Genomic DNA, 286,005 nt, shown 5'->3' on the forward strand with positions numbered 1-286,005 from the left:
ACTGATTCAAGCAGCTCAGAAGGTCAACGCAAGAGTGTGAGGGACTGTGTTGTATGCTGTGAAAGTGAGGTAATTGCTGCCCTCGTGCCATGTGGACACAATCTTTTTTGCATGGAATGTGCCATAAGAATCTGTGAACGGGAATTACCAGAATGCCCAGCCTGCCATGCTCCTGCAACACAAGCAATACGTATCTTCTCCTAGCTTCAGAAACAGTTAATAACACTAAAACTAAACCAACAAATATAGCGTTGCTGAAACTTATTGTCTGGATTATGTGTGTTAACAATATATAGTTTTTAAGCAAACTATTTTAATTATTATTTAACATATCAGGAAAAAGAGTGGCATGCATCAACCCTGAGAAGATGTGTTGGAGGTGGGGGTTAACTCACTATCATAATACTTCAGATGTTTACAAAACAAGTAGACCCCTTTCGAACTCTTTGTTTTTCTTATAAGCACCAAAAACAACACAGATCACGAGTAGTCTAAACAGTATTCCTTTTAAAAAAAGTAAATAAACAAAAGAGAAGTATACATTTGCACTTTTTAATGCCTTGTCAGGTGAGAAATAGGGACATGTTGAAACAACATACTATATTTTTAACCCTAAGTGCTGTAAATTTAAAGTGCTGTACAATTTAAAACTGTATAGATATGTAGCCTCTGTGCACTGCAGGGGTGATTTAAAAAAAATAAAAAAAAATCAATATTACTTATAAATAAAACACCTTACCCTCTTAGGCATAAGGTTTCACATTCTATATTTAATGGTTTCTGTACAGGTTTGGGGTCTGTTATCCGTAAACCTGTTTTTTTTTTTTTTTTAGAAAGTTCATAATTATGGAAAGGCCATCTCCCATAGACTCCATCATAAGCAAATAATTCTTATTTTTTTTTAAATGATTTCCTTTTTCTCTGTAATAATAAAACAGTACCTTGTATATGATTCTAACTAAGAAATAACTAATCTTTATTGGAGGCAAACAATCCTTTGGGGTTAATATAATGTTTAAATGATTTTTCATTAGACTTAAAGTATGAAGATCCAAACTGCAGGAAGACCCCCATATCTGGAAAACCCCAGGTCCCGAGCATTCTGGATAACGGGTCCCATACCTGTATATTAATTTGTAATATACTGCATGCCTAAATTTACACAATTTATTATGTGTACAAACCTAAGGATATTTGCATGTTTACAAAATACAGAAACCTCCCAAAAATGATTGAAGTAGGGTTAAAATTGACACTTAAATGATCTCAGCATGAAGAAAACTTTGAGGCCACTGCAAGACCAAGTTACACCTTTAAGCAAATAAAATTTCTGTAATACACTTACCTTGCACTAAGTAGGCCTGTCATGTTCTCTGTTATGTACATAGCACGGTCACATAACCATTACATATTTCTTTTGTTTGTATCAAGCAGTGGGAGGAAACAAATTATACAATTTGTCTTTTATCTCTTTCTCTGCTGATCATGTAGAATTTATGTTGTGGCTAGGAGGTTACAGTGCGAGTGAAATGTTTTGTTCTGAGTTATATTCAGTTGTGGAAGAAAACGGTTCCAGAGTAGAGTCAAAATTTAAATAGTAAATGTATGACGTTTACATTTTTTCCGGCCTTTCATTTTCCTATATTTTCAAATAATTATGTCCTTATTTTGCTGTCTACCCAATATCCAGCTTGGTGGGCTGGCACCAAAACAATGGGAATTCCCCTCAGCTGACTTAAGTGGTGATTTTGTTTTTTTTTGTTTTTTTTAGTAAATATTAGACATTTCTGCCTATCAGCCGGATGGTTCATTCGGAGCCACATTGTGCTGATCTTTTTAGAAGTTCAGTAAATGAGGTTAGGTCACTGGAAATCACTCATGCCAATAGTTTATCAGGCGATTGTCACTTGGAAACATCGCTGTATAGGAATAACTACCATGTGATTTTATGCCACTTCCAAAAATGCTCTGCGTGTCTTGTATAATAGAACCTGCCTATGTGCTTCCAGGGGGCTATAGCCATCAACTAAAGAAGTATTATGGATGCGGATGTGATTGCTTGCTTTCAGATTTAGATATCAAAATCAGCACACGTGCCCAGTGTTTGTCTTTTAATGTGTGATGAGACAAAAAGCCTGGAAGACTGCAACCAGCTGCACAAATTACACAAAATATATATGCTTGCTTGCTCTTTGGAGTGAATGTAGTGTGAACTAAGGTGAGAACACAGCAATACTGACCTTAATCATTAGAAGATGAATAAGGTTTGCTTGAACTATAATCATGTCTCCAGTGTCAGGAAAAGAAATAGACTTAAAAAAGATCAGCCTTTAATATAAGTGATCTTCTTTTTAAGCACCTTAATCATCTAGGTGTTTTTTCAAGTACATGCTTTCTCAAATAGAATGTATCAGTTTGGGACTGGTATTATACATGTCGGTTTTTCACTCCTGTATCACTGTAGTTTTTGAAGGCTGAGATACTTAGGGGTATAATTATAAAAGTGTGTAAAAAAAAAAATGGTTACAATATGCTATATGTCATCAGGTTTAGGATGGTGGTTTTTTGCGATTTGTCTCCCACTGGATTGACGATTCTTCTGTGGGTGACAAGTCATTGCCTGTGCCCACCCTAAATCATATGGAAGAATAAAAACACAGCTTTATAATGAGAGCTTTTGGTTTTACACAGCTTTATAAATATAGCCTTTGGTATACAGTTTCATAATTAGATAATGTTCCATACTTCATCGGTCACTTGTTCATTTGTAGATACTTTATCTCAGGCTAGGTTTTAAGAATCTTCCTACCCCTACCCCTAAGCGTGACCTTCAAAAAGCCATACCAATGTGGTACTCCCATGATCAAGAACAAAAATGATTAAACCTGATCTGACAGGGCCCTTAAACACATACCAGGGGATGTAAATGATTGATTCATTAAGACAGTTTAGTTTGATTTCCTCCTTATATAACACTCTCTTTGTGGAACTGATACAGTGAAAATAAAGGAGAAAAGCCTCACAATACCCTGACGTGCTACCTCAGTCGGTAGCAACTGGTAATTCAACCAATCCACTGCCAGAGGGGCTTACAGCATATTCCCCCTCCAGTGGTAAAAACAGACCTTGTTTTTCCACCTGTGTTTTAATTGTGATATTTTTATTTTCTTTATTGTTTTTGTATTTAGATCTATTTTTTTATTCCTTCTCCTCTGTTAGATTAATAGGATTTTTTTCAGAGAAGTTTTAAATAAAAAGGTAAAAAATATATATATATATTAATAAAGTATATATTTTATTTTAAAGAGAAACAAGCATTGTTAACCTTAAGGGGAATCTGTTTACATCTACAGACCCCTGTTAGGTGTAAAGTGTATGAAGAGTTTTATTTTTTTGTAATCTTTCTTTAATAAAATACATTTTGCTATAAATTGTTGTGCTTCATAATCTGTGCAGTGGTCTAACTAGAATTTAGGATCCCCAAACCTTGGGGAAGATGATCTTTTTCACATACTTATATTGACCCTTTCCATCAGACATGGCTTCTGTAGGGCATGGTACCCATTCTAATTGTACTTATCAACACAGTTGAGTATATCAGACAGAGAAATTCCTATAATGCATGAATTAAAAACACTTGAAGTGCAAATAAGTTCTGAATTTAATGAGAGGTTTAGGGCCATGACACACACATAAATGTTCACTACCGTGAGCAACAAATTTCCTGAAAATGCTTTTCTGCTGGTGATTTACACTGTCGAAACACATGTTGCTTTGTTTTTCCAAAGTTTCCTGGTAAGGGCACTTCTGGCAACTTAGTGATGCCTATGTTTTATGAATATTTATCACAGACTAATCTCCCCATGTGCCAGTACCCTTAAAGTTATGCACATAAAAATACAAAGCCAAAGCTGTCCCTTAAATGGCTCAGAGAAAATGGCTATTCTAATTGTAGTTTATGAGAGAAACCATTTCCTGGGTCATTTTTGGACTGTTTCCATTAGCCTCTTCCTGCAAATGCACACATCTCCCTGGTCAACAACTTTAGGGAGAATAGTACAAGTGGGGTTGTGGAAGCAGGGAAATAAAGTATAATGGAACTTCCATTGGGCAAATTTGCTGCAGACACAGCTAACTAATACACATATGATATCCCCCTGTTTTACGTATTTATTCTCAGCAACTGCACACTTTTATCAAAAAAATAAAAATGGGTAGGAGATTGGTTACAAATTTATGAAAAAAAAAATTATCTTCAAGGCAAGCATTCTATATCTCTCGCTTTGCATTAAAACCCCTTTGAAGAAAAACCACCTAATGAAAGTTCTTCAGCCAACTGAATCATGCACGTCACATAAGGTCAGATCTTCACAGTATGCTGTTCATACAGGGAAGCCTCTAATTACAGATCTCTTTGAACTGCATCAACCAGTTAGGACAATAATGAAGTGAGGGACAGGATACAAAGGGAATACATGGCATTCAGCAGGCCAGTTCATTAGTGCCCACTTTTAAATTACTCTCCTGTGACTCACTGTTTCACATCTCAAAGACTTAAGGCACACATACAGTTATAATTGTCACAATCTTCTCAGGGATAGCTGTAATCAAAATGCCTTTCTCTGTAGACAGATACTTCCAGTGAACCTAAAGGGGAGATGCACGTGACACAGTAGTGCTGTATATAAAGCTTTATCCAACACAGATGCCAGCATTGTTAGAGAAGTGTTTTGGAGTTTGGTTTTTGGATCACTTCAGCAGATTACCAAGGTACCACACAAATAAAAGCTAGTTAAAACTAATCAGCTTTAGTCACCCAAAAGACAGAGAAAAAGCTGCCTTTTGGTCAGGTTGAGGATTCTTTTGAGTAGCTGCACTTTAGTAAGTTTAGAGTCTCCCTATTAAGTTTAGTTTCTAAGAAGGAGCCTGACTTATTTAGGTTAACACATCACCTCTCCTTTCTATCATTAGGCTTAAGGAGGCCGTACATGTACCAATTTCGACCAGTGGTCGCAGGAAAGATCGTTCCCTCCATTGATGTTGAGGGCTGAATCATCAGATATAGAGGTAGAAACAATAGGGATTCCACCTCAACCTGACGATTCAGCCCTAAACGCAGATTTTGCTCGGGCACCTTCAACGGCGCCCAATCAAAATATTTTGTCCCACCCGATCGACAAGATGACCAATATCCAACAGTTTTGGTCGTCCCGTCAATCCGCCACACATGCGCTGTATAGGTGTGAGGTTTCGTACAATAATGCCAGTGTGTGTATGGCCACCTTAAGTGAACAATGACATTGGTCAGGAACTAGTAACTCTGTCTTACAATTAAGGGCAGATTTAGGGGCCCTGATGTTTATGAGCAATATAGGAACAGCATTTGGGTTATTGCCAAACCACCCTGAATGCTACAAATGACTTGTTTTTCACTTTAATAACTTATTTTACTGTCTCCCAGTGTTATGTTCACCACTCATGCTGTCAAGCCTTTGCAATCAGCAAACTGACACCTGCTTCAGTTAGTAGACCATTATTTAGAAGGCTTTTTATTCATTGGTCCCATACATGAAGTAAAGATACCTGCCATATTTTGTTCAGATAGCAAGACAGTACAGCCAATTACAAATATCAAATTTCTTTGGATTGAAATTTATGCTATCAAGATAATGTTTTGGCTACCACTAGAGAAGTTTAAAAAACTTAAAAGTATAATAAAGGTGAAGATTACGAGAGTTATCTCTATTGGACAAGTGTTTACTAGAAGAGTGCCAACAGAATGCCAGCTTAAGTTAAAGGAATACTCTCATGGGAAAACATGTTTTTTTTTCAAAATGCATCAGTTAATAGAGCTTCTCTAGCTGAATCCTTCATTGAAATCCATTTTTAAAAAGCACAAACAGATTTTTTATTTTTTCATTTTGAAATTTTACATGGGGCTAGCCATGTTCTTCATTTCTCAGGGTGCCGCAGCCATATGACTTCATTCCCTCCCTTTCCCCTCCAGCAGCTGATCAGTTACATTAAGCAGGAGAAACAATAGGGTATTTGAAAGCAGTTCTAATGTGTAGTGCTGGCTCCTTCTGACTCAAGAAGAATGCACAATGCTCCTACACTTCAATATTATAACTCACAAAAATACATTTGTTGGTTTGAGAATAACATTTTAAAAGGTAGAGTGAATTATTTGCTATGTAAACAGTGTAATTTAGAAATAAAAATACAGCATAAAAATCATGACAGAATGTCAGCAAGTTTATGTTACTCAGTAAAGTTGTCAGGATCAGCGGGATTCGAACCCCACTTAGGGTGTTCCTGACGGCATGCATTTGCCTCTATAGCCACTGAAGGCATTTTTGGTTGTCTGTTTCTTCTCTTGTCTCCTACTTTCTGCCTGCTCCCTTTCCTCCGCCCACCTCATTAACCTCATGTGTTTCCCATCTTCTAATCTTCTCCCTTTATAAGCTTTTCCCTGACCATTGCCCCTTGCTTGGTCATTAATTGTCTTTCGTGACCCTGCCGTCCTGTTCCTGTTCCTGTTCCTGTTCCTGTTCCTGTTCCTGTTCCTGTTCCTGTTCCTGTGTCTGTGTTCTTGCTGGTTCCAAGCTCCAGTTCCGTGTCCTGATCCTGCCTTCTGCCTTGTTCCTGAGCCCTTCCTAGTTCTACCTTGATTTCCCGGTTTTGACCTTGGCCTGCCCTGACTACGTTTGACTGCCGCTTGCCCTGACCTTTTGCCTGCTTTTGGATTCTGCCTCTGCCTGCCGTTCTACATTCAGTCTGTATATTCTTTGTGTGTTCGGTTACATCACTAAGTTTATTAAAGTTCTGCATTTTCAACATGGCCTCTGGCACCAGTTCTGTGACTTATGGTTACACTCCAGGTTACCCAGTCTTCAGGCTCCCACCTTCCTGGTACTCCACAGCATCTCCTCAGGGAGATCGTGACAGAATGACCAAGCCATACAAAATGGAGCCTGCCGGTAACTCCTCCATGTCCTGTGATGTTGAACTACAACTCTCTACTGCTCCTTGGCTCTCTACCCTCAAGAAATACAAAGTTCAGTCTGTAAGCCCCTGTCAGCTTTGGCTGTTCGGCAGTCTGACATCAAACCTGTGACCATTTTCAAGTCTCTCAGACCTGAACCCCAGTTCGTGAGTCTGTCTATTAAAAACCAGTCTCTTACTCAAGTTCCTGCAGCCAAGCTTCCAGTGTCTGCTCCAGTGCCAGCTATCTCCCTGTCTGCTCCAGTGCCAGCTATCCCCCTGTCTGTTCCGGTGCCGGCTGCCCAGCTTCCAGTGTCTGTTCCAATGCTGGCTATCTCCATGCTACCTGCTCCAGGGCCGGCTGCCCAGCCTTCAGCACCTGCGTATTTGTCAATTTTTCTGGTACCTGCTCTCAGGCGGCTTGGTCCCTTGCCAGCTTTCCCACGGATTGGGTCCCTACCAGTCCTCGGCCGGCAGTCCAGCTCTGAACATTCACCGTCTCCAGCTCCTGTGCCAGTGCTTCAGTCTCCCGCTCCAGCCTCTGTGCCAGTGCCCCAGCAACAGCGGCCTTGTCCTGCTTCAGCTTCTGTGCCTGAACTGCAATCCTCAGCTTCTGTGCCTGAACTGCAACCCTCAGCTCCTGTGCCGGCTCCCCGAAAGCTGTCTGCTCCTGTGCCGGCTCCCCGAAAGCTGACTGCTCCAGTGTCAGCTGACTCCCTGCCCGCTCCTGTGCCAGTCTCCGCTCCTGTGCCAGTCTCCGCTCCTGTGCCAGTCTCCGCTCCTGTGCCGGCTCCCCGAAAGCTGTCTGCTCCTGTGCCGGCTCCCCGAAAGCTGCTGCTGTCTGCTCTAGCACCTGCTGTTAACCTGCCGGTTCCTGCATCCGCAGTCCAGTCTCCGGTTCCTGCATCCGCAGTCCAGTCTCCGGTTCCTGCATCCGCAGTCCAGTCTCCGGTTCCTGCATCCGCAGTCCAGTCTCCGGTTCCTGCATCCGCAGTCCAGTCCCCGGTTCCTGCATCCGCAGTCCAGTCCCCGGTTCCTGCATCCGCAGTCCAGTCCCCGGTTCCTGCATCCGCAGTCCAGTCCCCGGTTCCTGCATCCGCAGTCCAGTCCCCGGTTCCTGCATCCGCAGTCCAGTCCCCGGTTCCTGCATCCGCAGTCCAGTCCCCGGTTCCTGCATCCGCAGTCCAGTCCCCGGTTCCTGCATCCGCAGTCCAGTCCCCGGTTCCTGCATCCGCAGTCCAGTCCCTGCTCCGGTTCCTGCCTTCCAGCCAGTGCCTGCTCCGGTTCCTGCCTTCCAGCCAGTGCCTGCTCCGGTGTCTGCCATCCAGCCAGTGCCTGCTCCGGTGTCTGCCATCCAGCCCGTGCCTCCTCCTGTGCCTGCACCCCGACGGCTGCCTTCTCCCATACCAGCAGTCATGTCTGTGTCAGTTCTCCAGTCATCAGTTCCAGCTCCTGTGCCAGCAGTCCTGCCCGTGACGGCTCCTGTGCCAGCTCCCGTGCCAGCAGTTGTGGCTGTTCCTGCCTCTGTGTCAGCGGTCGTGCCTGTTCTCTGTTCAGTGCCAATGCTTCTGCCACCTGCCTCTGAGGACAAAATTGCTTCTGGGTCTACCTTCCCTGCTAGTGGATCTGGTGGTTCTGTTGTCGCAGACTCTGCCAGTCCTGTTGCAGTGAGTGGTGGTCTTGTTGCCTCCCTGGGCATCTCTCTTCCACCTGTAGTGGGTGTGCTTGATGGTGCTTCACCTGTAATGGGTGTCTATGATGGTCCTCCACCTGTAATGGGTGTTTTGTGTGGCGTCTCGTCCGCTGTGGCTCCTGACCCTGGCGTCTCATCCGCTGTGGCTCCTGACCCTGGCGTCTCATCTGCTGTGGCTCCTGACCCTGGCGTCTCATCCGCTGTGGCTCTCGATTCTGGCAACTTCTCTGTTCTAAATCCTGACCTTGGTGGCCTACCTTGTGTTAATGATCCTTTGGCTTCGGCTTCTATTCCTGGCGACCCTTTGGCTTCGGCTTCTGTTCCTGGCGACCCTTTGGCTTCGGCTTCTGTTCCTGGCGACCCTTTGGCTTCGGCTTCTGATCCTGATGACCCTCTGATTCCGGCTTCTGATCCTGACGATCCGCTGATCCCGGCTTCTGTTCCTGGCGACCCTCTGGCTTCGGCTTCTGTTCCTGGCAACCCTTTGGCTTCGGCTTCTGTTCCTGGCGACCCTTTGGCTTCGGCTTCTGTTCCTGACGACACTCTGATTCCGGCTTCTGTTCCTGACAACCCTCTGGCTTTGGCTTCTGTCCCTGGTGACTTCTTTGTTCTGGCTCCACTGATGTCCCAGATGTGGTTCCTAGGCTTGATTTATCTACTTTTCTGGCTTCTGTTTTTGATGAATCACCTGAACTGGCATCCACTTTGTTTGGGATTTTTTCTAGCAATTTTTTCCTTTGATCCAATTTATGTTTTTCTTTCTGTTTTTATGTTACTTAAAAGTGTGGTTTTGGGCCAGTATTTCCCATTTTTTGCAAGCATTCTGTTTATGGTCTTGAAACTTTTGGACTCTTTTTGGACTGCAAGCCTTAAGGACATTTTTGGTAGGAAAATGTTTAAAATATGTCCACCCGATCCTGGGATCGCCCAGTGGTCGATCCTCAAGGGGGGGGTCAGGATCAGCGGGATTCGAACCCCACTTGGGGTGTTCCTGACGGCATGCATTTGCCTCTATAGCCACTGGAGGCATTTTTGGTTGTCTGTTTCTTCTCTTGTCTCCTACTTTCTGCCTGCTCCCTTTCCTCCGCCCACCTCATTAACCTCATGTGTTTCCCATCTTCTAATCTTCTCCCTTTATAAGCTTTTCCCTGACCATTGCCCCTTGCTTGGTCATTAATTGTCTTTCGTGACCCTGCCGTCCTGTTCCTGTTCCTGTGTCTGTGTTCTTGTTCTCGCTGGTTCCAAGCTCCAGTTCCGTGTCCTGATCCTGCCTTCTGCCTTGTTCCTGAGCCCTTCCTAGTTCTACCTTGATTTCCCGGTTTTGACCTTGGCCTGCCCTGACTACGTTTGACTGCCGCTTGCCCTGACCTTTTGCCTGCTTTTGGATTTTGCCTCTGCCTGCCGTTCTACATTCAGTCTGTATATTCTTTGTGTGTTCGGTTACATCACTAAGTTTATTAAAGTTCTGCATTTTCAACATGGCCTCTGGCACCAGTTCTGTGACTTATGGTTACACTCCAGGTTACCCAGTCTTCAGGCTCCCACCTTCCTGGTACTCCACAGCATCTCCTCAGGGAGATCGTGACAAATGTTTTGGGGGTACGCCCCTTTATGAATCATTATGAAAAGGCGTGCCCTGAAATGTTACATGCAACATAATAAACTTGCAGGGGTTTCCCCTCTTCACTTTCCTTGCTGTGCTGGTTCTATTTTCATGTTTCAACATGAGACATATGATACGTATCTGTCCTAAAACCTAGCGTATTTGTAGTAAAGAGATAATGTTTGTCTCATTCCAGCCAAAGAACATATGTTCTATATTTTTGTTCTTCTCAAGTAGGGAAGCAGGTAGACCCATTTATTGAGATTTTTGGTGGTTGGCTTTTCCTTCTTTGGAAACCTGAGGAAGCCAAGTGAGTTTAACTATACTATACAAAGTTTGATTGCTGAGTCTTACTAAATATTTTACACTCTGATGACTGCAATTTGGAATGCATGGCAACACAAGAAAAGCCAGGTGGGGCCAGTAATGGTTCAGAGACAAAGGTGGCAAATTGTTAGCTCAAGCTTTGTGTCAACAAGCTAATCCTTATTTGACTTTCATTCATTACTCATGATAATGATTGTCATGCAACAAAAAGGGGTCATTTACGAACAGAAACTCAGTGTGCAAAGGGCAAAAACTAGCACAATCAACCATTTGTTTCCACTTTTCACACAGCCATTCTAAGCCTGCAGTCATCCCCATAAAAACAGCACTGCCTGTATTCATTAGAAGCAGGGGGAGGTAGGTGTGTCTAAAGGGTTCTCTTATACTTCTGTCCAGGGTCTTTGTAAATGACCCTTAAGAAATTTACCTACACCCAATTCACAAAAAAGGCAGCTATATCACACCTATCAAGAGAAGACGCTAAGGACATAGAAACCCCAATTAATAAGTCAGAGGGAAAATGGACCATCAGATATTTTACTATCTGGTAAGGTCACTGTCCTGAACAGCTACACATTCTGGTTTTACAGGTCCTTTAAAACACCAAAAAACTACCCCATTTAGATAATTCCTAGAAGCACACATTTTATCATTTGAAACAAGCAATGATTGTCAGTGAAACACCTGAACCTGAAAATCTATGCTAAAGTCTTGGCTTGACAAACTAATATATGGAGGGATCCTTTACTATCATAGTTAATATGCTAAGTGCTGCTGCTTTTATTTTGTAATTTGTAGTAGACTATTCAAAGGTAATTGATGATTTTTTGCCTATATACAAAAATTAGCCCCAAGGTTGGGTTGGCAGCAGAGGGGTTAGAGACACCCTCAAGATTTTCCATCATATAGTATGCTAAGAGCACCAAAACCCCTTCTAATATTCCTCTCAATAGATGCTAAAAATGCAATTAAAAGGGGTAGGTTGGGCATTTCTAGAAGAAAATTTAAATCAACTAGGGATGCACAATAATTTTTTTTAGTAAAATAATGTTTCTGTATACAACACATAGGCAATGTCACCCCTTTTTACATCAATGAAGAAAAACATGACTCCAATTTTGCTAATGACCTGTTCCCATATACACTATATTTCCCATATATAACCAATATAACAGAAAGCATAAACTATACTTATAGCTCAGTATTTTGTGAACAACATCCTGCACCCTTTATTTATACTTCTAAATATAATTCATCTGCTGTAAGCACAACACAAGAAACAGTGTAGTCAGTTTAATTGATATAATGTGCAATTCCCCATATCCCTCCAGTGCGATATAGTAAAACAATGGGGTAATCTCCCTTTTTGGTTAGATACTTACAAACCACTGTATTTAGCTTAAGCAGTTTAAAGCCAGAAAGGCAGGTTCACAAATTAACATATGAAAAAAAATATGCATTGTGCAATAAAGGTTATTAAATATAAGAATATGCTGCCAAATGGCTCACTGCTGTATACTGCATATATAGGGGCTGATTTACTAAGACACGAATTCGAATCCGAATTGGAAAAATTCCGATTGGAAAACGAACATTTTGCAACTTTTTCGTATTTTTGGCGATTTTTTTGGCGCCTTTACGACTTTTCGCTCGTATCTTGTCGCGACTTTTTCGTATTGAGTGCTCGTAAGCGGCGGCCGAAACTTTCAGACTTAGCATGATTTTGGAAGCCTCCCATAGGACTCAATGGCACCCTGCAGCTCCAACCTGGCCCAAGAAAAGTCACCATACTGAAGCTTGAATGAATCCGAACGCTACGAAAAAATCGCAACATTTTGCGCAACTTTCGGAATGGCTACGAAAAAGGCGCGACTTTTTGCGCAAGTTTTAACGCTACGAAAAAATCGCCAGATTTTGCGCAACATTCGGATGGCAACGAAAAAGTCGCGATAATTTTCCGAAAAAATCGCCAAATACCGATCATTACGAAAAAAACACAATCGGACGCATTCGGCCGGTTCGTGAGTAAGTAAATGGGCCCCATAGTCTTATATATATTTCTAGTCATTTATTCCATATCTTATCTTTTTGTGTACTCCTTTATCCGGATGAGTTGACGTGTATTTTTGTATTACTGTCTTATATTTCACTAATTTATTCATGCTGAGTTCAGCTTTGTCAGCATATTGGGCAACTCAAAACCATAATCCAAGCAGTAGGTATGCTGTATAACTAAAAATAAGACTTGTCTTCTTCCTCTTATGTGATCAAAATAGCACCAAAAGCAGTATAACCAATAACACGAAAATGAAAAAGAGAATTCCAGCAGTTCCACTGTACGTGGTTGTTATTAGGGGTAGTGGCTACAAAATATTTTGAGAGAGAGCTCTTTATCAAGTGTACAAAAACAATAGTGTATGCCTCGCGAGGCAACTTCGGCGATTTGCCGAAAACGCCTGCGCAGCGTGTGTCATCCCACCGGCGACTTACATTTTCGCCGGTGGGATGGTAGTTCGGGGAGTATCCCCGTGTGCCAGAGCCCTTAAGGCCAAACTGATCTTTAATCTCAGAAAATCTCACATTACATTTCAAAGTCCTTATTTCAAAATACAAATCCATAAATTTTTTTTTAAATGGCATGTTGTGCAAAGGTCTAGTGTAGCAATACCTAGCCTGTAAACAGGCATAGAACATGTTAAGAAATATATATGGTAAAAACACATATAATAGCCAACAATATTGAGGATAAGCTCTTATAATAGGTTAGATCACCATTCAACTAACTATAGCTGGAGATCCATGTATTGAAAAGCTAGCTGGCATCTATAGTTGCCCAAAAAGTTAAAAAAAAAACCACCTACGGCTCCTTTACTTTCCTAGATACAATCCAGCCATTTTTCTATCTGTATTCCCTCTCTAATAAAATCTTTTCCAAATCACTTTTTTTTTTGGCCTGGATACAACTTCAAAACCCTTCCATCTAAGCTGACAAACATTATGTTTGGTGTAAAAAAACACCCAGACAGAGAAGTGTCGGTGTATGAGCCCTGTTTAAAGTTATGAATGTTATTTTTGTGTATTTGTAATTCTTTTATGTTCTTATGTTAGCCAAGCGCATTGTTTTAACCAGACAGAGCATATAACAGGGAATTTAAGTGGACATTTTTTTATTTATATGCCTTCAATGGAACCTCCACACCTTTTGAATTTTGGGTGCTTTTATAAATGAGCTGCCACAGTTGCTTTGGCTTGCCTTTAGATACACTCTGTCTAGTACCTGAAGACTAAGTTAAGCATAAAAAATCCCAAAACAAGTACCTTTTCAATATGCAAACATTCATAACTCTCATCAAATTGCAAAATGGGCAAATATTTTTTTATCGCTTTCTCAGTTGTTTGGACGTCTTCTGACATATTTAACTACAAAAGAAGGGATTAGCACAAGGTTTGGATTTTAGAAGTTAACAGGAAAAATTCCAATATCTTCTACGAAAAAATTAAGTTTGCATTTTGGCCAACCCCTTTGCAATAACTATTTTGCTGGCAGCTTCTCAGTAGAGGCTTGACTGCATGAATAAGCTGGTCCATAGGCATTGTTAAGATTGCAACTTTTCATTTTGAAGATTTTTTTTCACTTTTAGGACTTCCAAAGGTGAATTTTACATTGAGTTGTCTAGGTAATCATTTGTTCAAATATTTGTAGCAGGCCTTCCCAGATAGTAAAGGTATTATACACATACCTGTAATACTGTTCTATATGTTATAAATATGGTTTCCTAAGGGACTATTTTTCTTGTAGTTTACAGACATTTGCAAGTGATGAAGCAACTTCATACCCATCAAGATCCCTAAGCACTACCAATAAAAGTTCACATTGTATTTGAAATAATATTTCTTTAGTTCCTTTCAAAAGTATATATTGCAATAGATGAATTAATGTCAAGGAATGCGTTTAGCCTTTCCTCTTGGTATGGATGTTAATAAACTTTTGGGTTACTTTTGAGTTATGTACAGAAGTTAAAGAATAATCTCTATAAATGATAATTGACGTATTTAGAAAATGACTCTAGCATTGAGCCTACTTCAGATACAATGAAGGGGAGAGTCTAGTAAAGTTTTAAGTATTTTAGGTAGACTATACAGTAAAGGCAGGGATTCCCAACCTTTTATACCCGTGAGCAACATTTTAATAAAAAAAAATCCGGGGAGCAACACAAGCACAAAAACTTTCTTAGTAGGTTACCAATTGGTAAGGTCACAGATTGGTTAATTAGTAGCCCAATGGGGACTGCCAGACTACTACAGGCTCTGTTTAGCAGTACATATGGCATTTTTGCCTCCAAAACATGCCTCTAAGTAAAAAATTCAAAATAAGCACCTGCTTTGAGGCCACTGGGAGCAACATGTTGCTCACAAGCCACTGGTTGGGGATCACTGCAGTAAAGGTGTTTGTGGGTTTTCTGTGGTAATGTCTAATTTTTCTGTTAATGGTACTGTCAAAATATGCATCTATAACCATGGTATTACTGTAATGTCCTGGTATAACTGATGCCTTATTTTGCCATTATATTTATCTTTTTCCATTATGACCACAGCATATAAGGTAAAATAATACACCAGAGTACAGAGTTACTGAACCCGATCCGACAAAAGTTGTATAAGAACAAAAGTTTTATATGTCTTTTCTCAAGCCTTTTTTTCATGCCAGAATTGTACACACAGATGGAGGTTGGTTGGAGCAGTTTATAATAACTCACTACAATATCAAACTCATACAGAAGACTTATTATTACTAACCTTGAGGAACTTTGTAAGAGTCATTTATTTTTGATATTCAATGTGTAACAATTCTATGTTTTTGATGTATTTCAATGCATCTTTTGTAAACACATTTATAAATATCATATTTGATGAGAAAAGCTTTTTTTCTTACAAGAGAAGGAAAGGTACATTCACTGGGGGTGCCAAAATGTTAGCACTGGCCAGTGCTTCTGTTAGGAGAAAACCTGGATGGCTTGACCCACATCTGGCCAGATTTAATATGATGAAAAAGACATCCCTTCTCTCAGGGAAGGACAAAGGTAGGTGGAGATCCCTTGAAACGTTAAATTGGTTAAAGTTCAATAATTGGGTTAAGCACCCATGAAAGAGAATTGCTGTGTGCAGCTCCTATTTTCCCCAGCCTGGCAGTATTCAGGCTTTAATTGGCTGGGTTGAGTAGCGAAGCAGTTCATGGAAGGGGAGCTTAAGTAAACCTAAAGTAACAACTCAATTGACATATTTGTGTGTAAAAACGGCAGTGAAATATACCATACATCTCCATTTCAAAGCCATGGCACACCATGTAAAATCCTACATAGTTACAAAGTTAAAAGATGCAGTTTATTTTGCTCTGTATATAGCCAAGTGTAAAATTCTTAGCTTGTAGCCACCTTTCACCCAGCTTTTTACAGCACTTTACATACCAGAAATTCTTCTCTGTCTGAACTTGTCCCATTGACATCAATAGGCTGCATCAGGTCTGAGGTGGCGTAATATAATAGTGTAATTTTTTTGTGCAATTGTTAGCAGGCATAAATAAACTACACACTTTCATAAATAGCACAAATAGTTGTTTGTATTGGGTGAATTCCTTAACTGGTGGTACACATTAGGTTAATTAATGTTTAAGGAATACAACAGAGCTTTAAAAATATACCATTTATTTTACACCACTTAAACCTTTTTTATGCTTAAGATATTTTATGAATCCTTATAAGTATGCCCAAAATGGTTTCTCCAGCAGGAAAACTGGAGAAATAAAGCGGATGGCAAAAAATGTAAGCTGATTGCTGACTGTTAAGGTGGCCATACACGTAAAGATCTGCTCGCCTGGCGAGGTGAGCAGATCTTCTCCCAATATCCCTACCTACGGGTGGGTGATATCGGGGGGGAATTTAGGCTAATTCGGTCGAATTATAATGACTAGACTAGTTGCAGCCAGTTCGGGGAACGCATCTACGAGCCGATATGGTCCCCGATCCGACTGAATTTTTTAACCTGCCCGATCAATTTCAGGCCAGATATCGGTCGGGCAGGCCAGTCGTTTTTTCCCCTACATGGGACGATAAGCTGCCGAATTGGTCCAAGGGACCGATATCTGAAGCTACATTCAGCCCGTGTATGGCCACCTTTAGCTGAGGGATGCATCAGAGCTAATTTTCAATCAGCCAAAGCCAGACCAAATGGGGCATTTTACACCCCTTATGTATGGTCCAGCCACACCACAAGCATTCTGTTGGGAAGAGATATTGGTGACACAGACCAAAATGGTTCCCCTACCCTGACTATCCCTAGTTTCACATTATCCCTAGTTTCAGCAAGGAAAATTGGTGAGATTTGGCTTCTATATAAATGAGGTGGAAACCCTGTTTGATAAAACCTGCAATTCCAAATAATATACAGGTATCGGACCTGATATCCAGGATGCTCAGGACCTGGGGGGTTTTCAGATGAGGGATCTGTAATTTGGACCTCTATATCTTAAGTTTAAGAAATCATTTAAACATTAAATAAACCCAACAGGACTGTTTTGCCTCCAATAAGGATTAATTATATCTTAGTTGTACTTAGTACAAGTAAAAAATTTTAATTATTTGCTTAAAATTGAGTCTATGGGAGATGGCCTTCCTGCAATTCAGAACTTTCTGAATAACGGGTTTTTGGATATCGGATTCCATACGTGTAATTACGTTCTTCAGATTCTGGTATTGTGTGTAGTGCCAGACGACTGGTATTATTTCAATAGTCACAACATTGTCTAGAGGGACAGATAGAACATTGCTCTTGTGACACTACTATTTTACATTTAATCTGTTTCCTTCACAGTAAAACTGATTAGATTTTTTTAGTGGTTTATTTTAAATACTATCACATCTATTGTCAAAAAATTGTATTTACCGTAGCTATTCTTTAACATAATTAAAAAATATCTGCTAGGAATTACTGGGATCTGAATCAGGGATCCTTCGGGTTTACAATACCTTTTCTCAGTCTGGGAGGGTTTGGGATAAATCCCAAGTATATGGTCAGCTATCCCAGCAGTGCCTAATAAACCAAACCTAATGAACCAAATCAGATGCAATACATTCAGGCTCTGATGATTTAAACACTTTCTACTCTGAGTATTGAGGAGTTGGCCGAAGCACTAGCTTCTGTTTCTGTTCCAGTACATGATTCCTTGTATGTTATGCCCACTTGTACCCACTGGTACCCGATCCTCCTTGGTTTCTCTAGGTTTTTGTTATTATTTTGCTGATTTTGTTACTGTCCTGTGTTTGTTTCTAAATCCCTTTTGGTTTCAATCTTTGTTCTTGTCTGGCTGCCTATCCATTAAATATCCTTATCCTAGCATGGGCCTTGGACCTTTAACTGCTCCATCCCATCTCAGCATCCTCCTCTGATTAACCTGCTCCTTCTCTTCTCAACATCCTTCTCTGACCTTTGCCCACTCTTCCCTGCCTAGCATCCTTCTCTGGGTTCTACTGGCACTGTTCCTCTTAGCATCTCACCCTGTTCTGTCCATTCCTTGCAGCCTCTACTGACCTTTATAGGCACCTTCTAAGCATACTTATCCTGTGTCTTGATATTTCTATGGTCTTTCTTACTTATTGCTTATTAGTTTAGCACTAAGGACTTTAAAGTAACACCAAAATATGAAAGTGTATAAATGTAATTACAATATAATATACTGTTGCCCTGCACTGGTACACTGGTGTGTTTGCCTTAGAAGGACTACTATAGTTTATATAAACAAAGCTGCTGCCATTCAAATGAGAAAAGGCACAGGTAACGTAGCAGATAACAGATAAATCCCCATTATATTCTACAGAGCTTATCTGTTATCTGCTATGTAACCTGTGCCTTTTCTGCTCTTTTCCGGCTTGAATGGCTGCCCCCATGGCTACACAGCAGGGTATTTATATAAACTATAGTAGAGTTTCTGTAGCCAACACACTAATTTTACCAGTGCAAGGCAACAATACATTATATTCTAATTACTTTAAAACACTTCCATTTTTTGGTGTTACTGTTCCTTTAATTACTATGTTATCTAATGTTTTAGCTGAAACAGTGCAAGCATATACTAAGATTTATTCTGTACCAATTTCTCTTTATACTGTAGGTATTTCTGCCTCTCTATTTACAACTTTTTAAAAATGCTTTCTTACTTGTGTTCTCTCCATTCTGGAGTGCCAAACACTTATATAAATAGACACGAAGAACAGATTTGTCTGATTTGCATAAAGAGCATTAGATCTCCCAGGCTCTAGTGAGTGATTACATGGGGGCGTAAATTGTGTTGTGACTGTCAATGTGATTTCTATAAGAAATTGCTGTGCAGATAAAATCACCCTGATAATTATATATTTTTGAATATAAATTAATCATGTAACTACATTTTTTGTAGAAGATGCTGAAATAATATTTATAATACCTCTCACAGCAAAACAATCCCTCCAGAAAAACAGATTCAAATCAAAAGTGCAGCAATAGAAGAAGTATGTAGTCAAGTAAAATCAAATCCATTGATTTAGATGAGAAAAACCCGGCCTAGAGGCCAGCTAAGGTAAAATGTTACCTATTTCATCTCCTATGTACTTCTGAAAGTTTTGCCAGAAGGTTATTTATGGTTAGATTTAGGGTGAACACATAATGGCTACCCTAGATATATCCTTGGGATTATGGCTGAATGGCTAATACAGCAATCATTTCTCATGTCATTTGCTTTAGTCAGAATCAGTGGCATAACTAGATGTTACTGGGCACAACAGCAAATTCAATTTATGGCCCAAAACATTAGTTAGTTGATTTATTATACCACAATTAAAATTGCCATTGAATTTGGGGTCTTACTGAGCCCCTTACACTACTGTAAGGGGGCTCTGTAGCTATGCCCCTGGGTGCTATCTTACAGTATAGTATCATAATGACTGAACTGACTGAATCTTGTTATGTAAATGATGCTGTTTTAATCTGCATTATTAGTTTGCTTTTTAATGGTGAGCCATTTACATGCATTTGTGGCTTTTCACTTCATCTATTCTCCATGTTACATGGCTAACTAACACATTTTACTACATGCTAAAAACATTTTGGTTTTCTTTTCTGTCCTGCATTGAAATGTATCTCTTTCCCAACCTGCCAACTTTCTTTTAATAATAACTATAATATTAATTTGCTATTCTTTATTTATACAGGGCTGGCACATTTATGCAGTGGTATACAGAATGTGGTTGGAAACCAGAGTACTTAGAGGAAACCCTTAAAAATGTCTTGCTTAAAGGGCAACTGTTGCTATCATAAAAAATCTAGTAAACTGTAGTAGCTGTTTATCTGTCATATAATATAAACTTAATAGGCTAATTGTCGTGGCATTTTGGTTTTACCTTATTTCTCATCAACAGAGACATACGTCCTTGTTTTAGCTAGGTTGCTGTCAAAGTTATCGAGAAAAAGGAAATTCTGGGGAATGTAGTCTGTGCTGAATCTAGATAGACCATGGGTTGGGGAAGTGGTGTGAGAGCTATAGTTTCAATAGTAAAAGAAATGGTTTCTGTTTTATTTTTTACCATGTATTTGGTTGTACTATAAATCAATAAAACTATACGATAACTTTGTTGTGCTTACAACATTTTTACAATTAGGTGACCTACACTTTGGGGCACGTTTATCAAAGTACGGTTGAGTCTAAATACAAAAAAATTCGCATTTTTTCTAATTTATAAAACTGTGTGTATTTTCTGTGATTTTTTTGTTAATTTGGGCGAATTTTTCGTACTTTGCGTCAAAATTTACACAACAAAATCATGTTTGTCGCAACGAGAACGGAAGTTTCAGATTCATTAAAGCTTTGTTATCGTGACTTTCCTTGGGCCAGGTTGGAGCTGCAGAGTGCCATTGAGTCCTATGGAAAGCTTCCAAAAAAATGCACAGAAGGATCAAAGTCAGAAAGGTTTTCCTGCCGTTTACGATCGTTTGGATACGAAAATTTTGTGACTTTCGGAACGCCATTGCGATATTATCGTGACTATTACGATTTTTTCACAAGCATTTTCGTGATCATCAGAAAATATCGTATCTAATCCGAATACTGTGTACTTACCAATATTATGCTAATTTGTACAAAGCACATGAAAGCTGACATTTCCCATCACAGAAGTGTCCTTTTGTCAGCCCTCAGTGACACAAATGTATTATATGGTACTTGGGGGCGAAAGACCATTCCTGCTTCGCACTTTATTTGGTTTGACCTCTTGCAAGGAAAACATTAAGCTTTTGAGCATCTGCTTATATGCATGCACAAGCCCCCAATATTATTATTGCTATTGCTATGTGTGTGCATAGGGGGCAGCACTGTAGAACTTCACCTGTTGCCAAGCTAAGCTGCAGGCATTAAGGGTGCCACCTGGTCGGTAGAATGAGGCTTAGAAATATAAATAATATAGGAAAACACTTTGTTGGCTCAGATATAGACACAGAGTGGAATTCAGCACCAAAATGCAAACTCCTGCACTTCAGCACCAAAATCTGCTCTGTGTGCCTGCATCTGGGCCAACACAGTGGCTCTAGGTGCAAGCACAGGGGTATTGCAGCCTTCATTAATCTGCAGGCCAAGAATCAGCCTGGTGTGGCTGCAGTCTTAGGACACAATCTCCAAAGGACACATGTTCTTCGGTATCACACTTCCTCTCTCAGAAAAATCCTTCATTCTGGGGGCTGGACTGTGCAGCTCTCTCCTCTCTCCCTTCTCCTGCTCCCACCTCCCAAAAGAATTTATAAGAATTCACTCCCCCTCCCATCAGAATGTGGGATCTATGCTACCAACAGCTAGAGCTGCAGCAGGAAGCTATGGAGACCAAGCTAAAATGGCAGCTGCAATCTTAAACAAACAGAGGGAGTTCTAAGGCTGTTTACTCAGGTATGGCAAAGCTTTCTGCAAAATAAATATAGCATTCTAATTTGCACTAATGTGGCTAATCTTTTGGCAGTAAGATGCCAAAATTACTTTCCTTCTCCTTTAAGGTGGGGCTCTATTAAGCCTAGGTGTGGCTCTCTATATAACAAGTATTTTACAATTTTCATGTGTACCTTTATCTGGAACACCTTGTTGACACAGGACAACTGCATGGTATGCCAAGCATTGGTATGACCCATGCCCATTTGAAAGGAACCCTAACAGACAAACAGTTGAATGCAAAAGTTTGAGGCCCTTTGCAAATCATATATTTAGCCAATTATAAGTGAAAAGTAGAAAACAATGACTGCACAGTTCACTGTGTAAAAACCACATATTTGCAAATAGTATTGCTATATAAATATATATTTCAACATTAAATAAACTCAATAGGATTGTTTTGTCACCTATATGGATTCATGCAGCAGAGCTACCTTCAAGTACCAGGTACTGCTTTATTATTACAGAGAAAAAGGAATTTAATTTTAATTTTTTGGAGCAATCTGGATAACGGCTTTCCAAATAAGGGGTCCCACACGTACAAACAGGAGGTAGAGCGTGTCAGAAAAAGTAAAGGGGAAATGATAAAAATACCATCATACAACAGGCACAGTTAAAACAACCAGGAAAGCAGGGAAGAGACAATGTAAAAAGGCACATGGTGAGTGTAAAGTGTTTAGGTGGCATAACAAAGAAAGATTTGAATTTTTAGTGTCAGAAAAAAAGATATTATGGAAAGCACTTTAATTTGCTTGAAATTATAGTCAGTTCCTGGTAAAAACCTCTCTTCCTGTTCCCATAACTATATCTCCATTCATGGTGTCTCATCTCTTACTGTAAGTCACACTGTGCTGCTGTCTTGTGCAAAATAATTTATGAGCTCCACTCTTTATTCTCCTTTGATCCTTAAATATCCTTTGTTTTTTATTATCAGCTGTCAATATTTGTGTTTCTGTGATTTATGTCAGGTAATGATTTGTTTTATTTGCCTTTTGTTAAAATAAAACATATTCCAGTTGTGTGGGTATCATCATTATGTCCATACAGCACTAGGTAGATTATCTAAGAATAATCAATATATAAGACATTCACTTATACATTAAGATTAAAGTGTTGTTAGTAAAAATAAGGTTTATAATTAAAACCATCTGTACCTTTATCTGGAGGATGGCAGTCCAACACAAGACAACTGGATAATTCCTGACATAATTCAGGCTCATTTAGTAAATGTGTGCTAGGTTTTCAATCTCCTTTTAAATGCAGAATAAATGGAATATGGAATGATGCCACTAATATCTGTAAATGTAATTTTGTTAAAAGTGTTTAGGATGTGAAAGTGTGCCAGGACCTTATTACATAATATGATTTAGAGGAAGCCATAAAACAGTCATAAGATGAGCTGATTTGTACTGCAGTTATATTAGGCCACATCAGTCAAATAAACCCTTCAGTCACTGATGAGTTTCCATTACTTTTATCCAAAAGAAAGGCCTCAATAAAGTCATTCTAATAAATGAGAGAAAATGGTTCTTTACTTGAGATATGCCAGTATGATTTTACCAAGCACCAAATGCTTCTCTTATAAAAGGGATCTGTTGGATGCAGAGCTGAACCATTGCAAACCAGTAGTGACATGACATGGATACCAAGATATCATTTCAAAAATAGATGCAGCTAAATGGCAGCAAAGACTCAATATTTGATAAATGTGTTTAAGCATTTGGGATTTACAAATATTCAAATCACTTATATCCTCAAATCTTTGACGGAGAAAGAACCTGGGGCTACTTTTGGACAATACACTTATCTGTAGCAAGCAATGTCAGTTTGCTGCATCAAGGGCCAAGGGTATTTCTTCCCATTTACGAAGCTCTGGTAAGGGTGAAGACACATGGTGCTACCCTGCCATAGACAATACTGAGAATTGCCTCTGCTAAAACACAGCAGAGACAATTATCAGTAAATGATCAGCATTATCCATTTTTTTTTAGCCGTGACTAGTAGCTCTCTGTCTTTACCCTAAGAGTAAGAACCCACAGAGCAGTTGAGTCACCCTTGCCTCTCAACGAAGCTTCGGGCAAAGTAAAAAGACTTGGAGAGCAACACAAGCATCATAAAAGTTAATGGAGGTGCCAAGTAAGGGCTAAGATTGGCTATTAAGTAGCCTCTGTGCACACTATCAGCTTACAGGAGGCTTTATTTGGTAGTAAATCTTGTTTTTATTCAACCAAAACTTGCCACCAAGTCAGTAATTCAAAAATAACTACCTGGTTTGGGGGCACTGGGAGCAACATCCAAGGTGTTGGGGAGCAACATGTTGCCCATGAGCCACTGGTTGGGGATCACTGATCTAGAATAAGCAGTGCGGTTTTGGTCTCTAGTGCTTTAAAAGGGATATTATTAATAGAGAAAACCTCCAAACAATTTATGCTGATAAAGGGTATGTCTCAAGTTACCATGAAAGATTCACCAGTAGATCCTTCTATCAAACAAAAGAGCACACATTTAGACTATAAAAAGGAAGTTTCACCTTAAAGGAACAGTAACACCAAAAAATGAAAGTGAATAAAAGTAATTACAATATAATGTACTGTTGCCCTGCATTGCTACAACTGGTGTGTTTGCCTCAGAAAGACTACTATAGTTTATATAAAGAATGCTGCTGTGTAGCCATGGGGGCAGCCATTCAAAGGAGAAAAGGCACAGGTTACTAAGCAGATAACAGATAAACCCCCATTATATGGGGCTTATCTACTAGTTATCTGCTATGTAACCTGTGCCTTTTCTCCTTTTTTCCAGCTTGAATGGCTGCCCCCATGGATACACAGCAGCTTATTTATATAGTAGCTTTTCTGTAGCAAAAACACCAGTTTTTTGCAGAGCAACAGCACATTATATTTTATTTACTTTAAAACACTTTAATTTTTTGATGTTACTGTTCCTTTAATATGCAAAAAGGGATTTTTTACAGCTGTGAAGTTGTAGAATTCTCTCCCTGAAGTGAGTATAATTGCAGATACTTAGACAGTTTTAAAGTAAGGGGTTGATTGCATTTTTAGAGAACAGTAAAATACAAAGTTACTGAATTTAACAGAAAAAAATAATATAGTTGATTATAGTTGCATGAGTTGATTCAGTGAATGTTCATGTTGCCTTCAATCACCTTTGAGGCAAATTGTAGAGGTTTTTTCTGCTTTCCTCTTGACCATCTAGCAGCAACAGTTAGGGGCGTGACACACAGGGAGACTAGTCGTGCCGCGACAAAATCTCTGTTGTCACGGACGACAAATCTCCCCGTAATGCCATCCCACCGGCTAGAATGTAAATTACTGTTGGATGGCATACGTGGCGCCGCGATTTGCCGAAGTTGCCTTGAGAGGTGCCCTCCCACTGGCGATTTACATTCTAGCCGATGGGATGGCATTGCGGGGAGATTAGGCGCCAGCAACAATGGAGATTTGTTGCACCGCGACTAATCTCCCTGTGTGTCACGCCCTTAGGCAGATTCAAAAGGTTGAGCTTTATGGACATGCACCCTTTTGTCACCTTACCCGCTATGTTACTATTAATTAGATAGCTTTGCTGAAGGGAAGCTGTGACTCTGGCATTTAAAAGTTAAAGGAAAAGTAACACTAAAATTTTTTAAGTAAAAAATCTATTCAACCTGCTCCAATAATTGCCCTATCCTGCAAACCATCTATTATTTTGGATGCTTTATTAGAAAATACCTGCTAAAACTTGGCTTCCGGTCATTTGAAATAGGGCGATACGGCGATGCAGAAGAAGCAGAATCCACTATGCAACGATTGATTGATCGATCCTAGCCCGATTCCTTCCTATACATAAGGAAGGCTAGGAGGCGAAGTGGATTGTCGCATAGTGGATTCTGCTTCTTCTGCATCGCCGTATCGCCCTATTTCAAATGCCTGGAAGCCAAGTTTTAGCAGGTATTTTCTAATAAAGCATTCAAAATAATAAATGATGTGCAGGAAAGGGCATTTATTGGGGCAGGGTAAAATAAATTTTTTACTTAAAAAATGTTAGTGTTACTTTTCCTTTAATATGCAATGCTAATCCCAGCAAAATTCTATATTGGAGGGCAATATATGATTCTTTACCTGACTTGATGCATCAATGCAATGGACGCACTCAAAATATTGAAGTGTTTGTGTCAAAAGTGTTGGCAAAACTGACTGATGTTTGTAAACAAACATTCTACCCTAAGAAGTACCACTGGTACTTTGACCTGAATGGGCACAAGGCCACAGGCTACAAAGACTGCTGGGTGAGACCTAGTAGGCTACTGCTCTACATTATGGCTTTTACATTGTATCATAGGGCAGCGCGTCATGTCTAATGTAATTAGCAAACAGTTATGTGATATAGGAGAGGGCTATTGGGCTGCCATCAGGGGGAGAGAGAGGGTACTCTTGTGCCGGGCCCCATGAAATCATCTTCCATAAGGTGGCCAGATTGTGTTGCGAAAGTTATGCAAATTGTAAAAATTACATCAAAATTTACGCAATTCACTTAACTTCTGCAAAAACTGTCTAGAAATCTAATGTAACTTGCAAATCAAACAAAACACAATGCAGGGAAGCTTGACAGGAGCAGGCACGGGCAAACTCCACTGCCCCCAATGAATTGACTAACTTATTCGCACATTATTCATTTTAACTATTTATATGAGCCCCTTGTTATAGAGTAACGTCAGCTATTTATATTGGGATTTATTTACTGGATTATATGAGTCTCCTACATGAACTTTTCAGCAGGGGAATGACTGGTTATTGGTCCCCACAGCAACATCATTGGGCCCCTTGGTAACTTATGTTACTTTTAAACAAACATACATAACTTTCAAATAAATTCCACGGACCCCCAATTAAAATACTTTAATACTTTTTACTATTTTTATGAACTACTTCTGCCTAGTTATTGGGCCCCTAACCTTAAGCAGTTTACATAACTATCAAGCAATGACAGCACAGAGCAGGGCAGAAGAAATGTAGGGCTTAATGTTAGAGCAAACTTCACTGATACCTGATGAATTGACTGTTAATTAGCACATTAATTAATTTAACTCTTTATATGAACTGCTCATTATAAAGTAACATAAACTATTTATAGTGCACACAAGGGACTGGACAACATTTTGGTACTGCAAGCTTATGTTCTTTGGGGGCCCTATATAAATAACTTGTAAGGTGCCCCAGAGTTTCTAATGGTGGCCCTGGTGGGAACTGCTTTATTCACTGTTAGTTTCATCCTGGCATACAGGATATCATTTCTCTTGAATAAATATAATGATCTATACTCCACAACAACATGAATCCATCAAGGCTCACCTTAGATTAGACTGGGCCTTAAAGGAGAAAGAAAGGTAAGCTTAAGTAAGCTTTATCAGAAAGGTCTATGTAAATACAGCCATAAGCACTCACAGAAATGCTGCACCTCTGTCAAAAGATTTTTTTGTGTCTGTAATTCCTGTGCCAGAGACACGCAGCTTTCTGCTCTCTGCTGTTTCCTGCTCCCCCCTCCTGCAAGAATGCTAAGAACGCACTCCCCCCCTTAGGGATGTGGATCTGAACCAATCAGCAGGAAGCTGACTCATAGTCTAACTAACTGAGCATGTTCACTTGGTCTGGGTGTCTGTGCAGGAGCGAGGCATTATGGGAACTTTCTTTACACAGCTCAGCTCCTGTTTGGCTTCTGATCATCTGAACGGGAGAAATATGGGGAGACTTAAGGGCACTATTAAGACAACTGAAGGTATGCCTGCAGCTTGAGATTAACTCTTTACTAGCCTTTCCTTCTCCTTTAACAAAAGAACCTTTCTTCCCACTGAACAACTTTATTTTAAGATGGCAATATGCTACCCTCATTGGCAGCTTGAGTGACTGACAGATTAAATTTAAGCTCCTAGGCAACTTTACATAAAGCTAATTAATTTTGGGTAAATGCCTCTACTACAGGGATCCCCAACCTTTTAAACCCATGAGCCACATTTAAATGGAAAAAGTGTTGGGGAGCAATACAAGCATGAAAAAGATTCCTGGGGGGGGCAATAAGGTATATATTATATATTAAGGTACTTAATAGCCCCTATATGCACTGGCAGCCTACAGAAGGCTCTGATTGGCATTATACTTGGTTTTTATGCAACCAAAACTTGCCTCCTTACCAGAAATTCAAAATAATCACCAGCTTTGAGGACACTGGGAGCAACATCCAAGGGGTTGGGGAGCAACATGATGGGGGTCACTGCTCTACTACATACAGTGATGAAGTCTGGGTCTTTCTTAGGACTATGGATCAACTGCTGCAAATTACTTATATTGTCAGTTTACAAAAACCCTTTACATCACAAACCTAATGATATAGACTTAGAATAGTCAAAGCTTCTGCAATATTTCTCATTTCCAGACATTAATCTTAGCATAACTTCACTTGGCATGTACTGCCTATTACTAGCTAACATATTTAAAATAACATAGCAGTACCTGCCTAGGAGAAACAAAATGTTAGTGCACAAGAGAGATTGCACAATATTCCTTTATGTCCATCGGAACATGAACCCAAGCAGTTTCCCCAATACCAATATTTTGTAATACAGGCATAGGACCCGTTATCCAGAATGCTGGGGACCAATGGTATTCTGGATAAGGGATCTTTCCGTAATTTGGATCTCCATACCATAAGTGTACTAAAAAATCAATAAAGCATTAATTAAACCTAATATAATTATTTTGCATCCAATTAGGATTATTTATATCTTAGTTGGGATCAATTACAAGGTACTGTTTTATTACTACAGAGAAAAAGGTAATCAGTTTTAAAATTCTGAATTATTTGAAGAAAATGGAGTCTATGGGAGACGGGCTTTCTGTAATTCGGAGCTTTCTGGATAATGGGTTTCCAGATAAGGGATCCCATACCTGTACTAGTAATACATTTTTTATATATATAAGGACACACGTTTATCCTGTACATTGCTTTTGTAGGTCAAATCATTAATGGTAAAAAGACATTTGGGAGTAGCACCATGTAATTCTTGAGAATACTGTAAACATTTAATAACATATAATAAACATATTAACCCCATATGTTATACAAGGTAGTAGGTTTGCCCAGGTGCAGTAACACATGGCAAGCAAAAACATTTTTTGCTTTTAAAGTGACCAATAAATGCTTCATTTTCATTGGTTGCAAAAGGTGATTAGACGAACGGTTAACATCACATCTTTTGCTAAGTTCCAAATATCAATTTTAAACCTATGCTAAATGATAGGCTAATTGTATTAATGCCAGGGCCGCCGCTCCCTATAAGCAGAGTACTAAGTCCGCATAGGGCACCAACTCCCAGGGGGGCACCATCCCAGCTGCTGCTGCAAAAAAAAAAGAGTTTTATATATTATAACATACCCCCCAACACTGTCCCGCTGGTTTTTATAGTGCATCCCGCTGTCCTGGATAGTCCAATCAATCTATGGGGGCAATTGAGGGCACTTACTATGGGGGCATTGTCTATGGGGGATATTGCGGGCACTAATTATTTTATTTTTACTTCCGTGATATTTGGGGGAGGGGGCACAAAAGTAAATTTCTGCTTAGGGCACCCATTTGGCCAGCAGCGGCCATGATTAATGCAATAAATAGTCTCTGATGAGTTTGCCAGTCTGCAGCACAGGTCTTCAATATTTCCATTAGGCCTTTCTATATATACCGTATGCTGCTAACCAGGTTATTATTTTATTTTTTATTTATACTTTTTCGATAGCAGGTTATTATTTAATATAACCCCAATGACTACTCCATTCGGCCCTTTATAATTTGTACACAAAACGCGTATCCTCGACCCTTACTAGAAAGCTCTGTATAGCAGTAGTGATGTAAAACCTGCACTATCTCAATTGTAAAACATATATATATATACGCCGGACGTAAAAACAGCAGCGGGAGGGCAGGGCGACAGCGACCCTCCTGGGAGGGGAGAGCCTGCCGCTTGGGCATGCCTACTATACAGAATCCGTTTTGTCCTAGGTCGATAAACCTCGTCTCATTAACGAGGGGCCGTATTGCAAGAATAGCCTCATCGCCTCTTTTCTCAATGACGTGTAGCGTCGAGCAGACGCCCCGTCTCACCCACGCCCCCCCCTCTTTCGCAAATCAGGTGTGTTCTCTCCCTCTCCCCCACCCCTTCTCCTCGGCTCCCAGCGTGACGTCAGAAGGAGCTCTCCATAGCCTTGGTGCTGAAGCAAAAAGATGGAAGACTCGGTGCAGTGGGAGTGATAGTCATTATGTCCAGCTGTAGCCAGAGGAGGGCACTGACCAGCTAACCCTGCTGAAGGAGGAGTGGGCATTTTGCCTTCTCAGGACCGGGTACCATGTCTTTGCTTTGCGTGGGAGGTAAGTCTTGCAATGGGGACCCCATATCTGGGTGGGTGTTGGCTGGAGATTTTCTTTTACTATCTGCCATCCTATAGCACTGATCCTATACTGATCAGCAACAGGATGTGACATTGGTTTGATGTGTTTTATGCATTAAAAAATTATTTTTAACACACATACATATAAAGCACCTATGAGGCATGGAAATGACAAGCTATACAATGTTAAATGTGTGGTGTTATTGGTAAAATAGGCAGCTTATAGATAGGTAGCTAGATGAGGGATCTCTAGACTGCAGCCCTCCAGCTGTTATTGGACTACAATCTCCAGCATCCATCAGACACCCGTAAACTGGATATCATCAATGTAGGAAGCCAGCCTTGCACTGTGTATGGAAAGATACATTCTGTAAATATAAAACTCCACTTCTGTACTGAGGGAGTATGGTGCTTGTAAGGCCATTTGTTTCAGTAAATGGGTGAACCAGGGTTGCTTGGGTTTTTCACAAAAGGAATTTTCCAATACTTTTATTTTTTCATCATCATTTTTGGTTGCATATGTTTGCACAAACACCCAAAGGTAGCATGAATATACCTATACTAAATCGGTTAGCATATATGTGTATAATTAATAGCATGTTGTAAGTAGTTTATGTGTGTGTGTATCATTAATGTGTGCAAGCAAATGATAAATACCCCTGTCCTGAGATACTATGCAGCTGTGCCATTTCCAAGATCAACATTTTTATCATATTTTAATTCAAATATGCATATTTTTTTCTGCTTACTCGTCTACTGCACACTTGCCACTTTCTCCCTGACACTGTCACACTGTACATATTATTTCTGCTCCTATGTAACATGCCAGCTGCTCACAAATCTTAGTCACTCTTGATGGTTCTGCAACATTGCAGCTATGTATTTCTTCAAACATGACTCTTGACCTGTTCTCTATGGTTGCTCTCTCAATCATTAATCATACATAAATGATAACTTAGCACATCCAGCAGTGTTAGAGTCCAGAATTAGAAGAGGAAAGTCCCCTGCCTGAATACACAAAAAAATGCTAATCCACACACCTGGAATATTTTAGTACCCTTTATGCAGAACCTTTGTTGTGAAGTAAAACATGGGGCACTTGCACCCAAATCATGGCCACCCCTGTGCAATACATCTGTCCATGTCATGTACCATATTCAGCAGTAATTCTTTTTGTGTGTAGAGATTGCACCACTCTTTACTGTTGTACTCTTATAACACAACCACTCTCACTATTGCTTTAGTATTGGTAATGTGCACATCATTAATAATCCGCCACTCTCCCTCCACTCAATATACTGTCATTCTGATTGTACTCTAGCACTACCCCTTAGCACTCAGTCTGTCCATGTGCACAAAATATTTTAATAGTGCTGTGTGAGCTGATTTTTCTAATATACAGCATTTTTCTGGTCTGGATTACGTGGAAATTATGGTGTTCTCCAAATGAGCGAGTGGGCAGACTTAAGGTCATAAAAAAAATTGATGGCTACATCTGTCCCCTGGTTGGACAGCCTTGGTCCTAGATAACATTCGAATTAACTATAAATAGGCTGTGTAGCATGCTATAATGTCAAACTAACTACCTGCAGTATATCTCCACCCTTTCTTCACATTGACAATGTACACCCACATTCTCTAGCTATCTGTTTGCACAGTTACTACATGCCATCTACACATGTTACATACATATTTTCTCCCTTGATGCAGCCTCCTCATACAGTATGCTGACTTTACACACCCTTCATTTACTGCTGATTTTGCTGCTTTTACTGTGTCTCTGAGCAGTTTTTTTTAATAGAAAATGGCGAGGATGTGTGTGCAGACATAGTGATTAGTTAAGCAACACACACACACATATATATATATATATATATATATATATATATGTGTGTGTGTGTGTATTTGTTGCTTTTTTATAACATCTGTAAATGACTCCATTGGTTAATGCATGTGTTTTGGGTTTTGAGTTTGCCATAGTAGTGGCTTTATGACATAAGATACCTTTTGCTTTTTAATATAAAAGATATGTGGAATGTGTACAGAAAACCAGCGAAAGCTTGTTAAAGACTAAAAAAACATTGGCACCTGTCTATATCTAATACAGATATATATTTCATTATAATAATTAGTGAAAAGATGTTTCTAAAATAATGTTGTATTCCAATTTTCTGCCATTGTTATTTGTAGAAATTATGTAACTACTGTATATATATATATATCATTATATCATATATATGTTCATTTACTCGGGAGTCAGAGCATCTTGTCTGCAAAGAAAGGCTGATTTTCTTCAGTCAGTCTTTTATTTATCCCTTGTTTTATATGAATCTCCATTCATTCTTTCCCTCACTGTCTCGCTTTCCGCTGAATGCATTGATTTCCTGTAGAGATCTGGGGATGGTTTAAATAATAGGAGGCAAGCTGGCGTCCCTCCCCCATTCTCCTTCTTATCTCTTCCTCCCTGGGGTTCTGAAGCATCAGCTGAGCCGTGAAATAAAACAACTGCTCACACAATTTTCTAAAAGAGATGAAATGCCAGTACACCACATAGACAGAAAAAAATGGTGTACATATAATGTAATGGTAATTTCTTGACTTCAAATTGTATGTAGACCACAGGTAATCTCTCAAATATTGTTTGATGTAAAAGATTTCAGAATTGTTGGATATAGTTCTGTGTGATGTGTTGGCATCCAGACATATTCAATAAATCATTTTTTCAGGAAGTCTTTGAAATTTGTATAGACCATGGTCACTTTTAAAGGTCATGCCCAGTTTGTAGCCAAGCTCACACATCTTTTGTACCTTGTATTTGCTCTCCTCTGCATGTTCTACATGAGCTAGAATAAGGATCTTGCACCATACAGTTTAGTCAGTACTGAGATAACAACCTGTGCAGAGCAGAGACTCAAAAAGAATGCACCATGCATTGCACCATCTTTCAGAAAAACATAACTTTTGCTAATAACATAAAATCAAATAAAAATGTGTTCATAAAGCTAAAAATAGCACCAAGGTGTATAGTAAAGTTAAAACAGTGTAGGTGACAGAAAAATGTAGCTTTAGCCATTATCTTCAAAAGTACAATCTATTCACATGTGACAGACACCATCACAAACTGCTAGTGTACAAGCAGTGGTAACAGTACAATTTAACCACAGGCCAGGGGTTGGGAAATGTATCCTAACTTATAAAATGTGCCAGTGCATACAAACATAAGTGGGTGCTTCTGTATCCAGTTGCCTAAAAACTCTGCATCAGATTGGTAAAGCAGAGTGGTTAGAGCCACTATGTAAATAGAAAAGGTATATTGCAATCAAAGGGTTTTTCACCAGCAACTTGTCTGATGAAAATGTCTGGCAACATATGTATACTTGGTAATTACAAATTCAGTCTTACCGCAGACAGAGGAAGCAGGAAGGGGTGTCCTAGCTGACTTACCTATGGACCTACTGTCCATCTTTGAATATTTGGGTACCATGCACTTTGAGCCACTGACAATTTCTTCAAATGAAACCTTTTGTAATACTACATAGCTAGTTCTTTGAATGAGTTGTCCCCTGAAATATTTAAAACATTTTATGGACCTACACTATCAACTCCCATACAGTTAATGTACTTACACATCTTTTTGTCAATATAATATCTGATTATCTCACTTAGCCTTCTTGATTGCCTCTTTACAACACCTGTAGCATGAACCAGGACATTGAATAACCCTGGCCGTGATGTTCTGGGACACCAGGACAATGTCTTGAAATCAGGAAATCATGCATGGATGGGAGTCCTAGTGTTTGATCTAACTGTTTGGACTGATAATACTATTAAAGGACCAGAAAAGCTTTATTCATTAGGTACTAAAATATTAGGCACTTGCAGTGAAATCAAATTTTTTCCTTTATAGAATAAGCTGCACTGGCCCAGGGATCTGAAAAAGAAAGAAATGTGCCTCCATCTTACCTGTTTCTCTCCGGATGCACAATACTGGTGCATAGTAACACTTTTCTGCTTAATACACTACTGTGAATGCACAGCCCTAATTCTTTGCAAGGGTCAACTGAGAGAGAGAAACTGAGAGAGAGAGAGAGAGAGAGAGAGAAAGAAGGGTAAGATGGCCATGCAGCATTCTTTAGAAATTTCCAAAAGCTGTTGCAGTTTTTCTCAGAAATGGAGCACCAGCCTGGGATAAACACAAAGCAATCGAATTCAATGTGGGGTGCATTACATTGAGCCCTCTCCTCCAGTGAATTAGTTTATCCTCTTCTTTTAATTATCTAAATGCACACTTTTTTAGACGGGTCTAGTTGCTACTTAATGTGGCACATGTATCTGGACATAACAAAATCTGCCCATGCATGGGAGGGCACTTGTCCATATATGAATCCAAAACAGCAACCCCAATCTGATTGGGGTGTTTTGATGGGAAAATAATGGTGATGAAAATCCCATCGGAGAGGACTGCATTGAACTGGGGATATAGTTCTCTCCTGACAGGTCTGCACGAGTCTCCATGTAATCCAATCATTGACTCACAGGACAAACATTCACAATAAGCCAAATTTAGCAAGGTTTTCTTGAATCTTAGCTATAAGGAAAGATTTACATGTAAAACATGTAATAGAATTCTTGGTCACCTGTCTATCCACAGTAGGTTGTCTATGCATTTTCTTACAGTGAAAACCATTGTTACATTTATGAGGGCAGTATACAGGTTTTCAAACTGTAACCCATTAGTCTGTTTGTCATGTCTATATGTGATACATTTAAAATGTCATGTTTATTTGTAATAACACAACATGTTTTTCAAATGATCTTTACAGCCTGTTTATATGGGGTTTGGGACTAGTCCACGGATCAGCAATATTCAGTGTATATAATAACAATAACCTTGTATTTCTCATTGTCTAAAATACATGGAGTCATTTTTTAAACTGTGCATTGTAAGTGAGTATTGCTGAACAGTCAATTGAATGATGAAGATAGTGGGTTGTATACTAAAAATGTAATTATCTACCTTACAAGAACCTAACATGAAGTAGCTACAGTATCTCTCTTTGCCCTGTTTTGTTCAAGAAATAACAAAATCAAAGATTTTTTGTCAATAAAACATTAGGCAAAAAGTATGTTTGGCACAAGCCGTGTTCACTGATCTCATGTTACCCCTTTAATGCCACTAAAGACTCAAGCAGCAGCCATATTCATGTGGCCAGATTTTGGATAGTAATACCTTCATACAATCATAAAGCACATGGAAAGTACATATATATTTAGATCTAAAATGTCCATTAAGCAAATTTATATGGAAGACAAAAAATAATGTATACTGGTTCTTAAGTTCAAAACTACCACAGGTATCAAGGGATCGTTTGGCAAAGTTTAATTTACCAGACCAGCTGATGAGCATGGACATAAAAATGTAAATTTGTCATCAGGAAGAGACAATGAGATACGCAAGCTCCCAATTAATTTAGAAGACAAAAATATCCCACCTACACTGATAGAAGTTGGCACATTTTAAGTTAATGACAAAAACGTGCTTTCTTCACAAATACAGCAGGAAGCATTTGAGAATTCTAATTTAAGGAAATCATCTGAAATGTTGCACTGTTTATTTTTGGTTTGAAAACATTAACAAGAGTGCTTCAGAAGGCTATGTTGTGGTGCTTATGGGTATGTAAGGGTGTTTGGCATTGATATTGAATTGTGTGCACTTTTTCCACTGATGAAGAGGGTGTGAAGCCCTTGAAATGTTTGGTCTGTATGTGCACTCCACAATAAATAGTTTTGGAGGTATTTTTTACACCAGCAAAAAATTGTTTTGTGTGGATTTCCGCTTTCTTTTCTTTTGCCTATGTTGACTATAAGAACATTTAGAGACCATTTAGGATAGGCATTTTTTGCAAGTAGAAGAAAGAAAAAACACTGTAGAAGCACATATCAGGGGTAGTTTAGTACATTGAAATCCATGGCTCTTTATCGGTGCATTAAAATCATGGCTCTTTTATTAAGAACAAACCTTTATTGAAGTATACCCAGTGAATGCTATTCATGTGTTAATCATTCAAGTTCTAATTCACTCCCTCTTATGTTATGTATTAGCTTCTACAGTTCTCGGTTCAGGGCAACTTCTGGGCTTGTATTCACTTGGGGTGACAATTTGCCACACAGTTCACCCCCCAACTTGTGTTCATCACAACATCACAGCTCTGCCCTACTTTGTATCTCTTGTCTTCAAGCATTTACTCATCATTGTGTTATTATGCTATTGTAACAATTCAATCCTTACCTTTTCTCATAAACATACTCAAGACTGGTAGTGCTATAGTTATTTTCTGAAATTCCATTCCATGTACCATCAGACTTTCTCTCAATCTTTTATCCTTTAAAGGACAAGAAAAGTTAAAATCTAGCATTCTTACTCTAACATTTAGCACCCCCAGTGATTATAATAGCTTACCTGTTATCCCAGTATGGTGCTTCTGTTAGCAGAAAACTTCAGTGACTTAGGGTTCTTTTGTAGGAGCACCATATAGCAATCTTCTTCTATTGCTTCTTCATTCTTCTGTTGCCCTGGGCCAGGGCATGTGCAGTAGAGTAAAAAAGGTGGCTTTTTGCTTAAAATTTTGCATTTCATTCTACTGCGCATGCTCACCCACCTAACATTTGGCGCCCCCCAGTGATTTATCTTTAAACAATATCTTAAAGCACATTTCTTCAGTTTTTCATGATACACTATAAGCACCTGCTAAGCTGGTGAAGTAATTTTTCAAAAGAAATGCATTAATTTATTCAGCAGATTTGACACATACATCAAGGCATATTAATGTTGCCACCTTGTTTTTACATGAGCTAACACAGGTAAAATAGGGTTTTTAGCATTAGCATTAGCTCTTTGGTAGCTTTTCAGTCATAATGGATTTAGACAGATTTCAGTCCAATATGGGAAAGAGGAACAAAGAAATAGCAGCTGGCAGATATATAACTATTCTATTGGGTAAAAACATTTGAACCAGATCTTAGTAGACAAAACTAATTCAGAAGCAGTTTTGGTGCTTTGTTGATAGATCCGATGGCAACAGCTCAGAATGCCATTATGTTTCTTCTTAAGAACTTGGGGACACATTTTCTAAAACGCTATAATTTCTTGTTTTTTTTACATTTTCAAACTTTGCTAAACTTCATTTTCTCTGCGAAAACTCGACTTTCTTGAATTATCGCTGAGAAAATTCTACTCTTTTGAGGTATTGCACAAAAAACAGCATCAAAAATACAAAAAAAAGGATGACAAAAGTGACAAAAGAAGGATCTTCAAAGAAAAGGGAAGGGACCTCTGCCATTGACTTCTACATGAACTCTTCACATTTAACCTGGTGAATTCTGATTTTTAGCCATTTAGATGCATAGTAAATCTCGAAAAATAGTTTTTTCCCTGCAACTTTTAGCTCTAAATATCTGAAAAATATCAAGAAAAAAAATCCAATGGATAATAAATGGGCCCCTTAGTATTAATAATCAAATTGTAGGATAAGCCAATGTTTTGTTAGCATTTTTAAATGAGACAGAAGTGGCTGTAAAAGACATACAGATCTTAGGGTTATTATAAGGGTTATTATTGTTTGGTATTAGTATTTAAAGCCTTGATTAAACATACTTTTAAAACAATTCATATAAAAAAGTCCATACAAGATCGTTTTAAAATTACATTTTTAGTTTTCAATGAGAGTTGTGCTTTTCGAAGATATCTTGTAATGTTGTATTTTAGGTTTATTGATGCTTTTAATCAAGCTATGGTTTGAATAACAAACTGGATAATGATTATAGCAGGACCCTGAACAGAAATAAAAATCATGATATAGAATACAAATTTTAAACTGAACCTAATGTTTCTTCCTAGAAAATACTTTTTTCATTATTCAAAAAGCATTAATTAAAATTGGCAGAATGTTTAAATCTAAATGAAAAATATTTAGATGTTTAGGCTTTATTATTAGGCTGCTTAGTGATCACCAGTACAACTGTACATATCACCTGTACATATAACTAATATTTATGGTCTCTCTTAAACATTCACTTGGGAAACATAAGCGACAAAATGCAGGAAAAAAATCCCTTCCATGTATAATATATATAATTCCATATATAATAATGGTAATTGTGCTGACCCTCCTGATGCAAGTGTAGGGCAAGTGATTCTTTTTTTCAAATGCTTACTGCAGCAGTAAGTAAAACAGAAAATAATGCCAGATACCAGACACCATATACCACCATTGCTAGGGCTAGCTTCCCCACAATCTTGTCTGCAAACAGTGTTCTGTAAAATGTGGGTGGTCATAGTTGTTGTAGATGAAACGTTATAAATTATGGCAGCAAGCAGACACCCACCATTTTTTGGGGCAAATTACAGCTTTTCATTTTCTAGGTTGATTTTATGTCTGATTCTGTTTGCAAAAAAAATAATATGCTTTAGGGTAAGTGCCTCTGCCCAATCTTTTCCACCACTTCTCTACCCTTGTATCCCTCATCTCCTGCATGCTGGATTATAAGTTGACTAATTGAAATACATATTTTTTTTTCTCTAAGGTAAAACATATAATTATTTGTCATAACCCGGAACATAAGGATGGCACATCCTTTGCATTTCCTGATGCTGCGACCTGTAAAAAGCCATTTTGCATAGATCGTTCCCCATGTTATCAGGTGTACTAGGCTTTGAATGGAAAAAGCAGTATCTTCTCTCACAGTACTGATTGCTTTGAGCACCAACAGTATCCCAGTAATAAGAACTGAGAAGCTGACCTTTTCCCTGATACAAGTTCCGGATGTTATTCTCATTTACTCTGGACCCTGCATTTTATGTGTACAGAACTGTATAAGCAATAACATTTAAAATGACTGTATGTGTTGTTCATAAATATGCAATGTATTAGGAAACCACAAGAAATGCAGATAGCAAGTAAAGTGCTTAACTCTGCAGGAAATTAAATATATTATAGCTTGCCTCCTTTGTTTAGTAGCCTTTAACTCGATGATAGCTGTTGCTGCTCCTACTTGTTTTGACATAAAAAGTGTCTTTAAGACCTTAGTTTGATCTATAGCCATTTCAGATGCTATATGGTGAACCCACTAAAATGCATTATACACCACAATTGCTAAGAACTTAAACCATCCATTCATTCATTTAATTGACGACATGAAGCAAAAGAAGAGCCATTTTTATTTACTGTAAAACAAAATCACTGTTGCAGGCCATAAATGTACAAAGAACCCTTATACCTAAGGTTTTGAAACTGTGAGGGGACTCGGCAACTGATAAAGCTATCCATTTGTATGCATGTCATAGCTCAGTAATTTCACACATAAATGAATAAAGCCGACCATACATGTGCAGGAGAGGCTTGGCTTGCTATTCTTTCCAGCTTTCAAGTGGTGTCACGGAGCTCACAGCAAAATAACTATTATACTGTGACTCTAAAATGTTATTGTTATCCTTACTTTTTATAGTATCTTCTATTCCCTCTTCTATGCCTTTCCTATTCATCTTCCAGTATAGCATTCAAAGCACTGCATGTTAAATTGGAACCTACCAACCAGATGGCTAAATAATTTAAATAATTTGAAAAATTATTTACCCCTAAACCCCCCCTCCGACATCCTCCCCTGAATGGGCGTATGTGAAATGAGTAAGGACATCGGCGGCCTGAGAAGCCGCAATGGGGTTGGGTCTGGGCCGCTGGGGCATTTTTCCCGTTGTCCCGCCGGCCCAGTCTGACCCTGCCTTTAAATGCTTAAAAAAATTAAGAAGGAGAATAAAAAGAAACAAACTAGTTTTAACAGTGACCTGCTACACTTTAAAGCAGAATAAATGAATCATGGTAGTACATTAGAAGAGTGTGCTTAAAATAGAACTTTGCATTCAATATCACATTTCCAGAAATTATATATATACTTCAACCCATGCATAATTAAAGGGTTACTGTTGCAAGGATAAGAATTTACTTTTGCCAGAAAACAATATCTTAAATGGTATTTTCATAAAAGGTTATAACTCTGTGATGGCAGTATTGCAATAAAACTTGTTTTTTTAACATACAGGGCAGATTTATTATGCAGTGTAAAAACTAGTGACAAAATTTTCACCAGGCTTTGCCGTGTGAATAACGGCATAAAAACGGTGTACATTTTTTACATGGTTTTTTTCTACTAGAACCTAGGTAAAATCAGGGCATAAAATTTGGAGTTCAGACGGCAAACTTCTCAATTTACTTTACACCATTTTTTTGGCAAATTTTGTTTTACACAGCATGATAGAGTATAGATAGAGCCTATGATAGAGTATATGATAGAGCCCCATAGAGTATTCTTTTTGAAAAGATTTGTTAGTCTGAGAAGCTATATAAGCTATATAAAGAAAGAAACACATAAAGGTTATTGGTATGGGATCTCTTATCTGGAATTTTCAATAGGATAAGGGTTTGCACACAGAAAACACAAGCACAGTGGTAGTATTAAAAAATAATCCTTTATATAATATGCAAAAATAATTTTAACAGCAATCAATTTTAGTTACAAGATTACAGAAAATAATACATGAGATTGTAAGATAACACATACCACAAAATGTGCATAGGCAAAAAGAAAACACACAAGTTAGCAGATACACTTGCCAAAGATGAGAATTACCCCAGCGTTTCGGCAAAGGGGAAGATCCCTTATCTGGAAACCTGTTATCCAGAAAGCTCCAAATCATTGAAAGCCCATGTCCCATATAGTCCATTTTAAGCAGATCATTATAATTGGTGGCAAAACAATCCAATTTGGTTTATTTAACAATTAAATAATTCTTAGTAAACTAGGTATGGTGATCCAGATTTAGGGTCCCAAACATTCTAGATAATAGGTCCCAAACCTGATCCCTACGTACATTGAAAATCAACTCTCATTTCATTTAATAATTATACACACATGTAGACTGGGTGACTGGAAGTTATGATATCCAATTAACTGGCTGTCAGTCCACAGGAAAGGCATATTCTCCATTCCCGTTTTGCCATAGATTTCAGAATTTAAGATCTGTATAAAGATCTGAATAAAAAGTTCAGCCTCCGTGGAACATAAAATTTGAGATAAGCAGCATTTCAGGCATGTGAAAAAATTAGCTGTCTTTGGATGTCAGCCCAGCATTGGTTTTTCAATGAGCAGATCGGGAGCGACAAATGTCATGGGGCAACAGACCAAGGGCAATATGTGGAACAGTGTGTTTTCTGTTGTCCTCATATACTGGCCCCTTGGCCTTATGTATTTTTGGCCAAATGGTGACCCAACTTCAAATCCTGCCATCCCCAGCAACTGCTGCCTGCCTGTACCCGATAAGTCTCTTACACAAACACCCACTTACTGTTACACAAACACTTTTTGGGGGCTTTTGTTTACAGCATTTATATACACACACAAGAACAACACATAGTTTGCTGTACACAAAAACACATTTTGATGAAAAACGTGACCCAGTGTGGCAAGTATGATTTCAGCGATTTTATTGCATTTATCATGGTTTTTTTTTTTTATTTTATCAATGCATTTTTTTTAGTTCTTTAGTTTTTATACTGGATTTTTGCATGCTAATCTCAATGTTCAATAACTTATGTTATGGCTGTTTTAATTCCATTTTGTGATTTATTGTATTCTGCTTTTTCTGGATTACTTATTTTTTCTGTGTATTATTTTCATCTTAGGGTCTCTACATGCAACATAGTTTGCATATTGGGTATCAAATGAAACATCTAGCCTTCATATTTATGATGCTTTATCTTTGCACCATAGGGCATCTTTTATTTTTATTTCTACTATCGGTATTTCATATATTTTGTTACAGAAGTGGAACTACACAAAAATCCAGGCATATTTAGAAAGCCTTCAAAAAGTTAAAAATGTGCTAAAGTCATCTAGTACTTACAGCAGATAAAGTCCAAAATTTAGCCGGCAGTGAAAGGTTAAAGAAGCAGTACTAAAAGAGCATTTCCATAATGCAAGATTAAATTATTACCCTTACGGTAAAAAGACCTTCTTATGCTATGAAACATCTTATTTGGAAACTCCTGAAAACTCCAACTTAAGGGAAGGCCATCTCCAATAGACTCCATTTGAATCAAATAATTAAAACTTTCACTAATCATTACCTTTTTCTCTGTAATAATAAAACAGTACTTTTACTTGACCCCAACTAAGATATAATTAATTCTCATTGGAGGCAAACCCTATTGGGTTTATTTAATGTTTAAATGATTTTTAAATGACTTAGGCCATGGAGATCCAAATTATGGAAAAATCCCCTATCTGGAAAATCCCAGGTCCATTCCAGGAGCATTCTGGGCAACAGATCCCGTGCAGTTATTGGCCTGTTATCCTGAATGCTCAGGACCTGGGGTTTTCCCGATAAGGGATCTTTCTGTAATTTGGATCTCTGTACTTCAATTCTACTATAAGATAATTTAAAGTTTAATAAACCCAATAGGTTTGTAGTGTTTTTAAAAGGGATTAATTATATCATAGTTAAGATCAAGTACAAGATGTTTTATTATTACAGAGAAAAAGAAAATATGTTTTAAAACTGCAAAATGTTTAATCTAAATGGAGTCTATGGCAGATAGCCTTCCCGAAATTCAGAGCTTTCTGGAGAAAGGGTTTTCAGATAACGGATCTCATACCTGTACCTGTATATGATGATATATGATGTATACAGTATGCTATATATATCTGGAAACCATTTTATGCAGAAAGCTCTGCATTATGCATTACCATTTCCCATAGAGTCCAATTTAATTTAATTTTGTATGGATTTAAATTACACAGGGAGGTATTATGATAGTTAATCAGCACAGTTCTGCTGTTGGTAAAAGGTCTGTAATTTATACATAATAAAATAAATATTTACAAGTACTAAGGAGTTTGCCAGCTTTAGTAAATATTTGTAGCAGGCAATGCATTTTTGATAAAAAGAATGAAAGGATGCTGCCCAAGCCATGTATATCTCTCAGACCCTCAGCTATGTTTTCTCCTCTAATGTTAAGGCCTCAGGGGGAAAATGATAGAAACAATTGCTAGCATTTCCTTCTCTAAGATGAGAATGGAATTCGCTTTGTACTCCAGCATGGATGATAAATTAGGCCCTGGAGTCAGCTGTGAAACACTGCACACAGCCGCAGCATTTTATCTGTTCTCTTGCATGTTTCAAGTCTCTGGCTGGATGGACACGTTTTGAGGACATGTCTGCAGGGGCGCTGCTGCTATGAGGCGAGTTGAGAAACTCATCTCAGACAGCAAAGCCCTGAAAGTTACCAGGGGCGGCAAAAATCCACTCCTGGCAACTTAAAGAGCCAAAATTCCCTTTTTTAAGTCGGAATTCCGGCTCTTCTAGTGCAGAGAGCGCTATTTATTTGATGCGAAAAAGCTAAGTGTGGGGGGAGAGAGGGGGCGGCACCAAGTTGGCATCAACTCGCTGCATGTCTGGTTCAGACACTGTTCCATTTTACATTAAGTATTATAATATGCTTAAGAAATTAATTTTTCGTTAAAACCCTTCTCATGGTTATCCAGACAACATATTTTGGATTGGTCTTGTCTGTGTTTGTTATGTGGTAACGTGCTCTATTCAATCTACATATATAGCCAACAACTTGCATTTATTAGAAGTAACCTTACCTTATTTAGCATGTTCTTGCCAAGTCTGCAACAATGTCTTAGTCTGTTTCCTGTCAGTAGGAAGTAAGTAAATCGAAGAAATGTATACAGTCTGGAGTCATCTTTCAAATAAGAATGCAATTACACTCTAGATCTAGAAAATAAGTTTTCTGAGCTTTTTCTTATTTGATTCCTGAAACGATCATAATGTTTGCTTGATCCCAAAAAAAACTTAACACAGACACCAACCAAGGTCTCTGTTTTTGATATCTCCTTTATAGCATACCTTAAGGCATGTTCTAAATCCTCCTCAAGCTTTGTAACTATTCTCAGCATTCATTTCTTTCCAACAAGAGAGGTAAAACTTTCATCTATGATTACAAGAGCACTGTGCCTTGTTAATAGTTAATAAATAGTTACGTAACTATATTATTAAAATAAAATTATATTATATTATATATAAGGCTCTCCTGCTTCTCATGGCCTCTGTCCCCCCAACCTACTCTCTGGGGGAGTGGTATAAGTGGGCATGCAAACACATTCCTCTCTCTAAATGCAGTGCAGCTAAAGGTAGCACTGTTTTGGCACTCTATTTTTATAGGGGTTGTAAACCCAATCATAAAGCTGTCCCACTGCGCCCTCAAGTTTTGCTATAGCAGCTGTCATAAAAACGTAATAATAGATGCAAGAAAATATACCAATGACCAAAAACCTCATTATAAATACAAGAGACACTCGAATCAGACATGGGGATAAAGAACAGACTTTTTCAGTTCAGTTCTTCTTATATTCATCTGCTATTTAGGCTTCCGCATTGCTGCCTCTTTGCTCTGGTAAAAAAGACCTATTAATCTGAGAACAGTGTAAGTTCCAAGCTTGGGAGATGCAGAACAAAAATTTAAATAATTTGAAAAGCACAAAAAGTAAAAAAAAGAAGATTATTTGCCTTGGGCAACTACCTTTTACTGTATAATTAAAATTAATTTTAAGATAAAGCTCTATAACACTGTCAATCTACTGTTCCTGATGCAAATACTTAGTAGCACTAAACCATCCTGTATCCCTACCCTTGTTACATATACTGTGCTAAAGTAATGCTGTAAGCTCAGTTTATTGATATTGAGCAGCATATTAATGCAGCAGTGCTATCATGTAGATATTCTATAAATAGTACTTAGCTTTTTCTAAAACTCTGTATTTTTAGGGCTAGGGTAGCCCTAAAATATATATCTGACTGTGTATGGCATACTGGAAGTTAGGTCCCAGCCTGGTTTTCCCTATGTTTGGACTTAGAAGCCTGTCTACTCTCTATGCAGTAAAATCTGTTCACTAGTTACAGCACAGATCATCATTTGTAGCTTTATGCCTTTTACTTTATTTAAGTCCAGGACTATTGGTCGATTGTCAGTGCTTGAAAGGAGGGACATACATTGTTCTGTTCATGATTGCAGACATCCTACCTGTGCACATTTTTATAGAAGGTGTTTAATTGGTCACACAAGCAGCACATTTAAAACTGAGGAGAACCTCATTGTAGGTGAAACAGCAGGAATCCTAGGAAGAAATCCAGGTCTGCAGGTTACATTTCCATAAACTACCCTAGCTCAATGGGTGAAGGAGTGCTACAAATATATGAAAATGGAGAACTGTACAACAAAAAATTATTTTAAAAAACACAAAAATCAGTGTTTTTTTTAGAATTAGAATTTATTGTAAGCGGAACAACACAATTAATGGACTATATTTTTTCACTTATATATTTCTCTCGTTTTTTTTCCTCTCTTCTTTTTTCTCAGTAAAAAAGGCCACGTTTGATGGAGCACAAGGTAAGATGTACACAATGTATTTTGATCCATGACACCAAATCAGCTCAATCAGTGCTTTTTTTTTTTTTAAATAATCAAATACAGGTATGGGATCTGTTATCTAGAAACACATTATCCAGTAAGTTCCAAATTACAAGAAAACCATCTCCCATAGAATCTACTTAAATGAAATATTACACATTTTTAAAATTGATTTCCTTTTCTCTGTAATAATAAAACAGCACCTTGTATGTGATCCCAGCTAAAATATAATTAATCCTTATTGGATACAGAACAATCCTAATGGGTTTAATTCAAGTTTAAATGTTTTTTTGAGAGACTTAAGATATGGAGATAAAAAGGTATGGAAAGACTCCTTATCTGGGTCCCAGAGCATTCTGGATAGCAGGTCCTATACCTGTATTATTTTGTACATTAAATAAGTCTAAAAGTGGAACACAGGTTTTTATTTACATAAAAGGCAGTGCACCACAAGCTTAAAAAGAAGATCTTAAATGTATTCAGAGTTGCATCAATATCTCACATAAAAGCAATATTTGTAAATCAATACTTGGACAGGAAACTGGATAAGAGCTCTTATGTCAGAAAGCAATTTACAGAAATATTGTCCATGATTTAAAAGAAATGTTCTTCCTTTCATGTGGTTTAGACTGAATGTTTTATAAGGGGTTTAGTATTTACCTTACTTAGGAAAATGCCCTTAAATCCCCTTAAAAACACAGCTATAGGATTAGGTTTGTAGAAAGTTGGGAGAGGGTGGATTCTCCCATCTATTGGTTAGACATTCCCTGGGAGAAGCTTGATGTTTCTTAGTGACCAGAGATATCAGGTGGTTCCTTAATCCATAAAAAGGATAGGATCCCAAGTCTTGGCCTCTTTGAAAATTACTTCCTAGAGGAAGTGGTTAGTGCTCAAGAGCCAGAGGTAGGAAGCCTCAGTAAAAGGAGAAAATATGCAAAGTGGGAGTACGGTAGTTTATAAAGCAGCCAAGTAGAGCAGAAAGGCTTAATCCCCTAGACATCACCCAGCAGCTGAGAATAAGCTCAGGGACAGAGAGATCACAAACATGGGGCACCACTGTGTGGGCCTTGTACTGTACACCTGGACTGGATACTTGCTGAGTAAGTGCTTCTTTTAGCTGAAATATAACTAATACTCTGCCTGAGCCCATGTCATTAGGGAAGTACTATATTAAATGATGAGAATGTTCTTTAATGTTAAAAAATGTTAAACCGTTTATGCTTAAAAACCACCTTAAAAAGTTTTATCTAGTGCTTTCCTAAGGACCTCACACCCCCCCTTCCCAATCCACAAATGTGCAGGATGTCAAATGTGTCAGTCTTAGCAGAGAGGGGCACCTCCAGTACTTTCCCTGTCTTTTGACAGTCCCAAAAGGCACTATATTTGTCTTTTTCTGAAATTCTGATTTCTTTTTTCTTTAACAGAGAAGTTTAATGCCTACGTAACCTTGAAGGTGCAAAATGTGAAGAGCACAACGATAGCGGTGCGGGGAAACCAGCCCTGCTGGGAACAGGATTTCATGTTGTGAGTATGGAATGCATTGATCAAGGGCAGATCAATACACACAATAATAAATTCTGCCATACAGGTACATTTTCACCTGTTATTTCTCCTGTACCTTTTTCCTTACAAAAATGGTTTCCTTAATTTCATTGTGAAGTATATATCAACACATTGGAAAGAGTTGCTACTGTTGCTAGTTGTACCTTATAAGCGAATTTGCGTGTAAGCGAAATTTGTTGAGCACATGATTCATGAAACATGTTTCCTCACGGCTATATAAGCCCATCCAACATTAATTTCAAAATAGCACTGACAAAGTTGACTAACAAATAATTACATTAGAAATGCTACACATTGGGTGGTCATTAATGACTCATTAGGTAGAGTGCAAAGCGCAAAAATGGGCAAACAGTCATGTTTCTCACACTTTGCATCCTGCACATTGGTAATTACACATATGTGGTCCACTTAGAACCTGCGCTTTCTGCATGAATACAGCACTGCCTGCTTTTAGCAGCAATATATTCATGAAGGGCAGGCAGGGGAGGCATGTATACATTCTTACTCCTGCCCCTAGTTGTGTGTCATTTAGACACATATGTTAGTGAACGCAGGCTGCAAAGGCTTTGTAGCAGGCGACAACAGTGTAACTACAGGGTGCCAGGTAGAAGGCCCAGTTCACACCCCTACTAGGCCACTCCTCTCTTTCCCGCCTACCTGCTCACGGTCCCCTCCACTAGCTCTCAGACAGGAGAGGGATGTTGAACCTCTTTGATGGTACAGAGTACACAGTACACACCACCCATGATAAAACAGCTTATGTCTCACATTTGACTGGTAAGGTTTTATTTTATACCATCATCAGGGATGCAGGGTTGCAGAGATTTTAAATTCATCAGGGTTTCTGTTAATATTTACTCTTTATGCTTAAGCATGTCGCAAGTGTAGCATTGTTTCATAACTTATTCTTGAAAATTGCTCTTAGCTGGTGCAAACAGAGGAAGTTATGGTTGTTGTGGTTTGAGTTAATGTGCCTTTTTTTACAGTGAGATTAATCGTTTAGACCTTGGTCTAACAGTGGAGGTCTGGAACAAAGGATTGATCTGGGACACCATGGTGGGAACAGTATGGATTCCTTTAAGGACAATCCGACAATCCAATGAGGTAACCTGCTTTGCCATTCCTTTAATTTGGGGTATAGACATATAGTTTTAAAGCGGTAGTTCAGCCTTGTTAAATGTTTATGTCATTTTTAATTATTACAACTTATTTTCCTGTTCAAACCAATGGTTGGTCGCCAGCATGAATTGGACTCTAGCAACTACATAGCTGCTGACATTTAAAGATGTTGAACAAAAATCTAACTAATAACAAAATATAAGACTAATTGCTAATTTTTGAAGAATATCACGTCTAAATCATGCTAAAAGTTTATGTATAGATGAACTACCATTTTAGGGGACTTAAAGGACATGAAAACCCTACATTTTCCTATCATGTATATAAGTTGGGAACATCTCCCCCACCCACACTGCATCATTTGTACTGCATATATCCCCTCTGTTCACCAGCACCATCACATTTTCCTAAAATAAATAGCAGCTTTCACCCAGCGGCTATTTACAGTGGCTGTAAAGTTCATGCAATAAAGAAAGCAGGCTTACACAGGCAGAACTTACTTTGCTAAAAATTTCTGCTTGGATTGAGGATAGTTAAGCTGAGCTCGGCAGAGGAGGTTAGAAAAAACACATTTCTCCAGCAGAGTGCACAGCTGGAGCAGAGTTTCTCTGGAGACCAGCAGTGCCATATCTTCAATGGCTGCTAGACTGGAGGGTGTGATTAGTAATTTGGGTTAAGAAGAACTTAGCATGCTCTATTAGCAAAGAGCCAAAGAAAATTCCTAAGGGAAGGAGCATAGTGATTTAGAGGAGGAGAAGGCATCTTAACTGATGCTACAGCCTTAAGGTGGCATTGAATACATATACATTGAAATCTTCTCCCAGTATGCCAAGGAACGCATCAGTGAGCTGATGCATTCCCTGATCCAACTGGAAAATCCCCCCATACTACCCTTTTCAAAATTTGGTCAGTAAATTGGATTGTGCTGAACATACTTTTTGCCTATTGGTTTAATCATGAAGAATCTTTGTTTTAGTCATTTCTTGCACTAAACAGAAAATCTGAAACTGAACATAAAGTTCCATTCCAATTCCTGTTCTAGCACAATCAAAACAAATCAGCATTCCACTAGGGAGCCCCTATATAATAAGCTGCTCTTGAACTCAAAATCTAACAGGCTGAAGCTGGGCAATGGGAACAGTTTCATTTAAAACAATCTTTTGTATATTCTTGTAATACAAGTATTGTATTTATTCTGTTTTGCATACATTTTGTCATTGAAGGACCAATATAGCTCAAATTGTCTTGCAGTTGTTGTGCTTAATGAAAATTTAGGGCGTTGCGGATGTAAGGAAGACTAGGGGGCTGATTTACTAACCCACGAACGGGTCGAATGGAGTCCGATTGCGTTTTTTTCGTAATGATCGGTACTTTGCGATTTTTTCGTATGTTTTGCGATTTTTTCGGATTCTTTACGAATTTTTCGGATCCAATACGATTTTTGCGTAAAAACGCGAGTTTTCCTATCCATTACGAAAGTTGCGTAAAAAGTTGCGCATTTTGCGTAGCGTTAAAACTTACGCGAAAAGTTGCGCATTTTTCGCGTAAGTTTTAACGCTACGCAAAATGCGCAACTTTTTACGCAACTTTCGTAATGGATACGAAAAACTCGCGTTTTTACGCAAAAATCGTATTGGATCCGAAAAATTCGTACAGAATCCGAAAAAATCGCAAAACATACGAAAAAGTCGCAAAATATTCGTTTTCAAGTCGGAACTTTTCCAATTCGGGTCGGATTCGTGGGTTAGTAAATCAGCCCCAAGGTGTCCCCCTACCCATAAAGCATGCTGATATAATTATATTTTAGTAAATTGGATAGGGATGGTGCCCATTGCTGCATAAAATTTGTGTGCCCCTGGCATTGTGTGTGTTTTGGTTCCATTTATGGCCGTGTTTAGCTGCCCCCCCCCCCCCCCCCCCGTGACACAGTCCACCTACCTTTTCTTTTTTCTGACTGGACAATTAAAACACAATAGTAAAGCTTTGGATGAGGATTGTAGTCACCCAGCCTGAAAGATTGTAAACAAGTCTAAAAATCAGAGCCACTGATAGCTAGAGAACTAAGGGGAGAGTGGTTTAAAGGAAAATCTTTATACATTCATCTGTAGACCTATACAATGGTCAGTGAAGTAAGTAGTTACTAGGCACCTCAGCAAAAGCTTTTAGGCACCCTAAAAGCATTAAGCAAAAATAGTTAATTTGTCTTGGCCTTACTGGGCTCTTTGTACTTGTGTGCCAGTCTGCTTTTCCTACTGGCCCTTTAAGCAGGCACCATCATACTAACTCATATATGTCAAACACAAGGCCCGGGGGCCAAATCCGGCCCATCTGGCTGTTTTATGTGGCCCTTGGTGAGTGTGTCTGACCATCCAGCCTGATCAATTTTCATTTTCCTCACATAGTAACTAAGACTAAAGGGTATATTTATCATGCTGTGTAAAAAGTGGAGTGAAACATTACCAGTAATATTGCCCAAGGCAGCCAATCAGTAATCAGATTTCAACAGAAGCAAAACATCTATTGGCTGCTATGAGCAACATCACCGGTAATGTCTTACTCCACTTTTTACACATTATGATAAATATACCCCTTAGTATCTTACTAAGTATATTAATAAAAATTTGGCCCGCGACTTAACCTGTGTTTTAGATTTCGGACCCCTTATATGATTGAGTTTGACATCCCTGTACTAACCTGTGTAGATAAAAATATAGAATAATAAAGTTTGGTTAAACAGCAAATAAACCCAGTATAACATGGTGAGGTAATTTTCATTATTCTTCATCTAGTATCTTCAACTGATCTATAAACATTTTTAAGGATCCAGAAATTCTCTTAATGCTGTAATTGTTTTCTTCATTATTACCGCAAAAGCTGTTTGATTTATTTTGTCTTATTTGAAAAGTCTTTGTGTGGGTGGCAGAGGCGACTCCAGGCAGATGGTAGATTGAGACCAGAGACCTAAAGTTGTAAGCATAGACAGGAATCTTGCAGTAGAAAAAGCATTTTTTAATAGAAGTTAAGTGAAAAGTATTAAAAAAGTGTAAATCAATTTTTACAATTCTATGATAAATTTATACATATTTTTAGAATGTTGGTTTTCAGATGATTCACTTCTGCGCTATCGGTCTCATTTATGAGGGGCAGCAAAGTATAGCAGCTAAGAGCCCTTTTTGAACTTTGCACTATCTTCTGCTTCTTGTGCAAATAGCTCTTTGTACTCTTATAGGGTTATGTAATAAAAGACACTAAGTTTGCCCAGGAGCAATAACCCATAGCAACCAATCAACAGGTAGCATTTTCTGGTCACCTGCTGGGCAAACTTAGTGCTTTTTATTACATATGGGGGTTAGTTTATAGTCAAAGGACTGTGACTTATGTTGACTTTCTACCCTTTCCCCTGGAAGCCCCTTCACACGTGTGTCATTTAGACACTCAAGCCTGTCCACTGTCATTTAGACTGTCAAGCCTGCCTTACCACCTGCATATTACTGTGCTCTGCAACATGTGCTGGATTTTAATAACAGAGAAACAATACTAATCCTCCGCTCCTTTACATTCTAATCTTTTTTACACCACTTTACCTTCATAAAACGTTGCTTATACTTTTGTGACCTTTGACTATCTTACACATAGGAGGGTCCTGGGGAATGGCTGACACTTGATTCACAGGTCATAATGACAGATAATGAGATTTGTGGTACCAAAGATCCAACCTTCCACCGCATCTTACTGGATACCCGATTTGAACTTCCTCTAGGTAAGAAATCTCTAGGTAATAAGTCAAACTAGTCAACCTATTATTATAATTTCCTTCTTCCTTAAATTAGTGCCACATTTGATATGATGTTATGCCAAATGTAAACTATATTACAGTAAAAAGCAGTAGATCAATAGCTAGCCAACAGGACACCATTGCTGACATTAGAAGTGTGCCAATATGTGAAGAAAATAACGTTTTTTTGTTCAGTGTGTTATCCCTTTTGCTGCCTAGCACCTTTTTCAATAACTTACTCAGTCCATCGTGTGTATTTTGCACACAACATGGGGGTGCAGGGTTACATACAGAAAAATGCAAACAAAAATGATAGTTTGCTGGCTTTACCTTATTATTTTTTTTTAACTTAGATATACCAGAAGAAGAAGCTCGATACTGGGCAAAGAAACTTGAGCAACTTAATGCAATGAGGGACCAGGATGATGTGAGTGGTTTCAATTCATTATCCTTATTGCAAAATTTCCACAACCTCATGCAGTATTTGGTTTTGATGTAGTGCATCTGAGACTTGGCTACAGATTATCGACAGTCAGCACAAACATGGTTATTGGTAGATTTGTATCCAAGTATCTAATGGAAAGGGGGATTTGACTACAGCATATGTGAGAATAGTTTTACTGTGCTGTGCTATTTAATATTATCCAACATTATCACTGTTTGTTTCTGTATAGGCTTAAACAGTGCAATAGTTATTGTGCTTTGTAATCTTCATTCATTCTCCCCTTATATCTTCAGTATGTTTTTCAAGAAGAAATTCCGGAGAATCCTCTTCCCGTCCATGGATCTCAATGTTGTAAGTAATGTAAAGTATGCTCCCTATACCTTACAAAAACAGATTTGGAATAACAGTTGTTTAGTGCATTTGTGTAGTGTGCACTATTTTGGGAGTGTGGGTAAAAGGGTTGGCGTGAAAGATGACAGAGAGAAAGATAGTCAGAATAAGATACAACATGGAAAGTCTCATGAGAAAAATTTAATAACAGGTGAATTGTGTATTTTTGTTTGTTTTACCTAATAAATGCTATATTTAGTTGTAATTATTAAACAACTATCACCATTCACCAATATTCAGTTGCCATTTTAGGGATGGAAAGAAATTCTACTTCCCACCATAAGCCCGAGCCAGCAGTCTAGTGTAGAACACAACAGAGAACAGCAGGGCTAACTACACATAAACCATTTATTGGCAGTTTTTACTGTCCCTAAGCATGCAGTCTTTACCATGTATAAATCTAAAATGCATCAGGCTTAATTTATATTGGTCCATTTTCCCATTTTTAGGTAACTGGAATTATTTCGGCTGGGGGGAGCAGCACAGTAAGTACATATCTGAGTAAATCGATTCCTTATTTTATGTGTAAATTGTTTATCAGTCTGCTTTTGGTATTAAGAACGCACCGTTTTGTTTTACATGTGAGAATAATCTGTAATTATATGTTTCCGTACATTTCATGATAAACAGTGAATGAATTTTGCAGTTTTTAATTAAGTATTTTAATAAATACCTATTGCCTAGATGTAATAGAAATCTCAATAGTTACATAACTGTGCAAATGTAAGTGTATTTCTTTTTATATTTCAACAGTGCCATAAAGCAGTTCCAGCTTGTGTGATAAGGTGGTCTTTAGGGCAGTGGCCTTAAGCACAGTGTGCAATCGCATGTGGCCCCTTCTTTAGTTATAGAAGGATTTAGAACTGCTATTTAATGAAAACATAATTTTGAATGCCACAGGGAGCTCAGTGCACTACTGCTTAACTTTAGACACAAGTTGCTAAGGTATAATAGATATATCAGTAGCTGTAACTGTCTGTGCAACAAAAGAGCGGTAAATCTTGTTCATTTACTGGCGTCGACAAGGAGCAGCAACTGAATATTAAATGCACTCTTATATGTCTGCTCATGTGACTTTTGTACATATATGCCTTTTGCTATCCAGATACAGGTATAAAACAGATCCACTTGTAAACAATATAAGAGCAACAATTTATACAGCGAGACTGCAGTAAAGAAAATTAAATTCATAGATAAATGAATAATAAAGAAAATTAGGTTCATAGATAAATGAATACAAAATGTGAAATATCTTTGCCGCAAATAAGGAAATAATGCAGTAAAAGAAATTAAAAATGAACAAAATGAAAGCTATTTAAAACAAATAGGATTAATTGTTCAATGGACAGAGCTGGACTGCATCCCCTGACGCTCCTCTGCACCGAGTGCAGAAAATTGGGTTAAAATTGGGCTATTTTGACTGACTTTAACCTGCCTTCCTTTATAAACAGGGCAATTTGTTCAGAGCTCAAACCCATCCCTTCTTTAAGCAAAAGCCTTTGAGCAACTCATTATCAGGGGTTTCTCAGTGGACTGGCAATTAGTAGTCAGCTCGTTTGAAGTTTTTTGGGAATTGACAGGCAGTACTAATTACTCCTAAGTAAAACAATAGGCAAAAAGTATGTTCAGCCAAGCCCTGTTCATTCAGCTAATGTTGAAAAGGGTGTATACTGTACCTTTAATAGGCAATTACTTTTTTAGGAGAAAGAAGAAGGAGAAAGAAAAGAAAGGGAAGTAAAAACTCACATAAGGAGGAGCTTAACAGCATTAGCATAAGATAAAAAAAACAAATAGATTGTGGGCTGATAGATAATATTACATCTGAAGGAAACTAGGGTAGCAGTGGGAGTGCACTGTGGCACTGGGGAAGGGGAAGGAAAAATTTGCAGAAAGAGAAATACTTTTTGAAGGTCTGTTCTGTAGCTTTCTTACCTTTTTACTGGAGTCTCAACATCCCACTGACAGCCAAAGGTCCATCACTGACGTAGGCAACTATTTTCAGAGGGCTCATTAACTCTGGCCGTCTGGCTCCATATGTTGCATGGAATGCATAACCACAGGGAACATAAGCCTGTTCAATATTTCAACAAAATTGAAATTATTTATTCCAAAGCATATAATACCCTATACATAAAAATAAATTTAAAAGATAGTGAAAACAGCATCATAACAGAGAACATAAAAATAGAAAACATGTAGGCTAATACAGAAACAAAATGGCTGCCTGAGCTTTGCAACTACACAGTTATACAGTATACTGCAGAGAAGAGATTTGCTGGACTGCCAGTTTTCCTTCTTTACATGCACATACACAGCATTTATATATGATGACAGAAATGTATTAAACAATGTGTGTATGTATATATCAATGTATGCTACATAATATCTTATTATTTTAAAGACCGCCAAAGAAGAAAACATTTAGCAAGCATATTTGTTAGTTGTATTATGATCCTTCATTTTTATATTTGACCTAATCTTTTTTTTTTATACCATAACCTTTGTTGTAAAGGTGTTTTTGGTAGACATGGTAAACATACGTAACCAGATCCACTTATTTGGTGAGGTCCAAGTGGATCTGGGCACGATTCTGGGTCAAATCAGGCTTATCTGATTGATGACCCTAACAGGATTTTTAACCTGCCCAACTGATATCTGAATGGTTTTCATCCATATATCAGTCATGCAGGCTTGTTGGCAGGCCCTATACACAAGCAGATATAGAATCTCCAGCTTTTATCTGACTGTGTATAGCCACCATTATTTCTCATTTGAGAGCTATACGTTTAAGATTGGTTTTATCTCAGAATTATCTTCTAATTCAAGTAGTTTCAAATTGGCAGAAAAAAAGTAAAGCGGCCTATGCAGTCCTATTGGAAGAGGGTTGTATCAGTGGCTAAGATGGCTGTTATTTTTGTCATGTACACAGGCCAAAAGGCTTCCAGTTTGGTATGGAATGGATGGGAAAGCAGTTTATGTTGGCCTGTGTATGACTAACTTAAGGTTTATTAAATATATTGAGATAGCTAGTTGTGAGAGTAAAGTGTGGCCCATGTAAAATAAATAACTATCTGATGAAGTATTGGATTGTCATACTTTCTCTTATTGCTCAGCAAAGAGCTAGGGTTTAAGATCACAGATAGCTGCCATGAAACATGATTATACTAGCACTAGAACATATTCTAAATCCCTGCAATGCCTACTTTGACACAAACCAAACCATATCACAAAAAAACAACAAACAATGCACACAAATATGCTTGGCAAGTCTAATCGCAAGAAAATGGAAAGGCATACAGCCTGCTATACAAAAGGGTAAGTACAGGCTGTGGTGGATTATAGAGAAACTTATAGCCATAATATGCAATTAAATGGACATGTGGCTAAACACAGAGTTCCTTACACACCATCTAGAACAAGAATATCTTGAATTCCAGTGCAACCCCTCCTTCCCTTGCGTTTTTTGTAATTTGTACTACAGGTAGTAGGCTAAGTGTGATTCCTGTTAAAATATCCTTTCGATTAAAACAATGGTACAAATGAGGCAAAAAGAAAAAAATAGGTAGGCTGTTTGTTTAGAATTTGGTTTTATGGTCTATTGCAGTGATCCCCAACCAGTGGCTCGTGAGCAACATGTTGCTCCCCAACCCTTTGGATGTTGCTCTCAGTGGCCTCAAAGCAGGTGCATAGTTTTTAATTCTTGACATGTTAGCACGTTTTGGTTGCATAAAAACCAGATTTACTGCCAAACATAATATCCTGTAGCCTGCCAGTCCATATAGGGGCTACCAAATAGCCAATAACAGTCCTTATTTGTCACCCCAGGAACATGTTTTATGCCTGTGTTGCTTCCCAAGTCGTTTTAAATTTGAATGTGGCTTACGGGTAGAAAAGGTTGGGGATCCCTGGTCTATTGTGTGTATTTTTAGATGCTTATATGTAAAGGTGTTTAAAAAATGTAGTTAGAATATATCATATAAAGTATGGAAGTATATATACAATATAAAGTTACACAGCTTTTTACTCAAGAATTTATTTTCTGACTCAACTTGTCCTAATAAAATTATTCTGGAGTCAAAAAAATGGTGTAAACAAATGATACACTTTACACTTCTTTTTTCTCTGCCGTGTTAAAGCTTACAGCTTGAGTAAAATAGTGTTGTACATTTCTGAAGTAAATCAATATTTCTGAAGTAAACCAAAATATGCACCTCTAAAATATCACCACATGTGGTGGAATGAATTCTGCCTGCCGATTTTAGAAATGCTGATGGACGATATTAAATTAGTAAGAAGAGTAACACAGCTTGATAAACACCTTTTAAATTGATACTTTTTGTTGGAAAATGTTTCCCACAGCGTTATAAATATGGCTAGTTTTTATTAATTTTTTCACTGCTCTCGTTTCACACCTTCCAGATGAGGATCCCGATAGTGCAGTGGATGATCGGGATAGTGATTACCGCAGTGAAACCAGCAACAGTATCCCGCCCCCCTACTACTCCACCTCACAGCCTAATGCCTCTGTGCACCAGTACCCTGTACGACAGCAACACAGTTCTCATGGATCTTACACTGATTCAGTGCACAGCTATGAGATGGACTTCTCTGACCATCGTCCAATCAGGTACGGACATACATCCAGTGAATCTACACCAATGTTTACAATTTACAAATTAAAATTGACCGTAATAGTCTCTATATTCAGTGGCATAACTAGATGCCCAGAATGTCTAGAGGTTGGCCTGTTTTACCAGTATATATTTAAGGTTTTATGGGGCCCCCTATACATAATGGGCCTCCCTGCAGCCACAGGGTCTGCTTCCTCTGTTGTTACGCTCCTGTCTATATTGATACATAGAAACAATACTAAACAAACTATGTTCTTTAATGTTATTATAATCTTTTTAATAAACATGCTATGTATTAATGCATAATATCACTATTACAAGCCAGTGGAGGGCAGGATGGAGGGGTGTGTGTGACCCCCTCTGACCTGTTTCCTCTCTCCCTGGATAGCAGGCGTTACGATAGCGCAGACTCTGCCACTAACGGGCGCAGTGATGTGGAGTCTGTCTCCGGTTCGAGCCGCCTCACCAGCCGGCAGCACTCTCTGGAGAGCCGGCAGTCCTTAGACCTGTCCGATAGGTGGGTCAGTCCTGGGGTGTCGCAGTGTGGGTGCTGCAGAGTGGCGTGCTCGTGCTATGCACACATCAGGATAGGCTGGTGCTAATGGGGGACACTCATTGCAGAAAATTAACAACACAATGGGAGAAATGTGGCAGTTATTGCATGGATAAAGGAATACGAGAAACTTTTCACTATTCTACTGTGGCATTGGAATTGTTGGAAATATGCAATATACACAGTGAATAGGTTTGAAGCAGTGTTGAAATATTCACAGTCTAAATGACTAAATGACCACTGGATTTATTGGGTGTAGAACCTGTTTAGTATTGGCCTGTCCTGGGGTGTGCCTCTGTAATTCTGTCTGCATGCGCGCTTAAGGGTGGGTGATCTTGTGTAACGTGGGGATCTTGTTTATGCAGGGCATTTTGTCAGTAGCTTCCTGCTTTGTGTTATGGGTATAGAGATTATTTTGTGGGTTGGAATATGCAGTTTATATGCAGGATGGGGGTGATAAATAAGAGCTGGAGTTCTTAACCATCTTTGCACCAGAAAACTAAAACATTGGAGGCAGGGTTTTTGTTATTAAAAGTGCTTTTGTTAAATTTAGTGGGGGAAAAAAACCTCTAACTCAATATGGCAGTGCAAGGTGGTATATGAGCTTTCACATTTTAAATGTGTAGTGCATCTAAGATTACAGTTATTAACTCATTGCACTGCTTCTGACCATTAATATCATTTGTAAAATGTATATATCTATCTATCTCTATATATTTATCTATATATATATATATATTATGATTATCATTATTTATTTAAGCATCAGCTTTTTTTCTGTAGTCATGTACATTAGAAGGGTCTAGACATCAAACATACAGATTGCATACAAATGTGGAATAATATAGGAGGTAAAGCGAGCCCTGCTCAATACAACTCGATGGCTAATCTTTATTATTCTCTGTGTAGGCCTGTAAGGTTTTGCTTAAAGCCTCATATCCAAGAAATGTCTGTTTTCTTCTATGGTGAAATTTATTTTATTGCATCTGTATTATTTGGAGGTTTGTTGATACCACACTCTGTCTTTCAGTATTGGGCAGATTTATCCTTTCAGGTCATTCAAGGTGCTTTTCATTTAAAATTATCAGGAGTTGTAACAAGGCATTCTATCTATACTAACCACTGTTAGAAAAAATGCCACAGCTCAATAGGCTAATACTGTTACAGGTGTTTATTCAAATTATCTAATGTGTATTTTTGGGGACATTAGAGAATGAATTAACTCAAGTGGGGTTTGCTTTAGTCACCATCCTCCTCCATGAGTGGCAGTGGTATTTTGGGACGATTTCCATTTGTTTTTTATGTTTTGCATTTTTCATTCTTTTTCATTTTGACCTGCAACTTTGGAATTAAAACAGCAATGTAGACCAATACTTGCCATATCGACCAATCAGTGAATATAAAAAATGAAATATGAATAGAAATGGACCGAACAATATGTATATATAGTTTTGTGACATATTTTCTAAAAATTTCATTCAGCACCTTCCAGCAGTGGAAGATGTACTAGTCCCTTCTCATATAACCTTTCTGTATATGGAAAGAACCATTATTAGTTGGGAGTATCCAGTATGGATCTTGTCTTTTAAGACAAGATAGAATTATTGTATCCTAATTGTATCCCCATAAATAATGTTATAATAATGTCTTCCGTAGTAGGCCTTGTCAGTTCTCTTTTCTATTCACAAAGTATCTGAAATCCTTTCTCAAAACAATATTTATTTTATTTATTTCCAATTTCTACTGGAGCCACCTATATATTATGATAGTTTTTTTTTCTGACAAGCAGCAGAGGTATACTCAGTTTGCAGCCTAGGAGGATGAGGCATTTTTTGAAAAGTCACCACTTTTGCATCAAATTAAAAGAAAATGTTTCCTATGCCTGCATAATCCTTTTTAAAGGCATGAAATAAAGTAATATATTAATAGCTTCAACAGCATTCACCCTAAACATCAAGATCAGCTTCTCTGTTTGGAGAATCTCTTAGCCAAGGCATTCAAATGACTGTTCCCATTCTGTAGAAAAGATCTTTTTACTTTAATCTTGGTTTAAGTTACCATTAAAACAGTCAGCAAAATAATAATAATAGTTTATTTTGCTCCATGAGGGTTAGAGCAAATACTTTTCTTCAGTTATGAAAACACAACTATGCAATCTGCATTTTATTAAGAGAATTTTCTTAAATCATGTATGAAATATATAACAGGTACAGTTGGGCTAGCAATGTGATATGTATGCAGTATCCAGTATAAACAAACAGAGGCTACAAATATGAGTGTGGGGGTGGCTCTCAAACAATTCAGGGAACTCATTTATTGCCCATGATAACAGACAGTATTCAGATGACATTACCTTGTCGCAGTATGCAAGAGTCTTCTTAAAACACAGGAGAACGCATTGTAGAACCCATGGTCTGCACGCTTACAGAGATAAGTGTTGAGCATTATAATTTGTGTACTGGGAATTAGTAACATCACATTAGGCTAAAAATGTTTTTAACCTTACTGATGTCATGCTTTTATTCATGCACCCTGGTTCTGTAGCCCCACTGGAAGTAGTCGATATGCTTCATCAGGGGAGATTAGTCGTGGCTCCTCACAGCTCAGTGATGACTTTGACCCAGATGATGACAGCTTGCAAGGTTCAGAAATAGAGGAAGAAAGGGATAGAGACTCTTATCACTCCTGTCATAGTTCTGTCAGCTGCCGCAAGGACTCGCCAAATTGGGAAGGAGAGGAGGAGCCTGAAGTTTATAGTGAAGATGAGGAAGAATATCCTGACAGTAGGGGGCAGCTCTCTGACCAGGAGCTGTATGATGATGACCAGCTTGAGGAAGAAGAGAAAAAAGGAAGATTAGCATATGGGCAGGAGGATTCCATCTATCAGTCATTGGAGGCTGAGGAGAAGGAACCCCTGGATATTCCATTGGAGAAGGACAGGACACCAGAAGCTGTGCCAGAGGAGGTAGTAGAGCCAACAGTACCAGCAGTCCAGTCTCCCCAAGCTGCAGACAGGTGGGTATCAAATATAATATTAATGTCAAGAAGCAACATAAATTGCTAAAAAAAAATAATCCTGTATTCTACAGTTTCATTGTAAAAATAAAAATACAGGCATTAAAAATGATCCATATTAATAAGCTTACTACTTTACCTCCCAACCGTCCCGCTTTCAGCGGGACAGTCCTGATATTTATGGCACTGCCCGCTGTCCCGGATTCATTGTTAGATGTCCCGCTTCTCAGCATTGCCATTTAATTGATTGCTGTGCCCGCTCTGCTCTGGGAAAAAAAGCCCACCCCCTTAACTCTTGAATCTCCCCTGCTACCTCAAGCTCACAGGTTTACTTTGATGTTTAATTGTCCTGGGAGGGGCATTTGTGACAGGCAAGGGTCAACTATCGGCATTGGCGGCATCCCTCTCCCTGCTCCTGCTCACTGGGTCAGGGGCTGAGGTGCGCTCTGTCTTTTATCAGGCAGAAGAGGCTGCTGTCTTTATTTGTGTGCTGGGCAGTTTCACCTTTCCACCCCTAACATATATCTCTCACTCCTGGGAATCTCTGGCAGAGCACAATAGAAGACAGAGGTATCACTGATCTGTTCAAAATATAGCAGACATTTAAAAGGGGCCCTTATAAGTTTGGGAACCTTAGGCTGGCCTTGTTAATATGGCTAGAAATTCTAATGGTACATTAATATTGTTTTGCTTTCAACTGATTAAGAATGGAAGGAAATAACATAGATTTATGTACCATTGGAATTGGCCCTATTTTTAACTTTGGAAAATGCACAGAACTTTTGGCATGTCTGAAGTTGATTGGTAATTTTACTGGCATGTCTGGGGTTAATATGCCCTTTATCAATTTAATGTTTGAAGTTAATATGTCCTTTATTCTTTTTATTTAGCGATTATACTGGCACATCTGGGGCATGTAAAGTGGGTGTGGTATGTGGGGCGTGGTCAAAAAGCAGGCGTGGCCAAAAAAATTTGCTGCATTACCCGTGTCACATATTTTTGTCCCTCTTTCTCTTAATGAAATGTTGGGAGGTATGCTTTATGTAATAATACCCTTAGGTATATTTATTCTAAAAAGTTATGACCCCCCTGGCCATATATTGAAACTCTGTAGTATATATATTACGAGTTCCACTTTTCACTGTGTCTTTCATAAAAATAATGCTTCAAATTAACTTTTTTAAAACAAAAATATTTTTAAAAATCACATTGTTTTCCTTAAAAATGTAATACAAGGTACTTTGGCTAAGGCTGATGCCAGACGTGGCATTTTTACACTGCGTATTTTCTAATTCTCTCGGCGGCTGAAAAACGCACAATATCATCATCCGTAGAAATAACTTAAACAGTCTCGATGGAAAACACACTATGGGGCACATTTACTAACCCACGAACGGGCCGAATGCGTCCGATTGCATTTTTTTCGTAATGATCGGTAATTTTGCGTTTTTTTCGGCGTCTTAACGATTTTTGCGTAAAAACGCAAGTTTTTCGGCGTCTTTACGATTTTTGCGTAAAAACGCGAGTTTTTCGTAGCCATTACGAAAGTTGCGCAAAGTCGCAATTTTTTCGTAGCGTTAAAACTTGCGCGAAACGTCGCGCCTTTTAAGTTTTAACGCTACGAAAAAGGCGCGACTTTGCGCGCAAGTGTTAACGCTACGAAAAAATTGCGACTTTGCGCAACTTTCGTAATGGCTACGAAAAACTCGCGTTTTTACCCAAAAATCGTAAAAAGACGCCGAAAAACTCGCGTTTTTACGCAAAAATTGTAAAGACGCCGAAAAATCGCAAAAAATACGAAAAAGTCGCAAAATGTTCGTTTCCAATCGGAATTTTTCCAATTCGGATTCGAAATTGTGTCTTAGTAAATCAGCCCCTATGTGTAAATACGCTAGAAAACGCATTACCACGGACTTTTCATGCGTTTGCCGAAATACACCGTTATTTGCACAGCAACCTATTCCTATGTATACACAAAGGCAGCTGCCAGACCTAGCGGAAATACGCAGCGTTTTTACTATTTCGCACTATTAGCACCATGGGAAACGGGATTTGCTACGTCATCAGTACTAGGCTGAAAAACGCCATAGTCAGGGGCTGTGTGGGTTGTGCAGCGTTTTTGGCGAAGAAAATACGCAGCGTAAAAACGCCACGTCTGCCATCAGCCTAACATAAAATTTATAAACACAATCTGCCTATTTTACTAAGGAAGGATAGATTCACTTTCCCATTTGTACTTTGATGCTTATTACATTTTTTTCATGTATTATAAGCCTTTTAAGTGTTATTAATTCTTACAGTAGCTTTTATAATACTGATAGATACAGCTATGTCATGCGATTAAAAAGTAGGGTAGTTTAAGCAATTACTTTTATTTATATTTTCTAAAAGAAAGTGTGTAAATGAACTTTTTGCTACAGTTACAGAGAAGAAGAACCTGGAATGTCCAGGGCCAAATCTAATTGGTTAAGAGCATTCAACAAGGTGCGCCTGCAGCTGCAAGAGGTATGTCAGTAAGGTAGTTTGTGTAATAATTGTACCAAAGCTGCTAACCTTGCCATAGATGCCACACCTATTTCTATACAATCAAATATATATTTTCTATATGGTTTACTTGCTATTTCAACTTGTTTGCAACCAAACATATTTTTTCTCCTTATGTCTCAATATAATTCAGAATTTTGGGGCAGATTTGGTGTCTGCCAATTATAAAACCTGATGAAATTATGAATTTGTAATACAGCTACACAGTGTGAGTGTTACACTGCATTTATGCATTTAATTTACATTTAATTTACATTTAATATGTTCTCATTATTTGCCCAAATATTAAAGAAGTTAGTTGTAAAGGTTTATCTAATTTGTGTGTCCAGAATATTCCTTTAAGCATATGTTGCTCCCTAAGAATCTCACCATCCATGCCCTCTTGGGATTACTGTTCATGGATTAAAGGACAGCAAAGTAACATCATTATACATTTTAAGATATTTTTAGGCTTTATTTTTCCATGTTGACATTTTGTGTTTGTTTTTTCTTTTTTTTGCATTTCTGTTTTGCACCATGGTTGTCATTTTATGTTTTTATTTTTGTTCTTTATGTTGTTTTTTTTTTTTTACATTTTTTTGGTTACTTTTATGCTTTTGTGTCATTTTTATGTTTTTGATTTAGAGAGGCTCCCCCACACAGCCCCCTCCTTGCACACACTTTCTTCCCAAACATTCCTCAGTCCTGTGGGCAGGCACCCAAGATTTCGAGAGCAGGTAGGTGAGGAATGTGTTTTCTTTCGCACTCTTTCTACCTGATCACTGTTCCAGTGGAAATATTATAATGCTTTTTGAGTGTAGGTGGCAATAAATCATATTATATGCAAAAAACTATTTCTGTATTACTTTGTGAGATATCTGTAGCAGCCATTCAGGGAAATGCTAGGGCACAGAGCAATATTCTTTGTTTAAAGATGCATATTCTGTATTTGAAATACAGCAGAGCATGGAAATGTATGTATATGTATGTATGTATGTATGTATGTATGTATGTAATGAACATTTACACATTTCTATAGTATTTCCTGTTTAGAGTAGCCATACTCAACTGCTTGATTACATAAGTGATTTTCTTTTGGCTAGATTATGCTAGATGGCTAAATAATCGGATTAGTTATACTACATCCACACGTTAGAGAAAGTTTATAAGAGTTTATAAAAATAAGAATTTTTCAAATTATTGTCTCCATCTAATTTAGTAAAAAAAGTGTTCTCCCAGGTGTTGCATTTATCTAATATTAGAATATTAGAGACATTTATTTGAGCTAAACTGTGCATACCAGTTTTCCAGCAACCCCTTGCCAAACCAATCTGATCTCAGTACCTTCAAAGGGCTGATTATTTCTTCAGAATATTTATAGAATTTTTATATTCAAGTCACTGGCATGAAAAAAGAGCAACTGAGGAAGCAAATGTCTGAAAATGAATTGAATGGATTAATTCACAAGAGAGAAATTGATGAACATATAGCTGAATGCCTTTGGCACATCCGTATAATGGCTGGCTAATTAGCAACTCATTTAGATCTATTCTACAGCATTTGGTATAGTCTGCAGCATTACTACATTAGGCATGCAGCTTGTTGGCTTTTTACATGTTTGATTTTAAAATTGAACCTGGTTATACTGCCAGATGGAACTGAATAGCTTTTAGCTTGTGAATTTAGGAAAGGGCTTAAAAAAACATAGTCCATCCAAAAATAATAATAAATGTTAAAACATCAGAGGGCCCATTCACTAAAGTGCGTTAAAATGTGTGCTATTTATAGCATGCGGTCAAATTTTTAGTGTGTCTAATTTTTCACGACTTAACGCACGATTCACTAAAAGCATACTTGCGTTAATTTACATGCGATACTGCATGCGTTATTTTAGTCGCAAAGACTATTTTCGTGTGGTATTTGACGGTACATGCACTAATTAATGACCCGCGTATTAAAAGTCGCTGCGTATAAATAGTCGCCGCATATAAATAGTCATGCAAATAAACGCATTTCCCTGCAAACTGGAGGCTACATCACTCTAGGGCCAACACATACTTGAATAAATAACACTGCAAAGTCCATATTGTGTTGCCAAAAGCTCATTAACTGTACTTTTCTATAATTACTGCCTGGCCCAAGTAGGTGTTAATTTTCGCATAGACTAATGCGATATTTAGCGCGTCTAAGTGTTCGTGAATCATGCCTTAGTGTTATTTTGGTGCGCAAATTAACGCATGCGTTTGCACGCAAATTAACGCATGCGATGTGCGGTAATACTGTAGTGAATCGCGCGTTAATTTTCGCGTCTATTTTAATGCAAAAAAGCGTGCAATAAAAATGAACGCACTTTAGTGAATCAGCCCTCAGGTGTCATTTATGGTGCCATGGATTTGGTTTAAGGTGGTGGGCGTTGGAACATGTAGGAACAACAACTCCCTGGGCAGAATGGGTTACCACAGAGGATTACATCTATGCATTTGTGACTCTGTTTCTGAAAAAAGTTGATATTGTTTTGGAGGGTTTTTTTTGTTTTTAAACCTATCACACTCTGAGGCATTCTATAAGATGTGATTGTAAGGTTCAGTAACACCAAAAATTAGACTGATGGCACATATGCCCAAAGCTGGCCATGCAAACTGTCATTTGTTTTAATGGGAACATGGAAAGGCCCATTTATCAACATTCTGCTTTTCGTGGTTTTAGGGTTTTTTGAAACCATGGCTAAACTCATTTCTACCAAAACCACAAATGTCTAGTCATTTATTAAAAGTGCAAATTGGAAAAGCACAAACAAATAGAGAACGAGAACAAAAAGAACACATTTCCACAAATCTTTGTGAACTGACAATTTAAAACTCCCCCAAAAACCTCTAAAACCCCCAATTAAATAAAGATTGTTACAATTTGCCTAGTATAACTCCCACAGATTTCTACATGACCTTAACAGCTTTTACATGGAACCGTTTTGCATTAGTGGTGTTTGTGGGTTTTACACTGAATAAATCCTGAAATTTTTTTTTTTACACAAAAAATTTAAGTTTTAGCACAAAAAACACAAATTGTAAAATGATGATGATGTTTGTTTATTGACCAAAAGGAAAGTCTGTATGATCAAGTGCAATAAATCTTGATATTGTTAACTTGGCCTAAGATAATGTTTGTTTATATCATTTAGATATAAAAATATTTTCTTTGAAATAAAAGTACAGGTTTATTTTCCTATGTGCAGCCATGTTTTATCTGTTGTCTAAACCAAGCTTCATCTAGTTTGTTACACTGTGAAGCTTAAAAAGCCCTTCAAAAGCTTGCCAGAGACGCTACAGTTGTTCTCAAAGTTCTCTCTAGTTTATCCAGTTTTTAAAGCTGAAGACTAAGGTGCAGATTTATCAAAATTCAGATTCGTGTAGTTTTAGAGGATTTTCTACCATGACTAAGCTCACAAATTGAAAAAGCATGAATGTTTCCTTATTTATTAAAAATACAACATAAAAAACTCAGATGCCAAAGTGTGCAAAAAAAAATAGACCACCAATCCTGAACTTTACATAACTGTAATAGCACAAATTACTCCCCTTTTAGATGGTGTATTTAAAGTATTGAATGTCAGATGACAGTAGCTTATAGTGTATTATGAAGAAGTAGAATGAGAAATTTGAGGGTTAGTTTTCTGAAGAAATGTTTTATAAGATATTATATACATGAGGGATTTTATAAGCAGTTTTATAAGCAGTTGGTGAGGTGTATGGCCCTGTCAGCGGCATTCATTTTGGACTGGAGTGGGGACAGTATATGCAAAGGAAGGCCAGACAACAAAGAGCTACAGTATAATATAAGACAGAATTAGATAGTAATAATTATAATGATTATAATTTTGGTATCTTCTGTGATGAACAGTCATATATTAGAAATATTTTGTAGTTGTAACATGGTTTACACACTGATTAGATATAAGGAATAAAGCAATGGCCAGAATCAAATGTAACTGCAAAAAAACAGTATGTATATGGCACAATGTAAAATCACAGTGTATTATAATAACAAGCATTTCCCACTGAAATGGTTTAGGATTTTGTCTTTATTTATGTTAAACTTACTTCACAGGCACGAGGTGAAGGGACTGGGGAGATGTCCAAATCCCTCTGGTTTAAGGATGGGTAAGTAAAATTTTTAGAGACTTCGCAGTTTAACAGTGCAGTACACTATATCGTACTGTATATATGTGTGTGTTAATTGCAATCTATCATATATCTATCTATCTATCTATCTATCATTTGTTTACATTTATTATGCCTATGTCTTCTTTTTACCATAGGCCAGCTGGTGGTCTTATAATTATAGACAGTATGCCAGACATACGAAAGAGGAAACCAATCCCGTTGGTCAGTGACCTGGTAAGTCTGCTCTTGGTCCTAAGCCCTACTTAAATAAACAGGTTTAAAATCAGTTGGAAGAAATGAGAATTATCAACAGCAACATAGTGAAGACTTGTCATATTAGTCATATCCAGTGAAGATTAACCAGTTTTGCTTATCTGCAACTGAAAGCATGATATAGTGTGCGAACATAGTCATCCAGCAGATGCAGATGCATACATTGCAGATGCTGGGCATATCTATCTTGGGCAATTGCTACAATTAGGATTAAAAATAGGTTTGGTATTCTTTTTGAGGTGGTGCCAAAGGTGATTCTAATGGGCCTACACAGAGCAAATAATATGGGGCAGATGTATCAAAACTCACCAACTTTCTATTCATCAGTATGGGATTTTTACAAGCATATATATATCAACATATTACCATTTGATAAATACACTTATAAAAATCCCATAGGAATAAATAGAAAGGGGATTTGTTTCTCTGTGACGAACAGAAAAATATTTATTTGTACCACAAAATAGTGTTTTCAGTAGTTTTATAATAGGTGTCCATAGGCATTCTGTAAAGCAGGAAGTTATAAATATAACAATTTAAAAATGTAATGTAAAATGGAGTGAAAATATAATAACAAGCAATGTTTTATTCCTAACTGAGGAACCAGGTGGCATTAAATATGAATCAACACACCCAGTTTTGACTGTTCCTTCTTCTTTAATTGGTGAAGGTGCTTCATGCTTCCTATAGTGTTCCGATTTAATGAATGAAATATAGCTCTCTAACTGTATTATAAAAAGGGGTGCCCTAAACCACTTTAACCATTATTGTTACTTTGCCATCCCATTCATTGTTGATTACTGAATAGACATGACTGTTTTCATATACAACTAATCCTAATTGCATAGATTTCTTTGATGGAAATGTTCTAATCATTTTGTTCCATTTAATGCTTCCTTTAATGTTCCAAGGCAATGGTAAGTAGAGGATGGCTTTGTGGCCCCTTTCCCCGCAATAAACTATGTTTATATAAAAACTGCATAGAAATGATTCTTTTTAATTCACAAAAGAAAAGAATGTAAACTATATGGTTGCTATATAAGTTGCTATATTGTAAAATTGAGTTTCCATAGCAACCAATCAGCAGGTAGCATTTACTGGTCCCCTTATCAAAAACAAACATCTTATTAAAGGGGACCTGTCACCCTAAGAAATAATTACAAATTGTTATTTATTGTGTTTGTCAAGCAAAATAACCTTCACTTACACCATATAAACAATATAAATCTGGTTTCCTTCAGTCGTCAGGAATTCACAATCACAGCAAGCAGGCAGCTGCCATTTTGTGGGCATTGTTATAAAGACAAGCTTTGTATAACCCCAAAATCTTGTTTCTGGGCCAGAATGGGGGACCTAATACCTATGTCCATGCACTGGCTACACAATTAGATGATGAGGAGAGAGGGGAAAAATGAGTGCTGAATGAAAAGTTTAAGTAATGCTCTGCCCTGCCTCTATGCCTAAGGCATAGAGGCAGGGCAGGCAATATATGATTGACAGCTGGGATATTTAAATGCCTTTATAATGGGTATAGATGTGTTAATAACAAAAGGAATTTGGGTTTCATGTTTAATTTTAAAAGGACTTTTATTATACAGCTTTTTATGCTTGGGTGACAGGTCCACTTTAATGGGTTTTTGGGCAAATGTAGCAAGTGTTCTGGCAAACTGACATTTCTTAAAAAAAAATAATTTTTTGCATAATGAAAGAAAACATAATTCTAAGCAACTTTCCAATATGAAATAATTAAAAATTTGTAGCGCTTTAAACATTATTTGTAAATGTAATTGCTATTGAAAGCAGCATTTGCTGAACTTCTGGTTGTAACATTTTAAACAATGTTGCAAAGGTCTTGCTTCTCCAGCAAGTCAAGTCTGTAAGTCTGCTGCCTTGTGTTACATTGTTGCAACAGTCAGAGCCACCAGGGCAGAGAATAGAAAAGGACAGGCAAACACTGCTTCTAATAGCAATTTATATATACAAATAACTCAACAACCATTACAAACTTGTAATAAATGTATATTACAAAGCTGCTTAGAATTTTGGTTTCTTTTATTAGGCAAAAAATTATATTTTGCATTGCCTTGTCCTTTAAAAAAGAGCCTGGACATAAAGCACCACATATGATGCTATCTTACAAATAGTGATTAATCATCATCATTGGGTACGTGCCATCCCTCTTGCACCTTTTTTTTCTTGTTTAAGCCATACCTTGTATAAGCAGGGAGGACAGAAAGTAATCTGAGGTACTAGAAGCTCTGACATTTACATATACAGACATATATTATAGTTGTGCAAAATAATAAACATACCAGAGGATATTGAGAGATTGCTGCATTAGATAGGGGCGGTAGGAGTTTTTTTTTTTGCAGTTGTTTTAAAATGTAGCTAAATGCAGCTGGGCATGCAATAGAGCAGGGCCTAATAACAGTGGGATATGATCTGCAATAAAGGTCCTCTGCACTCACCCATTATCAACATTCTAAGGACACAAGACATTCCATGCATCAAGCCACCAAAAAAATACCCTCCTCTTTAAACAAAACATGGATTGTTTGTCAATATATTGCAATATAGGCCAGCTACGTCAAAGTCATCCCCAGTCTGGCCAGTACTACAATCACTTTCGTCTGATTCATTAAGAATTCCACTGCTTCATTATACATATTACACAGAGACTATGTTTTACCTGCAGCTTGCTTTCAAGTTTAAAATTCCTAAATAGTTGGCCTTTTATTGGCTCTACTGGGATCACCTGACTGTAGCTGGGAAGGGTGGGAGCTGCAACAAGGAGCTGGCCACTGCTACTGTATTTATTATAGCAAAAGAGGGAAAGTTGTGCTCACCACTACATTTTAAACCTTTAGGAGGGGGTGAATTTTGTGGTCACACTCTCATCGGACCCCCCTTTAAAGGTTTAACATTTAGCAGTGAACACAACTTTTCCTTTTTTGCATTTCACATGCAATTCATGTCTTCAAGTGAAAAATGACCAACATTTTGCACAACAAAAAGGTGGAAAGTCTTATTCCTAACAGATCACTTTATTAGGAAGAAATTACAAAAAAACAACATAGTTTGATATCATTATGCTCTTGAATAGTATTTTTCTTTTAAAAACTAGAAATTGCCGTATAGGTATATTCATGTTGCCCATGACCTAGTAAAAAAAACTCCCCTGTTGGCAAATATTTCAGTTGATACGTTACTTATTGTATTTATATGTCTAGTATCCATGCCTTATTGGTTCCAATCTCTCATTCATCTCACCTTAGTCACTGGTTCAGTCACGGAAGGCTGGGATTACTTCTGCTCTTGCAACAAGCACCTTAAACAATGAAGAGCTAGTAAGTACATTAATAATATGCCACACTATGAAACTAATGCTTACGTAAAGCTAATGCTAAATAATAGTAAAGGTAAGGTATTGTACAATAACATGACTTTACTTTGTCAACCTTTCAGAAAAACCATGTTTACAAAAAGACCCTGCAAGCTTTAATATACCCAATATCCAGCACCACTCCCCACAACTTTGAAGTTTGGACTGCCACAACTCCTACCTATTGTTATGAATGCGAAGGGCTTCTGTGGGGAATCGCTCGGCAGGGCATGCGTTGCACAGAGTGTGGTGTCAAGTGCCATGAGAAGTGCCAGGATCTGCTGAATGCAGATTGTCTTCAAAGTAACTAGACAGCTGTGCATGCTGGTTTTCACTAATTTGTATGCTTCTCTGCATGATTAGTTTCCTATTCATTTTATGAAATAACTTACAAATGTAGGGATCCATAGGGTTAACTAGTCCCTATGGCTTTAAAGCCTGCAGCTTCCTTGTTTTGTGCTGTTACTGGGCGAAGACCCATGTATCAGTTTTGAGTTTGCATATGTGTGTTATTGGTTAACAGGGAGACCACTCCCTTGGCACTCTGATATAGTGTTTAGCAGGGGGGTCTGCCTCTTTGGCTGCCTTTGGTCACAGGGGAAGGACCACTGAGCCTGGAGCAGAACTAGGCCCCAGTAAGCCATGTGCCCCAGAGTGTTGTCATCCACTCTGGTGAAGTTGGGGACAGGGACCCCGTGAATGAGGACCAGTTAGATAGCAAGTTTTGTGAAGCACTTTCTAGGAAAGTGAGATAGTGAGGGAAGAAAGCACGAGCAGTTTGGCTCAGAGGAAAGTAGCTTTGGGAGTACCCTTCCAGACAGGCACTGTTGCCTTAGCGTAGGGCACGGTTTAGACATAGGAGGCAGGTAGTGTGTGAACCCTGATCCAGAGTTGCCGTGGGGCCTGGGGGCTAGAGGTGTTCAATCTGAGGAGTGTGGTACCCAAGCTGACTGTTCCAGAGAGTGGGCAACTGAACCGGTGGCAGTGATCCTGCCCAGGCTCAAGAGGAGTTGGGAGGAGCGGGTGTGCACCCTCTCTGTGCTGTTCTCAGGGAAATGCTATGCTGAACTGATGTATATGAGTATAGTGCAATAACCCTGCATATTGATTGTCTCTGACAATAAACCAGTTCTACTCTTCAACTGCAAGAACCTTCTGACGCCCATTTGTTATTCTGCACTGCACACAGCTACAGTGGGTTGTAGTTGTACTACACCATAGCTCCGTTTGGTCACTTCCACATAGCGAAGGCCCATCCTGAAGGATTGAGTCGCGTGTACCTCATGCTCTAGACCTATCTAGCCATGCTGTTGGCTTGGCTACAGCCAAGAAAGGGTTACACAAATATAAAAGACATGTCACTTTTCTGTTTTATTCTCTACCTTGCCTAGAAAAGGGATTGTGTTGGACTCTAATACACAGGATAGGCCATCGCTAAGTGGAAGGGTGAAGTGAGAGGGTGTAGCGCAACTACACTTCACCACTGCCAAAAGTAATCCTGTGTGTTACAAAATGCTCATCCACGAGGGGCCCTGTTCCCCATCTTCCCTAGAGGCAAGGTCCCTCTAGGGCAGAACACTTACTGGGCCTTGTTGATCCCAGGCTCAACCAGCTGGGTCAGCTGATGGTCAAAAAGGAGGGAACACCCCTGCCAAACATTATATTAAAGGAAATGGCCAAAACGGCCAATAATAGACATATGCTCAAGCAATGTAGATACATAGGCTTCGGCCTAGTAACAAAGGAGATAGGAGTGTAGAGATTTAAAGCCATACATGTTTATATAGAAATCTATAAACATGTATGTTTTTCAGGCACCTGTCATTCCATATTCATCCAGTTATATGTAAACCTTAGCCATTAGTAGCCAAACATTTATACTGTTAATGTTGTTTAGTTGTTATATGTTATACTATACAGGTTTAAATAGAGCTCTGTTATTTTCAACAGCAGTAAAAACATTATTATTTCAAAATGAAATATGATATACTCTATAGCAGGGCCGGAACTAGGGGTAGGCAGAAGAGGCAGCTGCCTAGAGCGCAATTATTAGGGGGCGCCAGGCAGAAGCCTCTGCTGCCTACCACTAGTTCCCTTACTTTGCCATTGTCCCCGCCGCTAATGACAAGCGGCGGGGGCAATGACCCACGGCATCGCCCCCCCACGAACTGCGCATGTGCGCCAAAGGAGGGGGCGGGGCGGGCCAGGTGGCCGACCGATATCCAAATATCAGAGAACTTGGAGAATCTATTTAAAATTGTTAATTGATTGTTCAGCACAGTAAATGTGTTTTTAATATAGACAAATTATATAAGAAATCAATTACTAAAAGAATCTTGATATATGCTCACCTCAGGAGCTGCAGAGAAGAGCTCAAAACATGGTGCAGAAGACCGGACTCAGAATATTATTATGGTCTTGAAGGATCGTATGAAGATCCGGGAGAGGAACAAGCCAGAAATATTTGAGCTGATCCAGGAAGTATTTGGGGTATTAAAGGCTACACACGCTCAGCAGATAAAGGCTGTGAAACAGAGTGTGCTGGATGGTACTTCCAAATGGTCAGCAAAGATCAGCATAACTGGTAAGTGGTAAAAGTGGGTAGTATGATGGTTGAAACAGATGATGTAGAAGGAAATATGGAAGTTATCACTAAAACTGAGACAAGAAGGATCAAAAAGGGCTTATAAAGAATTATCTTCTTTACTTCCTTAAGACACCATATATACCTATGTTCCAACAATTAATATTGGTTTTTGTTTTACATTATGCTCTTGTTCTGTTTTTCAGTTGTATGTGCACAGGGTCTACAGGCCAAAGATAAGACAGGCTCCAGTGACCCATATGTTACTGTTCAAGTTGGGAAAACCAAGAAAAGAACCAAAACAATCTATGGAAATCTTAATCCTGTCTGGGAAGAGAATTTTCACTTGTGCGTGTTGTGGGGATTGGTGAGAATTGGGGAGGGATATTATTGTATTGGTTCCCACTGAATTTGACTAATGGATTCATAATTTTATCTTAAAGTGTGCCATATTCTGCTAATGGGGTGATATGATTTTATCATTATCTTTTTCAGTGAATGCCACAACTCCTCAGATCGTATTAAAGTACGCGTGTGGGATGAAGATGATGATATCAAATCTCGTGTGAAGCAGAGATTTAAAAGAGAATCAGATGACTTCCTTGGACAAACAATTATTGAAGTCAGAACACTTAGCGGAGAGATGGATGTGTGGTATAACTTGGGTAGGTTAAAGAAAAATCTTAATAAATCAGATTATGTTGCTCAGACTGTAGGGAGAATATTTATCAAAATGTGAAAGAACTCACTACAGTGTTTCTATTCTCATATATGCTTTTTTTTGTCTGTCTTCATATCTTTCTTTCTAGATAAGAGAACAGATAAATCCGCTGTCTCTGGGGCAATCCGTCTTCATATAAGTGTGGAAATAAAAGGAGAGGAAAAGGTGGCTCCCTATCACGTGCAATACACATGTCTACATGAGGTGAGTGATTAGAACGGCTTTAGGTACAGATTTATGGACTTGCCCATTATTGCATATTACATTTATATTGGCTATTAAAGAAGAATCTGAATTCAGCAAAAGAAAGATCTATTTTTGTATACACTCAAAGCAGTGGAATCCCAGACAATGGACAAAATATTGAACTTCACATTGTATTTTACTTAGAACTTATTCCATTACCTGACGGATGTGCAGAATAATGGTGTGGTCAAGATTCCAGATGCAAAAGGAGACGACGCCTGGAAAGTTTATTTTGATGAGACAGCCCAGGAAATTGTGGATGAATTTGCAATGAGATATGGAGTGGAGTCCATATATCAGGCCATGACGTGAGGAACAGTGAAAACTCTTAAATAATACTTTAAGGGAGCAAACAGTATAGTAATTAAAGGATAAATATACACCTGTGTTCAGTGTCACCAAAATAAATATGGCTTATGTTAAAAATGTTTTCTAATTATTCAATTAATTTTAAAAATTGAAGTATCTTCCTTTTCTATTTTAAAGGGCTAACTGATAAATTTTGCAGTGATCCCCAATCAGTGGCTTTTAAGTAACATGTTTCTCCCCATCCCCTTCAATGTTGCTCCCAGTGGGCTCAAAGTACAGTAGGTGCCCATTTTTAAACGTTTTGGAGGCATAAAGACAATGTGTACTGCCAAAAAGAGCCGCCTGGAGGTTAGCAGTCCACATTGGGCTACCAAACAGACAATCATAGTCTTTATTTGGCTCACCCAAAGAACTTTTTTCATGCTTGTGTGGCTCATCACCTTTCTACATCTGAGTTTGGTTCATGAGTAAAAAAAGGTTAGGGATCCCCGGACTACAGCATGAAATAGCAGCATACATTATTCAACTAATTAATGCTGAACAGAGATGTATATTTATCCCTTACATTCAAGGCATAACACATAAAGATTTAAAGGAGAATGCAAGTCAAAATTTAAAAAACATACTGCCCAATAGTCCTCCTATTGTTTAGCAAAAACGCCACACTTTTGGCTCACCTAATCAAATATTTACTTACTTCACATTTTCTAGAACAGGCAGCCATCTCTAAAAAGTTATTTCTCCCTTTCCTCCTCCTCCTTGCTTTATATTGCACATGTGTTTCATTCCCTCCCCCCCCTCCCCTCTGCCAGATCCGCTTCTGATTGGCTGGTGGGCATGTGTAGCTCAGAACAGGAGACAGGATCAAGTTACACACATGCTCAGAAAACAGGAAGGGGAGAGAGATTTCAGTGATGTCACTGTAGTCTTCACACTGCTGTAGGCTGCCAGCACCATGCCTTTAGACTTACTTTTAATTTATATTAACCTTTCATTGTCCTTTAAAGACTCTGGAATTAAGCCATAGGGGATGCATGTGGAAAGATTTGTTCCTAGCTATATAGTTAGTGTAACTTTGAAAAATAGTACAAAATATGTTACTTCTCTCACATTTACAAATGTTATTTGCTAATTTTTTGTTGTAATTGTTTCCCTTTATTTTTCTCTGTAGGCATTTTGCCTGCCTTTCATCTAAATATATGTGTCCAGGAGTACCAGCTGTAATGAGTACTCTTCTTGCCAACATTAATGCTTACTATGCGCACACAACTGCATCCACTAATGTGTCTGCCTCCGACCGATTCTCTGCCTCAAACTTTGGGGTAAGCTCCATTCTATACTTCTGAAGTAAATAAGCCGCAATGTTCTCTATTTGATAGCACTGGTAATTTATCTTTACTCTTGTATGAATTCATTATGTTTTATAATGATGCAGAGTGGGTGTGGACACTAATAAAACATATATTTTTTTTAAATTTAACAGAAGGAGAGATTTGTAAAGCTGCTTGACCAGTTGCACAATTCCTTACGCATTGACCTGTCCATGTATCGGGTAAGGAAAGAACAAGATCACAAGGAGTATAAACAGGATTTTACAATGCAATAATATTTTGTCCCACTATAAGGCTGTAGTAAACAAATATGTACTGTTGTACATGCCTTCTGCACTTCATAAATGATGGAGAGGAAGTTCCTCAATCAGGGGCATAATATATTCTAGTATTTCTGTGCTTTTTCATTTGTCAGGGGAAAGCTCTTGTGGATTTTTTCTATTCAGTTTATTCATTATGTTGGTGTCTCCTTTTGTGTTTTGCAGAACAACTTCCCTGCTAGCAGCCCTGAAAGACTCCAAGATCTCAAGTCCACTGTAGATTTACTAACTAGCATAACATTTTTCCGGATGAAGGTGAGAGACACAGAGACCATGAAAATGGTCAACAGACAAAGCAAATGTATCTGTATATTCTATCAAATCAGCTTAGGGTAACAATGAGCTATAACTTCCACCACTCAATTATATGTGTCCTTACAGGGCATGAAAAATGTCTTAGAAAGAATTTGCAAATATTTATATTGCCTTATGCTTTATTTTCCATCCTTTTCATAGTGTCTTATTTTTTATTAATCCCTTGTATCACATACCATACAGGTACAAGAGCTTCAGAGCCCACCACGGGCAAGCCAAGTTGTTAAGGACTGTGTGAAGGCATGCCTTAACTCAACCTACGAATATATCTTTAACAACTGCCATGAACTTTATAGCCGAGAATATCAAAGTGACCCTGTAAGTACTACATTTTCTAATGTCTATTTCTAATGTCTATTATTCTAATCATTTCTTCAGAAAATGTATACTTGAACATGATTATTTTTCAAATCCAGCAACTGTGTAAGTTTTGTGTTTAAATCTGTTTTGTATTGAAGGGAATATGTATTAACCCTTTAAGTGCCAAGAGAATTTTGTATGTCGTTTGCACTCCAGATCTTTTTTTGAAGGTTTTGTGCTGTCTCTCTTGTGCTGTGTTTTAAGTTAGTTGTGTAAGTGTTGTGTAATTCCAAAACTATAACAAGATATAAGCTTCTTAATCCTGATAAAAAATATTTTCATAATATATAGTTATATCTCAGAAGTGATGTGAAAAGCCCCATATCACCCAAATGCACCAATACCAGCCATAAATAAATTTATACAAATTTTTTAAAGCACCCCTCTAGAAATCTACATACTTCTGATTTCAAGACTCCATAAAAGTTAGCAGTTTCTATAAAAATGTATGCAAGTTATGAGAAATCACCAATATAAAACACCACAACATGAATGGCCAGCCTAGTATGCTTAGAATCACCAAATTATATGGCAAGCAGAGCCACCCAAAAGCAGAACAGTACATACAAATAATTATGGAGGTCATTTCAGCTACTGCAAAATCAACACAGTTACTGAATTTTATGTGGGGTAAAGTCATACATTTTTGGAAAGTTCGACCAAAGCCAGAATGGATGAAGCATCTTTCCATGCTAAACTACTAAGCCACAATGCTTTGCCAAACTTAGAGGTTTGGATAAAATTTCTGAAATTCACATCAAAACTTGCATTTTGCAGCACTGTATCTTTCACATGTCATTAGGTATCAAGATATGCCAGGGGTCCACTGAACAAAATGTATAGGATTACCAAAGCATCTGGCAGAAACCAAAATATACCTTGAGCTTACATATTCCATGGCATATATTTATACTACTTCAGTAGTAAATGGACCCTATAAAACTTTTTTTAGGGGGGAAAAGTACACATCCTGCCCAATTTTAAAATGGGTAGAAATCTTTGTGTCTTAAACATGTGCTAAACTAACCAATTTTTATGAAAGACTATCCCAAAGCTTGCTTGGCAGAAATGAGGGCCACAGCACAATGCATGACTGGGGGGGCACTGTGGTAAGTGCTAGGATAGAGACAGCAGCAGACACATTTCACGTGTCTACTGCTGCCTATGGGCCCCTGGGTGATTGCTCCAGAAGCACAGTCATTCTGCTCCAGCTCATTGCCCATTGTCAGAGTAGAGAAAAATCTGCTCCTCTGCTTCCCTGCCTGGAAGTGCTACAGAACATAGAATCCATGTCCTGTGGCACTTGAAGGGTTAATAAATCATTTTGTTGGGGTTGTATGCATGATTGATCTTGGCGTTTTAAGATAGGATGCTGACAGAGTAAATATTCAGATGCCAGTGTGTGTGTCTTGGTCTTACTGTCTCACTTACTTTCCCTGACAGGCTAAAAAAGGGGAGGTACCCCCAGAAGAACAGGGGCCAAGTATAAAGAACTTAGATTTTTGGTCCAAACTAATCACATTGATTGTGTCTATCATAGAGGAAGATAAGAACTCATATACACCTTGTCTAAACCAGTGAGTATTTTTGTTGACTAGCTGGCAGGCAGATGATAAGAAATACAAAAGGAATAACCTAGATTTGAGGATTCTTAATTTAAATGCATTATTTCATTTGGATTTATTTTCATACATCTTTGTCCCTTTGCATCACTCTATCATTAGGTTTCCTCAGGAGCTAAATGTTGGTAAGATTAGTGCTGAGGTCATGTGGAGTCTCTTTGCTCAAGACATGAGATATGCTATGGAAGGTAGGTAACCTCCGAGAACTGTGATAGATATTTTTTTATTTTATTTTACCCTTGTTTTTAAATTTCCCTCGTTTTATATTTGGAACTTTTACAGCAACATGCATATAAATAATGGGTTTCAATCCTCTGTCTATCTTTTGTATAGAACACGACAAACACCGCCTGTGTAAGAGTGCAGACTACATGAACTTGCATTTTAAGGTCAAGTGGTTGTACAATGAATATGTAACTGAGCTACCATCTTTTAAGAGCAAGGTTCCAGAATATCCCGCGTAAGTGACCTCTCTCTGTTGCAAACTCACTTGGGACAACTTGTTCTATCTAGTAATTGTGGATTTGGTAATCATAGTTTAAATTAAAATGTTGGTGTTGGTTCTTAGAGTCTCATTAGATAATTTCCTTTTTTAAAATCTCACAGCTGGTTTGAGCCTTTTGTAATTCAGTGGCTGGATGAAAATGAAGAGGTCTCCCGGGATTTTCTGCATGGAGCACTTGAAAGAGATAAGAAGGATGGGGTAAGATCTCAAGTTTTAATCAACAGTATGTTATTTTCTCTCATTTCAGTTATATTTTTGCTGTTCTTCAGGCTATCCGTTGAGTCTCACTTTAATTTAAAAAGAAAAGAGGGCATTTCCTTTTTCTCAGAAGGGTATCAAGGGGTATCGTTAATTTAACAACAGTTTTTGCCTTAAAAGTTTAGAAAACAGAAGGAATTTTTAAGCTTTCTAATAGTTCTGCCACACTTGACCTATCAAATATCCACCTTTACCACCTTTAAAATATTCAAGGTCTTGGAAAGATTTACTTTGATCAAATTTAGGGATGCACCGAATCCACTATTTTGGGATTCAACTGAACCCCAAATCCTTCGTACAAGATTTGTCTGAATCCCGAACCAAATCCTAACTTGCATATTCAAATTACTCTACGGAAGGATCAAAAAGAACAAATTTTCATCTTCCATGTTTATATGAAGAAAAGTCACACAATTTAAAGGATTCTGATTCTGTTCAGCTAGACATGTGGATTCGGACAAATCTGAATCCTACTGATAAAGGCAGAATCTTGGCCAAATCCTGGATTTGGTGCATCCCTATTAAAAAAAACAATGCTATTTGCATCATGCGCTTAAACTAATTGCAAATAATGCAATGTGTTCATTAGTTGTTCAGTTTTAAAGGGGTGTTAGGATAATGCTGCCAATCCAAATAAAGTCGCAAGGGAAAACCATGGGTTAACACTGCACGTGGTGCTTCCATATCCACAAGCTGTTGTATATCACAAAGAAAACTTTGTTTTCTTTATGCATTGGTAGCAATTGCACCAACACAATGTAGGAAAAAGGGGAAAAGGGCAGCACATTAGTATCAGTACCATTTTTTGGTTCTAGCAGTAGTGTGAGAAGTCATGTCCTTGGACTCTGACCTACTCATTAGTGTCCTGCTTACTGAACTCTTGGATAATGTAGATAAGGGTAGAATACTTAAGAGCACATGTGACTATAATTCATTAAGGAGCAAGCACTGAGGTGCCTTGTGTAGGATAGGGCCATATGCACCTTCCTTTAAAGTGGCTCAAACTAACGTTTTACATTTTTTGAAATCATAAATATATAAAAACAAAGTCTGCGTGCAGTTGGTCTGATCAGCAGTCGGGTGAAAACTACAGGCTTTTCCTAATTTTAATGCAATGTGTATTATGTGTAGTATATGAATTCCTGATTTATTGCTCAGTGGATTTTTAAAATAGCCATAAAATAGCCATTCTTGTTGCATTTTTACTAGGAAAATATTTTTTAATTACAAGGTATGTGGGTAACACAATCCTGAGGTCATGTGATCATATTTGCAGTTAAAAAAAAAAATAAGTAGCAATTTAAAGCAGTGAAGTTGCAATCCAATTTTGATTGAACCTTCTTGTAGTTTCTTCTATTCTGCCTTTTCATGGCAAATGATAAAATCTAGAAAAATTTCAAATTGTATATTCCAAATAAGAAGTTTAGCGCTTGGTACTATACTATTTCAAAGTTTATTTAGATTCATTTCTGGGTTTTACATACTATCACTTTTGCAACCTAGGAGATTTACGTTTGCATAAATATAAAGCGAGAGGGTCACCTTGCATGGGTGGTTATTACTCCGGTTCATAAAATTATTATCAGCTGATATAGGCATTTGGAGCACTGCCATCAATTCCAGCAATCCAATCACTACATGTGCAAAATGTATTTCAGACAGAGTTAAATAAAATAAACAACTAAGATCTGAGCAATGTACAATTAAGTGGGGCAAACTGTTTTCCCTTTGTATCTTACTTTAATTGATATAATCATAAACCCAGAAAACTTGTGTGAACGGGACTAATTGCACTGTTGTTTTCTTTAGTTTAATTTCCACTAGATTTTCTACATTTTTACATGCTATAAATCTTCCCTCATATTATAGATTTTATGTGCTAGCCTTAAAAGGCATTAATAAAATATGAAGTGGTTCCTTTACTTTCTTACAGTTCCAGCAGACCTCTGAACATGCCCTGTTCTCCTGCTCTGTGGTGGATGTTTTCTCACAACTTAACCAGAGCTTTGAGATCATTAAGAAGTTGGAGTGTCCAGACCCACAAATTGTGGGGCATTACATGCGTAGATTTGCCAAGGTACTGTGTCCTTCTTCAGTCACTTTATCTTATGCATTCCAAGCATTATGGTACTATTCCGACTGATGTATCTATCTATCTGTTTTGTCCATGTAAAATGTCCCTGTCTTTTACTTACTAATTTTCTGATTTCTTTATTTAGTTGATACTTTTCTCCCTCGTGCAGCGCCAGATTTCTTATCTGACCCATTCCCTGCCCCCCCTCCCCCCGTGCATGCGCATTTGCTAACACCCCCATTTAAACTCACATACCGAGCAGTGAGGAGAGCAAAATTTCAATGCAGTGGAAAGCATGCTTCCCCTTAATTTGTGCCGCCCTAGACCTGGGCCTTTGTGGCATCCCCAAATCTGGGCCTGCCCTTGCGTTCAATTTTTTTGTATAATTAGCATATATTTTGTCATATTAATTCAACCTTTGTAATTAGTAATGTTACTAGAGACCCAGCCTCACTGTTCCAAAACTTTGTATAGACCATAATGACATTCTTAGAATAAGAGAAATAGTTTTTCTACATGATTGGATTTAAAGTCCAGTTAAATAAAATGGTCTTATGGTCTTGTATGTATATGTTACAAAGAATACTTTAATTATACTTCCAGTTTTTTTTTATTGCAGGAGCCAGAGTTTTGGATATTAAATGCAGATTCTCAGGGACCATGTTATGGAGATTCCAGCAACTATTCATAGATACCGGTTTATACAGAGTATTTTTCAATTCTATCCATTTCTCTTTGCAGACGATCAGTAATGTTCTGCTGCAGTATGCTGAAATTATTTCCAAAGATTTTGCATCTCATTGCTCCAAAGAGAAGAAAGAAGAAAAAGTGGTAATATTATAATATATATTCTTGAATTACTTTATAATTTCATGCTTTTTGTCCTAATGTTCCCCTATTGAAAAGTCTTTGCTATAAAACAGTGTCCAGTCCACGCTGTGTTCCCTATTTAGTAAGGGTACCATTCATCTTTCCAGTATTTGGAGGATTCTGCGATACAAAAATCAACACTTGCAAGTGCTTGCAGCTCTTGCAATTATATGTTGCTAGATCAGGAACCTGATCTGCATGCCCTGTTACATGTTCCTTTCTGTTTTATTGCCTTTTATGGATTATAAAGGAAAGCTGTGGCCAGATTAATAACAGCTGCAGCAAACCAAGCCTACCTAAAATAACCCAACAATTGATTGCTACAGAGATCATAAGCTGCAAGGTTCAATGGTTTTAGAGGCTTTCGTGTTCTTTTTATTTTCGTTTCGCATTTAAATTCGTTTGTGACTTTTATAGTCAGGTCTTTTAATAAATGACTAGACATCGGAAAAAAAATATACAATGCTTAGTAAATGGCCGCTTTGTGTTAATTCCTGGAATGAAAGTTGCCTGTGTGGCTTTGCAATTTTCCTAGACAAATTTGTGCTTCATGCAAAGAAGATTTCAGCAAAAAAACACTACTATTAGGCCTAAATGTAAATCCACAAGCCATCTTCTGTTCCTTTTACTGTTGTGGGTAAATGCACTATGAATACAAGCATCCCCAATAAAACATAAATAAACATAGCTTTAATCATACCTGTCTCCTTTCTCTCTTGTTTCTTCCTCTACCTCCAGCCCTGTATTCTTATGAACAACATCCAGCAACTTCGAGTGCAACTAGAAAAAATGTTTGAAGCAATGGGAGGAAAGGAGGTTAGTTTTCTCTGTATTGCTTCACTCTCCTACTTTCTATTACAAGACTGTGACAAAACCTAATTTGATTGAATTTCTGAGCAAGGTCTTTGGTAAGTATAGCATTTCTCTGCGAGCCCAATACCACTATGAGCCACTCATCATTTCAAAAAGCAAACTTCATGTCACTGCTCATGACATGCAGTTTTTAGCCCAAAAATACTCATTTAGGGTATTGACTCCGGCTGGCTGAAATTCACTGGCAGAGAAACGGTATATGTGCCATTGGCCTAATGAATATGTGGATAACAGATGAAAGTGCCATGTGTATACAGATTATATGAACATATGATCGTATTAAGGCATTAAGTACCTCATCTTATTCCACTTATGGCTCATATGCACCAATTTTTAAAGACATACCTTTTGATACCATTTTCATTTTTTTCTAATGTATTTGCTGACTCATGCCCAGCTGGATGCAGAAACAAGTGACATTCTTAAAGAGCTGCAGGTGAAACTCAACAATGTCCTAGATGAGCTAAGCAGAGTGTTTACCACCAGGTGAGTGTGGCTTTATCAAAGTAAAGCTATCTAGCAATGTTTTATTTTATTAAAATTAGAAGGAAACATAAGAGAAAATATTTGCTTCCAGTGAACATGAAGAGTGGTTTATTAGAGAACTGCACAACATAACTTCTTATTTAGTATGTATATATGTATATCTTTATTTATAAAGTGCTACTTATGTACGCAGCGCTGTACTATTGGTCTGCATGTACAGCCACTTTTTTGTGTATATATTTGGATATTCTGTATATATGCATATATTCTCTTTTTCGTATGGCTCATGGGATTTTCCATTTTTTTATTAGTTTTCAGGCACAAATTGAGGAGTGTGTGAAGCAGATGGGTGACATCCTGAGCCAGGTAAAAGGGACCGGAAATGTACCAGCCAGTAACTGCAGCAGTGTGGCTCAGGATGCAGATAATGTATTGCAGCCTATCCTGGATCCTCTGGACAGCAAGTGAGAAAACATACACAGAATATGTATAAAGGATATATATCACAGGAAGCTTATCAATAGATATTTCATCTGAACCCCTCCCCCCCACCGTTACCACAAAGTGGTCTTTCCATCCCATCACCCTCAAAGTTTTAACAAATAAGCGAAGGCAATGCACAGTTAATGTTTGAGTTAAAGGTAGCATCATTAAAGCACAAATATAGTGAAACAATAAATAATAGAAAAAAATAGATATTTCATATATTTATGCATAGAAAGGGTTTATTTTATTTGTAACAAAGATGAATATAAAGTCATGTTATAAAGTGGTTGCTGTTATGAGCATAGGAGATGATCTGGAGAAATTATTCATGCAAACACATTTATTTAGCACATTATTTATCAAGAGAGCATCTTTGGAAATCAGATGAATGTATATACTTATTAAAACTATCCATCAAGTTCATTCTTGTCTTGTGATCCCACAAACACTCACGCACACACATAGGGGCACATTTACTAACCCACGAACGGGCCGATGCGTCCGATTGCATTTTTTTTCGTAATGATCGGTATTTTGCGATTTTTTGCGATTTTTTCGGCGTCTTTACGATTTTTGTGAAAAAACGCGAGTTTTTCGTAGCCATTCCGAAAGTTGCGCAAAGTCGCGATTTTTTCGTAGCGTTAAAACTTGCGCGAAAAGTCGCGCCTTTTAAGTTTTAACGCTACGAAAAAGGCGCGACTTTTCGCGCAAGTTTTAACGCTATGAAAAAATCGCGACCTTGCGCAACGTTCGTTTTCCAATCGGAATTTTTCCAATTCGGATTCGAATTCGTGTCTTAGTAAATCAGCCCCATAGGCATAGTTACATGTATATAAAAAGAATAGCACTGAGAAAACATTTTCTTACTAAATCCATTTATTATTATATCCATTTGTTTTTAAACTTTAGCCTGACACTATTTGCCAAGATCTGTGAAAAGACAGTCCTGAAGCGGGTACTAAAAGAACTCTGGAAGCTTGTGATGAATACAATGGAGAAAACGATTGTCCTTCCACCACTAACAGACCAAACAGTAAGTATAATGTGCACATTTCTGGGCATTGCAGCTACATCTTACTTAAGAGGTAAAACTAAACTTCAGAGCCACTAAACACCCAGTGTCCCTTCCAGAGCATATTTACAAGGACATCTATGGCTGTTAAATACATATAAGGTGCCAGGCACATGATGATAATATTTTACAGATCTCTTGAAAATAATTGTCCCTCTAATAACTTAACTGATGTTAAATGTCGCCAGGTTGAAATTTGTATAATGACAAAATTCCCATCAGTGCAAAAACTCTTTGGACAGTAATGCAAACTTTTATAATTTTGGCAAGAAAGTTGAAGAAAAGCTTTAATAAAAGTGAAAACATTGAAATTCAGTGTCCCAAAGTGTGATATGTTCATAATGAGTACAAATAAATAGGGTTTGTGCTGGACATACTTTTGGCCTATTGTTTTAATTATGAAATATCCATGTTTTTTGTTATCTTTAGTTAAACAGGAAAAACAGGGAAACTGAAGCTGCTCCATGTATGGTCCTTCCGTAAATAATTAGATTACTAGTAAACAACCATTCCTTTCACCTCTTTGTTGTGACTGTTTTGACTTACCAATAAGCAGGAGTCCATTATGCAGGGGGATTATCTCTGCCCTAATAAACTAACCATTCGCCAATGGTTAGTGAAATGCGGAATGCAGAATTTCGCTGTGAATCCATGCCTGGCGATAAAATTTACCCATCACTAGACAAGAAGAATGAGCTCCCAGCCTCTAAGAGCATACAATCTTTGGATCGGGTTACTCTTTCTTAAAGACAATTCCCCATGTGTAATAAAAGGCACACCGACCCGGGTTGCTTTTAAACAGATGATCAGTAAATGCTCCCTGCTGCTATGGTCACTTCTCCTGGGCAAACAGGTTAGTGTCTTTATTACACAACCCCCAATAGGTTTGTTTCTCTTGAGATAAAACTTACAAGGAGTATCAATATAAGAAATTGGATAATGCTTCACTATACTGTGCATTGTTGTAGCATCAGGTGCAGGCTGCCGATCCCACTGCTGAGGGTCAACTATAACTCACTGATAAACACGCTGCAGGACTCCGATTCTATGTAAAAAGTGTTTATTGTGCCAATAAACCAATCTGCTTTATTGGTACAATAAAAACTTTTTACATCGAAACGGAGTGCTGCAGCATGATTATCAGTGACTTACAAGAAGTATGTTACAAATTATATATGCACTGAATTTTACTCAATTTTAACTTGGCTGTTAGTACAGTACAGAAAGCTGACTGTATTAAAATATTTAACTTTTAAATAATAAGTATTCAAATTTAAATTTTTGTCAGATATGTGCTTACGTTATTACATTTATTTTTCAGCCATTTAATGGCTGTGTAATGGTTATAAATCTGTACTTCTGCTTATAGTCTGTGTACTATAATTGTATGAATGATTAGCAAGGTGAATGTCTTAATATCTCGGTGCATAAATGACTTGTACAGGTATGGGATCCATTATCCGAAAAACTCGTTATTCAGAAAGCTCCAAATTACGGAAAGCCTGTCTCCCTTAGACTCAATTTTAATCAAATGATTTAGATTTAAAATGTATTTCCTTTTTCTCTGTAGTAATAAAAGAGTAGCTTGTAATTGATCCAAACTAAGATATAATTAATCCTTATTGGGGGCAAAACAATCCTATTGGGTTTAATTGATATTTTAGTGATTTTTTCTTAGACTTAAGGTATGGAGATATAAATTATGGAAAAACCCCTTATCCGCAATACCCTTGATCCCAAGCATTCGGGATAAAGGGTCCCATACCTGTACTCTAAAAGACTTTGTAAACACACAGAATATGTAGCAGTCCTAAAATCTACTAGAACATAAGGGCGAATTAAACTGTAAAAAGGTACAAGCATGTCAGAGGCAAGCCAGATTAGAATGTATAGAAACTGCAACTTTAAAGGTGATTTTCACCTTTAAAATGTTATAATATTATAGACTGGGCTTCCTGGTCTTCATTTTATATTGATTTTTAATGCCTTTCTACTCCACTTTTCAAACGACTGCTTGTTTGCCAGGGTAAATGAAATCCCAAACTTTAGAGCTGTAAAAAATGAAGGCAAAAAAAAAAATGAAGACCAACCGCAAATAGCCTTAAAATACAATTGTCTACAGCATAATAATAGTTACATTTAAGTTGAAAAAAGTCACACTTTTGTCTGGAGTTTTGTGTAGTTGCATCTGTGCTCCCAGTGAGATCTAATAGGCTTCATACTTCTTTTTGTTCTCTTATTTACTTATTCCTATTTTTCAACATATAACAGTTTGCTTAATTTAGTTACACCAAGCAAACATACAATTGCCATAGTCCCTTTAAGTGTAAGTCCAGTCACGATAAACCTCTCAGCATTCTTGTACTCAATCTCTGTGCAGATTTCCACAATTTCAGCAAACTTAATTCCAAAATCTGGTCTAGATTGTGATTTTCTCTCCAATTACTTATTAATGGTATATAAAAAGAGTCAATGTCTAACAAACCTTATTTCTGTGAGATTATTTCATCGGTGAAGTAAAACATGGTGTTTGTTGTACTTCTGGTGCCTCCACTCTGAAGTTCTAGTATACCAGCAGGTTGGTGCTGGACTTGTTGATATGGTTTAATACATTTGTTCCTATATGTGCACGTCATGCTTGGAGCCTATTGAGGCAGCTGATATGATTTGTTAAATTGTTGTTTAAATGTGGATGTAATTGACATTTTGATATTTCCTAGGTGGTACTGAGACCTTTAGGCAAATGTTCCCTTACTTCTTCTTTTGCATCTTTGATCTTAAAATCGTAACCTTATTATAAATGGAAAGCATTTACGAAAAAAAATATTTATTATTAGGTTAAAGAATGTACCCTGATCATTTTCTTTGTACATTTAAAATATTATTTAACATGAATTCCACAATTCATTTCCTGCTATTTCTGCTGACATAAAATTTCAATTGTTTCAGTTGTTTCTCTTCATCATTTTTATCTTTTAAATAAGTGCGTTGCTCCTACCCTATAGGGCTTAAGGCCTGACACAACATTAAAACGATTGTCTTGTATCCCATGTTGTGTATAACAGAGGTGCTATCATTTGGAGCACTGATCCACAAACAAATATACAACTAAAATGTTTTAAAGATATAATATCTGGTACATATTTTTTAACCTGCATTTGAGCGCCCTCATACCAGCATCCTTTCTGCTTGTGTTTTATAATATGTCACTAGTATTTACCCTAGATTTACAACTCTCCTCTTTTAATAAAATGCTTAAGCTTAGTCTTCTGATCTGTCTGCAAGTGTTAAGCGTTTATACATGTTGCCTTTACAATCTGTCCAATGAACTTTATTATTTTACTTATTTATTACTTATTTACATTTATTTCTTTGACCTTTGATATCTAAAATACTGGATTGATGAGAATAAATTATTAAAGCAGACCCACATATATAGTTGGAGGCAATCCCAATGGAGGACATAGGTTGTTAATTACTAGAAGTGATTGCTTGTGTATAAAAAAATGTGACAATACAGCTCTACCAGAGCAAATCCTTAGTTGATAAGCATAATGAAGACATTCCGGTGAAGCATGTGTGGTTAATAGAGCTAGTTAATAAACATATAGAAAGGTATATTTTGTTGAAGCATTCAAGCATCATTGCACCTTTCCCCACTGTCAGCCATAATACCAAGTTCTTTTTATATGTTATTACAATGTATTACCAGTCTGTGGTTTGTCTTTGTAGAATATAAAGGTTGTATTTTAGTGTATCGTTCAGCAGCATCCGAGAGGTCACAATATACACCCTGTCTTAAAATAAAATATGCAAATTGATGGATTTACTTATTAAAAGAACAAGATAGATGTGTGGAGCCAAATTGGTTTTATTATTCTTAGCTGTACGGAAATGCCTGTAATGAATGTCTGACTACTTTCCTTTCCCTTCTGCTTGCCAATCTTGCAGATGATAGTAAGTAGATAAAATGTTTTCCTGTTTGGCCTCAATTTAGCTGGTCTCTTGTCAACTGTGAAGCTTCTACTGTCCCTTCTTTTGTGCCCTGCTGGCATTCCCTTTGCTCTGGTCTAACCCCTATGTCTGTTTCAGCTGGTTTTTTCATGTTTTAACCTTTTCAGTGCTTATATGTGTTGCTATACCTTGTAGCTCTAACACTTGTGGATTTCCCTTTGCATACCCTCACACCTTCCCCTGCATTCTAATGTGCTAGACCCTTTTGTGTTGCTCAGGCTTAAAACAAACCCATATATTAGGGATATATTATTATTATGTGGCGCAGCTCTAATTTGTGTTTTTGGTTTTCTACTTGTATAAGGTTTGTGCCCTACCAACTGCTAGGAACTGTCTAAGAGTGCTGGAAGCTGCAATGCACAGCAGATTAAGGATCTTGAGTGTGATTATTATTTTTTATATAGTTACATAGTTACATAGGGTTGAAAAAAGACCAGTGTCCATCAAGTTCAACCCATCCAAGTAAACCCAGCACACTTAACCCACACCTACCAATCTATACACTCACATACATACACTATATATACAACCACTAGTACTAACTGTAGATATTAGTATCACAATAGCCTTGGATATTCTGATTGATCAAGAACTCATCCAGGCCCCTCTTAAAGGCATTAACAGAATCTGCCATTACCACATCACTAGGAAGGGCATTCCACAACCTCACTGCCCTCACCGTGAAAAACCACCTACGCTGCTTCAAATGGAATATAGTGCCAGCTTCCATGTAGAAAATGGGAGTAATTTTCTCAGTATTGTTGCCAGAGAGGAGCTTCACTTTTTCAATAATTCATAGTACAAAGCTTAAAGGAGAAGAAAAGGTAAAAACTAAGTAAGCTTTATCAGAAAGGTCTATGTAAATACAGCCATAAGCACTCACAGAAAAGCTGCACTGAGTCCTCTATCAAAATAAACACAGGATTTCTGCTCTCCTTTTTTGTAAACCTGTTCTTTGGGTGTCTGACTTCCTCTCTCAGAAAAATCCTTAATTCCTGTGGTCAGAGTCTGTGCAGTTCTCTCTTCTCTCCCCTCTCCTGCTCCCCCCTCCCACAAGAATGCTAAGAACTCCCTTCCCCCCTCCCTTAGGAATGTGTGATCTGAGCTATAAGGGCTAGACTGCAAACTGGAAGCTACTTAAAATGGCATCTGCAATCTTAAGCAAACAGAAAAAGCTTCTAGGGCTCTTTACTCAGCAATGGCAATGCTTTCTGAAGTAAAATGCCAAAATGACTTTCCTTCTCCTTTAATAAAGTAAGGGTACTGATGGGATGACACATTGACAGAGGTCAGAAAGTCAGCGGGAAAAGACTTAATAAACATATAGAAAGGTGTGAGAGTGAGTAGTGAGACATATAAACAGACAGACAGTGAGTAGTGAGACATATAAACAGACAGACAGCCGTAAGGTTAATAAACAGTGACCTTATGGTAGGTTAGGAGAAGTTGACCTAGATGTTAAGTGATTTGCCACTGCATCCTCATCGGATGAGCCTGGTTCAGATCTCTGTGGAAACTCCTTGTGACCGAGCCACTTACAGTGATGTCTGCCTTAATTGCTGTAGTTCTTGTAAAACACTTTGAGTGTCCAGGGAGAAAACTGCTATTAAAAAACCTATTGCCTTCATGTAGTTGATAACATACATACAGTGTCAACAGAAAGGTTCATATGAAGATTCCCTAATTTTTCTAGAGATGTTCTTCACCATTTTAAAAAAAGTAATCCAGCCTGACTGTGGTCCCTGTGCTCCTCATGTCTCCTTGTGCTCCTCAAACACACAATGTCTGTGTCACATGCTTACTGCCTTGTCTTGTGTGAACTCTCGCTATTAGTGTTCACACCTGGTGTTGGTGTATACGCTATTTTATACACAATTGAAAGTATACTAATAAATATAATAAAATCCTCTATTACCAACAGTTCCTGTTTACTCACACATACAAACTAATATTTAACAAATGTCCGTATTCTCATATCACATATAACCTTGCAATACACTTACTGACACTCAGTATGTATGTGTTGTCCCAAATTAGTGACCAACTCTGACATGTTTCTGCAGGGGACGCTGCTGAGAAAACATGGCAAGGGAATAGAGAAGGTAAATGTGTACACAGGCATTGAAAGACTGCAGAGGAACACCGAGGGTCAGGTCAATAGAAAACTGCAAGTGTCAGAAAAAACAACAGAGCACTTTTTACTTTTTTCAGAACACTCTTTACAACCATGGAGACACTGCAGAATTAGATTGTGCTGATAGTATTTTAAACCATTTGCAGCCGGTTGTATAGGCCCAACTTCCCTGGTGCATTAGTCAAGGCTTATTTATGTCTCAAATACATTGATTGTGCCATGTTAGCTGATGTGCAGCTTTTACCCTGTTGCTGCACACTACAGCTGGTGCTGTTTGTACCCTAAAAGTATAATGTTAGACTATTATAGGCACCTGGCAAAGAATTTTTTATGTATACATTTATTTATCATTCAGGATTAATGCAACTCTATCCATGACAAGACAAAGCCTGAGGCCAGAGAGACTTCCCGTTCTTTATATTTTACAAGAGGGGGCAACTTTTTTGAGTAGAGATTCAAGTGACATCAGTATGCACTATGATTACTGATAATAGCACTAAGCACTGTTCATAAGGATATATTTTACAGGCTACTCTTGGCTGTTGTGTATTATATATGTGTGTGGTATTATAGCAGTGTAGATTGGGTGCTTGTGAGTAAATTTAAAGTGTAGGGATTAATATTTTATGAATGGAAAGTGTTTATTGGTTGAATAGTTGTGTGGTCATGGTATGTGCTCTGGTTTAAGTTAGTGTGCATGCAGATGTTTAGTTTGTATTTTCTGTTTGTGCTGTGTGTGAAAAGTGAATTCTTATTTCACACCCACACTCATATGTTAATCTCACACTTCTCTCTCCAGAGCAGGGTGAAGCTGCCGTACCACGCAGATGTAAGGACACTGTGTGTGTCTGTTTGTCTGTCTGCGCTTGCTCTTCTTTCTTCTGCCTTTCTCCCTCTGTTCTATGTACGGTTTTGACTCTCAGTTCTGCCTTTCTGTGATGTCCCCTAAATATCTTTTTTGTACACCAGCATATAATGTTGCATTAATTTAGTGTAGTACTAGAATGGAATCAGTAGCCCTCGCACAACATAGAGCTGGAAAACCTGGTATACAACAAGTTCATTCCTGGAAATAGTGGGATGCTGCTCTGCACAAACTTTACTATATGTAGAGAAAGTAAAAGTACTATGCCAGTTATAACTTGAAATGCTTTACAAAAGGCATTTACCATATTTTAGAGCTTTTATACTTCGATCATCATCATATATGTATTTATATAGTGTTAGTTTTATAACAAGGATTATAGAATATAAAGTGCCAAGTATATAAAGACATACACCAGAGACATCAAACCCTGCCTCAACTGAGACCTACATTATTGAGAGAAACCTAAACACAATAAAAAGTGCAGAAGAAAAACTGATGCAGTGAATATGAAAGTATGTAGATACCTTAGAGCAGGGCTGTCCAACTGGATGAGCCAGAGTGGCCTACCAAGGGCTTAAACATCATAATTTCAACATAACGTAGCCCTCAATCATGAATTATGACAAATAATTACTCAGTAACTGACTAAGCAAGGTTCAGGGGAGTTCTGCAAAGCAAGTTGTCTGACATTGCTTCATAACGATATGTGGAGAAGAAAAGTCTACAATATAGAAAAGGATACATGCTTAGGAAATAATGTAAAATAGATTTTAGATATTTTACTGTTTATTCCATTCTGCAATCTTTCTTCTCTTACAGGAGGATTTTTCCTTGTAAAAGTGTAGGAGCAGTATGGTCATTTGAATATTCAGCAGAGTTATACAGCAAGCAGCAATAGAAGGAGCTCAATGAGTTTTACTTTAGGTCAGGGCTGTCCATTTGGAGGCTCATACGTCAGATGTGAACCTCCAGTCTGCTCAAAGGCTCCATACACTGCACAGACTGTATTAGAACATTTTAATATGGCCCTTGAATATACTATATGAGAAATATTTATCCCACTGCATATAATAAGTTAGACAGCACTGCATAAGGTTTAGGAAATGGTATGTTGAGCTATTACATAATTTGGGAGGAAGTTGCATGAGCTTACAGAACTCTTTAGTTGCAGAACTTACTAACATGTTTTTCTTATAGGGATGTAAATACTTCCCACAGACACATTACTGTATCAATTATGTAATGTCTTTTTATTTAAAATAGGGAACCCACCTTATCATTAATGCAGCCAAGGAACTGGGCCAGTTATCCAAACTAAAGGTATGATGAGTGTTTTCCTACATACCAATGCAAGTAGCAAATCTTGTTATAATGACTTGGACAATAATAACTTGGAGAATTATGTTTTAGGATCACATGGTGCGAGAGGAAGCCAAGAGCCTCACCCCTAAGCAGTGTGCAGTGGTGGAGCTTGCACTTGATACAATTAAGGTAAAATATGTTTCACCTTTCCCCAAAATATTCATTTACAGAAATAGCTAAAATTTTTGCTATTGTTATTACCATTTATTTACAGAGCACTGACACATTTCCTAAGAACTGTGAAAAAGATTGCATTGTTATGTCAGTCCCAGCTGATTTACATCAATCCTTATTACATTCACACCAACCAGGGACAGCTTCTTGAGAAATAAGTTAACCCAGCTGTATAAGATATCTGAAATAACTTACAATGATATTTGTATATTCACCCTGTTATTATTAGTACTCTCCAGTACTGCTTTAATTTGTTACACTTTCTAAATTTGTGTATGTTTTACATTAATTCTCTTTATGGCGTTATCCATCACCTATCACATAAATACGACCCTGCAAATAAAGGCTGGACAGGATATCATCGTTTAATTTCCCTCTTTAAAATAATTACCATTTAACTATTCACGCAAGCTTTAAGTGTTCTGGTATTATTGAGTGTGTATGTGTATTGTGTATGTAATTTATGTAGCATTTGCATGTGCAATGCATTATACTATTATGCTTGTGTATATTTTGTACATGTTCTGTTTTATCTAACCTTGAGGTTGTAATATTGACAGCAATATTTCCATGCTGGAGGTGTTGGTCTCAAGAAGACATTCCTGGAGAAGAGTCCAGACCTACAATCTCTACGCTATGCACTTTCTCTTTACACACAAGCAACCGATACGCTAATCAAAACCTTCGTCCAGACACAGTCTGCTCAGGGTGAGGTCTTGTTTTCTGTCTAATGTGACTTATGTAGGCTGGAACTAGAACAGCAGTAGATCATTAGTAATATAATTTATTTTGTATAGCACTGTGTACATATGTGTATTATATGTAAGAAGGCAGGCAAGTAGTAGAATTGTAGAACAAAGAACAAAAGGGCATGCATTTTATAGCAGGTGGTTTTATATTAAAGTTTCCATCAGTATACATTAAAGGCTCCTCCATCTAAAAAAATGTTTTGCATAGTGAAAGAAAATAGAATTCTAAGCAGCTTTACAATATATAACATTTCTATCAGTTTTAACATTATTTGTAATTTGGCTCTGTTACAATGTAACAGGAAACAAGATTCTTCTAAATATGCCTGAATATGCTTTTATGAAGTAGAAAGCTGTCAATTGATTCATGGATAGTAGCACTGGCAAATTATTCTGTAAACAAAAGGATTTTACAACACGTGTGTCTGCACTGGTAAATCATGTTAGGGCACTTTTTTTAATTCCAGGATTCCCTAGTGGCCACACACACATACCCTGTAGATTGGCACTAGGCATAATATGCAAAGAACGTATAGAGGCACAAGTATTTTGACATTGCATTTGACTTCCTTCGTGTTTCCATGCAATTGTGCACCTTGCAGTTGCATTCTTGGGCCCTAAGGTCTTTTACACACGTATATATTGTTGTTAATGTGGACTTTCTTGTTTGTGCTACGTTGGGCAGGGATCTGTGAAAATCAATGCAAGTTTGTGGTTCTAGCCTCTAGTTATTAGAGCACAACTTTGTATTTGAAAGTGTGATGTTATAAAGTTGTTTGTTCAGTTACTAAAGGGAAGTCCAGACAGGCTGCAGATTAGGATACAGAAGTCTTGGTGTTGTACAGGTATATATCATTGTGTAGTGCCAAGTTACTGTTTAAACAAAATTGGTTGCAAACAGAAATACAAAGACAGGACAAAATTTAGCTACATTGGTCCAAGGGACAGTACACGATGTGTACAGAATGTTTAAATTAAGATGCAATATGAAGGATGAATATATGTGATGTATTTATGATGTTAATATTTACTGTATTCACTTTTTGTATTATTTTCTACAACTGTAAAAAGTTATTTCCAGAACATCGGTACTGCTATGTTGTTACATCAGGATGGGTACAATAGCAGGAACTATGATCAGATGATCAGTTCTGGACTGAGAGTCAAAACAGGCCCTGACATTTCAAGTACATACAGACCCAAACAATGTCTGGGCCTGATTATGATGATATATGTTGAAAATGTAAACTTTATGTACATAAATGTGTATATTCTCATTCCTAACTGACATCCCTTGCCCCTTCTTCACACTTGTTCCCTCTTTTCTCTCTTTGTCTCTTCCTCCTTCCACCCCAGTTCATGGTGGTAAAGGTATTAGGTTTACACTTAATGAAGAGACTTATCCAGAAAAGGGTATGTCGCAGGAGCAAAGGATTCTGGGAGCATGCCCTTCCTTGTCATATCACAGTTCCTTTTACTCCACTCAAGCTTGGAACACCTTATGACTGCTGAGGTTTTAATGGGGTAGCATGTTGAAACTCCAGTCACACTTGACAGCCAACATGGAACTGTCATAAGAATCTACTAAACTGTAGTGTGTGCTTAATCAGTCTTATTTTTGTTATGGTTTTTAATATAAAAATGGGTTTTAAGTGTGCTTCCTTATCAGTTTCTCCTGCTGCAAACAGCTCACCCATGCTGTGTGTCAGTAATAGATTGTTGTTGTTACAGGGGAAATCTGTCAACAACTCACAGAATCATCTCTGCAAAAAGATATTAGGCTGACCAAAAATACAAAGTAACTTACACTATTTGTGATACAGATTTATTAAACATTCACTACAGTTTAATTGATTTTAATAATAATGATCATCCTGCAGCACTCTTCCAGTACCAGAGTCTAAATAATAACAATAATAAGTGCATTTTTAATAATGACATCAATTCCTTCTCTTTGCTGAAACATTCTCTTGCTAGATCACATGTCCTCCCCAAACCCAATTTTTATCCTCATGCCCCAGAGTGCCATACTGATTAAAGAGCAGACGTAACATAGACATTGCGGTGTTCTATAAGAGTGTGTTTCAGGTAAAGGAGTATGACTATTATTTTAAAATGGCTAAATAGTTTGCCTATGATGTACCTGCAAATCTGGTGCTGACAAGACAACTTATATAATAGCTGCCAGAGTGAGATTGGAGCATTAAAGCATTCTTCTGCCAGATATGCCTAATGATCATGCTACATGGGCCCCTTTTGTAGCCATGGAATGGGAACTATATTAATAGACCCCAAATCTAAGCCTCTGCCTGTAGAAAGCATGAAATACAGCAGAATGCACCCAGTCTAAATATGGCTGTTGAAATTGTAGTCTTTCTGTTTCACTCAGCAAGGTTGGTTATGGCAGAGATACTCAGTCTTGTTATGAATGGTAACAACTAAAAAAGGCCTTAGCCTCTTCTAGGCACTGTAGGTAATGAGACTTGAGACAGACTCTACATAGCCATGCTTCTTACTTCAAAAGATGTGTTAGCAAGCACATCTGTGGGTATGGGTTCTCTCTTTTTTTCTTGCTCTCTGTTGGGAATAAAATATGGAAGGATAAGTTATGCACTGCATGTTGAACCCAAAGTGCATGCAGAAATGATAGGGTCCCCAAAGCATCCACTAAATTTGGCTTGCATAAAATACATGTTATGCAAAATCCAGGTTTCCTAAGACTCTCTCACAATGCTTGTTACTGCTGGCAGGAGTAAAATAAAATGGGTCATCAATGTTCTCAGAGTAGAAGCAATTCATTTTTGTTGTGTCATTCTATTCCTCAACCCATTCTGGAGTCCAAACCCTGCCATCAGTTGCATTCAGGTGAGTGGGTGACCCATGTTTTAAAGTTGTCATAGTAACTTTTTATATTTGCTCCCACCAGGATCTGGGGTGGATGATTCTGTTGGGGAAGTTTCTATCCATGTGGAGTTATTTACTCACCCAGGAACAGGCGAGCACAAGATCAGCGTAAAGGGTAAGAGACGCTGACTTCAATTAGAAAGGGCCAAATGAATAAACAATAATAATGAAAGAATTGATGGATAGACTGAGAGAGAAGTGGATGAAACAAACCATGTAAAAAGCAAGACTGCAATATTGTCTTTTTTATGCATTATTTTGTTCTTATGTCAATATCTCTTTCCCCTTCCAGTTGTAGCGGCCAATGACCTTAAATGGCAGACGTCAGGGATTTTCCGTCCCTTTATTGAGGTAAACATGATTGGTCCGAATCTGAGTGACAAAAAAAGGAAATTTACCACCAAGTCCAAGAACAACAGCTGGGCCCCAAAATATAACGAGAGCTTCCAATTGTAAGTGAACTCCAAGTCCTTGTAATTTTCAGCCCACATGCAACAGCAAAGTTATATAATTATATATTTATCATATACTATAGTTTGTACAATCTATTTAATATCATGCCCTACAAATGACAAGACATTTCCATATACATGCATACTTTTAATGAAATATTGCCACAGAAAATGCAGTTCTTCATATAGTTAAGTCATACTTTACAGGAAATAAGATACAATACAGGAAGAATAAATATAAGTGCACCAACAAGAAACCATGAAGCCCTCTCCAAAGATCTTGCAATCTCAGTGGTTCGCTGCTCTAAGAAACAGAATTAGCAGTGCAAGAAGTCTCAAAGAAAGGATACTGCATACAAAATGAATTTGGGTCTTGGTAAGGTCTTGGTTAAAAAGACAGTCCTCAGCAGAGCAAGAGGCACAAAGCTTCACAATGGAAAACTAGCTGTTCATTGTAATGTAATATAGAATTTCACAAAGCCATATGCCGTGAGACAGGATTAGATGTCATTTGGATAAAAATTTAATTTTATTTCACTTACCAGGGAACTGTGTGTAGAGGTAAAAATTAGTGAGGTACACCAACAGAAACTGGAGGAAAAGGGGTTTAGGAAAAGATCCAGAAAAACAAACATAGGAGGCTGATACTGGCACAACACTAAAAGAAAAACTATACAGCCAAACAATGTAGGTCTCTAAACAAATATATTACATTAAAAAGCTCATATGTAAAACCCTGTTTCATCTAAATAAACAATTTTCATAAAAAATATACTGTTTTAGAAGTATGTGCCATTGGGTCCTAAATAGAAAATTGACATTTTAAAAATTAAGAGTCATCTCCTGGGTTCATACAAATCACCAAGGCACACATACATGCTAGGCCACATCAGCCAGTTAATGGACAGAGTTCTGTCTTTTGCTTCCGCATGTCTTCCTATTACAGTTAGAGCTGCATTATTTCTGGTCATGTGACCTCTGAGGGAGCACCCAGCCCATCACTAAATGCAAAAAGGGCAATATTTACTGATATATGTATTCCAGTTTGGTGAGATTCTTTAATAGGTCACTTAACATAATATAAATCTGTTGGTTAAATATTCATTCTGGGGCTATAGTTTTTCTTTAACTGGTTACACTTCACATTAAACCAAAATATTTGGTTTATTGATTCTGTTTTCTCTTTGTGTTTTACAGTACCCTGGGTAATGAGACTGGTCCAGAGAGTTATGAGCTGCAAGTATGTGTGAAAGATTACTGTTTTGCTCGGGAAGACCGCACAGTGGGAATGGCTGTCATGCAACTGCGAGATCTGGCACAAAGGGGTAGCTGTGCCTGTTGGCTCCCTCTTGGCCGCCGCATTCATATGGATGAGACAGGACTGACCATCTTGCGCATACTATCACAAAGAAACAATGATGAGGTGGCCAAAGAGTTTGTCAAACTCAAATCTGACACCCGCTCTCCAGAAGAGGGGAGCTAGGGAGTGGAGCATAAGTAATACCTCACTCCACCTTCTAAGAATAACCCATTCACTGCCTTGCACCCCAGGCCCAGACTGTACATAGATGAGCTATAATTGAAAACACGTGTTTATCCCTGTCACTTCACAGGCACGTGTACGGCTCTGCTTATTACACCTTTGTAGCAGTGCCGAGGTCATGTTCTGTACAAATACACATGCACACAAAAACACACATTAAGGGCTGCGTTCAAATGTGCCATTGTGTTAATGTTCTCCCTGCTGGATCACACAAGCACAGTATTCGAAGGAGCCTTAACTACTTATTTGCGTCACATTGTAGGGAGGTTAAGTGCCCCCTGGCAGTGATAATGTTAACAGTTTGAGAGACAATGTTCCCCTTAGAAAAGGATAAATCTGATACCCCCTCCTTCATGGCGAATCCTTTAAAATTGCCTGCATCCCAACCTGCTGTGTATATAGGAAATCCCTTGTACCAGTGTCTTATTCTGTGCAATGGTGCTGCATGGGTATTTGTTTTCTATGACAACCACCTAAAACCAACCTCCAGCTCTTGGTAGAACCCATTCACCTTTTGCCTGCTACGGACAAAAAGGCCAACTGCCAACATGGTGCAGTAAAGAGACACTGCCGGCTGCCCAGATGGTAACATATGCCTTTCCCTGAAACTGCCCAAATCATCCAGCACTGAATAGTTTACAGTCTCCAGTCCTCCATCCCAGGGTAGGAAGGGCAACAACTTCAGTCCCTTACACACTGCACAATGGATTGGAGCCCATGTGATTTTTTTAAATTGTGGCATGTTGTGGTCATGGAGAGATGCCACAAATATTCCCTTAATATTCCTCATTTTCTGTACATAAAGCACCTTTATTTCATCCTTGCTCCCTGAGTGCATGTGGAACAGTTTTGCACTAATTTGGACATTTTTTGTCTCTGTAAAAATATTTTATTATAACAGCCATTAAATAAAAAGAAATAAAACCACTATGTTTCATTTACCTGTGCAAGTGCAATTTGAAGCATATTTTAATGAGCCGGTAACAGCCATTTAAAATACATCTTTAGTGTATGCACAGGTATGGGATCTGTAATTGGTCAAATGGTTTCCTTTTTCTCAGTTCTAATAATACAGTACCTTGCACTTGATTTTAACTAAGCTGCATAAATCCATATTGGTGGGAAAACATTCCTATTGGATTTATGTAATATTTCAGTGTTTTATGGTAGACTTTAGGTATGGTGATCCAAATTACAGAAAAAAACCCTTATCCAGAAAACCACAGCTCACAAACATTCCAAATAATAGATCCTATACCTGTACTTAAGGGCATTAAGTATACCAGTAGACACTTGTTGCTTCATAGTGCCTTCTTTTGAAAGCAAATACAGGTATAGGATCCTATATCCGGAAACCCATTATCCAAAAAGCTCAGAATTATGAGAAGGCCATCTGCCATTTTAATCAAATAATTCACATTTTAATTTTTTCTCTGTAATAATAGAACAGTACCTTGATTAGCAAGGGACAAGAAAAATAGCTACAAACTCCTGGGTGTCAGTTTCACTTGCATTTTTCTTACTCGAATCAATCAGTTTTTGCACAGAGTTCTTTTATTTTGCACTCGATTTTGTAACGAGAAAGCTGAAGGGAAAAAGGATTTAAAGTATAAAATCTTTTCTTAGTAGCAGGTCAACTCTAAGGGGTATATTTATCAAAAAAAAAAAAATTGGGAGTGAAGCATTACTGATGATGTTGCCCAGGGCAACCAATCAGCAATTAGATTTCAACAAAAGCAAAGTATCTGATTGGCTTCTATGAGCAACATCACCAGTAATGTTTCACTCCATTCTTACACAACTGATAAATATACCCTTGAGGCACCTGCTCACATTAACCCTCTCCTCGCCAAAGCCTCTCACCTTGATTTAATCAAATTAAGCTTCTTTTTTTGTGGTTTCTTTTGTAAAATAATGGGAGGGAGTAAAAAGGAAAATGAAAAAAAAAAGGCCTGCAGGTGAAATAAGGTGCCCTGAAAGACCTGGCTGTAGCTCTGCAACAAAAGGGCAGTCAGAGCCTATCTCAAACAGCTCCACTGCTTCTACTTCTGCAGCCCATGTGATCACTGTAAATTGTTTGCGGTAGTAGCAACCCAAGCCAAGTCAGCACTGAGGCAGAGCAGCTTACATGGAAATATAAATACTGGCACAGGGTGTCTCCCACCCATAAGTACTGAACAGCAAACAAAGGATATCAATTTTGTGCTTTGTCTGATTAGTTAAAGCATAATATTCAAATCTCCAAAAAATTATTTGATTTATGTTTATAATCACTTTGTGTCAACTAGTGACTTAAAAACAATTGTTTGTATGCACACACATGTCCTGAGTACAATGTTCACATGATTAGTAAATCTATGGTCAGTTTTAGAACATGATTAAAATAGGGGGCCGAAATCCAGAAGTCAGTTTCATCTATTTACATTCTTAATTAAAGAGGGAGGATTTTGATAGGCATAAATGAAAAATAGAGCTATAAATTCATTTAATTGACCCCAAAGTGGGTATCTATATGTATATACACGTGCTTAAAGGGAGGAGGGGAGGGACACCAAACAAGGGTAGCCTCAGGCATATGTAGGGTAAAGTTCATGCAATAAATAAATAAGTAAAAAAAAATTAAAAAGGGGGGATATCACATCAGACCACGCTTTCAGGTCTGAAACAAATAATGCTGCATTGAGCGTGACCAAACTCCTAACAACATCCACCAACCCAATGCTAAACGCGGCTATCAAGAGCCGATCATTCAGAAAACATACCCGCTCCCCATTCAATTAGCACTACCCCAAAGCGTACCACATATGAGGATGCACCTCGCTCCCCCCGAGTAACCCTCCTCACTTCTACCTGCGGCTTTTAAGAGCCTCCTACGCTCGGCACAAACGTACCGGATAAATTAACTGACTGTCTAGTAACGTGAACAGTCATCTTCTTCATCCAACCTCCCCCTTATTCACTGCAGTTATCTAAGGCTGTAGCCTGCATTACAACTGCAGCAAAGGAGAAGAGGAGGAATAATTTCAATGCATCCACCCTGGGTCACAGCTGTTCCTATCACAAGCCAACATGCCCCTGTAATAAGCACCCCTGTGGGTGTGGTGCCTAAGAGAAGAGGATGACATACATGCAGCAAATCCTTCTGCTCCTCTCATCCTTGCTGAGCAAGACAAAAAAAAAAGTTTCTCAAGAGTAGACTTGGTATAAAATTGCAGAATAAAGTGCATATGGACCTGGTTCATAATTTGCCTTTAGTAATCCATTCTGTGACACAATACATCAGTATCATAAAAGTTGTCAAGATCATTAAGTTCCATAAAAACTTTATGTCTCACCAGACCTCGGTGAGGGTTATAGCCCATTCTAACACACAGCACAGTCTTTAAATATAGGCATTTAATTCAAACAGCTGTCATGGGCCTTCCCACATGTTTCAGGTACTCTCCTGTGAATTTCCTTCAAGTGACCCATACCATCCATGACTAGCATCTGGAGTCGAAGGACGGGGTCTTTTTTAGCCTCCTCATATGGACATGTGTAGAGTGGTGACCTGGTTCTCTGAATTCTTCCAGAAAAGAGGTGCTAAGTGCTAAAGCTATAATGCCAGGATGTCTGTTACATCTCTGGGTCCAGGAGTTGAATAGCACATGCAAGCTGACAAACTTGCATGCACCAACTACTGGAGTAGAGAGGGCGTGGTTCTTTGAAAGTTTGGAAACCTACATGGAGACAGTCAACTTAGATTTAGCTGGGGTGTGATTTCAGTTGCTCCTTGATGCTTGAGACCACAATGTACTGCTTAGAAGGGTCTCATCAGTCAGCCCTGCAGGAACTCATGTGGAGGACAAAGAGAGTGCTATCTTTATCTATTAGCTTTTGCTCTCCCATTTACTCTGTGCAAATTCTTCCAAAGAAAGTCACCTTGGCAGCCCTTTCTGGATTCTTCTGCTTTTCTGTGGCAATAAACTTGATTTTTCTCTTTTCCCTGACCCCATCACAGAGTTTTATTTTAACCGATCATAATAAAAAACACAATAATGAAAAGGTAGAAAAGAGTTAATGCTTTGCTTTGCAGAATGGTCTCAGGAACCACTCACCAGGACCCACTGGGACAACTCCCTCTACCATGGCAGGCCAGTCCCACACTGTATATGGCAGGGTTTTAGGAGAGTTTTATGAACATGTATTAGCTAAGACTGACCACAGCAGCACAGATAATAAATACCAGGGCCGGAACTAGGGGTAGGCGGAAGAGGCACCTGTCTAGGGCAGGTACTTCTGTTGCCAACCCTTAGTCCGGGATCTCTTACCCCCACAGTGGATTTCCTGGTAGAGGGGGAAGTGGTGGGGCAAGGTGGCTGGCCAGGTCGCCTATGGGCCACCTCTGATAAATACACTCCAGCTAAAACCAAGACCTGCTAGTAAATAATAATTATGTGAATTATTATGTTTATACAACAGCAATAATCTGTTTGACAAATCAAATGCATATATATGTACATTTATTTATACAGTGCTACAGTATATACAGAGCATATACATTTGTAAAGGATGGGAAGTGTACAATGAGAAATAAACATTTTAATAAATAAAACATACACAGTGACAAACATGAGTCAGTAAACCCTCTTCTTTAAATGAACAGGGCTTGTGCTGAACATACTTTGTATCTTTATTTTTAATTATGTAAAGTCTATGTGGTTTTTTATATATCTTGGGGTAAACAGAGAAACAGAAGCTACTCCATGTTTGGTTCATGCCAGGTAGATAATTTCATTACCAGTATTCAACCCCCTCCCTCGCCCATTGTGTTTTATTCGCAGGAGTCCATCATGCAGGGGAATAATCTGTACATGGGCAATCAAATTATCTCCTTCATGGAACAGAATCAGTTTCCCTGTTTTTGCTGTGTCTTCTCAAGAATGAACAAAAAAACAGATTTTTCATATCATACCAACATGCAAAAAGTACGTTCAGCGCAAGCTTTACTACAAAGGCTTCCTTCCATAAAAGCCAAATGTAGTAGAACGTCCGTGCAATCTGATTCGCGTGAATCAATATGGCCAAGAATAAATAGTAACGCAAGGAATTGTTTCAATCTGTCAGCCGTAAAACAATTAATGGCCTTTCTATAAGACGTCTCACACATTTTTTGTGTGGAGACATGTTTAGACCGTTCACAAATATCGACTATGGAAGGACCCGCTTTTTGACTAAATCCGCCATCTTAGTAAGGGAATGTTAAGTCTCTATGACAGGGCTAACCGGAAGTTACATTGCGTTTCCTCTCTGAGCGGACCGCTATCGAGGTGGATAACGGGGATGGTATTGTGAGAGGACTGAGGATAACGAAGCTTTGGGCTAGTGGGCAGCAGCTTGGCTTGCCTTTGCAGGACTATCTTCGGCCGTAAGGATGTCGGCTAGCGCAGTATATGTGCTAGACCTGAAAGGGAAGGTGAGCGTTCGGATAATGAATGCGGGCAGGGCTGGTCACCAAGAGCGGGGCTGGCAGGGCCATGTTGTAGTGTTAGGGTGCCGAATAGAACGTTTCTGATCTGTATGAGCAAGGCGGATGAAATGAAGCAATATTAGGACAATACAGCATTATTTCTTTGAATATGACAGATTGTGTATGTGTTTCATCATTGAAGGTCGCTGAATTCGATTGTAGCTAGCCAGGCCCTTCTCAGAGTGGCATGATTTCTCTTCCGATTAGATGCATGTCTGACCAAACCTTATAAATGTGGTATTCGTATTGTACATCGCCACCACCCAATACGTTCCACTCCCTGTATGAGATGCTCTGCCTGCTGCTCGTTTGGCCGGCAGCTGCCACTTCTATGTTACTGAGCCGGAGTTAATAACACTGTGTGAGCGCAGCAGCAGGTGCCCCTGTGTGCGATTTACTTGTGTGCCAAACCTTACCTACATGTGAAAGGACTGTGTGAAGGTCAGAAGCTAAGGATTGCCTGAAATGTTACTCATTAGTGAAATAGCCATGGGATCTGTCTGAGCAGTTTTTATTATAAATCAGTAGTACAGAAAACCCTGGCACAGATCTGTTCATTAAATATCTATGTGTACATCACTATCACTTCCTCAGATCATTGGTTTTCAGACATTTTAAGCTTAACAAGAGCCTCGTGGGGATCCAGATCCAGATATAGGAAAAAATTATCAGTCGCACAGCCATAGTGTAGGAGAGCAACTCTTACCCCAAGTGGCCTTAAAGATTGGCTTTCTGCTGTACCTATGACAGAAAGTAGCATTCTCCCTAGATCTTACCTGATTTATGTTTATCTAACTACTTTGTGTCTGTGAAACACATCCCTGCAATACTCCAGGTTCAGCATTTTGGGTTAAGCATTTTTATCACTCAACATATTTTTCTCTTGGTTATTATTAACCAAATCCAAGCTGTTAGGGTAAACTCCAGGAGTGCTTATGATCAGTTTTTGTGGGTCAGATTCTGTCTGACTTAACAGCACAAGAGTTTGTTGGATCTTACAAAATCTGATCTCCATCAGTTCTAATTTAATTTTGGATCAGATATAGTGAAGTTTAGCCCGTAGAGCACAAAAAAGTAAAAAAAATGATGGGGGGAGGTGCCTAGACATTCCCAGAAATTACAACCTATAACCTTGGATCCAAAGACTACTTTATATCCACATTTGCTGTGTTTCATCTAAATGGTACTGGGACCTGTTTGAACAGATTTATTTTTTAGAAAATGGATTAAAGCTTGTTGTGGTTTTTTGAACAGGACTGACAGGAATGTGTTCTATAAATCCACAGTTTACATATTTATTGCCTACCTTTTTCAAATGTTTTATTTTTGTTTATTATAAACCACTTAAAAATACTTGTATATGCTATCTTTCTGTTATGGATGGTACACTGATATTTGTATTATACAAATAACTGCAACTGGGTTTGTCTTAAAGGAGAAGGAAAGGCTAATAAAGAGTTAATCTCAAGCTGCAGGCATACCTTCAGTTCTCTCAATAGTGCCCCTAAGTCTCCCCATATTTCACCTGTTCAGATGATCAGAAGCTAAACAGGAAGAAAAAACACTGAGCTGTGTAAAGTTCCCATAATGCCTCACTCCTGCACAGACACCCAGACCAAGTGAACATGCTCAGTTAGTAAGACTATGAGTCAGCTTCCTGTTGATTGGCTCAGATCCACATTCCTAAGGGGGGGGTGAGTTCTTAGCATTCTTGAGGGAGGAGGGGAGCAGGGGAGCAGCAGAGAGGAGAGAGCTGAAAGCTGTGTGTCTCTGGCAGAGGAAAACAGACACAGCTAATCTTTTTACAGATAAGTCAGTATAGTGTTTCTGTGAGTGTTTATTGCTGTATTTACATAGACATTTCTGATAAAGCTTCTGGTAAACCTTTTTTTCTGTCTTAAAATGACTCTAAACAACCCCCAGAATAACTTACCTTAGTCCCTGCATTCAGTCTGATCTGGTTTCTGATTTATAAGTTGAAATCTCCAGCTCTTTTCCTCTTCTTCCTGGTACAGCATGAAGCCCTGCCTCTCTTCCTGTTCAGCTCTCTATAGTGGAAGAGGGCAGCTTTCTGGGAATGCACAGTAAGTCAGGCAAGTTATGTATGGGAACTGAAAAAAAACTGCTGCTGCACACTGGCTTCTGCTTCTCTGTACATTCCCAGAAAGCTTCTTCTATGTCAGGCTTACTACTTCTTTAAATGAGTAGGTCACGTTTAAATGACCCTTTCATATGATGCAGTGATGTTCTAAGATAATTTGCTGAGTGCCTTTATTTTTATTTTTTGGTCAAGCAGCTTTCCAGATAGGAATTACAGCAGCTGTCTGTTTGTTAGGTTCTAGTTTACCCTAACAACCAGGCAATGATTTCAGTAAGAGACCTGAAGATGAATAGTTAAGGGCCCGAAGAGAAAGATAAGTAATAAAAAGTAACTAAAATTGTAGACTCACAGGGGATGTTGCAGTAAATGACCCTATTTTAAGCTGGAAAGAGGCAGGAAATATAGGCAAATAATAAAAAAAACTATAAAAAAAAAAATAAAAGGTGAGCTACCCTTTAACATTCAGTGAGCTAGGCTAGTGCATAGAGCACTATGTAGACCCAAACTCAATGGCTGTTTTGTTGCCATGGTAATTATTATTTTCTTTTAAGCAGTTCCCATGCATGGCTGTTTTGTGCTTTCCTTTATAATTATTGATGCGCTTCAGTCATGTAAAAGTATAACCTCTCCGTGACAATTCCAGTTAAGCAACTTTCACAATGTTTTCTGCATTTTTCTAACTTTCAAGCATTTCAGTGTAATGCCAAAAATGTTGCACTATTTCAGTTGTTTACAATGCAAGGCATTGGGCAGGTTTGAGGTTGCTTTGCAGCAGTTCTGAGCCCATTTCATTAAAGCACAAAAAAATCTGTTCCCAGTCATGGCTTTCTTATTGGTAGCACCAAGCTGTGTGGCTTTGTGCTTTCACAGGCAAGCAGAAAATGATGCTCTGTACTGCTTACTAAGGCTGAAACCTTCCATGGGAGCTGTGTGTTCAAAGGCAGCTGGCAGTGAGATTTCTGTTATACTGTGATAGTTGATATTTTACGTTTAAACAAACACACTCAGCTGAAATATTTTTTCTGTTCATACACTGAAGGTTGGGTTTTGGCTAGTTTTTCCAGCTAATTTATTTCAAATACAGTTCGCTGTTACTGGATCAAAATAGAAAGTAAGATTAAAAAAAATGTGTTCCATATATATCAGCAGTTTTTGTAAACTGGTGAGGTTTTGGCCACCAATGTATTGTATACAAGTTGCAGTAAATGTTCCCTGTGTGCCATGCACTCATGCCAGTAAACAGAGTTTGAAACCAGTGCACTCAGAGAATTTATAGGAACAACCAATCTTCTGTTTATTTAGACTATATCAGGATGCATGAAATGTGAAACTTGCAGTGTGTAGAGAAAATAAGGTTCTGTATTATGATATAAAGAAGGAAGCAATGTTGTTTAGAACATATAGTAATCCAAAGCACATGCTGTTAAGAAGGGCAGATTCACAGGTGTAGTATGTAACTCCCTCTGTAATATGATGACAATTTTATTATTTTATATAAACTTATTTTGCAGTGCTGTACAATAGATGGATTTATGCATAAATAGAAATACTGATCAATACAGAAGGTAAAGAGAGCCCTGCTCATTATTGCCGTTTGTTTTAAAGGTCCTTATTTGCCGGAATTACCGCGGTGATGTGGACATGTCAGAAGTGGAGCACTTCATGCCAATTTTGATGGAGAAAGAAGAAGAAGGAGCACTTTCACCAATTCTGGCGCATGGAGGTGTCCGGTTCATGTGGATTAAACACAACAATCTATACCGTATCCTATCTGTTTTGTAGTTTTTATGTCTGTTTGAGTTTTTCTTTCTTAATCTAAATCTTTTTGACAGTGGTCCAATTCAGTAGTTAAATTACTTCAGTCACAATCAGAATGTTTATTCCTACAAAATGTTTTGACGAATGAGTGGTCTAAAACATATCATGGTAATAAACCAGAACTGTTTTGCACACACTATAGATGACTGTATAATGGCTCTGGTGACTTGCTGTTACTACTTTTTTTTTTTTAAGTTCTATTGTCAATCCAGGATTCATGGTCCGAGCAGTAGGGCTTTATAGCAGTATAGCCATTTTGTTTCAATTAGCACTACTTGCACCAGTGTGACAGGTGGAAATTTAAACTGCTCTATTTCCCAATAGTAAGCAAGCCTGTAAATCTGTGTATCCTAAGGATACACTAAATGCAGGTATTCAAATACATTAACTGTATTTGAATTGCAATTCATTTTAAGATGTTCTAGAGTATATATATATAATCTGAATATGAGTAACATACTGAATGTCATCATCTTCTAAAGGGCTCCCAGTATCCCCTGGGCAGGTGCCTGCACAGTACAGACTTTATTCGTAGATTTCTGTACTGCACATGCAGGATGCACTGAAGAAAACAGCACTAGCATAAAGTGCGTGAAAGTACCTTGAGCCAGTGAGTTTTTAAACAAGAGGAACGCTGGCCTCTGGGGTTGGAGATTACTATAGTCACTAGAGGGGTGCCTAACAAATTGGAACCCCCAAGAATTTTATCTTTCATTCTCCTTTAAAGGCTCAGAATTATAATTTTATATTTTGCAGACTTTGATAACGGAGTAAATAATTTAGTATAATCTAACATGATTTCTCCTGCATAAAACCTAGCAGCCTCTAAAATGAATTGTTTGACCTCTAACATTTAAGGAGCATATCTATTAGCGGATTTTGCTTTTCTAGTGGTTTGTGAGTTTGTGAGTATCTTACAGAGCTAGCAAATTATTTTTCCGTACAGATGTACAGACTTAAGTTGCTGAACTGCACTTTGTGGCAGAAAGGTGATTTCAGATCAGGTACGACCCTCTAGATAACAAAATAGGGACATCAAAAAGGGCACTTATCGCTAAATATTTGTTTCCCCAAGAGCAGCTATGGCTGACCGAGTCCAAATTTCAGATTGATAAAAAAAGTACTACTTTAAAGATGTGCAGTCAGCCATTATGGGGCATAATTATGAACCGTGTTCCACAAGCCAGGACACTTGCTCAGTTTGCACAGTGCCTAAACTTTGGGTAACACACATGTTCATATTAAGCAAGTGTCATGGATATAGGTTCCTTTTAACCATTTATAGCAGTAGTTTTGAGGCTGGTGAGCCACTTGAGTAAATGACTTTGTATTAGGAAATGCTTCACTCATGCTTGGGATCTCCTTCATAAATAGTAATAATAAAAAAATAACAAATTACCCCCTTTCACACATACACAACATTTCCCAATATTACTGATTACTATATTAAAATGTTCATTAACACTGTTTGGTTATATATATCACTCCATTATGCATTATGTTTGCAACCTGAAACATTTGTATATCTGTATTTTTGTGTTATATTCACCTTGACAGTATTTAGTTGTTGCAACGTCTAAAAAGAATGCCTGTGTATCGTTGGTATTCTCCTTTCTGTACAAAGTAGTCCAGGTGAGTATTTTGAGTAAATAAATATGTATCAGTCTCTTTCACACATTCTGCAAAAGGAAAAAAGGTTCAGGCAGTCACTCTAGTTAAATGGTGCTAGTAATACAAACAAATCCAAAAACACTATACTATCATTAATAAGAACATTTGACTTCTGATACTCGTGGACAATACATAAAATGAACTACATCATTAGAACTTTGTCTGCTGAGAGTTAAGAGGCCACTAAATTAATTAGTCATTCCCATTAGTACCATGATATGTTACTGTTTCTAAAGATCTGACTGGAATTTGTGTGGTCACACAGCAGATTCTTTGTAAGACTCAAACCATTGGAGTAGTGACCTGTTTTTCAGACAGTTTAAATTCCATACCAGTGTGTTCCCTACTGTGTCTACTAGGAGCTGCTTGGTCTGTTCTCCATATTGTAGATATGCTTATATATGAATGAAGAATAAAGCTGGTTTACAGATTTCAGTCTAATTTCCTGTTAAGCAATTTGTTCCAAATTTGAAGATAATCATATCAACATGGCAGATTAGCAGCTACATCTTAGGACCAATAATGGAAGGAGAAATGAGAAAAAAAAATCTGAAATTTTAGATCTAATAAAAAGGTCTGATTCTCAATAGCTAATTGCTTTTTGTTCTTTATTTTATGCATAGTCATATCCTAACTTAGTGTTTTGCATAATGTGCTGTATTCAGTTAGTTACAATAACTTGTCCATATATTTTGCATTTGACATACATTTGGTCTGAAACCTATTGAACTTTTTGTGTTTAAAGCAGAAGGAAGAGGCATACTGAATTGCATTGTTTGTTTGTATTTTCTAGGTATTTTCTGAGTACTTTAAAGAGCTAGAAGAAGAAAGTATCCGTGATAATTTTGTAATTATATATGAGTTATTAGATGAGCTAATGGATTTTGGCTATCCTCAAACCACAGACAGCAAAATCTTACAAGAGTAAGTGTCTGGTGAAGTCATGCTTACTTCATTTTTCTGTCCCTTCTTTCTTTAAAGGGTTTTTCATCTAAACAACATTTAAGGTGGTCAGTTTCATACATAATTTTGTGTGACTTTCAGTACATGTATGGCGGTCTTACAGTCCCCACTAATATCAGATTACTTTGTATATTGGTCACTTTGTTGATTGGCCCCTTTGAGAAATGAATCTGCCAATTGTATAGTGTATTGGCACATTGGGAAGTGAAAAAACAACACAGATCCTGTTTATTTCCTGCTTTTCCAATCACTTTGGCTGTTTGCCACACAAAGTCATTATGATTATTTCTGAAAATATTCTGATTCTAAGATCCTAGCTATAAAGTAGATGTGCAATGGTTTTGTTATTTATTTATTTTTGCCAACAAAGAAACAGGGACTTGTGAAATTATTAACTGCAGAAAAGGCAGCTCTTACTTTTGTATTATAAGTCTTATTTTTGGATTACACTTATTTTGCATGCTTGACTGTGTAAGTGACGCATGTAATGACATGTCGATTGCCCCCAATGTTTTACTATATACACAAGAGATCATTTATTAACTGCAGGTAAGAGCAAAAAAAGTGTTTTTGCACGTTGCGCCCTGAATCTTGAGAAACTCCTGCAAAACAATGTGAATGGGATGTTCATGGGAACAGGGCTGTATTCATGAGGGGCAATTAGGCACCCCCTTCCTGTCACCTATCTGACCCATAAGTTGACAATAATGTCTGGCAGGAAGGACAGGACTCCTATGTGCCCTAGTGTTAGATTTGCAATCCAGTGCTAGATGCAGAGGGTAACTAGATCCCAGAGGTAAGTGCTTTTTGATTGAGTAGTAAGGGCATGCATTTGTGCTCCTAAGTGCTCTTGCATTTGCATCGGGGGTCAAATTAAATGACTTCTTGAGAATAACTTATATTTCAATGTGCTGCAAATCTTTCAAATAGTTTAAAAAAAAAAAATGTATCCCTCTGACATATATACATATGTTTCTAGGTATATTACTCAAGAAGGTCATAAATTAGAAACTGGAGCACCCCGTCCTCCTGCCACAGTAACAAATGCTGTATCTTGGAGATCGGAAGGAATTAAATATAGGAAGAATGAAGTTTTCCTGGATGTCATAGAATCTGTCAACCTTTTGGTAAATGCAGTTATACGTTTTACAACTTTTTTGTACCTCACAGTGCCTAACTAAAGCATAGAATAATGATAGGAAAAAAACTTTCCTGGTAATTGTTAGAATCCAATTATATATACAAACCAGATTCCAAAAAAGTTAAACAAATTGTGAATAAAAACTGAATGCAATGATGTGGAGGTGCCAACTTCTAATATTTTATTCAGAATAGAATATAAATCACGGAACAAAAGTTTAAACTGAGAAAATGTACCATTTTAAGGGAAAAATATGTTGATTCAGAATTTCATGGTGTCAACAAATCCCAAAAAAGTTGGGACAAGGCCATTTTCACCACTGTGTGGCATCTCCCCTTCTTCTTACAACACTCCCCTCCTCTTTAATAAAATAATATGTTTGTATAAGTCCTGTGAGTGCTGACCCTCTCTCAAGCACCTTCAACATTATTTGGACCTGCACCCAGGCAACAGCAACTTATCTATACGTGAGTGCCGGCATTTACTTGGAAGTTTATATATATATATATATATATATATATATATATATATATATATATATATATATATATATATCTCTGATAAATAAGCCCAGTAGTAATTAAGATTGGAAAATAGATTTTGGAAGAACTTGTAAGAAAATAGCTCTTGTTTTCTCTCCTAGGTGAGTGCAAATGGAAACGTGTTACGCAGTGAGATAGTAGGGTCAATCAAAATGCGAGTGTTTCTTTCAGGAATGCCTGAGCTTCGTCTTGGATTAAATGATAAGGTTCTCTTTGAAAATACTGGACGTAAGTTTTGTTTTTCTATCTTCTTGTTCATACCTGGTAGATTTAGATTATTCATGGTTGTACTGCCATTGCATTTCATTGTACAGATATTATTGGAATACTCTTTTCAGCATGTATAACACAACTATACAACTTGCTTTGCTTAGAAAGCTACATATTCTATAGCAAGAATCAATCGTCAATGCTAGCTGGGTTGTTTAGTTTTAAAGTTTTAAGAAATATATTATTACACTATAGCAGGAAATATATTTTTACATTTAGCAGTACGTGAATTACACTATTTGTAGTGGTTCTTACTGAGTAAAGGTTTACCTTAATGCTTGGGCTACGTTTGGTACATATTTACCAGCACTAAATGAATATAACATGTACATTTTTTGCATGCTCTTTTGTTGCTGGCATGTGTGTATATGTATATAATCTACAGTTTGGCCATTTCCCTATGGGTCAAACTGTAAATGATATCCTTATAAACAGCAGGTACTGACATCAGAACACGCCGTTTATAACAACTAGCACGTTCGACTGCTGCTCTCTCCAAGCAGTTAATTTACCACCCAGTCCCCCTCCCGCCTTCCCGCACTTCCTCCCTATACAAGGCGCTGTCACTGGCATCTCCTGCCTGACTTCCTTTCAAGCGTTCATCCGTCTTTCCGCCCTTGTGCTGCTCCCCCACCCCTCCCTCTCCGGTCCTGTTTCTTGTGCCACTCCCTCTCCAGTATCCCGCCCCTCCCTCTCCAGTCCTGTTTCTTGCACTGCTCCCTTCCCGGTATTCCACCCCCGCCCTTTCTCTCTGGCGCCTTCTGCCCCTCCCTCTCCGGTCATGATGCTTGTGCAGTTCCCTCCATGCCCCTCCCTTTCTGGTCCTGTTCCTTATGCTGCTCCCTCTCACTTATTTATTTAAAACAAAGTTTAAAAAATGCTGGTTTTTGTATAAAAATAAATGCGTCATATTAATACTAATAGTTTTTTTTTTTCCATTAGCTTAACATGATTGAGTACTGCAGCAGAGTATCAACTGACATGCTGCACAAAACTGTAGATTAGTAGATTAGTCACCTCTGGGTTATGTGACCTGTATTAAAGCACTTGGCCTGCGGCCTCTTGCTTTTATATGGCCACATAACTCCTCGGTAACATAATATCTTTATAAATTACAGTAGGGGGTACCTTATCCACTATATAATACATGAGCTATGAAGATACTGCAAATTATATCCTGTTATGTCATCAGTTATAATTGATGCTTAGTTATGTAATTTCTGTCACCTGACTCACTAAAACTTGCATGTTATAATAAATAATGTACATACACATATAAGCATGTAGAACACAAAACACTCATGGGACTTTTGTTATTCTGTCAGGTGGAAAGAGCAAGTCTGTAGAACTGGAGGATGTCAAGTTCCACCAGTGTGTACGCCTGTCAAGATTTGAAAATGACAGGACAATTTCCTTCATTCCTCCAGATGGGGAGTTTGAGCTCATGTCTTACCGTTTGAACACACATGTGAGTGTCTCAAAATAAAGCTATATTTTCTTATTCAAAGAGATACCTGTATCAGCAGTGCCTTTTACTTTAAGCCTGCTATATATAAATATATATCTTTAAATAAACACGTTACGAATGGTTGCTATTGTTTGGTGGGCTATATTTGAATGTACCGCTGTATCTTCTATCTATCTGCCCAGGCCCCCATTTTTGGTAATGTCACTGCTGGATTGTCTACCCTCTTGCTTAAGCAATTACAGTTCATGCTTCAAGCTTACTACAAGAACTGTTACTGTCATTCCTTAGTTGAACTGCAGTATGTTTCATAGCTCCAGTATCCTCTTGTTGATCCTGTATGCAAGAAAATTTGATCAATGAGCTCAGAAATTATCTAGTAGCATGCCAGTAATTTCCCACCATTACAGTTCCTTCTCAGCCCATTTACAATAGAAAATGAGTAAGTTATGAGTAAAGTACATGAGTACAGGATTGATCAAGTGCTGTAATTTGTGCTTGTGTGACCTTAATATTGTTTTGTCTGGTCTTTCTTTTCTTACCTGCACATGTCAGAGGCTAAGCTAGGGCATATATTTTAGTTGTGATTATTTTTTTTCCATTATAAGCCGTGTAACAGTGTAGCTGCAGAGAGCTATTATTAAAAAAAAAATACCTGTATTTTAGAGTAATTGGCCTAGAGTAATAGGCTTTTGATTGGGGATCTCATGCTAGTCGCAGTTCATGCTTCAAGCTCACTTGTCGCTGTTCTATGCGGTAGCACCTTCTGACCATGGATAAATCACTTAGTCTCCCGGTGTCCCGGCATGCTCAATGGTTTCATTGATTGTTGTAAAATTGGAGAATGTAATTTCCTTTTATCTTATTAAATGATTCAGTGTTAGATTTATTGTAAATATGTGTTTTGTTGTTTTGCTACTTTTTGCATTGTGTATTTAATTAATTGAAATGTGTTCTTGCTTCTAGGTTAAGCCTCTAATCTGGATTGAATCTGTAATAGAAAAACATTCCCACAGTCGTATTGAATACATGATAAAGGTTTGTAACATCTGACCTCTAATGCAGAACAACTAGTGTCTACATCCCCCTACAGCTAGAGAGCTACAAGGATGAGCAGTTTAGGCTTTTTTGAAATCTACACAGCAGCATTGGCTTGGTAATGCAAGCACTCGTGTACACATACACGCACACATGACATGCAATAATGTAACTATTTTCTGTAGGCCAAAAGTCAGTTCAAGCGCAGATCTACTGCAAACAATGTTGAGATTCACATTCCTGTGCCAAATGATGCCGATTCTCCCAAGTTCAAGACCACAGTAGGAAGTGTCAAATGGGTTCCAGAAAATAGCGAAATTGTGTGGTCTATAAAGTCCTTCCCGGTAAGACTCAAAAGCTCCTAAATAGACATAAAGTTAACCAGATGTTGAAAAAAAAGCTAATGTCCTGTGTTTGTTGGCATGTTTGCATGCTTACAGGGCGGCAAGGAGTATCTCATGAGAGCTCACTTCGGTCTCCCAAGCGTGGAGGCAGAAGACAAAGAAGGAAAACCTCCAATCAGTGTGAAGTTTGAGATACCCTATTTTACAACTTCTGGAATTCAGGTGGGAATGTGTATAAAATCATCATGCATCTATTTCTTTGCATGTTATTATGTATTATTTAAATTTTGAAATAACCCTTTTTTAAATGTTTTATAAAAATCTAGGTTAGGTACTTGAAAATCATTGAAAAAAGTGGGTACCAGGCCTTACCATGGGTGCGGTATATCACCCAGAATGGAGGTAAAGTCCATTTTGATTCACTTTTTATCTGTGAAAGAGCCATTATATTAGTTTAACACAGTGACAATGCATAGTTAATGAGGGCAAAATACCCTAAAATCATAGCTTTATTGCTGCAGTGAATTTGTGCAGATGCAGAAACCGTGTTGCTGCAAATTGATATGTTGCTGTATCAGGCAATGTAGCTAAAGGGTTTTGGTAATGGTAAGTAAAACCTTTAAGGTGTTGTGCCAAAAGCCTGCTATAAATTAGTTTCACAGTTATTGTTTGCCATCATGTAGGGCAATGATATTTCTCTGTTGTCAGAGGATACATAAAGCCATAAAGGATAAGCCAGAAATGTATTGTTTATTTTTTAGCATCACTTATGTCTGTACAGAGGTACAAAAGCAACCAAAGGCATCCCCTAAAGCTCCCATCTTATTTTTCTACTAATACACAGCACACATTTAGCTTTAGCTGCTGAAAAACAACTACTCTAAGGGAGTGGCACACCATATACCGGCAAGTAAGGCAATATACTATACTGCTAATTGCCTTGGTGCCATACAATGCATATTTGTTCATGCAACGTATGGATTTGACCTCATAGTCATCCATGGAGTATCTTGATTTTGTCTTTTAAATCAATAGAACTGACTTTGCTTAATTCTGGGAAACTGTACTTTTATTTAAATGTTTCATGTACAGTTAGTAATTAATCTGTGCATCTCATGGTATCACAGAAGCCAGTGCAGTCTGTGGCATATGTCTGGACTGATTGATTAAGGTGTGCTACACAATGGACAAACCGGCTAGTTGTAGCCCCAGGTGCAAGCTGAACCCTCAGCCAGGGTAAAACAATATCCAGGATAAAATGAAAAAACAGCAGCACTCCGGAAATGTTGTAGAAAAAAGTGACTTTACTCAAGTGCACACAGCTGTGTGCACTTGAGTAAAGTCACTTTTTTCTACAACATTTCCGGAGTGCTGCTGTTTTTTCATTTTATCCTGGATATGTCTGGACTGAAATCCTTCAAATAACCAGGTAATTGTAATTAACAGGAGTTCAGTCTTATAGGGACAAGCAATGAGACCATACTTTGTTTGCAACTTATGGTTCCAAATGTGGGTGACACCTGCTTAAAAATTTGCACCAAGTGCACAAAAGAAGCAGCTGTTTCCTGGCTCTATCAGTGTTTAGAATTTGTTTTATTTTCATATTAAATCTAATTCCTAATCACTTCTTATTCTTTTTCTAGATTATCAACTTCGAACTCAGTAAAAAGATTTGGTCAATGCATAGCCATATATATAAATATATAGTTTAAACTGTGATTATATCGGGATCTGATTTAGTTCTGTGGAATACTAAACCGCCAAATGCAAAGGATCTGGATCCTGCCCATGTCCGCAGAGCATATACATTACAGAAAAAAATGAAGCATCTGGTAGCAGCATCTGTTGGACTCGCGCTGCTTTCTGTAAATGTGTTTGTTGTCTCTTGCGCCATTCCCAGGCCCAGCCGGAATTTATTGCAGTGATCCTACCAGAAAGACCTGTAAGACACATCAAGTTCATTAAATGTTCTTTATATACTTTGTTTGCGTTTTATTCAAAGTAATAAACTTCCGACTAAAAAAAGAGGGAATCAAATCAAGTATGTGTTGTACAGAAGGAAAAGGGTTCTGGAAGATTATTGTTTGACTGTGGTAAAAGGCTTCCCTTCTGCTATTACAGGATCTTTTATTTGGAAGGCTTGGGATCTGGGGATATCCAGATAAGGGATCTTTCTATAATTTGCCTCACTAAACCTGTCTGCTAAAAATCATTTAAACATTGAATAAACCCAATAGGATTGTTTAGCCTCCAATATGGCTTTGTGTAGCTAAGTTACCTTCAAACACAATGAACTGTTTTATAAAGCTCTCCCTCTGATACATTTAAATCTGCAAACAGCATACACACAGACTCTTATTTAGCATCAAGAAAACAGACTCACACAGGCAGAACTGTCTGATAAAAGTTCTGCTTTGGTTGAGCTGAGCTCAGGAAAGGAAGTTGGGAGAAAAAATTGAAGCAGACAGCTAGAGCTGAGTTAGACTGGAGGGCTTGTTTCGAAATCTGAACTTAGAACAACTGAGCATGTCTGGCAAGCCAGGAATCAAAGCAAATTCCAGGGGGGGGGGCGAGTGGGTTACAGGAGGAGAAGGAAATCTAAGTGATTATGGGAATGTTGCAGACTTACTATTAACCTCTGGACAACCAGAGTGGCAGGTATTAAAAGATTTCAAAGAGGCTGTTCACTGATTACATTTATGTGTGTGGGGTTTACATGTCCTTTAAGATACCAGCCCAGGAACATTTGCTCCAATAGTGGGTCCCTTTTGTAGATGTATTAAAATAGCTCTGATATGAGGTTTCTAAATTTGGAAAGCCATGATTGAATCCTGTTGAAAAAAAATTACGTTGGGTAGTTTACTTTTATAGAGATTTAGTCTGTTTTCCTTCATATCCTCTTCTGAAAATATCCATGACTACAAATGTCATTCTTTTTGGACTTAAGACTGCCCTCCTAACTTTTTTGGACCTTCCTGTGAACTTCTGCTAATATTATACTAATAATACTGTAAGGAACCTAGGTACAGCTAGTTAGGTTTGTTCAGGCTTATTACAAGGGTGACAGCTTTTAAAGTGACAATCTACTGCACCCTAATAAAGCAGAGGAGCAAAAAAGTACAATTATTCCTTTCTTCAATAATATTTCTCAAATGCCAGTTCAAAGCCACAAGCACACATTTATAGTTTTATTAAAAGTACTGGAACTGAAAAGATAATAGGCTCCATGTGCAAAGAGAACTAAATATCCCAGCTACCATAATACAATACGGTACTATTAAGTACTTGCTATATTGCATGACACACAATGCTTTTCTGTTAGAATTATATTTAAAGGGTTACTGTCTTGGTTTTTATTTCTAAATTACACTGTTTACATAGCAAATAATTTACTCTAGTGTAGGCAGCCATTCAGATAACCTATTGTTTCCCCCTACTCCCATGTTGGACTTGGATTTTTTTTTTTTACTATTGAGTGCTATTCTGACATCTACTGGGAGCTGCTATCTTGCTACCTTTCCATTGTTCTGCTGATCGGCTGATGGGAGGGGGGTGATATCACTCCAACTTGCAGCACTGTAGTAAAGTGTGACTGAAGTTAATCAGAGCACAAGTCACATGGATATAGCACTCTGGGAGATGAAGAATATGGCTAGCCCCATGTGAAATTTCAAAATTAATACAAAAAAAACCCCCATTTTTGGAAAATGTATTTCACTGCAGGATTCTGTTGGAGAAGCTTTATTAACTGATGGGTTTTCTTAATATTTGCTGATCTGCAATTATGACCTTTTAAAAAAATGTTGCAAAAGCCAGTTTCTCCAGCAAGTCAGGTCAGTCAATCTGCTACCTTGTGTTATATTGTTTCAACAGTCACAGCCACCAGGACAAACAACCATAAATGATGACAAACCATTAATGAATGTATATTGGAAATAAAAAAAATTGGAGGTCCAATTGGTAATTGGTAACGTCCTTTAAGAACACTAGCCTTAAGTTACTTTCACTGCAATTAGGATGGAATGCATTCCTAAACGTCCACCTCATGCACCCTCTTAGCCAGTGATTCCCAAACTATGGGACAGGTCCTTAGGGCCCAGAGACCACTAAACACGAGATTTGTAAAGCATTCTTTACAAATCTCTTGTCTTTCTGGGGTATTCTAGATATACCAGGAAGTCCAGACGGGAGGTCAGTTAGGGTGAGCTAAGCACATATATTTCTATTTCTGTCCTATATATTTATAGAACTATGGCTGATAAACTACCTTGCTGTTGTTTAGGTAGTATGAACTTAACCTAAGCAAGACTACCTAATAGAGAACTATAGACAAGCTCAGCGTAGCACCCACAGACAGACGAAGTACAGAACTACACTGTATCAGGTAGTTTGGGGCTTTATGTGAGCCTGGACTGACCACAGGCTGTCCTTACCTATTCCTTTTCCTATCAAGAGATGATGATGATGATGATGTTTTCCTTAAGCAAGCTCTGGTAGCAGTCACACTAGGGCTGCTGCTTTTTGAGACTTGTTTATTACATGGGGCCTTCATCTTAGCCACAATGCTGCTATAGAAACCAAACACCCATCTAACAGCACTGGCCGGTGCTGGGAACAAGTATAGGTGCCATTTTGTGTATTTTAAGTTTCATTACATAATTTTTATCAAGCTATGAAGGTATGTACTAATCAACCAATGTATGAACACATACTGTAACTGCATACTTATATTACTGCAGCCTTATGAGAATTTGATTTACTGCACTGTCCCCTTAGTATTTTATAAACTTATAAAATTTTATATAATAAAATTACATTTAAAGGTAGAGAAAATCCATGAGCCAAAGTGAGTGCAAGGGCTGTTTATTAATCATTTTATTCATGACGAAGGTTTAAAACAAGTTCAGACAAATCAAAATGATGGGGAGAGAAAAAAAAAAAAAAAAAAAGACTGAGGGGGAAAAGACTGAAATCACATATGCTCATGGGGTATTAAAACATACAATCAACTGCTTTAAGTAAACAAACAAAAAGAAATTGCAGAAGCATTCCAGACAGAGAAATAGATTGGAGAATGTTATATTACTCATAATCAGCATTTGCACAAAGGATACAGAAGCTAAATATGCATCTACTTAATCTAACTGGTGGGGGAATAAAGGGAAAAAAATGCTTTAAAAGAGCCCTTCGGCAACGATAATAAATAAAAAAAAATCCATCTCTCAGGAAGGAAGGTGGCCAGAGTTACATGTATACCTGGCACAGAGTGTAGCCAATACAGGGCAAAGCTGGAAAAGTTTTGTCTAGTTATGTCTGCATAAAGAGTTTTGGTATTTCAACAAACCCTGCCTTTCTTTGATGCCCAACAGCATATGAAATAAGTCTTAGAAAAAGGGACACACTCCAGCATATTTACTATAACAAGATAACAAGTATAATGTTCTGCATGAATAGAAACATTGGGCATAACGCTAATTTTAGGAACAAAAGTGTGTGGTTGGTGACCCAATGTAACAAAATGAACTCATATGGAACTTAGACTTATAGGGCAAGATGAGGTTTGCATTTCTTCTGTTCTAGATAGAAATTATGAAATGGGTCAATTTCCCTTAGTCCCTTTGGAGCAGAACTCTACATGGACGCTGGATTTAAATGGAGCAGCGACTGCATTTTTTGCCCAATCATGCAAGGCCACATTGACTTCGGACCTCATGAAAAGCATAAAATATGCCTCCAACCATACACTAACTATGAGCCACCTTCCACTTTGCCTGCATTCTGATTTTTTCAACCAGTTGCAAAAGCTATTAAGAAAAACTTGACTTTCAAACCTATATAATCCCCAGTTTCCACTACTACATCCATTGCTGGTAGGGGAGCTCATTGCAGGCCAACTTTCATTGCTTTCCTGATAAGTGGGGGCCGAAGGGCAGAAGAATCCCATCCCTTTTTCAAGCATATAATTTGTCTAAACAAAGATTTGTTTGTTTCGTGGCATAGAGTCCAGACAGTAGCCAATCAAAGCGTACAGAAAAACACTGAAAAAACCCCTCTCCTTATGGGAGTTTGTATACTCCATTGCTCTGCTACACTGCTTTAGGAAAGAGAGGCTAGTCATTAGGTCATTTACTGCTGCTTAACACTGAAAGTCCCTGCAGGTGGCAGTATTCCTAACTGACAAACCATGATGCTATGAAGTACTTTCAGGTCCACCGCAATCTGATTCAAACTAAGAAAACAAAAAAAATCCAGCACTTCCATATATCTAGAAAACTTCTTTAAACCATCGGGTAGTTACAGGACCTTTCGGTAGAAGGGTGTGTAGTTGACCATCCTGTTCACAATCAAAGCCAGTTTGAAAATCAAACCTGCATCTCAAAGTTGGCCTCTCCATGTGTCAGTAATTCTACGCTTCATGTTTAACAATCTAGAAGGGATGCTGATCGCATTAAAACAAAAAAGACGACTCATCTACTGGAGTCCGTACGATAAAACAACTCTGAGATAAGGAATTGTTTTCCTCCAGCTTCGATAAAATGGCGCCAAAGGACTCATTTGAATGAGAAAAAGAGCAAATATGCTTCTCTCTTGCACCTGCCCAAGAGGGAACAAATGCTTAGTCAGCCGCTCATTAAATAGGGCAACTTGATGTTGTGCTTCTCCCCAGTTTACTACCCATCCCTTTGAGGTGCACTTGGCTCCTCCGATGTACAGCCTCTTCTCCTGCCGTTCTCCTCGTCTCAGTGTGCTTGCAGTGGTCTCGCTTTCTTTCTCGTTCTCGTTATTTTTTGTTTTTTGTCCCTCTCTCGTTCCTCTCTCTCCTGTTGCTCTCACAGTGGTGCTTCAGTTTTAGCAGTGGAAAACAGGTATCCGTTTATTTTTTTTTATTACTCAGAATAAAATGTGGATGAACTAAGTTCCACGCAGGCTTAGCTCGTCTTCAACCTTTAAATCGGAAAGAAATAAAAATAAATTAAAAAACCCAAACACTTATATACTATAGGCCCTGGCAATTCAAGTACATAGAGGCCAAAACAGCCCCCCCAGCAACCCACTAAATAGTGACTGGCATCTTACAGCATTTGCAATTATCCACAGGTTGCCAGTCTGGGACTGGGACCCACAGCCAATTCTCTCATTTTACCAAAGCACAGAAACAGAAAAGTAGTTTTTAATGAGGAGAAGCTACTGAAGGGGATAACTGTTTAAATCCACTGAGAACTGGAGGCATCACGTGCTCACCAATTTGAAATGAAAATGGGAACTTTACTAGATAATCACTTTACTTACATGCTAGTACTGGGATAGCCCAGTCACACCACCATGTTGATACGCACGTTCTCCCTGGTATGTAGAGTCTTGCGATAATGCAACATCGATCTGAGACTTAAATTCATCACCAAGATAGCTATCCTGAAATGGAAAGTTAAAAAATCAAGGAACAAAAAGTTGGTTAAATATGCTAAAGTGCCAAAAAATTAAATAAAATTGTATAATTAATATATCTATACTGAAAAAGCCAAGCATAGCACATTAAACTAGACAATGTTCTTTTCATTGATAAATGAATAATTCAAATGCAGTTCATTTTCAGCACAGGAAAGGCGGCCAGCCTTTTGGCCTTTCACTGTCCATTGGAAGATTGGTGGTCTGGCCAGTAGATTGTCTGATATTGAGGATTTTGTCATAAAGAATAAGGACAATATCTGCACTGCATAAGCACCAGGGTCTCAAAATACAGCAGTATATATCTATCTATATTTTTTATTCTATTTCTAAAGCAAGGCCTCCTAATATACCTGTGATAACTCAGGCTGGGAAAGTCCTGGTTGGCTCATCTGGGATGGCTGGCTCATGGAAATATAACCCTGGGTTAGAGGGCCTTGAGAGAATGGTTGGGATACAACATCTTGACTGGCCTGACTGTTTGGCATATTTCCTTGGCTCATGCCTGGAAGCCCAATGCCTCGCTGTTTCTGACGCCCACCGCGTGTTGCCTTTCCTTTAGGCATACCACGTCCTAGACAGAACAAAAATGTTAAAAAGCAAACATTAATGCATGCTAACAAAACAAATTAGTTCACTATTTAGCTTCCATTGTCCAGATTACAGAAGGAACTTTTAAAGGGCACCATGCTGTTTTCAAGGTTTGCAAATAGCTTTTTTTTTTTTTTTTATACAAACTTTCTTTAATATAGGATTAATATGGTTGGTTGCAGTCCAGCACAACAACCTAAATGTTGAGGCTACACAATTATCTATATATAGCATGACGCAATGAAGAAACAAAAAGGCAAGCCAACTGGCTATGGGAGATTTGACAAGTTTAGGAAGTGCTGTTCCTGTTTTTAAGAGAGCAGAGTAATATTGCAATGAAACAGCCTTCACACAAGGAGGAAGATTGGACAGAGAGGAAACAAACATCTTGCTGATCTTATGAGCAGAGCGAAGCGTAGAGATGTGCGCTTTGTTCTGTATAAAGGGAGAATTGTTATCATTTGACCCAATGTACATACAGAGAGGCACTTTATATTGCAATAACAAAGAAGTTTACCTGGAGCTGGTCCATTTGCCTGTCCAAAATAGCCAGGTGGTGGCATTGGAGGCATAACTAGATTGAATGGTATTGGAATGTTCATAGCAGTAACATGACTAGGTCCAGAGCCAATCATGCCAATCTGATCATGGGTTTGAAAGTACATGTTTGAGGGACGTCCTGGAGATGAAAAAAAATTTATAAATGTACAAAAGTATTTTTTTTTTGCCCTATAAATGTTACATGGCTAGTCAAATATTCCATATAACAGATACAGGTAGAGTCCATTACAGTGATGTTTTATCTCCCACTTCGAATAGTCCTGCTCCCAGCAACACACTCTTGGCTCCTATTTCCATTTACTATCATATTTTACAGTTACATTATATTATAAGTATATGTTTGCTACAAGAACACTACTATAGTTTATATAAATAAGCTGCTGTGTAGCCATGGGGGCAGCCATTCAAGATGGGAAAAAAGAGAAAAGGGCACAGGTTACATAGCAGAGAATAGATTAACTCTGCAGAATACGCTATGTAACCTGAGCCTTTTTTCCTTTTGAATGGCTGCCCCCATGGCTACACAGCAGGGTATTTATATAAACTATAGTAGGGTTTTAAAATACCAAAATACCAGTTTTAAATACCAAAAGTATTTATGGCAGCAACATTTTAGAACATTATGTCCCTGATGATATGACAGTATAATATTAAGTGCAAAGTGCAATATCACCATAAAAACACACCTGAAGCAGTGTGACAAGTAGAAATACACACTTTAGTAAATATGCCCTAAGTACATAGAAAATCATTTTCTCTTTACCATTAAATCACTCAATTGCATAAAATATTTTACATCATTGAAAAGACAACACAATGCAAATTTTTAGACCAAAGATCAATGCAAATTCCATTTTGTGCATTACCTTGACTGCTTCGGTCATACACAGACCCAGGGATGATGGCTTCACGAGCATCATACATTGCAGTTGTCATGAAACGGGCACCCTGAAAGCAAAATTAGTGACAGTTCAATAAAATGTTTCATAAAAGCAAATACTCATGCTTGTTAACCACTTGCATGAAAAGCATGCAGGTCCTTAGTAACTTGCACTTTCGGGTGTACTGCATTGGTGCAATTGCATCTTGGACCCAAGTATCCCAGGAGTGAACAGAAACAAGACACCAAAGAAAACTACACCCCCAGAATTAATACTTAACCAACAGATAATTTATATTATGTTAAGTGACATATTAAAGAATCTCGACAAACTGGAATAAAATATATATATATATATCAGTAAATATTGCACTTTTACATCGTTTCCCTTGGTCCACCATTTAGTGATCGGCTGTGGATCACATGACCAGAAATAATGCAGCTCTAACAGAAAAGTGTGGAAGCAAAAGACAGAATTCTGTCCATTAATTGGCTGATGTAGCCTAGCATGTATGTGTGCCTTGGCTTAATTGCGTGCACTGTGAATCCTATGATCCCAGGAGGCGGCCCCTAATTCTTAAAATGGCAATTTCTATTTAGGTGTAGCCAATAGCCCATACTACTAAAAAAGTATATCGTACTTATCGTAACCGTAAAATGGTTTATTTAGATGAAGCAGGGTTTTACATATGAGCTTGTTTGTGCAATATAAAAATTGTTTGGGCATACAGTTTTCCTTTTTATCTATTAAAAGTTCTAATGTCTTACTTAGCAAGGACACAGCAGCATACAACAGCAACTGTGCTCAGCTCAACAAATGAGGAAAGTATGCTTGGTGCACCAAATATGTACAGCCATACTAAAATATGAAGTGGAGATAGTAACACTTACAGGATTAATTGTGTTGACAAGTTTGCGAGGCTTGCTGAACTGCATTAGACTCTCCCTTAAATTATTTAAAGGACCCTCTACAAGAACTTTCTGTTCCTTGTAATAATTCAGGAGATGATTCCACAAAGGTTGCTTGGAAAGAGCTTTGGGATTTCCAACTATTATTACCCCATACCTAGAAAACAAACAAGCATAATATGATTATGTTATTTTTATAGATTGTTACACAGGAACCAAATATGACATTTTTAAAAAATGTATAAATAAAAAATTAAAGACCAGATGATGTTAGAAAGTGGCATGCGAATATTCTGTAAGTACAATGACCTTCATTACAGTAAGCCCTGCTAAATGGACTGTCATTACCTTGCTCTAGTTAAAGCCACATTAAGACGACGAGGATCATTCAAGAATCCAATTCCTTGATGCTCATTGGCTCGTACACAAGATAGAATAATAAAGTCTTTTTCACGCCCTTGAAAAGCATCCACGCTTGCAATTTCGACCTCCTGAAATAAAAAAAAATTACTACCTTCCTTTACACAGAATAGATTGCTGATAATCACATTTACTAACTAGACTGTCAACCAAAATACTTTTAAAATACATTCCTGTACATATTATAGAACATATTGCAACACCAATTGACAGTCATCTGTTTTTCTCCTTTTACGAATCCTGGGGAACACGAGGAAAGTCTGGGGTGTCCCATTACTGGCAACAGAACAGCCTACTATGTTTACACTGCCAATGAATGTTATGATGCAGTGGTAACAATGGATGTCTTCACTGTGCACTTCAAACAAATGAACTGTTATGCACTATATAGACAAAGGACAAGTGTGCCTAATTATTACTATAATCTTAAGAGTACCGTACCTGGTAAAGTTTTGTATGCAAGGACCCACTGAACTGCATATATTGCACCAGGTAAGACCGCTGGCCTTCATATGGTGTGATTATTCCAATTTGATCTGGTTTAGCTCCTGCCTTAAGAAGCTTTGTTGTGATCTTCTCCACATTAGCAGCTTCAGTTCTAGCAGAGAAAGGTCAAGTTAAAGTTATTAAAAAAAAAATTTATATATATATTTTATATATGAATAAGTTCATTTTAAATAAAATCTAGAGTGTATATATCTGGAACTAATCCACAGAGAACAGGACACAATACAAAAATATCTGCTCATCTAGCAACAGCCCAATTTGGCCACTCTTGTGTTGGACCAAATTGGCTTATCTGATTGTGGGGCCAACTATTGGATCATTCAGTTAGAGGCTGCAGAGATCCACTGGACAAGGACCACATCAATGTGCCTTCGTGGCCCTTGTCCTACTAGATTTTTAAACCTAGCTAATGAATATCTGGTTGATTTTCAGTCAGATATCGGTTGGAAAGGCCTGTTGGTGGGCCACATACATGGGCCAATAAGCTGCCAACTTGATCTGCAGGATCAAAGTCAGCAATTACTTTGGCTAGTAAGCATTCAACCTCCATGTCTATGGTCCTGTAAAATAAACACCTCATTTTCTATTAAATCATTAGCTTTACGCTTGCAATATAAGTAAAATGGATAAGATACAGCTTTAGGGGATGCTTCTGGATGCATCTAGTAAAACAGACCCAACCTACAATTGATGCTGCGGAATTTCATCCATTACCTGTTTAAGTAAGAAGTACCAGAACTGGCAATTTCTTCCTGTCCTTGGGTCACATAAAAGAACATTGGTTTATCTGGCTGAGGCCACTGGAAGTCAAATCCTTTCTTAACACGGTCCGCTAAAAACAATGTTAGGGGAAAAAGAAGTTTAGCATGAACTACACAATACTGAAATTTCACTGTGATCAAATATATATTTCACTGTATGCTGCAGTACAATATCATTCCTCTGGCTTAAATTTGTATAGAAGAGGAGTTATTGTCATGACAATAAATATGCATTAAACTGTTCCAGGAATATATTAAGAGCAAGAAATTCTAATTTTGTTAGAAATGCCTGGCAAATATAACAAAAATGGTGTAGTTGTGCTGCGCTATTTTCTCCCTTGAGTTGTGCACTTTTTCCTAAAAGGAGCACTGGCCCAGGTAAAAAAAATCCACATAAAACAAATTAAGTTATTTAATTCACTGGGGGGGGATTACATAATGGAACTTCCCAGTGAAAAGTAGTTTACTACTTGTGCTTTAAAAATGTTTTTCTTTTAGCATCTCTTTAACATTAAGTTGGCAGATAAAGTATTCTCTTTGCATGCCTTACCTGCAGTAACACCATTCTGAAGAGATCCTTCATAAAATATATTTGATGGAAAAGCACTTAAAGCGGGATGCATCCGGTACTGAACCTGCAAACGAATTGGTCGGATACCCAGTACTACAAGTCTCTCAAAAAGAGACTGAGACAGTCCTGCTTTCGCTGCCTTCTTGCACATTACAACTGGGCCAAGCTGGCAGTGGTCACCCACAAGAATAAGCTGAGGGGGAAAAAACACATTAAAAAGAAAGGATTTAATAAAAAGCAAGTACAGTTAGGATTTCGAAACAGTATGCTGATCAAAGAACAAAGTTTTTTCCTACAAAATCATTATTCTTCATTAGTGGTGGATAGCTAAGGCCTGACAATCAGTACAAAGTAACTGTAAAAATATATTCTTATTTATTTCCACTTGGGGGATGTATCAAATCTGTCCCAATACGTTTTAAGGAAATACTAATTGTTAGATTGAACTAAATGTTAGTATTGAAAAAAAAAAATGCAAAGGTTTGCCAGGCAGTATCATACTAATGCAACACTGAATGAAGTACAGGTACTTTTGTAAATCATTAAATAGTTCACAACATTTTTGGTTGTAGAGGTACAAGTCAACACACCTGTTTGGCTCCCAAAACAACTGGCACCATGCACTCTGGTTCTGTGGCTTGAGTGCTTTCATCAATTAAAATAGAGCGAAACTGCATCTTTGCAAGTCTAGGGTCACCTGCACCCACACAAGTACAGCAAATCACATCAGCGTTCTAGGAGAGAAAAAGCAGTATTCAAGTAAAATATCTTGTCTAACTAGTTAACCATGCCCACAATAAAATTGAGAGGTAAAGGCAAAAGACTTGTTTGCTTTAGCACAATGCCCACAAGTATCACTGAATTAACATAGGCACATATACTTAGTTAAAAAAAACAAAACCCTTTAAGGGATTCTGTCATGATTTCTACAGTGAAATTTTTTTCCCACAAATTAAACGGTTTACATAGCAAATAATTCACTCAATATGCAATGCAGCTACAGTTTACAAAATTATTAATAAAGGTCTAGATAAAGTTAAAAAACGGGGGACAACCGCTCTGAATAAAAAGAAAAGAAAAAGGGGGAGTGAAGATGCATAACAAGATAAAAGATTAAAGTGTGATCTGCATCTGTCTAAAGTTTTACACCTTTTATAGAATGAACAGTATAGATTTACATTTCACAAGAATTGTAGTGCAAAGAAAAGAAAAAAATCTTTAAAAAAAAAAAAAAAAAAAAAAGGGGGTATAAACCACATAGACAAGGTGGCAACACACACACAGATTTAAACTGCTGATCTGGGCCTTTACACCAATTTGGCAGCTTATCTGCCTATGTATGGGGACCCACATGGGCCTAGCTGACCAATATCTGGCCAGGCATTGAATGAGCAGGCTTTATTTTTCCTTTCAGAACAAGGGCCGTATTAATGAGTCAATTCTTCCATCGGATGGGGGACTGCACCAGCTCATTGATAAGGTCCTTGCTCCAATGGTTCCTATTCCCGTTGTTATAATCCGATCATTTGGTCATCGGTAAAAATATCCCCTTACTGTGTATGGCCAGCTTAAGAAGGAACACTCATTTGAGTAAAGAGGGGACACATTACAGGATACAGACCTTCTCTAACAAACATTCTAAATTCCACAAGTAGGGAAGCTATATAGTTTATAGCTTTGAATTGGCTATCCTGCTGCACCTAGGGGCTGTAATGACGTAGACAACACTTTCACACAGATCCCAACAGCCAACAATAATCATTATGTATATGCACATCTCCACATAAAAGGCAGATTATATGAACATGTTAATGCCATCTATTAACATTCGCCAATATCAGTGCTAATAGTTTAAGAATACAGTTGGATAAATGCAGTAAAGATAGGCCTAACTAAAATTTACATAAAAAAATGCAGATTTCTTAGTACCATAAGTAACTCTCTTTCAGCAGTTCTTTTCAAGGCACGATAGCGTTTTTCATCAGCTGAGGACAATTCTCCAGTCTCATCTTTCAACTGTTGTAACTTCTGGAGCTCAGGCATACTGTGTAATAAAGAGCCAAATAGTGTGTTTAAACTAATTGCAAATGGTTATGGACAACAATAAACACTTTGTTAAATGCATAAACACATTTCAAACACATTTTATCAACATAATATGTAGGAGTCCTACCTTTCCATATTGCGAATTTGGTTGTGCAAAGCCAAAAACGAAACAGGTGAGTCAATAGCTTCACGGCTCTTAGCACAGAGACGAACCACTTTGAGGCCTGTTTGGTGGATTTTTTCAGTAAGCTGGTCTACAGCAATGTTGCTTGGTGCACATACCAGGACAGGTCTAGTCAAAAAAAAAAAAAATCTATTAAGATTTCCAGCATGTTAAACACAGTAAATACTCCTACTTGTAAGAAGCAGATAAATATTATGTCTGCATCAATTATCAGTGTAGGCTTTTCAAGACTTCAGTATGCTTGCACCTGACCACTAACCTACAATAAATAACTGCATACATACAAGCCTTTTATCTGCAGTCTAAACCACAGTACATACATACACAAATATACAGGTGGATACACATGTTCATAACACATACATACGAACAGGTAAAAGCAGAGGTTGTCAGACAGCGGCATGTAAAAAATCAGTTGTGCTGCTTCTTGTGCAAAAAAAAAAAAAAAAAGGGGGGGGGTTTGCATACTCACCCATTTCCTTGCCTTGCCAGATGATAAACAATGGTGGCTGATGTTACAGTTTTACCAGTTCCAGGTGGGCCCTGAATGAGACTGAGTGGGCGCTGCAATACAGTCTTAACTGCATAAACCTAGAAATAATGTTATATTTTATAACATTATAAGTAGAAAACTTGGAACATGAAACTATATTCTGGATAGAAAAATGTGTTTACCTGCGAGTGGTTAAGATCTGGAAGACCTTGTGCTGTAAATCGCTTTGGAAGTTGGCATTTTATAATCACATCTTCAACTTCGTGTCCCAAAAGTTTATGGTAAATATAACCTGAAACGGAGGTTTCATCCACTGCAAAGGTCTTCAAAGCGCTCTGCATTCTTGTAATAAAAATGGATACATATTGTCATATAGCCCTTGCAACATTGCAAGATGTGTCACAGGCATAGTGATACATTTTAGATTTCAATAGAAACATGTCACAATGTCTCTGTAAAAGGATTCCAAGCACTTAAAGTACAAGGAAAGTCAGAATCTATTAAGCACACAATTAAATAGTACTACTATTGCTGTGTAAAAACGCTATATTCCTGGCTTGCCTAATGAAAGATTTACAGAGATACACCAACTACAAACTACATGCTTGTTTCAGTGAACGGCGCCACCATCTTTACAAGGGATGCCCAGCCCATTCCCTTTCCCTCGCCGTCTCTACAGCGCATACTCACAACTCCGGCTCACACACCAACTCCAACCCCCCCATCCCTGTTCTGCTCTCCGGCTCCTCTAAACCCACCCCCCCCTCGCACATGGCCGCTGCATTTTGGTTTTATCACCTCATAACTTCACCCCCCGCCCTGCGCTCACCGCACAACTGCTCCCACAAGTAACAGCCCCCACCCCTGCTCACCTCTCCTGCTGGCTGCTGGTTTAGCTCACAACTCTGGCTTTAACCCCGGATGCCCGCTCCGCTCACCACACAACTGTGCCCACAAGTGACAGCCCCCCCACCTGCTCACGGCTCCTGACAGCTGTGTATACTGCGTCACCATGCAAAGGGACGCTAGAGGGAGCGCTCCTCATGTGTGCGCATGTGCTGCTTAAGATCTGGTCACAGTGTCTGTGCAAGAGTGAGGCATTATGGAAACTTTCTTTACACAGCTCAGCGTTTTTTCTTCCTGTTTGGCTTCTGATCTTCTGAACAGGTGAAATATGGGGAGATTAAGGGCACTATTGAGACAACTGAAGGTATGCCTGCAGCTTGAGATTAACTCTTTTCTAGCCTTTCCTTCTCCTTTAACCTTAACTTGAGAAATTCCCCCTGCTATCCCCCCCTTCTGCTACTCACCTGTTTTGAGCCCTCAAACTGCTTTAAGAACAGGAAGTTGTAAATGATGTTGGGCTTTGGGGGGGAGGTAAATACTTATAGGTTGATTCACTGCTCACATTTGTCCTCCAGCCTATCTGCACTTTTCCCTGCTCAGCAACTCTGATTTCAATTGCAACTTGCCCATTTTTGAGACAGATGAGTAGCAGAGAGGTGGGGGCAGGAGTGCCTTTTAATAGTCACACCCCTATTATAACTGGATTTGTGTTAAGATTCCTTTATCTGACATAAATAACTTGAATGGATACACAGCAGCTTATTTATATAAGCTATAGTAGTGTTTCTGAAGCAAACCCACCAGGTTTACTTTAAGACAGCTCATTTTTTATGTTAGGTTCCTTTAAAGCAACAAACATTTCAAAATTGATTGTATTCGACAGCAATTTAGCTCACTGGAATGTAAGTGTAAAAATTAAAACACTCCTTTACTTAGAGAATTTATTTGATGCAAAGCAAGAAAAAAATAGTAGCGGAAAAGGTGTTCATACCTGTCAAATGAAGTTGATTTCCAGACAAAGTCAACTTGGAAATTATGAGTGACTTCAACTGGTGCACCAACACTACTTCTCAACTCAATGGCAATTTCATCACCATAATCTATATTTCTGTTAAGTCTTGAAACCAAGCACAACTTAAAAAGCACTGGAAAACATGCAAAAAAAGGGGCTCAAGGACACAAATCTTTTCTTTAATTCTTATTTGGGTCACACTGACCAACAGGTCTGGCTGACCAAAATGCCCCGAATTAGTCTTTGGAAAATGAAGATGCGTCAGTGACCCTATCTGTCTCTACATTTTCTATCTACTTACTGTATTTCAATTAGTGTTTGGGTGACTGCTGAAAATAGAAAACGAGCGTAAGTTACAAAAATGCTCAGAGATCCACTCTGAGTAAATTTACACCAATTTAATTTTTTGGGTTTAGATACACCATTTAATAGTCTTCATGCCAATGCATACAGTGGTTTAGCACCATGGGACAGCTCAGCACAAGAAAGGATCACAGACTGCTTTTAAAAGCAGTTACATTTACAAAAAAAAAAAAAACCTAAAACCAGATAATCCTAAATGAATGTATACTGGAAAGCGGTTTAGAATTAAGTGCGTCATTATGCAATACAACTTTTTGGGTAGAGGCCCCCTTTAAGAACAGGTGTGTTGTAACGTGCAATTTTAATGTTGCTGTACATCTAGCAGATATTTTAATTCTTTTATCTCAAAACAAGTAACTTTTTTTTCAAAAGTACATGCATACAGATGTAACAAAAAGTTGGTTAAAGGATACTATCAGGAACTTTAATAACGTGACCGATGCCCTTCCAAAGAGGTGCCAAATCTCCTTTGTATCTCAAACAAATCTCATCACCTTGCATTAGACGCATATCTAAAAATGAATAAATATGTTAGATTTCCACATTAGGATGCATTTAAAACAATACAGAAATGCAACCTAAGAAAACAGAAAATGTCTAAAATGCATGCACAGATAGCTATGAATTAAGTTCTAATCAAATGAAATACTTGTGTCATATTAACATATAAAAAGTTTAATGTCAAGTGCAACCAACAAGAGAGGGGCGGCATATTGAACAGTAATAAATGAATTACCTGAATCAGTCTTAGGCAGTGTGAAGTATGCAATTCTTTTCTTGTTGAGACCTAGGTCCCACCTCACTGTTATGTTATCTTGGGTCTAAAATTTTAACACAAATGTTAAAATCAATCCTGTTGTAAATGCACATTTTTCTTTACTGCATGTAACAGTGGTTTTCACATAGCTCTCTGCAACATTTATAAAGCTAAAGTGAAAAAAATTACAACTCAAAAGTGCTAAATTTACTACGAATGTGCCTGCATTCCAGCACTCTCTGCAACATTTCTATTAAGTCGTGCCACCACTACGTTGCTTACAGTAGCAATGTCTCTTGATCTTATTCAGATCAAATTTAAATACTCCAAAGTTTATTATAGGTATTTGGCGAACATTTTAGAGCACTGTGCAAAAGGCATATTCAATGTAATACTACATAAATTATCTCTATTGTGGGCATTTGGGTTTAGCGCTATAATAGTAAATTGCGACACATATAAGCAATGTTATCTCTAATTATCCTTTGTGCACAACTGGAGTGCAAAACTCTGCGAGAGTACAGGTGTTTTGACCAGAACAAATGTTAAATGTGTTTCTACACATGCACATCACAGTTTTGTGGGTGACTGCACAAGAACATGGCTTAAAGGAAATATTCTCTATAAGCCCTTAATAGAGGGTGAAAACTTCAAGAAAAAGTTATGTTAGCAAAGGAAAGCAGTTAGGTCTGCACAGAAAACCAGTTACTTATTTGAATTATCATCCTATAGCCAACATACTGTTGCGCTTTACATTACCATACTTAAATAATATGTTGTTACCCAACTTACTATGTTACTATGTTACCTAGTTCACTGAGCTTTGCATGCAGGAGTTAATGCATCATCCATGAACAATTTAATTTAACCTTCTTAGTTAAGCATATTCATATAATATATATTCATAGAATATGTGTGAGAGAAGATATTGCAAAGGACCAATTCTGAGTTGAATTTGCAGAAACCTTGTTAAATCACAAATTCTAGCAAAGAGTTTGCAAATTCTTTACCTGGGATTCTTTAAGCTTCTTGTCATAATCAGCTTCAAGTTTGACAAGTGGACCAAAGATATTTTGGTACTGATAGGCATCTTCATATCTGAGCAAGACATGCTGTGGTTCCTCATCAACACCAGGCTTTTCTAGGTCTTCTAGGGTTGCTGAAGGGTTTTCCTGTTGACAGTAAAATTTGAGACTGAACATTTTGTTCCCCTTCATGCCAGTTTAGAGTTTAGTTTAGAGAATTTAAAAATACATAATCTAGCCCAAGGGGCAAACTTTTTCTGTCTGCCATCTACTGAGAGATCATATACAAATCTTATATTTCAGGTGAGACATAGGAAAAAAATGGCTATAATGGCTAGTAAAAAATGGCTACAAATTACTTAAAAGCCAAATCTATATTAGGATGTAAGGGCTATAAAGGCAAAAGGAACTACATTTTCTAAATTGGCATTGAGTTAAAAAGTACAAGAAACACACCTTCCACAGTTCCTCCAGTTTGTTGATTTGCTGAGCTGTAATTTGACGGGCTCTTAGTTGCTCCTGCTCAGAAGGTATCTTTACCAGCCAAGAAAGGAAGCAGCGATCTTGAATGAGGGGTTGCCACTGGGAGCTATCCCAGTTGATATCCTTAAGGCTGCTCTGACTGGCACAAGGTTGTCTGCAAAATAAACCAGTTTTTTAAAATGATGGGACTATTATATATGGCAAATGCTCAGTTATAGCAAGTAAAAAATATGAATTCTGGTCATCTGTTACATAGAGACTAACTGTGTGCAGCAGTTAACATTAGGCTAAAGGTAAAAGTTTTCCTTAAAAGTGGAACATCATATTCAAGACTTAATACAGCATCTCATTTAGCAAAATAGAAAAATAAAAACACACTACAGATAGATCCAAAAAAAGCAGACAAGCCCCAGCATGCCATCTCCCAATTCAGTCTTGCATACTCAGTATTACACTTTGTTGCTGTGTTCAGTTTTATACACAATGGGAATACAGGGCTTCATTACTCTTGCTTTTTTAATTCTTAAGTTAATGGATACAGTGAAAAAAAACCACTAATCAAAGTGAAATAAGACTTATTTAATGCCAGACACTAGTATCAAAACACCAAGACAGAGAAGCTCTGAGTTTCATATATAAACACTGATTGAATAGGTAACAGTCAATGATGATTTCAGTTTTCATGAAATAAAGCAAAACATTACTTTCTCCCAGAGCTAGATTTTGCTCTTAAATGTAACTATTCAATGCAAAACTATGTATATTAATGTTAGTAAATATGAAAATGCTGTTGCAGAGTCTCACATTTAACTCACCTGCAAAGTAGTACAACCACAGAGTCAGCTTTAGCAGGAATAAAACCAAGAAGGAAAACATTACGACACCCACAGTTGTAACATTCCAGCACGGTTTCCCCCAAAGGTCCATCTTTGTGGAGTGTTACCTCCTTACATTTAGCTCGGACCAAATGGTTTACGATGTGGCTACAATGAAAATAAAGAATACATGAGCTGTTGCTGTAGAGACAACTTCTTGTTTAATGGAGATATTTCTTTCTGAATAATGTAATTGGGCACACCCTGTCTTTGAACCAAAAAACACTAGAAATATTTCAGTGATACTAACACAAAAAAAAAATACTTTTCAAAATATGAATCTACATAGAAAGTTACCTATAGGTCATGTTGGTCGTTTTTTGCTAAAGGGGTGTGTTTATAAGTATAGGTATGAGATCCCTTATCCGGAAACCAGTTATCCAGAAAGTTCCAAACTACGGAAAGGCCATCTGCCATAGACTCCATTATAAGCATATAATTCTAATTTTTCAAAATTTCCTTTCTCTCTTTAATTAGAAAGATTTAAATGATTTTTAGCAGACTTAAGTTACGGAGATCCAAATTACAGAAAGACCACTTATCTGGAAGACTCCAGGTCCCGAGCATTCTGGATAAGAGGTCCCATACCTGTAATTGTTACTTGAAGTTCCCAAACCTGACTGTCCCATCTCAGCCTGTCAGTTATACAGTTATGTCCTTAAATATTTGGACAGAGACAACTTTTTCCTAATTTTGGTTCTGTACATTACCACAATGATTTTTAAATAACGCAGATGCAGTTGAAGTGCAGACTTTTAGCTTTAATTCAGTGGGGTGAACAAAACGATTGCATATAAATTTAAGGCCACTAAAGCATTTTTTTTAACACAATCTTTTAATTTCAAGGGCTCAAAAGTAATTGGACAATTGACCCAAAGGCTATTTCATGGGCAGGCTGATACCCATGTCCAAGCACTGGTTACAAAATTATATAGTGAGGAGGATGAGGGAATGTGAGAAGTGTACCAACAGCTAAGAAGGTGAAAGTAACTGCCTCTACGCCTAATGCATAGAGACAGCTGGGATTTTTAAATGCTTTTATAATAGGTATGGATGTGTTAATAAAAAAAAAAAATTAGTTTGGATTTTCTTCTTAATTTGAAAAGGCCTTCAAGTGAACCTATCACCCAGGCATAAAAACCTGAATAATAATACAGGTTTTTATGCCTGGGTGATAGGTTCACTTGAATTTTAAAAGGTCACGTGAGGCTAGCCATATTCTTCATTTCCCAGGGTGCTAGAACCATATGACCTGTGCTTTGATAAATTTCAGTCACACTTTACTGCTGCGCTTCAAAGTTGGAGTGATATCACTTCGATAGTAAGCTCTACAGGGTAGGGACCCCCTTCCTACTGTGTCTCATAATGGCACTTAATCTCTGTGTATTTATTCTTATTTATTGTATTTATTATAACACTTGTCCTCTGTGTGTGTAATTGTCTATTTTGTAAGGTTGTACAGAGCTGCGTATCCTTGTAGAGTTTTATAAAGTTATACATATATACACCCCCCTCCCTTCATTTGGTATGTAAACAGTGTAAGAAATAAGTACACCATAAAAATCATGACAGTATCCCTTTAATCATATTTTTTACAGACAAGTTTATTTTACAGCAATATACTAGTATAACATGTCTACATAAATGATTACTTATAACCATAATCCACTCTGTACACAAGATTTAAAACAACAAATAAAAGGTGACAAAACTACAAGAAATTTGTTTTTACTTAACTTATATTTCTGAAGATGAAACCCAAATGTCAACTTAAATTGTAAGTTGATGTGCAACTCTCCTAGGCCTGTGTGTGTTGGCACTTTATAGGAGTACAGACATTATGGGGCACATCCATTAAAGTACAAATCCGAATCACAAAATCCGATAATTTCTGATGATTGCAAAAGTCACAAAAATTCTGTTGGTTTGAATACGAAGATTTCGTACTTTTGATCTGAAAGTTCCGAAGTATTCGTATTGAAACAATTGGTGATCCGAAAGTCACAAAATTATCGTATACCAATGATTGTAAACAGAGCGAAACTCTTCCTGACTTTGAACCTTCAGTGCAGGTTTTTGAAAAGCCTCCCTTAGGACTGGCATGATACCGAAGCTTGAATGAATTCCGAAACTTTCATACTCATTGCGACAAATGCGATTTTGTCTCGCAAATTGTTGCAAAGTACGAAAAAGTTGCACAAATTAACAAAAATATCGAAGAAAATACACAAAAGTTGTAAACTTTACAAAAAATACGATTTTTTTTGTAATCGGACCTGTCATACTTTAATGAATGTGCCCCCATATGTGGGGGGTTGTATAGCAAAGCTGTTACACTGGTAATAAATGTTCACTTAAATCAGTGTACCAAGGCATTATTGCATAGTGGTATCACCGTGAGCTATCCATTTCTACCAGATTTCAGACAACATATTTAATAACATACCTGCCTGAAGTGTTTCCTCGGCCGTTACAAAACCACTTTTTACTGGTGTTGCAGTACACAACACAGGCTGGATCATGGATGCCACAATAACTGACAGAAGAGAAAAAATTCATTACAAACTCGAGGAATGCTAGAAAGCATGTGGAAACATAAGTATTTATTAAGTAAAATATTACAAAATCAGTGTCAGAGTCAGTTCTACTAAACCTCATGACTAAAGACCATCATATAACTGCACAAACTTCGGATAAAACCTGCAGAAATCAATTTGTGCATACCAGTATTCTTGCTCACATCAGACTGTAACGGGAAAACGTGTTGTTTACAAAATGCATCAGTTAAACGTTCAGCTCTAACAGAATCCTGCATTGCAATTCTTTATATTTAATTTTGAATATTTGAGTAATATGTGGCTAGACATATTCTTAGTTTCACAAGTGACCTCAGTCGTGACTTTCGGTCTCACAAAATTCAGTCTCTCTTTACTGCTGCGAAGCACGATGGTGTGATATCCCCCCCTCCCTCTCCCCAGCAGACCCCTGCATTGCTAAAAATGCTCCCATGCCTCACCTAGTGGTAGATATTATTTAAAAGTATGTTTTTTCCATCAAGGAAATATGCTCTGTATGGCTAGCTCTACAGAGCAACTGCTTTCGGATGGAGAAATGTTGGTTCTTTCTGAAAGCACAGGATCAGGCACAAAGACCTGAGATAGCTGCCTACACACCAATATTACAACTAAACAAAATTACATTTATTGGTTTAAGAATAAAATTTTAAATAGTAGAATGAATTTGTTGCAATGTACACAGTGTAATTTAGTAATTTAATATAAAAAAAAAAACAAAAAAAAAAAACAAAAACTATCTTTAGTAGCCATGCAGTAACTCGGCATTGGGTATCTGACCCTGGCTGCACAAGTGGCCACAAGACTGCATCCTTAAAGGAGAACTAAACCCTATAGATGAATATGGCTAGAAATGCCATAGTTTATATGCTAAACTGACTGCACCAGCCTGAAGTTTCAGCATCTCTATAGTAGTAATGATATAGGTCTTTACAGTTGTTACAGTAGCTTCGTGTCTTGGATTGTTAGAATTGTCCGGGTCAGTGCACATGCTCAGTGTGCTCTGAGCAGCTGTTAAGAAGCTGAGCTTAGGGGTTGTTGCAAATTATCAAGCTGAAAATGAGGCTGTCACATAAACTGATGCTACAGGTCCGATTATTGAATCTGATGCTAGTTGCACTGGTTTCTGATTTTTAATGTAGTAATTGTCAGTATAAATTTCTAACTGGCTTTATATTGTGATTTATATTCTGTATATACAGTACATTGTGAGTCAGTCCCCTAAGCTCAGTAAGTGACAGCAGCACAGAGCATGTGCCGGGAATCAGCAGAAAAGAAGATGGGGGGCTACTGGTTCATCTTTGGAGGCACAAATCTTTCCTGCTAAAGGCTTTGGTTGCCTTGGACTGGTACAGAAGCTCAAAACATAATGTAAAACATTTCTAGCCTACTTCTTTAGTTACGCTTTAGCTATACTTTAAAAAAAAAAAAATTTTTTTCAATGCAAAGAAAATTATATATTAGGATACACCTTTTAATTTGATCCTGTACACTAAACTTGTATTGCTTTTTTTCCCAAAGATACCAATTTAAAATACTTTTCTACATCCTAAACTACTGCTGCTACTACATGGAATTCTGTATGTATCCTTCCTTAATCTCTGGATAGAGAATAAATAAAGCAAAAGGTTTACTAAAGTAAGTGTATAATTGCAGTTGACAATTGGACCCAAATATTTTTATTCAGCCATCAACAAGCTAAGTAAATATCTGGTTACACTTTTTTATAGCAACTTTGGGCTGGAAAATGCTTGCGTTACACAAAAGAAACATTGGAGACCTTGAACAATAAAAAGCTTACCTGCAAGCATGAACTGGAAGATCCTTAGTATAATATGTGTCTTCTTCATCTTCCTCAAAGTTCAATTCACCCAACAACTGGCTAGTTTTGCCAACACCATCATCCACTGTGCCATTTTGAAGCATGCCATCAGGTCCATTTACCTAGGACAGGGCAAAATAGTTCTACCATAAACTTTAGTACAGGTATGGGATACGTTATCCGGAAACCCGATATAAAGCTCCGAATTACCGAAAGCCTGTCTCCCATAGACTCCATTTTAATCAAATAATTCAGATTTTTAAAACGGATTTAATTTTTCTCTGTAAAAATAAAACAGTGCTTTGTATTTGATCCCAACTAAGATATAACTAATCCTTACTGGATGCAAAATAACCCTATTGGGTTTAATATTTAATTGATTTTTTATCCGGAATTCCCTTGGTCCCGAGCAATGGATAAAAGGTCCTATACCTGTACTTTAAAGTACAGAGCTGATAGGCTTTAAACGGGGAAATGGCAGTGTGATAAAAATGCATCTGAAGTGCAGGGAATATTTAAAACCTAACATTTTGTTTCTTTCAGGGCATATATTATTTTTAGCAGCGCAAACTTCAGCCTCAGCCAAGCAGGAATTCATAAGGCCAGGGAAGTAACGAATGTCTGCACCTTTAACAAATATTTGCTTCTGCTTTCAATCGAAAACTCACAGCAACAGTGCATTGTTAGCAGAAGGATTGTTGTTAGATCAAGAAGGCTCAATGAAAAAAAAAAAACTATATATATTAAATATCTATAAAACAATGCAAGACATTTACTAAACACACAAACTCAATTTTGATGTGACTGCAAGCCATTGTGTGATATTACATATTATTTTAACTGTGATCAGATTTATTTTAATAAAAAGGAAGCCACATTTGATTGCGTATGAAGTGGAACTGACTTACTGCACAGAAATCTGTGTAATTACAAAGCAACTTTTTAGGGATGAATAGAGGTTTGATCTACTTGTGTGACTGGTTGGACGACATAAAAGTTTGTGAATTCAGTAGTCACTTCTAGTACTCTCATTATTAAAAGATTTATTGGGTGCTGATTGTGTATAAATATACTTAAACAGCATCAATGTTTATGTTGGAGTATTTAAATTATGCATGATGATTACAAGCACCTCCATACTTTTAAACATCATAACTGTAATAGTAAAAATAATTTGGAGTTTTGGTTGTGATGCTTCAGATGGGTGGCATGAGAAGTTTGGAAATCCCAAAAAACTTTCCTTATCTCACGGTTATATTATTTTTTATTCATTATTTCCTCTTATTTATTTAACAATAACACATTTTCACAGCACTGTACAGAGATTACATTCATATCAAAATCTGCCCTGTGTGAGCTTACAATCTAAGGTCCCTATTACATTTACACATTTGCCAATTTTGCCAAAGCCAATTAACCTGCCAGGTTTGGAGGAAACTGGAGTACCCTGAGGGAAACCCACACACACACACAGGAAGAACATACATATATCCTTGCAGATAGTGCCCTGGCTGTGATTGAACTCATGCTCATTAGATGAGAGGGCATTGTGCCACCCAGCTTTGGGGTTCTTGGTGTGATTTTGAAGCATTATTTGCAAGGCATTTGTCGGGTTTCTCTAAGTCTATATGGGCATCCTCTGGGAACTCTGGTTTCTTCCCTCACTGCAAAAACAAGCGCATAAAGGGGCTCCTAATTAAATTGACTTGAGCATTGTATGAGTATGTGCATGGTAGCAATCCAAAAAAGTGCTGTGTAACAATTTATATAACACACAAGAGCAAAATATAGCTTGTAAATTTTATCCTTCTAAACAGTGCTTAGTGATATTACCAGTTATAATCAGTGCTTAATGATGTCATTTCTGTCACATGACCACTGACACTTGTGCTTTAATATGGTCATGGAACTCCTCGGGGAAGTATAATATCCTCCTATTTTCCAAAAAAAGGGGTACTTTATTCTCTATATAATACACCAGAAAAAAAACCCTTAAATGTGCTGTAAATGATATCCTTATAAAAAGGTGCTTAGTAATGTCATCATAAATGTTATAATTGTTGATCAGTAATGTAATCTTTCACATGATTTACTGAAACTTGTGCATTATAATAACGCACTGTCTATTATAACATATGAGGGCATTATAAGTCACCTCGGACTTTCTCACTCGTTGGAACCTTATAATATTCTTATATTTTACATTAGGGAGTACATTATTCACTATATAAATCCAGGATAGCAAATAAATTGATTTATACAACTGCTATAACAGGTATAGGATTCTATTACACAGAATGCCTGGGACCTGGGATTTTCAGGATAAGGAATATTTCTGTAATATGGACTTCCATACCAAAACATTTTAAACGTTAATAAAACCCAATAGGATTGATTTTCCATCAGTATGGACATATTGCATTTGGGAGCAAGTACAAGTGACAGTTTTATTATTAAAGAAGATTCTAGAAGATCTAAAAGGGGTTGTTAACATTTACATAAACGTTTAGCATAATGTAGAGAGTGCAATCTTGGTGCCCAAAAGAGAGAAAAAATGGGCTGTTAGAAATGTTATTGTACAGTGTAGCATCTCCCTTGTCACGGGCGACTAATCTCCCCGAACTACCATCCCACCGGTAAAAATGTAAGTCGCCGGTGGGATGACACACACTGAGCAGGCGATTTTGGCAAATCGCCGAAGTTGCCTCGCGAGGCATTTTCGGCGGTTTGCCGAAATCGCCTGCGCAGCGTGTGCCATCCCACCGGCAACTAACATTTTCGCCGGTGGGATGGTAGTTCGGGACAACCACATTCTAAGGGCAATGCATCCTTCGGGTAGGTCTAATTTTCTTGTTGGATCAGATACTGTATCCAGTCACCTAGGGCCAAACTATCAGATTATCGGGGGACAGATCCGTTAATTTGGCCAGGTCACCAAACAAGTGGATCTTATTGTGTATGGCCACCTTAAGGTAATCAATCCCATATATGGAAACCCTTTATCCAGAAAGCCCAGAATTACTGGAAGGCTATCTCCAAGAGGCCATCTAAAAAAGTCTATCTTAAACAGGTAGTTCACCTTCAGGTTAACTTTTACTATATTATAGAATTGCATATTCTTAGCAACTGTTTAATAGGTTTTAATTTTTTATAATTTTATAATTTTTTTTTTTTAATTATTTGCTCCCGCCTTTTGAGTGCATAATTGGTATATGGAAAAGACAGTGAAAAAAACACTTGACTGCCCTGCACAGCTACCTAATCTTAACACAATTGGACATCAGTCACGTAAGTCACACAAGTACCGTAAGTATGCATACAGGTCTGCAAACTTACGCAATTTATGTAGCCTCGAAAACTACATAACTTGCCTAGAAACCACAAAATTTACTTATCGAGCAAAAGACAAGAGAAGCTTTGCAGGGACAAACTCCACTGATTCCCAATGAATGGAAAAAAACTTAAGGTAAATTCCACTGCCCCCAATCAACTGACTGACTTATTAAAACAATTAATTTGAACTATTTATATGAGCTGCTTATTATAGAGCAACATAAGCTGTTTATATTGGGATCTATTTACTGAATCATATCAGTATCTTCTACATGAACTTTCCACCAGGGGATTGACTGGTTACTGTGGTCCGCAGCAACTTTATTGGGCAAAAATGTTTGTACTGCATGCCTGTGTTCATGGGGGCCCAATATACATAACTTGTGCAGGGCCCCAAAGCTTCTGATGGCGGCCCTGTGTGGCTGAAAGAAGCAAATATCACCAACAATGATTTACTATCGAATAGAAAGCCTTTTTCTTAAAAAAAAAAAAAAAAGGCCCTAACAACAAGAAAGGACCATCTTCACATTCATAACCTTGGTTTTGGTATGACATATTGGTCCATCAAAGAATCTGCATTAAAAGGTACTAACAAGATAGTACATCACCCAAGAGAAAAAAAAAACACAGGAGTAGGGAACTTTATACATTTGGTGGAACTGTACTATAGCATCCAGCTTTGAAAATCAGTTTTCCATCTGCAGCAAAAAAACCTATAACAATATGGTTAGTCATGGTCCCTTTATTGTGACTGTTTGGACTGATCACTAGAACTAAATAGTTATTTGTATTCAGTGTAAATTTCTTTTCTTATGCTACTATTGCTAATGTGGTGCCGTTATTTAAAAAGGTATCCCCGTTCTCAGCCTGAAAACTATAGGCCTGACATCAGTAGTAGGAAAGCTTTTGGAAGGGGTAATAAGGGATAGGGTACTTGAATACATTGCAATTCACAATACTATATATTTATGCCAGCATGGTTTTATGCGTACCAGATCTTGCCAGACTAATTTAGTCGCCTTTTATGTGGAGGTGAGCAGGAACCTTGATGCTCGAATGGAAGTTGATGTCATCTACTTGGACTTTGCTAAAGCGTTTGATACAGTATCTCACAGGCTAATGATCAAATTGAGGAATATTGGCCAAGAACATAACATTTGTAATTGGATAGAGAACTGGCTGAAGAATAGATTACAAAGAGTGGTGGTAAATGGAACATTTTCTAATTGGACCAGTGCTGTTAGTTGAGTACCGCAGGGGTCTATCCTTGGTCCTTTGCTTTTTAACTTGTTTATTAATGACCTGGAGGTGGGCATAGACAGTACTGTTTCTATTTTTGCTGACAACACTAAATTGTGCAAAACTATAAGTTCCATGCAGGATGCTGCCACATTGCAGAGCGATTTGACAAAATTGGAAAACTGGGCAGCAAACTGGAAAATGAGGTTCAATGTGGACAAGTGCAAAGTTATGCACTTTGGTAGAAATAATATAAACGCAAACTATTTACTAAATGGTAGTTTGTTGGGGGGTATCCTTAATGGAGAAGGATCTAGGGGTTTTTGTAGATAACAAGTTGTCTAATTCCAGGCAGTGTCATTCTGCGCCTACTAAAGCAAATAAAGTGCTGTCTTGTATAAAAAAACGGCATTGACTCAAGGGATGAAAACATAATTTTTCCTCTTATAGGTCCCTGGTAAGGCCTCACCTTGAGTATGCAGTGCAGTTTTGGGCTCCAGTCCTTAAGGATATTAATGACCTGGGAGAGTGCAGAGACATGCAACTAAAAAACCTATAACAATATGGTTAGTCATGGTCCCTTTATTGTGACTGTTTGGACTGATCACTAGAACTAAATAGTTATTTGTATTCAGTGTAAATTTCTTTTCTTATGATACCAGAGCTGGAGAGAGTGCAGAGACGTGCAACTAAACTGGTAAAGGGGATGGAAGATTTAAGCTCTGAGGTTAGACTGTCGAGTTTTTGAACAAGCATAGTATCCAAGGCTATTGTGATACTAATATCTACAGTTAGTATTAGTGGTTGTATATATAGTTTATGTATGTGATAGTATAGATTGGTAAGTATAGGTCTGTGTTTACTTGGAAGGGTTGAACTTGATGGACTCTGGACTTTTTAAAACCCTATGTAACTGTATAAAATATACGTTATACTAATTTTCCCTTGCCTTCAAATGTCAATCCACTTTACGGTATTTGTTACAGATGGATGATCAGAGATACTGTGCTATTATTGTGACCACTTTTAATAAAGATTTAAAAAAAAAAAAACACCCTCATTTGTATAGTAAATTTGTTGTATGTTGTGAACATGGCATAGTGTTTTAAGCATCATTTCCAAAAAGCATAGTAGAAGCTACTAGCAATAGTAATATTTCTTGGCAAACTCATTAAAGAAGCACAAATTGTAACATGTAAAGATGCTTCCCTTTATTTTTTAGGAGGTAGAAATATTTGTCCTTGGTACTACGCGCCCATTTAACATCCTTTTAGAATCTGCCGCTAATTTCTCTTCCTACCAATTATGAGCCCGCACCCACCTTACACACCCCTTTTCAACCCAGGCTTTACCTGGTGAGAGATTGAGAAGGGACAGAACCTACCACCATAACAGACATCAGAGATGACTGACTAGAGTTGGAAGAGGACCACGATTATTTTTCACAAAATACCTTAAAGGAACAGTAACACCAAAAAATGAAAGAGCTTTAAAGTAATAAAAATGTAATGCACTGTTGCCCTGCCCTGGTAAAACTGGTGTGTTTGCTACAGTAACACTACTATAATTTATATAAATAAGCTGCTGTGTAGCCCCGGGGGCAGCCATTCAAGCTGGAAAAAAGGAGAAAAGGCACAGGTTACATAGCAGATAACAGATAAGTTCTGTAGAATACAATAGTGCTTTATCTGTTATCTGCTATGTGCCTTTTCTCCTTTGAATGGCTGCCTCCATGGCTACATAGCAGCTTATTTATATAAACTATAGTAGACTTTCTGAAGTAAACACACAACTTTTACCAGTGCAGGGCAGCAGCACATTATATTTGAGTTACTTTTATACACTTTCATTTTTTGGTGTTACTGTTCCTTTAACAGCATACTTAGGGCATTACAGGAAAGTTTTGGGCCATGCTTGGTCCTCTTATGAGCTTGATAAAGGGCTAAACATTGCCTGAAACAATGCTGTCACTTCCCAAGTGCAATAAAAACATTTAATCTGAAGAATAATTAATTTGCTGCTTCAACTCAAGTCACTTGTGTACCAGTGGCCATTGGAGAACGTGCACTGATTTGAAGTACTAACCATTTGTTATTTGCTATCCATTTGAGATGCCATCAGAAGGGGCAAGTTCCAGAAACATTATTTCACCAGCAATAAGGTAAGTGTACAGTGTACAAATGAAAAGTTGTGTGAGTTGCTGATGTTCAAAGATACTCACACAATTTGTGACAGTCCATTTTCCAGCCCACAAGCAGCACTTTGATGTATCGGCTTTTATTTTGCGTCAATGCATTTCATTTCCATTAGTCCCTGACCCAGTGGAGCTCACAATCTGTTTCTATGTGAAAGACCTCCTAGGATAGAGAACCTGAAAGCCACTATTCCAACATGGAATAAGGGACTGAATAATGTGTCAAGTCAGCGAGGGATACAATGAGTTCGATTATCCATTTTGCTTCTATCGCATATGAACAGTACATAATGTACAACTTTTGCCCATTAGGTAGGGGTTGAACTACAATGTAAGAGTCGCGACCTAATGTAGAAAGTTGCGATTCAAACAAAGTTGAGAGTTAGCAATTTAACCACGAGTATAAATAACTATTTTTTAGCTTTCCAGCCCTGTAATACAACTACGTACACGGTAAATATAACGTAACATAGACAAAATCGGAAATCATCTGAAGTTTATAAAGAAAGCACATTTTGAGGGCACTCCATCCCGCTACCTTAATGCCGCCTGGCAATGGAAGCGGCAGCGACACACGCGAGGCCTGACAAGCACATTCCCGCCCCCGGAAGCTGCCATGTCTCTCACCTGCCCGTCCAGCTGGTTCTGGCTTTGCCCTTGTGTCTGTGTCTGGCTAGGCAGCGTGAAGTCTGTGAACTCAAACTCTGAGCCCTGAGTGTCGGCCCCGAGCAGCTCGGCCTCCTCCGTATCCAAGAAAGTGAGGGTCTGCGAGCTGGGCCCGTACGCCTCCACGCTCATTGTGACGGCCGAGGAAACAGGAAAGCGATTAATTTTTTAATCCCTACACAGCTTTAATGGAGTCCCCAAAGGCTTCGATGCCACCACGAAGCGCTTATCTAATAGACACGAAACACGGGTAAAAAGAAAAAAATATGAACTGCCTCCGACCGAGCTCCCTCCGTCCTGGATGACGTCAGTCGTAGCCGCACAGGAAGGAACGCGCTTGCGCGCCAACGTGACGTAATCACGTTGGGACGACAGCAGTAGCTATTAGTTGCTATTGACAACAGGGCTGGTGTCAGTTATTTGTTGTTCAATAGTAAGATTCTCGGGCAGTAAGACGCGCTATCAATATGTAATTGGGTTATATCGGAAGAGGGAACGGTAGTATAGACGGCAGAGGCAGAACTTGTTTTTAATCTGGGCGGAGACGAGTGACGTAACAGACACGTCGGCACCTACTAAGCTAGGCTGATATCAAAATGAGTTTAGCAATTAAACGAGCAAAGAGATGCAAATGTTAGCGCCAGCGGAAGAGATTGTCCTATATGCGTGCGATAGTACTTATTAGTTTTGTGTAGCGATACTAATTTTCTGCATTTATTTATCGGGGCCGGGCCCTGTTGGTTCCTGTCATGCAGCATAGGCATGATAATTATGGCGTCTTCAGTTCGGGAGAAAGAAACTTGAACACCTCCGACAGGGTTACCTGGTTTTGAACGAAATAAATTAGGTGTTTACTTGGAAAATCAGAAAACACCATATCTTCGTATGAGAGTTGTCTGACATTTGCAGGAATTGGTACAACTTAAAAAAAATCTAAAATGTGCAGTCCTTTCACTGATCTGAGCAAAAACTGCTGCAGTATTGAGTGAGCTTCCTTATGTAGAAATATGTTGGTACTAGTTATTCTTATTGCACTGGGGGATTCCCTGTGCCAAGAGGCGAATGCACATGTTGCAGATAGGTTTGTAGTGGCGCAATAGTTTCCTGCGAGAAGGCAGCCTTGTGAAATATTGGACTGTAGTCTTCACAATACAGTGGCTAATAAGTGATAATATATCATTGCAGGGGTGCTAAGCAGTGGGCATAATCAACTACAGAGGCCTGGCCACTAGGAATAATGGATTGTGCCATCTGTCCAGATGACCATAATGGAGGATGGAAAGTTGGTATCTTTACACAGTGACGAGAAAGGACTGTAGAGGGGTTGCCCAGTAGCAGCTGCTAAGCATTTGACTGTAGGAGACTGCCTTTGGGTAATGCGATCAGCAAGCCCCTAGTAAAATATATTTTTTATTTTACACATACAGTGGACTTTTTGTGCTTTATATCAGTTCATGCAGGAATAACTATAAATTGTTGTTTATTTCTGAGACTGAGCGGTCGATTTTTATCATTCCTTGATCATTTTACCCAGTAGTAAAAATAATTACTGCTCAATAAAAAAAAAACTCCAAGGGTTTTAGATTAAACACTTTTCTGTTCTGGAACCATTTATTCGTAAATTAAAAATAATTGTTTTCTTCCACCTGCCTTCCATGTGCAATTTCTAGGACTGCTTAAAATCAGTACATAGAAACACCATTAGTTGTGTGAAGTAACTTCCCAAAAGTAGTTTGGAGGTCCATGTTCTCAAGGTCCTGAAACACGGGAGGTTGGTATTTGAAAGGATCCCATGAAGAATGAAGTGCAGATTAAAGGGATTCTGTTATGATTTTTCTGGTGTACTTTTTATTTCTAAATTACTCTGGTGCTTATTTATAAACTTCACACGAATTAGTTAGACTTGTTTAGAATTATTTTCACAGTGAACATATTTATCCTGCTTGTTTATTTAGAACCAGACAAGATTGTTGGATTTTTTGTGTAAACATAATTATGAATTTTTATTTGCAGTGTGAATGCCCATAAGAGCTTTTTAAATATGGCATAATCGCAAATTGCAAATTTTTATGCTCACACTCTGCAAACAAATTAAATCTTTGGTGGCAGGGAAAATATTCACTAAACTGATTTTGCAAATGAAAATCGGCACTATATTCAAACACAATAAACACAGGGCATTCTCATGCAAACATCAATCTCACTTACAAATTTTTGTGTGCACTGCACAGTTCACTGTGATTTGCAAATAAAGGAAAGACCGGCACAGCAGTGCCAAATTAGGGGAAAACAACCATTTGTGTAAAAAATTGCTATGCATGAACTTTATAAATGACCCCCACTGTTTTCATTGTAAATAATTTACTCTATCATGTAAAATGTTATTATTGAACTTATACATTTGTTTAACTGTAATATTGGTGTGAGGGCAGCAATGTGCATTGTGCCTGATTCCAAGCTTTCAGAAGAAGCCAGCACAGCAATGCAATTTAAGCTGGCCATACACTGGCAGATCCGCTCCCTTGGTGATGTCGTCAAGCGAGCAGATCTTCACCCCAGATATCCCCACCTACGGTTGGCGATATCGGGGAGGCATGCAGGTGAATTCGATCATTTGGCCCTGGGGCGAAACGATCGAATTCTGCACGCAGCAATGGGGCAGTCGGTTCGGGGACCGCCTCAACGAGCCGATGCGGTCCCCGATCCGACTGGATTTTCTAACCTGGCCGATCGATATCTGGCCAATTTCAGGCCAGATATCAGTCGGCCAGGCCCCTCATTTATGCCCCTACACGGCCCGATAAGCTGCCGAGTCGGTCCAAGGGACCGATATCGACAGCTTTTATCAGCCCGTGTATGGGGGCCTTTAGTTAGCACTCGCCAACTTCACAAGGTATTTTGAAACAAGGTGCACGTGACCTGATGTCTACTCACCAGCTGGATTATCACACAATAGTAGAAGGCACAGCACCATTAACGAAGGAGATTAAAAAATCCTTTACAACACATTGCTTTAATCTCTGACAAATTACAGTGTTACAGGCTTGCACCTGGTTATTTTTCAAAGCAGCACTACACAGTAGAACTGCTTTTAGGCAGCTATTTTTTTCTTTTACTCAGTGTACTGAATGTGATCCAAGTCGCATAATAGCAAGAACATGTAAAAATAAAAAAATCTACTGGAGAGCCAAATGCGTTCTGTGTAGTTTATTGGTTTGGAGATGCACGTGCTATGCATCTCTAAACCAATAAACTACACAGAATGCATTTGGCTCTCCAGTGGATTTTATTTATTTTTACATGGTATTTTTTGAAGTGGACCTGGCGAAACCTAAACCACTGTCTGATTGAGCCCCTTCACTGAGATTTACATTTTGTGGCACACAGGTCGTATTTTCTTTTGTAATAGCAAGAAAACCATAAAAATCATACAGAATCCCTTTAAATATATTTTCTACTTACCCACCAATCTCTAGGGGATAATGATGAATACAATATATCATGTTATTTCTAATTTAAAACTTAATTTTTTTTATTATATATGCCTTAAAGTAACAATTCTATTGTAATATTTACATTTTATATAAAATGCCTGATATGATTTTTACCATTGAGTGTAGAAAGTATTCCAGTTTTCTATCCTTTGCATACCATAAAGGCTGATTCCTCCAGCTTCCACATTTACGCATACCCTCTTGAACATTTCCCCCAAAACCCCACTAGTCCTGTCTGTCTGCTACACTTACTGCTGTATCCTCCCCCAGACTGTGCAGGAGGGCTGGCAGCACACTGAACTGTAGGATAGGAACCAATCAGCAGCTTGGCTGACCTGATATGGAACTGAAGACTGCCTTTGGTTGTGTGACTGCAGGGCTGTTATTGGCAACTCCCCTCATACTGTGCTTCTGGCAGGGGCAGTTATTCATAACTGTCTCCTTTTAGTGCCTCTAGGCATGAAGCACATAAAGCTCCCCTAGAGGGCTGTTATTTTTATTATTATAACTATATATATGTAAAAGATACTGATGCACACCAGGAAAATTTTATCAAATAAATATACTCATTTTATTTGGATCAACGTTTTGGTCCTCACCCGGGACCTTTATTAAGTTACAAAATTAGCAAACAAACAGTGTTTATAAAGACTCTCCCACCAATTAACCAACACCAAACCACAGCTGTGCCTGTATGTTACCCAACCACTTAGATTGTAAGCTCTACGGGGCAGGGACCTCCTTCCTACTGTGTCTCATACCACATGGCACTTATATATATATAATATATATTTATTTATTATATCACTTGTCCTCCCTGTGTGTAATTTTGTATTCTGTAAGATTGTACAGCGCTGCGTACCCTTGTGGCGCTTTATAAATAAAGTTATACATACATACACCCCTCTCTGGAGTGACTGTGTTAACCCTAAAAAAGATCTCAGTTCCAGCAGATATCACAAATCACAATTCCAGGTAATCTGTAAAATAAAGTGCATAATGCATAATATTCTATAAAGTGCTACATAAGATACAGTGCAGTAACTCCCTTTTTACCTTTACCTATACACAGGACCTACTAAACATTTTAGCAAGTTCGGTACTCCAGATGAGCCCATAATTTTGGCTAGCATAGATGTGTGCAGCTTGTATACAATAATACCCCACTGTGAAGGTATTGAGGCAGTAAGTTGGGCATTACAAAATTCTGAGGTGTATAGGGGCCAATTATTGGAACTCACATTGAAGTGCAATTATTTTTGGTTTAAAAAACAATATTATTTACAGAAGGAAGGCACTTTAATGGGGGGCATCAATGGCTCCTTCGTATGCCAATTGTTACATGGACCATTACGAACAAAAATACATTATCCCTAAATACAAAGGGGGGAATTCACAAAAGTGGTGATATTGAGACAAAATAAAAGTGGAGATAGATTTGTCGGATTTTCCACCTAATTCACAAACCTCTATCTCCACTTTTGTGAATTTGTCTTTTAAACAGGCAGTTTTCAGATTTTGTCATTTTTTTATGAATTTGCCTTTAGCTGTTAGTAAATCTGTCGGTGCCATCAAACCCATACCCACATCTACATGAACCTTGGAATAAGGATTTTACCAGCAGGATTTTGCATTCCATATGCCATTTGTCATTTCACTTTGGGGGCATTTCCTGAGGGGTAATTTTAGTTTGCACAGGGAAAATATACATCATTTTTTTCAGGAAAATTGGGCTTTCTAATGTTTTCTATATTTCTGTGTAATTCCACTTCTGTAACAAGATGCAAGGGTCTAAATACCTTCTTCTCTGGCCCCTACTCATTACTGGTCAGTAGCAATCCGGCCCACACACCAACATGCCCAGTGAATAGAGGTCCAACAGGACTAGGACCCACTGGGTTTTTATCCAGTGCCCTGTTGGGCCAGTCCAACCTTGTACCCCAATATCCCAGTTTGGGTGCCAGTGTGCATGTTTGCTGATCCCCAAGATGGTGGATGGGAACAGGTGGGGGCCAATACTATCAAGCAGCTCTGTAGTTCTGGACATGCTATGGGGGCACAGATAAGTTGGGGCAAATGTCAGTGAAGTGATTAAAGAGGGGGCACTGCTGCTAAAACTAAACATTTGCCTGGGAGGCTTTACTTTTCCTTTTATTAAAAATGTTTACAATATATTCACTCAAAATGTTATTATTGCCTCATTCATTAAGCTAAAACTAGCATAGCAATGCACATGTGAGGTAAAAACTTTTTATATATAAGATATAAATTAAACTTTTTTTAATCAGTGTTTTACTTGTTTATAAAATGTTAATGAGGCTTTTTGCACCTATTGTTCTAGGGTTAGACAGAAACTTGTCCCCTAACAATAAGATCCCCCAATGGGGCCCCTACTTTAGGTGTGAAATGGAGACTGGGTGAAACCAAACAAAACAGAAGAGCTTATAATTGGTCTGACAGTTACACTGAGCTTTACTCCATTTTGAAAATGTCGGGAAAAAATGTTGTTAAAAAATGTCGTTAAAATGTCATATAAATGTCATTTAAATGACAAATTCACAAAAGTGTCTGTAAACTGTCTTTCTTTCACCAAAAATGGAAAAGTGGCGGTTTAGTCGGAATTTAGGCGGATTTCTGTTTGTGAATCTGGAGAAAGTGTTTTCCACCAGTTTTTCCACCACTTTTACTTCAAAAAAGGGCTACCTCCACTTTTGTGAATTCCCCCCCTAGGTATTTTTAAATAATATTTTTGCGATGCTTTTATCAGTATGTGTTAACATTGTGTATTGTGCATACACAATACAAATTGTGCATTTGGTATTTAAGTTTTTTTTATCTGTATGCACCATGATGGACTGCACTTTAACTTACGTTGCACTATCCATTTGGCATTCAAGTTTTACATATCTACATGCATTATGATGTATTGCACTTTATCTTATGTTGCACTTTATAAAATATTATGCATTATGCACTTTATTTTACAGATTACCTGGAATTGTGATTGGTTTGATATCTGCTGGAACAGATCTTTTTTAGGGTTAACACAGTCGCTCCAGAGAGGGGTGTGGTTTGGTGCTGGTTAATTGGTGGGTGAGTCTTTATAAACACTGTTTGTTTGCTAATTTTGTATCTTGATAAAGGTCCCGGGTGAATTCCGAAACGTTGATCCAAATAAAATGAGTATTTTTTTTTATAAAACTTTCCTGGTGTGCATACAAAATTCTTAAGAGAATTTATCCTGGCCCACAGGGAACTTATTCTATTCCCTTTGTGCTTCCTGACTGATATAAACAAATCCATCTTACTGTTGCAAACATATCTATACATGGAAAAGAAATGCTACAGTGAAAAACAAGAAATATAGTAAGACAGATACCAATATTATACAGTGGTGTGAAAAACTATTTGCCCCCTTCCTGATTTCTTATTCTTTTGCATGTTTGTCACACTTAAATGTTTCTGCTCATCAAAAACCGTTAACTATTAGTCAAAGATAACATAATTGAACACAAAATGCAGTTTTTAAATGAAGGTTTACGTTATTAAGGGAGAAAAAAAACTCCAAATCTACATGGCCCTGTGTGAAAAAGTGATTGCCCCCCTTGTTAAAAAATAACTTAACTGTGGTTTATCAATTTCAATTTTCAATTTCAATATCAATTTCTGTAGTCACCCCCAGGCCTGATTACTGCCACACCTGTTTCAATCAAGAAATCACTTAAATAGGAGCTACCTGACACAGAGAAGTAGACCAAAAGCACCTCAAAAGCTAGACATCATGCCAAGATCCAAAGAAATTCAGGAACAAATGAGAACAAAAGTAATTGAGATCTATCAGTCTGGTAAAGGTTATAAAGCCATTTCTAAAGCTTTGGGACTCCAGCGAACCACAGTGAGAGCCATTATCCACAAATGGCAAAAACATGGAACAGTGGTGAACCTTCCCAGGAGTGGCCGGCCGACCAAAATTACCCCAAGAGCGCAGAGACAACTCATCCGAGGGGCCACAAAAGACCCCAGGACAACATCTAAAGAACTGCAGGCCTCACTTGCCTCAATTAAGGTCAGTGTTCACGACTCCACCATAAGAAAGAGACTGGGCAAAAACCGCCTGCATGGCAGATTTCCAAGGCGCAAACCACTTTTAAGCAAAAAGAACATTATGGCTCGTCTTAATTTTGCTAAAAAACATCTCAATGATTGCCAAGACTTTTGAGAAAATACCTTGTGGACCGACGAGACAAAAGTTGAACTTTTTGGAAGGTGCGTGTCCCGTTACATCTGGCGTAAAAGTAACACAGCATTTCAGAAAAAGAACATCATACCAACAGTAAAATATGGTTGTGGTAGTGTGTCGGCTGTTATAATGCTGCATTGCCAGGATAAAAGTTTTGTGGTACTTGTTTTGTGGGAGTTGTTGTGCAGCACTTCAGGTTCCTCAGAAAGAATGCTGTTTTATTCTGAAAGCTCAGCCATCATTTAGTGAGAAACTTGGGGAGCTTCTGAAGATTTTTTCAGAGGAGGAATCCTTGATCCCAGAGTATTCATTAGAGTTGCCTTTTGATTCAGATGAAGATTCAGATACCTTCTGCAAGTCTTTTGATGTGTCCGCAATTCCACGGTGTAGTATTTGACTGGTCTGGTCCCTTGGTTCCTTAAAGCCGCTTCAGCTGTGGCAGTGCGATGCTGGTCGTCATATAAAACTGCCAGTGCCTGGAAAAAGGAATCCACCGATTGTAGGGTAGGACTGCTCTGTTCCATGAGGTGAAAAGCCCAGGACTGAGGCTCTCCCTGAAGCAAAGAAACTACAACTCCCACCTTGATTTGCTCACTGGAATACATTCTCAGTTTGAGAGTAAACAGGAGTTTGCAAGCATTGGTAAAGGTTCTAAATGTCTTACGGTGGACAGAAAACTTTTCAGGCATAGCCACCTTGGGCTCAGGAGCAGACGAGACAGGTGCAGCAGCAGCAGGAGGCAGAGGTGTGGGAGCCGGACCAGGTACAGGTGGTTGCAGAGTGCGTAGCTGCTCCTGGACTTGACTATGTGCTCCCTGGAACTCCCTCACTGCCTGTGTAAGGGAAGCGATCTGTTGGGCAAGGGTAGAGAGAGGAGAATGTTCTTCCTCCCTGTCCATGGCTTGGTTATACTGTCAGGCCGTAAGGATAGGTTGCTGAAAGCAAGCCCACAAATGTCTCACACTAACCGGAGGCTTGCCTGAGATTGAGAACAGGAAGCACGGAAGTGGAGAGAGGCAGGAGAGCCAAACGAGGTATCCCCAGAATCAAGCGGGAGAATAGTCAGACGGGTCTGGGTCGAGGCAGGCATAACAGGTTCAGAAGCGGAGATCAGGCAAAGGTTCACAACAGAGAAGCAGGATTGGAATAACACCAGGCACCAGAGTAAACTTGATAACCAAGCAAAGATGCTGTGTACTGGGCGACTATTTAAAGTGAAAAGATGGTGCCAAAGCGCGAGTTCGCGCTTGCATCAAAACGCATGCTGGAACTCTGCATTTGCGCGCTGACGCATGCCAGCGTATTTTCACCGTGCCGCGTACGTTTTTAGACGTGCTGGAACGCAAGCGCCTGTTCACGTGATCTGACTTATTTAGCGCATGCACAGTATGATCCACCGGACGGCGGACACCCTTACAGCACCCTTTAAATATTTGAATTTTCACGCTGCTACTTCATTGCGCGTGTGCATCAAACATTAAGGGACGTGCACATCGGATGCGCACCCCTGAGTTTGACGCGCCGCCAGGGTACTGTTACAGCTCCAGTGTAGGGAAATTATCAATCCCTTAGCCAGGGGTGAGGGAAACATCAGAGAGGGGATTGACAATCCCAGTAAATACTTCCTCCCTTCTCATCCCTGCTAAGAAATGCCAAGTTTCTCGAGAGTACTCTTGGTGTTAAATTTATGAAGAAGATGCATGTAGCCCTGGAAAAGTGGAATGATTTGCCGTTAGTAAAATGTTCTGTGAGACAATGGGCCTGATTCTCTAAAGTTTATCGCACGCTTTTTTGCGGTAAAAAAGACGCGATAATTAGCGCGCAATTCACCATAGTATTATCGCGTGTGATAAGTCGCCATTTTCGCATGTGGTATTTTTCGCGCTAACTTTACCGCATGCGTTAATTTCCGCGCTGAAAAGAATACAATCGCATGATTCACTATAACTTTGGCGTGCTAAATATCGCATTCGGCTATGCGAAAATTAACACCTACTACAGGCAGGTGAAAAATTATAGAAAAGTACAGTAAATGAGTTTTTGGCAATAAAATATGGACTTACAGTGTTATTTATTCAAGTATGTGTCTTTTTACTCAATTTTACTAAAGTCTTGGCATGTATGGAATTTCGCTACTAATATACAGTACTATAGCGGTGAATATGTTGTCGCCAAAATATACAGTGCTATAGCGGTGAATATTTTGTAGCGCAAAATACATTACTATGTATATTTTGGCGATTTTTTTTATCGCGATTTTGTAATCTCGCGACTTGCGGACATTTTGTGGCAATTTTGTAATCTGGTGACATGTGCGACTTGGGGCCATTTTGTGTCATTCAGCCTGCAGCCACCAAACTGAGAGGACATGCCTGGGGTTTCAGACTTGCTACCAGGGGAGAGGCGCTACATAATCAGCGTGCTCCTGCGTGCAGGATATGACCACCCACCGCTGGGGGACTTAGGGGTCCACGAGAGGAAGAGGGCAATCCTGGGCGAGCTAAGAGAAGGTTTGCTCGCCGGGTTTGCCCTTGATGTGGGCCCCCGCCAGCTCCAGCAGCTGTGGTCCAACCTGAAGCGCAGGAGCCCAGAACTGGTCGCTGAAATTGCGGAAGGTAATTATTGTACTTTATTATGCTTTTACAGTATACGTTCAGTAAAAGATTTACAGTATACGTTCAGTAAAAGGGATGATGAAAGTAACATAGTAACATAGTAAGTTGGGTTGAAAAAAGACATACGTCCATCACGTTCAACCATAATGCCAGTGAGGAACTGAAACGTTGGTCACAATAAACCTCTGAATATTATTTCACATCTTTGTGACTCCTTGTGAAAATCCTGTGTGGGCCGTCACCCCATGCCTGTCTAGATTTTGTTTTGCCACAGGCACCCGGGTATTATTGTTCCTTATGGTGTGCAGCTTCCCAGCACTTCCTATTGTATATATATATATATATATACACATCTATTTTCAAATACATATGCATAAATAAGTTTAAAGCAGGGGGGAAGCAGCAGGGAGCGGCCCATAGTGTGAGTCATTTGGGGAAGGGCCACAAATGTTTTAGGGGGCCCTGGCTAACAATGTCTGTGTGTCCTTTCTATTGATGTGAGGGTTCACAGGGGGAGGGGCCATTGGGGGCGTGGGAGGAGGGGGGCCCAAAAAATGTTGTTGTGAGGGGCCCCGTTATTTATGATGGTGTATGAATGTATATATATATAATATATTACACAAAATAACATCAATTTTGCAATACTATTTCACAGAACTTCAGCTGGCGCCTCCTCCCCAGGCCCAACCCCAGGCCCTCCAGGCTCTACCGGCCCAGCAGGCTATACCAGCCCCCGAGGCCCGACCTCCTCCGGCCCCAGCGGCCCGACCTGCGGCCCCCGAGGCCCATCCACCGGCCCCCGAGGCCCATCCACCGCCCGCCGAGGCCCATCCACCGGCCCCCGAGGCCCAACAATTGGCCCTAGAGGCCGGACAATTGGCCCCAGGACCCTGCCAGGCTCCCAAGGCCCGAGAGGAGTCCGATGAGGGCGAGGAGGCCATGGAGGCCCCGGACTCCTCCCCCAGTTTGTCCCCAGTTTCCCTGGCCCTTGAGTTCCCCTCCCAGCCCCCCGGATGCCAGCCACCAGGTTCTCCTGCTGACGAGGGAAGATCACGTCGGTCCATGCAGGAGGACCTGGACAATGTGAGGGCTGAGCTGGCCCAACTCCGGGGGGAAGTTGCTGAACTGAGGAGGGATGTCACCGAACTCAAGGGCAGCAAGCCCTAAGTTTCCCCCCCCCTTTTTTTATTTTATACTATTAAGTAAAAGTTTTTAGTTTTATACTTTTGAACTGAGTAATGTGTCATTATTTATCCTTCATTGATATGGTATTCTATACTTTCATGTAGTTTCCCCTACACTCTTACATTTATCAGTAACAGCATCAATATGCTATATGGGTTAAATGTTTGCAAATATTCTGGCAACAATTTTGTCTGTAGCCCATTTTGCTGAATAGTAAAACTTGCGTTAATTAGTACGTAGCGTATTTTCTGGCGAGTGTGATAACTGCCAATCCAATGTTTTGTTGCCAGAATAATTGCAATATTATATTTGTCCCTGTTATACCGTGCCCATAACATATTTGCCATTTATTCTGTGTCTAAAATCTCCCACTTTAGCAAACGGACCCCTAAGTATTTGGCTAAATATTCTTAAATGCCCCCCCCCCCCCATTTTATTATCTCTAGCACTTCTTTTTTTTCTTACTTACATTTTTATTGTTTTTTGGGGGTTTTTTTTGCAAATAAACATTTATACAGCACCTCTCTAGCACTCTGTGCTCTCCCAGGGCAAAATGTCGGCATTTTTATGCTGCCGATTGTCGCGTGTGTAATGCGATAAATAGCGTGCATGCGGAAAATACCGCGCACGCTATTTATCGTGACAAGGATATCGCATGAAATACCGCGCGTAAAATAGCGCAAGTGTACTATTAGTGAATCGTGCGAAAAGTCGCCAAAATTAAGAAGCGGTGAAATTTTTAGCACACGCTAAAAATAGCGCACGTTATTTCGCACTTTAATGAATCTGGCCCTCTATGTCATGAAAGAGGCCAAGAACTACGAAACAGCAGAATATTTCTGTATCATTAAATTCCAAAAATAGTGCCTCACCAGACCTCTGTGAGGACTATAAAGCCCTTCCTAACACACAGTAATGGCCTTGAATGTTTCAGGTGCTCTCCTCGCCAAGAAGGGTATTCTGTGTATTAGGTGCTGTCAGGAGCTTTTGGGTTTCAAACTTTAGCCAGCTATTGTATATAGTATTATTGCGTTAATTTTAACGTATTGCGTTATTTAGTGAATGAAAAGAATACTAACTCATGATTCACAAAAGCACCTAAAGCGTTAAATGTGTTAATTAGCGCGCAAATGTGTGCGTATTTTAGCGCCCTTTAGGGGTGGAGGCGTCGTGCAGAGCACATTTTTCATTTTTTTTTTTAAAAGGTTTTTATTTTGCATTTTCAAACAAACAAAAACAAAGGAAAAACAGATACAATAAAGTGAATTGGCACTTACATCATCGTTAAGTTGTGACTATGATGCCAAGGTAGCGGAATCTGGATACTAGTGTAAGCGCGGGAGAGTTATCTCCTGTAGCTTGACTCCCCAGTGGAAAAATTATGGATTTAGTTTTGTTTATCCATAGAACGCTTAGCCTACCAAATTTCTCCAGTATTTCTAGTATGGTTTGCAATGAGAGATTAATATCTGGTAGGAAGAGTAGTACATCATCTGCATACAGTGCCACTTTCTCTTCTAGGTTACCATTCTTAATTCCTTTGACCATGGGAGTTTGCCTTATTTTTGCTGCCAGAGGTTCAATGGCCAGTGCAAATATAAGGGGTGATAAGGGGCATCCCTGCCTGGTACCTCTTTTTAATTCAAATACTTCAGATAGTGTGTTATTGACCCTGACTTGCGCTACAGGCTTCTTATATAGCAGTTTGACCCATGAGATAAACCTAGGGCCGCATCCTAGTTTCTCCAACACCTGCCACAGGTATTGCCAACTGACAGAATCAAACGCCTTGGTTATGTCTAGGGAGGCTACTGCCCCAGCAGTTTGACGTTGGTGTGCGAGTTGAATGTGTGTGTATAGTCGCCTGAGGTTGATAGAAGTGGTCTTATGCAGCATAAAGCCTGTCTGGTCAGGGTGGATGAGAGATGTAATTACTTTTATGAGTCTGTTTGCTAGTACTTTTGCGAGTATTTTTGTGTCAGTGTTGATTAAGGAGATAGGTCTGTAGGACTCACATGAGTATGGTCTTTCCCATCCTTAAGTATTAGTGTGATGATTGCATTGTAACATGAGGAGGGGATTTCCTCTGTCTGTGATGCGTATGTGTATGTTTCAAGGAGCTTGGGGGTAACTTGATCAGCCAGTAATCTATACCAGGCAGCTGGAAGTCCGCCTGGTCCAGGGGTTTTGTTTGCTGGGAGGTCTGCAATAACTGCGTCAATTTCGGCTTTTGTGAGTGGGTTGTCTAGGAGTTTTACCTCTGCAGGTGACAATTGGGGAAGTTCAGCGGATCCCAGGAATTGTTCTAAGTTAGTCCCGGAGGTACAGGTTTGCGGGGAATAAATCTCCTTAAAGTATTCTGCAAACATGCTGGCCATAGTTATGGGATCTGTGACTATTTCTTGGGTTGGGGTTCTAATGCCTGGAATTACCGTCAGTCAACTTTGCCATGTATGCCAGAGTCTTACGATTCTTATCGCCCAGGTCAAACCCCCGTCGTTAAGAGTATAGTAGTTTTTTCCTAGTGCTATCTGCTAACAGAAGGTCTAGATCTCTTTGGGCCTTAGATAATGAGTCCTGGGTGTTTTTGGATTTAGCATGGATTTGTGCCTGTTCTGCCTTAAATAGTTCCTTTTCTGCAGCTTTGATCTCTATCTTTTTTGATTCCCTTGTTGCGTGTATTGTGGTAATAAGGGTACCTCTAGCCACCGCCTTTGCTGTGTCCCACACAACTAGAGGAGATGCTGTTTTATTATTGACCTCCCAGTAGTCCCCAAATTCTTTCGTACAGGTATCAGCCACCGTTTGGTTTGTGAGCCATAACGGGGATAGTCGCCACAGTCGCTGGCCTTGGGGTGGTCCTAGTTGGATTTCTAGCCATAGTGGGGAGTGATCTGAGAGTGCGCTGGGCAGGTAGGCAACCTTGTGGACTAATTGGGCAAAGTCTACTGAGCCAAGTGCCAGGTCTATTCTTGACAGTGTGGCATGACCTGCAGAGTAGCAGGAGAATTGTCTATTGACCTATCCAAAGGTCACATAGACCCATGGCTTCCATCCATCTCGTTAGCTGTGGGGTTGCTGGATCTACTCCAGATGTTCTATCCAACGTAGGGTGGACAGTGGCATTGAAGTCTCCTAGTAGGCATATTGGGTCGGGTGGGAGAGCTGTAATTTTCTGGGAGATTAGTTGCAGAACCTCTATGGCAAACGGAGGTGGGATATAAACATTGACCAGAATCACAGTTTGATTGTTAATTTTACAGTGTATTATTATGTAGCGGCCGTAGAAGTCAGTGTGTAGCTGTAGTAGCTCAAATATCAGTGTTTTCTTAATTAAAATAGAAACACCCCTAGAATATGTTGAAAATGGGGCGTGGTACATATGTCCAACCCAGAACCTTTTCAATGCACAGTTTCTGTCCTGTAAGGTGGGTCTCTTGAAGTAACACTATGTCAGGTTTGGATTTGTACACTTGGTTAAGGGCTAGTGCTTTTAAATTTTGAGTTGAGACCTCTGACATTCTAGGACAAAAGTTTAACCGATCCCATTGGGGTGTTGCAAATATAGTAATTGAGCTGTCACCATATAGAGGTGCCTATGATATAACAGATCTGTAGGCGTGGTGATCTGTTGGTTAACAAGATATTTTGCTGACGTAAGCGCAAGTAATGTGCCAAAACAAACCCATACCTACCCTCCCTGCCCACCCCCCAAACATAGGTGAGCCTATACCCTAAACCAAATTTTACCAAGGGGAGTGACATTGTGGCGACCAGTCGGCACTCTTTCCCAGTGTTAACACATAATAAACAGTGGATATATAATAAACAACTGCAACGATAAACCATTAATGGGCTGCACTATGCATCTGTTTCCCATGCACCAGTATTAGTGTCCAGTATAATTTTAGGATAGGGACAGTATCATCACCTAGCTATAGGTCTGTAGTCTCTTGGGCAGGTATACTCCAAAGTTGTGGACCTGGGCGTGAGTAAATTTTAATGTTATCAAAGTTATTTGTCATGGAGTTCATGCTCGCGTTCAATAGTTATTGATACTTACTCACCGCCATAGCAGTTTCATAGGTTAGGTGATACCACTTTTACCTGGTATTTTAGGTGCTCCTGCCTCTTAGTTGTGGGAAGGCGACCTTCCTAAATTTTTCCGGGTGAGCCAGTCGTCTGCTTCAGTTGCTGAGTTGAAAAGTTGAACACGGTCTCCATCTTGGATGCGCAGTCTAGCTGGGTAGATCATGCTGTAGAGGATGTGGGATTCTCTGAGCCTATTTTTTACTGCAGTGAATGTGGCTCTTTGCTTTTGAATGATGGGTGAGAAATCTGGGTAGAGAGATACTGTGGCTCCATTGTAGGAGATGGGGCCCTTGAGTCTGGCTGCTTTCAGATCCGCATCCCGATCTCTGTAGTTTAACATACAGATGAGAAATGGACGAGGAGGAGCTCCTGGTGGTAATGTTCTGCTTGGGACTCTGTGGGCTCTCTCAACCACAAACATAGAGGAGAAGGTATCAGCGCCGATTGTTTCTTTAAGCCAGTTTTCAATAAAGATCTCTCGGTGCTGGCCTTCTGATTTCTCTGGTAAGCCAATGATGTGCACATTGTTTCGGCGTAATCGGTTCTCTAAGTCATCAGACTTGTCTAGCGCCGTTTTGAGTTGCTGCCTGATCGCTCCTATGTCATTCGGTAAAGGGTTCACTGTATCCTCCAGGGTGGAGACTCTGGTTTCTATTTCTGTGGTGCGCTCTCGGATCTTTTGTAGGTCGTGGTGCAAGAGTGAGTGGTCCACCTTTATTTCCTATAGCTATGTAGTTGTTGCTGTGCGACTCTCCATTATTGCTGTAAGTAGTTCAGAGGATGATGGTTGCCTCATTTCTGGGTCTGGTGGGGGGGGGCAGCTGGTGAGAGTGGGGGTGAGTTGCTGTCTGAGTCTGGCGGAGGCCCTTGTGATGCAGTTCATGCAAATCTTTCCAGTTTTGCTGCTGCATCTGGTTTCTGCTTCTGTGAGTGCTTCCCCATAATTGCAGACTTGTTAGGATCTATACTCTTGGGGTCACGACTTTAAGGCAATATTTAGTAGGCAGGATTTCGTTCAGGATGATTGTTGGTGCATGAGTTGGCTGCAGGCTGCAAAGTTAGCTTATCATGCCTGGTAGGCCATCATTGTTGCAGTCATCTGGGGAATATCTCATTTCAGATGCAGGCATGGATTTCAAATGGTGAGTGTGGAGTAGTCTGGTATGAGCGTTTAGCTGGTGTTAGCTGGTAAGGACACTGGATATGTTTTTTCTTTAAACAATTTTGTTAGGTGCCCCTAGTCAGTATCTCTTGTTATAATATTTGTACAGCTAGAGTCTGGGTTCAGTAGCAGGTATAGGTTAGTTTACAGTATCCTGTTGAGCCAGATAGTGCTGTAGTTTGGCTGGATATAGTCAGTTGCAGCATGCGTTGCTGCTAGTGGAGGGGGACCTTGGGGTAATAGAGCCACTCACCCCTTGTTGGGCACTTCAGGGGTGCCTTAGGCGATTTTGTGGGCTTCGGTCCGTGCCGTATATTAGTACCGCGCTACGGTGCGCCCGCGGCCGGGGAGCGCGATCACGCGAGTCCCCGGCTTTGCTGCTCCGCTAGGCCGCACTCCTCGCTTGGGCCAGACTGTGACCGGGAGGTCCGATTTTGCTCGGGATTGCTGCGGTTCCTCTCCTGCAGCCCCCCAGATGGTTATATACTTGTTTGGGGGCCTGTAATAGCAGGATGGTAAGGGATTACCCTGATGCCCCCGGGAATACTGTGGTGGTCACATTTTTCATTTTTTATTGGAAAAAGGCAAGATGGAGTTTGCTATGGGCTTTTTGTTTGATTTGGAGGAGGAACATCAAGTCCCTGAACCTTCAAGAGTCATGCGTGGCAGTTTCCAGAGGGTTGGGGGGGTTTCCAAGGGGGTGTCACAGCCTACCTTTTCACAGTGCCTTGGCCAGGTCCTGGACGCCATCTGCTCGATGTCTGGGAATTTCATTTAATTCCCCCAAAATTGTAACGAGTGGAACGCTGTGAAAAGGCAGTTTTATGGGGTAAGTGGCATCCCCAATGTGTTGGGTGCAATTGATTGCACCCATGTAGCGTTAAACCCCCCCAAGAAAGGGAGCAAATTTTTAGGAATAGGAAGGGTTACCACTCCCAAAATGTGCAAGTGGTGTGTGACGCACATATGAACATCCTGAGCATCGTGTCTGGGTTCCCCCGGCTCCTCTCAAGATGCTTACATCCTAAGGCAGTCCGCACTTTACCATTCTTTCAGGACAAGACAAATGCCTCTCGGGTGGCTGTTAGGTAAGTAACATAGTAACATAGTAAGTTGGGTTGAAAAAAGACATACGTCCATCACGTTCAACCATAATGCCTATATATAACCTGCCTAACTTCTAGTTGATCCAGAGGAAGGCAAAAACCCCCATCTGAAGCCTCTCTAATTTGCAGCAGAGGGGAAAAATTCCTTCCTGACTCCAGGATGGCAATCGGACCAGTCCCTGGATCAACTTGTACTAAGAGCTATCTCCCATAACCCTGTATTCCCTCACTTGCTAAGAATCCAAGTATTTGCGTCACGTCTAGCACAACTTGCCCACATTTGCTTTCTGTCTCCCACTGTCAAACCAGGCTCTGCCTGCCATAAGCTTGTTTTGCAATTTGAAAAGTGCCCTCTTTTCCCACTGGGAAAGTCAAAGCAGCTACTTGTAGTGTCACCTATCAGTCTTACACTGTCACATCTGTTGCAAAAGGGCCATGTTTTGACAGAGGGAGACTGGAAGCAGCTTATTTACTTGCAGCATCTTATTACATGTTTTTTTATTTCAGGAGATGCTGGCTACCCGTGCAGTACAGTGGCTCATCACACCCATTCACAGGCCGCGTACACGGGCAGAGTGTGCTTTTAATGAAGCACATGTGAGAGCACGGTCTGTGATTGAGCGGACATTTGGGGTCCTTAAAAGCCAGTTCCGCTGCCTGGATAAATCAGGAGGCAGCCTTATGTACAGCCCCTCTAAAGTTTCCAACAATCTTGCGAACCGGCAAGGCTTACCAGGCGATGTGGCTGATGACCTGGAGGACCCCATACATCCCCAAGATCCTGTCTGAGGGAATGAAGTCCAGGGACAAATCGTTACCAATTACTTTTCCTGTAAGTACCTACAATCTTTAATCCCATACACAAGAAATACCAAACAACTTCTCCAAAAAAAAAGGTTTATTTACAGGGAACCCACTTCCAAAAGAAATGGTTTGAGCAGGTGATTCCCCCACCCGCAACACAAATAGAAAAAACAGAAAGAAAGATTTACAAACAACATAGGCCTAAGAAAAGATAGGTTCCACAGATCCCTAATGTGGCAGATTTATTTCCTTTTCCGAAGCTGCCTAGTAGAAGCTGCAGGAGCGGTAGCTGTGCTCTCGCCACTAGCTCTACTGGTAGAGCATGTTGGCTCAATTGCCTTTTGTGCCTTTTCTTGTAAGGCAATTTGTTGCTCTAGGAGCGAATTTTGGAGAGCCAACAATGCAAGTTTTTGCCTTTTTAGTTCCAACCACTCCTCTTGCAGGCTTTACATTGCAGCCTCATGTGCAGCTTGGCGTGCCTCACTGGCCTGTTGGAGGCTTAACATGGCCGACTCGTGTGCAGCTTGCCGTGCCTGACTGGCATTGTAGGTGTTAGTGGCCACATACAAGTCGACACACTGCATGTCGACTTGTGTGTGGCCACTAACGCCTACAATGCCAGTCCAATTTTTTCATTAAGGCTTTATGATGCCTTATTAGGCATTTGTGAAACGAGGAGTCCACCTTTTGGAAAAAAGAAAAAGACTTTAATTTTTTGTTATTATGTTCATGATGCCAGGCAAACTTCATGGACAATAATGATTGTCATTTGTTTTAAAACATGACCAAGTTTGGACCCGATCAGTCCTACACAATCTCCAGCCAGATAATATTGATTGGTTTTTTTTGCTGGTCTGCGATTTGCTGCATTTTTATGGAGGGTTGGTCTTTCTCTTCCTAGATCATCTGAAAACACTGCACACCTCTGAAGAGTGTTTTGTAAAAATGTATTGGTCTCTGACCTTTAAATAAGAAGTTTGGTAAGGATGCTGTCACGTTCTCCCTGAGGAGACACTGTGGAGTACCAGGAAGTTGAGAGCCTGAAGACTGGGTAACCAGGAGTGGAATAATATACCACGGAATTTGATCATTTGAATCATTTGATCTGAGCAGATGAGGCAGCAGCATAAATCTCTTGGCACTCTCATTCCCACTCAAGATGACATACTGTAGGTCTTGGCCACGGAATTGATGTCAGAGGCCATGATTATCAATGAAAGGAAAGTGAAGTGAAAACAAGTAACAGTGCACACTATGGATATACAGACTTGAATAGTCGAAAATGGCAGGCAGAGACACATTTGAAAATCAGGCCGAAGGTCAGGGCTAGCAGCAATCAAGCGAAGTTGAGGACAGGCCAAGGCCAGAACGGGGGAATCAGAGAACAGGACAAGGAAGAGCACTGGAGAACTGGAACAGGGCAGACAGCAGGAACTGGACACAGAATCTGGAGCTTGGAACCATAGGGGTCACGAGATTAATAGCACAGGAACAAGGGAATCAGTGGCGGGGTCACAGAAACAGCTTAATGACCAAGCAAGGTTCATTGGTCAGGGACAGGCTTATAAAGGGTCATGATCACAAGATGGGAAATACATGAGGATAATGAGGTGGGCGGAGCAAAGGGAGCAGACAGAATACCAGAAGTGTGACAAGATAATTGGTCAGAACCAGCCTAAAACACCTCCAGTAGCTCAGGAGGTAAATACATGTTGCCAGAAACACATCAACCAGTGTTTAAATCCTGAGTGATCCTGACAGATGCCCCTTGTCAGGAAAAAAGTATGCACTATCCATTGAACCCTTCCTGTGGAAGGAGGGGGTGGTGCTCAGAGAACCCAACATGAGGGTGGTTCTTTCCATATATGCTGGAGGTGTAATCCACGTGGCCAAGACCTACAGTATGTCATCTTAAGTGGGAATGAGAGTGCCAAGAGATTTATGCTGCTGCCTCATCTGCTCAGATCAAATGATTCACAACCTCAGGCCTACAAGCAGACCCCTGCTTTTTGGGAGATCACATGGGAGACCAAATACTCTAACCTGTCTGCTGAGGTGCGCCCTGTCTTCAAGAATTTCAGTGATCTTGAGGTACGCACCCTCACTTACCTTGGAAGGGTCTTTCTAAAGTGCTTTCTCTTCCAAGGGTTCAATGAACAGTATGATGTCCAATGTACATAGGTTTATTAAGGTACATGGCATGTACAGACCCCAAAATATACCTTGTGCATACTAATTTAATGGCTGTCATTTACACTAATAAACACACCACCGGCTTTATGTGTGGCCCCTGAAAAACATTTTTTTTTGACAAATCCAAAATGGTTAAATGATTCTTTTCAAACTAAAAACTTAAAAGCTTTCCTAAAGGTAGTTGTTTTGATAGCATTTCTGAAAATCCTGTAATTTGCCTGATCTTTTCTCTCACATACAAAGGCAACTCACCCTAAATATTAACGCCAGAGGTCTACAGTTTGATGCCGAATATGGATATATTTACTAAAGTATGTAGTCTCTAGGGACCCAAAAATTAAAATAGATGCATAGATATATCAAAGTATGTGACTTGTACAGCATGTACCCAAATGATAATAGTGCATATGAATTTTCTCACCTGCCAACAAAATTTTCAGCTTCTGTAAACAAAGCCCCCTGACTGCATATTATGGGTCGTAAGACCCCTTAACTGTAGAAAGATCCCCAAAACAATGTATTTTTTAAAAGTACTTTGGTACAAAGTACAAAGATGCTCTTCTACACTAAAGTACCACAGAAAAAAAGGAAAAGCAGTGTTCACCACCAAAATTTAAGGGCGAAGACACATGGAGTGATTAGTTGCCACGACTTTTAATTAATTCAGTCGTGGCAACTAATCACCGCCTATAGAGCTTAATCATATTGCCACAACAAATCTCGCTTGCAATTTTGTCCCGCGGATTAGTCGCTGCGACATTTCAGAAAGTCGTGCCGACTAATCGCCCCTTGTGTCTTCGCCCTTAAATTTTGATGGTGAACACTTCTTTTTCTTTTTTTCTGTGGTACTTTAGTGGCCAGACGGGGGTTGACTTTGATGTAGTTTGCCAGTTTGAAGTATTTTGCAGTACAGGTATAGGACCCATTATCCAGAATGCTCGGGACCAAGGGTATTCTGGATAAGGGGTCTTTCCATAATTTGGATCTCCATACTTTAAGTCTACTAAAAAATCAATAAAACATTAATTAAACCCAGTAGGATTGTTTTGCAACTAATACGGATTAATTATATCTTAGTTGGGATCAATTACAAGGTACTGTTTTATTATTAGAGAGAAAAAGGAAATCAGTTTTAAAATTATGAATAATTTGATTATAATGGAGTCTATGGGAGACGGACTTTCCATAATTCGGAGCTTTCTGGATAACGGGTTTCCGGATAAGGGATCCCATACCTGTATATAGAAAACAGCCTCTGTTTTGTCTAAAGGGGAGGGCATTTCTTGGTAGCTTAATGCACAGAATGTCTTAATGTCCTATATATATTGATAGTGGGTGAGTGCAAAGGACCTCTATAAGTGTATATAAGTATGCAAAAATAAGCAAAAGAAAAAATAACAATCTTTACTAGAAAGTGTGTTGTGTGTAAATATGTAAATAAAGCCGTCTTACCGTTGGAGTAGGAGGGATGCAGACATCACTGGAGCGGGTCCTCTGCAAAGTGCTGCGCTGCAGGAAGCGAGAGGGAGGCGCTGGTGGGGAGGAAGAGAAGCTGCTTGGAGGTCAGACCTGCAATGATTGTGTTGCAGTACCATTATGATAGCCCCTTGACTCTTTGCCCAAGGGCTGTCATCATTCCTGACCCTTTATCTGTGCAAGAACCTACGTCCTCTATCTCCGCAAGAACCTACGCAGCTCCTACATTCTTGGCAGATAGAGCCTTTTCCTGCCAGCATGTCAGATTCGTGCTTGGCAGGTGAAGGGTTGAACCTGAATGAACAAATGTATTATCACATGTACTTATAAAACACAAATGTACAGTATTTGATTCTGGTCTTCTTTATTGTTTGCATGAGACACGTGAAAGTGATTTTTTTGCACAATTTTTCACATCTTTATTTCTGAGACTGTATATCAAGGGATTAAGAAAAGGAATAATAATTGTGTAAAAGACAGAAATTGCTTTATCCTGATCTGGGATGTAGGCAGACGAAGGTCTCAGGTACATAAAAATTACAATCCCATAAAATAGGGATACAACTGTGAGATGACATGTAAAGGTTGAAAATGCTTTCTTGCGCCCAGTAGAAGAACTAATTCTCAGCACAGCAATGATGATGAAAATATAAGACACCAGAATAACAACAAGAGAAGAAAGCTCAATGAATCCAGCTAAGTAAAAAATCAAAATTTCATTAATTTTTGTATCCCCACAGGAAATCTTAACTAGCGCCATTATATCACAGTAGAAATGATTGATGTGTTGTTCGGGTTCACAGAAGTCAAGATGAAAAAATGACATTACTGTATGAATAAAGCTGTTAAGGAAGCCACTTAGATAAGAAACTAGAAGTAGGATACGAATAGTTTCCTTGTTCATAATTTTTAAGTATGCTAGTGGGTGGCAAATGGCCACATATCTGTCATATGCCATAGCAGCCAGAAGGTAACATTCGGTTCCTCCCAGTCCTGCATATGTAAATAGCTGCAGGGCACAGCCAGATACAGAGATAGACCTTTTCCTGCAAATTAAGTTGACTAGTGTGTTAATTGAGATGGAGGAGGAATAACAGATGTCAATTAATGATAACTGACTCACAAAAATATACATAGGAGTGTGCAATTTCTCATTTGAAGCGATCACTGAGATAAGGGCTGAATTTTCCAACCATGTCAAAGAATATATAATCAAGAACAAAACAAATAGAAAGGGTTTCACTTTAGGATTTTCCGATAGACCAGCAAATATGAACTCTTTTACGACAGTTTTATTCTTATGATCCATATTAATTATTATGTAAGAAACAGTATGTTTAATTTAAATTTGCTTTAAATAGTTAAGAAACACACTTAGTGGAATAATTTTCTCCCTATATAGTAACAGAATATTACTTATAGAATAAGCGAAGTTGTTGTATATACATATATGTCTTTGTATTCCGACAGATAAACTCATTTATTCCTTATATAGGCACGTCATGGTGCTCATCTACATGGTTTAAGGTCCATAAATATCCCAAAGCCTGTAAAAATGAATAATAGTTTACTAATTAATGGTTCCTCCATCTTAGTTAACCACTGCATTAAATTGGTAAACCTTGCATACTTAACATATAGCAGTGTTATCACATAGATTGTGCTAGGTAATTAAACTGATAATTTACAAACAAAATCAAAAGTGAAAAAAATGGACTTTTGCACAGTTTTCTTTTTTTAGTGATGAGTGAATTTGTCCCTTTTCTTGCCAGAAAAATCAGAGAAACTGCTGGAAAATTTGTGAAACAATGAAAAATTCCAAAACACATTTAATAGTCAACAAATTTTTGTATGCGTAATAGTTTTGACTTACGTGCGACAATTTTTTCTTATGCATTAAAGTCAGTGGGTGTTTTTACACTGAATTTTTTGTTGCAGAGAATTTTTGCTGCAGTTTCACAAAAAAAACTAAAATACTGATGCTAAAATGTGGAATTTCGCTGCAAATCCATGCCTGGCGTTAAAAATCCCCTCATTACTAGTCTTTTTAGCAAAACACTGGGTTATGGAAATGAACTGTTAGTGCAAGGGCACACTAAGTGGATTGAGCTCCATTGGTAGGCTCGTGTCAGCCTATGTGGAGCTACATAGAGTGGATAATTGCGTGAAAATGCATACATTTGTGTTTTCATGCCATTATGCACTCTGTGTAGTTCCACACAGGCCAGTGCTGGGCCTGTCAATGGAGTTATGTGGGTGTGATCATAAAAGGGGATCCACATTCTTCTGCGTGTATAAAAAACGCCTGTGCCCAATATTGTATGCAGTATTGATACAGGGACTGGCCCTGTTGCCATCCTGGATAAAGAAAGACATTTTCCCATGCCAGGCCAATTGAAGATGGCTTCAGACAAGGTGTTTTTTTCTTTTGCTCTTCCTTGGAATAACTAACTACTAAAACACTAATCTATGACCTTATCCTTGGAACCACCTCTCCCCCTGCAACCAATCTTGAACTTTTCTGCTAGGATCCTCCTGCTCTCTCCTACAAGGCAACCCCAAGTAAAGTATTTAGCATAGCTGTCTGTTAAGCAAAGGATAGTATACAAAATCCTCCTAAATTTCAAAGCCCTCCTGTAGTGCTCCTCACTACATTTCCACACTTGCCTCACTGTATGTTCCTGTCCCTCTCTTCTGCTCCTCTCAGAGCAACAGTATTTTTACACCATCCACGCCCACTGCTCTCTCTCGTCTATCTTGCTGCTCCCTAACTCTGGAATTCTATTCCTGAATTCCTCTGTAAGGAACAATCTCTCAATCTCCTTAATAAAAAAACTCAAATTCTACCTTTCGGAGCACTAGAGAATTATTTCATAATTTTACCTAGTTCTGCACTTAAGTGCCAATCCCTAACTAGTACCCTGCAATTTGTGCCTGTATGTTATCCACCAACTTAGAATGTAAGCTCTACAGGACAGGGACCCCCTCCTAAGGTGTCTTATACCACAAGGCACTTAATGTATTTATATAGGTTATGAGGGAGACAAAATATCTAAAACTTTACTTTTAATAAACTTAAGTATAAAACTATAAAAAAAAATATACTGTAGGATTAAAAGAAAAAAGTTGTACTAAAGGTCCCCATACACGGGCCGATTCTAGCTAGCCTGACCGATATCTGGCCTGAAATCGGGTAGATCGGGCAGGTTAAAAAATCTAGTTGGATCGGGAACCGCATCGGCACGTTGATGCGGTCCCCGGACCGACTTTGCCTATACCCACCGTATTAATTCGATTGTTTGGCCCCAGGGCCAAATGGTTAAATTAGCCTGGATTCTCCCGGTATCGCCCACCCGGAGGCGTGGGATATTGGGAGAAGATCTGCTCGCTTGACGACACCACCAAGCGAGCGGATCTTAAGGTGTAAGGGCACCTTAAGGCATTAACAATGATAGTTTTGAGGAACTCACTAAAATATATGAGTGTAAATACAAGACAGGTTCAGACATTTGTTGTATGTGCTTGGCTGAGAATGAGGCCAGTTTTTAGCTGGTAAATTGTCGGATTCGGATTTTTAGCCATTTTGAGACTTAATCTTGGAAAAGTTTTTTGTGACTTTTAGTGCTAAAACTCCAAATGGGAGAAAAATAAATCCAGTGGTTAATAAATGGCCCCCATCAAGTTTCATGTTTATAAAGTGTAAAGAAATGTGCACAACATTTTCAATATCAGATTGGCTTAGTTGTTCTGTGTTTTTTTGCATCAGTTCAATCCTAGTTTTTAAATCTGATTAAAATATTTGCAAAGAATCATCTCTTCCCTACATACCTGCAAAGTAGTATTTTGTGCTATAATGGTTCCTTCACTGGCAATATGCAACGCAAACAGTATTATAGTACCCTCATATCATTATGGAGTTATATATATCCTGATCTCCTACGGAGATAGCTGCACTGAGAGATTTAAATTAGTTGGTGCTGGATAAAGTCTCAGATGAATTAGCTTTGAGATTATATTTTAATGGTTATCTGAAAAATAATTTTGTATACTTTGCAAAAAATTTCCAACGCAAACTAACCTTGGTTTAACCCTTTTTCAAAATAATAGAAATACTTTTTCAGTGTTTAAAATTAAAGTTCTGATATTTTAAAACAGAATCATAATAGATGTTTTTAGATTTCTGCAACTAATGGAACTTCCCATTTCAAAGCTCTTGGAGTGATAAAAGGTTTAAAGCTCTTTGGGTGATAAAAGGTTTACATTTTTCTCACATCTAGTAACCCATAGCAACCATTCAGATTTTAGTGTAGATACAGCTACTAGTTGTTTAAGACCATTTATTAAATTAACCCCCAAGGGCACTAATACAATCCTTGACAACCATGATGCTAGACAAATGCCAACACTCCAGAATGAGGTGCTGGTTTGTTGACACCATGCTGCCTTCAGATACAAATCTAATTTCCTTTGCACCCAAGCTGACTTCTGTTACTGCAGAACATATCTAAGCCTTTGTTTTGCATTAAGACTGACTACTTGATTCTGACTTATGACTGAACTTTGGATTTTGTCATCTGCTGTCTGCTTAAAATTAAGCCGTGACCTTGAATCTAAAACTTGCCAAATGCCCCAACCTTGGTCTGCCTTGTGGATTTTAAGATTACTGATTTTCCTGACCCTGTGTACATGTTCATTGCCATGCTGTTAAGATTGTCAGGTGTCCATACTGAGGTTGGATCTCTGTAAATGCCATTGCAGAAAGCCTGTGGCACAAATAGTAAAACACCGACAACTGCAAAGCTCTTGTGGCAACACTGTAACAATTAAAATGATTGTTCTTTATTACTCATTCATTGAAAGCATAGAGCTCCAATGTGTGGGTCTCCAGTTGGGTAAAAAGGGGTTGTAAGCAGGAATTAATCCAATTAAATTGACCCTGGTTAAGGGAAGCTATGCTAGATACTATTCATAAAGAGATTTATGAATCTATGGGAGATGGTTTTCTCCCCATAAAAAGGGTAAGATTATGACACCATAGATTGTCCAAGATCTCTATGATTAATATGATGTATCCTATTCAATTTCATTCCACTAACGTTTTACCTTGGAATTCCTACTCTATTAATTTAGCATTGTTTTTGTCTATTGCATTACATTTTAAAATGTTTTTATGTATTTGTATGTATTTAAACCATACGTCAACCTATACACATCAGCCTATGATTAAGGGTAGGACCACCTGAAATTTTATCTTCTTCTCTCAAAGAACACCAGGAGCTTCTGAAGAAGCTATTTCAGCTATTCTTTCCCAAAGATTAGGCCTCAAAGAAGCAGTCCACCCAGCAACCTTTTATTCTAAGAAACTGAACCCTATGAGAAGAATTTAGGAGATTGTGAACTCTTGGCTATTAAAAAATGAAGACCAGTGACATCTGTTACTGTTATCAAGTATTAAGGGTACCCTTCTTCCCATCTTATCTGTACTGATCACAAGAACCTTGAGTATTTACAATCTGCCATATGTCTTAATCCTTGTCACCCTTCTTCTCCTGGTTTCAATTCTATATCACCTACAAGCCTGACTAAAATAATACCAAGGCTAAAGCATTATCCCGACAACAAAACTCCTGATAATATTCTACATTCAGGGATATTCCTACACTCTAAACTGAGTTGGACTGAGGAACTTGGACTAAGAAACTCAATATACCTCCATATTTAGTTCTTTTGTCTAAATTTCTCAGTAGCCAAATCTTCGGCTTATCATCCTCAAAACAATTGCCAGACAGAAAGAAATAATAAAACTTTAGAACAGTATATGTGTATATCTACAAAATAATTAGGTCTTCTTCCTTCTGGCTGAGTTCTATTATAGTAACACTATCCTTTCCTTTACCTCCCAAACACCTTTTTCGCTACTATGTTACCTGGTGTTTATCCAGGCACTAGTCTTCCATCTATACAAGATCAGATTTTATTTATGAAACAAAACCCAAAGATTCTTCAGAGATCTACACTTCAAGCTCAAAAGATTTTCTCTCATAGAAGATGCAGACAAGATTAAGAATTTCAAGTTGGTTATAAAGTTTGGTTGTCTGCAATTAATCTTCAGCTTTTAAATCCTTCCAAGAAATTCTCCTCCAAATTGTTGGATCCCTTTTCTGTTAAAAGGGTCATTAACCCAGTGACTTTTGATTAAGTTTGTCTTTCCTGCTACTTTACTCACGGAATACTTCTAAAATACATTTCAAGGTTGCTCTTCTACTCCACCGACTTCTGTTTCCTGTCTTGGGTAATATAGTCCTTCATGTCTTGTTTCTCCACCCTGGTACATATAAAGTATAATTTTACACCTGAAGGATAGAGTTTCAGGAATAAGGTCAATAGTGCAATCATATGGCCTCTGTGGGGAGAGAGTCTCAACATTCTTCTTCTCAAAGACATCAGAAAACTCATAACAGTATTTAGGTAGTCATGGTGTCTATTCCAATTACTAAATACACCAGCTGCTGGAACTGTAAAGGGAGATCTCGGACAGCCAACTTATATTTGAGAGCTTAATTTAAAGCTTGCCAAAATGCTGCTACAAGGGCAAAATTATTCTACAATATTTCTGCAGCCAAGGTATTAAAGTCAATAGCCTATTGCCACTGAGAACCTTGTGATATTTTCATAAGGACTGAGATATTAATCTTGCAACCAGGAGCACTGACGGTCTCTTGAAAGGTGGAGAGGAAAGCAGCAGAATTGTGAAACCCAAGCAAGATCAAACTGAAACTTACATTGATTCAGATAACGATCAGGTGTCTGGATCTCCCCTGTAACAAACAGGAATATAAGCTTCAGGAACTTAAGCTATCACTGAAGGAAAAGGCAACTAGAGCAGGAAGCAGAAAGTACAGAGTAGATACACCCTGAACACCTTGAAGAGCATCCAGAAAGGACAAGAAATTCACCTAAGGGTGATCCTAAATCTAGGTCACTAAGGTAACCTCAAAAAATTAATATCCAATCTCCATGAATCCAGTGGGTATACATGCAGATGCAGGGCAATGTGCGGGCCATATGTACACATACTGTAGACCCCAGACCAGCGTGCTGAGACTTATAGTAGGAAGGCAGGCCAATCTCGTGCCCATGTCAAAGCAGACAACAAACAGATGTGGGCAGATAATAGTATGTTTCTTACCACATTAATCTTCCTAATCACCTGATGCTTCGCAAAAATAGTAGCATGTTTAATATCTCTAAGATAAATGTTGTGACCTGGTGTCACATTTCCTGTGTTTTAACTTATGGACCTGACCCTGGCCTATTTCTCTCTTTGGGTTGTGTTTACCCATGGTAAGGAGCAAGAGATGCTTCTCCTAAAAAGTATATAAATTTGCTTACAAATAATTTTTGAACATGTTGTATTGTAGTATTGTAACTAACTTGTGACCGAAAGTCTGTATGGAAAATTATGATATTGAAAATATTTCAGTACTTTTTTGCCACTATTAAATATTAATTAGTTTGATGTACATCTACTGCTTTTAAACCGGAATGGGCAGGATCCATTGGAAACTGTGCCATTGTTCCAATAACAACATTTTAAACATGAAGATGTGTATTGTACTGTACATATACTGTTTTGTCTTGGTATGTTTATTGTGCAGCCATTTGGTGTACTGATTGTTCAACTGAAAGTGCTTGTAATTAGTGCCTGTAAGTGCTGGACTGGATCTCAAGAGTTTAGTTTGGAGTCCTAAAAGTCAAATTTAGAGTGAGTATTAATCCTTAAAGTGTGCCAATGGAAAGCTCGAAGAAACTGCCACAAAAAAAGTATGATGGGACAAATGTTTCAGAACCTTCTGCTTCTCCTAAAGTAGGTGGTGCTTAGGATGGATCAAAGTGCTTCTTTGTGGACATATGTCCCCAGAATGCCCAAAGCATGGTAAGGATGATGCCACTGCAAAACTTACCTCATTGTAGTGTCATGTCAAGGAACAATTACTGTGTTACATCTGTTGTTGGCAAAGTCATACTTTCAGTATCTATAAATAAGAATGAACTGGAGATTTCAGTGATAGATGTGTAACTGCAATGATAGTTACTCAACACTCTGGCACCATCATAAAAGTGAAAGAGGCCTGGGAATACAAGGGCCTTCAAGCTAGGATGTGTCATGTGCTTTTTACACAGTTTTTTCAGTGAATTTCATTTTACACAGCATAATAAATAGGCCCCTTAGGTGCATTTTTGGTCCCTGAGCCACCCCCCTTTGCCCCCCAGCACTTACCTTTACAGAGCTGGAGGGGGTCTAGGGGGGGGCCGCAACGCAGTTGAGCTCTCTACACTAGCAGAGCAGAATTTCCATTTTAACAACTGGAAATTTTGCTCTTAAAGTTACAAGGAATGTCTTTTTGCTGCCCCTGGTAACTTTGGAGGTGCTGCCGCCTGAGGCGAGTTTCTCAACTCTCCTCATGGTAGCAGCACCCCTGCCCTAAGTGACTGTAAGTGCTGACCTACCTAAAGATTTAGTCTGGAGGAACACATGTCAACTTTGGAATGAGAATTCATTTTTAAGGGAGAATTAAAGCTGAACTAAAGCAGTAAGCTAGAAATGTTGTACATTATGTTATACTGTTCTTCTGTACCAGCCCAAGGCAACCACAGCCTTTTAACAATGAAGATCTGTTCCTCCAATTATGCCCCCACCAGATCCCCATCTTCTTTTCTGCTGATTCACTGCACATGCTCTGGGCTGCTGTCAGCTACTTTAGGGACAAACTCAAAATATACTGTATATATAGTATAGAAATGACATGATATAAGGCTTCAGATTCACATAACACAGCTCTGAAACCAGTGCAATTAGCATAAGAATTTTATAAACAGTCCTTTATCATCAGCTTATATGACAAGCAAACCACTTTTTCTGCATAATAATTTGTGATGACCTCTAAGCTTAGCTTCTCAGCAACTGTCCAGAGCACATTGAGTGTGCATTTCACTGACAATTAAAAAATCCAAGATGGTGAGCTCTGTGACAGCTGTAAAGGCCTGGATCATTACTGCTATATAGATGTTGAAAATTTAGGCTGGTGCATTAAGTTCTGTATCTAAATTATACTTCTAGCCATATTCATTTTTACGGTTTAGTTCTACTTTAAAATAATAGTCCTCTAAAGGCAGGGTTGGACTGGGCCGCCAGGGCAGGAAGAAACCCTGTGGGCCCCAGCCCTGGTGAGCCCCACAGGCCCAGACGTGATCCCTGTTGTGCACTCCCCCGGGTTGGACGGTTGGTGGGGGCCCTGCAGGGGGTGTGAAGGGCCGCGGCAGGGGCCCCTTGGGGAGGTGCAGGGGCCCATGAGGCAGCAGTAGCGCTGGGCCCTGCACCTTCAGTCTGATCCTGTCTAAAGGATCATTTCTTTCTAATTTTTGGACTGAGTTGGACATTACTTTTTAGACTGGGGTAAACAACTCTATTTCTTTAATTAGTAAGACAGCTCTTGCTGGCAAAGGTAATCATTAAGGTCATTTTTACCGCTTTCCTTGGAATTTTTCCTGTATTATTTTCAACTTATTAAACTTGGCATGGACTGTGCCCATGTTATCATTGTTTATAGTGGTTTTCCAGATACCCAGTCTCAACACATACCACTACAAAGCAACTTAGGTTTGTCCTGTACCAACAGGGTAAGTGCCACAGTAAGAGAATAACAGAAGTACCAGAAAGGGTGTTAATGGGGTTACACAATAAAATAAATTATATTCCCAGTGGCCAGAAGTTGAAAATGTACAGATATGGCCATCCCATATTGTGACTGGTATGTTGAATTAAAAGTTATGGGGTATGTGCAGGTAGTGTTGTTGCAGTGATATTCAGAGAGAATATATTCCTTAATGTACCATAAATTACCACCCTGCAGCTGGTAAATTCCCCTGTGCTTGCCTATTTATATAAATCCACATTCTGGTATATCTGAAGTATGTTATTCCCTGAAGGATCACTAACACACAGTATTTATTGAGAACATAAGTGCACAGATCTCAGCATGAAGATTCTGCAAATAAAAGCAAACTGACAACCATTTTAGTTACTATATTATGGGACAATAGTTACAAATACACTAGCGGCAAACAAGTAATACCCAATGTAAAACACAGCACCAAATCAGGTGAGGAAAAAGTATTTAAAGGGATTCTGTCATGATTTTTATGGTGTATTTTTTATTTCTAAATTACACTGTAGCAAATAATTCAGTCTACCAAGCACATTCAGAAATACAAACGATTCTTAACCTGCTCTTTGATAGGACAAGGGGGTCTAGGGTGTTAGAAATCATTGCCTTTCATTGTATTTAATGTATTTGGGGCTGAAGTTCCCACTGCTTCTCACTGTATTTAATGTATTTGGGGCTGAAGTTCCCACTGCTTCTCACTGTATTCTATGTATTTTACATGCCGCTACTTCTGCCCTTTACTGTATAATATATTTAGGATCTGGAGTTATTTTTCATAGAAGTCAAATAATTGTTTTGAAAAACACATGTATTTCCCAGTAGTCACAGTATTCCATTAATCATCAAATACTTAGGGGCGATTCACAAAAGGTCAATAAAAGGAGCGCTATTTATAGCACGCATTAAAATTTTTATTGCTTCTTTTTTTTTTGCAACTTAATGCTCGATTCACTGCAAGGACAGGCGTCATAATTAAGATATGATGTTCTTTGCGTTATTTAACTCGCGATGAGCATTTTTCTTGCGTTATTTCCCGCTGCGTACGTTATTTCCCACTGTGTGCGATATATTTCGCCGCGTGCTATATTAGCGCACGATTTTACTGAGTTTATTTAATGGTTAACTGTTTTTGGTAGAATTTAGATGATGCCTATTACAGAAAAACTACAAATTTGTAGTTAAAAAAAAATTACATTTTCAATATTAGTTGAAATGAGCTGTACATACATTTTCAACAGAGCAAATTCAAAAGGTTTCACATGCAAGAATAAATGTACCCTGCAGACACAAACTACGTTTTATATGCATTAAATGCATCTGAGACAAGGGTCTATATGACTGTATATTCTATAATTACTTTTTTGTCTACAGTATATATAGAGAAATCTGGCAATAGTAATTACAGTTGTCATCACTAAGAAGGTGCCTAAAAAAGCAGTTTGCCCTGTCTTGCTTGAGTGACTACATATGTGGCACATTGAGTTAATTCATCAGTAAAGCACGGGTTAAAAAATTATTTGAAAACCATTGGCGGAACTTATTGCCTTTGAAATGCCGCTAAGGGCCCTGTTTGGTTCAGCAGTCTCCTGATTCCCTGACCTTTTACCTGCCCAGGATGTTTACTCATACAAACTGAAAAATAACAGTGTAAAACTAAGCATTACACATTGTAATAAATAAAATAAGAGAAAAAATCTGTGAAATCCATTTAGCTGTTATTCATATTCATCTAAAAAATATTAAGTACACAGTTGAACCAGGTTAGTTCCATTATTTAGATGTCCCTCTTTAATATTTTTCTTGTTAATTGATCTTTTGCAAAAATAATTTTACAGCCTACACTGTGGTATCTCTACCCCTACCTATTATTTCTATGATTGCAGAAATAAAATGGCTTCTTTGCAAATGTGCATTTATTGCCATTTCACGCATACTTTTTTGGGATGTACTCTGTAACAATGTTGTAAATAAACTATTTAAAGGATTGTTTTGACACCAATATGGATTTTTGCAGTATATATTGTGAGAGATGCAATGGGAAAGGTCCTTATTTGGTGTATTTCCACCAGTGTTTAAGGTGGGATACAAATGGCCCAAGGTAAAATGCCTGGTTTTACAGCAGGTAATGCTGTGTTGGAGTAAATCTCCTTTAAGGTTTGATTTGGCCAGCTGTAGGGAGCTGCCTCATTAGGCTGCAGGTGAGCAGCCAATAAAAGGGCTGTGTGATTTACACAGGGGTTGGAGTTGGAATTGAATGCTGACTGAGTGAAGGTCACTCTCAGAGCAGGGCACAGAGCAGGAGGGCTGCCTGTGTGTGGAACTCCCAGAGGAGCTGGGGGTGCCACCTGCCACTGCCAGGAAGCAGAGGGAGTGCTGACCGAATGGATGACTGCTGAGAGGGCTCGGCAAGGCTTAGTGTGAAGCCTGAGTGTTCCAGAGCGTGGAAATAACCCTGGAAGGTGAGAACCCTGAAGAAGGGACATCTCAAAACCCTGAACTGTTTACTGAACTGTCTTTATGTCTCTGTTGGGAAGAATGGGCCCTTAATAAACCTGAGTTTTGCCTGAAGACTTGGTGTCCCTGTCTCTATGCTCCAGATCCTCTGCATGCCTGCCTGCCTACCAATGCTAATTCCCCCAAAATTGCGTGTACAGGCATTCAGCATGTCACAATATATATTATCGCAAGGTCATCTTTAGGCTCAATTTAATTTAATAATAAAACAGAACAGTATATTTATATATATATATATATATATATATATATACATTCCAATTGACAATGCGCACTCCTCATCCTTTATAATTCATTTATTGTTGCATTAAAAACATCAACGTTTCGGTCCAGGTCTAGGACCTTTATCAAGATGTTAAACCATGGTTTAACATCTTGATAAAGGTCCTAGACCTGGACCGAAACGTTGATGTTTTTAATGCAACAATAAATGAATTATAAAGGATGAGGAGTGCGCATTGTCAATTGGAATGAATATGAGCTACAACCATGTGCAGCACCCTTGAATTGGATATGGAGTAAAGTGAGTAATGGGAGTGCGGACCTAGTGATACAATATATATATATATATATATATATATATATATATATATATATATAAATATACTGTTCTGAGGTGTCTGTATACCGGGTTTCTTGATAAGGGATCCCATTGCTGTATTTGTAGATAATAGATGTCACCAGCAGCACCATGACAGAAAAGAGCGGAGCTGCTGATATGACTGTGTTGGACTACTTTCTGTCTCTGGTGCAGTGATATTTGGAGCAAGCATTTGTTTCCAAAAATCCCTGCACTAGAGAAAGTGATTTGTGCTGTGAAGCAACATTAGGCAGCAGAAAAAATTATTCATTATATTTCATGGTACATACAATAATCTTTCTTAATACATATTCCCTAATACACCTTTATGTAGTATACAAAAGCCATGCCATAAATTAGAAAAGATTTGTTTTTACAGTGGGAATAGTGAATCTGTAAAATCCATTAAGCTGTTAGGCTTATTCTTCTAAAAAATATTAAGTACACGGTTGAACCAGGGTAGTTCCATTATTTATCTGTCCCTCTTTAATATCTTTCTTGTTATTTTTTTTGCAAAAATAATTTCAGTGCCCTATAAAAATATAATTCTTTTGCTGGTTTTATTTGTTTTAGGCTGGTTATATATAGCCCATTGTTTCTAACTTGATCACTCTTTTGCTTGGTCATTGCGAAGGTTTAATACCTGCACAAACAAAAAAATTCACAATTGGAAGCCTACTGTAGCCAGAAATGGTTCACAAACAATATTTTTTTGTTGTGCAAATGCAAAATTTGCCGCAAAGCAAAATTTTAGTCCCATTACATTAGCGACAAATATTACATTCCCCCATTTGTGCCTTTCTTCTTTTAAAGGTGTATCATTTTCAAAGGGGCACATGAAGCATGAACATATTAGCTTACTTGTCTCTTTTCCCTTTGTCCCACAGACGCCAGCATACGGCCTTGTCTTGTTTTTGGAGCCAATATGTCTTCCCATTTAAAACATCTTCTGGCTTTATGGAAAATAATGACTAGGCATGGACTACAGCTTACAGAACTCTGAAATGATGATCTTTCCAAGAAATTACAGAAGTCTTTGCTTACTGGAATTATGCTTACAACCTATAGTCATGGTTGTGTTAATGTAATATTGGTCTACCTCTTAACAGGGTATCTGTGCTATAACATGGTATCAGATTATTATATTTTCACACACACATAAGAAGCATGGAAAATAAAAACATAACCAAGGTAGAGGAGTTCATCTTTTCTGGTCTCTCAGATAACCCTCAGCTAAAACCTTATCTGTTTATACTATTCTTTATTGTTTATACTTTGACATTGGTTGAAAACTCAGCTCTCATATTAGTTATCAGTAATAATGCTCAGCTTTACACTCCTATGTATGAGTTTCTGCGACAGTTATCAATTATTGACATCTGCTACTCCTCCTCTGTTACAATCAAGATGTTAAGTGATTTTGTTTCAGAGAAAAGGTCCATCTCAGTGGCTGGATGTGGTTTACAAATGCTCACCTATGCTGGATTTGGGGGAAGTGAATGCTTTCTCTTGGCTGCCATGTCATTTGATAGATATGTTGCCATTTGCCACCCACTGACCTATTTGAAAACAATGAATAAACAAACACTTGTGATTCTTATTTTATTCTGTTATCTTGGTGGTCTATTAAATGGTATTGTTCAGACATGGTTTTCATTTTTCCACCTTAATTTCTGTGGATTAAAGCAATACATTAATCATTTTTACTGTGATGTTATGGCATTAATTGAGATTTCATGTGGTAACACTAGAGCTAATGAGGTAGTTCTTTTGACCATGGTTGGTTTCATTGAACTGTCATCCCTTTTTGTCATCTTAAGCACTTATTTATGCATAATTTATACTGTTCTAGGAATTAGATCTTCTGAAGGACGTAAGAAAGCTTTCTCCACTTGTGCTTCTCATATGACAGTTGTGTCTTTATTTTATGGAACTATTATTTTCATGTATCTCAGACCTTTGTCTGCTTATAGGCCAGAAGAAGACAAAATTATTGCTGTCTTTTACACAGTGATTATTCCTTTACTTAACCCTATTGTATATAGCCTGAGGAATCGGGATGTCAAAAAGTCAGCAAAAAAGACAGTTTGTCAAGTGAAACTGAAAAATGTAAGTACATGTTGTCATTGACTTGGGCAGTACTGGAGCCCAGACACTTGACATTATTGTGTAGAATTGTATTAGGGAAATTAGGCAAAATCTATGGGACAGAATCCTGAAGAATTCTCATATGTCAAATTTTATCCTATTTATTGAACACTTTTCTCCAAACTGTTAATCTCGGCTGCAAATTGCAAGTAGGGATGAAGGATTTGGAGAACTCTTTTCTGAACTAGAACAAATTATTACAGTGAAGGGAGGAAAGAATTTATAATAGTAAACTGACCCCTATGTTTCCCTTTCACAAAGTTCCATATGAATGAATGGATCGTGTCATCTTTTAAGTGGTGCCTTGTGGGTTTCTACTCAAGAGACTTTATGACAAAATTCAAAAGCCAAGTGAAAGCTGGTCTCTAGGGCAGAATACCCCTTTAATCAATAGGCAAGGAGTATTCATGCTTTAACTAGGTCTCTCAAGAGCAACAAAAGACTGTCAAACTTATTCGTGAGCAGGTAGGTGGTAAGGCGGCACTACACACAGTTGATTTATTTTATACAGTATGTAGCTGCATTTGTTACACAAATACAAAAAGGGACCTTAAATCAGGGAAATCATCCCTTTGCCACCACTAGAGTATTTAAAGTGAGTTCACACATTCCATGTATGATTTTTTTTGTTCTAAGTGTTTATCTGTACATGACAAAAAAATACAAATGTATGTAAACGTTGACACATTTAGGCATTTACCAGACTGCTCAAAAGTTATTCACTGTTTATTGGTGTTCAACCATCTGTAATGATGGTTTGCACCACAAAAGCAGAGGCACCTTCATTATATGCAAGAGCCTAGTCTAAATATAAATAGTTAGCTGAGTTGTAGCTATGCTTATGACATGAAGAACATACAAAAAATTGTTTGTTAAAATATTGTAGGAAAACATTATATATATATATATATATATATATTGTCAGACGTTAGGTAGCTGGGACCTTTTTCTGGGGGTAAAGCTGCCTATGGCACAATCACAACTCATGAGAAAGTACTATCTTTCAGGCAGTTTATTTTCACTTGAAACAAATATAACAAAATAAACAGTTCAAAATAAAATCCTTGCCACTTAATGGGCTCTAACTAACACAGGTCAGTTGTCCTTACTATCTGGTAGGCTTCCGCCTGTCTCCCAGATAGAGAAAGGAAAACAAAGTTCCATCCTTATGGTGATTCCAAGTAATGATGAGTACATTTTTTTTGCCAGGCGTTGATTCGCAGCGAATTTCTGCATTTCTCCATTGGCAAACTATTTTGCGTAACTTCCGTGAAAATTGGGCGCGGAAAATTTGTCATGTGTCAAGAAAAGTCACGGTTGCGTAAAATTGGACACTGTCACGTAAAAAATGGGCACAGTTGCAACAAAATTGGGTGCGATTGTGCAAAAATAAGACACGGGCAACAAAAAAGTCACGCATCTAATGCATTTTGTTAATTTTTTTGTTGTTTCACGAATTTTATGGCGAACCGAAATCGAACAGATTCGCTCATCACTAATTCCAAGCCTCTCAGTGAGCTCACACAGGCAGCTTCCCTGTGTCTGTCCCCAGATTGGAGCTTTCTGTTTTGGCCTAAGCTGCCTTTTAATTATCCAGCTGAGATGCCTCCGGTAGACAAAAACACCCGGGCTGAACAAGCAGTCCTGGAACCTCTGTTAGGAACCTGGGAGATATTTAAGCTCTGTCCTGGACTTTCCTACGTATCCCGATAGTGACCTTACCACAGTATATATTCTAAAGTTTGGTAATTTACCTATGGAACCAATCTGTAAATGAAAACCCTAGAACCAGCACATTCCTACGTCAGATTGCTCCTTTTATAACTTAACTGCACTACTTTCTTCTCACCACTCAGCAGCTAGTCGTCCTCATCTACAACCGCTGACTGCCGAAGCTTAATAACATTTGACAGCATAACATTTGTCCTATTCCTGCTCTAGACTGCCCACCACTACTCCCTGTAACCTTCCTGCCTACCACTGCCTTGCAACCCACACCCATGACTCTCTCAGCACCCACAGAAGCAGGCCCCTCTCTATGTATATATAAATAAAGCAAGACATAGCTGCACTTAGCAGACATAACAAAAAGGCACATTCAGGAGTTCAAAATTTGTATAAAATATTGAAACATAGTAAAATAGTTTTTTTTTATGAACCAGTTTTTTTCTCCATTAAGACCTTTACTGAGCAAAAACAGCCAACTGTACAAACGTATACCCCATCTCCAAGGAAAAGGAACCAAAATTTGAGGTTAATACAAAAGCATTGTAAGGTCACAACTAAAGAGCCCAAGGTGCGATTCACTTAAGGCCGAAAAATAGCATGCGTTAAAAATATTATCACTTCTTGTAATTTGAGAATTAACGCTCGATTCACTAAAAGGACACTTGTCTGAATTAAGAAGCGATGTTATTGTCGTTATTTATCTGATGATTACATTTTTAAGTGTTATTTTAAAGCATGCAATATATTTATGCGTTATTTTGTAGCATGCGATATTAGCGCACGCTATTACACATGTAAGCGTTACTTTCTGAAAATTACCATTTCCCTGAAAACTGGAGGATGCATCACTCTAGGACGAGCACATACTTTTAAAAATCCCACTGCAAACTCCATCTTCTCATCACAGACAATCACCAGCTGCAGTTTTGTTTAGTAACGCCTACTCCTGGGAGGCGTTAAGTTTCAGAGTAATTATCACCACATTTTATGCTTTTAACGCCTAAAATATGTCTGTGGATTATGCATTAGTATTATTTCTATTCGATAATTACCTCAATGTGATGGAAATAACGCTTTCCGATAATTAGGAATTTTGCACATGCGATATGAGTAGTAACACATACAAAATGACTTTGATTATTCGGTACTTAACTATCGAACAGTATCTAGTAGAATTAAGTGGACTTTCCTGAGTTTTTTTTTTGAAAACTTTCACCACTCATCCAAGTGGCTTCTTCACTTCAAATGACTGGTAGGAAATTACCCGGTATTTAAACTCTTGATGGTAGTACAGTCACAGACATCCAATCACAATGGTTCCATTGAACTTGTTCAGTTAAGTGTTAGCTGAAACTGACAGGTGTAAGAAGGTATGATCCAATCACAATGGTACCATGATTCTCATTGATGAAGGTGTTAATCCTCCAAAGTATATGACTGGAAGTGTGAACTGTTGTGAAACCGCCGGGGTAAGGATGTCAAAGCGCCATTGTATGTTGATGACAAGCGGTGTCGCAGGCCTTCTCCTCTGTTCAGGGATGGTTTTTCCAGGCTGGCATAAATGGCCTCTTTCACACCTCTCTCAAACCATCTGTCCTCTCGGTCCAAAATATGCACGTTACTGTCCTCAAAGGAGTGTCCTTTTTCTTTGAGGTGTAGATAGACTGCTGAGTCTTGTCCTGAGGAGTTTGCCCGCCTATGTTGGGCCATTCTCTTACAGAGAGGTTGTTTTGTCTCCCCAATGTATAAGTCAGAGCACTCTTCACTACACTGGACAGCATAGCACATGAAAAGTAATGGACTGAGATGACAGATGGTTTGAGAAAGGTGTGAAAGAGGCCATTTATGCCAGCCTGGAAAAACCATCCCTGAACAGAGGAGGGGGCCTGCGACACCGCTTGTCATCAACATACAATGCCGCTTTGACATCCTTACCCCGGCTTTTTCACAACAGTTCACACTTCCAGTCATGTACTTTGAAGGATTAACACCTTCATCAATGAGAATCATGGTACCATTGTGATTGGATCACACCTTCTTACACCTGTCAGTTTCAGCTGACACCTAACGTGAAACGTTTTCAAGAAAAAACTCAGAAATGTCCAGTTGCTTTAGACTTAATTCTACTAGATACTGTATATCATTACCTGGATGAATGAGAATCTTCATAGACATAATTAGCAAACACTTTTTAAAGCATAAAACTATGCGTTAAGAGTTAACGACCTTTAGTGAATCGGCCCCCATGTGTTATATTGAAGATGAGATATAAAGCATGCAGGTAATGAAAATGGTAAGTATGAAGTAAGCAACATGTTGTAGCATTGTAGCATGTATTGTAGCATATAGAGAAAGCAAACGTCATACTTGAAACCAGATGCAAGCGATCTTAAGGCCTAAAAACCAAGCTGAGGGGGATAGAGAGCAGCAGATGTTTTCAACAACAGCATGGCAGCTGAAGGCAGAGTCCACGGTACCGTTCTGAAGGGCTTTGCTAAGTTACTGTTGTGGCCATGTATTAGCATTTGATGACAGTGGTACCCAGACTGCACTCGCAAAGTCAGTTGCAGTAGCCAGATTAGTAGTATATTAGTCAATGCCCATATGGAACTCACAGGTAGTTTTAAACAGAAAGAGACCAGTTTAAGTATAGGACAGAATTAATTGATATGAATGCCAAGACTAGGTGCTAATGGACAACTAGCAGAGTTGAGAAGTTGACTTTTAAAAGCACTTATACAAAAGAGTTGGAAATGAAAAAAGGGAAGGCAGGCAGAGGTTAAAAATGGGGAAAATAAAAGAAGTAAACAAAAAAATCTATAGGCAGAGCACATAACCAAAGTGGAAAGGCAAGTTGTTTTCTCTAAGCCTTGACAAAAGTTTCAGTAGAGACTGAAATGTTGGTTCATAAATAAAACTTTTAGTTCTGTGAGTGCCTTATTGTATGTCATACATAAGGGCTTGTACTCCTGAGTGTTTGTTTCTGCCCTTTCTTCTGGTGCGTTCAACTGCAGCGGCGAACGCAGATGTGACGCAGCATGCTATGTTCCACCTGAGTTTGGCACCTGTGATAGTATGGTCGCATTAGGTAGAATAAGGGCGCATATGTTTCTGCACTTCCATGCGGTAGAACACAGAGAAATGCTCTAAAGGAAACCAGAAAAAAACGCTCCTGAATACGAGCTCTTACAGACAGTAATTTAGCATGAAAATGCCCACTTTATTATGTGATTCCAGAATGTGAAAAATCAGGTGCATTAACAAAATAAAACAACAAAACAAAACTATTTTCATAATTGGGCTCTAACTAATACACAGGGTATTTTCTGTCTCTACTACCAGTCACCTACTGGGATTTATAGCAATTTATAAGCAAAAATATACCTCCCAGAGTTGCTGTACCTTTTCTTTTAATTATTCCCCTGGTGAGACTTCCTAGGGGAATTAACCCACTCATAACACTCTGTACACATATATATTGGAAAAATCATGAAAGGAACATATATCCCTGAAATAATTCTCTATAAAGCAGCAGAGAAAGCTGCAAAAAGATGAGCCTCACAAGCAATCAGGAGGAATCACAAAACCAAAAAAATTTGAGTGCAAGTGACACCGATATTTGTGCTGAATTGTGTTTGCTGTAATATTGGTTGCTGGCCTTCTGAAGGGTTAAAACCCGCCATTGTTGATAGAGTCTACATTTAGTTCAGATGAAAGACTCAGACTGCCTGACTGGTAAATGGACAAAAAGTTTCAAAGCTGAATCTCCTACAGGTGTAACAAATCAAATTGTGCTCTTTATAGAATGCACCTTGAAAAGAGTGAGATGCATTTGTATTCCAGGCATCTTATAGAGACAAAAGCTAAGGCTAATGCAAGCTGAAAAATAATTGCAGAGAATACTCCCTATGCTGCAAATGGCTTCTACTTTGTCCTGCACTGGGAAGCACTGAATACACTCGGGTGCAGGCGGGTATAGCTGATAGCCACCGCAAATACAAAGTCTCCCTTTTTTTGGTGGATATCGGCTACATGTGCCTGCACCCAAGCGTATTTAATGCTTCCCAGTGCAGGCACAAGTAGAAGTTTTTTGCAGCATATGGGTGTATTCTTGGCAAGCCAAAAACGCTACGTTTGACCTAAACTTGCCCACAAAGTGTTGGTAAGAACACAGGTATTAATTCTAAAGGTATAGAATGAAATATAAAGACCAGTGTTTCCCTAATGAATACAGATCTGCCATAGATGCACCAACTCTGACCCACCCATCCCCCAACGTGTATAGTTTTTACATAATACAGGGTAGGGAAAATGAGTGGCTGTATGGCTACAGGGCTACTTTGAACCAGGGCCTGGAACTAGGGGTAGGCAGAAGAGGCACCTGTCTAGGGCGCAATGGTGGTGGGGGGGGGGGGCGCCAGGCAGTACCTCTTCTTTCACCTACTATTAGTTCTAGGCCCATTCTCCCCCATTACAGAACCTCCCACCAGCGGCCCCAGCAACCCGCCGCCTTGTGTGTGCATATCTTGCCCATGCACTCGGGGGGGGGGGGGGGGGCATGGGGACGGGCCAAGCCGACCAGGTTGCCTAGGGCAAGTTTTTTAATCTAGTGCCTGGTGGAGAGCTCAACTAGACTCCAGATGCAAATATTAATGAATAAGCACTAACGGGTAAGATTTTCAGCACCTTAGTGTCCATGCTCTTAAATAAATTATTCCAACAAAAGGATAACACATAATAGATATGAACATCAGGGGTCCTTTGTACAGGTGGATACCCAAAATGCACAGGATTGTAAAAGTAGTAATAAGTATAAACTATATTAATATAAAAAATATTATATAGTGTAATTACTATTATCTGAAAGCTGGTTATAGAGAAATACAGCAATGACATATACCGGTATGGGATCCCTTATCCGGAAACCCGTTATCCAGAAAGCTCCGAATTACCGAAAGCCCATCTCCCATAGACTCCATTTTAATCAAATCAATTAGAATTTTAAAACTGATTCCCTTTTTCTCTGTAATAATAAAACAGTACCTTGTAACTGATCCCAACTAAGATATAAATAATCCTTATTGGGGGCAGAACAGTCCTATTGGGTTTATTTAATGTTTTATTGATTTTTTAGTAGACTTAAGGTATGGAGATCCAAATTACGGAAAGACCCCTTATCCGGAATACCCTTGGTGCCGAGCATTCTGGATAACGGGTCCTATACCTGTACCATCATTTCATATATTTAACTTTTTAATTGGCAAGCACATAGGACCTAATTGGCCGTTATAACATTATTTACACTACACTAGAGTACATGTGGCTCTTTGTGCGGAACTGTACTTTTGGGTCTTACTTAATAAAAGCTGTCATAGGTAACAGCTTTAAGCTCTTAACAGCTGGAAAATGATGACTTTGTTTGAGTCCAGCAGCCTTACTATTAATGGGGCTGTTGTATTCTGAATGTGGCTATTGCTATTTCTGGGTTAGGGCTGCAGCTAGATGGGGCCTTAGGAAGAGAAAAGTTTAAATGATAAGTAGATGGGAATCACATAGGCCTTATATTGAATATACAATAAATTTGAAACAGTTGTACTGTACAGTTGTCTGAGTGCAGTTGTTCAAAAATTAATTTAGTGATGTTGCTCTGCTTAGAACTGATCAGAGAAACTGCTCACTAATAGTGATGAGCAAATCTGTCCCATTTCGCTTTGCTGAAAAATTCGCGAATCTTTCAAAAGATTCACAAAACGGCAAAAATGCTGCGCGTCAAAAAAAATTATTTTTGATGAGACAATTCTTTTGATGAGAGACAATTATTTTGACGCGCGACAATTCTTTGCCAGACATGGTAGCTGCAAACCATGCTGTGCTTCTGTTACTTAGGACATGTATGGGACAGGGGGTATTTGATAAGTACCTTGTATTTGATGGTAGCTAAGCTGGACAATTCCATACTGACAGAGAGACATTTGTATTGGTGTTTTTTTTTAATTTTTATGTTTTTGCTTATAGAATGAGTAAACATTTTTTTCTGTCTCTAATATTACTCTAAACAACATTGCTGTCAGCCTGCATGGCTCATTGCTTGTTTATTCCAGATCTTACTTATGGAATAGCACTTATCTAGAAAATCATAGTTTCTGTTGTATCAGTGTATATTCAGAATGGTGTATTATAAAGCAGGGGGTTCTGTTTTGACAAGTTATAAAATGACTGTCCTGTGTTGCACATATAAGTAAGCAAATAGTTTTAGCCCACATGTCTACGCATGTTCAGTTATGGGCTTGGCAATCTACTTCTCTATACACTAAAGGAAAATATATTCTGTAGCAGACACAGCGTGGGAATGAATTCCTAGGCCAGCACAATGTTCTCATTTCAGCATTTCAATTTTTATATGGTTGCTGCTTTTTTGCTCGTTAAAGGTGAAATTTCAGGTGAGGCTTTTTGAACTTTATAAATTCAAAGTTTTTGTAGGAGTAATTTACTAGTATTATAGTCTGTATTAAGTTCTAAAACAACTTCATAATCACCATGAGCCAGGTGTTATTTATATATCACCATGAGCCAGGGATTGATTTATTTATCATCTCCTTTCGAGAAATCATTTGCTGGAAGAAACTTTTAGTAGTATAGCAGTTTATAAAATGAGGAGACATATTACAAGTGAAATAGTAATCTAATGCAGTTGTATTTTATTATAATACATACAAAGGCTAATTTACAGAGCACAAGTTTAGTTGTACAAAGTTGCCTGAATTGATGCTATTTATTAAAGGTACTTGTACCCAAAGCCACTCTTTGCATATGTGCCCGAAAACTTTGTTTAGATAAATGGTATGCAGCATCAACTGATGCAGGAAGACCGTTGAGCTACAACTACCTCAAATAGCACAAACAAAAATCCCCTTAAAGAAATGGTTGGTAAAATGGATTTATAGGTACTTGTAGATATCAGAGTGCTCATTTACAAATGGCAGAAGGATGTGCAAAAGAAGGCTCATCTGTTTTATACCTTTTCTCTGTCCCTGCCCTGTGCACCAACAGGCACAGGTCCTTGCGCTCCATTTTGTGCTTTTCAGATGAATACAGTGCTGCCTACATTCAGCAGTTCTGTATTCATGAGTGGGAGGCAGGGGGTAGGCACCCCCAACCCGCCAATAATACTAACTCTACCTAGATACTAATGGCCAAAAGGAAATTACTTACAGTATCATGTATTTATAGTAAAGGTAGAATGGATTTGATCCTACCTAAGCTTGCTTTCAGTATTTGTCCATGACAAAGGATTCAATGTTGCTTAACTGAAAATTAAATAAATAAATGTTATCCCTTTGTCACTTAGCAGGAAGTAGCTGTGTCACGAAAAAGTCATTTCTGAAATACTATGAAAACCTCTCATTTGACAACCATGACCTAGATCAGAAGCACAAGAGATCAAAAAGAGCTTCAGAAGAGGAGAAAGAACCTATTTATTTGGACTTCTTTGCATACAAAAGGTATACATTTGTGCTCTGTTTATATTTGACTTTTATAACCACTTCTTTTTTAGATTATTTCCCTGCTGGCAAAGAAGCACCCCAAACCACTGACTTTATTTAGCACCTCCTAACTATTTTAATACATGAAATTAGCTTTAAACTGCTATAATGCGGTGTCAGGCAGTTTCCACTGAAGTTCATGGAAGGCAAAAGAGGCATTCTGTGCCATCATCCTAGTGCCATTATTTTTTATCTAAACCCCACTCCCCTGGGTTGGCACATGATTTTTGTTGTTTCAGCTCATATCTATAGTTACTGGCAAATTAGTGTACACTCTGTTGCTAGAGAGAGTGGGGGCTTGTTTAAAATCAGCAAGGCAATGTGTTTATTTTTACGCCCAAGTGACTTGATATCTTGATTTTTTTTATGTAAAGGAAGCTTTAAAATGCCTTAATGTGTGCCCAAGCTGCTGTCTGTTTGCCACAGTTTGTTCTAAGTACTGTTTCTGAAACTACTCCTTGGCACAAACATGATCATAATATTACAACTTGGCTTAGTGCCAGAATCATCTGCCTGTTTGTATAAGATGAATTTGGGGATTGTCATTATATGTCAATATAATGCAGGTTAATAGCTTTGAAATACGTTCCACTTATCAGTATATTTTTTGTAATTATAACAAAGTGCTTTTTATTGCTTATTGCTGTGTTCTGTTTAACTGTGTATAATTTCTGGACTTGCATCATGCATATTGATTTTTAACTGCTCTGACCCTCTGACCTAAGTACTGGAGAGTTCAGTCTGAAGCAACTATAGTTGATGGGGGCAGGAATGGGGAGGTGAAATGCTCTTTCTCCATTTATGTCCTAATTTTCTACAGATTATCACATATATAACTTTTCTGTCTCAATCAATTTATCTTTCTTCTCCTTGTCCACTCTTTCAGAAAATTTGCATTAATATTAAGAAGAGATTTAAATGTGTTTGCTGATGATTTTCAAGTGGTGTCCAATAATAGAACTTTATCTGTTGATATATCATTTGTATATTCTGGAGCACTAAAAGGTAAATATACAGATGCAAACAGAAAATACAAAATTATATAAGATGTGATCATATGGAATGGCAAATTCTTACGATATTTGCTATTAGAAATATTGTGGATTATTTTCTTACCTTTAACGATTATTTAACTGCTTTTGCTGTACAAACCTTTAACACTACTAAATCTCTTTATACACTTATGGGACCTGTTATCCAGAATGCTCCGGAACTGGGGTTTTCCAGATCTGTAATCTTCTTTAAAGGAGAAGGAAAGCCTAGATCACTTGGGGGTGCCAAAATGTTAGGCACCCCCAAGTGACTTAAATCGCTTACCTTGTACCCCGTGGTACCTGCAGAAAGTGTCTCCTCTTCCTCTGAGCGCATGCGCAGTAGAGTGAAAACCCGAACTTTAACAACAAAGTCGTCTTTTCACTCTAATGCACATGGGAGGTCTTCCAGTGGGGGAGTGCCACAGGGATCAGGTCTGGCCCAGTCCAGTCCGACCCTGCCAAATGGTACCCTTCAAGGTTGTTGGATAAATCCTCCATTCTCTAAAGCAATTTAGTTTCCTTCTTTTAATGATGTGATTTTTTTATACCTTAGTGCCCAAACAAATCTCTTTTTTTTTTACTACATAGTTACATAGGGTTGAAAAAAGAGTCCATCAAGTTCAACCCTTCCAAGTAAACCCAGCACACACAAACCTATACTGACCTATCTATACACTCATACATAAACTATATACACAAACATTAATACTAACTGTAGATATTACTTTCACAATAGCCCTGGATACAATGCTTGTTCAAGAACTCATCCAGGCCCCTCTTAAAGGCATTAACAGAATCTGCCATTACCACATCACTAGGAAGGGCATTCCACAACCTCACTGCCCTCACCGTGAAAAACCACCTACGCTGCTTCAAATGGAAGCTCCATTCCTCTAATCAAAAGGGGTGACCTCTGGTGCGCTGATCGTTTTTATGGGAAAAATTATGGGAAGATTAATTTACATTTGCCACATTGTAGTGTAAATGACAAAAAGCTCCTTCACTGGAATGGTTGACGCTGATAGTACTTTGGCTGTAGCTTTAGTTATAACACTGGCAAGGTAGTCATACACTTAGCTTTACAGAGACCCTTAAGCTCTACATCGTTTCAATTTTGACAATCAAGTGGTCATTATTCTGCCGTCCCCATAACACTATAATCTGGTCAGTAGCTCTGTCACATACTTGCATACTAAGATTTACAGCGATGTAATAATATTCACAACATCACCGCACACTCATTTTGTGTGTATGATAACAAGAAATAAAGAATGGTTCTTCACTTTGGTAATGAAGTGCATTGGATATTTATAGCAATTTCAGTTTCACAGTTGACTTTTGAAAAACACCCTATAAATTCTGCCTGCCTCCAAGAAATCATACAATACCCTATGCCTTACTCACTTGGTTTCACTACAGTCTCTTCTGTGGTGCACACAATTAGTAGCTAGCCCTGTTTAGCTCCACTAAGGTTCCTTCCATCTACATTAGGATCAAGGCTTCTTCTCAATTTGAGTTTAGATTTACAAACAACATTGCATCGCCAGATAACTTTTCCAAACACATATACCCTAAATATGCACTTTTCAACCAAACCCATCTTCTCCCTAACACTCACATAGCCAATAGCAAAAATATCCCTGCAATTTTATACTAATAGACCCTCTGGTCTGTAGAAAATCTTTTCCCATTTTTCACAGTCACATTCTCATACCTTCCAAAGCCTAGGCAACAACAATTTTTTTTTTCATCATCAACAAACAACTTTCAAGTTACTATAAATCAGATCGAAAAACTGTACTTGTTTATTACATAAATCTGTGATTTCAAGAGAAAAATAGTTGTTGACAGATCAAAGTATAAATTGTGATAATGTAACAGCAGTAGTACAATTAAAGCAGTATATATTTTATTAAACAGATGAATTTGGCTCATTTTGCCATGGATCTATTATTGATGGACATTTTGAAGGTTTTATACAAACAAAAAATGGTACATTTTATGTAGAGTATGAAAAAAATTCAAATGGCACAGAAGAGTCATACATCTATCATGAGGAGGACATTGGTGAGTATTTATGTTTTCTGCTTTATAAATTATCTAACGTTGCAGTACAAAATAAATCACAATGGAAAGTGACAGTGTCATATTTCAGAACATTCTGCATTATAGGTCTGAATAATTGCTTCATATTACTGTTATAGATTCTTATAGATTAGGGGGACCCTACTCCTGTAGACAATACATTTTAAAATGTTTGTGAGATCATAGTGATATTCTGCAGATGCCTATAGACGCTAATATGGAGGTAGCATTTACTGGTCACCTGTTTAAAAGAAAACATATTTTTGCTTGCAATGGGTTACTGGCCTTGTGCCTTTTATTACATATGGGGGAGGGTAACTTTGCTCCACAGGCTTTTTCAGCACATAGGGAGACAGTTAAAATTTGTAGTTTTAGTTAAATTTAGTTTTCATATGCCAGTCAGAACTTTATAAATGTTTTAATGTACTTTCCTAAATCAAACATTATTTGTGTGTTGAGTGTGGTAAAATTCCCATGCCTAAAGTAATTTGTCACAAACACACAAAAACACAACAGAATTGTCACACACACATAGATAAACACACCCATACACACACATATATATACCCGTATATATATATATATATTTATCTATATATATATACCAGTATTGTTTTGCACCTCTCTTCTTGTCTCCTGACGAAGGTACATTGAGGCTCTGATTTTATTTATATAATAAAATTAAATTTAGCAGTTTAGCTAAAATCCTGTGTGTGCTGACACTCGAGTGCTACTTTATTATACATTTGCAACCAGGACAAGACACTGTAAGTGGTATGCACCATTTTGCTCTTTGCTGTATATATGTATCTATATATATATATATATATATATATATATATATATATATATATATATATACACAAACCAAGAGGGTTCAGCACTCCTTAGCAAGTGGCTAATTTACCCAGGTGCTACCGATTCAAGCAATTTCAATAGAGTCCACAGGTATAGCGGTGCACACTGGGAATCCTTTAAAAGTTAGCTTTTATTGAACTGTATAAAACTTAATACATATATATATAAACAAAAGTGGAAGTCACTGGCACTCACGTTTATAGTGTAGGAATTTGCCTGGGTGCAGCATCCAAATGCAGACAATCAAATAACACGAAACGAAGCCGCGCTCTCAGGTCTTATGAAAAAATAAAGATTCTTTATTGTAGTGGTGGACTGACGTTTCGGCTGAACACCTCAGCCTTTCTCAAAGTGAAGACACAGTGCAAAAACAAACCATAAATACCCCAATTGGCGGGAAATTACAAACAAAGCCATGCAGGCATGACGTCACACTTAGCGATATACATAGCCCATTGTGTATAGGTGAATAACATTAACACGTGTGAAACATAAACAAAAGAAACATACACAAAAGAATAAGGCGTAATATCCATTGGTAACTACTTCCAATATACAATTTACAGAGATGCAGCGATATAGTTACCAAAATACCAATTAAAATGTAACAACAAGGGCCTTTTTCAGTTAGCCTTAGAGGTCACTGCAGACCCGATTCTTTACTGAAACTGTACATATTTCTGAGGCGATACTATGTGTCATTACCGTGCAGTAAGACATATTCAGTAAACAGAGAAATATATATATATATATAAATAGCCATTTGGAAAATTAAGATTCTTTAAATAGCAGCAATGGGACACTTAAATACTGATTTTATCTGCTCTGAAGCAAAGTTGTTGTTTACTTTTCATATTGGTTGGACAAAATTGCTTTCTATGTGATGCAATTTTGAAAGAGATATATCATATTTTAGTGCTGATTTCCCAGGTCTTAGGCTGATGCCACACCAGGCGTAGGGCTGATATTTTCATCAAGCGGAAAAACGATTGGCGAAAATTCAGCCCTACGCCTGCTACTTGTGCCTGCACCCGAATGAATGAGATACGCTCGGGTGCAGGCACATGTAGCCTATATACACATGAAAATGCATGAGAATTTAAAGTCTTGTGTTTTCATGCATATATCGGCTACATGTGCCTGCACCCGAGCGTATTCCATTTATTCGGGTGCAGGCACAAGTAGCAGGCGTAGGGCTGAATTTTCGCCAAGCGTTTTTCCACTTGCCGAAAATATCAGCCCTACGCATCGTGTTGCATCAGCCTTAGTATCTGTCAAGTCAATGGTTTGAATAATCCAGATAAAATAGTTTAGGCCTAATTTAGTCTTCCTACATTGCCAGATGCCCCTTCTTCTAGAACTCAGGCCCAGGCCAGGGGAATAGCACAGGTCTGTATAGCCTGTTCCATTACTCATAATGCATTAATTTCCATTTAACTTTAATTTTAGACTATTCGATTTTGAAAGACATTAAATCATTTGAATTGACATTAAAGAAATATCAGTTTCTGGAAAAAATGAAATGGAAAGCAAAGGTATTGACTATATTACAATGTTTTCTATCTTTTTTCTTTGCTATAGTCTATAAATACTGTATACTGACCCTATTTCTTATAAAGTAATATAACAATGGTGACAGCTCTTAATTTTAATAGTATAAGTAGAATCACCTAAAAGCAATGATGGGAATCACCTTAGTAGTAACCCTATGAAAAACATCTATCTGTCATGACTATTCTGTATTTTTCCTACAATAAACTACAAGCTCTAAAAGCTTGTAGTATAGGAGCTTGTAGCTACGTTTGCAACTTTTTGTCTCAATTATTAGTTAGATGCAAAAGTAGCTGCTCTGTCTTTATAATACCAGTTCACCAGCCAGAACCTGGAGAAATTTCTCTTGGCAAAAAATTTGTTCTTTTGCTGCTAAGGCAGATTTATGAACATTTAGATTTTAGTGAATTTAGAATTTTTGGTTTTTTTTTAAACATGAATAAACTTATTTCCATGAAAACCACAAATGTCTAGTCATTTATTAAAAGATCCAAATCTAAAAAGCACGAACTAATTAAAATAGGAAAGGAGAAGAACATGAAAACCGCTCTCATTGTCTTATACATGACCTCAACAGCTTTTAGATGGCGTATTTTTACAATTGCATTTTTTGTAGTTTTGATGCATAATAAATGTAAACAAATTAGTTTTTTTTCGAGTTTTAGGGCCAAAAAAAAATGAATCGTGAAAAAAAAATGACCATTAGTAAATGGGCTACTTAGTTAACCTGCCAAAAAGATGAAAACTGATTTGTGTCTAGTTACAACAACTAAACAATACCACATGTACCACATATAATATAACAAACAATGAAAGTGTCTAATCCCTTCATATTACTCAGTGATATAGACTTGTTGTGAATACATATTTTACTTATCATTTTATATCAGTATTTCTAATTATAGGAGGAAGATCTTACCAGGAAAAAGAGAAGCTTGGATTTATCTCGCACAACTTGTCTGCTCTATTTGAAGGCTGACTATTTATTTTATAAAAGATTTAACAGCATAGAGCAAGTTATTTCCCAGGTATTTTTCCACTTTGAGGCTGTGTTAATTACTTACCTGCTGGTAGTTTTGTTTGCCTTTTTTGGTTCAAATTTTAGGGTGTTTTTTAACCCAACAACCTAATATTATAAGTGCTTAGCGTATGCTGGATATTTAATGTATTCTCTATAGGCAGTGATAGACCCTTCTCTATATGGGGCACAAATTATACCTATGTATAGCCAGTACTAATTAGTACTAATTGCAGATTTTCTTAGAATATTACTCTCTACATTCTAAAAGTCAACCCTTTTAAATTTATTATTTGTGAAAAAATATGAACAATTCATACACAGTATATGGCTAAAACAGTTAAAATATTGTATTAGCCCATCAAAAAAAATTATAAATCAGGGCTGATTTCATCTTAAGAATTAGCAGCAGCAAAAACATAAAAGCAGCAAAAGAGGAGTGCTCCAAGAGTAATAATAAAAAATGTTTATTTCTAAACTAAAATTGCACTCACATCAAAGCAAATGAATAAAAGACTCATCAACATCTGAAAAAGGTCAGTAATTGGCACTATTCTAGTCTTTTAGTTTTTAGTTGTCTTTTAGATTTTTTCTTCCTTTTCACAGATATCATCATACATGACATCAGTAAACGCAATATATGAACAAGCAAATTTTAATGGGATCAAAGATATCAACTTCAAAATAAAAACACTAAATGTAAGTATTATCCTCATTTATAAACAGCAAGCATGTGTAAACCTAACCTGAATGCACAAAAAAATGTGCTTGCATGTTAAAGGAGAAAGAAAGGTAAAAACTAAGTAAGCTTTATCAGAAAGGTCTATGTAAATACAGCCATAAGCGCTCACAGAAATGCTGCACTGAGTTCTCTGTAAAAAGATTAGTAGTGTCTGTTTTCCTCTGTCAGAGACACACAGCTTTCAGCTCTCTCCTCTCTGCTGCTCCCCCCCCCTCAAGAATGCTAAGAACTCACTCCCCCCCCCTTAGGAATGTGGATCTGAGCGAATTGACAGGAAGCTGATTCATAGTCTAACTAACTGAGCATGTTCACTTGGTCTGGGTCTCGGTGCAGGAGTGAGGCATTATGGGAACTTTCTTTACACAGCTCAGTGTTTTCTTCCTGTTTGGCTTCTGATCATCTGAACGGGAGAAATATAGGGAGACTTAAGGGCACTATTGAGACAACTGATGGTATGCCTGCAGCTTGAGATTAACTCTTTATTAGCCTTTCCCTCTCCTTTAAATCCATTCAGACAATAATTGTATATATATATAATGTGTTTGTATTAATGTCACAGGTGGTCCAGGAGGATAAGCCCTCGAGTGCTATGCATTCTACTTTTATTGGTCCAGAAAAACTTCTTATGTTACACTCAGAATCTGTCTGGAACAACTATTGCCTGTCATACTTGATAACAGACAGAGATTACAATGGAGTACTGGGGCTTGCCTGGAATGGCAGACCAGGTAAGAATTTGTCTATTTAAAAAGTCACTTATATTTGCATATAGTTAGATCTCAAAAACTGCTGGAAAATTATTAGCCACTGGGCACTCTGTCAGATGTTATGATATACAGTATTTGCACTTTATTAGGGTCAGTTACTCTATAAGAAGCCTAGCATGTAGTCAGAGAAAAACATAAAATGTAACCTGCAGGCATATTAATGAAGTAAAGTCCAGTGAAGCATACCCCCCAACTGTCCTGCTTTCCGCTCCTTGTGTGGCAGCGACAGGCCCTTTTATAAGGTTGTGCCCCGTGCGTACGTGTGACGTCAATATGCATGGGGCGCAACCTTATAAAAGGGCCTGTCGCTGCCGCACAAGGAGCCGCATAAGGAGCAGAGCCGCAAATGAAGAAGGAGCAGCTATGGGGGTTATTGTCTATGGGGCTACTGTGTATGGGGGTACTGTCTATGGGGGCTACTGTCTATGGGGGCACTGTCTATGGGGGCACTGTGTATGGGGGTACTGTCTATGGGGGCAATTAGGGGCACTTACTATGGGGGCATTCTGTATGGGGGTACTGTCTATGGAGGCTATTGGGGGCACTTTCTATGGGGGGCACTGTCTTTGGGGGCACTCTGTATGGGGGGGTACTGTTTATTGGGGCACTGTGTATGGATGGTACTGTCTATTGGGCCATTGGGGGCACTGTGTATGGGGGGGGGCAAAACTGGTACATAGTTATAACTCACTTATAACTGACTGCCTTCTCTCTATATTTGTATTTTATATGTAGGAGTTGCTATTTTGTTTTCCTTAGGTAGTACAGTATGAGGGTATAGCACATTTTGTGTCTGATCCAGCCATTTCAACTATATAAAAGGAGTATTTTTTGAAAAAAAAAAGGGGTGTGGTAATTGGGGCGTGGCCACTGTGCGCGCCAAATCTTTTTGTCCCTCTTTTCATTTTTCAAATGTTGGGAGGTATGCAGTGAAGCAGGGCCAGAACTATGGGTAGGCACAATAGCCACCTGCCTAGATGCAACCATAGTGGGGGTTTTTAAAACACTGCATTCACTTGGCCTATAAAAATAAAGTATATTATTATATTTAAGGAGAGTTTTTATCAAGGCAGAGCAGGCCTGGCATCGCATCTGACCTGAGACAGATTTTAAACATATATAGACACAGTGACACTGTGACAACTGTGTTTTACAATTGATAATATAATAGAAATCCACTAGGTGGCAAAAAGCACATATACAGTATTTCAGTGCGCAAACCAAAAATGTGTAAAGATGTAATGAATAAAGCAATCTGAGTCAGAAAGCTTATAAATTCTGAATTTTGTCAACTGTACGTTGTTTTTCCTGCTAAAAAATATTTGTCTTACTATATATTCCATTTTTTACTTATCCCAAAATCATTTTATACTGAAACCTATTGGCCTTAAAGGCGTGGTTCACTTTTAAGTTAGTCTTTAATATGTTATAGAATGGGCAATTTTAAGCAACTTTCCTATTGGTCTTCATTTTTTATCTTTCATAGTTTTTGAATTATTTGTCTTAATCTTCTGCCTCTTAGCAGCTTAACAGCGCTCAAAAAACTACAATTTTCTTGTTATTGCTACTTTTTATTACTTATATTTCTATTCAGCCACTCTACTATTCATATATCAGTCTCTCTCTCAAGCCACTGCTTAGTTACTAAGGTAACTAGCCACCAACTGCTGAAATGCTGCAGAAGAAAAAGTAAAATAATGAAAAAAAAAAAAACTCTCTACATCATACTAAAAATTAACCCAGAGGTGAACAACCCCTTTATGGAAATCAAAGCAGGAAACTTTTTATGTATTCCCAAGTACTACCTTTTAGCCTAGGGCATGTGCATATTTTTGTTGTTATATATGTTATATGCCCCCCCCCAGAGCTTGTCATATTCCAAATATTCTAAACACCAAGACAGGAAAAATCCACCTGTATGTTAATATTTATTTCATTATGGGATGCTTACATTGCTTTAAGTCAGTCTTATTAACAAAGCTTTTCAGTTTACATCCATGTTTAATTTTCCAGGGAACTCTGGGGGTATATGTTCAAAATATTCCCAGTATGGAGAAAATCCCAACACATTTGTTACACTGAATACCGGCATAGTAACAATACAGAAATATGGACAGTATCTACCGCCAAGGCTCATTCATATAACACTGGCTCATGAATTAGGCCACAGCCTAGGAGCTCCGGTGAGTAATACATATGAATCAAACAAAGGGGCAGATTTAGCAAAATGAGAAATCCGGAAGGTTTTTAGGGAAGGGTTTATGAATGAATATTAAAATCTGTGTGTTTTTTTTCCTTTTAGCATGATGAAAGTGAAGAATGTGCACGTTTTGACACAACGAGTCCTAATGGAAATTATTTGATGTTTCCATATGCCATGGATGGAAATCAATACAATAACGATAAATTTTCTTCCTGTTCAATTTATTACATTGGGAATCTTCTACGAGTAAAAAAAGATCAATGTTTTGTCGGTAAGCTAATTAGGAATATTCTCTTCTGCTTTGTTACAAGGAAACTGAATGCAGGAGATCTTTTAAATTTTATTTTAAAAACTGCACTTGTGCTGAACAAAATGAAAAAAATAACAGTGTAATTGATGACAAAATAAAGAACAAGAGAGACTTGTTTATGTATTGGTCTTTACAGAGGTTGTAACACTAACAACAAACAATTATCCATTATTACTTTACAATGCACGACAATTTTTTTTGGTTTGTGTGGTACAAAGGTGATTATAACCAGGTCTTTGTTGTTCTGCATAAAATACCAAAATATTCTTTAGTCTGGCCTCATTGCCCAGTTGCCTGATGCTGGCTCATCCTGTGAGTCCAGTAATCAGTGTGGGGTTCCTAAGGGTAATACCTGGTATATATATATATATATATATATATATATAGTATAAAAAAGCCAGAAACTCCGGGATTTCTTGTGAAAAATCAAAACATATATTCAAAGAAGCATAAACAGCCGACGTAACGTTTCGGTCCCCATCGGGACCTTTCTCAGGGCATCCATGCCTTGTAACACACATCTTTAAATCACCAAAAACCAGTAAATCAATAGGAAGTGACATCATAGTGTACTGCCATAAAGTGGCTGAAGCCATAAAGCAAGTGAACGTGCTGAAAAGTGCTGTAAAGTGTTCAGTGCTAGGCAACATCAGCCTAATAAAGTGTTAAGCAGCATTAATATAATAAAGTGACTTAGTGAAGACTGTTAGTCCAAAAATTACTGGTATACATAATATCATATAAAAATTCATATAAGAAAGCTCCAGCTAGGAGCTGAAACGTCGGACTGAATAAAGCCTTACATCTTTAAAACTATAAGACTCCTTTGTGAAAAACCCGCGTGTGCTGTCATTTCCAACCCTGTATATATATATATATATATAAAGTAAAGACAGTCTTTAAGCTGTACACCAAAAAACTGAGATGCTACCCGGGTGCCAGTGCAGTGTTGCAGATGTAGACAGAGAAAGTGACTGCACTCACAGGAATTTTCACACTGGAGACATCAGATGAATTATAGAAGTGAGGTTTTATTCAGTCCGATGTTTCAGTTCCAACTGGAACTTTCATCAGGGACAGGGATATATATATATATATAATAGAAAAAAATATTGTACAATATAAGAGCAATACCATATTCAGCAGTTTAATGTTTTTAATTATGTTTTTCCAGAGAGTGATCGTCCAACTTGTGGCAATCAAATAGTAGAAGAAGGGGAACAGTGTGATGTAGGTTATAATGACAATGACCCGTGTTGCTATGGTGCAGAAAGTGCGTTGCAGTGCACATTAAAGCCAGGAAAACAGTGCAGGTAACTCTATGTTTTTGCTGAAACAGCTGAAATAGTACCTGGTATATATTTACTTGGTAAGAACTTAAAGCTGGTAGATCTTAGGAGAAAAAAATGTTTGTAGAAGAGGTTCATTTTCCTCCACATCAGTGGGAATGATCTAACTTATGTTTAAGGTCATATAAGCAGTTACCACTCCTCCACTGCATCAGGCATTGACACTCCTTCACTTGCATCAGGCTTTTAAAGTGTTTTTATTTTTGTATAGTGCTCTAATAAGTGCAGTTTTGTGGCCAATAGTACACATTATGTTTGCTTCCCAGTTCACTAAACTAAACTTTGTTTTTTATGGAGAGTTGCCTCTGGCCGTGCACTAATATACTAGAAAGCATGCATTATTTTGGAAATATATGCCTAGTACAAGTGCATGAAAGAAACTCAGACCTACTCCAGTATTCATCTGCAAAGACTCCAGTATGGAAATGGGCACCATCCTGTTATGTTGTTCCATTTATGCCTGGCTCGCTTGACTTAAACTGTCCTGCATGTGAAGACTTACTTACTTTACAAAGTAAATGTAAAAAGAACAAAGAAATCATTAGTGGTTGGTAAGATTTAAACTAAAAAAATGTAAATATTTTATATTGTCTTTATTTCACAGCCCTAGCCAAGGATTATGCTGCAGTCATTTATGTTCTTACATGCCAAAAAGCCAAAGGTGCCAAGATGAAGGAGAATGCACACTGGAAAATAACTGTACTGGAGATTCTGCTAAATGTCCAAAGCCTCTTCCTAAAAGCAACTATACCCTCTGTAACTTAGGAACACGGATCTGCATAAATGGGGTAAGTTACTTTCCTTGTGCATCAACTTATGGCCACAGGTTTGGAGACTCCACTTCTCTAAAGACTAATAGAAGCAGAATTTCTTTTAAGAATATTCATTTTTTTTCATCTTCTAGCAACACACATTAGGGTTGATTCACTAAAGGTCGATAAGTTTTATCGCACTTTTTTTGCGTTAAAACCGCGCGATTCGCTAAAGTATAATCGCGTGCGTTAAGTCTCATATTGCATGCTTTAAATTTTGTGCTACCACATACGTTAATTTTACCGCTTTGCCTTAATTTGCGCGCAGAAATAATACTAACGCATGATTCACAAACATTTAGACGCACTAATTATCGCATTTGTCGGTGAAAAATAACACCTACTTGAGGCAGGCGGTAATTATAGAAAAGTACAATTCATGTATGTATGTATGTATGTATAACTTTATTTATAAAGCGCCACAAGGGTACGCAGCGCTGTACAGTCTTACAGAATACAAAATTACACACAGGGAGGACAAGTGATATAATAAATAAATACAATAAATACATATATGTATATATATATATAAGTGCCATGTGGTATGAGACACAGTAGGAAGGAGGTCCCTGCCCCGTAGAGCTTACAATCTAAGTGGTTGGGTAACATACAGGCACAAACTGGAAGGTAAGAGTGCACTAGGTATGGGCATTTGCCCTTAAGCGCAGGACTGGGCAAAATAATGTTTTAGTGCTCCAGAAGGTAACAGCTGAGTTTTTTCTTAAAGAGAGTGGGTGAGTTTTCCCTACGGAGGGATTCAGGGATAGAGTTCCAGAGGTAAGGGGCAGCGAGATAGAAAGGTTTAAGACGAGAGAGCGCAGTGGGTGTGGATGGTGTAAAGAGACGGAGGCTCTGAGAGGAGCGGAGGAGACGACCAGGAACATGTAGGGAGACCAGTGAAGAAATTTAGTGAGGAGCAGAGGAGTGAAGGGCTTTGAATGTCAGCAGAAGGATTTTGTAAGCTATCCTTTGCTTGACAGGCAGCCATGCTAGTGAGCTTAATTGAGGCTGAGCAGGATCCCTCTTAGGAGAGAGCAGGAGGATCCTGGCAGCAGAGTTTAAGATTGATTGCAGGGGAGAGAGGTGGGAGTCTGGGAGGCCGGTTAGTAGGAGATTGCAGTAATCTAAGCGGGAAAGGATAAGGGCATAGATTAGTGTTTTAGCTGTTGCTTGTGAAAGAAAGGGGCGTATCTTGGCAATATTGCGGAGGAAAAAGCGGCAGGTTTTGGCAGTGTTATTAATATGGTTAGAGAAGAAGAGAGACTGGTCAAAGATAACCCCAAGGCAGCGTGCAGAATTTACAGGGTTGATGGTCATGCCATCAATAGTAATGGTGAAAGGAGGAGGAGGGCCAGGTTTGGGCGGGAAGCCCATGAGCTCTGTTTTGGCTAGGTTAAGTTTGAGCTGGCATCGGTTCATCCAGGAGGAGATAGCCAGGAGGCAGTTACCAATCTGGGTTTGGACATCAGCAGTTAGTGCAGGGGTGTCTAAATACATCTGGATGTCATCTGCATATAGGTGGTATTTAAGACCAAAAGAAGAAATAAGGTCTCCTAGAGAGAGAGTGTACAGGGAGAACAGCAGGGGACCAAGCACAGAGTCCTGAGGCACCCCCTGAGGCACCCCCACACTAAGCGGAACCGGGGTAGAGGATTTGTTAGTAAGAGCGACAGAGAAGGAGCGGTTAGAGAGATAGGAAGAGAACCAGGATGCAGCTTGATCCCGGAGCTTTTGGCAATAAAATATGGACTTTGCAGTGTTATTTATTCAAGTATGTGTTGGCCCTAGAGTGATGTAGCCTCCAGTTTGCAGGGAAATGGTCATTTTCATAAAAGTAGTTTTACGAAAGTAATGCCATGTATGGTTAATATGACGTGTGTTTTTCGCACGGGGCGACTAATTGTGCGCGATGCATTGATTAGCGCGCGTTCCGTCAAATACCGCATGAAAATAGTCTTCGCGACTTAAATAACGCAAGCAGCATTGCGTCTAAATTAATGCAAATATAGTTTTATAGATGTAGACAGGCAGGCAAGGACAATGCATCTCAAAATCCCTGTCACTGTAAGGTAAATGCATTAGACAGTGCAGGCTGCTCTGTTATCCATAACATATTGGTTAGCGACATCCTCTAATTGGCCCCCTTTGGGGGCATAATCCTAGAATTTACTATCTTCTGGATGAAAATGAGATAGGACAATGAACCTCTGTGGGTATTTCCACTCTGTGCTAATTATTTATCTGAGAGTATTGTTACCTAAAAAGCTTATGGCTTATAGGTTCCTCCTTGGTCATGTAACTAGTTTGTTATTGCAGATATTGGGTGGTAAAATGGGGTAATTTCTGCCAAAAAAAAAATCTGACAAGACACAGGGCTTTGCACCTTTTTATTTGCACTTTGCATCTGTCACTCTCATTGTTAAAAGTTTAATAGTAAGGCTGCAGCATCCCTTTAATAAGTTGGGATAACTTCTCCTCCTACTTGACCCCTTTCCTTAGGAATTCACTTTGGCTCTTGATTTACTGAGCATGCTCAGTTCTACTTAACTCAGGTTACCAAACACACCCTTCAGTCCAACAGCCATTGAAGAGATGGCACTGCTGGTTTTCATAGAGATTATGTTCTAGCTGTGTACTCTGGTGAAGGAACATGTTTTTCTCCTAACCTCCTGTCCTGAGCTCATCTTAACCATTACAGTGCTCAATCCAAGAAGGACTTTTTATCAAAGTTCTGCCTGTGTAAGGCTGCATTCTTCATTGCATGCTATTTGTTTTTGGAAAATGTGATGGTGCTGGCAAACTAAGGGGATATACTGTATGCAGTACAAATGATGCAATTTTGGTGGGTAAGTAAGGGTTTAATAAATCAGAGCTGTTTTACACATAAAGATTAACTTTGTTTAACTTGTTCTACAGATGTGTCGTCAATCAGTCTGTGCAAAATTTGGCTTAGAGCAATGTGATTGTGATAGTGAATCCATGCTTGAAAAGTGCCAGCTGTGTTGTCAAGAACCTGGTAAATATTTTGCACATGTGTGTTATTGAGGGAAATGAATCTAGACACAAACTAATTGAATGATATGGGGGGTTGGCGGAGGGAGAGACATTTGATTGAACCTTAATGGAGAAAAAAAGGTAAAAACTAAGTAAGCTTTATCAGACAGGTCTATGCAAATACAGCCATAAGCACTCACAGAAAAGCTGCACTCACTATCAAAAGAAACACAGAATTTCTTGTCTCCTTTTTGTAAACATGTTCTTGGTGTATCTGACTTCCTCTCTCAGAAAAATCCTTTATTCCTGGGACCAGAATTTGCCTGCTCCCCCCTCCATTAGGAATGTGTTTTCTGAGCTATATCGCCTAGAGCTATACAGCAGAAAGCAATGAAGAGCGAGTGCCATTGACTTAGCACTTGCGTTTACACCTTGTGCAATGCAAAATGTGCTCTGAACCTTGAACTGGTTGCACCTTTGTTGGCACATCTTGCACAACGCATATAGGTTAGCACAGAAGGAAATAATGTACTGACCTTTGCCTGCCTGACCTGCCTTTCCCTGCTGATTTTGTTACTACGCCTGGATTTACGGCACTCCTGCCACTCCTCCACTTAAACACAGGTCTGTACCTACCAGGGGCGGGCCGACCGGGCGCCCTAGGCAACCCTGTCGGCCACCTCTCCCCTACACCTGCGCTAATGCACCCCCAAGCCCCCCCCTCCGTTTCTGCTGCGCATGCGCAGTTGGGGGGGGGGTTGCGAAGCGATAGTTCATTGCCCCCGCCGAGTAATCACAAGCAGCGGGGGCAATGAAAACGGAGCACATAGACTATGGGTAGGCAAGAGAGGCTCCTGCCTGGCGTTCCCCCAATCGTTGCGCCCTAGGCAGCTGCCTCTTCTGCCTACCCCTAGTTCCGGCCCTGGTACCTACCACAGGTTCTGCTGTTTATAGTGGGAGGTGTAGGAGAGGTCTACCTCTATGTGCTCTTCTACCAACTTCCTGACACTGGGTGCAGGCACACGGGGCAGATTTTGGCTTCAAAATGTATAATCACACATCTTGGGGCTGAAATTCGCTCCGTTTGCCTGCACCCAGGCCTATGCAGTGGCTCGGGGTGCAGACATTGGCTTATGCCAACATAGGGGCAAATATGTGGCCTGCATTTATCTGCAGGCAGAGAATCAGCCCCATTTGACAAACTTCTTGCCCCTTCCAAAAAAGTATATAATAGAAGTGAGAATGTGCATCTTGTACCTTTAGCTTGTGTGCAAAGCAAAATGTAGCTTAAAAAATGATCAAGGGTATAGAGTTGTATCTGGGGACTCAAGTACAAATAAATTATGCACTGTATATATTTATGTCTTTATGTGTTTATTTATTTATGTAGCTACTTTCAGTACTTTTTTCTTCTGATTGATAGATAATGTGTATTCCTGTAAAAGCACTAAATCCGTAGAGCTGGAGCATTTCTTCAAAAGAGCTCTCCTTCAGCTCCCCCCTGGTTCACCTTGTGGAAACAGACAAGGATACTGTGATAAATTTCACATTTGCCGTCTTGTTGATGCTGATGGGCCCATTGCTAGGCTTAAAAATTCTTTCTTAAATTTAATTGAACTGGAGGACCCTGCAACCTGGATGAAGGTAATTATTTCAAACCGAGGCTTTTTAAAGTCAGTCTCTGCTAAATATTATAGATATGTGGTTATTATTTAAAACACTCAACTAATTTAAAATTAAACTTGTATGTTCCTTATAATTGATGTGTCGCTATTACCCCAGATCACCCCAACCTCATGACATTTTGACCAGACTGAACCCTAAAAATCTGGTACAGGAACCCAAAGAACAAAGTACAACATATCTGCCCTAGTTCTTCAGTAAGGCTTTAGTTCTCCTATAACTTTGGCTAGGTAGTGATCAAGTTATGTTCGGAGCTTTCTAAATCAAATATTGTAGCCCTTCTTGATACGTTATATTGACACATACCTATCAGTTATAGAAGTGTGTCATTATCACTCTATAAATGTTCGCGGGCGACTAATCTCCCCGAAATGCCATCCCACCAGCGAAAATGTAAATCGCCGGTGGGATGGCATACGCGGTGCTGAAATTTCCCTGAAATCGCAGAAGTTTCCTCTCAAGGTAACTTCCGTGATTTCAGGGAAATCATGCCGCCGCATTGTATAGCCCCAAAGCAAATGCATGACACACTTTCACTTCCTTCCTATTCCATCTCCCTTGCTTGCTGATAAAGCAAGCAATTATTGCAATGCCTGGACTAGGAGAGCCAGCAGAGCAGTTCAATGAGGCAATTTGGTAGAAAAAAAAGAAATGGCAGGATGGCATTCTGCTACACTTTTATTGTAATATTTGTTGTTTATTGTAGCAGGACATTACTCTTTAATAAAGGGAGACCTACCCTAAACAGCACAGGTAATCATGCTGTAATACACCTGTATCTGGTAAAACTCCAGATTGTATTTCATTAGAGCTTTAATCACAAGTAAGCCATGAAATGGTAACAGGAGATACATTTAAGCACCATTTACAGACCTGAGTTGTATACCATGTATCTAGCTCTAGACAGACTGCAGAATGTATGATTTTTTTTTTTTCGCATAACAATTCTATTAACTAGTGCAGCTGATTTATAAACTTAGGTGCTAAATGCACAAGTATAGTAGCTAATAGTACCTGATTAAACAATTTATTTTGAACAGTGTACTACAAGCTGTAAAACTAAAACAAAAACCTTACTGGTTGCAATTGGAATCCACACTTGGGCAGTTTAGCACCTATGTTTGTAAATTAGCCCTAATGAGTAAAAACATTATTACCCTTTCAAGTCCTACAAATTAATTTTAACTTTGTTCCTTATTTAGACACGGTGGTGGGCAATCCTGTTGATTATACTGACACTGGCTGCTTTAATGGCTGGCACTGTGTTTATTTTTGGCAGAACTCTGGATTCTGATAAAGGTAAATAATTTAAAAAATCGATGTACACTAACTGGGGGTAACCATAAAAGAAGGGAAAAATTGCAGCAGGGTCTTTGGGAGATCTTTTCAAAACTCATTGGTCATGGTAATAAATCATGTTTATCCTTTGATTAGCTGTAAAAACATGGTTTAGAAAAACATGGGACAGAAATCCTCCCTAGAAAGTAAGTATGTGTAATATTGTAAGGTCCATGGATTGAACCTTACAACTCAATCTAATAATGGGCAAGAATTCATAATACCCTGAGTAAAAAATAAAATATTTTCTCTATTTACATCTACAAAGTCTATACAAGTAAAAACTGTCACAATAAATATTTTACATGTTCATATGAGCTTGTTTATGCAATATATTTTTATAGAGACCTACATTTTTGAGGGGGTATTGTTTTAAGTAGTACAAGGAATCCCTTTGTGACTGTGCACTGGATAACATACTTTATGTACACAGTATGTTTATTTTTCAATAGTTAATAGGTGCACTTTATAGATATGCAACAAACTTAACCTATATACAGTATGTAGCTTAGATGGCTCATTAAATCCCAGCAACTCATTCTATATACACATATCATTTTTACATTATAACAAGGTTACATTTACTCTGTTGCTGTTACTATCTGGAACCCCTGCAGTTTTTATTTTTTTTATCATACATCATAGGGAAAGGTTGACATTCCTAAGGCCTATGAGTAGTAAGGGAAAAGTGTGCATGTAGGGTGCTATAGAAGTAATTCAATCCACAAGTGGTGGCTTTTATTCTTTTAACTTCTCATCAAGTGACAAACTTCAGGCCACTTCTATCATAAAACATTTAATCTTGTAAGTTATCTGATGCCAAATAGCAGATAGAAAGGCTGTGTATACAAGTTTTCCTTTCCTGAATATAAACAAAAAAATACCAATTATCTGAAATATTGTATATAGACTATAGACCATTTGAATTGTTATATTTGGTGTAAGATTTACGTGCTAATTTCAGTTAATTTAAGTAATATCAAAATAACAACAAAACATTTTTTTCGTTTCTTAGAAAAACAACAAAACAAAGAAGAAAGACGCAGCACTCAGCAAAGAAGCACCAAAATTGTGTACTGTAAAAAAGATGACTATGTTAAAGCAGAATACTTAAAGTATCAAGAAAAAACATTAGACATTAGACAATAGATATTGGTTCTTATCAACTTAAAGGCTCACATGTAAAAAATTGGATGGTGCCATTTACAGTATAAAATTACATTCCGTCTTTTCCATACTGTAAATGTCAGTATAGCTGCATCAGTCTCCCCTAGATACACCCCCAGTGTGGGACTGGCCTGCTGGGACCTGGCCCGAGTTTGCCCTTTGATCTTTTTTACCTTTTTCTGCTTGTGTTTGTAGTTATTACCAATATAGGAAAATTAAAATAGAAGACTGTGAAGGAATCAGGGAAAAGACAGATGCCAAAAGTATTGACACAGACAAGCAGGAGATTTTAAGGGGGGTTGTAATTATATAGAACTGCTTAGGAATGCACATGTATATGGGAACTAAGAGACAGAGATAGCCCAGTGACAGAGAGGTTCAGCCTCTATCTGTGCTGTTTTCTGCACTCTGTCTGTCCTCTGCAATCTGTCTGTATCTATTGCATTGGTCTGTGCTCTCATACAGCTTGTACAGCAATTAGGGTGAAGATACACAGAGTTACTTAGTAGCAGCTACTTTTTCACGGCTACTAAATGCCAGAAAATACCGTGCCATAGACAATACAAAGAATTATTAGTAAATGATCAGCATTGTCTATTTTGGTAGCTGTGACAAGTAGCTGCTACTAGTAGCTCCATGTGTCTTTACCCTAATGCAACAAGCAGAACACAATGCACCAAACAGAACACACAGGAGATCACAGCTGCCCACACAGAATTAGTCCTGAATGTGTCTTTTTGGAAGCTGACACATTGGTTGCTGTGATATCTCTATGAATTAATTTTTCCTATAAACTTCAGTTAACTGGCACATAGCAGGCAAATTGTTTTGAAAAACAGTACCTACTTGACTATAATAAAGGGGAACTATCACCCTAAGAAATAATTCCAAATTCTTTCCAAATCTTTTTAAGCAAAATAAATATTATTTAAGCCTTATAAATCTTGTTTCCTTTAGTCTTAGTAGGAAAAGACTACTGCAGGGGTCACTGTATTAAAAAACATATTTGCAAATATTAAGGCACAATTTTATTTCACAAGCCTTAAAAAACAGTTACTAAGAAAATAAAGTTTACTGAGGTCTTCAAAACAGAGGAAGGCAATAGAAAGTTTGCAAAATACTTCCAGCTCACTATTGTCATGGAAAAAAATGGAAGTTAAGAAGAACTGTGGAAGCTAAGGAAAGATCTGGAAGACCAAGAACACTTCCAAGAGAGCTGCTCGTATGCTGGCCAGAAAGGCAAAGAGAAACCCTAATATGACTGCAAAGGACCTGCAGAACGGTTTGGCTGACACAGGAGGGATGTTGCACTGTTCCATGTCGCTTGCACAACATAATCTGCAGAGAGAATCTCTCTGATTCATTAAAAGTATTTAGAAAAAAAGCAAAAATTTTTTACAATTTTGCCCCCATATGGAGCAATGGGTACCTCTCCTACAGACTGGCAGCGGCTCTAAATACCTTCTTCATGGGAAAAAGTGGATCAGGGGCCCACCGCCCGCACCAATCTGCCCCCGCACTACTTCTCTAGCCCCTACTGATTACTGGCCAGCAGCAATCCAGCCCACACACCAACATGCCTGGTGAAAAGAGGTCCAACAGGACTAGGGCCCACCGGGTTTTTATCCAATGACCTGTTGCGGCCACTCCAACTTTGTACCCCAATATCCCAGTTTGGGTGCCAGTGTGTATGTGCTGTTTGCTGATCCCCAAGATGGCTGCTGGGAGCAGAAGAGGCACAGCTAATGGAGGGGGTGCTGCTGCTAAAACTAAAAATGTACTTTTCATTTAAATAAAAATGTATACAATATATTCATCATTGTCATTTACTGCTCTGCACCCTTGGTGTTAGTTGTAGTTCTACAAGACCTGAGACGAGCCGTCCTGGAGACTTGGGGCCCAAGGAAGGACCCTTTAATCAAACAGAACTGATCCATTTTCTGCTGTGACCTTTATATAATGTGATGAATCAGCTGCCCTTGTGCTGCCACCTGGCTGGTACAAACCTTCCCTGATGCCAATGTTATTAATAGAGCAAAAGGGTAAAAATCACAGAAAACTTGGCACCCCCAGCTGCTCAGTACTGTCATTACAAGGAGGGCGAGGGAGATAATTAAGGATATCTATGAGCACAGTGCTGTCCCATGTCTGTGGCTGCATATAGCATTGACTGTACTGCAAAAGGGCCACCATTAGAAATAACGGGGTCCTATGCTACTTCATTAGCAGGGCCCTTGCCTCAGGGGTCTTAGGTAATTAACTGCCTGCCTAGGCTATTTAGGGGGTGGGCCCTGCCAACTAAATAGAGAATAAAAGCCCCTCAGTAGATCACAATGCCCTATTATACCTACCACCCATTTTTCTCCCAGGGCAGTAACAAAGTGCATCTAGGGCAATGGGACATTTACTTAATTAGGCGCAATGGGCAATAGGAAGAGCAGCTAAAGTGCCTGTGTGTGGGAACCCCACTTGTGCCCCGTGTAGGTGCATCGCACCGGCTGTCTCACTGGCTCTCCTATTCGGAGAAATTCGGTAGCCATAACACCTTCCCGTTGTGCCATTCAGAAACTCCAGTTCAGCACCAGTAAGTGTTACACAGCGGGGGATATTCCGAGAGGGAATGATATATAAATATCTGCCAGGGGATGTTATTGGGTTTAGCTATAATAAGAGACAGGGCGCAGTGCCATTCCCACTGTTCCTTCTAATTGCCCTGTGTTGTTGGGATGCACTTACCCCTCACAGGGTGATTGCAAGCATCTATTTGTCTGGGCAACTATGCCTCCACGCACGGGCAAAAATTGCTTTAATTCCTCCCCCCTATTGGCTGCAATTTACCATGCAGCACTTTTCGGCTCAGGGTCCTACACTGTCTCATTCTATCATTAATTGGGCACTATAAAGGGGTAGTTCACCTTTAAATTAAAAAAAAAGGTGTGGGTCTTAAATTATCTTGATTTTTGTTTAGCAGTTTTCCTTTACTAAGGTCAGATTTACCTTAGCAACCAGGCAATGGTTTCAATGACAGATTGGTAGAAGAATAGGAGAGACATGAATAGATGTGTAATAAAAAGAAAAAATAGAATTGTAACCTTAAAAAGCCATTTTTTTGGTGGCTTCTTGGGTCCATGCCATGACAACTGGAAAGAGGCAGAAGAGGAAGGTAAATAACTGAAATGAAGACCAATTGAAAAGAACAGAACATTGGGTGAGCTACCCTTTAATTTGTGCTCTCTACTTCCTACCTGCTTCATAGGAACCAGGAAGTCAAGAAAGCATAATAATTTCATTCTGTTTTGTTTAACAGGTTCCGCGTGGTTCCTTCCTGCTGTTACCCAGCATGCTCCACATTTTAAAGGCACCGCAGTAGTCAATGGGGAGTTTAAAGAGCTGAGCCTGGAAGACTATAAGGGCAAATATTTGGTTCTTTTCTTCTACCCTTTGGACTTGTAAGTCCCACTTTAGCCTATGGGGAGTTACGTCATAATGTAGGTTTGTCCAGTAACATGGCAGCCAATTAGATATTTGCCTTTTTTTAGACCAGTGTAAGCTAACTGCTGGTTGGTTGCAGTTCTGGGCCAGGGCAGATATTTATTCATTAGAGGCATTTGAGTTTATCTCCCCCTGCTCATTATAGGGCGGATTTTCCTTTGGGTTTTTACATGTAGGAAAACATGCAAAACAATCGAGAACAATCGAATTTCTGGCAAATCCAGTCGTAACTATTCATTTGCAAAGCCGACATTTAGTTATTTTGACGTTCTTTGTAATGGCGCTGCAGCTCACATACCGGTGAAGGGGGTCTCTTGCATGTAACGGCCATATTGGAGCGTTCAGAGGAATCATCATTATCCTGCAATTGGAGGAGGGACAGGGCGGGGCATGGGATGCCGGAACTGCCTGTGTGGCACCACCCAACCTGTAGCAGCTTTACACCCAGCTTATGTTTGGTTGGTAACTGGCGTTTCTGTCTAGGGGCCCATATATGAGCCGACATGGCTGTTATGCAGTCACCTTGCTGACAGTCAGATATTGCCCAATCAATACAGCCCAGATGACCAATAAACACTACCCAAATATCTGCCATAAAGGAATGGGTGTGAAATTAGTGCAGCGCTTCTCTCTTCATTGCCCCATCCGTGTAGTGAGAATAAGAGCTGGTAGAACCTGTTTGGTTTGGGGGTTCTGCAAATGTTTATTTAACTTTCATTATTCAAACATTCTCTCTATACATTACATACACACTCACACAGTATATTCATAATATATATGTACTTGAACAAAAACAATACATAAAGTACTCTTAACAGCAGTTCCCTCTAAGGCAAAGACACGCGGAGCTACTTAGTAGCAGCTACTAAAGGCCAGAAAATCCCCTTCCATAGACAGTACTTTTCACTGCCCCTTGTTCAATATAAAGTGACCAACGACAGAGACTGAGAGGCCATTTTGTACATGGCATACAAGACACTGAGATTAAGGAGACACTAGGAGACGCTGCACGCAGCCCCAGGAATGAGCATTATGCTATATGGCACCAGATTAGGAATTTTATCCCAGAGACACTTACAGAAATATGTTCATTTCTGCTTTGGGATGCATTGCCCTTTAAAGGGGTGGCTCAATTTAGCTTTTAGTATGTTTTATAGATTGACCAGTTCTAAGCAACTTTTCATTTGGACTTCATATAAATTTTGAATTATTTTCAATTTGAATTACTTCTTCAATCTCCTTGCCGCTTTCAAATGGGGGTCGGTGACCCCGGCAGCCAAAAGCTTTCCTCTGTGAGGTTACAGTGTTATTGTTACTTTTGATAACTTTATTTATACTTTATTTCTATTCTGTCCCTCTCCTAGTCATATATCAGTCTCTAATTCAAGCCCCTCCCTGGTTGCTAAGGTAATTTGGACCTTAGCAACCCGATAGCTGTTCTAACACCAAACTGTAGAGCTGCTGAACAATTATTGAAGTAATTTAAAACTACAAATAATAAAAATTGTCTCTGAATATTACTCTCTACATCATACTAAATGTTAACTCAGTGAACAGCCCCTTTAAAGGGGATACAAGGAGAACATGCTCTGTCCCTGCAGGGCCCAGCCCAGCAAGTTTTTCCCTTTCAATACAGGATACCTATTTAGTACACATCTGCTCATATCTTGGCCATGGGATATTTTCTGCAGTTTGGTTTGATAAATGAGGCCTCCTGTATCCGAGTGCAGCCCACACTGGTTTCCATGCAGCATGTATTCGCTATGCATGTGGGTAACTAGCAACTCTGTACATTTTTGTGAGAAGTTTCTATTCTGTGGCTTTGGTACTGGGACCTCTCCGCTACAGGAAGGCTCATTAATCAAAGCCAAACTGCAGAAAAAGTCCCATGACCATGAAAGGGAAAAGAAAACCACTGACAATGTCTCCCTGACAATGGTTCCCACAGGGTATAGAGCAGCTGTACCACTTAGTAGGAAACCTCCATATTTGTCCTTCCCATTGTACAATACCCTCTGCTACAAATATATACTTATTATAGATCTTTTTAAATAATCTTTCTTTATTGATTTTGCATTTAAAGTGTGGGAGGGCATTGTATATACAGTAACAGTTTCTTTCTTATCTTACAGGGTTTATAACAACAAACCTTCCAACATTTCATTAAGAGAAAGAGGGACAAAAATATGTGATGCGGGTAGTGTGGAAAAAATTTTTTGGCCACGCCTGCTTTGTGCCAGTATAATCGCTAAATAAAAAGAATAAAGGACATATTAACTTCAAACATGCCAGTATGACTACATTAAATTGATAAAGGGCATATTAACCCCAGACATGCCAGTAAAATTACCAATCAACTTCAGACATGCCAAAAGTTCTGTGCATTTTCCAAAGTTATAAATAGGGCCAATTCCTGTGGTACATAAATCTGTGTTATTTTCTTCCATTCTTTATCAGTTGAAAGCAAAACAATATTAATGTACCATTAGAATTTCTAGCCATATTAACAAGGCCAGCCTAAGGTTCCCAAACTTATATGGGCCCCTTTTAAATGTTCTGTGGAACTGGCACTATAATACAATTTTCCATGCAATTTAACTTACTATACTATATTTTTGTTTATATACCTGTGCTTCTTACCTGATTTGACCTTTGTGCATGTCTTGCATTTTTGACCTGACCTATCTTGTACTTTCCTGCTGCCTGTCTTGTGGCCTTGGGCTGTTTACAGTTATGTGGATTTACATGGACTTTCCATATGTCTTGACTATTTGCTTGTTTATCATCTCTGTCTGACCTCACATCAGCCTAATTTGGATTTCCTTAGCAGTATAGTACCACTGCATACTCCAGTAGGAAATTCTTACTGACTGATTCCCTATTCACTGCAGTTTAGAGGACATGTAAAGCCTTCCTTTTTTCTACCATCTATAAGTTGGGCACATCTCCCCCACCCACATGGCATCATTTGTACTGCATATATCCGCTCTGTTTGCCAGCGCCATCACATTCAGTGACATTTACATCTGCAAACAACACTGTACTTTAAAGTTAATGCAAAGAAGAATGCAGGCTTACACAGGCAGAACTTCCTGTGATTAAAAGTCCTGCTTGGATTGAGCACAGTAATGGTTAAGTTGCGCTCAGGAGAGGCGGTTAGAAAAAAAAATTCAAGCAGACAGCTAGAGCAACCAGCAATGCCATCTCTTCTCTTCACATTTATTTCCTTAAATGCTAGTTTATTTTAGATTGGTTTTTTTTAGATTAAACTGAGAATCACATTGTTCCATTAATTTTTAATGGGGCTGAAAATTTCAAATGTTTTAATGAATTGGAAAAACAAATAAAGTTGTTAGCGATAATTCCCATTGACTTTGATAGAACCTATTCTTCAAGTGTTCAAATAACATAAGCAGAGGAGTCAGTTCTACAACCCGGATTCCAAAAAAGTTGGGACACTAAACAAATTGTGAATAAAAACTGAACGCAATTTTATTCAGAATAGAACATAAATCACAGAACAAAAGTTTAAACTGAGAAAATGTACCATTTTAAGGGAAAATATGTTGATTCAGAATTTCATGGTGTCAACAGATCCCAAAAAAGTTGGGACAAGGCCATTTTCACCACTGTGTGGCATCTCCCCTTCTTCTTACAACACTCAACAGACGTCTGGGGACCGAGGAGACCAGTTTCTCAAGTTTAGGAATAGGAATGCTCTCCCATTCTTGTCTAATACAGGCCTCTAACTGTTCAATCGTCTTGGGCCTTCTTTGTCGCACCTTCCTCTTTATGATGCGCCAAATGTTCTCTATAGGTGAAAGATCTGGACTGCAGACTGGCCATTTCAGTACCCGGATCCTTCTCCTACGCAGCCATGATGTTGTGATTGATGCAGAATTAGGTCTGGCATTATCTTGTTGAAAAATGCAGGGTCTTCCCTGAAAGAGATGACGTCTGGATGGGAGCATATGTTGTTCTAGAACCTGAATATATTTTTCTGCATTGATGCTGCCTTTCCAGACATGCAAGCTGCCCATGCCACACGCATGCATGCAACCCCATACCATCAGAGATGCAGGCTTCTGAACTGAGCGTTGATAACAACTTGGGTTGTCCTTGTCCTCTTTGGTCCGGATGACATGGCGTCCCAGATTTCCAAAAAGAACTTCAAATCGTGACTCGTCTGACCACAGAACAGTCTTCCATTTTGCCACACTCCATTTTAAATGATCCCTGGCCCAGTAAAAACGCCTGAGCTTGTGGATCTTGCTTAGAAATGGCTTCTTCTTTGCACTGTAGAGTTTCACCTGGCAACGGCGGATGGCACGGTGGATTGTGTTCACTGACAATGGTTTCGGAAAGTATTCCTGAGCCCATTCTGTGATTTCCTTTACAGTAGCATTCCTGTTTGTGGTGCAGTGTCGTTTAAGGGCCCGGTGATCACGGGCATCCAGTATGGTTTTACGGCCTTGACCCTTACGCACAGAGATTGTTCCAGATTCTCTGAATCTTCGGATGATGTTATGCACAGTTGATGATGATAGATGTAAAATCTTTGCAATTTTTCGCTGGGTAACACCTTTCTGATATTGCTCCACTATCTTTCTGCGCAACATTGTGGGAATTGGTGATCCTCTACCCAACTTGGCTTCTGAGAGACACTGCCACTCTGAGAAGCTCTTTTTATACCCAGTCATGTTGCCAATTGACCTAATTAGTGTTATTTGGTCTTCCAGCTCTTCGTTATACTCAAATTTACGTTTTCCAGCCTCTTATTGCTACTTGTCCCAACTTTTTTGGGATTTGTTGACACCATGAAATTCTGAATCAACATATTTTTCCCTTAAAATGGTACATTTTCTCAGTTTAAACTTTTGTTCCGTGATTTATGTTCTATTCTGAATAAAATATTAGAAGTTGGCACCTCCACATCATTGCGTTCAGTTTTTATTCACAATTTGTTTAGTGTCCCAACTTTTTTGGAATCCGGTTTGTAATTTGAAATACCATATTCGGCTGTGCAGCATTAGTGTTACATTATGGGGGGGGGGGGGGGGGGGGGGGCATGTTCAAGACCTCTCTGCAAGTCAGACACACAACCTAAAGCAATAGGAAATTTGTGCATGGCTGTATGAGGTGCAGACTAATTGGACTTGACTATTTACAGACAGAACCATGGCAAAGTATTCATCTGATTAGTGTTTTAAACATCTTTATTTCACTAATAGTAACATTTACATTATTACATTTTAGTGTAAAATTCTGGAAAACATTAAGTAAAATCAGGTAAAATCACCCACTGAAATGCATTATAAATTGATGGGACCACAAATAAAACAATGTAAAAAGGGAGAAAGTTATATTTCACGCTTTGATAAATACACTTTTAAAAATCCAATTGAAATGAACACAGTTGTGGAATTTACTCTGGGGTATTGTGGTGAGCCCTGTTTCATATATATATATACACTTTTTGTTGTATTTCCTTTGCACTTGATTATGACTATTGATGTTTTTAAACATTGCAGTATAAAGCCTGTAGGTGGTGCTACAACATTCATTATGAGATACACTCCTCCAGTAAGAAAGGAAAAGATAAATATGTTACATTGACACAATCATGAATTCATTCTTACAGCTTGACTTATGAGTTGTACAGGTAATTTGTGTTCTTTATGTACAGGGTATAATATATTCCTCAACTAGAAATGTCTACATGCCTTCAATTGCTATTGAACTACAGGTCCCAGAATCCTCTAACAGCCAATGGTTCCTAAATCATTTTAGTTCATCTATTTTTTAGCTACACATTTCTGAAATAAGTTACAGTAACCTGCCCAAAGAACTTCCAAACCTTATACTACTAGTATTTGCTTAATATTACTACTCATTCACTAGTATATTCCCCCACTTGTTTGTACTGTATGACCTATATAAAAACACATGCTGTTCTAAATCTTCTCATATGTCATTACAGGTGAGTCCGCATACTAGTGCATAAGCATTTGAGTCAGGCTGTGCAAGGCTTCACTATTTTATCATTTTGGGATGTGACCTTAGCATTTCAGATGTTAAAACCCACCAGCTGTCAAGATTTTGTTGGTTAAAGGGGTGTTTACTTTGTATCAGGCTGTGGTTACTGTAGAACACAATGCTGAGGAAGCTGGTCTTCCGCTGCATAAATACATTCTTATTGGATGGGTTAAGTTTGGGCTGTTGCTAGGGTTCCCTTACTTATGATTGGCTGTGAGATTTCAGTCTGGTACAGGCTGTTCCCCTTAAAGCAATAACATGACAAGTGAGCGCTTATGCTTGTGCATGATAGGACTAAGGGGACAGAGCAAATGGAAAATTATATTTGTAATGTAGTGGAATTCCAAATGTTATTTCAGCTGTATATTGCTGTGGCATGTTTAATAAATAAAAAACTAAAGAAAGTTAAAGTGAAGTTTATATTTTTATAAAGATTCATCTACAGTGTTTGTATACAGTAAGTGTAATTATTATATCCCATTACAATATTGCAATATTTGGATCAGAATTCCTACCGTATCAGTTAATTGCTGGAAAGGGATCATTAGAGACCAACAAGACATCCTTATTAGCTACAGTGGCTACAACTGATTTTTATAACACATATTATAATAAAAAGATTTTTATGTTATGGCCATTTAAATTAAAATTCATTTTTAGCCCATAATATTATTTTTAAATGTACGGTCATTACCTGACCTGAAGACTATGTACTATATGGGTGAGGGTAAAAGAAGGAGCCTATACAATAAGCAATGACATTTCAGCATCATTTAAGATTTTGATGATAGTGTTAAATGTGTTAAATTGAATCACAACAGGATGTGAAACTAATGTTATTGCTGTTGTCAGTACAAATCAAAATGTAATTCCCAAATTAAGAGAAATATAAGATTGTGCACATTTATAGAACTGTAAAGCCTTCTCTAGTCTATTGGGAAAGTGGGGGTAGGAGCTGTCCCAGTGAGCAACTCAGTTTAATAATGCTGGTTGTGGGGAAGGAGTGGGTACAATAGAAATGTGAGAATAGTGCCAGGTAGCTTAATAAAGGTATAAAGTGCAAAGTTGCATAATTGCTGCTGCCACGGAGTTATGCCAAACATAATTTGTTTCCTATTCACCAAAATAAACGCAATTGCATGTGCATGTGCAAAATTGTTAAAGTTGGGGCTTATATTTTCAGACTTGGGATAGCATCACTTCGGACACTCACCATTGAAATAATGTTAGTCTGTGATGGCACATGGTTCCTTCTGTTGGAACCATGGAATTATTGTCATGTTGAAGGTGGGGATAACTCCAGAGTTGCACAGCATCAATAGGCAGGACAAATGTAATGGCACTTGGTGAATTATACAGAAGTGCAAGGACCATGTTTGGATGTAAGTACGTTTAATGAATGGTTTCAATTAGGGCAACATTTTTGTCCATTAAAACCCAACCACTCTTGTGGCTGTATTCATAAATGACCCTTATAGCTATGGACCTGCTAAATGTGGACAACGTTACTATTACTTTAAAGGGCAGAGCCTTAGGCCATAGTCACGTGTCTACTTCTCTCTGGCTGCATTTTGTAGGCAGGGGCAAAGAAGTGGATCCGCTCTCATCTGCAGCTCCTTGTAGTTGCACTGATCCATAGCATCAGCCTGAGCGCAGCTACACAGACCGTAGATAGAGCTGAAAATGCATGCTTTTGCATTTTTCATCCTGGTCTCTGCTCTGTATAGTTGCATTCAGGCCATTTGTAAAGGATTTGGTGTCACCTAAGCAGCAGCCCCTGTTTGTATTCAGCATCTAGGCAGAAATGTTATAATTTACAATTTCCTTTGTTTATAAAAACAAGTGTTCTATTCAGCACAACATCCAGTGTTGTTCATTATACAGTGTTCCACTAGCTTTTCCTTCTGCGAAGCCCCCCTCCTGTTCTATCTCTCCCAGTACATCAAGTTTCCCTCTCTGCAGGAAAATAGTTCTGTAGTAACGCTTTCAATATGTGGGATGTCTTTCAGATTCTCAGAAAAATAACTCTAGACTGTTTCCTGCTTGGCTTGCAAAACTTCTGCCCTCGAGCAAATGCCTTGAGTCATCCCTCTGAGATCCAGAGCCAGCCAGTTCTGTAAACCTGATAACTTGTTAGGCCATTTATAATTCCTTCTTGTTTATAACCAGAGCTGGATGGCAGACAAAACCAAGCATGTAGGTGAAATATTAAATATAGTAAAGCAGTTGTCGTCTTACCTGAAAAATAACTGAAAAGGCATTATTTTGTTACAAATTTGTATGATGGCATGATAGCTGGCATAGGGTTTCAAAACATTTTTCTGTGATGATGAGCATAATTTAGCTATGGCTCTTACAGTATCTATAACTGACAGTCCAGATATGGAATCAAAATAAATAAATTCCATTTCAGCAGTGCCGTAGCAGGCCTCACACTGAAATCTCTTGAAATTTCCCAACCCTGCCACACATACACACACAGTAATATATAGTAAGGGGAGCACTCACCGGAAGCATCCAGCTGTATTGGGTTCCTGTGCTAACATGTCTCCGCACCCCTGTTCCAGGCGCAATTCAGTAGCCCAAAATAGAAGTATAGACGGAGCACTGGGACCACTTCTCCATTAAAATATCAATTTTATTGATAGCATTAAAAGCATAGCAAATTCTATGTAACAAGCTTAACGCGTTTCATGGCTTCACGCCACTTCATCACACACATGCTCATATTCCAAATGTACTTATTAGACAATGAGCTCACAGGGTATCCTGTACTCATTGGTACCCAGGACTCACCAAGTCTGTTATGTGTCTTGCTAAGCCCTGTCCTTGGTCAGTGCTGTATTTACGTCCAGTGCCACCCTAGGCACCAGACCTAACTGTACGACTGTACTTGATGTCACTTCCAATACATGTGACATCACTTGCGCTACACATGACGTCCCTTCCCCTACGTGTGACATCACTTCCGCCACTATTTACCAGGTGCCCTCATGCCCCAAGCTGAGCTGCTGGATTAACACAGCTAGTCTTTGGTAGCGGCTGGGGAAAATTCTTATGTTTTCTTTAAAAAATCATCAATTATATAGGTACCCACGGGCTACCCCCCTAATGTTGCCACCCCAGGCCCTATATGCCTAGAGTGGTGCTTCCCTCCATTTGTGTACAAAACACAGGCTGAGGAAATTTAATCAGGATGCCCCTGGCCTTAAGCATTGAATCTTATGTAACAATTACCTCATGTGCAGCAATACGTGACTAGAATTCTGATGGGCGTACTGGCAGGTCAGGGTGGTTTTTTTTGGTCTGGTCTGCCCTAGATACCTGCTGCGCCCCTCGGTGGAAGTGACATCATTATGCAACATGCCTTAAGTGACGTCACATTTACCCACAGTGCTGACCAGGTACCCCCTAGCTCTGCCCCCGGATTTAATAGGAAAGGATCTGGTGGCAGTAGAAAGATTTTTTTTCACAAAGAAAAATGTATTTACCATATAGGCATCGGGGGCTGCCCCCTAAAGCTGCTACCCAAGGCACTGGCCCTCAAGTGTTGAATACACTATAATGAATATGGTAAATACAGCCCTACATTTACTACATTTTCTTGAATAAGCATTTAAACTCAAAACTGGAGATGATCATCCTTGAAACTTAGCTGGAGGCAGGCACCAACCAAGACCTGCCTTCCACTTTTTAACAGCCCACATCATGCTGTTGCAATCAGGCAGCAAGAACTCCAACCACCTCCCACTCTTTCTTCTGTTTCTTATTCTTTTTCAAGGTTCCATTTACAGAATCAAGCGAGCAAATCAAGGGTAACTGGTGAGGATGGGCAGTTATGGATAAAGAAGGATATAAGAATAAAAGTTTGTTTTTCATGGCCAATGGAACATAACTGATTTTGGTGTATTATAACCAGCTAATTTAGTAACTCCACTGGCAGACAGCAAGACCCCCAGAGTTGCTTTTCATCTGACTAGCATTTGTGCACTAGTAGAATTGAAACATGAATATTTACCCTTAAGGGCCCAACTATGTGAGAAAAAAGTCTGCCAGGATTACACCTATCATTTATTGTTAAGGAAAGAAATGTAAAAATGTCACATGGAAATATGCAACTCTCTGTTTTGTCTGCATCCTAAAATTTAGGATATGTATATGGCCAGCTTTAGAATTGCGTTACCATTTTGAATTATTACAGAATTTATACAATGTATGGATGTAACTCACCTGGCAGAAGTCTAAAAAAATCTGAATTCATTTTAAAATGGTAAGAGGCAAAGCAAGCCCATTTTGTGCAAATTTTGTTTGCTTATGTGAACCAACAGAGCAATGTACATACATGTTTTAGGCAAACAGTCCAAAAGTGAGTTTTAATTTGTATTTGAATTTGTGTTGACCTTGTTAAAAAATTTAATAGTTAATTATCATTGCTTAATATCCCTGCAGGAGCAAGTTTAATCCAGAAATACCTGTATTGTTAGGTTTAAGTCTCATTCAAAAGATTGTTGATAGTAATGTTTTCAAATGTATTATGAATGGAATGCTTTAGCTTTATTTACAGATTCTGTGTATTGGACTATGAATAGAAGAACAATTACCACCAATAAAATAAATGACTTTATAATTGCATCACTGAGTAAATGTTGTTGACAAACTGGTACAAGTTGAAATCCACTGGGTCACTACTAGTTCCAATCCTGAAAATTCCACTTTTCTCAGACACACAGGCTTCATGCTGCCTGTTAGAGCACTACTGAAACACTTTACAGATATGATTTTGGCACATGTAAGGGACCCGAGTCAAAGATTCAGTTTTTACACTATCTTTAGGTTAAGCTGGCCATACACAGGCATATCCATTCATTTGGTAAGGTCTCCAAATGAGTGGATCTGGGCTGAATCAGGCCAGTGATCAGATCATACAGAGGACCCTGCATATACCCATAAGACAAAGGTCCCATCAATGTACCAATGCGTTCCTCAATCGACTGGATCTTCAAACCTGTATGATATTTGCCTGATTTCCATCAAGATTTCAATCTGGCATCATTGGGCTCTATACACAGGCCAGTAAGCTTGCATCGGCCCATGTGTGGTCAGCTTAAAAGAGAAGGAAAGGCTAAGTCACTTGGGGGTGCTAAAATGTTAAGCACCCCCAAGTGACTTTAATCGCTTATCTCGTACCCCGGGCTGGTGCCCCTGTTAGGAGAAAACAGCACCAGCCCAGGGTACCTGGAGCGATGCGCTTCCTCCTTCCGCCTTCGTTTCGCTAAGACTAACACAACAGGCGCATGCGCAGTAGAGTGAAAAGCCGACTTCTCTGTTAAAGTTCGGCTTTTCACTCTACTGCGCATGCATGCGCTCGCAAAGCAGGAGGCAGGAACCGCTGCAGGTACCCCGGGGCTGTTCTCTCCACACAGGGGCACCAGCCCGGGGTAAAAGGTATGCGATTCAAGTCACTTGGGGGTGCCTAACATTTTGGCACCCCCAAGTGACTTTGCCTTTCCTTCTCCTTTAAGGCATATTTTAACTCAAAGCCAGCACTTTTTGCCCCCCTAGGCATTAACCTCTAATTAAATGCAACAGGGTATTGTAATAAAAAGTATTGCATAAGCCCATATCTCGTAATGCATAGCAACCAATCAGATGTTTGTTTTTAAATAGCTGACTGGTAAATGCTGACTGATGATTGGTTGCAATGGGTTACTAGTCAAGTAACTTAACCATTTATTACGTTACCACCTTATTGACCTACCTGAAGTTGATTTCACTAAACACATGATCCAGTGAGAGAAATCATGATGGGGTATTACAATTAAGGGAATAGAAAGCCATAAAATGTGTATAAAGTAATGGTGCACTGGTACAATATTTCTGTTAAACTAAAGAAGCTATTCCCAAGACCTAACCAGAACATGAATTCCCTCTAAAACCCATAGGGCCAGCCATATGATTGGAAGTGCAGGAAATGCAGAAACGCTACACTCACCAACATGATGCATTGTTGGAAATATTCTTGATAAGCAATTTTATTCTATTTGTGTAAAAAGGGATCTACTTAAAAACAATAACAAAGTTAGCTTTAGAAAAAGTATTGTACACATGTGAGACATATCCATTTCTAATTGATGTTAATGTTGGCAGTGTTAAACTAATACACAGAATACAGGTATGGCCTCTATTATCTAGAAACCAATTATGCAGGAAGCTCTAAACTATTAATTAAAAAAAATAATTTTTTGATTTGTTGCCATTTTGTGTGACCCTACCCTGTGACAGTACATTTTAAATAATATTAACCAAAGCAGCAGAAAGTCCATGCTGATAGCATGGTGATGATAAAAACAAATGAATAACTTAGTTTCAAATATTTTTAAAATTTTAAATATCATTTATTAACCTGCTGTTCATAACCTTTATGTTGCAACAGTCCCATCAGAAGATAGGATTATCTGGCAAACATTACACACCAATAATCCCATACATATGTGCATACAAGAGGCGTCATTTACAATCCGTAAGTACAGTTGTGGTCATGTTGTGGAAAAATGTCATTCATCAATGACACTTGCGTCTAAAGCTGCTCCTTGCACTTGCACCCTGTGCTGAGTTTATGTTTGCAACTATTGCTGAAGGGGAATCCTGGAGCTACTGCCACCCTGATAGAAGGTGGTAGCTCCAGCATTCCCACAGCACCCAGAGTCAATACCCGCAATAGACTTGCATCTCAGAAGCAGATGTCATTTTGACACTGAATGGAGGAAGTAACAACAACTGGACTGAGAACATTTTCAGCACAACTTCATCCAATTTGGCTTGAACCACACAGGCAGCTGCATTTGCCTTAAGGCACAAATATGTCAAGCACATCACCCCCTTAAGGCCACAATTATGCTACAATTATAGGGGTACTCTGCATTTTGGCGGTTGCATTAAAAATGCACTGTGCACATTGCAATTGGGGTAAATGATTACCCATATTCAAGAACATTTCTGAACTATAAAAACAGAAAAGAAATAGGAAATAAGCCAGATATTTTCACTGTTAATTATTAATGGTGTCACCTTGAACTGAGTTGCTTTATTTAGGCCTTTCCTTTATTATTTTGTAACCTGGTTATTTACTTTTTTTCAGTGGCTGTGATATATAAAGTACGCTTTATTTCAGCATGACACATCAAATTTGCATTACTTGAGAACTTTCTGTGACTGAACTGCATAGGTTTCAGAAGTCTGCAACTAGCTGGTTAGTAATCACTAACATCAGACAGTCAGAACTGGTCTATAACTGGCCAAAACTGGGCTATATTGTAACTGAATGTCCACCGGTAAATGTTTTCCATTCATATGCATTTTTATGTGTGAAAACTTGAACAGAAGCCATTTTAAAAATTGCCTGCTTAATCAGCTTCTCTTTTTGGCTGTGAAATAATACTACCTTACTCCCAGTCACTCAAAGCCAAAACGCCCCCCCACTGAACAGCCTAATAAACAAATAAAAACCCCAAGCCAAATGCAAATGTCTAAAAACAAAGCGCTTGAATTTTTTTATTCTTGGAGGACAGAAGTGTTAAGAAACATTAAATACACTCACTAGTTACCATACCAAAATGATGACAAAACAGGAAGTTCTAAAGCTTCTCTGAATCTATAGGACATGTATTATTAATTGGCTCCATAGAACCATATTGTGTTTATTTAATTGACAAAGGTTTAGTCAGCCAATAAGAAGGGCTGCGACACCTGAGTGTTCTAATCTCAAACAATGATAATTGCCAGTACATGGCAATGTGTTTGCAAATAGCTACCAAGTTAAACTTGTTCTATGACTCATGCACTGCCTAAACCACAAATCTGAAAGATAAAAAGGGAGGACTTTTATGTTACGTTATTCTTTGTTATTTATTCTTCTGCAAGTATCCACGGTTACTGGCAAACTGGGAGGAGGGAAAAGAGGAAAGAAAAAAGATCCTCATCCAAAGGACAAAAAGTAACTGTGCCAATTGCTATTTAAGTAATAGACGTATGATACACAGCATAACTTTAAGAGCTACCCCACAAAAAAATATTTTTATATTCTTGCTCTCACCAAATCAACGTGTGATCCACGTGCCTGCAAACCAATGAATTACTGTGTGGTAGCACCTGCTTTCTTGGGCCCCCCACAGTCACAGGGTCTGCCTCCTCTATAGTTATACCTCTAGTATGATAAGGTTGTATAGTAGCAGGGCATTAAAATTTATTAAATTGGCTCACAAACACCCACCTTAAACAGCAGCAGGGGACCAATATTGAGTCCTAAACCATAGGTTATAAAACAAAGAAAGGTAGATTCACTGGGGGGGGGGGGGGGGGTGCCAATATGTTAGGTTTTGTCCCCAGGCTGGGTCTTCTTTTTAAAAACAAATCCAGTTGCCTGGGAAAAAAAGACTTTCTGAGTGGCACTGACTAGCACGTGCACAGTAGGGTAAAATCAGAAAATTTTACTCAACTGTGCATATGCAAGAGCTGGGGATATTTGAAACGGAAAACTGGCCCAGGTGACAACTGGGGGTGTCTAAAATTCTATCAGTGACTTAGCCCTTCCTTGTCTTTTAAGAACCTTATGTTGTGATACATGAATCAGATTTATGGTAACTTAGTTTATAAAGGTTTTTTGCAAGCTTTTGATATTAAATTGCAGTTTGTTACAGTGAGTCATCAAAGTTTCACTTCTTTTTCTGAACATTTGTATGTTGCTCTTATGAGGAGTGAGATAAGAGGAGGAAATAAATAAATGGTCTTAAATGTTATATTTGGATATAAATCACACATCTTTATTGAAGCCTGAAAATGAATATGTCTCAAAATGATACATTTTAGATACTGTACATGCTGCACCAGTCCAGGGGTTCGGCAGCCCTATAACTGTAATGATCCAGGCCTTCAATTCTGTCCACAGGATCCTGTTAGGCCATCTTTTGAATGTCCATGGCATATGCTCAGTGGGCTCTGGGCAGTTGTTAAAAACTATGTTTTGGGCTCAAGCAGAAAGTGAGGTTTGTCATAGATGATGCTACAGAATGGGATTATTAAATTCTGAGTTTATGTGTAATTAGAACCTGAATTATATACTGTTTAACCTTGCATTAACCTTGTATTTATTGTATATTGGAGGGGTAGCCCTGAGGTGCCTATATATACACCAAATCACATCAATATCTTCTTTTAGTCACTGTGCAATCCAACGTTTCGGTATATTAATTTTTTTGTAATGAAATACAAATCTTCCCAGCCACCACCAGAGACTTGCTGTCTAAATCCAGCAGCGGTGGGAAGGAGAGGAATACTATGCACATTGTAGCACATCATGGGCGGAAGTCACGTGAAACCGGACATGTATACCTGTGCTTAGCATAGTTTGAAAGCTGGAAGGGGAGTGCTTAGTTCCCATGTCTACTATGGCATGGTACCTAAGCACCAGTACAGCTGCAGATGAAGATTCTGCATTTATTGACATAAAAATTAAGTATACACACTTTAGCATGTTACTATTAGGGATGACAAAGGTCTCAATTCAAGGTTTAGTTACATTGTACGTAAGGCTAAGAGGGCATTAAAATTATCCAAACTTCAAGATTCTGGTTTATCCTATATATGTGGCATAATAACATTGGAAGCTGCATCCATTAGCCCCCCAGAGAAGAATTATAAGCTTCTGGCTTCTAAGCAGCAATTATAGCAGCCCCCAAATTTCCCACTAATTTTTCGGTGTTTCATAAATTTTTCTGCAGTTTTGTGAATTTTTTGGCAAAGTGGAAAGGGACTATGCCTAGTTAATAAATATTCTATTTGTTGTATTTATTTCTTTTTGTTCAATAGACAGCCAAAAACACATATACACTGCTTGGGTTTCCTCTGGATACTCTGGTTTCCACCCACACTCCAAAAACATACAGGAAGGTTAATTGGCTCTGTCCTGATGAAACTCACTATACTGTGTGTGTGGGTGATGTGTATGTGTATGTGATAGGGACCTTAGATTATAAACTACACTGAGGCAGTGACATGCGAATGATGTATTGTCTCTGTATAGTTCTGTGGAATAATTCAGTGCTATATAGTTAATTAATAAAAGTGAAAAATAAATATGAAACAGACCAACCTGTGCCAACAATATAATCTGAGTCACTGTTCCATTCAGACAACAAATAACTTGCTGTAAGCAGGTATATTTCAGTTTATTTTATGACAAAGTAGGTAAACAGGGACCTAAGCCAAGTCCATAGGATATAGTTTTCTATTTCCTCTATGTTGTGCCAGTTTCATTTGTCAAACCTGGTGTTAAACAGTGTTTGTTAAAACAGTTCTCACTTTTGACTTACTGTATTGTATAAAAAATGGGTCTTTAAGGTTATTCTACCAGTTCTGAAGTTATAAAACCATTCCACAAAACAATATACTCTATCTTTGGTGTATGCCACTTCACTTACCTCTGAAACCGAGACTAGGAATTCTAACTGCCTCCTAGCTATCTCCTAAATGAAACAATGCCATCTTAAATTGATCAAAAATGTAATGGTCGTTGTTAAACCTAAACCTGGGTCTACATCTCCTCTTTACTATTACTAGAACTGACATGCTTATTAACCCTGTAAACTCAGCACACTGTCTGGAATAATCTAATCCCTCTCTCCCACACTGGTCATATTAACACCATGGTCAAAGCCTTGTAACTGTTACATATTGCAAAAATCCCTTTCTCTCACAAACAACAGCCAAGACACTAATGCATACCCACAACCAATGTTACCTGCCTCTCAAGTTTCAATCTCTTTCTACATCTGCCTTTAATTTTGCTGCTCGAATTCCTTGCCACCAGTCCCTCCACTACAAAAGTCCTTATCATGGTTTCCCATAAAACAAATAATAAGTTATAAATTCCTTGTAAATTTCCAAGCTTCATCTGCACCTCAATATATCTCTTCTCTTGGGCCAAGTCAACCAGGCACCCAAGGCTACCCAGCGCATGCACAGAAACATCAAGGGGCGGGTGGTTGCAGCACTAGATAATCTGTGAGGCAAGGGAGTGCAGACTAGGGGTAAGCAGGAGAGGTGCCTGTCTGGCAACCCCCCCCTAATTGTTGCGCCCTAGGCAGGCTTCTGCTACCTCTACAGTTCTTTGAAAAGGGGCACCTCCACCCAAAACCTTTTTTACTGCATAATGAAAACATGTAATTCCAAGCAACTTTCTAATACACATTTATGAATATTCAGTGGTTTAAAAGTTATTTTTTAACATTATTGCAGTATTTCTTTATCCATTTTTGTTACCAGGTTCTGCCATTGAAACAATGTAGATAGATATTACTTCTCTTATAGGTCTGTTAATCAGCTAGCTTCTTCTACATAGTTTCAAGAGTCTGAATGAGAAGTGCAGAGAATTTTAAATAGCAGACCAATACCAAATTCAGTCCTTACCTGCATGTAGATTTAGAAAGAATGTAAGGAAAAATCCACTTAGAGTGAAGAAGTCTGCATACAAATGTTGAATTAAAGGGTACCTATACAGCACTATTGCTCTACCCAGATGTTATCAGACTACGACTCCCAGAATATTCTGCACCATATTATTAAGGCTTAGAGAACAATGAGATCTGTAGCCCAGCAATGATAGAGATGGCTTTTTAGCTTAGCATATTTCAGCTTAAAAATCAAAATAAAAAATATTTCATCTGAGAATACTGGGAAGTGCAACTAGAACACATTTCTCACCAGAAACTCAAAACAGGGCTGAAAATCACTCACACCTGTGCTTCCTTGTGCTTTTATTTAAGTTAAGTTTATCACAAACACAGGCACTTTTACAAGTACTGATTTTACAAAGGACACTAAATCAGTATAAACCATTCTGTTATTGATCAAATATAGATTTCAAGGGAAAAATACTAATCTTAAAGGCTACCATGAATAAGTTCTAAAATACATATTCCCAAAGGGAATATTCCCACCACTAGGTGGAAGCAGAAGTGTGATGTGCAAGTTAAGCCCCACTACAATCCAATAGAAAGGAGAAGGGAAAGGTTGTTAGAAAAGCAACTAAAAGTGTAACACATTTTCAGGTTAATCCTAGCACAAGTCATTTTAAATAAAATAAGGGTTTGCACGCAAGAAATACAAGCACAGTGGTAGAATTAAAAAGAATAATTTTTTATATAGTATACAAAAAGTATTTTAACAGCAGTCAATTTTAATTGCAAAGTTACAAAAAGTACATAGATTAATAAGATAATACATACCACAAAATGTGCATAGGCAAAAGGAGACACACAAGTTAGCGGATACACTTGCCAAAGATTTCGGCAAAGAGCCTTTCTCAAGGGGAATCCTGATGCATAAGTTTATGTGGAAAATATAAATACTCCCTCACTAAATGCCAATTTTTTCTCATAGCAAACACCTGGCTTACTTCCGGGTACGTGACGTCACGTATGCCAACATCACTTCCGTAGGAAAATTTTCCTGCAGAGTAATGCAGCTTTTTTGCGTAATTTAAAATGCACATATGCGTGTTGTTGGCTCTGCCCACTTTTGACCATAGTTATAAAGTAAAAACCACTGTGCAAAGTTTGGGGCCCCTGGTTTTAATAGTGTCTGAATGGCAGCAATTTAAATTTCCCCACTGAAAGTCAATGAGTGACATCTGATGGGAGGTTGGTGGCTCCGCCCCCTTTTTCTAACCTGGAACTGCAGTTACCCAGTGACTAACTCTGCAAAGTTTAGGCCCTAGGATTAATAGTTAAAGAACAGCAGCAGTTTAAATTTAAACCAATAAAAGTCAATAGTAAATTGTGATTGGTGGTTGGTGGGTGTGCCCCCTTTTTCTAACCTTGAGTCGATGTCACCCGGTGACAAACAGTGGGCACCATGGCATAAATAGTGTGAGAATGACAGCATTTTAAATTTCAACCAATAAAATTGAATGGATGAAATCTGATTGGCTGTTAGTGGCCCAACCCACTTTTCCTATTTTTGAACTGCGGCCCCCCAGTGACCAACTTTGCAACTGACAGTATTTTACACTTCACCATTGAAAGTAAATAGGTGAAATGTGATTGGCTGTTGGTGGCTCCACCCACTTTTTCCAACTCTGAACCGCAGTTACCTGGTGACAAAGTGTGCAAAGTGTGGGGACCCTAACATTAAACACGTGAAAATGGCAGCAGTTAAAATTTCCCCACTGAAAACAATGAAAGAAATGTGATTGGCGTTTGGTAGCCCCACCCACTTTTTCTAACCTTGCGTACGTAGTGACTGACTGTGCAAAGTTTGGGAACCCTGGAATCAAACCAATAAAATTCAGTAGGTGAAATCTGATTGGCTGTTGGTGGCTCTGCCCACTTTTTCAAAACAAAACCTGCAGTCCCCTAGTGACCAACTGTGAAAAGTTTGGGGACCCTGGTGTTAATACTGTAAGAAAGGCAGCAGGTTGAATTTCCCCATTGAAAGTCAATAGGTAAATTCTGATTGGCTGTTTGTGGCTCCACCCACTTAAAAATATTGAATACATAATAACCCAGTGACTGACTGTGCAAAGTTTGCGAACTCTGGAATCAAACCAATAAAAGTCAATAGGCAAAATCCGATTGGCTGTTGGTGGCTCCGCCCACTTTTTCTAACCTTGAACCACAGTTACCTGGTGCCCACTTTTGGCCATCCAACAATCATCATATTTTCATTCAGGCTGACCCCATGACTATGTGATTCAAATTTGGGGAGTGTAGCCTCAAAGCTGTAAGACTGGCAGCAGTTTCAATTTCCCCAAAAAAGTGAATGGGTGAAATTTGATTGGCTGTGGTTGGCCCCTCCCACTTTGCTTCTTTTTTTTTTAACTTGAATGCGTAGTCACCCAGTGACTGAAAGTCAAAGTTTGTGAACTCTGGCATCAAACCAATAAAAATCAATAGGTGAAATTTGATTGGCTGTTGGTGGCTTCACCCACTTTTCAAAACCAAAACTGCAGTCCCCTAGTGACCAACTGTGAAAAGTTCGGGGACCCCTGGGTTAATACTGTGAGAATGACAGCGGGTTGGATTTCCCCATTGAAAGTCAATAGGTAAAATCTGATTGGCTGTTCAAAGCTCCGCCCAATTTTTCTAACCTTGAACTGCAGTTACCTGGTGCCTAAACTGCAATGTTTGGGGACCCCAGTGTAATTACTGTGAGAATGGCAGCAGGTTGGATTTCTGCCAAATCAATAGGTAAAATCTGATTGACTGTTCACAGCTCCGCCCACTTTTGGGCATCCAACAATCATCATATTTTCATTCAGGCTGACCCCATGACTATTGGATTCAAGTTTGGGGAGTGTAGCCTCAAAGCTGTAAGATTGGCAGCAGTTTCAATTTCCCCATTAAAGTCAATGGGTGAAATTTGATTGGCTTTTGTTGGCCGCTCCCACTTTGGGGTCATCCACCAAATGCCGCTGTTTCATTATTCATTATTATGCTATTCAAGTTTGGGGGGTGTAGCTTCAAAGCTGTAAGTGTGGCAGCAGTTTGAAAATCTTCCCTGTCAAAGTTACAGAATTGTATTGAACTCTCTGAGCTGAGGTAATAGAGATCATAAAATAAAGCAGAGGTTGTTTAGAAAAATAGAGATAGTTCTTTATCCTCATTTAGGCCGTTTGGAGAGAGAGCATTCAACTTGTAGATCCATTTTAACTCACGTTGTTTTAGAAGTAACTCCCTATCACCACCCCATGTAGGGGTCATCACTCTTTAAATTCCCATAAACTGTAATTGGTTCACGATGTTCACGATGTTTCTCCTGCATAAAGTGTCTGGCGATGGGAGATGTACTTTTACCTAGTCTCACATCACTTCTATGCTCCAATACTCCAATTCTCGTTGTCAGAATTCCCAGTAGTTTCACCCACATATATCTTGCCACAGGGACACTTCAGGATATAGATAACGAAGTCGGATTGGCAGTTGATGTAGTCCTTAATCTCATACCCTTTCCCTGTCATGGGGTGATGAAATTTATCAGAACGGACTACAAAATTACAATTCTCAGTATCTACCACACTTATACATCCCCTTAGTGCCACTTACACATGTACCTTGCTTTTTTGCTGGCTCATTCAAGGCATGGACTAATTGGTCTCTCAGATTAGTGGCTTGCTTGTACACCATCATTGGTGGTTCTGACACCCAAGGCCGCAATTTATCGTCCAACTGCAGTAGATGCCAATGTTTATGTATTGTATCCTTCACATATCCTGACTGGGAAGAGTATGTGGTAACAAACGGTAATCTATTAGATTTTTTAGATAGCTTCTTTGTAAGTAAATCTGATCTACAAGTGCTCTCCACTTTCCTTTTTGACTTTTCCAAAAGATCTGTATCATAGCCTCTACTTTTAAACTGTGTGATCATTTCTTCTGCTCTCACTGCAAACTTTTCTTCTCTGCTTACAATTCGCTTCACTCTCAATAATTGACTATAAGGTAAAGCTATAGTTGTAGAGGGAGGATGAAAGCTTTTAGGGTTCAAGTATGTAATCTTATCAGTTGGTTTCCTGAAAATATCAGTAGAGATATTACCACCCTCCAGTTCAACAAGAACATCCAAAAAGTGTACCTGTTTTTTGTCATATTCAAGGGTAAATTTAATCGTTGGAATTCTGGTATTGAGGTAATCCCTGAAGGCAAGTAAAACATCCTCCGTTCCCTGCCAGATGAAAAACAGATAATCTATGTAGCGGAGCCAGGTACGTAGAAAGGGCCAAAATCTGCAATTGTCATATACAAAGTCATTTTCAAATCGTGCCATGTACAGGTTAGCATATGCAGGTGCTACATTCGAACCCATTGACGTACCTTGGCTCTGCTCATAGTATCTGCCCTCAAAGATGAAGTCATTCTTTTTCAAAACCCATTCAAGGAACTGTAACAAAATTTCGGTAACACCATCAGGGAGTGATAGCTCCTGTAACACCAAAGCAATGGTTTCTATGCCCTGGTCGTGAGGAATGGATGTGTACAATGATGACACATCCATTGTGCAAAGAAATACATCACCTGCTGAGTTTATTTTGTTAATAAAATCCGTAGTATCCCTTACAAACGATCTAGTACGTAACACCACAGGATTTAAAACTGTATCCAAAACGACAGCTAGCGGCTGAAAAACAGATGACATCCCAGCAACAATAGGTCTTCCTGGAGGTTTCATAAGATCTTTGTGAATCTTAGGGAGAAGATAAAAGGAAGGTATAATCGGGTTATCAACCTGTAAGAATCTTCAAAGCTGACTATTAATCACCCCTTCATCTTCATAGGTCTTTAACGGCCTATGTTACCTTTTAACTCACATGTGGGATCTCCACCCAATACTCTATAATGTGTGACATCCTGCAACTGGGACAAGGCTTCCTTGTCCCAGTTGCTTCCTAGCACAAGTAGCCAATTCAAGAGCCAATCCCATATGGTATCCAAATGATCAGCTATTAAGAGAAACAGGTGGATACCATACTAGGGGCTAAATTCCTTTTGCAAACCAGCTGCTATGCACAGTACAGGGATGGGACCCATTATCCAGAATGCTTGGGACCAAGGGTATTCCAGATAAGGGGTCTTTCCGTAATTTGGATCTCCATATCTAAAGTCTATTCTATTCTATTCTACATCAATTAAACCCAATAGGATTGTTCTGCCCCCAATAAGGATTAATTATATCTTAGATGGAATCTATTACAAGGTACTGTTGTATTATTACAAAGAACATTTTTTTTAGTCTATGGGAGACAGGCTTTCCATAATTCGGAGCTTTCTGGATAATGGGTTTCCAGGTAACAGATCCCATACCTGTACATGAATATTAGTAGGGAGCATCCAGCAGCATACACTTACCAAAAATGCTACAAAACTTCATTTCATATGAGTTTATAGGTATTGTATGGCCAACTTTATACGAATAAGTTGGTGGCGCATATTTGTCAAGCAGTGTTTCAGCTATGTATTAGTAAATGAATTTGGCAAGTTAGCATACAGGCAAGAAAAAGTTTGTGAACTTCAGCCCTTTCAAAGGGCCTTTTAAAATAATTAAAGTTGGGCCAAATAAGCACTCCAGCTGTCAATTCAGCCTCAAAGCAGGTGCAGAACACAGAACTAGTGATGAGCGAATCTCTCCCACTTCGCTTTGCTGAAAAATTAGCAAAACTGCGAAAAAATTTGCTAAACAGTGAAAAATTCACAAAAAGTGGGTACCACAGAACTTTTTTGACGCATGCGAGTTTTTTTTTTACGTGACCACCCTTTTTTGTTGCGCCTGTGCCTATTTTTTGTTGCGACTGTGAAACAGTCCCCAAAGGCGAAATGCAGGATTTGTATTTCACTGCAAAACAATGTGCCAATGGTGAAATGCAGAATTTCACTGCGAATCCATGCCTGGTGAAAAAATTAGCTCATCATTACACAGAACACATTCTTTGAAAAGCTCATTAAATCCTGAATCAACTTCTGATGATAACATCATATTCTAATATTAGCAGTATACACCTGGCTTTGTTACATTGACATTCTCACATTTCTGGTTACAACTAGGGTACTTTGCTCAGCCTATTACATCACTTTAACAATACCAATAAAGCTTTTCCAGATACATCATCTTATTAAACGCATTTCTACATCACCCTTCTTCAACCCCTGTCCACTCCTTATTAATACAACTGGATTAAACTGATTCTTAAAATAACCAGTTGCACTTTACGTTAGTGTCTGATTTACTGCCAGTTTTAGATTAAAGGAAACCTTCCCAGAATCAAGACAGCTGCATACCTTACAGGGGTGTGAAGTAAACTAGGACGAACCTTAGAAAAGCCTTACTCACAGGTACATTTCATTCCATTAGAAGCTAAAGACTTTCTGGTTACAGTATAGATGTAATGTATAAAAAGTGCAAAGTTTAATATGCTTCAAAACTTGTCGCAACCAGTAAACAAGCAGTATTTACTGGTTACAAACATGTAGCTGGTTCCTACCGGTAGCTAGACCTGTGCACATTTGCACCATTTCATTAACCTATTGGGGACTTATGGGAGTGTGTGTCGATAGAGATGTATTGCAGATAGAGACTGTATGAGGGGAGAGCACAGGGTGGAGAGAGAGAGGAAGAGTGTATTTTGAGGAGACAACAGGATAGGGAGAGAGTGTTTGGAGGAGACAACACAGGGTGTGGAGAAAGTATATGTTATAAAGAAAAAAATGCAGGCAAAGATGTGGGGACAGATTTACTAAAACTTTAATGTTTCTCATTTTTTTCTAATTTTTAAAATCAGAAATCAAAAATTCAAATAAACTAATTTCTACGAATGTCTGACATTTACTAAAAAGTCTGAACTGAAAAAGTACGCACGGGAAAAGGTTGCAGCAAAATGTGAAACACAGAATTTTTTTAATTGTTGCACTGAAACAGCGAAAAATCCAAAACCTCTAAAATTTGAGATGTCCCAGGAACATCTGCCATTGACTTCTACTTGATCTTGGCAAGTTTTAGCTGGTCAATCATTGGATTTGTATTTTTAGCCATTTTTACACATAATAAATCTAGAAAATTTGCATCTTTTTCTGCGACTTTTAGAGCTGACAAAATAAAATTTGAATCGGAAAAAAAAATTGTTAGTAAATGGCCCCCAGAGTTTTTGGGAGGCAGTTCAGGCTAGCATGAAGGAGTCAGCACAGGGTAGGGAGAAGGAATGGATGGAGATTGGAGATTTTTTTGTTATTGTATTTTTAACTTTGGTAGGTTATTCAGTCACACAGATGTTTTATAGCCTATAAGGCTCTTAGAGGGGTAATACATAGTAATATCAGTTTATATTAAAAGAAACCTACATCTATTAAGTTCATCTTTTTTGTCTAAAGAAGCCAAAATGCTTGTTGATCCAGAGTAAGAGAGAAACAAAAAAACCTGAAATCAAAAAAACACCTGAAAGTTTGTCTTAATTGTACCAGTCCCAGCATCAACTTTGTGCTAATTTCAGTCACCCTGTATTTTCTCCCATTGCCAGAAAATTGTCCAGTCTCTTATGGTAATATAATGTACCTGCCAGCCTGGAAGGACTTACTGGTGAATAAAGCATAAGACAGATTGTAATATGATCCCCATATATATTTATATATAGTTATTATATCCTCCCTTAATCGCCTCATGTCCAGTGAAAACAATCAGGCAGAACAATCAAGACATAGCAAAAAACAATCAGGCAGAACAATAACCCATAGCAACCAATCATATATTGGCTGCAGGTAGAACAATAAAAGAAGCAATCTGATTTGTTGCCATGGGTTTCTGATTATGGGCAAATTTGCCAGGTGTTAATAAATGTCCCCGCAGCGTATAAACACACCCACCCTTACCCCCAACTACAGTCTGTTTCAGGCTTTCAGATAACAAGCAGCTCATTATACAGAGGGCTTCCCAGTGGACTGGTGACTTGTTTTGAACAGGTATTAGGCAGCAGAATGTGTAGTTTCAGTTTCGGATTTTGCTATTTTTAGTGCCATAAATAACATATTTCCTGATTAAGACAATAAGCAGAATGTGTGTTCAACACAAGCCCTATCCATTAAACAGTACAAAAAGAGGTTGTACTGCCCGTTTAAACTTGCTATGGTTCTATATATTCGCAGTTAGGCCCAGACTGGCAATCTGAATTCTGGCAAACACCAGAGGGGCTGGTGTAAGATGCCATAGACTATTGGCACTATTTATTGAGCCTGTGGTGAACTATTTGGGCCTCTGTGTACTTGAATGCCAAGGCCTATTTTGAATGCCAGCACAGCCTGTTCTCATGCATCTATATTGTATATAAGAAAAACAGCGGTGTAACCACAATGTATTTCCACATCCTTTTTAAGACTGAGTTACAGTATTGACATAGGGCCTTCAGTTCCTACGTGACTGAATGCTTGTCACAGCAACACCCTGTATAACTAAGTATTCAGAGAGCAGAGAACTGGGTGGAATGAGGAAGTGCTGCAACTCTGTGTGACTCACCTACACATATCCTGATGGTGAGATTTTAAAGAGAAGCCTTGAATATTCCTTAGTGAGACAGGAAGCTGTGACTCAGTCATTGATGTCATTAACTTAGCATATTAGCTTTCTGCCACTTCATCAATTTTTCTCTATGTTGCTTAAGCATGTCTTCTTAATTACAAGCCTTTATTATTAGTGCATCTCTTTACCTTTTGTATCAGTCATTATTTATATGTATTTTTAGTATATTACTATACCTCCCAATTGTCCCAATTTTCGCGGGACAGTCCCTCTTTTGACAGCTCAACCCGCAGTCCCGGATTCTTATTGAAAAGTCCCTCATTTCCCTTTGATCTCCTGCACCGAAGCTAAAAAAGATACTAATTTAATTAACAGTAGCTTTTAGCAGAGAGCCCAGAAATCTTAACGAGCATCATCTGTACTTAGTAACATTGTTTCTCACTTTTAATTAAATAAGTCGGCTTTTGTCAGAGAGCCCAGAAAGGTAAAAAGCCCCCCCTGCACTGAGATACAATTGTTACTAATAAGCTAAACAGGTCTCTTAGGGGAACTGAGACTTGCAGCTTAAAGGGCAATTTCACCTTTTTCAGCAAAACTGTAATAACACATAAAACAGGACCCCAAAACCCCCAGAAAGTGTTCAAACTTTAAATAACCTGCCAAATTTAGTCAAATGGGAGTGGTATTTAGGGGGTGTGGTCGCAAATATTCACCGCGGTGCGCCCAGCATTTTTTTTGTCCCTCTTTCTATTTTCAAAATGTTGGGAGGTATGTATTACATATTATAAGTTCGGTAATTATGTTTAAGCATATTTTTGAGTATAGCAATAATAAAAAATCAGCACCCATCATACAGAACCTGCATAAGGTACATAAATAATATTTATTTAGTAATTTACAAACACAGCCGTACAGTGGAGGAAATAATTATTTGACCCCTCACTGATTTTGTAAGTTTGTCCAATGACAAAGAAATGAAAAGTTTTTTCGATTTTCCTTTTGATGTGCTATCTGCCACTGTTAAAATAAACCTACCATTGAAATGATACTGTTCTGAGACTTTTCATTTCTTTGTCATTGGACAAACTTACAAAATCAGTGAGGGGTCAAATAATTATTTCCTCCACTGTAAGTGCAGTCACACTAAAATGGATGCAAGCGTTGAGGTTATTGACGCTATTAATTAAAGGTACTTGCGTCCAGACATACTCCTTTCACTTCTGTATAGTTGCACCAAGCACCATTGTGTCCATCCTGCCACCTTAAACATATCAGTAATTCCAGAGTTTCCAGTGGGCTGCTTTAATAGGAGCAGCAGACTTGTGACAAAACATCACATGCAGGCATCATTTTGAATTTAATTTGCCACTACACATGTCTAATTGAGATTGTTTTGATACCTTAGACACAATTTTGGTGGACACATCTCTTTGCTTTGTCACATTGTTACTGTAATTATGGGAAGAAATGCGCAAAGAATATATTTACGGTCATGAATAACCCCTAATGCATAACCCAGGATCGATAACTAGAGTTTTTAATTACTGTACTAAATGGATTTTTATCCATATGAAGCCAAAAACAACTAAGGGATAAAAAGATTATTAAAAAAGGAAACTAGGTACAATAGACTGTAATATTTATGCAATGTACGTATACAAATATTTTGATTTTCTCAGACTTGCTTTCATCTGGTATGGTACCTATGGATTGGAGGAAAGCTGATGTAATTGCTATATTTAAAAATGTATTACAATCTAAGCCTGGTGATTATAGGCCCTTTAAGTTTAACATCTAAGGTGGGCAAGTGAAGGCATCTGAAGGCTTGTTAAGGGACCACATTCCAAATTATGTACAGGAAAATGGCATTGTAAGTAATAATCAGCATGGCTTTATGAAGGACAGGTCATGTTAGCCAAATCTGATTGCTTTTAATGATGACCTAAAGTTAGTAAGAAGTTGGAAAGTGGGGAAACTGACTACAGCATACCTCCCAACTGTTCTGATTTTCGCAGGACAGTTCCAATTTTAACAGCTCAGCCCGCAGTCCTGGATTCTTATTCAAAAGTCCCTCATTTACCTTTGATCTTCTGCACTGAACACCAAAAAAGATACAATGTTTCTCAAACTTAATTAGATAAGTAGGCTTTTGGCAGGGAGCCCAGAATACTCAACACCTGCACGTAGATACAATTGTAACTAATAAGATAAACAGGTCTCTTGCATCTTAAAGGGCAATTTCACCTGCATAAGCAAAACTGTAATAACACATAAAACAAGACCCCAAAACCCCAGAAATGTGTTCAAACTATACATAACCTACCATATAAAATGGGGGTGGTATTTAGGGGTTGTGGTCCAAACATTTTCACCATGCTACGTACTGCATTTGTTTTGTCCCTTTTGCATTTTTGAAATGTTGGGTGGTATGGGCTACAGCAGTGTTGTCCAACTGTAATCCAGCCCACTGGCCCCCCTTGTGTGGCCCCCTATCTGTCTGGCTGCTGTGACTACTTACTTTTGCGTAAGCTTTAAATGGAATCAGTAATGAGATTAACTGGCCCCACTGCATTGTTCACACCTCAGATTCAGGCTATGAGGCCCTTCACTGTTCATTCCTATATGGCCCTACATTGTTCACACCGCAGATTCGTTAATTGCGTAGTTATGATAGTTTCCCTTTTTCCTTCCCTACTCTGGCTGCCTTGCTCCATTCTGCCTGCACTACCCTGCCTGTGTGTGTCATACACTGCATCATCTACCCTGCCTATGTGTGCCCTACCCTACATGTGTGTGCTATGCTGCCGGTGGGAGGTGAACCTGGTGGGGATTTGTTCTGAGAGTTTGTTAGCATTTGGATAGTTGTTGGGGGTGTTTAATTATATGGTAGGGATAGCTGTGCTGCCCACAGGGGAGCCATATGCCTTTTTTTACATATGAGTGATGGGTGATATCCTTGGAGTAGGGTTTTTGGTGTCCCACAGGGTTTTGTACTGGGTGTACTTTTATTTAACTTGTTCATTAATGACTTGAGGCACTGCAATGCAAGTAATGTATCACTGTTTGCAGATGACACAAAACTATGCAATTTATTATGTGGCATCCTTGCTGCAGGATCTTGACAAACTGGCAATCTGGGCTGCTACATGGCAGATGAGATTCAAGATTGATAAATGTAAGGTTATGCATGTGGGATGTAAAAATGTGCAAGCCGCTTATACCATTAAAGGAAAAGGAAAGGTACAATCACTATAGAGGGTACCAAATGTTAGGAACCACCCAGTGATTGTCGTCACTTACCTGATACCCTGGGCCAGGTTACCTACAAGCAAATGATCCTTTTCCTCCTGTCTTCTTCCTTCACTATCCCAGGGCTAATGCATGCACAGTAGAGTGAAAAGGCTTGAACTTGATTAGCTTGTGTCAACCAAAGTTGCTATGGTACTATATATTAATAACATCATTTACAGTACTTGGTTCTTGACTAATAACCTATCAGTATAAAAAACCCTGACTGGCAGCCCACCATGCTAAATAGATTCATTTGAACCCATGCTAAATGCTGCAGCGTTTATTAATGTTTAGTTCAGATCTTTGTTGAGTGGCGCGTATAAACTAGTTCAGTCTGCTACATGCATTGATACTTGCTACCTAGCCATGCTTATATGAATTTTATGTCAGTCAGTCTGAAAAGTATGAATATGCAACCCTAAGCTTTCAAATAGACACGGCACTGTATAGTTTTGGTAAGATTTACCCCCTTAATATGATATACAAGTAAACAAAAAAAGCACACATGTTGTTGGTATAAAATAGTAAATAATAAATGTTGTATAAAATTGTGAATAATGACATGTTAGAATGCAGAGTATCATGTAAAATTATTGTACTGAACATTTAGGAGGGAATTCAGAAAAGTGGTGATATTGAGACAAAATAAAAGTGGAGATAGATTTGTTAGCTTTTCCACCTAATTCACAAATGTCTGTCTTTTAAACAGACAGTTTTTAGATTTTGTCATTTTACTGACATTTTTTATGAATTTGCCTTTAGCTCTTAGTAAATCTCTTGGTGCCATCAAACCCAAGCCCACAGCTACAAGAGCCTTGGGATAAGGATTTTACCAGCAGGATTTTGCATTTCATGTGCCATTTGTCATTTCATTTTGGGGTATTTCCTGAAGGGTAACTTTAGTTTGCCCTGGGAAATGATACATAATTTTTTTCAGGACAAGCTGGGCTTTCAAATGTTAATGAAGCTTTTTGTACCTTTTTGTACTTTTTGTACCTTTTTGTGTTCTAGGGTTAGACAGAAACTCGTCCAACATTTTATAACTAAAAGGCAGTATTTTCTATATAGGAAACCAAAGGTATGTGCCATGGGATCCTTGGATCGCTATACAGAAAAAAAAAAGAAATCCACACCTTTTTTAGTACCCAGTCCACGACCAGACATTTGTAGCTAAATGATATGGTGGAGCTGGGGGCTGCCATTTTCTACCTGATCAGCACATGTGAATTAACTGTACTGTGCTCACACATATTAGGTAGGAGAGAGGAAGTGCCAAGGGCACTGCTGGTAAAGAACTTAAGACATTAGATATGCTAATCATACAGGTTTATTTATTTAGTTATCCAAAGAAAAATATTTTTTACCAATTTAAGCTTCATACATTGTAAACACAGTAATTATGGCTGCTATCCCAGATCACACCTTTTTTGAGGTCACCTTAAAAGCTTTTCATAATCTAGTTTTATGTTTAGAGTTATATTACCCACAATTGCATCATTACAAATAATTACTGATTTCCTTTGCTTTTATTTGTAAATCCAGGGGATTTTCTGTCTAATGTAGCATTCTAACGCAGGTCTAATATAAGCATTTGTCACAGTTGGCATTGTTATAAAGGAAAACATATCCTTTTTTGTTTGGCGTCATCAATATAAAGATCAGTTTTTGTGTTAAACAGCACTCTGTTTGGGCTTTGTACATGCTCATTGCTATGCAACACTGTTGACATTAGAGGGCACTATTGGTAACAGAGACAGCAACCTGGATCAAAGGTGAGAGCTCTTCATCTTGGTAAATATTTCAAAATATAATACAATTTCTGCTTCTGTGTGGGTCAAGACTTTACAACGGTTAATACACCAAAGAATAAAGACTTCTTTTCCAAATTGCAAACTCTACACTTCTAGGTTAGGAGTTCACTTTCATTTTCCAGCTTATACCAAACTTTTCAACATTAATTGCTGATTGGTTGCAGACTTGGTGATTTAAAGGAGAAGGAAAGGCTAGATCACTAGGGGGTGCCAAATGTTAGGCACCAACTGATTGCAATTGCTTACCTGAAAGTTAATGCAGGCGAGCGATCCTCTTCCTTCCTTATCCTTTCACAGCAATCCCACGGCCCGCGCATGTGTAGTTGAGTGAAAAAGCTGTTTTTTTACTCTACTGTGCATGTGTGAAGACCAAAGGAGAAATAAGGCTTGATCGCATACAGCCCGGCTGGTGCAGTTTTCTCCTAACAGGAGCTACGGCCAGGGGTTTCAGTTAAGCGATTACAATCACTGGGGGTGCCTAACATTTGGCACCCTCTAGTGATTTAGCCTATTGTCCTTTAAAAGTTATGTTTATAAATCTGCCCTATGTGATTTATTAGGTAAAAAAAATCAATTGGCTCCAATCTGCTCAGGGGTGTAAGTGCACTGAGAGGCACAACTTTGGTCTGTGTGCACACAAACAGAGCTGAAATCTGCTCCATGTGTGTGTGCACAGGCCAATGCTGTACCTGTCAGTACACTTAAGGTGGCCATACACGGGCCGATTGTAGCTGCCGATATCGGTCCCTTAGACCAATTCGGCAGCTAATTGGCCCATGGGCCAAACGACCGAATTAGCCTGGAATCACCCAATATCGCCTACCCGTAGGTGGGGGATATCGGGAGAAGATCCGCTCACTTGGCAACATTGCCAAGGAAGGGGATCTGAAGGTGTATGACCACCTTTACATTCATGAGCCAAATGGAGAAGATGAGCATTTATATAAAGTCAAAGAAACAGCCTATTGTGGCAGTAACCTAAAAGTTGTTGTATCTCAAATTAAGGATGTGGCTTCACAACCCAGGATCATTCTGTCCTAGTATTTCTATGCAAATAAGTTATTTTACCGTTTATAATCATTTTTTTTTTAAATGTAATTATTTTGTATGCAAAGGCTATACAAAACCTTTACAATAATACAAGTGTTTAAAAGCTTCTGCATGGAGTGTGTAGAGTAAGTGAAAAAATATACTAAAGGACTCATTTACAACTGCAGCCACAACTGTCATTTAGAAATGGGTCTTATAATTGCGCTTAGCACATTGCACTATGCTACCACCCTCTGTAACAGCATTGGATGGTCAAATGAGAACAGGCAACCAACTAGTTCTCTCCTGGGACCCCTTGCCCAGGGCGACTATACACCACCATTATCACAGTTACACAACAATCTGGAGCATAGTCCCCCAATCCCAGACAAGCATTCCTCCAAGCTGTGACAATAAAAAGAACCCCAAAGCAAACCCCTGCTTGCCATCCCAAGTCAAGTTTAAAGGTGGGTGGCTGGGACAATGTTCAATATTCTGACCGGAAGACGAAGGAGGCCTCCCTCCCTCTTATTCTTATTTGATTTCTTAACAGACCAATTATGATGTAAGGCAGAGAAATGTACAGTCAGATTGAAACAAGTGAAAGTGAAAGTTCCTGCTGCTGCTATGATTAAATGCATAGGAATCCAAGAGAGCAGCTGACCTTGGGTTTTTCCTGAGATGCTAATGAACAGTTACATAATTGCATATGAATGCTGGAAACTCCCTGAACACAATGCCATATAGAAAGAGATCTAAAAACCTTTTAGTTCAGCCAGTTTCAAAGTTATTAAGGCACACACCCATTAGACCCAAACCCAGTTGGAGTTGCTGCTCACACAAATGAAAAACACAGTTATATAATTAATGTGGGTTGAAAAACAGCAAGTTCAGCTCTTCAAGTTCAAACCCTTGGCATCACTGACCTCTCACTCTTTAATTACGTGGAGTGGGAAAAACATCTTTTATGTAATTATTGTGATTTCTGGTTTATTTACCAGGTGAAGGGAAAGGGCAGTGCCCTAGAAGAAGCTATAAAAGGGGAAGTATAGTGAGGCACTTGCTGTTGAAGAAGTCGTGAAGAGTAATTGTTGCTTGTAAATTACATGAAGATATTTTCCATTATATTCCATTGTTTTGTAATTACATTTCAGCAATTTTCTTTATGGCAACTCTTTGGGGTCCATTTACTTACTCACGAACGGGCCGAATGCGTCCGATTGCGTAATGATCGTAATGATCGGTATTTTGCGATTTTTTCGGAAAATTTTCGCGACTTTTTCGTTACCAATACGATTTTTGCGGAAAAACACGAGTTTTTCGTAGCCATTCCGAAAGTTGCGATTTTTTCGTAGCGTTAAAACTTGCGCAAAAAGTTGCGATTTTTTCGTAGTGTTAAAACTTGCGCAAAACGTCACGCCTTTTAAGTTTTAACGCTACGAAAAAAGCGCAACTTTTCGCGCAAGTTTTAACGCTACGAAAAAATCGCAACTTTCGGAATGGCTACGAAAAACTCGCGTTTTTTCGCGCAAATCGTATTGGTAACGAAAAAGTCGCGATTATTTCCGAAAAGTCGTAAAGGCGCCGAAAAAATCACAAAAATACGAAAAAGTCGCAAAATGTTCGTTTTCCAATCGGAATTTTTCCAATTCGGTCGGAATTTGTGTCTTAGTAAATCAGCCCCTTTGTATCTGTCAGGATATACTGGAGTTTTGATGCATGATGCCAGGGAGCCTGTGGGTAGGCCACCTCAGAAAGGTAACTGGCAGGAGAGATTAGGTGAGATAGTGATAGGAGAGATATGTTGGAGCGATGTAGAGAGATGAGCAGCCAATCCAACGAGGAGAAAGAGAGTAACCATAATCCTGGTAGTACTTGGCCAGTTAGGGACCCAGAAGGGTACATAGGGCCTACTGTACTTGGAATATAACGTTGACCTGTCTGCTGAAAATCTGTGGCAAGGAACAACATCCCTGACAGTCAAGGAAAAGAAGGAAGCTTGGGCCTGGTAGTTCCCGAGTTAATCAAATGGCTGGTTAGCACTTCATTTAAATGCATGGCTACACATAAATCAGGTCAGTCTGCAGAATGCATCTCAATTAAACGAGTGGTTCATCTTTAAGTTAACTTTTAATATGTTATAGAGTGGCCAATTCTAAGCAAATTTTCAATTGACCTTTATTTGTTATCTTTTATAGTTTTTGAATTATTTGCCTTCTTCTTCTTCTTCTGCCTTTTTCTAGCTTTCAAGTGGGGGTCACTGACCCTGGCAGCCAAAAAACTATTGCTCTGTGAAGCTACAGTTTTATTGTTATTGTTAGTTTTGATATCTTTCTTATCAGAAACTACAATTCACATACTATTCACATATGAGTCACTCTCTAAAACCACTCCCTGGTTACTAAGGTAAATTGGACCCTAGCAACCAGATAAAAGCTAAAATTCCAAACTGAAGAGTTGGCATGTAGCCAAAAACATCTGAGAAATTTCCATTTTTTTTCTTTAACTTTAAAAAGCCATTGCCAAGTATAGCAAGTGGTTAAGGCAACTGCTGGTTTCTGTGTTTACCTTTGGTTGAAATGAAAATTGAAATGCTTTTTACATAAGTATTCAATGCCTTTAGAGATATTTTATGTAGGCCCTGACTGGCAATCTGCGGGTTCGGGCAAATGCCAGAGTAAGATGCTGCTGTAAGATGCCACAGACAGTCACTATTTAGGGGCTGGTGGGGGGGCATCTGTTTGGGCCCCCTCTTTGAAATGCCAGGGCCTATTCCCAATCTGTTATTTTCCAAAAAAACCATTGCCCTAATGAGGACACAATTCCTATGTAATGGCCCCCCCCTCTGTGAATCATTGAAAAAGTTAGATAATAACTATACAATTAAAGGATAATTATTCAGGTTATTCAGATCATTTCAAACTTCCAAAAAACATGAATGTAATGCAAATGCATACACAGGGAAATTTCCATGAACATTCAATATCTAAAAAATATGCAACTGTTTGGTTGTTTCAATGGGCACCCTTGGTTTAGTTATCAAGTAGAAGAAAGAAGGAAATGCTTGCAAGAGGCCATGTTATTTTCACAAAACAGTGGATTGAAACATCTAATGAAATGTATAAATTATATTATCCATAAAACCACACATTGTATGAATGAAATGTAATGACAAATCTTCCATTGAAAATCTTGGAAGTGGGAAACGAGTTTTGAGGAGTTGTTTAAATTGCTAGTGTTTGTAGGAATTTTGTGAGTGTCTGTAGAGGGAGCCCTCAGCCAGCTGCTATCTCTTTGACATGGTGTGCTGTAGTAAGTTATTTGTGACATAAAGGAACAGTTCAGTGTAAAAATGAAAATGGGCAAAATAGACTGAGCAAAATAAAAAATGTTTTCAATATAGTAAGTTAGGCAAAAATGGAATCTATAAAGGCTGAAGTGAGCAGATGTCTAACATAATGGGCAGAACTCTACTTCCTCCTTTACAGCTCTCTAAGCTGTTAGCAGTCAGAAGCCAATCAGCGACTTGAGGGGGGGCCATATGGGACATAACTGTTAGTTTGCCTTTAAATCTGACCTGCATGCCCCTCCCCTAAAGTCACTGACTAACTAAGAGGTAAGAAAGTTGAAAGCAGGAAGTAGAGTTCTGGCTATTATGTTAGACATCTGCTCACTCCAGCCTTTATAGATTACATTTTTGGCTAACTATATTGCAAATATTTTTTATTTTGCACAATCTGTTTTGCCTATTTTCATTTTTACACTGAACTGTTCTTTTAAAGAAGCATAGGACCAAAAGTACCCTTACATTTGCTTATGTGAATATAAGTATATATGGAGTATTTACCATATTACACAAATGTCTTCAGCATATTCTTCTGCACCCAGTTCCATTGCTCAGTGTTTTAAATGGTCAGTATATCAGAGAGTAACCCTTATTCTCATTTAGTGTGCTAAACAAAGGTATAACTAGAAGATCTCAGGTCCAAAAGCACATTTTTAATGACTTAAGACATTGGAGAACCTGGAAACCAAGCATTAGTCAATATAAACTCATTATATGCACCTGGCATATAGACTTGTTGAGCACTTAGGCTGATGGCGGATGAGGTGTAGGGTGGATATTTTCGGCAAACGGAAAAGCGCCAACTGATAATACCGCCCTTCGCCTCCTACATGTGCCTGCACCCGAATGAATGGAATACGCTCGGGTGCAGGCACATATAGCCGACATACGCATAAAAACGCAAGACTTTGCATTCTCTCGCGTTTTTATGCGTATTTAAGCTACATGTGCCTGCACCCGAGTGTATCTCATTCATTCGGGTGCAGGCACATGTAGGAGGCGTAGGGCGGTATTTTCAGCAACCGCTTTTCCGCTTGCCGAAAATATCCGCCCTACGCCTCGTCTGGCATTAGCCTAAAGTGCATTTACTAATAGACCATCCCTATCCCTTAACACAAATGTGGCTAGTTTAGAGTTATATTAAGAAATGCAGGCTTTAGATTTTTGAGCTGGGGTATTAAAGATGATGGAATCAGTTGAATTGTTCAGGTGTGGATGGCGATCTTTATTTCTCACAAAAATTATGTAATGTGCCAAACTTATATAAATCTTCGTGATGATTTTAGATTAATGAAAACCTGTAAAAACTGGTTGCGAAAAATGTCATAGTTGTCATTATAGGGCTTTGCTATGGCCATTGTCATGATAAGGCCGTTTCTTAGAATTAGGAAACATTATTAAAAAAAATATATTTTTAAAAAGTGCTTATAATAAAGAAAAGGTTATCAGAAGGGAAAAAAAATGAAAATTGCATATGACAAAGCAATAAAAAAGATAGGGAGACATAGTTGAAGCCTAAAGAAAAGAAGAAAAAAAGAAAAAGTAATAGGGAAGATCAGGTGGCGCCAATTGTTTTGAAATATTATTATATATAGTTATAGAATAAATACACTTATACTTGGCCTAAGGGAAGATCAGGACTTGAAAAGGATTCTGGCAGACCTAACCAAAATATTTTATAAGGAATAAAGAAATGAGTTAAAAAATGAAAGAGTATGTTCCAGCGTTCCACTGAAGTTTTGCATTAAAATGAGTGGTAATAATAAAAGAAAAACAAGAGGAATTTATTATTAAAACTTTTTTTACACTGCCAATCCCCATATTTGGTATGGGTTACAACATATGTCCCTACAATTTGGTTTACATAGGAAAAACAATTACAAAACTTACAGTGTAAACAGGAAAACCTCTTTGATGAAGTCAGAAAATATACCAACACTTAGCAGAGGTATATAATCATCCATTTAAAAAACATTTAAATTATTAATATGATGCATAGGATAAGAGATAAAAATAGTACGCTAATGAGTTTATATATATACAGGTATGTGACCTGTCACCCAGAATGCTTGGGACCTGGGGTTTTCCGGATAAGGGAACTTTCCACACTTTTTTAGGATTACTTACAGTATATCTTAATTAGGATGAAGAATTAGTATTTTGATAACAATAAAAGAACAAAAAATACAGCTGCCAATAAAACAGGGCAATGGTAATTCATGTTAACTAATGCATTACATTGGCACGTAACAAAGTTTATTTAGGGCAAGCTAGATTTACATTTTGTTTTCATTAGACTGGGTGACACAGATTCCATGCCACCATCACATTCTATTTTTACTTCCCTCCTTGCCTTTTCAGACCCAGTCACTTTCAGGCAACATAAAACGATACGATGTTTGTGACCTTTGACCAAAGTAAATATTTTTGGCAATAAACCTGTGACATGGCTATTTAATCATATGGAAATTTTTCAAGTGGCATCTATTTTTAATAAAACCAGGACACTAAAGCCTTACAGCCCAACATTAATATAAAATTATCCAGTGACCTTAATTCCTATTGTTTGCAGTGATGCTTATTACAAATCTCTAATACAGGTGTGGGGCCCTATTATCTGGAAAATCACTAGCCGAAAGCTCAGAAATAAGGGAATGTAATTTCCCATCAGGGTCGGGTGAATATGAACTCTGGAGGTTGTTATTTTGCAGAGTCAGTACGAGGTGCGAGTCGGGAGATGTTAAAAAAAGAAAGAAGTGATGGTTCACCTTCAGGTTAACTTTTAGTATGTTATAGGATGGCCTATTCTTTGCAATTTTTAAATTGGTCTTAATTTTTGAAAGTTTTTGAATTATTTAGCTTTATTTTCTGACTCTTTCCAGCTTCTAAATGGGGGTCACTGACCCAGCAGACAAAAAACTATTGGTCTGTGAGGCTACAATTTTTCTTTCTATTTAGGCCCTATTACTATATTCATATTCCCGTCTCTCTTTCCAACCACTGCCTGGTTGCTAGGTTAAATTGGATCCTACCAACCAAATAGCTGCTGAAATTCCAAACTGGAGAGCTGCAAACTAAAAGCTAAATAATTCAAAAACCGCAAATAATAAAAAATGAAGACCAATTGCAAATTGTCTCAAAATAGTACTCTCTACATAGGGGCCCTCAACTTTTCTTAATCGTGATCCACAGTCAAATGTAAAAATACTTGGAGAGCAACACAAGCATCATAAAAGTTCATGGAGGTGCCAAATAAGGGCTAAAATTGGCTATTAGGTAGCATCTATGCACACTATCAGCTTACAGGAGGCTTAAATCTTGTAAATCTTGTTTTTATTCAACTAAAACTTGCCACCAAGTCAGGAATTCAAAAATAACTCCCTGGTTTGGGGGCACTGAGAGAAACATTCAAGTGGTTGGTGAGCAACATGTTGCTCATGAGCCACTGGTTGGGGATCGCTGCTCTACATAATACTAAAAGTTAATTTAAAGGTGAACTACAACTTTAACAGGAATCCCAATTAGGGCCAGATTTCTGATTGGGGCACCCGAGGCTGTCCCCTATGGCCGCCCGCCCACCTCAACCATGCAGGCGTGCAAAGCCCCCCCCCCACGCGCATGCACGTCACAACTCATACGGAGCATTGGGTAGAGGACACGCTAAAGTTTCTGCGCGTCCTCTCCTCATTGCTCCATATGCGGGCAAAATTTTCCGGTGCGGCAGGACATGCCGCCCCTAATTTCTGCCTGATCCCAAGCCCATGTTGTTATTTGTAATATGAATTATAGTATCAGAAGGGGCTCCCCTTGGGGGGGAGGGTTGCAAGTGACAGCGATACAAAGGTGGGATGTAGCAGCAGTCTGACTTGGGGTTAAGTGCAGTGCTGGACTGGCCCACAGGATACCAGAAAAATTCCCGGTGGGCCCAGGTGTCAGTGGGCCTCCCAGCTTCTAGCTATTTGGCCTAATTCATGGTCATTACTTATATTTCTATGGGAACAAAGCAACTAAATATATAGAAGAATAGATTATAGTATGTAAAGAAAAAAAAAACTAGGAAAATATAGAGACTGAGTTAGATGTGGATGAAAAATAGTTTGAAGAGTGTAGGCTCATGGGCTAAGGTTTTCTGGTGGGCCCCTGGCATCCCAGTCCGACATTGGTTAAGTGATATAGGGAGCCCAGTGCTAATAGGAAAGTGAGTGACACCTTTTGCAGTTGACTATTTCATATGACAGCCTTGCATTTTCCGATAAAATCTATTTGCATAAAGCAACAAAAACAGTGAAGGTGCGAATGCTGTTTAATTAATATGCGCGCATGGCAGATTGTTGAACACACACCATTTCAGTCACCTGATCCAAATCCCCCAGCATGGGCAAGTGTCACATAGACAGTGTCAAGTCTACCTAGTTATTAATTCTTAATTCCCTTAAACAATTTAGATATTTAATATCATTAACACAAGACACATGTCAATTACGCAGTCTCCCTTACCTTAAGCTCTTTTTCCCCACCCCCGGTACCTCAGAGACAATAATGACATCCAGGATGGGATATAACAGGCCACAGCTTTATTAACAGAAAATATGTAAATATATAAATACAAAATAATTTATAAAATGATCAACATTTTAACAATAACCATCCATGTTATGCCCATTGGAATGCTTGCCCACTCCAAACCACCAACCATGGCTGACTGCCATGCCGGCCACCTTCCTCAGCAGCTTCTGGTGGGCAAGTGAGAGCAGGCAACCAGAATCCACTACTCTCCTGGGACCCTGGTTACCCTCCACCTTTTGACACCCATGTGCCAAAACTGGGGCTTAGCCCCCACCTTCCAGCAAGCATTCCTACCGCAAGCTGTGACGGCATTAACGAACCCCCCCCAACCCAGTCCACCTTGCTTGTATTCAAGGGCGGGTGGGCGGGACAATGCTCTTTGACTCTCCACAAGGTAATGGTACCGCCTCTTCCGCTGCTGTTAGTTTCCTTATCCTGGGCCCTCCTCTTACTTACAAGCCCTCCTTCCCCCCAGTCTTAGCCTCTATAATTAACCCCTTCCACTTCCCCTGCTGTTCCTAGCACCGTCAAGGCTCCTGCTACCTTATAGGTTCGGAGCACCCTTCTGCCATATGTAATGAAAGGCACAAATTTTGCCCAGGAGCAGTAACCCATAGCAAACTTAGTGCCCTTTATTATATAACCCCCATTATGTAATTTAAAATGCCAAATATTTTATTTACTTGAACGGGGAAATAGGATTTTGTCCTATTTCACTGTAAATCTGCTTAAAGAAATACAACTAAAGCATTCATGATATTGCTAAAGGTTTTCTTTTCCTTCCTTTTTGCCTGGTATCAAGAAAATAATTTGTTGCAAATAGTTATATATAATCTGTCTGAACAGGCTATGTTGTGCCAAAAGACTATTTTCAATTTCACCAAGCTTCTGTATAAAGAGAAACTATATCAACTCTTTTGATCAAGTTTGCAATTTACTTGATATGCTATTTTTTTCTTTCAGTTTTTATGATATCAGCACTCCCTAGCTGTCCAAAGCACCAGACATTTAAAGGTAGCCATACACGGTAAGATTCGCTCGTTTGGGGAGGTCGCCAAACAAGCAAATCTTTCCCCTGATATGGCCATCTTGGGTTGGTGATATTGTTCTAATGTGATTGCATTGCAATGAAGGTCATAGGAGAAGTTAGAGTGAGGACTGCATCAAAGAGCCAATGTGGTCCTTGATCCAACAAAAAATCAAGCCTGTCCAATCGACACTTGGCCAATTTTTAGCCAGATATCGGTCAGGGAGGCCTGTCACTGACGCCTGGGCCCACCGGGAATTCTCCCTTTATCCCTATGGGTCAGTCCGACACTTTAGACTACATTTAGACTACAGTTTAAAAGTAAATACCAAAATGTGAAACAGGTGACAGTACATCACAAATAACATGCTTCACTGACTGTGTCTAAACAAAAATGTACTAAAACATAGCCTTTATTTTAAAAGAATAAGGGCAGGATATTTTCTTTGGCATAGTGCTATCATTATAACACACAAAACTATTCTAGTTATGTCCATATAGACCAGAGTTTCCAGTCCTGCAGTATCTCCTTATCCAGTTGTATTTTTCCATTATAATGCCTACTACTCAGAATTTCCCTTTAAGTAAAACAGGAGGTAGAACAGATGAAGGGGGCGTGTCCTACATAGTATATTTAGTAAATACATTACACTATCACCAGTATGTCACCTAAAACCTAAATTAGACTTGTTTGTATACACTAAAAGCATAGACAAGGACACAGTGAGTAGTGCACCTGTGCTGAAAATATATATATTTTTTTAAAAGATTCTTCTTTATAACCTGTTGCACAGGTTTTTATGGTCACTCAAAGCAACTCTGCAACATTTGTAACTCAAAAAATGGGAGGAAAAATGAATTGGATTGCTTTCTTTATAAAATTGTGGTTTGTTGAAGGGTTTCTCCAGCCAAAAACTATTTTTGCTTTACAAGAGAAAATATAATTCTAAGCAACTTTCCAATATACAGTCATTTAAAAAATTACAATATTTTTAAGTTGTTTTTAAATGTAGTATCTATTAACACAGTATTAATATTTTTACAATCTCTGACGCCTGAAACAATGCTGCAAATGAAAAGATTACATTTACCCAGGAGGAAAACTGACTCATATAATTGTAAGGGACAAACAAAAACTGCTCTCAGTAGCAATTACATTTACACATAACTTAAAAGCCATTGAAAATGTTAAATGAGTGGATATTGGAAACTTGCTTAGAATAAGATTTTTTAGTTTTACAGCTGAAGGGCAGTTGATCTAGGAAACAATCCAGTGGCCTTTTTGGAGTATGAATGAATTGAACCCCACATTGATGCTGACATATTTCCTGTTAAGGGAATTATTTACCTCCTCTGGATCAGCATTTCCTAATGTACTATGAAACCACAAGTGCTCTTTGATATGTACGATGCAAATGCCTTATAACAAGGGAAAAAAACTCCAGCAGATTAACTGCAAGTGAAATTATTCAGGGTAGGTATACACAGCATGTTTTGGAATAATACCGTTTATCAAGTCACTCTACCTTGAATAAATTCACTTGCAGTTGAACTGCTGGAGTTCTTCTTCCTTGTTATATGGAATTTGCATTTTGCTTCAGTGCAGCATAGAGTAAGATGTATTATCTTAATATTATATAGATCACTGATGACTTTTACCTTTTGATATATATATACAGTTGAATTGCCCAGGAACACTACATTGGCATTGATAAAATGGAGCCTAAAGCATTCATGACAAAGAATATCAACGAGTGCCCATCTGTGGTTAAGAACAAAAGAAGGCCATGCTCAATTTGGTGGTCAATTTTTTCCAAGAAGGCCTCTTATCTGACCCTGTCCCTAATCACCAAGCCAATTATAAATTATATAAATACATTATACCTGTAGTGCATAATTAATTGATGTTTTTAAGTGAACATAAATAATCAAAACAATTATTTACCATAGTCCAGCCGCTCATTTTGCTGGAAACACAGGGTGTACTCTCTCTTTTTTCCAACTGTTGTACATTTACTTGTTTTGTAGGACTTATTTCTTCCAGCTGTATATTATGGCACATTACAGCCTTCTAGCTAAAAATATTCAACATTTAAAAAAATTGGTTTTCTAAAGCCTGTGCAATCCAGTATTCACCCAATATGTCCCAAATTCTGCCACAATGTGATCCTTAATCATAAAATGAGTGCTACATTCATACCAAGTGACAACTCCTGGCATTCCTCAAGGCCCTGTATAGGTTTGTTGAAATTCCCAGCAGCTGAAGAGTTTTGTAAGACATAAGACAGTCTTGCTGAGCAGCAAATAAAGGGGAAACGAGTGGTGGTTTTAATCCCATTTAGCAAACAGAAACAAAGAATTTATTTATTTCCTGCTATGTATATAGCGCCATTATATTCAGTAGTGCTTTACAAAGAATATACATGATTCACTAGGTCAATGGAGCTTATAGTCTAAACAGTAATGGGCACATGGAGTGTTTGCTCCATTCTGTCAGCCTGCTTTTTTTTCTGCATGCTGAGAGAAGCGGATTTGCTCTTTTCCACATCCCTGTTTATCTGCACTGAAAACTGAAGCTTCCGCTTGAGTGCAGGTACATGGTGCAGAGCAGAGGATGGCTCGAAAATGCCTGATTTCATGTTTTACAGCGCAGGGAAAGTTGTTGTACCCTGCTAGTTATAAAAGTGTTATAAAGGTGATACCTTTATTGGCTAAGATAACCATAATCATAAATAAGATAATAATAAGCTAATCATAAATCCGATTTATGGCGAATTATATAGATTAAGAACTGCCTGCACCAAGCCAGAAATACAAACATCCGTAGAGACACTGGACCAATTGATCACATGGAATTCCTTTTATTCACACTTCAGTAACTTACCCTAATTTATATCCAGCCTTTTTGAGCCACATTATCTTTGCAGGCCCCTTGGTATATGACTTTGTTAACACCACACACACAAATGGATATTCCTTTTTTATGCTTATATGATCTATGAGCTGAATGTTGTATATATATCAGAGAGCACCACTGCTTCAGTGTAATCAGCTAGAAAAGGAACTAAAATGTTCTGAAAGCTTGCTATGGTTTTCTTAGTTAGCCAATAAAGGTATCACCTTTACACCTTTTATTATTTTTTATTTCAAAAGGGTTACCCTGTAAAGTTTTACAGCTCAACCTCTGCTCTGCGAAGCCAAAGCTCAGTGTGCCAGTGGCCTAAGGTAACTATCACAATGGACAATTTTATCAGGAGCCAATTAAAGCTTCGTATTTTGAATTGTGGGAGGACACCCGCACACACACATATAAATAGAATATACAAACTCCTTGCAGATAGTGCCCAGGCTAAAAAATAAACTTTGGACTGCAAGGGAGTAGTACTACCCACTGAGCCAACAAGAAGTAGCTATTCCCCTATACACACCTTATATATTCCAGCAATTATCCCCATCCATAAGTTTATAGACTATTTCCATATGTCTGTGAAAATAACCTAAATATATTATTACTGTTCCTTTAAACTAGTCTGAGAGATGAAAGGCCAGCTGGGAATATGACCTACAAATGAGCAGCGCTATAAAAACAAACGAAGCCTAAGTAGTACAATGGAAAGTTTTTAAAGTTGTTGTGAAGATTTCAGAATTGGATTATCTTTTAATCTAAGGGATGTGTAGTGTAACTGTGCTGCTTGATGCTGTTTACACATCATAATATCATGTGCTCTTGTCAGATGACTGTAAACTCTTTATGCATCTGCAAGCAGGGCAAATTAAGAGAGCTTTGGCAGAAACTTGGCCGCTGCAAAAAGCCAAGTCAACAACATTGCCCCTGGGAGTTAAAGCTACCAGCGACCTATATAATAAAAATAAAAACCTACCTCTAGATTTAATCATCAGTAGTGCTTGCATCACTTAACTTCGCTAGGGTTTATTAATTATAGAGTAGTTTTTTGAGGAGTAGACTCCTCAAAAAAACCTCAAAGTACTGATATTAATTGTTGGTTCACAAGTGTGAGAAGCAATAAAGACGGCTGAAGCAGATTATTATTTGTATTATCATTGTGATCCATTATTTATATAGCATTGACATATTAAATGGTGCTGTTCCTTGTCACATTTGCACAAAACACATGCACTAGGACTCATGACCTTAGTTCTGCAAGGCACAGCACTAGCTGCTGAGCCATCATGGCTAGCAAGTAGGGCCCAAGGGCACCCAAGGCAAGTACTTCTCACGCCGCACACCCTGCCACCACATGTGTACACCCCCACACTTGAGTGTACAGGCCAAAACTAGGGGTAGACAGGCAGAAGAGGTACTTGATCGGCGTCCCTTCACCGTTGCATATTAGACATGTGCCTCTTCTGCCTACCCCCTGTTTGGGCACTGCTAACAAGATAAAAATCGGTACACAATTTAGAATAAAAAGCTTGTTATTATTTGATAAAGTGTAAGCACGTTTTCTGCAGAGTAGGTCTAATTACCTACCCAGCTGGCAAGGAATATATCATTTAGTGATATATTTATCACTTTCATCTTACAGTGAAGCATTGCATCTTAATAGGTGAGAACTTTCCCTTACCATTACACTGGTATTATATTCAAAAAGACATGTTATCTACAAAAATTATTGAGTATTTGAGGAACTGAAGTGGTCATTACCACATTCAGCTGTGTGGTGAGCCAAGAATCTCCTTAAAGGTTTGATGGCCCTCAAGTGCACAGAGCAAGGGTAAGAGTTTATGACGTGTGGTATTTCAGTAGAGATGAGGTATGGAGAAATTAGGTCCAAGGGATTTGGCCACTTTGGAACCCCTGCCTAGGTACTGGAATGGGATAGATCAAGCATAATATTAATTGTACCAATCTTGCAAACTACATAAGAATTGAAAGTTTTAAAAATGTCAGTTTCTTTAACATACACAGCAACTTACATATATATATATCACACTGTAGCAGTCGATGTGCTTGTTTTGAGCTCCTAATGATGTTTGGACGTACTCAGTGATTCTGTGAGCCTCCTCTTTGTAACTTTAGCCTTTTCTGGGAAAATCTTCCAGATGTGTGCTGTGCATTTCTAGGAAAACTGACACGAGAATATCCAGACTGTGCCTGAACCTGCAAAACACTGACATTCTACACTGAATTCTAATCCCAGAGGTGTATTATGGACTGTGTAGCTGTAACTCCTTTAAAGTATTTTTTACACCCCTGTGAGGAGTATTATTATTTAAGAAAAATACCTTGATAAAACATAACTTACAATGTTATCTATGTAAAATAAAAGCATTCACAACCAGATAAAAGTGTAATTTCTCATTGCTAGTTGCAGTGAGCAATTCCCCGCAATTTCCCCACAGTCAGTGAATTAACCACTTTCTTTAAAGGTACTTGCATCAAAATATGCTCCTTGCACTTCCTTCTAGTTGTGCTTACTGCCAATCAGTGCTTCCTGTCTTCCGTTCGCATCGGGTGCTGCTTTGTGGAGCTACCTTCTGACCAGGTGGAAGGCTAGTAACCATCTAAGGATGCATTCAGTGATATAAATGCAAACAGAGGAGCTAGCTCTAAAAATGCAAATTAGATAAGTAAATGAAAATTAAATACGCCATCTTAAACCTGTACTTTTTTAATTCTTCTGTTTTATCAAATGCAATTAGGTTTCTGTTTCCTTTCCATGTGTATTGTGCTTTACAAGTGACCATCATATGGAGGCTTTTTCAAGGTAGCTAAATTTATTTAGAGGCATTAGGCCCTGACCGTGTGTCCTTCCACTTTTATTCTTAGATCAGACCTTGTAGCAGTGGTATAAAGTTAAAAAAAACTAACTAAATGCAAACATGCTCATACCACTGATGAACAAGTATTCTTATAAATGAAGAGGGCTTCAGGGACCCTTTTTAATTAGCTGTCTCCTGTACAATGTGCACTAATCAAAGGATTTTAAGAGGAACTATTGCAAAAGTTAAAATTTCCTATTAGCTTCATCTCATAGAAATAATAAACTTTTTAATTATAATCATTTAAAACTTCTGTACTGTTTCTGAAATAATCAAGTTAGTCTTCGCTCTTAGTACCTGTCTCTACATGCAGCTTTGTGCCAGGAGTAATTTATTTTAAAATAGATAACTATAATACAACATGCATTGTCCACAGGCAAAGAGAGCACATACCAATGGATCTGATCTGTCAGTCAAATATCCCAGGAAAACCTTAATCAAATATCCAACATTTATTCTCCTGTTTAACTGTAAATGTATCCATTATTCTATATGTGTTTCTACCCATCTATGCCTATATATAACTCTCAGTCACGTTTTAAAGATTATAAATTTGACTTCACATAATGGAAAAGTGTACTTTCTTGCAAAGTAAAAAAAAAATACATCATTATGCTTCCAAATTTGTTTTGTCTGGCTGTTCAATAAAAGAACAATGCAGCACTATGATTTAACAGAAAAGGAAATCCAGTTTTTTTTAACAATACAAACGGGAAAGTCCCACTACCAGGAACTGTTTCATTTTCACTAATCACCTGAAATACAGAAACTGGAACAGAAGCATAAGTATCTTGTTTGTGAATTCAGCCTGGGGCGTGTGTTTTGAGCACAAATATACTGCACCTCAATGGCTACAAATGTGTCAATGATGGAGAAGAGGAGGTGAAGGGTTATAGTCACTGACCAGGGTATCAGGATCAAAGTGATCCCTTTGGGTGGAGTTTGCTATTCCCCATAACAGCTCTCTAGATGCAGCTGCACCTGAAAAAATCATATGAATCCACTTTCTGGAACCACAAAAATGCAAAAAATTCAATCGATTCAGAGGCACTCTGTATTTGGCTAATAACTTGCAACAATTTATATATATGTCAGAATATATATAAATATATATATTTATATATTTTTTAGAATCAAACGTTCCATGATAAATATGCCCCTATGAGTGTTTTCTTGTATACAAAAAGTGTGCAATGTTGTCTAGTTTTGGGGAAAAAAATATTTTATTTAATTCTAAAAAGATATAATACCTTTTTGTGCCTGCAGCATTTGGTATTGTATTTCCTAGTACTAATGTGGCTTCCTGCACTCTGCCGTTTCTGTGTTTATACTAAGAATTCTCACAAGGAGAAGTGAAAATGCCTATAGCTCATAAGAAACTCTACTGAACATTTAAAATAAATACATCAGATTCATGACATTTTGGGGCAGGAACTAGAAGTAGACAGTGGAGGCACCTACCTAGGGTGTAATGGTGGAGGGTGCTAGGCACGTACCTTCTCTGCCTACACTTAGTCCAGATTCTCTTGCCCTCACCGCTGCATGATCCCCACGGGTCCTCATTGCGCATTTGCACATGCTCAAGGGGGAAAGGACAAAGTGGTTTGGCTTGCTTATGCTATAATTATATAAATTAATTCAAGCAGTATACAGGTATGGGGCCTGTTAATGTCTGGGACTTGAGATTTTTTAAATAATTTTCCATAATTTGGATTACCATTACTTAAAATTACTAAAAAACTATTAATATTAAATAAACACAAAACCATAGCTTTGCCTGAAATAAGGATTAATCTAATTATCTTAGTTAGGAACAAGTACAAGGTACTGTTTAATTACTACAGAGAAAAAGGAAATCATTTTTAAAAATTAGAATTATTTGATTAAAATGAAGTCTACGGGAAATGGCCGTTCCATAGTTTTGTGTATAATGGGTTTTTGGATAACGTATCCCATACCTGTTCAATGTTGTGTCCATCTGAAATAAGATGAAGTACTGGTTCTTGAAGACCACTATCCCGAGTGTCCCCATTTTCATACACAAAAAGTAGTATTCGATAAAATTCCAGTTTCAAACCTAACTCACAACCCATAAGAATTCAAGGTAGAATAAGCTTTTAAGGCCAGTGGAATCAATCAGGATTCATCCCATGAATGAGTTATTTGCAGCAGGCAAGCTTTATGAATTTGCAAATAAAAAAACATAATATCTAAACATAGCAGGAAAAAATTAAACAACACTAAATAAGCATCTACAGTTTGTTGTTTTTATATGATAATGACAGTTTGCTTTTTAATCCCATGTCACACATGCCGGATGATATGCTGAAACGCAGGCGGATCCGCTCTCATTCTCAACTCTGTCCAGCATCACAGACAGGCACTGGGTCAGCTTGTGTCCATAGGAAACACAGACTGAGAAAAACAGGTCATCCGCCATGTGTGACTGTACCCTAAACTGCTGGACAGCTGAAATCAACAATTCGGCTCTCAGATTTGTACCTACTTTATTCTTTTTTGTACCATTTATAAAACGTTTGTAGTTCAAGTTCCTTCTGTTCCAGTCCCTCTACCCCAGTGATCCCCAACCAGTGCCTCGTGAGTAACATGTTGCTCACCAACCCCTTGGGTGTTGCTCTCAGTGCCCCCAAACTAGCTAGTTATTTTTGAATTCCTGACTTGGTGGTAAGTTTTGGTTGAATAAAAACTTTTATTGTTATTATTTAGATTTACTCCCAAATAAAGCATCCTATAAGCTGATAGTGTGCATAAAGGCTGCCTAATAGCCAATCTTAGCCTTTATTTGGCTCCTCCATGAACTTTTATGATGCTTGTGTTGCTCTCCAAGTCTTTTTACATTTGGCAGTGGCTCACGAGTAAGAAAGTTGGGGACCCCCGCTCTGCCCCAAGAGGGCTAACCCTAAAAGGGACTACCAACATGTCCAGTTTTAGGATTGTGGTTTAAAACTGGAAAAAAAGAATTTTCTTTTGTCTCATTTATCTGAATTTTCTATGTGCCCCGCTGAAACTGTCACCTAGAGGGTGAAAGCAACTTCTTAAAGGCAAATGGAACATTACCCTGCAATGGTATTCTGTATGCATGACTGAGCCACTGGACTTCTTTTCCATGTGCACAATGCTATTTATTAAGAAGGAAAACATATATTCTTCATATTCAGAAATCATATTTTGTTACTTGTGTTTTCGGATTACAAGGTTATGCTATTATAATACTAAAAATACAGTACACCTGTATTAAACTGTAGTTATTACCAAAACAAAACTAATCTCTTATGTAACTATTTTGAGCAAAGTAGGAAAACAGAGGTTGTAGCGAGTTTAATCACAGGTTTCCTCCAAGCTTTGAAGCTGTACGATACATAATTGTACCAAGGGATAGTAATTTTCCACTTGCCTATTGTATGAATAGTGCACGGAGAAGCTCTCTGCTATAGAAGTCAAAGAGCAATGGGAGTTACATCAATAGAAAGTTAGAAATTCCCACAAATGGTGGAAACGGTGAAGAAAATTTTGTTGATGGGATGTACAGGTATGGGATCCGTTAGCTGGAAACCCATTATCCAGAAAGCTCAGAATTATGGAAAGTCCGTCTGCCATAGACTCCATTTTAATCAAATAATTTAGATTTTAAAACTGATTTCCTTTCTCACTGTAATAATAAAACAGTCCCTTGTACTTGATCCTAACTAAGATACAATTAATCCTTATTGGAGGCAAAGCATTGCTGTTGGATTTAATTAATGTTTTATTGATTTTTTAGTAGACTTAAGGTGTGAAGATCCAAATTACAGAAAGACCCCTTATCCGGAATGCCCTTGGTCCTGAGCATTCTGGATAATGGGTCCTATACCTGTAGTAGTGTTTGGAATTCGGCATTTAAATCACATGTGCCCAGTTCTTTAAGCATCTGTTCATGCCTGTAGCAATGCTGAGTGGTAGCTTCAGAGTGCAACTATGCAGAAGAGAAAGGGACATCTTCAGATGCAAGTACCTTTAAAGGAGAAGGAAAGGTAAAAACAAAGTAAGCTTTATCAGAAAGGCCTATGTAAATACAGCCATAAGCACTTACAGTAATGCTGCACTGAGTCCTCTATCAAAAGAAACACAGGATTTCTTGTCTCTTTTTTTTGTAAAAACGATGTTCCAGTATCTGATAAACAGCCTTAACTCCCAGGGCCAGAGTCTGCACGGTTCTCTACTCTCTCCCCTCCCCTGCTCCCCCCTCCCCTCTCCTGCTCCCCCCTCCCACCAGAATGCTAAGAACTCCCTCCCCCCTCCCTTGGAATGTGTGATCTCAGCTATAGTGGCTAGAGACTTCAGGAAGGAAGCTACCTAAAATGGCAGCTGCTATCTTAAGCAAAAGAAGAAAGCTTCTAAAGCTGTTTACTCAGGTATGGTAATGGTTTCTGCAGCATAAATATATTGTCTAGGTGGCACTAATGTGGCAAATCTATTGGCAGTAAAATGCCAAAATGACTCTCCTTCTCCTTTTCTTTTAATAAATGGCACTCTTGCTTAGTGGTTGTAAATGACCCTATGGCTTTGTTGCAGCATGAACCTTCTAGAACTCCTTAACTTACATGTATGTATGTATGATGAGCAAGTTATGGGCAGTGTAGGGGCAGGATATGGAATGCCTGCATGCGTCTCCTACTGTGTCCCTCATAAATACAGTGGTACCAAAAGCAGGCAGCACTGTATTAATCAGAAAGGTGCACTTGACAGGGTTAGATTCAAAGTGCAGGATGCAAGGTGCAGAAAACTTGTTGGCTGGCTCCTGAACAATGTGGCACCATCTCCTCACTGGTGGTGCAACATTCTCCCAGTGCTTTTAACTTTGTTTCCTCTTTAAATATAAATGTTACAATACTGGTCATCATTAAGTACAACAACACCAGCTGGAGCAATACAAGAGAAGTATATACACACATCAGATTTATCTTTTGGGTGCTGGTGACTGGGTTATGGTTGCCAAGTAACTGAAATGGAATTGTTGCTTATTAGTTTATGGGGCTGCTCCAGCACATAGGTCACCAAAATAGAAATTATTACAAGGGCCATATTTGTGTGCTTTGTCACGCAGCAGAATATAAACACTGCAACATATAGAAAGGATTCTAAAGCTGGCCATACACGCACCAATATAATTGCCCGAAACATAGTTTTATACCATTTTCAGACCGTGTGGGCTCTGAATTATTGGATGTTTAGTCGATTGGACAGGTTACATTTCCAGGAAGTCACTTGTACGATTGGTGTCTGCCAACTATTTCATGTTCAGAACATTCTCCAATTATCCTACAATTTCAGGCTGATTAGTATCAGGCAGGTTAGTATTAGATCACTGCATTTAAACATAGAATCAATATCCAAACGTTTGTCAGAAGAAGACTAAAATCTGAACGTGTATGGCCACCATTACTTTCTATATTGGTATATGTTTACTCTCAGTGTTATTACTGTTTAACTGATACTCTGCACCTTTAAGTGTCGCTATATTTACATGCATTTCATCAGACAGAACAGGTGTGGCACTATGACTTCTCACTGCACTTTGTTGGCAAACATTCCCTACTCGGGGATATCATTAAAATGATTTGTGTGCTTGTTCAACTTTTGTACACTGCATGCAGAATTGTTATTTTCAGAAATAGAAAGTATTTTGCTTATAGTCACCTTTTGCCTTGTTTGGGGCGATTTTACCAGATAACCATGTGATTTAAATTTGCATCTTTTTTAATAACATACACCTGCATGGTAGAAAAAAAATAAAAATATGTAAAATCACATTATGTACATCAGATAAAGCCAAGATACACACCATGGTGTGCTGCATATTGCAGCATGTTTAAGCGAGATATATCCAAGATCTCACCCTTAGCAAACAATAGGATTTGTCTGGAACAGTGAGCTTTGTACCTGAGGCCTTCCAGCCTGGCATAGCCCACAATACTTCAATTCTATCTGTATATATGAAGAAAGTAATTTGCTATTTTAACCCAAATTCATGCATATTTTGTGAAGTTTGCATCCGTGATCATTTATCCAATATGTTTGGGAACTGGGGTTTTCCAGTGTTTGAGTGTTTTTGTTATTTTGATCATCATATCTTTAGAGTAATGTCCCACAGGGATATTAGTCGTCTGCGATAAATATCTGCTACTCTCCCCAAAAAGCCTTTCCAATAGCAATAAAGGGAATTGCCGGTGTAAAGGCATATGCATCGCTTCAGGTTTATGAAGTTGCGCAAAGTTTCATTCGGCAGGCAACTTCACGCTAAAGCTGCTAAACAAGCAGCAATTAAGCAATTAAAAGAGTTTGTAGCGATTTGAACAGTGATTGCCTTTGTTGCTGGTGGAAAAACATTTTGGTTCGGTCACCCACAGAAGCAGAGATCTAGGGCGGGCAACTAAATCGCTCTGTGAGACATTAGCCTAGGATTTAGGGGGAAAATTTCAATAGTTTGAAGCTTTGCGTATAATGGGTTTCCACTACAAAGCTTCAAACTATGGAGCTGGCACTTAATCCAGACCAAAGTATAGATAACTTAGAATAAAAAGTAGTTTACTGAACAGTAATTACTCATTCGGTCATTTCATACCTGAAAGAGGGCACTTAATCGAGGGGTCATTAAGTGACCTTTTTTAGTCACAAAATTCAGCAGATTTTTTCGTATTTTATTGGGATGTAATTCCTGTTCAGTGAACTACTATACTTTGATCCAGTTTGTGCAAGTTGCAGAAGAAGTTTTTTTCCCATGAATTTGTGCTGAAATTGCACCAATTTCTACATGTTGCATTACTTTTCCAGGTTCCCCTTTGCATAAATGCATGCAATTGTAATTCATTAAAGCAGGCTGAAGGGAGATATTGCACTTGCCACAGCCTGCAAATGAGCATCTAAGGGCAGAAGTACCTTTCTCAGCAGTATAAATTCATGCTCAGTTTTGTATATATCTAAGTACTTTGTACTCAGTGGCCTAACATTAAAACTTCCCTGCTTGAGTTATTTGGTCACAAAACATTTTATTGTGTTTAAACCTGTCTTTGATACCCAAGTAGGGCAAATTAATCAGAGACAGAGGGACACTTTAATGGCACTGCACCTGCTCAAGATGTGGCCATACACGGTGCGATCTGCTTGATTGGTGAGATTGCCAAACACACGGATCGTCTCCCGATATGCCTACCTACAGTGGGCGATATAGGGTATAAGGGTTGTTGGACCAAGGACCACATCAACGAGCCATTGTGGTCCCCAATTCAATGGGATAATTAAACCTGCTGATCAAGATCTGGCCAGTTTGATATTGCAATTACTCATCCAATTAAAATAAATGACCAGATGTTCTTTTCTAATCACATAATAAACAAATATATTCCTTAAAGTCTTTCTCCTTTTATACATATGTAAGAGTCACTTTAGTAATGCTAAGCTGAAAGAAAGGTTAATGACCGAGCCAAAATGCATTCAGTTTTGTTTTTCCCTTCCAGAGATGCCTTTCAGCAGTGGAAAATTGACAAGGTGCAGTTTCCTGTTCTCAACATTCTGTTTTTCAAAAACAGAAGATGGGTTCTGGCCCTATCACAAACAAGTTTATATGTAAATATTAAGATGACTGCATTATTTTTAACTAACATTGCACTTTTCAATTACTCTTTGGGTAAATATGCCTAGTAATTTGTTTACACAAGAATATAATAAACTTCAAAAACATGGAATCAGACAGCAGCTATGAAACCTGTTTAGCCTTGAATGGCAGGATTCCAGTAATTTTCTAGTGCATTTTTCATTATATTAGCATCCTGTTAATTTTCCCAAATAAGTTTTCATATAATTTTATGCAGTGTAAAGTGACACCCCTAAACTAAAGGACACATTTACTAAAACATTTCTACATTTACATTTACTAAAGAATCTGAACTGAAAAGTCTGTATGAGAAAAGTCCCGAAAATCCCAAATTTTTTGCAAGGAAACCACGACTTTTTAAAATTGTCGAACAAAAAAACAGCGTCAAATATCTAAAACCTCTACAGTTTTGAAGCAAAAGAACGAAAAGGAAGGGACATCTGCCATTGACTTCTACACGAACTTGCCAACTTTTAGCTGGGGAATTGTCAGATTTGGATTTTTAGCCATTTGGTCACATAGTAAATCTCAAAAAAGTTGCTACTTTCCCCCCCCCCGAGACTTTTAGCTCTAAAAATCCAATTTAGATTGTCAGATACAGATGGTCAGTAAATATCCCCGTAACACAGTGTGCTTAATCAGCAGCTACTTTTTCCACGGCTACTAAATGCCAGAAAATACCCTGCCATAGATAATACTGAGAATTGCCTCTCCTAAAACACACATAGAGACAATTATCAGTAAATGATCAGCATTGCCTAGTAGCAGCTACTTTTTGAGGGCTACTAAACGCCAGAAAATACTGAGAGTTGCCTCTGCTAAAACACACGTAGAGAAAATTATCAGTAAGTGATCAGCACTGTCTTTTTTAGTAACCATGACAAGTAGTTGCTACTATTAGCTCTGTGTGTCTTCACCCTTATACAAACTTGCATTTACATTTAATTGTGGCTCTGCTTTGCCTTTACACAGTAGGTACACAGGTGGAGATTTATTAAGACATGAACGCTCGGAGTGTTCATTCGATTGCTCCAAGCTTAATTTCGCCGTTTTATTTTGCGATTGCGCGATTTGTTCGTACGCTTGCGAGACTTTTTCATACACTTGCGTGAAAAATTCAGAAAGGTTCTGCCGCTGTTTATAATCGTTCGGTGCGAAAATTTTGTGACTTTCGGATTGCCAATACGATATTATCGTGACTAATATGATTTTTTCGTAAGCATTTTCGTCATATTTGCGATCTTCAGAAATTATCGTATCCAATCCGGATTTTTTCCATTCAGGATTTGAACTCGTGTTTTAATGAATCGGCCCCAAAATGTTTGAGCAGTGTATGATTACATTTTCAGCACCAAGTGTTACTTTTCTCACCTTTCTCCCTTCTTTAGCTGTTTGTGTTTTTTTTGTTTTTTGAATAATAGCGCTGTCAAAACTGTAGCTCTCCTCTGGCTTTATGTTGCTTGCTTGCCATGCTTTCAGTGGTTACTAGTAAGGTTTTTCAGTAGCAAGACAGGTCACAAAAAAGAGCCTTGAGCTTTGCTTATAAAATATCCATATATGTTAAAGCCCACTTGCTGAAAAGAGTTCTGAAAGACAAAAACTCTTAAAACAATTGCTCTTTAACCAAAAAATATAGTTGCAGAACAGATACCAACTATTAGTGCGAGTAGCGCATGATTTCTGATGAGCAAATTGCAAAGTGCAAATTTCTTCTTTTAATTCTAGTTAATCCTAACAAATTCACTGCCTTAGGGGACAGCTTAAATGACAGACTTTTCATGCTAATGAACATCTGTCTGTTTAAAGAGAAAAAGATAGCAAGAGCTAGCACAGTGCCTTTATGTTTGATTCTTCCCTTGCTGCCTCATCCAGTACAAATATATCCTTTGTTTATTGGATCTTCAGATTCCCGCAGACATGAGCGCGTGACTGTACAGTGCATTTCCCACCAGCTCCTTCTGTCTCAGCTAGTGATGTAATATGCTACAGGCACCTCTCACAGCTAAATATCTAAATCTAATGTACAGTTTATTTTATTACATATACATAAAAGATATAGATAACAAAGGTATTAAACACATGCAAGAGCAGTTAACAAAACATTACAAAACATTTATTTTGACGTAATTTACTGGCAATGTTCTCTTTTCCATTTTATCCCTCTTCTAAGGAGATATTATACAAAATGTCAGGACAGGGACACTTCTAGGTTTTTGCCCCCCACCCCACCTAGGCAGCAGGCCATCCAGCAATTCTTTGCATGAGCCAGAGTATGTTTTACTTCACTATGACTGCTTGCCAGGAAAAGCTGTTGTAGAAATGAGACACAGGGGAATGATGTGTTCTTTCAATCAGGAAACCTTGTTTACTACACATTATAACACATTTTTATATAGCACAACATATTCCACAGCACTGTACAATAGATGGGTGTATACATTCAACATACAGTATCTAGTAGAATTAAGTCTAAAACAACTGGACTTTTCTGAGTTCTTCTTGAAAACGTTTCACCACTCATCCGAGTGGCTTCTTCAGTTCAAATGACTGGTAGGGAATTCCCCGGTATTTAAACTCTTGATGGTAGTAGAGTCACAGACATCCAATCACAATGGTTCCATTGAACTTGTTCAGTTAGGTGTTAGCTGAAACTGACAGGTGTAAGAAGGTATGATCCAATCACAATGGTACCAAGATTCTCATTGATGAAGGTGTTAATCCTTCAAAGTACATGACTGGAAGTGTGAAATGTTGTGAAACTGCTGGGGTAAGGATGTCAACGCGCCATTGTATGTTGGTGACAAGCGGTGTCTCAGGCCCCCTCCTCTGTTCAGGGATGGTTTTTCCAAGCTGGCATAAATGGCCTCTTTCACACCTCTTTCGAACCATCTGTCCTCTCGGTCCAAAATATGCACATTACTGTCCTCAAAAGAGTGACCTTTTTCTTTGAGGTGTAGATAGACTGCTGAGTCTTGTCCTGAGGAGTTTGCCCGCCTATGTTGGGCCATTCTCTTACAGAGAGGTTGTTTTGTCTCCCCAATGTATAAGTCTGAGCACTCTTCACTACACTGGACAGCATAGACCACATTACTTTTCATGTGCTTGGGTGTAGGGTCTTTAGGGTGCACCAGCTTCTGTCTCAGGGTGTTGCTGGGTTTGAAAAACACAGGAATGCGATGTTTGTTGAAAATTCTCCTATTAAGTCTAAAACAACTGGACTTTTCTGAGTTTTTCTTGAAAACGTTTCACCAAATGTTGTGAAACTGCCGGGGTAAGGATGTCAACGCGCCATTGTATGTTGTCACCAACATACAATGGCGCGTTGACATCCTTACCCCGGCAGTTTCACAACATTTCACACTTCCAGTCATGTACTTTGAAGGATTAACACCTTCATCAATGAGAATCTTGGTACCATTGTGATTGGATCATACCTTCTTACACCTGTCAGTTTCAGCTAACACCTAACTCAGTGATCCCCAACCAGTAGTTCGTGAGCAACATGTTGCTCCCCAACCCCTTGGATGTTGCTCCCAGTGGCCTCAAAGTAGGTGCTCAATTTTTAAATTCCTGACTTGGAGGCAAGTGCTGATTGCATAAAAACTAGGGTAAAGCCAAACAGAGCCTTCTATAGGCTGCCAGTCCACATAGGGGCTACCAAATAGCCAATTATAGCTCATATTTGCACCCCCAAGAACTTTTTCCATGCTTGTGTTGCTCCCCGACACTTTTGCCATTTGAATGTGGCTCTTGGGTATAAAAGGTTGGGGATCCCTGACCTAACTGAACAAGTTCAATGGAACCATTGTGATTGGATGTCTGTGACTCTACTACCATCAAGAGTTTAAATACCGGGGAATTCCCTACCAGTCATTTGAACTGAAGAAGCCACTCGGATGAGTGGTGAAACGTTTTCAAGAAAAACTCAGAAAAGTCCAGTTGTTTTAGACTTAATTCTACTAGATACTGTATATCATGACCTGGATGAATGAGAATCTTCATAGACATTCAACATACAGTTATTATATACCGGTAATATTACTGATAACGGGGCCTTCCTTCTTGAGGGGGTGAGTCAAGAGCTACTTTATTGTATACACCTAGATTGAGAAATAATAGGAGCAACATGTTTTAGCACAATTGTGCTACATATGGTATTGTAATAGGAGTCTTAAACATGGTTACAAAAATAGTATGTTCTTAGCTTCTGTGATTACAACTGATTTTGTCACCATTCCTACATAGTTACTTATCCCAGAAGAGTAGCATTTGTCTACGCCACAAAGAACACAAAGCTTTAGAAGTCTGGAATTTTTATTGACCCATAGTATAAGCCTATTTTTCTGGTTTACCACTTTGACAAATTTAAATTAAAGACGTACATAGGAAGATAAAGTCCTTCATTGTTCTTATATGATCAGTACTGTGTTAAAACTCAAACATCAAGTCTGAGCCAGTATTTAACAAGTTTGGGAAAGTACCCAGCCTTGGGGGTCATATGCAGACATTTACGCTGCGTGCATATTAGGCTACAAGAGACTGAGTCTCGTTAAAAAAGAACTGGGCAGGATGCAAACAGCAAATAACTGGCACAAAGAACCTTTTCCCTCATGTTGGTCCCTGTGCTTCCTATAAAAGCAATAAATGTAGGGTTCCCTTATGCCTAGCAGTTTTGTGCTCTGGCCTCTTAATCCAGCACAATGTGCAGCCCATGCCCCATAATTATGTAATTGATCCATGAATAGACCCAAAGGGACACAAGCTTGCATCCCTGAGCAGTATTCACTGGCCCCTCCCCTTAAGAATAACCAAATCAGATGATAAGTTTGTAAAAGACTACAAACAAAAATGCAATAAAGCCTTTGCTTTGAAGAACATTCAGTGACATGACCTTTATATTGTACTAATATTGGTATAATGTGCAAGTGTATAGAAAGCTCGGCACCTGTGTGCTATTACCCTCTAATATTTTGCCACTGAGACTCTATTTGCTTTTGGCCAAACTTGCATCCTCAGTATATTGCTGCAAAACCTGTTAAAACCCTTTGTTGCTGCTGTTGGATGTTTTTCTTCTTGACCTTTGGCCTGAAAACAAACTTTGATAACTGTTGCCTGCCCTAATCTTTACTCTTTTTGCTGTGTGCTCTGAATTATTCCTTGGCTGTTTATAATACTGCTCACTCCACTGTCCACTCCTTCTGGTCACCTGAGAGGACTGGTCTGTAGTTGTTGTTATGGGACCTCTGGGGCCCCAAAGAGTACTGGTGATCACTGGAAACCTACAGAGCATTGCATTTCTCGGAGAGAGCCTGGTTGACCGTGAAGACTAGCTCCTATTTTGGGCCCTCCTAAATAAGTGTGATACATATAGTAGCATAACTATACCAGGCGCTGACGCTACTGCAGGGGGTCCAGCAGAACAGGAGCCCTGTTAGGGACAGGCATGGGAAGACCCTAAACATAGATGACTAGATTGGTATATTTATCATGTCTTCTGAACACTGGATTCTTTTGTTGTAGAAAAATGTAAGTTTGATTTGCCAATTTAAATTTATAACTAATCCAAAGAATAATCTTATTGCCATTTGGGTATCAGGAAGGAAATTTTTTCACACTCTGAAGAATTTTGAGATTACCCCTAGTTAGTCTGATGGGCTCTCTTACCATGATTTTTTTTTTAACTAAAACTAAAAATTTTGACTCAAAAACATTAATGTTTGATATTTATGAAGTGCAAAAAATCTGAAAACTCAAATGTAAAACCTTGGCATCTAAAAGCTTGTATATGTACAGTATAAGTCAATGGGAATTGTACTAGACAAAATTCAAGTCATTTTTTCAATTTGAGATTTCTGAGTTTTTCCAGATTTTTTTCCAGCTCGTAAGCATACAAATTCAAGATATTCAAGTTTTTTTCCTTCATATTATTCAATCATGTTTTTTATATTAAGACTTTATAAGTATTAAGCATTAAACATTACATTTTTTTCAAATTGTGAGTTTATTTTAAGGTGAAAAAAATTCTAAAACTTACAAAATTTCACGAAAATTGATAGATATGCCCATATGTATTAAAAAAATAAATAATTGCACTTGGTCATGGATTTGGTATATTAAATGCACAGCTGCAAGTGCTACTGAATTAGCAATTGCCTCAATAAAAAATGAAAGCAGTACAAGTTATACAGAGGAGGAAACACACTTTATTCCAAAAGCAATGAATCAAGTTGCAAAAATGGACATAAAAGGTTTATACAGCGTGAACCCTAAATGGATTGTTTATACAAAAAAAATGGATCCAAATAGCATGAATCATATTGCATTTCTTTTTTTTTCATGATTCATTTTTTTGGTTAAAACTCAATTTTTCATGCAAAAAACCAAACATTTTTCAGGATTTATTAAGTGTAAAAACTAGTGATGAATGAAATTTTTTGCTAGGCATGGATTTGTGGTGAATTTCTGTGTTTCACCATTTCTCGGTAAAGCAAAACGGGACAGATTGGCTCGTCCCTAGTAAAAACCACAAAAAACTATGCCAGGGTCATGTAGAAGTTAATGGGAATAGTGATTGTAAAAGGTTTTCAGGTTTTTTTCCACAAATATTCAATGAAAAACAACTATTTTTAATTTTTGATATGCATTTTAATTTATCTGTGCTATTTCAATTCGGATTTTTTAATAAATCACTAGACATTCATGGTTTAGTGGAGATTAGTTTTGTGGTTTCCAAAAAACTCTAAAACCACTAAAATCAGAATGTTGATAAATCTGCTTCTTGGTGTCAAACTGGTAAAATGAAGATAAAGGTAAGCTTATGCATCTGTTTACTTTTATTTGTAGATAGTAAACTTAAATGTAGCAATCAATGCCAGCCAGCAACACCAACATTCTGAACTGTATTAAAAGTGTCAGAACAGTAATTATTTTGCTCTATAAAGCAATGGTAAGGACACATTTATTGTTGCATATAAATCCCCGCTCCCTGCCAGCTCTAAGGTGGAAGAGTGGGGAATGGGGATTTACATGCATACCAATGGGGGGGAAGGTAGGGGTTGCTACTCCCATCCAAAGATTTCACCAGACCCATCTGAATACTGAGAAACTGATTGTAATTTTCCTTCTCTTGCCCAGGTACCCTGGCTGGTGCAGGTTTCTCCTGGGGCACCCAGAGTACCAGGTAAGTGATTAAAATCACTGGGGGTTCCAAATACCCCTCAGTGATTATACCTTTCCTTCTCCTTTAACTCCTTTAACATTAACAAGCGCAAATGAAATCATTCATTTGCAGATTTTAGCTCCTTAAGGGCAGCGCTTCAGGGCATAGATTGGGGCATTATGTTTTCTGATAAAAACACAGAGCAGAAATGGTTGTCATTTAAAATGATATTAAATCATTACTGTTCTCAATTCATTCCATTAATAAGAAAAAGTAGAAGTGTTAAGAATCACCCTATGTGGCTTAACTCTGAGGTAAAGAAGTTAATAGGGAGAAAAAGGAAAGCTTTTAAGAAATATAAGTCAGAGGGGACAGTAGCTGCGTTTAGTGAATATAAACACTATAACAAGTGTTGTAAAACAGCAATCCGGAAGGCAAAGATAGAAAATGAGGAGCGCATCGCGGCCGAGGCCAAGACTAACCCCAAAAAGTTTTTTAAGTATATTAATAGTAAAAAGATGCAGGTTGAGGGTGTGGCCCCATTGAGTTATAATAACAATATGGTTACAGCGGATACAGAAAAGGCAGATGTGCTTAACCAGTTCTTTTCTTCTGTGTATACAGTAGAGGAGCCAGTGGGCCAAGTCCCACCCAATAGCTGCACTGTTGCCTCAGCTCCAACTTCACAGTGGTTGGCACAGGATATGGTGCTTAAAGGGTTACACACGATAAATGTAAACAAGGCACCTGGGCCAGATGGAATACACCCTCGGGTACTGAGAGAGCTAGGGGCAGAATTGCAGTGGCCCTTGTTTCTGATATTCTCAGACTCGCTTTCATCAGGTATGGTACCTAGGGATTGGAAGAAGGCGAATGTCATTCCCATATTTAAAAAGGGAGTAAGATCTCAGCCTGGCAATTATAGGCCTGTAAGTTTGACATCCGTGGTGGGCAAGTTATTTGAAAGCTTGTTAAGGGATCACATACAAAATTATGTAGTGGAGAATGGCATTATGAGCAGTAATCAGCATGGCTTTATGAAGGACAGGTCATGTCAGACCAATTTAATTGCTTTTTATGATGAGGTAAGTAAGAAGCTGGACAGTGGGGATGCAGTAGATATAATCTATTTGGATTTTGCCAAAGCATTTGATACCATTCCCCACAAACGACTGCTTTCTAAGTCTATTGGTCTTAGTGAAGTCGTTTGCACATGGATTGAAAACTGGCTACAGGATCGGGTACAGAGGGTGGTTGTTAATGGTACATTCTCTACTTGGAATAAGGTCCTCAGTGGGGTCCCTCAGGGTTCTGTACTGGGTCCACTTTTGTTTATCTTGTTCATAAATGACTTGGGGGAGGGTATTATGAGTAATGTATCAGTGTTTGCAGATGACACAAAACTCTGCAGACCAGTCAATTCTATCCAGGATGTGACATCCCTGCAGCAGGATCTTGACCAACTGGCAATCTGGGCAGCTAAGTGGCAGATGAGATTTAATGTGGATAAATGTAAGGTCATGCACCTGGGATGTAAAAATATGCAAGCCCCGTATACCCTTAATGGGACTGCACTAGGCAAATCCATAATGGAGAAGGACCTTGGAGTCCTTGTAGATAATAAACTTGGCTGTAGCAAGCAATGCCAGGCAGCAGCTGCAAGGGAAAACAAGGTTTTGAGCTGTATTAAAAGGGGTATAGATTCACGGGAGGAGGGGGTTATTCTTCCCCTTTACAGAGCGCTGGTAAGGCCCCATCTAGAATATGCTGTTCAGTTTTGGTCTCCAGTGCTCAAACAGGACATTATTGAGTTAGAGAGGGTCCAGAGAAGGGCAACAAAGCTGGTTTGTAGATTGTAAGCTCTTTTGGGCAGGGCCCTCTTCACCTCTTGTATCGGTTACTGATTGCTTTATATGTTACTCTGTATGTCCAATGTATGTAACCCACATATTGTACAGCGCTGCGGAATATGTTGGCACTTTATAAATAAATGTTAATGTAATGTAATGTAATGTAAAGGGTATGGAAAGTCTCAGTTATGAAGAAAGACTGGCCAAGTTGGGTCTGTTTACACTGGAGAAGAGGCGCTTAAGAGGTGACATGATAACTATGTATAAACATATAAGGGGATCATATAATAACCTCTCTAATGCTTTATTTACCAGTAGGTCCTTCCAACGGACATGAGGGCACCCACTCCGTTTAGAAGAAGGGAGGTTCCATTTAAATATTCGGAAAGGATTTTTTACAGTGAGAGCTGTGAAGTTGTGGAATTCCCTCCCCGAATCAGTCGTGCTGGCTGATACATTATATAGCTTTAAGAAGGGGCTGGATGGATTCTTAGCAAGTGAGGGAATACAGGGTTATGGGAGATAGCTCTTAGTACAAGTTGATCCAGGGACTAGTCCAATTGCCATCTTGGAGGCAGGAAGGAATTTTTTCCCCTCTGCGGCAAATTAGAGAGGCTTCAGATGGGGTTTTTTGCCTTCCTCTGGGTCAACTTGTAGTTAGGTAGGTTATATATAGGCATTATGGTTGAACGTGATGGACGTATGTCTTTTTTCAACCCAACTTACTATGTTACTATGTTACTATGTAGATAATGACATGGGACTAAATGTATTTTGAATGGGGGCTTTATTTTGATATAGGTGATAGCCCTAGACTTTGCCTGTATAAGGGCATATCTGAAAAGTGTCAACTGGGAAATGCAGAAGGAAAATGGAACATCTTTAAAACATTGCTTAGCAAGTATACAGATCAGTATATTCCCCTTGTAAGCAAGGAGAGGCATCGCAAAGCAAAACCTTTATGGCTGAATAAAAGTGTTAGTGTCGAGGTTGGTAAGAAAAACGTGCTTTTAAAGCATTCAAGTTAGCTGGGACAGCAGAAACTTTCATCAGGTACAAGGAAGCAAATAAAGAGTAAGGAGTTAAAAAATAATCCAAAATTAATTTTAATTATTATTTTAAAAGCAAGAAGGGGTGGGAACCTTATTATCACGGGGGGGGTCAGTTGGTTGATAAGAACAGGGAAAAAGCTGAAATTTTGAACTCTTATTTTTCATCTGTCTATACATCTGAGGAGCCAGCTAATGAAGGCTTCCCTTTTAATAGACCCAATTCTAGTAATATAACTACTGATGCATGGGTCACTCGGGAGGAAATTCAAAAGAGACTTTAAAAGGTAAACAAAGGTCCAGGACCAGGATGATATTCATCCCAGGGTATTAAATGAGTTTAGCCCTGTCATTGCCAAACCTCTTAACTTAATTTTTCCGGATTTATTGAGGTCTGACATGGTGTCGAGAGACTGTAGAATTGTTAATTATTATTTAAAAAGGGATCCCGTTCTCAGCCTGAAAACTAAAGGCCTGTTAGTCTGACATCAGTAGTAGGAAAGCTTTTGGAAGGGGTAATAAGGGATAGGGTACTTGAATACATTGCAGTTCACAATACTATAAGTTTGTGCCAGCATGGTTTTATGCGTAACAGAACTTGCCAGACTAATTTAGTTTCCTTTTATGAGGAGGTGAGTAGGAACCTCGATGCTGGAATGGCAGTTGATGTCATCTACTTGGACTTTGCTAAAGCATTTAATACAGTACCTCACAGAAAGTTAATGACAATATTGAGGAATATTGGCCTAGAACATATAAAATACAAATATTTGTAATTGGATAGAGAATTGGCTGAAGGATAGATTACAAAGAGTGGTGGTAAATGGAACATTTTCTAATTGGACCAGTGTTGTTAGTGGAGTACCGCAGGGGTCTGTCCTTGGTCCTTTGCTTTTTAACTTGTTTATTAATGACCTGGAGGTGGGCATAGACAGTACTGTTTCTATTTTGGCCACTAAATTGTACAAAACTATAAGTTCCATGCAGGATGCTGCTACTTTGCAGAGCAATTTGACAAAATTGGAAAACTGGGCAGCAAATTGGAAAATGAGGTTCAATGTGAAGAAAGTGCAAAGTTATGCACTTTGGTAGAAATAATTTAAATGCAAGCTAGATGGTAGTGTGTTGGGGGTATCCTTAATGGAGAAGGATCTGGGGCTTTTTGTAGATAGCAAAGTGTCTAATTCCCGGCAGTGTCATTCTGTGGCTACTAAAGCAAATAAAGTGCTGTCTTGTATAAAAAAGGGCATTGACTCAAGGGATGAGAACATAATTTTGCCCCTTTATAGGTCCCTGGTAAGGCCTCACCTTGAGTATGCAGTGCAGTTTTGGGCTCCAGTCCTTAAGAAGGATATTAATGAGCTGGAGAGAGTGCAGAGACGTGCAACTAAACTGGTAAAGGGGATGGAAGATTTGGAGGTTAGACGGTCAAGGTTGGGTTGTTTTCTCTAGAAAAAAGGCACATGTGAGGGCACATTACTCTGTACAAGTACATTAGAGGGGATTATAGGCAGTTGGGGGATGTTCTTTTTTCCTATAAAAACGATCAGCGCGCCAGAGGTCACCCCTTTAGATTAGAGGAACGGAGCTTCCATTTGAAGCAGCGTAGGTGGTTTTTCACCATGAGGGCAGTGAGGTTGTGGAATGCCCTTCCTAGAGATGTTGTAATGGCAGATTCTGTTAATGCCTTTAAGAGGGGCCTGGATGAGTTCTTGAACAAGCATAGTATCCAAGGCTATTGTGATACTAATATCTACAGTTAGTATTGATGTTGGTATATATGGTTTAAGTATGTGATTGTATAGATAGGTCAGTATAGGTTTGTGTGTGCTGGGCTTACTTGGAAGGGTTGAACTTGATGGACTCTGGTCTTTTTTCAACCCTATGTAACTATTTCAGACTTTAAT

General features: G+C 38.5%; 7 protein-coding genes across 16 annotated transcripts in view; 5 read left to right on the forward strand and 2 right to left on the reverse strand.

The window, feature by feature from the left end:
• The window catches only part of mex3d (mex-3 RNA binding family member D), a gene marked incomplete at its 3' end in the record, with an annotated part of 2,929 nt that extends 2,591 nt beyond the window's left edge, over positions 1–338 (forward strand). Inside the window, 1 exon segment of the mRNA NM_001123472.1 lies at positions 1–338. This exon segment is cut by the window's left edge and continues 1,055 nt beyond it. Within this exon segment, the coding sequence (NP_001116944.1) occupies positions 1–204 (204 nt within the window).
• Positions 339–29,803: 29,465 nt separating this feature from the next.
• Positions 29,804–100,961, forward strand: unc13a (unc-13 homolog A). 9 transcript variants are annotated; one of them, XM_031904660.1, is made up of 46 exons: positions 29,804–30,012; positions 45,509–45,538; positions 46,984–47,083; positions 48,109–48,226; positions 51,878–52,001; positions 52,370–52,443; positions 52,755–52,812; positions 53,301–53,336; positions 57,271–57,478; positions 57,871–57,999; positions 60,580–61,050; positions 63,471–63,555; positions 67,678–67,730; positions 67,889–67,967; positions 68,918–68,923; positions 71,282–71,353; positions 71,472–71,691; positions 73,745–73,972; positions 74,179–74,320; positions 74,468–74,637; positions 74,782–74,897; positions 75,084–75,247; positions 76,420–76,570; positions 76,732–76,800; positions 77,065–77,154; positions 77,398–77,532; positions 79,018–79,151; positions 79,299–79,384; positions 79,530–79,656; positions 79,803–79,899; positions 81,893–82,036; positions 82,775–82,864; positions 83,642–83,719; positions 84,174–84,262; positions 84,574–84,726; positions 85,658–85,781; positions 89,772–89,777; positions 91,898–91,936; positions 92,768–92,797; positions 94,100–94,156; positions 94,247–94,327; positions 94,933–95,080; positions 96,478–96,534; positions 98,048–98,140; positions 98,318–98,477; positions 99,675–100,961. In XM_031904660.1, the coding sequence occupies exons 1-46, from the start codon at positions 29,991–29,993 to the stop codon at positions 99,958–99,960; spliced, it is 5,229 nt and encodes a 1,742-aa protein (XP_031760520.1). In that variant the 5' UTR covers positions 29,804–29,990; the 3' UTR covers positions 99,961–100,961. The 9 variants fall into 9 exon arrangements, with proteins under 9 accessions (XP_031760520.1, XP_012810187.2, XP_031760525.1 ...); XM_012954733.3 differs by having other exon boundaries at positions 57,874–57,999; XM_031904665.1 differs by lacking the exon at positions 91,898–91,936.
• Positions 100,962–105,200: 4,239 nt separating this feature from the next.
• Positions 105,201–118,861, forward strand: ap1m1 (adaptor related protein complex 1 subunit mu 1). Its single transcript, NM_203702.1, has 12 exons — positions 105,201–105,475; positions 109,236–109,392; positions 111,013–111,080; positions 111,913–112,043; positions 113,062–113,209; positions 113,867–113,993; positions 115,361–115,503; positions 116,467–116,538; positions 116,724–116,882; positions 116,979–117,104; positions 117,209–117,284; positions 118,526–118,861. Exons 1-12 carry the CDS (start codon positions 105,434–105,436, stop codon positions 118,546–118,548), a joined length of 1,272 nt encoding a protein of 423 aa, NP_989033.1. The 5' UTR covers positions 105,201–105,433; the 3' UTR covers positions 118,549–118,861.
• A 2,868-nt stretch (positions 118,862–121,729) lies between these two features.
• On the reverse strand, positions 121,730–149,827 carry upf1 (UPF1 regulator of nonsense transcripts homolog). The gene is made up of 24 exons (XM_002938826.5): positions 149,401–149,827; positions 141,987–142,129; positions 140,059–140,148; positions 137,553–137,720; positions 136,711–136,891; positions 136,240–136,401; positions 135,209–135,293; positions 134,886–134,984; positions 134,089–134,197; positions 132,434–132,593; positions 132,231–132,349; positions 131,702–131,866; positions 131,458–131,572; positions 130,119–130,262; positions 129,508–129,721; positions 128,911–129,028; positions 128,131–128,287; positions 127,618–127,760; positions 127,252–127,426; positions 126,347–126,428; positions 125,437–125,598; positions 124,682–124,902; positions 124,173–124,295; positions 121,730–123,827 (listed from the first exon to the last, which is right to left on the reverse strand). Exons 1-23 carry the CDS (start codon positions 149,569–149,571, stop codon positions 124,176–124,178), a joined length of 3,303 nt encoding a protein of 1,100 aa, XP_002938872.2. The 5' UTR covers positions 149,572–149,827; the 3' UTR covers positions 121,730–123,827; positions 124,173–124,175.
• A 22,343-nt stretch (positions 149,828–172,170) lies between these two features.
• Positions 172,171–173,115, reverse strand: LOC100491961 (olfactory receptor 1019). The gene has a single exon (XM_002938825.1). The coding sequence runs from the start codon at positions 173,113–173,115 to the stop codon at positions 172,171–172,173; it is 945 nt and encodes a 314-aa protein (XP_002938871.1).
• A 12,412-nt stretch (positions 173,116–185,527) lies between these two features.
• Positions 185,528–194,528, forward strand: LOC101732303 (olfactory receptor 1020). The gene is made up of 2 exons (XM_004911412.2): positions 185,528–186,737; positions 194,520–194,528. Exons 1-2 carry the CDS (start codon positions 185,796–185,798, stop codon positions 194,526–194,528), a joined length of 951 nt encoding a protein of 316 aa, XP_004911469.1. The 5' UTR covers positions 185,528–185,795.
• Positions 194,529–194,825: 297 nt separating this feature from the next.
• LOC100491788 (metalloproteinase ADAM10-like) lies at positions 194,826–216,894 on the forward strand. 2 transcript variants are annotated; one of them, XM_031896749.1, is made up of 16 exons: positions 194,826–194,944; positions 195,856–196,006; positions 196,935–197,053; positions 199,003–199,149; positions 201,475–201,560; positions 202,482–202,604; positions 203,201–203,293; positions 203,896–204,064; positions 206,117–206,286; positions 206,406–206,577; positions 207,791–207,929; positions 208,570–208,753; positions 211,694–211,793; positions 213,195–213,415; positions 214,657–214,753; positions 215,808–216,513. In XM_031896749.1, the coding sequence occupies exons 1-16, from the start codon at positions 194,875–194,877 to the stop codon at positions 215,939–215,941; spliced, it is 2,175 nt and encodes a 724-aa protein (XP_031752609.1). In that variant the 5' UTR covers positions 194,826–194,874; the 3' UTR covers positions 215,942–216,513.
• Positions 216,895–286,005: the final 69,111 nt, after the last annotated feature.

The sequence above is a fragment of the Xenopus tropicalis genome, chromosome 1, assembly GCF_000004195.4.
Source record: "Xenopus tropicalis strain Nigerian chromosome 1, UCB_Xtro_10.0, whole genome shotgun sequence".
NCBI classification, from domain to species: Eukaryota; Metazoa; Chordata; class Amphibia; order Anura; family Pipidae; genus Xenopus; species Xenopus tropicalis.

Bases quoted from the DNA above. Each gene is read 5' to 3' on its own strand.
- LOC100491788 (XM_031896749.1), top strand. From the start codon at position 194,875: ATGTTCTCATTTCAGCATTTCAATTTTTATATGGTTGCTGCTTTTTTG. The intron at 194,945-195,855 runs GTGAGGCTTTTT...GTCACTTAGCAG, and splicing joins CGTTAAAGGTGAAATTTCAG to GAAGTAGCTGTGTCACGAAA. The intron at 196,007-196,934 runs GTATACATTTGT...CCACTCTTTCAG, and splicing joins GACTTCTTTGCATACAAAAG to AAAATTTGCATTAATATTAA.
- unc13a (XM_031904660.1), top strand. From the start codon at position 29,991: ATGTCTTTGCTTTGCGTGGGAG. The intron at 58,000-60,579 runs GTGGGTCAGTCC...CTGGTTCTGTAG, and splicing joins TCCTTAGACCTGTCCGATAG to CCCCACTGGAAGTAGTCGAT. The intron at 67,731-67,888 runs GTAAGTAAAATT...TTTTTACCATAG, and splicing joins TCCCTCTGGTTTAAGGATGG to GCCAGCTGGTGGTCTTATAA.
- LOC100491961 (XM_002938825.1), bottom strand. From the start codon at position 173,115: ATGGATCATAAGAATAAAACTGTCGTAAAAGAGTTCATATTTGCTGGT.
- ap1m1 (NM_203702.1), top strand. From the start codon at position 105,434: ATGTCGGCTAGCGCAGTATATGTGCTAGACCTGAAAGGGAAG. The intron at 109,393-111,012 runs GTATCCTATCTG...GACAGTATTTAG, and splicing joins TAAACACAACAATCTATACC to TTGTTGCAACGTCTAAAAAG. The intron at 116,883-116,978 runs GTAAGACTCAAA...GCATGCTTACAG, and splicing joins GGTCTATAAAGTCCTTCCCG to GGCGGCAAGGAGTATCTCAT.
- LOC101732303 (XM_004911412.2), top strand. From the start codon at position 185,796: ATGGAAAATAAAAACATAACCAAGGTAGAGGAGTTCATCTTTTCTGGT.
- upf1 (XM_002938826.5), bottom strand. From the start codon at position 149,571: ATGAGCGTGGAGGCGTACGGGCCCAGCTCGCAGACCCTCACTTTCTTG. The intron at 142,130-149,400 runs GTGAGAGACATG...GCCCTGTCCTAG, and splicing joins AGAACCAGCTGGACGGGCAG to GTAAATGGACCTGATGGCAT. The intron at 125,599-126,346 runs GTAATGCACAAA...TTTCATCTCCAG, and splicing joins GTATGACCGAAGCAGTCAAG to GACGTCCCTCAAACATGTAC.